Source organism: Eucyclogobius newberryi, unplaced genomic scaffold, assembly GCF_026437365.1.
Source record: "Eucyclogobius newberryi isolate DKJ021-1_F unplaced genomic scaffold, fEucNew1.0.hap1 SCAF_11, whole genome shotgun sequence".
Lineage (NCBI taxonomy): Eukaryota > Metazoa > Chordata > Actinopteri > Gobiiformes > Gobiidae > Eucyclogobius > Eucyclogobius newberryi.
Window position 1 is genome coordinate 20901763 of NW_027315735.1, and position 276250 is coordinate 21178012.

A 276250-nucleotide genomic window follows, 5' to 3' on the forward strand; every position below is an offset into this window, starting at 1 on the left:
AACACGACCACAGTGACAGCAACAGAAACGTTGATTTTGTGACTTTCTCTTGGCACCAGACTGTGACCAACAGGATACTGCACACAAATCTACATATTTATACCTATCCTCTTTAGCACTTCATAATCTTCCATATCCGTACCACACAACATGCATTATTAGTATGCACACACTTCCTGTCACTGCTTTCCTCTCTCACGTTTTCTAATTCTCACATCTCCAAGTGCAGCCGGGGATTATATATGATTGGTTCAATTCTTAGCAGCCTCAGGAAGGTCCAATTCAAAGCCCTAGTCTGACTTCAATCCCACTGGAGGAGAGATATAACATGTGGTCCTGTCACGGTGCCATGCATTTGGGAGGTTATGTAAGTTTTAAGTCACCTAGGGCATCCTTATTAATGCTAAACTTCTATTGATTCATAACTGGTGGTTAATAAATTGGAAATGTATAAACATGGGGGAGGTTTGTCTAATTATAGCGACATTCAGCGTTGTGACCTTTGCCAGAGGAAATTGGAAAAGGGGATAAGTCTCGAGAAATGACATGCTTGAGCCAAAATGCTGTGCTATGCTTTCGCTTTGGGGGATACGTTTAGTGCATTTGGAGTTCACATGTGGACAGCACTATCTCAGAAGAACACACTGTTACTCCTCCAGCAGGTGACAAACAGTCTAAAATAATCCTCCTGTTGAATTATTAATATATGTGTATTGTATATTTATTATTTTTGTATTTTATTTGGCTCAACAGAAAATAATGAAGGGATATGGACCTGTGAGCTTTTTCTTGCTCATGGGCATGTTTTGAATTTCCCCAGTCTTTTTGAGATGACGAGTCAATAATGAAGTATTAGAAAAAGAAACACATAGAGTTCATTGTAAAAGATCATGATACTCTGAACACTATCTAAAAGTATCAAGGACCCGCGCACTCAGTTCATAGCATCTTTATTCAAATAAACAATTTACATATTGTACAAGCTTTTTCTACATTGTGCATTTTTATGTGATTGAGCTGTGCCTTTGTTCGATATGAGAAGAATTACACAAAAACACATGTGAAGAATTTGTACAAGAGGGTCAACAGACATGCAACACTGACTTTATTTAAAAATGCAGAGAAAATATAATTATATTTTGTGAGTAAACTGTTTACTAAACTGATATTAAATAGGTTTCCATAAAAAAGCAAAATTGAGTTGTAAAGGGAAATGTCCCTACATAGTATATAATGCAGAGGTTTGGTATATTATACTAAGAAATGTCTCATTTACTGTAATCAGCCTAAGCCCAAACTATAAAAGGAAAGGAATCTGGCATCAAAATCTGACAAATCAACATGCAACTGCTTCCCTGTGACGACCCTGTAACAAAAAAATATGTTTTGAATCACAATCTATCAGAAAGACTGTGTAATAAGGTTTATTAAAGTGGTTGCAAACCAGTTAATTGATACAGTAATTGCCATTGTCGTATTGAATCTTTTTAGTGTGTCTCAATTTTTTGTAATGTAAAAATCTAGGATGGTTCAAGTATTCATATGACAAATGTAATTATGCCTGAAGCATTGTATAGAGTGAACATTGTTTCCAAACACACAGTAGGCTTGCAGAGCACGCACATTATACATGTGCAGTGACAGGTAAATGAAAACACAGAAATGCACATGAAAGAGACCACTTGTCACAATCATTTCTAAAGCAAAATAGGCAGACGGGAAACGGCATTGTATGCACAATAATTGAGGGTAGAAGGCAGGAGAGGAAAACGTGGGTAAGTCAGGGGAACAAGGGACCAGCTGATGGCTAGATTCTGACAATGAGAGAAAATCAGACAGACAATGGAGAGACTGAGTGGAGGGATGATTCCCACAGTCATCCGAGTGGCTTACGCAGACCTGAGCCGACAAATACTGTGTTTTATTTGAAAAAGCTGATGAGAGGCTGCAGAAAGAGTCCTAGAGTTCCCAGCACACACACGGTCACAAACACCCACAGGAAGATTCTGTCTATGACCATGGCTACGTACTTCCAGTCATCCTCCACCTGTAGAAGAAGAAGAACACTTTATTCAATGCACAGCCCAACATCAATACATTCGTCTGAGGCATAAAGAGTCATCTTAAGTAAATAAAACTACCACTGATAACTACTGAGAGTATTTTTTCTTACTTAACAGGAGCAACAGTTTGTCTAACATCACTTTTTATTGTAAATTTGACCTCCGTATTTGACCCATCCTTCAATATTGCTGATAAATCTCCTCAGGAGCAGTGGCTACTCCAGTGAAGCGCCCGGAGCTTGATCAGAACCTGAGCTGGAGGATTTTACCTTTTGGGCATATTTTGGTTGATGGAACTGTGCTTGCGCCCAGTATATAAATAAATAAATATCAATGGTTAAATTATTTTCCCCGATCACATTTTGTCTGTGAATAATAGACAAATGTGGAATTTTCTCAACCAAACAAAAATGGCTTTTATTTTCTGATATTTTGCCAGCAATAAGTGACCTTTACTTGAAGCTAAATGTGAAATGTATACAACATCGCCCCAAACCATTCCCCGTTATCTTTGTCACAGAGCTAATTATGCAGATTGGCCTGTTTTTTTCTGCTTCATCGGTGGTGAGTGAGCACAAACCGTAGACTTGGCATGATGCGGCCAGGTGTGGACAATTGGATCATGGCTGCAGTGACCATAATGCTTTTGTGTGCCGATAGCAAAGAGAGGGAGCAGTTATATATTGTGCATAGATGTGAGCCTCGCTCGAAAAGACGGTACTAAAGAAACAAACATATCAGCAGCATCCAGAGTGTGAAAGATGCGAACACAAAGAGCACGCTGTCTGCAACCACCAAGCGGCTTTACGCTCCTTTTATAGCCGTGTGGAGAGCGGCGCACTGCAGCAGGTTCACAGTGAGAACAGTGGGAGTCTGTGCGGCTGCTAAATACATCTAAATAGTCTACTCCAATAAAAACAAAACATGTAAATGTGTAAACAGACAGAAAAGGAACATTGCTGTATATTCTTTGAATTTCTATAATTTACCATGCATAGAAAAACAAATATTCTTCTTCAGGAAAATCCTCAATTACAAAGATAAACCCTTTCATTTTAGTTTGGCACACTGGAAATCATTTTTTGCTATATTGTTCTGCTTTAGTCCAACTCAGAAAGGGTGTAAAAGACAATTGAATTTTAGCGGACAGAATTAGAAACCAAGTTATAGCTAAAGTAAATGCTTTTGTGTTTTTTTTTGTGAATTGAAGGTGAACAATGTAGTTTTGTGAGAGTCCAAACCCAACGATAGGTGCAGGGAGGGGCCCTCACAAAATCTGCATTTACAAGGACACATGTACCTAGGGGCTAGTATTTTGTGCTACACCCCTGTGTTTTGTGGAATATTAAGGCAATGAAATAGTTGTGTTACAATACAAAAATGTAAAAATCCATTTCGATATTAAGAAAACACTCTTTTTTAGACAGTAGACTGATATTTTCAACCCAAGATAATACTACTTATCTACTACTACTTTCTATATGTTACTATGTTGTCTTGTACTAGTTTATCATTCTAAAACTGTTAAGGAAAAGCCACATTTTGCCATATTTACTTTTATTCGATATTTGCTCAAATTATTCTAGTTTTAATATTAATTGCTATTGCCAGATTTTTGATACTTTTGACCATCCTACACAGTAATAACATCTCAGTTTGCATTATCCTCATTTAGAACATGAACCAAACATGAAATGACGTTCATAAAATAACATCTAACTTTAACCAATAACATGTTATACTTCTTCTTGTCCATCCTCACCTCTTTGGCTTTGTTGCGAGTTCGCATGTTCTCTGCAATGTACTTAACGCTCTCGATCGCCTGCTTGATTTCAGGCGACACCACGGAAAGGGCCACCACGGCATTGATCGGCGACGTGGAGTTTAGGGGTCTGGACACCTTGGGGGACTTGGGATCCGGTAGTGGCAGGCTTTGGTTGCCCAGGGATGGGAGAGACGAGGGCAGAGGAGGGGGCGGGGGTGGAGGGGGCGGGGGAGGAGGAGGTGGAGGCGGAGGTGATGGGACCATCGGAGGAGGGACCGGAGTGGGGACTTCTTTGCCTCGATTGTAAGGGTATCTTCTGGTTACGTCCCGGTTCATGTCTCGGTTCAAGGATAACTCTCTGTTATGGTCGCGGTTCAAGTCCCGATTCTTGTCCCGATTTTTGTCCCGATTCTTGTCCCGGTTTATTTCTCCGTACTCCACGCAGTTCATAGCGCCGCCTGTTATTGTTCCACCACCGGCACCGCCATCCAGAGCAGCACATGCTACACCACCAGTAATTCCTCCGATGCTAACACTTCCGGACCCACTTCCTGATCCTACGCTGTTCTTTCTCTTCTTGTTGCCCAGGCGATTCAAACCTGCTATCCCTCCAACTGTGCCGGTACCAATGCTCGTAGAGGTGGGGCAAGTTTGATCAATGGGCCTCCGCATCAGCAAGACCCTTGGGAGCACCCCTAAGAAGACCGCCCTCACCCAGTCCGGCATCGTATGTGTCATCGGTGTGCGGTAGTGGACGTTTAGGACAAAAACCGTGATGACGATACTTAGAGTTACAAAGATCATAGTGAAGAGAAGGTACTCTCCAATCAAAGGGATGACTAGTGATGTAGACGGGATGGTTTCTGTGATAACCAGCAGGAACACGGTGAGGGACAGTAGAACCGAAATGCACAGGGTGACCTTCTCCCCGCAGTCCGAAGGCAGGTAGAAGACCAGCACTGTGAGGAAGGAGATGAGGAGGCAGGGGATGATGAGGTTAATGGTGTAGAAAAGCGGCAGGCGTCGGATGTAGAAGGAATACGTGATGTCAGGGTAGATCTCCTCACAGCAGTTGTACTTTATGTCATGTTTGTATCCAGGAGCGTCAATGATCTCCCATTCGCCACTTTCCCAGAAATCTTTGAGGTTTACCTGAAGGGGTCATAACACAAAGCACATTCAAGCAATTCAACAAAGACATGCTCATATGAGAAAACTGGTACGAGTAGATTAATGCTGCGTTCCGGTTGGATTTTCTGAATTCCTACTGGAAACTCATTTCAGAACCCAAGTTTATCCAGGTTTAATTCAGCATATCTGTGATCTGCGTTTGGATAAACTTTAACATTCAACAGTTAAAATATTGATAGTACTTGTGTTATTTTCTCTCTACTGTTGATCTCAGTGAAGCTGCTCCTAAGCTGCCTTTGAGGCACTGCAGTTATAAATGCACTATTGTGCTCTATGTGTATGTGCACTATGTCTACTCGCCTATCGAGTTCATGAAAACAAAAGCAGAAATTAACTTTCAAACTTCGATCTATAATTCAAGAGGAACGTAATAACACTGTCCGGTTATAATAAATTAATTTAATTGGATCCACACTTTGGCTGATTTTAGCACGTTGCTGTTTTTCATGATTTGTTTTGAGTTGGTACAGTCCATCTCCACATCTCCCTGAGGTCTGAGGATGCAGCATAACCACTACACTGTTCAAATAAATATGATCTTTCCATTGTGCTGCAATTCCTGGATTTGAGTGTTATCCATAAATCTAAAAGAGAGACCTAACTAACCTTTGAGCCAATGAGAACTAGGTCAATCTTGGCCTTGTCATACGTCCAGGAGCCAAACTTCATGGAGCAGTTTTGATAATCAAAAGGGAAGTATGTGATGTCCATGGGGCAGGAGGATTTAAAAATAGCTGGAGGGATCCAAGTGATTGTGCCGTCAAACTTGAGCAGAGCCTTGGTCTTGTCCTCTACCAGGAAATCACCCACAGCACTATAATAACGAGAGACCAATGTTACTTTAAAATAACTATATTATATAATCAAATATTTATCTTTAAAGCACATACTTATTATATAACACAATATCTGGCCGCCAAATCTTGTTAGATGGGACACGTATGAATTCAATCCCGTCATACTCAACAGGAGACCATTTCAGTTTGTAGTCATTCCACACCTGGAATACAAATACAAATATAATATATAATCTATCCCACATTAGTAATCACAAATAATAAATATCTAACACACTCACATGCCTAAGCCAGAGATTGGTTTCCATTATTTGATTAACTTCATCCTGCAAAATTGAAAAATATGTCATAATTTTTGCATATTTTATGATGCTGTTTTTGTCAAGATTCATACCACTTTGACCAATTGTGACATGGAGACCTCAAACTCCACTGTGACCGGATCAGAGACATTCTCCACTGGTCGGATGAACTGGTTATAACGCCTGAACAGCCGGCGAAAAAGTCTGTCCTCTGCTTTAGATGCAGAACAATCTGAAAACACAGAATAAAACACATTTAGCATCTGTATAAATTAGAATATAATTTTGTGAAATTCAAAATTGCTGAATACGTGTTGTTTGGTGTGAGAGAGTGCAGCAGTGAGCTTGGACAAAGGTCATGGTAAAAACCCCTGGTGACGCTGCAGGAGCGCGGAGAACCATGCACGTCCAAGCAGAAAATGAAGCCTCTTTGGGGACTACACACAAATGTATCAGCTGGACTGCAGGCACATTTATTGTAAACCTGCTTTTAACCCTTTTCTTTTAAAGCATGAAATCACTTTATGAAATACACTGCTCTATAAAAGGGTTACTAAAACTATAACTAACAAAACTATACTAGTCTAACCTATCACACACACAATGCAAGTGTCCAGTCATTTTAGATTCGATGCTTCACCTTGCTTGTCTCATACTATGTCATCAAAACAATAGAGTTCCCAAGAGCAAACTGTATCTAAAATTCTCATATTTGAAACCATGTTCATACAGCGTGTTATGAACCAGTACAAAACAAATGAACCAAAACAAACCTAAACAGAATGGCAAAAGGAACAAACCTTTGTATTATTTATCTTTATTAATTCCTGTCTCTTATCTTCTTTACCACCAGAATGAGTGACAGCAGTGGTACATTTTTACTTGGGATAAAATATAACAACCAGGGCAAATGCACATCACTTATTCTAAAAGCTGGTTTGATAGACACATTCAGTTCACTTCATCGCTTTATAATCATAACTGAAATTTGAATTTGAAAAAATATGGGGATACAACACAGAGCTGCATATGGTGTTATTACTATATATCTATGAACAAACATTCTCTATGTACTTTCTGCTGTTATTGCCTTTGGGAGTACACTTAGGTAAATATCTTGCAGACATCCATAACATAATATGTCTCATTTTTATGCAAAGGAAAACATTTGAGTGCTTTTCTACATGCAAAAGTCTTATTTGAATGTTTGGAAGTTTACAAGCCTAAGGACAAAAAGCATCTATAAAACCAGTTAAATGAGCAAAAAATGAGTTTATCACAGCCATTTTAATAGGCTCAAAGGACCACTGTAGCTCAAAGGCAGAACTTACATAACTATGCCATCTGCACACATGCAAGTGACCCAACACAAACGCACATTTCAGACAATAGCAGAATAACAGAACAGAAATGGCTGTAGTCATGCTGCAGGCAATTTAGGTAAAGTTAATCTAAAAACTGTTTTCAGAGGTCAAGAATTAAAGCTTAATGAAAGGCTTGCCTCATATGACGTTTTGCAGTTCCAGCTTCTACCTTTGAAACTCCCCAATCAACAGCTCTGCTTCGGTCTGAACCTTCCTAATTGGGTGAAGGGAATTTAAGTTAATTATAATCAGTCAATTAATTGGACCTCTTGTTCACAGGGACAAAAACCTTAAGCCAATATTTTCTCACTCTGTGGGCCAACGCTCGGGGCTAACGCCAAGTCTTTGTTCTGACACTTAGCATCTTAAGTGGCCACAAATTATGGGAAGTTAATTATAACGTATAGCCTTTGACCGCACATTACTTTAAAGTCGATCTTAACACAGAGAACAACTGCTACTTTAAATACCGTAGCAATGAATGACGTTCTTACAGCTGCCCATTTACATAGTATTAAAATGTGTTGATTTGTTTTGACACCTTAAGGATAGCGTAAACCGTTTCGCTATGGTAACCAGTGATTGGACGTGAACTCTGGTTAAATCTTAAATGAGGTAAGTAAATAATTGAGCCCCAAATAATGTGTTCCTTTACAGACAAATTCCGAAGTTTAGGTAGAACTGTTGGCTAAATACTTTCATTAATCTATAAATTTATTTTCATCACAATTCAGCTCTGTACTGACATTGAGAGGTAACCACAACAATCTGCTTCTTTTGGGAGTTCAAGCTTCACTGTCATTGGATGAATTAATTTGTCACTCAATTCAAGCATGACAGAGAAGGATCAATCGGAGTAAATTGTGGGGGAGTTTAAGCTCAGAGCTGCATTTCGCATTTGCATGAGTCACGGAATCATGCAGATGACTATCCCATACATTTTTTTTGTTTATTTTCCATTAAAGATTTTTATTGCTATGTCGCCCAGCCCTGATTTTAGGGATGTCGCTGTAATGGAAAGACAAATTATATAAAATATATCTTTAACCAAATAGTTTTAGGGTCAACTTGCAGGCAATGCTGTATATCAAACCAATAAAAGTCAGAGGTTCCACTATAATTATGTATTTTATCAATGCAATTATCCATGGATGACAACTCTTTCTTCTTACACAGATGAAGTCAGGTTGTGCATCTCCCCCTAAGTGGACAAATTAATTAAGATTTATCAAATCAAACTTTTCGTCTGTTGGTTCCTTTAACATGCAACTCCCTTCTGAGGGTTTTTTGATTGGCCACAAGTCCAGAAATGCCCAGTAAAGGAGCTAATTGCGGTGCCATAATTCAAAGCTGCAAGTGTGCAGTCTGCAAGTGAAGAAGAAAGAAAATATTTAAAATTCAGTTCGAAAAGACAGAAAGGAGCGCAGATATGATGTTGAGAAAAGCTAGATAATGTGTGTGTGTGTGTGTGTGTGTGTGTGTGTGTGCGTGTGTGTGTGCGTGTGTGCGTGTGTGCGTGTGTGCGTGTGTGCGTGTGTGCTCTCCAGGGTTTTTGATGGCCTGACTGTGACACACTGAATGACGCACAGCGGATCTCCCATGATTACTGCCTGCACTAAGCCCGTCCCGTTAAGATAAAAATGTTGTTTCTTATTGTGTGTGTGTATGTGTGGGCTCAAAAGGAGAACTTTAACTAGATATGTCTTCACATTCCTATATTTAAACATGTACATTCATTTCGTCAATGATGCATGAAATCTAATGTTTGTGTCTCCGTGAGATCATTGAAGCTAGCACAAAGATGTCACTGTATGGAAATAGACTGCTCAGGTTTAAGGTGATGACAATGTGGGTCAATATTTGCCCATATTTTTTTCATATATATATATATATATATATATATATATATATATATATATATATATATATATATATATATATTTCTAGTTATTTATTTGGTGGGAAATCATTAATGTAATGCATGCTTTGGAAAAGTAACATTTGCTTTAAAGATCATGAGCCTATCCAAGCCTTAAAAGTGATTACCAGCAAATAAAATATTCTTAGATAATAAGGGCCTGAATAAACGTTTGATTAGGGATGGACATAAATAATGTTTATCAATAATCCTTCATGGTACACTTGAGAAAAAAGGGGAATTCATGGCGAATTAGCCGAGGCTCGCTAAACTAAATAAATAATTAATTAACACAAAGCGGAGAGTGAGTTAAGACTTTAACTTACCATGTAAATAATTCACCTGGGGACATGTTCATGTTTATTGACCTTATTCTACCCCGCCCACTTTTCCCTCTTTTCCCACATGATCGTCACTTCTGTTGTAATGGCACTTCTGGTCCAGCAAGAACTCGATTGGTTTAAATTGAGAACGAGGGAAAAGTCTTGCCCCTAAAATATGCTATAAAGTAGATTTGTTCATGTCACCAACAAGTCAACAATGCACTTATTCCCTGGGCGGCCTGAACGACTTTAGTCTGTGTAGAAGTTATTTTCTCTCGAGGTTTACAGCCCTATGTTAACAAATATAACCCGAAGAAGGATTACGTGGAATGGCAGCGCCTGGACGGGCTTCCAGAATAGGGTGAATAAAAGTAAGTTTTATTCATAACCTGTTTACAAAAAACACTCAACACTGCTTTCAGTGTACTTTTACATGTTTTAAATGAAGATAAGTTTGTTATCTTAAGTTCGGGAACAGGACCACACCCATTTCACGCCCCTTACTGCGGCTACACTATTTAAACATCCAAGTCATACACACCGGTGTTCATGATTTTTGTGCCCCTCCCTCCCACCCTCTTTTAATCATTATAATACTTCTAATTTATCTCCTAGATGAGGGTGTCGGGGCCCCGGGGGCCTACAGCCCTCATCACCAGAGGCCCCAAAACGGCATCCATTTCTGTAGACTTGTGTTGTTCATGTTTCTCAAATGCCAATAACAACTTTGCATCGTAGCTGGGGTTGTGGTCCTAGCTAGTGAATGTATGTTAGCTTTTAGCTTTGAAACAAAAATGCTTACTTTTAGAGGCACGTATGTTTCCTCTGGTGTCATATGTATATATCATATGTAAAGTATTAACATGCTGCCAGTGATTATCCATCTGTGTGATATTATCATTAATCACAATCATTTTCCTGTGTTTGTTTGTCCCAGGACTATTTGAGTGAAAATGATTGCATATTATTATAGCGCGATTTTTTTCGTTCTTTGTGTAGCAGAAAGTGCCCTGTTGGTATACAAGTTGTTGTTAGCTTTACCATGACAGCAAAACTCGCTCTGATCTTTGAAAGTTGTAAAAAGCGTATTAAGGATTGCATATTTAGGAGGCTCAAAAGGAATTAGAAAACTGTGCAGTGCTGCAAAGAGTTTGCAGAAACAGGTTTTCACGTTTTTAGGAATCACACAAATTGTCTACAGCGCCTTTAAAATTAAATAAAAATATGTATCAAAAGTAGGTTGCAGTACTAAGATTACCGTATTGCAATAAATAATCAAATATTGAATTGTCAGAACAGAACAAAACCCACTGCAGCCTGCTGCAGACCTGGTCCTGCTTGTGCTGCAGACGTTTCCACAGTTAGAGTCCCAGATCACAACATGGTGTCTTCACACAGCTCCAGTCACAGCTGCAGATCATTTAGGAACAGTGCTAATGTGTGACTGCTGCAGCGAGAGGCGCAGATACAATGTACATTAGGCACACAAATGTAGACTAGAGACAAATGCAATATGGGGAAGTGTTGTCACACATGGGGCTGGACAATTGGGACAAAAATGTGTACTGTATTCTGAAAATTATATTTAAACAATATAATGTCAATCCAACAGAAATGTGTTGAAACATTTGTTGAGGTTTAATCATCAAACTAATGGGAACAGAATCACAAAAGTGCAGAAATATCCTCTTATAACCTTTTTGAAAGTTTACAACCTAACTTATTTTAATCTGCTATTTTTTTTAATCTGCTATTTTTTTTTCCACTATAAATAATGTATTCTATTTAAAAAGAAAATTGCAATATCTTCAAAACAACATTCATAATATTATCTAAATTTCTATACATTGCCCATATTTAGTTACACATAATAATCACAGGAGTTCTGTTGGTAAGCCCATTATGATATAATTAAATATAATATAATATCCATATAATATCATGTATATGAAGTGTTGTAGTGAGCAGAACAACAATTACACAGAGATAAAATGAACAGTCACTATCCTCCATGACTAGACGTTACAAAACAAACATTTTCGCTTTCAGGTTGTAACTTCATAATAGTATGTGATCCCATATGAGGTCCAGGTCGAGTACTGCGTTATAAGAGATCCATTTAAAAACATACAACTGGTCACTATTGAACCAGCACATTAAAGTTGCCACAGCCATCTTGGTGTGGTTAATTGTCTGAAGCTAAATTGCTCCAGTATGGCTGATTCGTTAAGCCTGGGACCCCATTCTTGAGCATGCAACCGTATCACTTCGAAACCCAACTGTTTTTAGGGATGTCTGTTGTCATGCAAAGTTGGCTGCTGTTGTAATGCCGACATACACTATCAACTGAGTTATACTGTAAGCTTTGCCTAAAAACTCTAATCATATAGGCTATAATGCTAAATGTGGGTATACTTGGGATTTTACATACCACAAACATAGTCTTCATCATCACTTATTTCTCCACCTAAAAGAAAAACCTTAGATATACATGGTCAGTTTTGACAGCACTGTTAATCCAGTCATTATAATAAACATTCACAGGCCTTTAAAGCTGCCTAAAGGGATCATTCACATCCCATAAGTTTTTATTGATGTGTAGAAGATATAGCCAGGAGCCCTTTACACAAGATAACCTTTGAGACCTTTTATCCAGATGCTACAAGGTCATCCATAAGAAAAGTCTAAAAAATCAAGAGCAAACAGGCCTTGCAGTTGAAAAAGTGGCCAATGTATATTTTTTTCATCTTATCCACTCCACTCTACATGTGCCTGTGGTGAATTGTGTGCACTTATGTGAGAGAAAGTCGCAATAATCATGTGACAATCGCATTAAGAACATCCCGCAGCAGCCACCACAGTCCCTAAGCCACACAAGCAGAGAGACACATAACACACATTTGTTCCTGTCAGACTTTAACCGAATCGCCTTTGGGAGCGAAAACCAACTGTACTGAGCATTTATGGCTGGAACGTGCCTTATGAAGCTGTGATCTGAGGAGACAACGGCAGACAAAGCCGACTTGGATCAAAAGCGCAGCCGAATTTAGCATAAACCACTGGGAAAAAAAGATGTAAGATTATTGAACCGATAAAAAACATTTGAGTGAGAATTTCCTTTTTAAATAAGACCACAGATTTGCTGCTTTCATAATCTTGTCTATAAAGATGCTGTCGACATGTGTGAAGAGCCGTGAGGATGAATAACACTAAAGTCATGTTAATTGTGAGAGAATGGTTTTGGCCAAATGGAAAGCTATTTTATTTATTCACATACACATACACATATACATATACATATACATATACATATACATATACATATACATATACATATACATATACATATACATATACATATACAACACCATATACCATACCGTATACAACTGTAAACAGCATGATCTACTGTATTAAAATGATACTAATGGAACTTTTATATGTTTGCATTAAAAATAGTTTGTGATGGGTCAATGTAAGTCAATGGGAGATTCACTGTTTTGGAACGAAATACTTTACTCAAGACACGTAAATGCTGAGTCTTATTATTATTTGTTAGAAATTGGGTCCATAAAGTTGCCGCGTTGATCTTTATGGCTCAATGTTCTTTCAACTGACAACGATCATGTATTTAGGGTTGAATAATGGCACCGCTCTCTGAAGCTTTTGTTTATTTATGTTGACAAAAAAAATAAGTTTAAGTCGGTATTTGTTTCATGTGGATAGGCTCAATGATTACAGAGATATAAATCATAAACCAGGGCAAAACATCAGAAATCCAACATAAACAGCCAATTCCGACCAGCCCTCCTGCTCAATGTTTTAATTCTTAAATACTTGTGCTTCTCAAGGCGTTGGATTGTGTCACACTAAAACACTTTATATGCTTATTTTTGACTGTAACACCCTCAATCCTGAGGAGAGTGGGAACAGCAGTTCTCCTATATGGAAAATCCACATGATCCTGGACAGCAGAGGACAATGCCTTCTGAAGACCACTAATCGGATCCCCACTGGGAGAGAGTGCATGTGGTCCGTGCACGTTTACTGGACACTTATCTGAACGAGCAGCCCTGGACTAAGACACACACAAACACACACAGCTTTTATTGCTTTTGGCCGCGATTGAACCTCACTGGTCTCTTCATTTGAAAAACCTTCTCAATGCAAACATCAAATCAAGAGAATATTGTAACGCGAGACGGAGAAACCCACTCCGATTATCACTGAGCAGCCAAGTACTAAGGTTAAGTTGTTCATATACATTTGACAAATCCTTCAAGAAGTCTATGGCAACAAGTCATGAGCATCTTGTAAAACCTTCACTAGATCTTGAGCTAGTGCTGCATAGCCAATTTAGGGTTTGCTCACAGTGCATATTGAGAACGCAAAATTCAAAAACTCAAAAACTCCACACAAAAAGGGTATTTAACCAAGGACTTTCTTAATGCTTCACAGTAAGAAGTAGTAAGTAGCTTGAGGTCTACATCCTTGGCAGGAGGGAGTAGTGCGCCACCACACATTTGAACAAATTCTTTTCAAAGTCTCTGAGTTCAAGGACAAAGCAACAAAGCTGTGACAAATCTGGCTGCTGCACCAAAAGGATGAGAGCGACTGTGTGGGTCTGCAGTGAACTGTATGAAGGTCCCTTGGGTGCTGCTCAGGTTAGAGGACGTGAGAAGGCACTGTCTCACACGGCGATTGGAGCGTGACAATATAAAGGCACTTAACACAAGTCCCTAAGGAGTCAACTCAAAAGAGTAAGCCTAGGACAAACTGCTTCATTAAATCAGAATTTACAAGGATGTTAGCGTTTCATTATTAAGTTGTGCCTTCAATGGTTTACACTGGATTATGAGCAATGTTCTGGAAATAGAAAGCTTCCTATAGAAGCTTCTACAACACACGATATCCTATGCACTGCTCACTGATTCATCAGAGATAATATTGATTTGGCATTTAAAATATGATTCTCCATAGACTCCAATATTAGGCTCTTCCAAAAGAAAACCAAGAAACTTCTGCCTTAGATGGAGAGTGTTAGGATTAAAATAACTTTTTGGTTGTCAAAAGGAATCGAGGTCTTTAAGTTCTTTGTTTTGCAGTGGATCCTTTGGGATCCTTTCAAGGATCAGACTTTTAAAAAATAGTGCTGTGTTAGAATACACGGGGGAGCAACAGCCTTACATGAGCCAGAGACTCAAAAAATAACAGACATAACACAGAAATAGCAATGTTGAGGCAATCCAGTCGAGTTAACAAAACCACATGAGAAACACTTTCTTTTGCTGTTGCATAATAATATTCTCCGTGTATTAAATCATTCTAAATAACCTTTGACCCCAGATGTTAGGGCTGCTATGACACTCACTGACACTGATGGAGCAACATCCAGAGTCATGTTTGTAGAGAACGTCGGCGGTGCTTGCCTTGGAGCTCGGGTTCATGAATCACACATAAATAAATAATAAACCAGAAATGAAAATCCACATACCAGTTTGGGATTTTCCTGCACGGAGCACTCTGAATTCAATTACCAACTGTCTTCACGTCTTAGGCGAGCCTGCCCTGGTAATTTGGCACGGATAACACCCACACGTTCCGTTTCAGTACAAGCACAAGTTTGCAGAAGAGCCGAAAAAGCATTTGCATGTCGCATTTCAAACAGGATTAGAGAAGAGTTCTGCCGCGACGAGGCGTATATAGTGCACTCTCGAAACAACTTGATAAATGTTTGAGAGGAGCCTGTAAGTTTTCGCACAGCGTTTTACCCAAATTCTATCCCTGTTATTGGTTACATTTTTAAGTCCAGTCTCAACTAAATGGCAGGGATTTTTTTTTTAGGCGTAGATCGGTCCATAACTTCATCCTTACCTTGCGCTGCGAGCAGGACCAGCAGGAGGACGCGGGACACTTCGGTGACATTCATCGGTGCGTCTGCCACGGAAGATGCACTTCAGCGGTGACGAGCTGCGTTCCGTGATTTCAGTCGTCACTCTTGGTTAAGGCGGTTGGATCAGTGAGACATGTGTGCGCTCGTGGAGATGGCTGGAGCCGCCTCTGCCATGGACAACCTCGCGCACCGCATCCACCGGCTCCACCTCCCTCACCTCCCTCACCTCGCGCCTCACTCACCCGGCGACCTGACTCACGCCCATGACGCACGACAGTTTTCAACAGTGATGAACTATTATTAACTTTTTATGCATTGTATTATATATATATATATATATATATATATATATATATATATATATATATATATATATATATATATATATATTTATTTATTTATTTATTTATTTATTTATTTATTTATTTATTTATTTATTTATTTTTTTTTTTTTAAGAATTAAAAAAAAAAGCAGGGCCCAAACCAACAAAGATCAACAAAATAAAAAGGACTCAAGTACTTAGGCAAGGCAATTCGAAGTACTTAACATTCTGAGAAACACAAATCACGGCACATTCAAATGAAAAAGTGTCCCGTCACAAATTTGACAGACTTTGAACCAAGTCTTATTTTCATCATTTTTCTATTGTTTGTCTGTCACTTTTTTCCATTTGTCTGATGTCTGTTACTATGTCAGTCCAGTTCAATTTCTTTGTGATGGGCTTTTTTCTTGCTGCCAAAAGGATGCTCCAAATGCATCTATTTATTGAGTAAAAAATTGACTCAATAAGTACATTTGACTAAATTCCCTCATGGGATGTACAATTTCCCACTATTTGTCCGTCAAAACAAGATTACCTTCTCTTTTCCATATGTTTTTAATGTATTTAGTAAAGTAGTTGCATTGAGGGTTGTAATGGTCCTTACTTTAAGTTAATTCAACTTTACGTTTAATGTATGGGTTAAAATAAATCTGTGATTAATTATTATATTATAGCTTCAAATGGCTGCAATTTGTCAATAGATTTTTAAATTCAACTGCCTAATGTTGAAATGTATGATGCCACAATTTATTTCCTATTAAATCTTAGATCTTTAGTATATGATTTAGATTGTATAAAAAGTCATCTATACTGGTTAAACAGGCCTTGTCGTTTATCACCAACATGTTGTTTGAAAGAGAATAGGTTTGATGCTTGGTGCAGTAATTTAGATTAAATATTTATTTTCTCTTGCGACATTTAGCCTGTATTAGCTAGATAAGGCTCGGCATCAGCAGCAGAAGCAGCATCCTGTTAAAGACTCATTAGGCCCATAGTAGCCAGAGCACAGAAGCACTGCAATGCACAAACTGATTAACAATCATCTACATTATGAACTGGTTAAAGTCTATTATTTTTGCTTAAAAAACTTTACAGAATGAAACATAAATACAATATAGCAGTTTTAGTTTTAAATGTAGTTTTTTAGTTCCCGTTATTATGTTCTAATAGCATTGACAGTGAAAGCAGGAATAGACACTGACTGTACGTTGGCCAAATGGACAGAAAGGGCTTTTTGCTGATTTTGCCATTAACATTTCATGAGACACTGACACACACATGTACTCAAACACATTCCATGCTGTCCATTTATTTGTACAGTAAACTGACATGCACTATCATTTCCGCTTTTAACATGAAGGTCAGATGTGTCCATTTACGAGCCACATGACAGTTTGGAGGAAATGTGTCTCTATGCATTAGCACTTTATTTTAGAGCCATCTTGAAAACAGATTGAGCAATCAACTGGAATAAAATACCTGGGGGAAAAGGCAACAGTGACATTTCTGCCCAATTAGTCTTGTCTTTGTGTTCAAAAAGTGGTGAGGATGATAACAATACAGAACAGTAGAAGGTGAACCAGTACAATATGCTTCTGCATGAGCAAGCTTGTTGTTTACAGTTATTTAACCTGAAGAGAGGAGCTTAAAGAAAGTGCATTTGGGTTTGTAGAGCTTTACATCAAATCATAAACCTCCCAAAATGGTATTACCGCATGACACCAGCGTTACAGCTAAAGTCTATGTGCAGGCTTTTTGTTTTAGTCTGAGATTGTAAAAGATAAAGTGAAGAATATGAACAACACCAAATGTGTCTCTTTTCTTTGTTTTAAATGGCGCCAGAGAGTTTAATGGCATTAGGCACATTCAGATAGACAAGAAGGACCTTGTGGGCCCAGTTGAGCAGAGAAAAAGAGCAACTCACTTTCATTTTGTATCAGTGGGAATATCCTGACCAGTTCACTTACCGTAAACATACACATTTTCATCCCTATGATGTAAGTAATTTGTATTGTATAAAACTTGTTATTGTCAAAATAAACAAAATATGTCTAAATTGTTATCTAACCCTAGCTTTCCTTTAGAGGTCAAAATGCTTGGTCTCTTTCTATTTATAATGAAGCATGTCAGTCTTTCTCTCTGTGCAGGTCACAGTCTCAGCCAATTGCCTGTCAGTCACAGATCTAACCGGTTTAAGTTGCACTCTGTCTGCTCCATAACTTGTATAATTAAAGAGGTTGTGTCTGATGCAAAATGGCATCAGATGAATCTTGTATCCTCAAGAACCCAGAGACCAGATTTGTGTGTGGCCCTGCGTCTTATTGTGGCATTTAATTTCTCTTGTACCACTTGAAAACCTCAGTACATTTCTATTCAACAGTCTCACCACACAAGTTGTTATTCCTGCATGTCGTGGTTTGTCGAATTGGTCATCAGCGACCAATTAAACCCTCTTCACAATGTTCAAACCACATTTATCTGATCCAGTCCCTTTGCACATAATTAGGCTGGTGCTTCACCACAGTTACTGTATTTGCAGTGTGCACACATTACAGTGTTATGGCTCCTTATGTATGAAATAACACTATTATTCCTTATGCTCTGTCTCTTTAGAGTGTGTTTAGTGTTTTCAATCTAAATGGGTCGACTCTCCAAAGCAATGTGGAATGTTTTTTAACCTATTATGAATTAATTTTCAAGTAGCCACTTACAGTTTAAAAGACTTTTTGCACTGTTGACGCTGAACATTCTAATATTTCCTTTTTTTTTTTACAATTATATGAAATTGGATCATAATTCCACAATTCAGTTTTCGTGGTGGTATCAGTCAGAATGTGGTAGTCGATATTTCAAATGAAAAAGCTGTATTTATAATGCTGTATAATAAAAATCTTTGTTTGAATTAAATAAAAATGTGGCGATTAAACTGTGGCGATTATTTATAATACATTTCTCTATGTTCATGGCAACAAATACTGTGGCGTCCAATTGCCCTAAAATGCCTCAGTGACTGGTTGTAATGCCTCTTGTGACCACTAGTCCGCAGCAGATGGCTCTTTACTAAAGCAAGAGCACACAATTCTCGCTCCAGAGGATCCATCACGTCGCGATGCCTGATCACACTTCAGTGCACTTTGATGTGTTCTTCGGCTCGTGTTTGAGGCCAGTCTCTGCACTTCTTTAGCTCTCCCACAACACTCCTCAGCCCACTGCATTGCACAGCAGCTACACATCCTGTAATGGGGGCAATACGGTCTACTTCATATATATCGACCCCAAAGCAGGAACGCTGGTCGTAAATCCTGCAGGGGACGCGCTGGGCCTGGATAATGGACGGGACAGAGGCCAACAACAAGAGTATTGGAAGCTCATTATATTATGGTCAAAACTAAATATTATAGATTCAAGCTTAATGGTCGATCAAAGTATTAATTAGGCTATTTATTTTATCATTTGGCTATCTACTTTGATTTTATAACTGTATAGAATTGTTACTTTGTTTTCTTTCATGTTTTTCACAATGTAAATTACCCCACACACTGCTGTGTTCATGCAGATGATTTTTATAGTGCTTTGTCTTGCAGAGAAGAATCTATTGGTCTATTGATCCCTGGTGTTTACTGTCTGCTCCAGAGCTGTCCAACAGACTGCAGAAGTCTTTTGTCTCTACTTTTATGACCAGGCTCGATCATCTCTTGTCACCCTCCATCATATCTCCTCTTATTCTATTTGACCATGTTGTTTGTTACCTCTGTTCACGAGCAAACGCTCAGGTTGCAGAGATACAATACAACTTACTTGTAGTTGTTGTTGCAAAAGACTTTAATACATATATGGTTCATAGTTCAAAAGAATGACTTTTCATGTGCATGCATGAACAGGAAGTGTATTGCAATTTGGAAATAGAATTTCAACTTTTATGGAAAAAGGGTGATGCAAGAAAGTAAGGTTTGTATTCAGAAAGAGATTTGAGATTAGTTTATTTGCACCAAAGGAAAATTGTCGCGTAAGCCGATTATTTGGGAGGTTCACTAATATGAGAGCAAATCGTTTTTGTGTTCAGATGTCTTTAGTTGGAAATCTATATCTTTAGCCAGATGGAAATAGTTCATATTGAGATTGTAAGACATGAGAGATACAGCACTTTTTCTCGCCTGTGTGAATGGTCTCCTCAAAATTCAGCAGTAAGTCTATTTGTTAACTTGTCCTGAAAGTTTGATCAAATGCAACATATGCACAGACACACACACACAAACACACACACACACAGACACACACAAACAAACACACACACACACACACACAAAACACTTTCACACAACTATGTTACTTTCCCCAATTAGTACTCAATTGGTGTGTTGCTTGGAAGCCCACTTTGAGAACTTCAGTACCACCTTACACAAATGCACACTCAACAAGCCACGCCATGTTATTTTAAGTGCACAGAGACTTTAATGAGATAGAGCTTTGACAGAAAATGTTTTTAATTTAATCCTGTGCATTTTGAGCATGTCCAGATGGCTTTAAAACAGATTCAGTTGTAGTCATCCATACACCGTTTTTATAGAAAAAGAACGTGTTTCGACTCTCATCCAAGATTCATTCTAAATAACTCTTGGATGAGAGTCGAAACGTAGGTTGTTGTTTTTTTTAACAGTGTCCAGATGACTGAATCCTTTTCTGCAATGGAACACTTCTGGAGAAATAAGGGATTACACTGACTTCAAATATTTAAATAAAACATTTTTCACTTTGATAATTCATAAAGTACATTGTGCACCTCTTGAAGTAAAGTGATCATAGTCCCAAATAAGCAGTGCCATTCCCAATCCTATTTTGTTTAGAGCTTCCCCATCACCCTCAGCTTCATGTCTACTTTCCTAATTGAAATTGATGCAAATGCCGAGAAGCAATTTATGACGCACCCGTAGTGCAAGAGGGGTCCAAATACGAGAAATAATTACCGAACCCAGGCCCAATTTAATGGCTGTCAGTATTTCTGTAGGATTAGTGAACACCCATTTTCTCGTGTGACAGACTGACGTGGGGCCCTGGTTGCTGGGAGATTATCACTCTGCTCTGTCGGCGCAGCAACATTTTATACACACAATACTGGGAAAGAAAGTACTATGAACACAACTATTAAACCAGTACTTCACGTTGCTTCCTTTATTGATCCATATGAGATCATCAGGTCCCATCACAGTAACTTCCTTTAAAATGTCATTTACGCACACACAACATTATGGCAAGTGGAAAACTCTTTCAACCGATCACTCTGAGCTCACGATGACTGGATTAGCACATTACACTTTAGACACGAAAGTGCATTAGAACACTATAATCTCAGCTCAGGTTTCAGAAAACACACAGTGGCAACGGGACAAGCATTTCACAGTCCTCTCCTCAGAGACATACACAATTTGAACCTATTTTTTCACTCATTGCAAAATACAAGTTGGTCATGTGATGTCATATCATTATGAATACTCAACAGAATTGTTTAAAAGAGAATGTATTGAATGGTTATAGGCAACAGTAGATCTGGTATTAGTGGGTTGATCCACATAAAACACAAACAGGCACAAGTCTTCTCTGTCTGCACAAGTATGAAATTGTGATGCTTTTTTATTGGTGTGACAGTATTAAAAAGAGCATAGCCAAAACAATTGCATAATAAACATTTGGATCCAAAAAGCAGCAGCTTGAAGTTATTTTCAAAGATATTTTCCAGGCCCCAGTCACTTAGGTCTTCAACGTCCTTCAAATCTGAACATGAACACAAAACTCCAAACTTTATTTTCAACACTAGCAACTATTGCACAAGTCATCGTGCCCTAACCTATTGCTTTATATTGAGCTCTATGAGATGATGTGGAGAGTTAAGCGCTTCAGCTGCTGAGGTAGTGATAGCACAAAAACAGGAAAAATATGAGGAAACACATAGTACTTAAAATGTAGATACAAAAGCACGGATTGGGTTTGAAATCAGTCAGCTGACCGGAAGCAAAGAGGCAGAGGATATAACACTTGAGCACTTTTTTTGTCACTGTTTGCTATTTGAGAGTAGCAAATAGTTGTGAAAGTGAAGGTAAATACATAGTAAGGTTATAATAGTCCAACATTGTAGGCTTCAGTTTATAGGATTGAACCAGTGCATCTTTGAATGCTTCTGTATTTTTGCTTGTCGTTTGTGCAATTTTCAAAAGAATTGTAGACAGTATTATTTTCAAATCATAACACTGAGAATTACAATTGAAATAAAATCACAGTCTCTTTTAAGCATGCTAATACTGCCATGTGGAGAACAAATCACTTAAAAAACAAAATGCAACATAATTATGAGAAATAAACATTTTTGGCCTGTTGATTCTTTGGGACAATTGAAGACAGTGCAACAGTATATTGCTACAGCACTTGATTTGGTCAGTTTAAAAAAATAAAATCTGTCCTAGTGTGGTATCAACATGGCAAAAGAAAAGAACCTGCACAAACAAAACCACAGGACAGGAGCTAAAGTGCAAAATGTCCCAGACTGACAGTGGTTTGAGGCGAACATATATTTAAGTGTGTCTGCGTTTAGTGTCTGCAGGGATCGAGTCGCTTCAGGGTCACCGCAAGGGTAAAACTTATGGTCCGCTCTGCTCCATGTCCTCAACAATGGGAGTGTTGTAACTCTGGAACAGGGGCTGCATGAAGAGGCCCATGGTCCCGATCACGCACACCAGGACAAAGATCCACAGGAAGAGACGGTCAATTACCATGGCAACGTACTTCCAGTCCTCAATGATCTACGAAAAACACACATTTTGAACATACACACATTTACAAACATTCTGTCACAGCTAATATGAGCAGGCGTAGATAACAAATACACAGTTGGACACTTCACTCCTGCATTAATTAAATCAGAGCAATTGACTTTTTTTATGTGTGCTCTGACTCACTATTTCACAGTACATGACTCAGATAAAGTTAGTCCCTCAATAATCTAAAATTTGTATTGCCTGAAGTCAGTCTAATCCCTCACATCTTCACATCCTTCAGATAATAAGAGTTGTGTGCGCAAACTAAACTATTGCTAAACAACATCCGGGGAAAGCTGGGGACAATTCATTAATTTACCATAGCTACATAGGTACGTTGGTTAAGGTTAGGGTTTGGATCAGGGCTTCACTCATCATGGCGCTCCCCATCGGCTGCAGCTAGACCCTTCTCAATTTCTGCATTTATTTCAACAATTCTGGGACGCCCACTGAGGCAACTAATGTGATTTTGGGCCTTACAAATTTAAATCGAATTACAAAATAAAAAAATCATGAACTGTTGCTACAAACATACCCCTTCATCATCATCCTCGCTTTTCATCTTCTCCGCGATGTACCTAACTCCATCCACAGCATCTTCCACATCAATATTACCCTTCAGGGTCAACCTCTTTCTGAACTCAGAGTTCTCTGACAGACCACTTTTCCAGCCGTAGCGTTTGGCCGACTCTTCATTCACGTAAAACGATGAGGAAGAGCCCGCAATTGGAGAGGGGCAACTTCTGTCCAGCTTTTTATCTGTATAGGAGCGGTGCTGGTGTTTTTTCCTAAATTTCTCTCTGATGTTGGAACTTCCTGGTCTCCGCATGAACAGAAATGAAGGGAGGCGATACAGGAAGATTTTTTTGACCCAAGGAGGCATGGTGTGGGTGCTGGGCGAACGATGGTGGACATTGAGCACACAGACACTGGTGACAATAGAGAATGTGACCAAAACCATTGTAAACATGAGATACTTCCCAATCAGAGGCACTGCAAGCGATGTAGGTGGGACTATTTTTGAGATCAGAAGCAAGAACACAGTGAGCGCCAGAAGGACTGAGATACATAGAGTCATCTTCTCGCCACAGTCCGACGGGAGGTAGAATACCAAAATAGCCAAGGATGTTATGAGGATGCAAGGGATGATCAGGTTAATGGTGTAAAACAACGGTTTCCTCTTGATCACAAAATCATAGGTGATATCCAGATAGCGAATATCGTCCGGGTCTTCGTTCTTGCGTCCAGGCAGAGAAACTATATCCCACTCTCCACTGGGTTTGAAGTCATCGCGGCTGGCATAATCACTCAACAAAATAAGGTCAATCTCTGTGTGGTCGTAAGTCCAGGAGCGGAACTTGAGGGTGCAGTTCTGTTGGTCGAAGGGGAAATCTCGTACTTCAATCTTGCAGGCCGACTTGTAGATCGCAGGTGGGAGCCAATTTACTTCACCGTTGTTAGAGACAACAGCGTTGGAGTAGAAGGACACTTCATAGGTTCCATCAGCACTGAAAAAATATATGGCAAATTTGAAATATGATTTAATATACATGAATAACACCAATATCCAATGAATTAGAGTGAATGAATAATGAACCAATATAAAGTGCATTGGTTGTCTATAAAGGGCACTATCAATCTATTATTATTTTATCACCTAGTGACGTCATCTATGTCAGAGATAGGTAGGTTATTCTGGGCATGTTTTATGCCCTGTAAATATAAGAAATATGACAAAAACTAATGACAGAGGCAAAGGAACCAACAGCACGTCAGAACAAAAGCAAACACTAACTTGTGATATTTGTTAAATTCTTAGTCCCCAGGGAAGGTTGAACCACATCTTAAATCTGCTGAGACCACCTTTTCCTCCTCTCAGCAGGACTGCAGCTGATGCATTATAGATAAGTGGTCTATCAATTATAAAGAAGGTCAGGAATCCAAGCATCACACAGATCTCTAATGCTTTTGCCTGTATGCATATGCAGATTAATTAAAAATGCAGGGCGTGCACCTGCTTACTGAAAACCTCTGGCACTTCCTCGCAGGCCACAGGCCACTGACCTGACATAGAGTCATAGAGAAGTGCTGATCATGTCACATCATCACGCCTCTCAAGATTTCCCCATCATGCTTTTAATGCGGCCTGTGGCCTGTGATCGGGGAGTTTATGCCTACGAGAATGCCCTAAATGTGCTGCTGACAGGAAGCCAAATACTGCACATCCTCTTTCAAATAAACTTTGATCTAATACGGGGAAAGGTACAAGCAGTGACCTGAACCAAGAGCGAATATTTAATGTAAATCAATACTGACTTCAGTATTTAACACAGACATAAGATATCATAAAAACAACATCAAACTGATAAGTGACTTGTAATTTTTGTATTCATGGCCTGGTGCTGTCTCACATTTTATACTTCAGTCGTTTGTCTTCACACCCAAACATTTACAACATTACATAAATGAATATCATATATTACCAAGTTATGTGCAGTAAATGTATGCATCAGAGTCAATAAAGACCAATTACCCATTTGTGTACTTACTTGTTGTAAAGGACGATGTCAGGCAGCCAGATGTGCTGAGATGGGAGACGTATTTTCTTGATTCCTTCATATTCTTGTGGATCCCACATTAATCTATAGTCGTTCCAAACCTTTAAACACACAGTTTGAAGTTAGTGGCTGTAGTTTACCAGGTCTATAAACGATACGTGATATTGACAAAAGTGACAACCTGTGACAGCCAGCAGTTTGTGGTCATGATCTGCTCTCTCTCATTCTGAAGAAGAGAAAACAAGCTTGTTTTTAGATTTGACTTGTGGCATCTTTGAAGTTATATAACCGTGTGTTTCCTCACCACGTTGATGAGCTGAGCCAGAGACACTTGGATGTAGATGGTGACCTGTTGGCTGGTGTTGACAGCTGGTCTGATCAGCTTGTTGTAACGATCCGGGGACAAAAGGTGACTCACCAGCCTCTCCTCCACATCCGCACAGAGGGCAGCTGGAAACAGGCCACAATGCAAGATAGTCTATGAGGAATCTAGATTGAATTTAACCTAGAGATCGTATCTTTGTGTTAGTGAAACAGTGTTAACATTTCATCAAACATTACTGGCAGGATGTGCCAAATGGCAATCAAAAAGACATCAGACAACATTAAGCAATATAAAAAGCAACAACCTGATAAGTTATTCTGTCACTCCTGGTAAAAACAAACAAAAAAACATTTACAATACTTTTAAAATCTCCACTGATTATTACTTGGCTAAACTCAAAATTATTTGAGGTATGACGACAAACTTTTTGGCTTTCCGAGGTCACTGAGCTAGATGTCAGGTAACCATGGAAATCTCTTCAGTTACTATATTCGTATGTAAATCGTGTTTTTCAGAATGTAAATGATATGAATGTAGTTGCATTTGATTTGAACGGCTCCTCAGCGAACTACACAAAAAATGAACATGAACTTTCTTCGACCATCAGCCCCTAACATGGAGCAGGTGTATGGCTCTGACCACAACACACTGGCCCACTTTGTCAAAACCATGCTCAACCTGCAGGCCCTAGAGAGCGGACAGTCCGGTGAGTCACGGCTTTACTTCAAGGGGCCTCGAATCTCATTTCACGTCCTTTTGCACCGATGTGTATGCACAATGAAAAACAAACCAACTTCCCTCAGTTTCATCAACAGACAGTTACACAGAGCAATAACATTGCCAGGCCCAACATGTTAGTTCAACTTTGGCTTTTATTCCAAAACATAACGTTAATGTTATTATTATTTGCATTATTGTTGCAAAGCAGAAGACCCATACAAACGTGTAAACGCAGATTATCTTCTTTTTTTAGTTCAAAGGTAATGCAAAGAAGGGATGGAGAGTGTTTAGAAAGCCCCTTGTGATGTTTCACTTGGAGGCCCAGGACACCCCCTGATGCCTTCCATGAGAGAATAATAATCGTATGAGTTTGAATCATAGTGGAAATAGTCATTACATGTTAACCATGAGTATTAAGTTTTAATCATGTTTTTTAATCATTCGAGTTTCTTTGGGTGCATAGCAGCATATGGGCTCCTCAACTTTTCCAACCACCCTGAAAACACTGTTTAATCAGAGTAATGAAGGATACTATGACACAAACTGTAGACAAAGCCAGTGCTATCATGTGTCCTGAAGGACTACATGAGATGTATTAGGCTAAAAATGGAGGCAGAATGTGAGTATACGTGATGGGGATGAGGCACTGGAGAGACAGGGGCAGGGCTCATCACACATGTATGCACTCTCTCCCTTCTTCTGTGTGCCTCGCTGCACTTTCTACACCTCAATAATTTATTGCCACTAAAATAAAAACGTTCACAAATCTCACAATAACTTAAACACTATCATGGAAATACTTCTGATATATAAATCTATACATTTGATGCGTAAGTGCCAGCTCACTTAAGGATACAATCAAAATCTGTACGGATCAAAGTAATGCAGTGTGCATCAAACATGTAATCTAGGGCATCCATATTGCCACACACAAAAAGATAAATTCCGCATCCGCAAGCTTCATTTTTAGCCTAGAGAGGTTCAGTAAGTTAATATTTCAAGACGTTGCCATCTGTAGTGGCCTTCTGGAGGCCAATGCTTTTGGGGTCTAAGGTTTCCTGCAGCTGACAAACTAATTCTGGCTTACTTTATAAAACAATATTTCAGATTGATATTCATCCTGTTGTGTCATGGTGATTTGTGTCAGTCCAAAACTGGCTTAAGGGAGAGGGTTTTGTTTGGAAACTTCAACTCATACTCAATATTTAAATGACTGCACAATATATTGTTGGAAGGTGATTTTCAGTGGCACAACCCAAAGAAAAATCCATAATTTGCTTTATGGTTTCAACTCAAAGAAGAAGAATAGCAGAAGTAACCAAAAATATGAATAAAAGAATAATAATAAATGACTAAGGGAGTAGACTCATGCATGAATACATCATGCAGTTTTGAAAATGGCTTGTGGCTAACAGCTGAATTTGAGTCCTGGACATGGTTTTTAATGTGCATAATGTCTGCCCACCACGAGGGGCTGCGCAGAAGCAGGGCAAAGCTGTCAGAAGAAGTTTCAGCTCCCAAAGTGAGTCACATGTGGTTATTGCTCTGGTTAGATTAACTGGCAATTTTGAATTATCAAAGGTTTGATTGTGTGTAAACTTTAACAATACAATTCAATATGGTTTGTAATCTGTTTAAGGTCATAACATAAACTCTCATTGGACAGACACGTTAGTTATGGAAGAGTAGACCTAAAAAAATGTTTGTGGAAAAGTGTCCATTGGTTTACAAAAACGGTCTCGACCTCTAAATAAATATAATGACAGACTTGCAAAGTTACAAGTCACAACCTATAGCTGCTGGACCTATTCAAGACCATCGAGTGAATGAAGCCTAATTGGACTGTAAGCAATGCACAACAGAAACACAGAAATGTTGTTTTGTTTAGCCTGTTCTAGGCAACAAGCAGAGGCTGCAGTGACTCAAATGTTGCTTTCCTTTCCATCACCTGGAGCTATTGAACACAGTGGCTGCTCAGCACAAGTGCAAATAAGGCTAAATTAGTTAATTGAGGCGTGAAGCTGTGACGTGCAAACTCTGACGCAAGCCTCTGGCGTGCTTTCCGTGACACGTCAGGTGTCAGTCACACACGAGCAGAATAAAGTCATATTTTCATGTCACTGTGTTACATATCCACGACCACGAGTAAATAATTTATGATAACTGCAGTCTATGCAGCCCTTCCTTGGTACAATAAGACCATTTTCTGAAAATAGATAATAAACGTAGGCTAAAGAGACCTAAAGTGAGTTCTGTCTTTATTACTTACTTGCCACGGTGAGAATCAGAGTCAGGATCGCTTTCACCGGGGCTGCCATGACGTCCTCCTCCCCTCCAGTGCGGCACACGCGCCTGGAAACTTGCCGTTTCTCTCTTGAGTAAAAGAGTGAGAAGAGTCTGTGATCACCGCGGTGTCAGTCCATGGGGCAGCTCTGGTCGAGACATGAAGCGCCACTGACGGACCCCGCTGTTCCCGCCGCAGGTCCCGCCGCAGGTCCCGCAGCAGCGCGTGTGCGTAAAGGCGCTTTTGGAGTGAGGAACAACAGAGGGCTTCTGTCAAAAACAAGATCTGACTGTAGCTGAGTGAATCACAAACCGGTCCAGTTATGGCAGATTCAGCCAACCTTTAGATCAAACATTTAAGCTCCGCGGTCTTGACGTGGCCCTGCCCGCACAGTGCGCGGCCCCAGCGGGCGTCATGACTCTGGTCTGCTGTTTCCACACATGAGCGACTTCAGGGAACACCGAGGCTTTCCTCCTCCCTTTTTAATCAAATCTTAATCACTTCCCTGACATTAAATTAATCGTAAGCGATAGCCTATTTTTTCACAAAAAAGCAATCACTCTAAGTGCTGGTTGAAATGTGGCCAAAGAAAGGACACAAGCACGAGCAACGTTATTAGAAATGTAAGTTTTAACTTGCTTCTAAAGGAGACTATTCTGCCCATCTGCATTTTACTTGAGTGAAGTCTCAAAAAAAGGTTTTTCTTTGTTCATAGGACCGAAGATGAATTCCACTGACTATGTTTATTTTCAGGATTTTACAAGCCATGGGTCCAAAATGAAAAAATAGACTACGGTGACAATAGAAAAATGGTAATAAAGTTAGATTTAACTTTTGCCATAATGCTCATTATTTTGTGCACACACAAAACAAAAAGCAAAGTCCTGTATGCAAATTGCATTAAGCATTGATCACTCTCCATTACAGCCACATTTCAGCGTCCCTGTCCCAAAGTCCCGGACGTCTCTTCTAATGAGCATTATCTGTGTGTCCTAAAAGCAGGGAGTGCAGCAGAGGGAGGACAAATCAAATCAGGGCACTTAGAGTTGACTCTGGCTCTGCTGGAACAATGCAGGAAACAGGAATAAATAAATAAAAACACTGTTGGACAGAACAAGAACAAAAACGTTTATTGAACAGAAATGAAAGGGAAATAAGTTCTGATGACAGAGCTTGTGTACATGGCCCAAAATGCTCCAATGAACAGTGGAAGTACAATTTTTTTTTATAGAAACACACAGAATAGAACACAATATGTCCTCATTGTGCCATATAAAATAACATTAAACTTCAACATTTTGATTTGATATCATGAAATAGACAACATTCACACTGAAAACCACAATGTTTAACCTTTCTTCTAAAACCACCTGGGTTGTGAAACTCATCTTGTCTTGGAAAAATAGATGTGCCATTAGAAAAAATTGTCAGTGCCTGGCAATTTGTTCTTTGTTGTGCAATAAAAGTCCCTCCCTTCCTGAGCAGATCCTCTGAACCAAAACTGAAATGTGTTTTTGTATTAAGTTAAGTTTAAGTTTTATTTTGACTCTTCCTCATGCTGACCTGCATCTGCCGCCCCACTACAGCCTCCGGGCCACACTGCTGTAAATGTAATCATAAATTCACTTGGGGACATCTGTGCTTTGAAATGACAGTATGAGATGGATCGTTATGCAAGACTAATACCTCATGGACTTGGACGTGAAATGTATTTCATGAGCACTTCTCAACATAAATCTGCTTTTTATCTGCACAATGCCTCCATCATAGCCTTCAGCTTTTGTTCTCCCCTTCTGTCATTTTAAGACAGCGTCTCCTGTTGGTTTGTCCGCTCGCATTTTCATCTTCCTTTTATCTTATGTGTTCACTTTTCCCTTCTGGTTATCTTCCATCTCAGCAAAGAAAAAAATCATTATTTTATAGGCTACGATAAGACAGGACATTACTGTTCAAAAACTGTCTGCACAAAAGGAGATGCAGTGTTCAAAATGTTAAATGCATTAAATTACCGTACTTACCGGACTACTCATCTCAACATAAAGCTGCTTGTGTCATCTTTACTGAAGCTTTTTTTCTCAAAACTGCACATAATCCAGTCTCAAATCCATGCACAGTGTCTTGGAAAAAAAAAACATAATAAGCAACACAACATGTAACTTTGTCAAATGTAAAACAGGATACTAACAACAGTCAGTTATGTTCAGTACTCACACAGATTATTATGCATTTAATGTGTATTGTGCATTGTCCCTATCTCAAATAAAGAAAAAGGCTCTCTGCGGCTGGACACGCCCTCAAAGCTTTCAAGAGCACGGACTTTGTGGGTAAGTGACTGTCTGATCCCACAATATAACACCCAGGCAGTTGGAAATTAGGCTTGTTAAACTAGCATTAGTCAGCTGCTAACTACCTGAAACAAACAGCTCAGCGCTCAGTCTGGAATGATTTCTGTAAATCCACTAGTCCCTCTTGACTACAGTAACACATTTCTGCCCACAAACGGGATCTTGGGGATTTTACAGAAGAGGAATCCTTGTTTTGAGACATTTTGTTGACAGTACCCACTGCATTGCATGCAGCTTTCGTCCTCTAGATGGCAGTAGCAACGAGTGTGTGACGTCACTGTGGACCGGGTTTAAAGCCTTTTTAAGAGCCCTGCGTTTAGTGTGTATTGACATGTGCTTGATTCCCAAATGGTTTTCTGAGCATTGGCTTTAATGAAAATGAAAATACAATTTGCTGCTTGCTTCTAGGAAATGTCAGGCCAACACTTTTGTACTTTTGAACAAGAAGTCAACGGACCTGTTTTTACAAAAGATAAAATGCTTATAATTCAATACCAACCTGAAAAAGGATCTCTTTTTGTGCCATACTAGTCAACATTCCAGACCAGCAGGTGGCGGACCCCCCTCTGTTACCCAATGTTCCTTTAAGGTACTGGAAGTGTACCACATGTGTCTGTTTTTGTGGGCTGTCTCATCCTGCCATGTCCTCACACAGGTCTGAGTGTGATATTTAATTCAGGGGGATTTCCCTTCTGTGCTGTGCTGGCTTCTGTAACTGTGTCATCCTGCTCTGAGCTGTCAGGGTCCGTCACTGTCACAGGGGAACGTGAGGGGTGAAAGACAGAGAGAGACTATGGGGTCTGGACAGCACTCTGAGACCTCCATCACCACAAGACCTTTGCTTTGACACACTGAGCGAGCAGGACATGAGCCCAGAGGGAGAGAGCGCCACATGTATATGATACAATGTACACACTGTATAGAGACACCAGGAGCTCCCAGGGGTCTTTCACACTGTCTTTATCTGTTATTTTCAGGGAAGAACGATTATGTAACAAGAGGGAAATGTATAATGTATGCAGCTAAATGTGTAACATTCTTAAGAGAAAAATGTGACAATTCATCCTGCTGGCAAGATTGGACAATGTGGGCCCAAAGATGAATACAAATACAAAAACAAATTAATTTAACATACTTTTTATTAAAAAAAATGTAATCCATAAAAGTCTCTTCAAAGTGTCTTCAAAGCATGTTTTAATTGCAATGAATGCTTACTTTTCTGTTCCTTTTGTGTTCTCCCATAATGAAATGAAATACAGACATTTGGTCAAGTTTTTCAAGTCTCATCTGTAGATTTTATTATTATTGTATTTAAGAAATAGCGGTAATGGTAATGGTCGACTGGCCATGCGATTGTTCCGTGAAGAGTCCTTGAAGAAGAGCTTCATTTGTCCATTATTATTCATGAGCGTTTATGTGGAATGGAAATGTTTATGACATGTAAAGTCACTGCCTCTCACTTTCTGCTCCAACAAGCACTTAAATAGCCCCAAAATGGGGGATTTATTAGATGACTATCCTGAATGATTGTGAAGTAATATCATAAAAATAAAGTTATTATTGCATTTTTACATTTACATTTTCCTCTGATCTCTGGTAAAGTGAGTGCAAAATCAATGGTCCAAAATGTATCACGCCTTAAATTATATGTTTTGGGTATCTGTTGTTTAATTTATTCTTAAGGCAACTTTTTATTTATCTATTCCATTTTGTCCTCCATCTAATAAAAGGGAACTGTCAAGCTGCTTGATATGGTGTGCATATCTGGATATTTCCAGTCAAATCAACCATTCTGGGAAGCGTCAGGATCAGTTTGTACTCCAAAGCCACAAAACAAAAAATTACCCTGAAATAGAATTAATTTAAATAAATAAAAATAATGAATAGGACTTTTATATGGATTCTGCCTGGACATTTTTGCTTCATTACAAGTCCCTAAACCTATTTTTTTGTGAATTTAACTTCCGCTTTTAAAAGAGAATTGTCAAAACCAAACTGATGCTGATTTTAGTGTCAATCATCCGGTCCCTCCAGAAACCAGAAATTAAAATCTGAATTCCTCTATGTAGAGCTTGTTTCTACTTATAATTAGATTAAAACACACATCAGAGACCTCTCTAGTCTCTAGAGGCTCCAGCCAATTGTTTGTACTCAAGAGAGTTCAGGAACAGCTTCGGTTTTAAATGGGGTCATTTTTTCAGGCATTTTTGGAAAAATACCCCTCTAAGCAAGACCTTATGAGGAGGTTAGGATTTCAAGTCGTTGCTTAAGCTAATCTTAAATTTAGCTCAAACTAACTAATGATGAGGAAACGACATTGTAACAAGGTTAAAACCTCATTAAAGGTGATTTTGCACAATATGTCCCCTTTAGACAAGTATAAATCTATGTATTCATCCATTTATTAAATTACAGGTGTTTTTCTTGCTCAGTAAAAATACACTTACTGTGAGCGAGGTCACCACTCCACAGATCTGATCTGTAAATTCTTTTGTGTGGCATCACATCTCTCTGTGGAAATCAGAGTTGGGGTAACCTAACGCTGGTAACCTGTTAGAGTACTGAAATTACTTTTTTAGAGGAACGAGGAACGTAACCCGTTAGTTTTGTGCACGCATGTAATCTAGTACTCCCAAATTACATTTCAAGTTTGGGTTAAGTCTCATCCCCTCAATTGCCTGACTATCCAAGACCACACGGTTTTGAAAATAATTAACTAAGACGTTTTGCATTTGAACAGAATGTAGAAGGGACTGGCTCGGTCAGACAATCTCCTCAACGCAATCCCGGAGCGCGACATGTTGTGAGCATGCGCAGCACTGCGCAACTAGTGACCTCACGCCAGAGAAATAAACCTTCAGATGCACGTTTTGAAAAACTCCATCTCTTTCGTTATAACATCTTTTTTGTTGCTAAGGCCATGTGGTGAGTTTGAGCTAAATAGACTACAGTGATAAAATATGTAAGCTATCCAACACTGATGGAAATAGATATGTATGAGTCTTACAATGGCACAAAATACACTTTTTTTGTTTAAGGACGCAAGTTAAAAGACACTGATCAGTCCTAGGCAAATGATTAGGCAAACATTACGCCAGACCAATAAATAAATTAAATTAGATTATAGACTATCCAGGGCAAAAGGGATTATAATATAATATAATGGCAATAATAAGTAATATTTGATGGCCAATGTCTAATAGTCAGTTTTGGGTATATACTATATTATCATGAAAACAGATTTTATTTGATCAACATGGAATGATATGTGTTCAATAAAAATACACTTGATTTTTTTTGCTCCTAGAAGCAAGTGGGTGTACAGGAGGAGATGCATCCATAGGAGGGGATAGTCCCTCTGATGGAGAGATGCACCAAATACTAACTAAAACAGAGGTAATAAACAAACACTCAAACTAAAAAGAAAATTGAATATTTAGACAGTCAAGAGCACTGTGGCGACCAGAAAGATGGAATTGACTGTTGGGAATAGAATTGGTTACCTACAAATAATTAGCAAAACATATTTAAAATCATTGTTGAGTATTGCATGGAGAAAGCATTGACATCGGCAAAATTACTCAAAAAGATTCTTATTGTCAAAAGAAATGCATGGGCTGCTGGTAACTGCCCTCTCCAACGGTACATTTCAAAAGTTGCTTCCTGCTTCCGAAGAGTGCACACGCTTTTTCGATCGCTCCGCTTGCTATCGCTGCTTTCCTTATTTATTTTGCTTTTTAATCAGTTTTTGTCTTCCAAACATTTTTGCTTTAGACTTTTTCAAGTAAACCAAGGATTTTAAGAATGTTTTTCCAGTTTTAACGACATATCTGACGCCAGCGACATGTCCGGGAGAAGAAGGGAGAAAGACTGTGAACGCTGTCGGAAATATCAACAAGAAATTAATGAGCTCAAATCACGGATATTTGTTTTGGAATCTGAAAAAGTTCTTCACGATACCATTCCTGTGTCAACCGATGGTAAGAAGAGCACACTTTTTACAAGAAAAACTGCTATTTTCAACCTAAACTGAAGTGACTCACCTAAAATACAGCTCACAAACAGATTTTTACCACTTTCAGAGATGGAATTAAACGAAAAAAAGGAAAGATGACGTGGCCTAAATACAGCGAGGAGGAACTGTGCCAACAGCCAAGGTCACGCAGAGTGTTTTGGTTGGAGACGGGGCAATAAGTCACGTGACGCATGAAAAGATAAACACACATTCTTTTCCAAGCGCCACTGTTTCTGAGATAACGTCACTCCTTCCAAATATTATGGCTAAGCATGGAGGAGCTAAACAGCTGATTGTGCACGTGGGTGCAGTGGACATGCGGCGGGAACAGACTGAAGTTTTGAAAAAAAGACTTCTTGAAGTTATTCGACGTGCTTGATAAAACGGAAATCAAAACATTCATAAGTGGACCTCTTCCAAACATTGACAGGAGGATAAACAAGTTTAGCCGGCTTTTTCAGCTGAACACATGGCTGTCCAAAGAGTGTGCCCCGAGAGGACTACAACACATTGAAAACTTCTATCTATTCTGGAAACGAGAGGACCTCTTTAAGAGAAATGGCCCCCACCTATGCAGAGGTGGAGTGAGGGTGCTGACAGAGAACCTGCTCCACGCTCTGAGGCATTGGACTGGGCCTGGACAGGGTCCTGAGCAGATAGTTAGAGAAGAGAGGAATGAGAGAAGAATTCCTGCTCCATCAGCCAGAGACCGAGCCAATGTTTCAACATCAAAACAAAAAGGGGGTGGAGTCTGTGCTGTCTTTAGAGATGAAATAATTACCCGCAGGTTGTCTTTTGGGGTGTTTTCATCATTTGAATATGTATCCTTTAAAATGGAGCTAAAACGGTCTCCATCCATTGTCTTCATTGTTTTATACAAGCCTCCCCAGCACTGCCAAAGTTTTATTGATGATTTTACTGAGATGCTTTCAGTCATATGCACAGACTTTGATGGTTTGGTCATTACAGGTGATTTCAATGTGCATGTTGATAATATTTGTGACAGAAACGCTAAAGAGCTTGATGCTGTCCTTGAAACCTTCAGTCTTACTCAGCATGTGAGAGGCCCCACCCACAGCAAAGGACACACTCTAGATTTCATAATTACAAAGGGGGTAAATATTTCAAATGTTACTGTGATCGATGTTGCTCTGTCTGATCATTTCTGTGTCTTCTTTGACCTGTCTGTTTCTCCCAAACCACCGGTTGGTCCTGCAGTTGTTCAGAGGAGACACATAAGTGATGGCACAGGTGCACTGTTTATGGAAATGATAAACGTTGAAAATGTCTCATGTTCCAATGTAAATGATTTGTTGAACTCTGTTACATCTAGTGTATGCAAAAAAATACCCTAAAACCACCAAACCACTTAGAGCTAACTCACTTTGCACCAGTAACTGACAAAACTGTCCATGAGATCATCACCAGTCTGAGTTCATCTACATGCTGCCTCGATGTGTTACCCACCAGATTTCTAAAGTCTGTGCTGAACAGTCTACTTTCATCACTCACTCACATAGTTAACATGTCGCTTCAATCTGGAACATTCCCAATGTCTTTGAAAACTGCGGCCATAAAGCCACTCCTAAAGAAGAGCAGTCTTGATGCTGCAGTACTGAGTAATTACCGGCCCATCTCTAATCTGCCATTTTGGGGCAAAGTCCTTGAAAAGGTTGTTTACCAACAGCTCACAGATTTCCTCTTAATAAACAACTCATTTGATGTTTTTCAGTCAGGTTTTAGACCTCATCACAGCACTGAGACTGCTCTTGTCAAGGTGACAAATGACATCCGCCTGAACACTGACACGGGCAAAGCCTCAGTCTTAATTCTGTTAGATCTGAGTGCTGCTTTTGACACTGTCGATCATGGGACCCTCTTACAAAGACTAGAGGACTGGGTGGGCATCACTGGCACTGCCCTAAACTGGCTAAGGTCCTATCTGGAAGACAGGAAGTACTTTGTTGAAATTGGTAGCTGTGTCTCAGACCACATGAAACCTGACCTGTGGAGTGCCCCAAGGGTCAGTCCTGGGTCCCCTTCTGTTCAACCTCTACATGCAGCCGTTAGGTCAGTTGATACGCAGTGAAAATGTGTCCTATCACAATTATGCAGACGACACTCAGATCTATGTTTCACTATCGGCAGGTGACTATGGACCAGTGGATTCACTCTGCCACTGCATCCAACAGATCAGTTTGTGGATGCAAAACAACTTTCTCCAGCTGAACTCAGACAATACTGAAATAATCGTTTTTGGCCCACAGAAACAAAGAGAAAGTGTTAGTGGTCACCTCCAGAGTCTCGCTCTAAAACCTACAAACCAAGTTAGAAATCTGGGGGTAATAATGTACTCAGACTTGAACTTTAACAGCCACGTCAAATCAATAACATCAGCAGCTTATAACCATCTAAAAAACATTGCCAAAATCAAAAATATAGTGTCAAAACCAGATTTAGAGAGACTTATCCATGCGTTTGTCTCCAGTAGATTAGACTACTGTAACAGCCTGCTCACTGGCCTCTCCAAACGAGCTGTTAAACAGCTGCAGTACATCCAGAACGCTGCTGCTCGGGTCCTGACTAGAACCAGGAAGTACCATCACATTAGTCCTGTTCTCAGGTCTCTGCACTGGCTCCTGTGGCTCAGAGAATAGACTTTAAAGCAGCTCTGCTTGTGTACAAGTCTCTCCATGGCCTAGCACCAAAGTACATCTGATATGTTAGTGCCATATGAACCATCTCGGACTCTGAGGACCTCAGGGACCGGCCTCCTGCTGGTGCCCAGAGTCAGGACAAAACATGGGGAATCAGCGTTTCAGTTTTATGCAGCTAAAATCTGGAACAGTCTTCCTGAAGATGTGAGACAGGCTTCTACTCTGACAATGTTCAAGTCTAAGCTAAAAACATTTTTGTTTAGCTGCGCATATGACTGAAAGGATTTTTTCTTTGCCCTCTTCTTTTGTTTGTGATTTTATTAGCTTAGACAATCAGTTGGAATTTTATTGTATTTCTGTTTCTGTAATTTGTGATTTTAATGCATTTTTCCCTCCGTGTGAAGCACTTTGAATTGCCTTGTGTATGAAATGTGCTCTACAAATAAACTTGCCTTGCCTTGCCTTAAGTAGAACTCTAATCTACGAATATTGGTTTCGGGTTTAAGCCTAGTCTAATTCCGATGTAGACTTTGGTCCTGTTCAAGTCCTGGATTAATTCTGGGTTTAGCCCCAATTTGAATGTGGTGTTTGTGCAAGTGTGAACAGACCGATTGTGTCTACTTTGACCCGTCTAAAAAATTTATACAAATTTCAGCCCAAAAATACCACAGTAAAAAAACACCTTTTTTTGCCCGTTCTTCCAATAATTCAAAGACATTTCCCAGCAATTGTGGGTTTGGGATGACGTAATCAACTTGACAATACACAAATTAAAAAGTTCTTAACAAGCCTTTTATTTGGTATACAGATCATAGATTTTTTACAGTTTATTATATTGTATACATGTAACACATGTGCCACTGCAAAAACACAGACAAAATTAGTTTTGCTAAGAACCCACAAGAAAAGTATATATAATGTGCTTATTAGTTGCGTGAAGCACGTTAAATGAATTGGGACCATAACAGGAATGATGAGGTAACTGTTAGGTATAGGAAAACAATCATTCAACACTAAATGTTGCTAACAATATTAGTAATTATAATTAAAACGGCAACGTGGACCCTTAGTGGCAAAATTAAGTAAAGTTTCACTCAATATCTAACATACAGTGCATTCAAAGGGGAAGTAAAGCCAGAGCACAAACTCTGACATACACCTAAACTCAGGCATGCGCCAAAACACCTATGACCTCTCTCACACACGCTCACACACGCGCACACACGCACAACCAGTACCTGCGTCAGAGGACATCCTTTCAGAGCTCCACAGTAGTGTGCATGCACATGCACACATGGCACTGCTAACAGTGAGGAGTGTTGTGGTAGTTTACCAAAGAAAAGTACACACAAAATTTGACAACTCTGATCAAATCCATTAGGGACAAATGCTTCTAAAAGTAAATAAGTAACAATGAAAAAGAAAAGTGCTGCACAAAAGGCATGAGTGCAGAAAGTGAGAGATGTGGATGCTCTCATGTCAATCAGTAACGGGCAGTGCTGAAGGTGTAAAACAAGTGTCTGGCTCCCTCTTGTGGTCACTCTGAGTCCCGCTGTACTTCTGAGGCATCAGCTCGACAAATGGGACACGTCCTGTTCGCCTGGTGACAAGAAAACAAGGTTTGTGTTACATGATTGGCAGGATCACACAAACCCAAGAGAGAGTTTTTAAATAAAAAAAAAAAATCACACAACAATATTGTATTGAATAAAAAATCCTTACTAATGAAATCTTACTATTAATTCTGTTGTTGGCTCACTAACACCTAGTGTTCTGAATTTCAACTTGGAGACTCCCTCTTGCAGTTAAAGATCTGCTATAATTCAACCACTTGTCTGTCACTTTACAATTTATGTGATTGTCAATTTGCTTGGATGCTTACTCTCAGCCACTTGTCCACACACTTTCCGTGAAATTCATGGCTGCAAGGCAGTACTCGCAGCAACTGGCGAGACTCAAAGTCGCTCATGCACACCACACAACTGCAAAAAACAAAACACCATGTTTCATAAGAGAAGCTCTAGTTTGGATAATTCTACCACAGGACAATACTAACAGTGTTTGTTCAGACTGATGGTTGTTCGGATTGAACCGGTAAGAAGGAAGCTGTTCGATGTCTCCTTTGGTCAGCCCACGGAGTTTAGCTTCTCCCAGACGCTCTGCAAGGTTCAGAAGGGCCTGGTGGACACCATGGGTCAATATTTGGTATTTACAAGTATTAGAGGTTAGCTGTAAAACTTTAAACAAAAAACACCTCATAGTTCTCAACTTCTCCATCATCAACATCCAGCTCTAGGCTGATTGCAGGGCCTGTTGGCTGGACTGGCAGCATTGAACTACAAAAAAGTACATTGAATTTTTAGAACTTATCAAATCAAGCACATCATTCTTACAATAAATAACATACAGAAAGTAAGGCAGGAGGCTTGGGTGGTAAGGCGAAGGTGGCAGTGGCTGTTGCGAACGGTAACGTCGACCTGGGATTCGCCGTTGTATGAAATTGGGATAGGACTAAACAGAAGGGAAAAAAAACACTCTTAAGTCATTACCTAAGACAATATTGGACTATGAAAATGTAAGAAAATAAATCTCACCACGCCAAAAAACTCCTGTGGAAGAGGGTCGTGGGACAGGAAGTGTAGCTGGGTGGAGTGTGGTGTCAGGGCTGGGTGAGTGGCCGGGGGATAGTGGAGACCAGCCCCCAATGACAGGTGTTCTCCAAGCAACTCCACATCATTCTCTATTCTTTGTAATGGCTACGAATGACACACATACAGTCAGGCAAAAGGTTCCATTTAAAAGTATATATTTTTTTAGGACTAGACCTACAGATCGAGCCTGTTGTGCTGGGTACGGCCCAAATTGTCCTGGCTGGGGCAGATGTGTAGCGTGGTGGGACAGATGAGCTGAAGGGTGGGGCAGGTGAGGAGGTGGGAGGAGGAAGGTTGGATCGCTGGACAGCAAAGGTGGGAATGGGTAGGGCATGGGTAGATGTTGCACTGAACAAGTCTGAAGGACCTAGCAAAAGAGAAAAACAAAAAATAAACAATTGCATCAGGCCAAATCAACAGTGCTAAATAAATCGCCACTAGCAGACTTACAGGAGGAGGGACGCTGCAGACCGGGTAATGCTGTCCGCTAAAGACCACAGAGCATGCTGGAATCTGCTGGGGGGCGGAGCGAGGTGGCAAGCCTGGTGGTGCCCCAGGAGGAGACACAGGATACGATCCTGGGACTGATCCCTGAATACAAACAACACAAGACAAAGTCTACACATTATTCAGAGAGCGACTCTGGGTTAAAAGTGTAGTTTGATCTGCAACATTAGAGAGTTCATACTCAACTGTGATTGGTTAAATCCACCTGTCACTTACTCAGAGAGCATATCAGGAGCTGCTTCCATATGCTTGTTGGGCAGTTCAGAGGGGAGATTTCTCTGAGGGGTGGAGTTCGTTCACCCTACCTGCGTGTGTTCATGTGCTCTATTCACATTATTCCGAGAGCCCGTCTGGGTGTCACCATACAACATAATCCTTCTTCTGGTTGTATTAGTTAACATAGGTCAGCCGACCTCAAGAGAAAAAAAGTTGTACACAGACTAAAGTTGTTTTCAGGCCGCCCAGGGAATGACTTGTTGGTCACATAAACAGAGCACATTTTACACAAATCAATCTACTTTATGTCATTACATAGCGGCAAGTCTTTACCCTCGTTCTCCACTTAAGTGAACGGAGTTCCTGCTCAACCACAAGTGTGATTACAACGGACGAGCTGATCTGTGGCAAAAAGAGACAAAGGTGGGTAGGGTGGAATAAGGTCAATATCCAGCGATTCTCCTAACATTGAATAGGCAGGGCACCCGCCAATCAAATTCTGCAGAATTAATCACCGATCGCCAGTATCTTTATTAAACTTGATCTGCTAGATCAGAGTTTCCATATAAATCCAGTGCACTTATTCTCTCATGCAGCACCTGCCTAATCCAGTCCGTGACTCCTGATCCGGTCCATGTTTTGCATCTCCATGGCACCGACATGCTTTCACAAGCAGAGACAGCAGCGCTGCTTCTCACCAACACGACAGGGAGATCCATAGGACAGATGCAGAAACTGTCCCAGCTCAAGAGTAAGTTAAACTAGAGTGATTAGATGGTAATACAAATCAATATTAATGCCTTCTGACAATTTGTGGTTGACCAAAGTTAAACCTAGCAGTTTAGATAAAGCTGTTGGCATCACTTGTGTCACAAATGAACCGAGTTACGCATGGGCCAATGTAAAGCAGTAAGTGGATGATAAGTGCATTTTATTACATCAGTGTAAGAGAAGTTGTGCAGACAATAATTAATTCATGTTTTTATTTTTCATTGAGTTTCCTTCATGCAGAAAAGGGTTGAATATAAATTAAATATGAAGTACTTGCCCAAACCCCCTGATATATGTTTAGAAGGCTTTTATAGGCATTTAGGGAAATCACTTTAAAAAGCATTAAAAACATGGACATTTTATGACAATGAAATAATATTATTAACTACTATAAACCTATATTGTTCCTCTAGAGAGCGCGTGAGCGTCTGGCTGACCACGTGACCCCCCCTCTTAAACACCGAAAGTTGACGGAGAAGTTTTTTTTTTTGTGTGTGTGGTCGTGATGTGACAAAATGTGAAAAGGTTCCAGGGGTACAAATACTTCTGCAAGCCACTCTCTTGCTCTTTCTGATTTGCCTTCCACCAATCAAATGCCCACTATGTTACAACTCGAGTTGTCCATGCTGTTTCCAGAATTCCCATTTTTCCAACTTGTGCAAACAACCCGACCTGTGCGAGTGCGAGCGACCCGACTTGTGCGAGCGACCCGACTTGTGCGAGCGACCCGACTTGTGCGAGCGACCCGACTTGTGCGAGCGACCCGACTTGTGCGAGCGACCCGACTTGTGCGAGCGACCCGTATTTACCTCGTATTTACAGTTTCGACGTACCCGCTCTACGAGTGAGGAAGAGAGTCAGAGTTTGAGCATAAAGCTGCATTAAACGCATTTTGTCACAGGATCCGATAGCAATATATTTTGTAATCGTCATAGCATGAAGTGGTGACGGTGAGTTTTATTTCCTCAAACCTCTCATTATAATAAGTTATAGCTCCTAGAAGGATTTAATAATGAGCTCCTAGACTCACCTGTTCATGGAGGTCCAGGACCACACTGCTCTGCTGCTGGGATGGGTGTGCATGTGCGTGCAGCAGTCGGGGGGAGATGTTGGGAGACTGGTGCATCGGTCTGGGAGAGGGGTTGGGAGGATGGTACCCTGGGCGCTCATCTGGGCCGGGCCCTCGAGGAGGCTGCTGGTTGTAGGGGCTGTAACCTGGGGGAGGAGCCAGGTGGCGGTAGTTCTCATCCTGATGCCCAGAGGAGGGGCCGTGGTGGGGGTGCAGGTGGTGGTGGTGGTGGTGGTGGTTGTTGTTATTGTTGAAATGATGGTGACTGTTGTGGCCATGGTGGTGGTGTCGAGTGAGGCGATCTCTGCGACCTCGCTGACGCCTTATAGGAGGGCTGGCAAAAAAGTTATGAGAAGAAAAAAAATAATTATCCAAATTGTGCTGCTAAAATTGTCCTCTTTTCTACAAAAAGTTACTACATAAAATCCTATAGACTTTATATAACCTTGAGTAATATCTTTATTTTTTATTATTATTGTTTTTTTGACTAAACATAAAACAAAGAAAACAAGCGTCCCATCTGGTCAAAAGTCTGTCAAAATTTGTCCATTTCCAAATTAAAGGCGGTATGGACGATTTTTCGGCGATTTGAGAACGCAGGCGGAAGTGCGCATGCGCACTCCCCCGTGCGGACTGATACAACACACACGTGCGTTTGTTTATTAGCGCAAAGGAGCGCATCGCATCGCTCGTCTCCCGTAGATTTCTGTCCACTTCTGCGTCAGCTCGAACTGTCTTTCTCCGTCTTCATTTTGCCCCGTACACTGAGGGAACTATATTATGATAGATCCATGCGCTTAGGCACGCGGACGTGAAGAGGAACCGCACGCGGCTGCAGGTGAGCGGTAGGTGCGTTTTATGATTGATACGTGGCAGGACAAATGATTTATCCACGCCACGAGGAAATATGATAAAAAATTTGCTGAAAAAAAATCGTCCATACCACCTTTAAGTCAGAATGTGTTTTTATTCAATTTTTTTGTACAGTATGTCAATATTGTCAGTTCAGTCCTTTATTGTAGCTTTTGTCATCCATTGTTCTCGCTTGCCAGGAGTATGGTCCAAAGATATCCATTGACTGTGTTCATGGCAGGAGTTTTAAGACCCACAAGTACATACAGTCGTTTTGAAATCAAGTGGGATGGCAAGTCAAAAACTGTAACAGGATAGTCCCAAAACACATGGTAGAGGTGAGCCTCCTAGCAACCACAATTTCTCCAGCAGTTTGAATTTCCCTGTGAATAGTGCGCACTTTAACACGGTTTTATGAAAAATGTCAAATATTTTTCCAACAGAATGGGGGATTTTATGGTCCTCCATTGAGAATTATAAATACCCTCCCGTCCCATCTGTTAAAGCAAAATTACCTTCACCAACTCATTTATTTTGAATGTATTAAGTTATCTAGATTAATGAGTTTATATAATTTCAATATTATTCTCCTTAAAAAATATCTGATTTATATGCTTTAGAAAATATTTCAATCAGAGTATTTTAATGGTCAATAATTGACCTATTTTCTTGGTTATAATAACGAGTTATTATAACAGTCCTGTTTGTCCAAGTCAAAGGATTACTTCAACAAATCAAAGCTTTATATGATTTTCTTTTACAATGTGGTTTTTTACTTTTTCTATCAAGACCAGGGGTATCCAAACTGTGGCCCTCAGACCACTTTTTAAGTTGGCCCAAAACAACAAAAAGTTTTACTGTAAAATTGGAAAAATTCAAACAGGTTATACCAACCTAATATTAATGTTCCAAGTCTTATTAAAAAGTGTGGACATGCATCAAATCAATTGCAAAATTTCGAATGGTTCATGTCATTGTCTGGTTGTCTGTGACCCTCTGCTCCGTATAAGTTTCAAAATGCAGCCCTCTATGAAAAACGTTTGGACACACCTGACCTTAAATCTAAATCTGGTACCGTTTGGTGTAAAACCTTGATCATAAGCCAACCAGGTTCGGATTTTAACATTTTTGTGTAAGTTTGAACAGTTTGTTTTGATTAGCTCTTTCCAGTTTGTAAGGACAAAATTACCCAGGGATCCTCAAATTCTTCCATACGATTTAACTGTTTGTCGTCTGCCAGTACATCACATAAGACTCTTCCAGTAAACTGCAAGAGTCATTTTTCTTCTACGGTTATTATTACAATAATTTCCCCCCCAAATGATTGCATCTTTGACCCCCTGAACGTAGACGAAAAGTCTAACATCAGGGTAAAGACTCGATATAAAACATGCATTGCGAGAATTTTCAACCCACCCCGATAGCGGTGTCTAGAACCGGGACATGTAAATTTTGTCCGAGTCTGATGAAATTTGGAACAGTGATAGAGCTCCATGGGATAAGTCAAACATTACTTTGGAGCATTGCCCTATGACGGACAGGAAGTCAGCCATTTTGGATCAAAATCGGCCATAGCCACTTGGACTTTTTATATTTCAAAAAACGTACTTGTCCTAGGTTTGTTGTCCGATTGAGCGCAGATTACACGTGCCTCACCTACACACGTTGAAATTCAATAATCAGCCAATTATTCTTATCATATTCCTTACACTTTCCATGTGGCACCCTGTCAAACAACGCCTTCATTTCCTGTTTACTCAATGACAAGACACAGCCACAAGCACTACTGCAACTACTGAGCTCAAATTTGCTTCTTTTTGGGGGGGGGCAGAGCAACAAGACTCCTACGTAATCTCAAAACTTGAGTGATATTTTTGTAACCATGAATAGAAGATAATACCTTTAGTTTTTGGCAACAAATGTTCAGAGTGACAAACCACAAAAACGCAAGGGCCAGATTAAACTACGGTAGTTTGGGTATAAATTAATAGCTAAACACATCAAATCTCATTCATCTTAAAAAAATAATATGTTAATACAGATACAGTGATCCCTCGCTATATCGCGGTTCACTTTTCACGGACTCGCTGCTTCGCGGATTTTCATCATGCATTGTGTTCTGCATTCTGATTGGCTAAACAGTCTCTCTGCGTCTTCTCTACCTGTGTGTCAATAACGTTATGGATTAATATGTACACGTACGTAAAACCGCTTGCCAAATTTAAGTTTGCGAGGCCGGTGAGAGCGCGCGCGTGAGCTCCGGGAGAGAGCGGTGAGAGTACAGTACAAACGTTAATACAGTACTTTTATTTGTTAAACAAATGCTTGGGCCTGTAAAAAGGTTTTGTTCCTTGCTTTCAATGTTTTATGGAGTAATTCATTGTATAATAACTGTAAAAAAATAAAGGTTTCTACTTCGCGGATTTCGACTCCCGCGGGTTCTTCTTGGAACGTAACCCCCGCGATAAACGAGGGATCACTGTATTAAATATTCAGCAATAGCAGATTATTGACAGTAACACATTAACATGGTATGTTTGTGTGAATGTACCTGCGGCGGTTGCGGACTGGTGTGTGGCACCGCTCTGGCATGTAGTGGGGATGAGGTCTGCGACTGTGGGGCAGCTCCCAGGGGCGCATGGGGGAGGAGGGTGCTGAGGGTGGGCCAGAGTTTAGGTCCAACATGGATTGCTGAGACAGACGCTGCCTTTTGGGGCTTGGGCTATCATCCATCTATACATCCAAATATGATTGTTCGGAGAAACAAATGAAAAAGAAAAGTCCTACCAGGCGAGGCCGATGTCTTCCTATTTTATACTACATACTACTTACTTTGTCCCGATCGTCGCCAAACACATTATCTGGATGAAACTGTAACACTCCTCCTGGAGGCCACAGAGGGAAGAAACATAATCAGATAAGATGGGGCACAGAACAGTATCACAAGAAACATGGACAGATGCTCACTAAACCAACAGAAACTGCACACCACCCTTGTGCAGCTGCCCGCCTTTGAACTGATGCCAGTTTGTTGTAATCCAACTACATGCAAGGATCTTTATATTGAGAAATATATATACACGTCTTTATATTGATCAATGGTCATGATTTAGATTTTTACAACTTCAGATCTGTTTTAATCTACATCTTTGGCGTAATGTGAAAATCCAACATTTTTAAAATAGCTCAATAAGACTAAAACAAGACAGAAAAGGTTCACTCATCTGTTTCATCACAAGGGCCACATTTGTGATATGCATGCAACCTTTGACAATGCAGTCTTAAGAAAGATGCCCTTCAACTAAATCAACTCCACTTCCTTTTTAGCACTCCCCCAAAACCTTTAACAAAAACAGGGTAACACTTTGGAAAGCATCTCTGTGTTATGCTTCTGTTGGGTGCACATTTTGCCTCTTCTGAAAAAAGGAGATCAGAAAGCTATCCTACTCCTTTCGTCTTGTCTTTGCAACGCCACTCCACAGCCATGTGAAGGCTGCTGATAGTGGCAGCTCAAAGACACCCCGCCAGTGGCTTTGCAGAACAGAGGAGAAGCAGTGAACCGACTAGCCAACAGCTGACAACATACAGAACACTACTCATTTACCACAAATTAAAAACTAAGATATAAAGAGTCAAATAAACCTTCTGTCGGGAGTACGTAAGCTTGTGCCAATTCACCCCAGTGGGAGAGGGAAAAATAGATTCTGCAGGCAGACACGACCTTGTTGCCAAAGGCAACTAATACCACATTTTGTGGCAACAACAATACATTGTTGTGTTTATTTTTTCTTATGAATAAATTAATTTTATCTACACCCTTCTCTTTAAAGTAATTATAGAATGATTATGCTTTTATTTGCTTATATTTAGATTTAAATCCTTTGTATCTTCTAAGAATATAATCTAGTCTTGCTTGCAAGGTGAAATTTTATATACAGGTTAAGAAGCAATGTTTCGGCAACTAGGCCTTCATCAGGAAAAATTATTTGCAGTGTGCGGGATTTTTTTCTTAGTTGATTCAGCGTTGCGGACGCCTTCTCCAACGCACCTGCTGTAGAACACTATGTGTGAAGCACCGTCTTCACAATCCATTGAATCTTAAAAGCACTTTTAGCATGAATTGTGCTGTATTCATACATTTTGATCAATTGATTGATTAAATATCACCCAATACCAGAGTTGGAAGCGGACTTTTCTGTCTTTATTTACATATCATAACTGATCCAACGTGTTCAAGAATCTGTGAATCTGCATTTTAAGGGTGAACAATATGGCAACACATTTAATTTTGATTTGATCCAGATTCACGCAAACATGTACACATGTTCTGAGAAGTTCTGAGACCACAACAGCCAGTGTTATCACATTCATTGATCGACTTATTTCTGTTACTTGGTCCAAAAACACTATTAGTGCATCCATAGTATCGGTAGTATTTTACATTGGGGGGAGTTAAGGGAAACATTATTAAATATATTGTGCAGATGCAGAATAGGCGTATTGCCCATATCCCTAGTTAGTTTAGGCTTGAATAATTTCCTTGCAAACCTTCCAACTGTAACCTCCAGCTGTTGCACCAAAACTGCTTGTTAAAGGTCTCAAAGCCTGTTGCTGCCAGGGTCTGCCTCTGCCCCCGGGGCTGTATCCGGTGTGACTGCACGGTCCTGTTGACATAAGCTCGCTCACCTGCTCCGGGATGATGTCTGTGCGGTCCATGGGCTGAGTGTCGCGGCGCCCCTGATGACAAGTAGCCCCCTGGTGTGTGCTGCAGGTTTTCCAGGTGACTGCGACCACCGTGGTGATGAGACGCCCAGCCGGGGTTGGTCTGCTGCGGGTAGTTCAGTCCTCCTCCGCTCGCGTTCATTAGCCCACCACCGGCAGCATTCCCACCGCCGTTCACGCCGAAGTGATAGAAGCCTGAGCGGGAACGAGACCGAGTCCTGGGGGGGTCCATGGTGGGCAACAGGGCGGAGGCGCAGGGAGGTGATCTGGGAAGATGAGCCTTTAACACGGGAGGAACCAGCTCTCCTCCTCGTTACCTCGGATGGCTGGTTACAGAGGGCTGTTTCATTTAACAAACACGCTCGGTCCTTAAACGCAGCACCAGTCCGGACTTCAAAGGCTCTTATTGCTACGCGATATACATTTAATCTATGAAACGCTTTCGTGCCGTACATGCATCACATGAGACGGTACTACAATGTATTTCAACACGCAGCAAAAATAGTGTTTATCGTTTCAAGGATCACATCAATAAAGATTGTGTTGATTAATGAAAACTTCAAACTATTTCGATAGTTCAAGGGAAGCCAAGCTACCTCAAAAACACATTCTATTTATAAACCAATGCAAAACACACATACACACACGCGCACACCGCAATACTTAAAATGTATTGTAGCTGGTTGTTTTCAAAAGCTATTCTTTGCCATGTTTCAATGCTTGAATTCAACAAGCAAGATGGCTAGCTCTCGGGTGACAGCGTACCAAACAACAAGCGGCTCAAAAGCTCTTTTTAAAGTTACTAACATTATGTGCTACTATAAAGACACGATGCACGGGTAGGATTGTGTCCGTGGTTCCGCCCCTGTGCTTCGGGTAAATGTGTTTGCTTCTTAATTAGCATAATTTAGATTTTTCTCCCAGCGCCGAGCTAACAGGAAGCGGGATAACGCAGAAAAACAAGTCAAACAGTGAAGACACCGCAAGCTAGCTAACGTAGGCGAGTCCCGCTAATTGGACGGTTTCATCGATGTATTATCACAGACTACAAGAGCAATGCATACAGCTACCTTTTCCGTCATTTAAAGTAATGCAATGTGTCCGATTTAAATCCCCTCTGCTCTGGCTGTCGTCTGTTTTCTCTGGTCAGCGGGGAGTGTAGTGAACATCAATCAATGGGCTGAGCCAGGCATCGCTAATCGATTACAGAAATATAAAATGCTACATTAAGCTATCACACGCCGACCAAAAGACACTAGTTGAAGATAAACGTCTCTTGCTAATAACGTCATAAAACATCCTATTGAAAGTGTGACGTTTTGTAACGATGAGGGTTTTTTTGCAGCAGGGACACGTTCACTGATTGATTACATTGGTCTGTCACGTTGCAGGCAGCTGCTCGCCTCATTAATAATTCAGGAGCATCGTTCCATAAATACTATAAAAGAAATAGCGCTTTTCATGAAGAAACGCATAGATGTGTCTACTGCACATTAGGATGAGCGTTTCTTCTACAACCATGTTCACAAACAATTCACTAACATTAAAAACCGTGATATATTAATGCCTTTAATAATTATTATTATTACATTATACTTGCAATTACAGTTTTATTCACATATGGCACACATATGGCAATTATTTTATAGTAAGTATCATTTACTAATCAAGTCCAAATTTGTGATGTATTATCTTCTATGGCGCACTCTTTGTTTGGGAGAAAGAAGCTCTTTGCTATCAATTTCCATCCCTGGAAAGTCATGTTTTTTTTCGCCATCTTCTTTTCAAATGTTCTCTTTGTGTCTTTCTGCTATTTTTGTTTCTTTGATGAAGTGTTTTATAAGCCTTCTTTGATGGACTTCTGTATTGCCAGGGATTGCTGTTCCCAAAAGGATCCAAATACAAAATATCATCATCGGATTTGTCCTGGCAATGCCCCATCAACCCTCCTTCTCTTCTGGTCTGGGCTTCCCTCCTCAGCCTCTTCACCTCCTGCCTTTCTCTGCGCCGCTCTGGCCAAGTCTTCCTACCACTGGCTTGTGCTTTCTGTCCCATCTTTGTTCTTCTTAGAAAGAATGCATCTTTGTCTTTTTCTTCAAAAGTTTCAAGTAATTGCTGTTGTTCAGCCAGAGGAGGTATTTCATTTGTAATTTCTGAAATTATAAAAAAGACAGCAACACCTTTCCTTAGTAGTTATTTTACATAAAGATAAAGATATATATATATATTTTTTTTTCAAGACAGCAGGTAATAATTTGCATATATGTGTGTGTGTGTGTGTGTGTGTGTGTAAACTTTTTACATGCCGTTATTGTCTACAACGTACAAATATGTGGTCATTTTTGTCACATAGTAAATCACATTCGAGCATTAAGCCCCGTTACAATGGGGTTCTATCGAACGGTCAAAAATGTCCCACACATAATCTGTGTCCGTAAACACGCTATGAGGTAAACATGTTTAAATCAAATAGTACTTTTAACGATAATTACAAAAACAGGAGTTTTTGTTTTCTTGTGGTGTTTTGGTTCTCAGAATGAGACTCACACTTTCTAGGTCCTAAAACTAAAACCATCTTGGAAATGGAAACAAATGAGTCGTGGATCTAAAGTCCAGCACCTGCAACCAATTATGTCTCAGTGCTAGTGCAGCTTCTGCAGCTCAGTGAGGGAATTCTGGAGCTTTCACACGAGGCATGGCATGTCTATATACTGAGATCGACTGAAACACAAGTTCAGTTGTGATTGCAATGCCTACATACCCTTTACACTTCTATCACTAATATCTAGAACCACCAGACAAAATAGAAAATTGTGTTGAACAAACAATAAACATTCTATAGAGCGTTCTGTGGACATACCAGTTTTTCCATACCAACATTTTTAGTATGTTACATTTGTATAAAAAAAATGTCAAATAGGAACATAAAGCAGAATTACTCCGTAAAATGCATTAAAATTTGATACAAGTTCTGCAAATACCTGTACAGTATATTTATATTTTTTACCTTTGTTTCCGTTTCGAGTCCCGCTTTCAATGTTTTTTTCATTACTGTCATAGCGATAAACATAGGGCAGGGTGAAAAAGGTCCCACTAGTCATCCTCTTGAGGCTGCAAACCTAAAATAAACACATACCCAAAAAATAACACGATATGATATATTGAACAATTAAGCCTACATGTACCACGAGTTAAGAGAATACGGTTAAGGTTTGGTTTTGGTTGCATGTTCACTTACATGGCCGTAATGACCTCTCCTGGAGCAGTTGTAACAGTATGTAAACCGCTTCTTCTGTTTAATGGCACGCTGTATCCTGATGGCACTTTTTGTCACTGATATCTGTATTGGGAAAAAATGGATACCATGCCAAATGCTTAAACCATTTTTAACTATGTAAAATAGCTGTCTTACTGTGTGATGATATTGTCTCCAAATGTCTGGGCAGAGCTAAAGGAAGAGGCATGTAAAAAAAAAAACAGCTTAGTGATAGTAATGTTTCACTAATGCATTTAATGGCTTAAAGCAGAACTTCGGTGGGGGAGGGAGATTTGGGTAAATGTGTGCACATTGCTCATAAAGGGCATGTTTGGAGCAACACTCAGGGCCAACACAGGGTTAATATGATGCAGCAGAGGAGTGGGGCAGTCTGCACCGCACAGAAAGCAGTCTATTAAGAACGCTGACCCACAGAAGGGATCCACAGTGACCAAGAAGTTACTTAAGTGTCTCTTCTCTTTAAAACGCCACATTCACTGCAATAAATTACCAATTCTACCCTGTCCCACTACAGACAGGTGACTTTACACACTCACTGTCTAAGCAGCTGAGGAGAGACAGAAAGAGCACTTTTCACATTTGCAGAGAAATTAATCTAATTAATCTAATGTGTCAGTTTATACATAGCTTCATGCACAAAACAAAGAAGTCAGCGAAAGCCTATTTTATAATGGCAATGACTCTGGTACCAAAAATAAAAGTAATTTATTGAATTAATTATTACAGCTATTTCAGATTAATTTAGCCGTTTATATAGTAAAAATGCAATCAATTATAATACTGAATAATTTCTTGACGTTGTGGGGGGGATTAATTTTAATCTCCTACAGTGGAAAAAGCTCGAGAAGCACTGGCTTAAAGTAAACCTACATCTGAGAGGTGTCCCATGAGGCCGCAGCGCTGGCAGTGCTGGTTCCACACAGGGAGTCGGTCACAGGCCCAGGCCCTGACCCCATGTGACAGTAAACCACATCTGGAACAAGGTCGACTCGGACACTCCTTTTGAAGGTGACCCTGAATCCCACAAAGCACACAGATGGGGCATTTCTGTAAAGAAGCATGAAACATTCAAACATAGCTGTAGCCACACTTTCAAATATTAAATTATATTTGTACACTACACTCTTTATTAATTAATCGATCAAAACTTGCAGAACAGAAAAGTTTAATGAACAGCTGCAATAAATCTAACCTTTTGCAGTTGGCAGCTTTTGGCAAGATGACCTGTCCTCTTACAAATGGGACAAAAGAGTGACCGGTCGGGCATAAAGTAGCGGCAAATGGAACCATCTTCCCCAGAGTCCTATGGTGAAATGGATAGATATTATAATGCAGACAGACATAATAGATAGTATATGTACATCACAGTTAAGAAAACAAACCTTATCTATTTTTGAGACAGCCCATTGATCTTGAAACAATTGGATATTTTTATCTTTTAATAGAAGGAGAGTAAATTAACGATTAATCAATTGCTTCAGCTTGTTGGTGTTTATCAATCCATTATGACTTAAGATAAGTTGGTAGAAGATGAGCACCTTCATGGTTTGAGTCCTCTTCAGAGCTGATGGAGAAGCTCAGGTTCAGTTGAATGGTGGAGTCTCCTTCCTCTGGATCTTCGTCCAGCATCATCCACTTCTCAACGGACTCTTCATCACTGCTTCCCTCATCACTGCTTCCCTCATCACTGCTTCCCTCATCACTGCTTCCCTCATCACTGTCCACCTCCTGCTCTGGGCTGTGTTGTCCCCATGTGTCTCGCCCAGAGCTGATGGAGTAAGCCAGTATTGCAGGAGGGGAGTCATCTCTATTGATTAAGCCTGATGGTTTCCACGTCGAATAGTTGAAGTTATTTTCATCCTCAGAATAACTAAAATCTTCAATAAAGTAATCTTTATTCATATTTTACTTGATCAGGAAAATTTAACCAAGAAACGCAGCAATGATATGTTATAGAAACGCACATTTGAACGGGATTTATCTCTCGTGAACACATTTATAGCAGCTCAGGACACACGTGGATAGGAAGCTAACGATAGCAACATGCTAAACAGGAACAGTAAGTAGAAAATACGTAAAACCGGATGTTATAAGTACTAACCCTGGCCGCATATACGTTATACCAAACGTGCCCATGCCACATGGACAATGGAAATGTTACCAGAGGGTCAAGAAAGTTTCTTGTTTAACGCGATCGGTTTATCGGGCAGCGCTATCCCTGTGAGCGGTGTATTGAGCACCGGCAGAGGGCGCTGCGGCAGCTTCATTCCAAACATGCTTTGACCAAAACATTGTCAACGCTCATATTATACTTTTCCCCTGCTAATGCCTCCACCTTCCTCGATGAGTGTTTTTTTTCACAACATACTCCAAAATCTGCAGGCAGCTGCATGGTACAGCTTCCCTAGACAAGGCTGCAGAGCCGCGGCGCGGTCAAATAACCCAGCAGTTTCGGGAGCCGCGGCACGGCCATATAGCCTCATGGCTAACGCTAGCCCTGACCCTAAACTTAACCCTAACCCATTGCGGCCAAATAGCCTAGCAGTTTCAGGAGCCGCGGCACAAGAAAGCATATCAGTTTCGGTCACGCGCCGCGGCTCCGTAGACACTCCCTTATTTTATTGGGAGTGTCTGCAGAGCCGCGAAACTGCCGTGTTATGACCGCGCTGGGTTAGGGTTAGGTCTTGGGGTTAGGGCAGGGCCGGCCCAAGCCTTCAGGGGGCCCTAAGCGAAAACATTTTTGGGGGCCCCTCACCACGTCATCAGAATCAGTTTTATTGCCATTGTCAGTAAACAATTCACATATGGGAACTTTCTTCAACGCAAACAAAGCGCACCAAAACGCCAGGGCATCTGTTTGCCAGTTAGTTTATTCTCAACACCTCACAAGCTCAAATATTGATAACTTAAATCCCACAATGCAACTTGGTATTCCGCTGACATCACCTCTACTCCCTGTACAAATAACACACGTCCCAGATATGTTTTTGGGTGTATTTGTCAGTTTAAATTAATGAACAGGGGGGGTCTGGGGGCCCTCCCCCAGAGATTTTCAGACCTTTTTTGTGTATTCTGGTGCATTTTAATGTGGTCCAGCCGGCTAAAGTAAGAGTAAAATGTTGAGGTTGTAATGCTATAAAATGATGATGTGATGAAACTGTGCCAGGAGAAAATGACTAAAGCCAGTTATTAATACATTAGTGTACTTAATTACTCAATACAATATTGGCTATGAAAAATTATTATGATCAAATTGATTCATTTTAACTGAAAATGTAAAAGTAATAGTTATCCTTACTAATTTATCTTTTACAGCTCCCAACTGTTCCTTCTTGCTAAAGTGACAAAACAAGTTATATTAAATTAAACAAATGGCATAAGCATTGCTTGATTAACAATTAACACTGATAAAACTAGACAGTGCAAAAATGTTATTCCCAGAGAATGAACAGAACTAGAAGTGAAGGTCCAAACCTCGCTATTGTGAAGCGACTGCGTTTCTGCAACTTTGCCACTTTTATAGAAAAATATATAGTATTATTCTATAACAGATGTAATTTTAATGTGTCTGGTTATTTTTCAATATCAATTTATTATAATTTATAACAAATAGTCTAATGATGCTTTTTAAATAAATTGAAATGTTTTATTGCTCTATTAAAAGTGAATTACAATATAAATGTTTGTTCTGATCAGAACGTCACACACTGGACTCTGTGTGAAAAAATGCTGCGATGTGATTGGCTGATGGACCTTAAGTGCATAAACCTTTACGTTCCTCTCAGGGACCCGCTATGATATGGGGACCGGTACGGAAAGTGCAATAGATCTTACGCTTGTGTCCAAGGAGTTAGCTGGTGTTTGTAGTTGGGAGGTTCTTGGTAATCTTTCTTTTGGTAGCGATCACTATCTAGTCCGCACCGAGATTGGCTTTGGGAGCTGTGTGGTCAGGGGGACGAGGATCCAGAGGTGGCAGTTGGCAAGGGCAAACTGGGGGGCTTTCCTGAGGAAAGCTGATGATGGTTCTAGGGTTCTGCAGGAAGGAGGATTGACTCAGGTGGATGATCTCAATAGTGCAATTGTCTCGCTCATCACGCAGTCAGCGGTAGGCACGATTCCTAAGAGTGGTGATAGTGGACATAGGAAGCGGGTGCCGTGGTGGAATGAAGCATGTGGTTATGCTGTTCGGGCGAGAAATGCGGCGTTTCGCCGGCTAAGGGTTACCCACACTGAGGGTGCCCTCATTGACTACAAGAGGGCCCGCGCTGTTGTGCGGAAAACTGTAAGAACGGCCAAGAGTGCCTGTTGGAGGCGGTATTGTTCCAAAATTGGGAGAGAAACGCGTCTCGGGGATGTTTGGGGGATGATTAAGCGGATGCATGGGGTTGAGCGCCGTCACGGGACCCCGGTCCTAATACAGAATGGTGTTGAAGCAGTCAGCGACGTTGACAAAGCTGAACTGTTGGCTAGCACCTTTGTGTCGGTGCACAGCTCTGACAATCTCTCACCTGCGGAAAGGCACTACAGGGAGAGTACTTTGGCCCAGAATTCTGAGCTGATTGGGCACCAGCCTTCGACTCAAGATGACCTTGACCTTCCGTTTAGTTTGTTTGAGCTAAGGAGAGCACTTTCTAAGGCGAAACAGACAGCCCCGGGTAAAGATGAGGTGTGCTATGACATGCTCTCTCATTTGACTGATGACACGCTTGGGCTAGTCCTGGGTCTTTTCAACCGTGTTTGGGATTCAGGTTGTGTTCCATCTGCGTGGAAACAGTTTACGGTGGTGCCGGTTCTGAAGCCGGGTAGGCCAGCGTCTGACCCTTCAAGTTATAGGCCGATTGCCTTGACGTCGCAGCTCGGGAAAACGATGGAGCGCATAGTTACCGAGCGGTTGGATTACTTCTTGGAGAGTCAGGGTTTGCTTCCCGCGCACCAGAGTGGTTTCCGTAGGGGCAGGAACACCATGGATTCCGTGTTGTGTTTGGAATCTGATATCCAGCTGGCCAGGGCTCAGAAAGAAAAGGTTATTGCGGTGCTCTTTGATGTGGAGAAGGCGTACGATATGGTTTGGAAGGATGGGCTCCTTATTAAGCTGCGGAAGTGTGGTGTGAAGGGTAAACTGTTTAACTGGGTCCGGAGCTTTCTGTCTGGCCGGCGTATTCAAACTAGAGTGGGCGCTGCTTACTCTGGGGTCTATGAGGTAGAGAATGGGATCCCGCAGGGGAGTGTGTGTAGCCCTATCTTGTTCAATGTTATGATTAAGGACATCTTTGACGACGTGGATGGGTCTGTTGGGAGGAGCCTTTATGCTGATGATGGCGCTCTATGGGTGAGAGGGAGGAATCTCCGGTTTTACGAGGCGAAACTGCAAAGGGCAATACAGCAGGTGGAGCAGTGGACCCTGAAGTGGGGGTTTAAACTGTCCGTACGGAAGTCTCAAGTGATCTGTTTCTTCAATGGGCATAGGGACGTCTCCCTTCGACTGCATGGGCAGGTGCTCGAACAGGTCAGGGAGGTGAGGTTCTTGGGGGTCACCTTTGACGAGAGGCTTAGTTGGCGTCAGCACATTGATGAGGTCAGTGGTAAATGCAAAAGGGTGAATGACTTGCTTCGTTGTCTATCCGGCCAGGACTGGGGGGCCAGCAGAAGGTCGCTCCTGGGTATTTATCGGGCCGTCATGAGGGCGGCTATTGATTATGGCTGTATAGCCTACATGTCTGCGGCTGAGACTAACTTAAAGAAGCTTGATGTGGAGCAAGCCCAGGCCTTGCGCATCTGCTGTAGGGCTTTTAGGACCTCCCCTGTCTCGGCGCTGCAGGTTGAGTTGGGGGAATTGCCGCTACGGCTCCGGAGGCTAGAACTTCTGTTGGCTTACTGGGTGAATGTGCAAGGTCATACGAGCTCTCACCCGGTGAGGGACTTTCTCAGGGTTGATGGGGGGCAGAATGAGGCTGGCAGTATGGTTTTTAGCTAGGTAGGAAATGCGAAGGCGCGGCTTGCGGGGGTTGGTGATCTGCGTGTGAGCCCGTCGGTGGCTTTGTCTGCTATAGCTCCGTGGAAATTTGTCCCGGCTCCTGTTGATGTTAGCTTGCATGGCAAGCTTAGTGGAGTCGCTGGGAGGGCACCGCAGTTTGCCGTTCAAGCGCTCATCGATAAGCACTCAGGTGATGTGTTTATTTATACCGACAGGTCTAGGGATCCTGAGAGTGGGCGCACTGGCGCCGCTTATTTTGTGCCTGACCTGGGGCTGGCGGTCAAGAAGAGGTTGACAGATCGCCTTTCTGTTTTCACGTCGGAACTCATAGCGATACGGCTGGCATTGGAATGGGCGGAATCTGCTTTGCAGTGTTGCGGCATTGTGGTGGCCTCTGACAGCCTTTCTGCATTGCAAAGCATTAAATCTGGGAAATCGGATTGCAGACAGGATGTGTTGAATGGCATCTTCTGTCTGATGCTCTCCCTGTCCAGGAAGGATGTGAGGGTTTCCTTCATTTGGGTCCCTGCGCATGTGGGGGTGGATGGTAATGAAATGGCTGATACACTGGCTAAACGTTCCCTTAGGCGGCCATCAATTGATGTGGCGGTTGAGTTAAGCAAATCTGAAATCAAGCCCGTTATCAAGAGTCATGTGGTCGGCCTTTGGCAGGAATTTTGGAGCCACTGTGTTACTGGACAGCATCTCTATCACATACAGGGTAGTGTGGGTCCTTGCGGGTCTATGGGCAGGAACGCGTGGGAGGAAAGGGCCTTTGCCCGCATGAGGATTGGCCATACTGGACTCAATTGGTCACTGAGTAGGATAGGCAAACATCCGACCGGTCTGTGTGGTCACTGTCGGGTGCCAGAGACTGTCGAGCATGTGCTGATTTGCTGTGAGGCTTATGATAGAGAAAGGGCCGGGTTGGCCTTGTGGTTTCGGAATAATGGGCGGGAGTTCAATCTGCGGAACGTTCTGGCGATCCAGTCACAGGGTTTGTGTCAGTTGTTGTTGTTGTTGTCAGTTGTTGTTGTTGTTGTTGTTGTTGTTGTTTTATGGCGGTTGGCATCCAATTGTTGCATTACCGCCAGACTTAGTTCCTCAGACTTTTCATAGTTGTTGTTGTTGTTGTTGTTGTTGTTTTATGGCGGTTGGCATCCAATTGTTGCATTACCGCCAGACTTTATTCCTCAAACTTTTCGTGGTCCTCAGACTGTCGTAGTCCGTAAAAGAACTCCTTCCATTGCTTTGGTGTTACAAAGCCCATGAGGTCATGATATGTCTTTGTGACTAGAATAGTTGTTGTTGTTGTTGTTGTTTTATGGCGGTTGGCATCCAAGTGTTGCATTACCGCCAGACTTTATTCCTCAGACTTTGTCGTAGTCCTCAGACTCTGTCGTAGTCCGTAAAAGTACTCCTTCTATTGCTTTGGTGTTACAAAGCCCATGAGGTCATGATATGTCTTTGTGACTAGAATAGTTGTTGTTGTTTCAGAGACCAACCGGCTTTATTCCAGGGAGACTCTTCTTCATCTTCCTCTCCTTCTTTGACGTTCGGCGCTTCCACCGTACAGCTTTATTCTTCAGGCTTCATTCTATAGGCTTTAATATGTCCACTGATGTCGCTGCTTGGTAGCCGTGCGTCTACGAGACTGGGCGAGGACAGGAGACCACCCCCACCCCCATCTCGTCACTCTGATCACTCTGACTCCCCAAAAGCAGACCCCCATCACTCCGACTCCCATTTAGCGCCTTTAGCCTGTTTTCTATATCTGCCCAATCAAGCTCCTTTGTTCCAAGGAATCTCCCTGCAGCTTTAGCAATGATCCTGATCCTTTCAGTTCTGCTTTGAGCCTGAGCAGCACAGTTTATAACATCCACCATAAAGAGTACAAAATCCTCTCTATCCACAACCAGGGTATTCTCATTAATTCTGGAACCTGCACACTTGGGACCTCCACTCTTGAAACCTTCACACTTCTTGGGAGCCACGCTGGCCTTTCTCATTTCGCCCTGGCTGGGAGCAGCGCTGGCTCGTCTCTCTGTATTTACTCTAAACTCGTTACTTGAAACTTTCTTGACTGCATCTGCATAGGATATACCTTGTTGTTGTCAGGCTGTGGTTGCTTACTTATGTAGCACAGGGCTGGGTAAACGTTTATAGAGGTGGGGGGTGTTGGAGACTGAGCCGAGGATGAGGAGCAAGAGAATGTTCTAACGCGCTTTGACTTCATGGGCCTAGAAACGACAGAGTGATGGAAGAAGGACTTCTAAAGGATAAAACGTCAAAGACGTCCCATGACCTCATGGGCTTTGTAAAACAACAAAGACGTCCCATGACCTCATGGGCTTTGTACTTCCAAAGCAATGGAATAAGAATTTTTAAGGACTACGACAAAGTCTGAGGTGAGGAAGAACTTCTATAGGATACAATGACAAAGGCATCTCATGACCTCTTGGAAGTCTGAGGAATAAAGTCTGGCGGTAATGCAACAATTGGATGCCAACCGCCATAAAACAACAACAACAACAACAACAACAACTTTGTCAAAGCACTGGAGGTCAAAGCACTGGAAGAACAACTTTTAGGACTACGACAAAGTCTGGGGAATAAAGTCTGGCGGTAATGCGACACTCGGCTGTCGACTGCCATAAAACAACAACAACAACAACAACAACAACAAGGACTACGACAAAGTCTGAGGTGAGGAAGAACTTCTATAGGATACAATGACAAAGGCATCTCATGACCTCTTGGGCTTTGTCAAAGCGCTGGAAGAAGAACTTTTAGGACTACGACAAAGTCTGGGGAATAAAGTCTGGCGGTAATGCAACACTCGGCTGTCGACTGCCATAAAACAATAACAACAGCAACAACAGTCTAAGGAATAAAGTCTGGCAGTAATGCAACACTCGGATGCCAACCGCCATAAAACAACAACAACAACAACAACTTTAAGAAGTCAAAGTAAAACAGACATCACGAGTCACGATTGATCTCACACATGGTGATGTGAGAGAGAGGAACAAAAACTCAAACCAGCTCATCTCTAACTGAGGCTGCACAGGGGCCCGGGACAGGGGCCGCACACTGTTCACTCCAAAGTCTCACGTCAGAGGTTCTGGACGAGACGGCGCTCGTCTGGACCGGACCATAGAGGCCCCTCACCGGCCTCACCTGCAGCTAACACTCCCTGGCTGGTGTAAATGTTAAGCTTATTATCTTTCATTCACACATATTGTGCTCAGAGCTCTCGTCTCGCCTCCAGCCTGAGCGAACTAACGTGACAGAATCATGTTGTTTCAAACAGCAGCATTAACCGTCTCTTTGTAAGATAAGTTCAATACCTGGAGAGTGTTGTTGAGTTTGCAGTTTCTTTACATCGTCAACAAGTTTCTTCTTTCGTTTTTCGGCATCGGGGGGATATATTCCTCTGGACATGAGGACCACGCAGGGACCACGTTTTGTTGTGTTTATGTTTTTCTCTTCTGCTCGCGCACAATGAAGTTGCCCAATCAGCGCAGGTTTGGTGTCTTGGTTGCCAGATTGTCATTACAAATAAATGCGGTTTGTGTGTTATATGTTACCGCTGTGTGCGCTGCCGCGCCAGCAGCGCTACTATACTAGTGGCGCACGCTGCGCTTGCACTTCACATAAGACGGGTTGCCAGATTGGGGGCCCTATTAACGCCTCGGGGCCCTACGCGGCTGCTTAGTTCGCTTATAGGCTGGGCCGGCCCTGGGTTAGGGTTAGGGTTAGCCATGTGGCTATAAGGCCGTGCCGCGGCTCTGCAGCCACGGCCTATTTTATTATACTTTTAATATATTTATTTTTAATAATATTAGCCTATCCATGAGTTTTAAAGTGATGAAAATCTACCAATGCTGTCACAGCAATTAACACATCAAAACTGAATATGGTATCTTTTGAACAGGCAAAAGTCCTCAAAATAAAACAAAATCTGAAAGCCCTGGATAATCTGGATGGCATAGTTTGAATTGCAGGTCAAAGTCTGATGTTGTATTTTTTCCTAACTTCCTTCTTTATAAATCACAAATGAGCTTCCCCATTCCAATGTTCAAACAGAGATACGGTCAGTTGCTTGCTGTCACAGGTTTATGGGTCAATAATTATATCAAGTTGGTTAATGTATCATGCTAGGGTTCAAAACTTTCAGTTAAAGCACATATCAAGCTGAAAACGATGGCAGCCTCTAGGAGAGTGATCCACAAAAGACGAGCTACAATCACAGCTCTGCCCCTCTACTTCTCTGGAAACTTGTTCACGAGGCACAAAGGAGAAAAGGTAAACATCCTCATATGGAAAATGGGGAAAAGGATTAATGTTAAGTGAGCAGAAGATGTTACCAATAGTGTTTTATGAATCAGGAGTTTAAGAAGTTCTATGGAGAGCTGCGTGGAACTGTGTTGTTCCTTTACGAAGATGGCACACAAGAAACGGTAAGATGTCTTATTTTCTTTTGCTGTGTACTGTTTTTGTTGCAGGTTAAAACTTAAATAAGTCAGAACTAGTTTTATCCTGCCTATAGTTTGATCAACATTAAACCTTAATCAGGATGTTTGTATGCTGTTTGTATGATTTTAGCCCTTGTTGTATATTTGTAGTATGCAGAAAGGGTGGATCTTGACAAGCTCAAGTCTATGGATTTAGAATCTCCTTTTCGGAAAACACCACCAGCACCAGCAATCTTCACCCTCACCACAGTCACAAATGAAGTAAAACTGAAGGTAAACAAAAATGTACCCGAACATATGAAGATATTAATGAATTATGAATTATGAAATGTCCCCATGTGGACAATAAAGGAATAACTTATCTTATCTTGATTTGATTAATGTTTATGAAACCCTTAGATTGACAATGCAGACGTGGGAGAAGAGTGGAGAGCATACATCCTAACTGTAATAAAGGTGAGACAAAGTTACCAAAAGTGGTGGTCAGGGGACTCTGGGGGTCAAGAGACTGAGACAAGAACACTATCTTTAATCTATTTTTAACTTTGTTAAAATTGGGTAAATGTTTTTTACAATTGAAATTATTACCGGCATAAATGTAATTTTGTCATTGGGGTACCAGGTCAGGTGCATTGTTTTTGGAGCCTGCCTGAAACGTTCAACCCTCGTGTTAAAGGTTACATTTTATGCTATTTCGGGGAATTTGGTATTAAAATATCTCATGCTCAGATCATTATTTTAAATTTGTTAATTGATTATTAACGGCTTCATGTATAGAAAATTGCTTCATAATAGAAATTCCTGTTCAAACCTGCAGAGGCCCTGCCCCAGTTCACCGCAAGAAGTAGAATATTTTAATTTACCACTTTAAATTAAAGATTGAATTCCAGAGCGTGAGGTCTGGATACAGAAGGCTCTGTCTCTCATAGGCCACGACCTGGAGTGCGTGAGAAGTTGAGCTGAACTTTAAGTGGGGCGGAGCGCCCGTTATGGTTAATGAGCACACACGCGTGTGACATGCGTGTTTTGAGCAATAAAAAAACGCCCGGTGCCAACACAGAATTCATCTCTAAATGCGAGAGGGCATCGAGGAGTGCGACTTGTTGCCGTGGGTTCAGAACGAGTCACGGCTTTGGCTTGTACAGAATAAAGACTAGAAAATCTGCAATGGCTGAAGCCATTGCTGGAGTGTCTGCGTCTCTCCCTCTCCCCCCATCTCCCCCCATCTCCCTTTCCCTCTCCCTCTCTCTCTCTCTCTCTTGCTCGACTGGCTCCGTCCCAAAATTCGAAAGAATAAAGCCTAAAGAATAAAGTCTAAAGAATTCTGCAGACACTCATAATACCCAAATTCATTTAAATGGGGAAAAAGTACTAATACTTTTGAAATTTCTGCAAAAAGTACAAGTTCAAATGTCAAAAGTAATAGCACACGTACTACTGTGAAAGCGATCATAATGAGGTATAACTTGGTTAAAGCGTTAAGGAGTTGAAACTGGATAAATGGAAAATATAATAATAATAAAAATTGTTATCGCTCACAATACAAGAACATAATAGTGTCTGCGTGACGTCATCACGCAGACACTCAAATATAATACAGAATAAAGAATATAAAGAATAAAGTCTGGCGGTGTGTTACATCACCGCCAGACTTTATTCTTTAGAAAGTGTGTTAAATTACATGTTGTTTTGCATCTTGCAAGAGTAAAGCGTTACTAACTGTGTTCTGCACTGTCACAAATGATGTTCACCTCTATCACAAGAAATGGATATTTTTTGCAGTGCTCCGTCTCCCTGCGAGCCTCTGTCCCACCCCTGTCTCCCCGGGCGCCTCTGTCCTTTCCCTGTCTCCTCCTGCACCTCAGTCCCTCCCCTGTCTCCCCGCGCACCTCTGTCCCTCCCCTGTCTCCCCGCGCGCCTCTGTCCCTCCCATGGGTCCCTCCCCTGTCTCCCCGCGTGCCTCTGTCCCTCCCATGGGTCCCTCCCCTGTCTCCCCGCGTGCCTCTGTCCCTCCCATGGGTCCCTCCCCTGTCTCCCCGCGTGCCTCTGTCCCTCCTGTCTCCCCGTGCGCCTCTGTCACTCCCCTGTCTCCTCCTGCGCCTCTGTCCCTCTCCTGTCTCCTCCTGCGCCTCTGTCACTCCCCTGTCTCCTCCTGCGCCTCTGTCCCTCTCCTGTCTCCTCCGGCGCCTCTGTTCCTCCCCTGTTTTCCCGCGTGCCTCTGTCCCTCACTTGTCTCCCTGTGCGCCTCTGTCCCTCCCCTGTCTCCCCGGGCGCCTCTATCTCTCCTATGGGTCCCTCCCCTGTCTCCCCGCGCGCCTCTGTCCCTCCTATGGGTCCCTCCCCTGTCTCCCCGCGCGCCTCTGTCCTTCTCTCTCCTTGTCTCCTCCCGCGCCTCTGTCCTTCTCTCTCCCTGTCTCCTCCCGCGCCTCTGTCCTTCTCTCTCCCCGTCTCCCCACACGCCTCTGTCCATCCCCTGTCTCCCTGTGCGCTTCTGTCCCTCCCCTGTCTCCCCGGGCGCCTCTGTCCCTCCCGTCTCCCCGCGCGCCTCTGTCCCTCCCCTGTCCGGTCCCTCCCATGGGTCCCTCCCCTGTCTCCCCGCGCGCCTTTGTCACTCCCCTGTCTCCTCCCGCGCCTCTGTCCTTCTCTCTCCCCGCACGCCTCTGTCCCTCCCCTGTCTCCCCGCCCGCCTCTGTCCCTCCCCTGTTTCCCCGCCCGCCTCTGTCCCTCCCCCGTCTCTTCCCGCGCACCTCTGTCCCTCCCCTATCTCCTCCTGCGCCTCTGCAGCCACAGTCTGTGAATGACACTAGAAATAAATGTAATGTAGCCTATTTAAGCTCTAATTATTACTGTTATTTCAGGCTTATTATGTGATTATATAATTGGAATTGTTATTGTTTTATTGTATCACACTTTCAGCGTGTCTAAAGATAGTGTGTTAAATGACCTGTTGTTTTGCATCTTGCAAGAGTAAAGCATTAGTAGCTGTGCTCAGCACTGTCACAAATTATGTGCACCTCTATCACCAAAAATGGGTATTTTTTGCAGAAAGAGCTCCCCAGCAAGCTGCATTTGTTGCCTGGGCAGTTGCTGCAATTGAAGGATGCTCTGGCTCAAGAGAAGAAGAGAATGGCTGTCCTGGGACCCAACCCTCCTTTGCCCCCACGTCCTGCCTTCCTCTCTCCTTCACCACCGCAAACTCCCTCCAGCTCAAGCCAGACAGACATCAGCAGCCAGGCCATGCCTTCGTAAGATTAACTTCATACTTACAACAGGATTTTTACAATTATTATACAAGCAGTAAAAACTAAATTGATCCCAAGTCCACATAAAGCTTATCAAATATTCTTCGATCAAGATACTACAAGCATAGAGTAAGTACTTCTCACAACTACCAGGTCAGGTAATACAGAGACACAAAGGCAGTGCTAAACACTTTTAACGGTAATCGGCACATTAGCCAAGTTTACATGCAGACCAAAAATCTGTTCAATACTTGATTTCTGGAGTTAGCAACTTAGGTAAGGTTGAATTTTATTGTCCCCGAAAACAAATTTGTTTTGGGCTCACAGTGCTGCAGGGCCCATTCCACACAACCTGACACACACGTTGAAATGTCATATGAACAGCAGTTTCATCTTATATGAGTAATCTGATTTATTTGTGAATGTTCACACCTGGGCAAGTTTTGACTTGAATAATTATCCACAAAATGGCAAACTAATGTTAAAAAGTCAAAAATAAAAGAAAATGGCAACGCGTGAGTTATTTTAAAATTCCAGATTTTTATTGGCCATGAAAGAACATGGTTAACATGAACATTATAAAAGTCACTGCCACTTGTTCATTTACTCATACATACTCATTTGTTAAGAGGCTTGTTTCTCCGGACAGGTGCTTCTTCAGCGTGTCCCGACAGGAGGCGGAGCAGATGCTGGAGAGAAATCCTGAATATGGAAACATCATCCTCCGACCCTCCAGCAGGACCAACAGTTACGGCTTGACCATGAGACAACCCATAAGCAGGTTAAATCTCACTCTCACAACCCCTACTTTAAGATAATTCAAACAAAACAATAATTATTAATTTCTCTGTCAATTAACCCTACGTAATATTGCAGTGGGCCAGTCATGAAGAACTATAGAGTTACTTCAATTCCAAATTCAGGCTTCATCATTGAACTTGACTCACCGGTACATTTCACAAGCTTTTAAAAACATTTATAAATAAAACATTTCCACAACAGTAATCCTTGCGTTTTTTCTCTTTCCAGGTCAAAGTGCCATCTCTAAATGCAGTGGTAAATTATGTGCTTGAGAAAACCGACTACCGTCTTCAACCCTACAGTCCCTTAGAGCCCTATAACACCACACTTGGTGATTTTAGTTCCTAATTTGTTGCTATATTAGTCTGTCTTTCTCCATTTCCATCTTCCCTCCATGCCTATTTTCTGAACATAATTGAATGACACCCAATACAGAAAAAACAAGTGTAAATAATGGTAAATAATATCGAGGGATTTCCTAATAATGGTAATTTTTGTGTCTTTTCAGGTTTAGAAGTTTGCTCAGCACCCAAAAAAAATATTATTAGACTAAATAATTCAGTCAAATTTCTTTTTCAAGGCACACTTGACAATCCCTCAAGACGCACTAGTGTTCCCCCAATACACTGGTTGAAAATCAAAGCATTAGTGAATGAGATTTCTTACAAAATTACAGGCCAAACACCAAAATAATGTGTATAGCTCTGATAGCTACATTTCATTACAAAATTCGTATCATTTCAGTAATGTGTTGTGATTTATCGACTAACTAGTGTCAGCTCTGATTTCCTTGGTAATAAAACAATTCAAAACATGACAATTCCATCATTTGAACCATCAAAACTGCCTTGTCCTTCTACTCTATCCACCTTCCTCCACCTCCTCTTTCCTCTATATTGTTTATGAACTCTAAACGTGTGTTGTAATAAAACTAATGCATGTGTTTTTTACTAGAAAAGCCTTTGGTTCCTCCAGCCACCACAACTTCACCAACAACAAAAATCATACCAAAAGCTAAAGTGACACCCATGGTCCTGAAAAAAGATGTGCCGGTGCCAATTCCAGTCCAATCAGACGACAGTTATTACTTAGTTCCTGATAAGGAATGTGAAGATAAGAGGGGTAAGAAGGGCTAATGCTGAGAGCATATTATGTAATGCCTGAAAATGAATATGTTCTTACACATTTCTCTCTGAAGTAGAATCATTTGACGGGGAGCTTCGTATAGCTTTACAGAAGAGGAGGGCGGATATACACAGCGCTAATGACGGTGCTTACGACACGAGCACTTGAGATGCAATTTTACCTTTTGTAAAAGAGAACTCCTGCTAAATAATGTTGCATTAACCAAATATGTGTGTAATAAGCCTTTGTCTGTCACGCTACACAGCATTTATTACTTGCCAAACAAATTGGGAAAGCTTTGTATTTCTGTTCTGTTTGCTGTTTTTGTGTTCATAAGGCTTGTTGAAAAATTTAATAAGTCAACATAAAGTAGATTCAACATAAAAATAGTCATAATTAACTATTTTCACTTTATTACATTTAGCCTCAGAATTTTCACACCTACACCTAGTGGTAAAATTGTAAATTGCAGCTAGTCATGGCTGGTAAGAGGCCAATTACTTAATAGATAATACTAATACTTCGGAAAGGATCATTTAAAAACACAAACCTACTTGTTAGTTTAATGAAGTAAATTCAACTCAATACTATCCACCTCTGGTTTCATTTGTCAAAAGTAAACACTGGAGCTCATGTTTTTTCTTTATTTTCACACATAGAAGGAAGTCAACACAAAGCCATTTATTAAACATATTATGCATTTTGTGCCCATTGTGGATTATATCATAGGTTTAATTTAAGGACCATTCAGCACTTCATGAACTTCAACAATGTGAAAAAGATTTTTTTTCCTCCCTTTTGTACCTGTCATCTCTCTTAACAAACTTTCAGTCAACTCCTGTCTTTGTGTCTAGCAGCCAGTGCAATAAAACATATCTAATAACTTAATATTACATTATTTAGAAAATAAAACAATAAATTAAGAATATTCTGCAGAAATGAATGTCCTTTTTAAAGTGTTCTTGTGACATTACTTCTCGGTGAGTGACAGCTGCAGTATCCGCTCAAGTTCATCCTCTTCTTCTTTATGCTTCCTAAAAACAAATAAACAAACAAATAACTATTTAAGCAAACGTTCAAAAGTTAAGAAAGACACAAAAGGGTTTTGGTTCTATTACAGTTGTTCAATGCATCTCATTATTTAAAAAGGTCTCATTTTGTGGTATTTGTGGCGTAATATTTGATCTCAAACATCACTCAGTTAAACATGGTAAGATTTACCTGTCTGTTTCTTCCTGCTCCCTGCATGACAGCTCCATAGCGAATCGCAGCTGCTCGTCAAAGCTTGCTGCCACACCAAACTGCCCAGACAGCCGTGGATCTCCCCCCGAGCTCAGAGACAGAGGGGAGTTTGCCCCCGGTTCCTCTGGTGTGGCTGAGGTGGACTGGTTTAAGTCTGCTGCAGAGCCATCTTGCCCTTCTTGACCGGGCAAGGAGATCGACAGTGACTCTTGGATTGCCCTGGGAGACAAGAAAAATAGGTTATGAAGAAAAAGAACTATGACAACAATATTGTCTGACAAAGGAGGTTTCCTTTCCTTTTTTTGAAATGGTGACAGGGAGTTTGTCCCAAGAGTAACTGCAAACTACTCATTGTATTTCTGTTTAATTACTTTACACCCAATTTTCTTTTTCCTCAAGAATTGAAGAACTTAGCAAGAGAGTCATGCCATAGGCACCACCTCTTTTTTAAATTGGTTAGTAAAGCTGCTATATAAAGATATACAAATATGAATTATTACAATTATGTTTTACTAATCGCTCACCTCTCCAGCTGAGAGTCTTCTTCGTATGAGGGAGACTGAGGAACAGGGCGACTGTTGGTCAGAGCCTCCCATATTGTTACCTAATACATGCAATAAGTACATGTACAGTTAAATGTGTTCATCAGAGTTAAGTGAACTATGAGTAAAAGTGAGACCCTAAGAACATACTGCAAAAGTTAAAAATGTCCCTCATTATGCTTCAACTGAAAAGGCATGGTTACAGCAGTGTAGGTCACACCACATTTTCCCGGCCCACGTAGTTGTATATTTTTTTAACTGCATCAAACTGCCATCTGTAAAACCAGCAGCTTCAGTTTTCATCCCTATTTCTCACTAGTACATTTTACTTAAATATAAATACATTTAAGATTATAAAATGTGAGATAACAATGCTAAGTATTACAAAATCCAAACTAAACAATAAGGACTTGTTGAAATACAATATACTGGTAGTTATATTTTTATACCTGGTCACTCTCTGTGCCTGCGTCTAACAGACTTTGCTGAATGGCAAATTGTAACAGATTATCGTCTTCATCCCGCATCGGTTCACTGCGCCCTGGGCCCAGCGTGGTGTAGTCGGGAGGGGGCTCAAACACAGATGGGTCAACTTCGCAGTGAAAAGGTGGAGGCGCTTGACCTGAGCAAAGAAGGGTTAAAATGAAGTCCACTTAAATTATGTGAATTACACAAAACATAGTTAAAACACTGGTTTAGGAACTTCTACCGGCTTCTTCTGGACTCTCAGGGCTGTGTAGTGTCACCGAGCTGACCGGTTCATCACAGCCACACAAGTTACTGAAGGTAACCCGAGCATTCAACACGTGGAACAAGGGAATCTCTGAGGATGCAAGAAACTGGGTGTTTATAGATGACTTAAGACATAAAATTTAGGATACACATATCTTTCCACTCGTACCAATCTTAACGGGAAAACCCGGTGGCAGACGCAGGGTGATGAAGTCACGCAACTTGGCAAAGTGGGCGTTTGAAATGGCCATGAGGTCAATAATGGGCGTCACCTGCTCTGCCAGTGACAAAGGATGAGTCTCACTAAGCCACAGAGTCGCTTTGAACCTGGACAAGAAGAAGAAACAATGAATAATTCAAACAATGCCCATTTTTGTCTTTCCTGTGTACAAGTTTTGAATAACCTTTGGACTTTACTGGTGAGCTCAATGGGCCGCCCAATGTCTCGTCCATTCAGATTGAACTCCGGATTGAAGTATTCCTCTGCAGTAATGGCTGTAGGGTTGTGAGGACTGGCACACTGGGACACATTACTCTGAAACAAGCACAATATATGAATATAATGTTGTTTGTTGTGCGCTGCAGTTTCGAAGCATCCACTTACTCCGTTATGAGCTGTGTGTTGTTCAGCAATTCCCAGGAACGACTGCAAAGGGGTCTTAGAGCCTACAAAACGGAAAATTCTGTTTTATTTTTAACCTGAACTTCAACACGACTTTGAAGTTTCACTGTTTACCTTTGCTCCTTGATTTGTCTTGGTCTGACAAATGCTCTGTCCTTGACCGAGTAACCAGCTCCACATTAGTAGCACTGTAAACCTGAACAAAATAAGAAAATGATCGCGGATACACAGGAAATCATACACTGATTGTCAAGATATTTCTACCATTTTCTCATTTAATATGAATCTGTTCTGATGTACTGACCTTGGCTTCATACCCACTAACCACTTCAGTCTTCTCGGAACGCCAGCCCCATATTCCAGACTTGTTCCTTAGATTGAGAAATGATTAATTATTCAAATGATTTGTGTGATTTAAAGTTTGGTCTTATGCTGCTCCTTATCAGCGTTTTTTTTTTTTTTTTTGCATTTTGCATTTTGCTGAGGCTGGCATTACCGTTCAAAGGCAATGTTGCGAGTATTGAGATGTGTAGAGACAATTGGGGATGTCAGTCTCTGGGCCGTGTTTTCCTGTGAAGGCTGCATGGCTGCAAGGAGAGACGGCGCATCTCGAGGTGACAGCACCAGCGGCTCTGTGTACACCACCTGCTTCTCATGGTCCACCTCCATCACCACAGCGCCATCGTCTACAGACACAAGGAAAAGACTAATCAGGGGAACAGACTTGCTTTGATAGACGTAAAGATGGAACTAGGCCTGTCACGATAACATGTTTTGAAGTGCGATATATTGCGGAAGGAACAATAGACTATAAACAAGGAACACATTTATGCCACACACTAATAAAAAAATACACTAAAGCAGGGGGGGTGATTCAACGGGGTGAGAGACGAGGGAAACAGATGTGATGAAGGAGTGTACAGCCAGAACCAACTGTTCATCCTCAAAGTCCAGCTCCAAACCAGTGACTGAGTCTGCGCAAAAGCAGCAGAACGACTCCACAGCTAAACCTTTATTTTATGCTATGGCTGTTGGTGTGAGGGAAATGTTTTATTAGTGTTCAGACATTGATAAAAAATAACTACCGGTAATTAAGAGCATAGTAATGTTTTGTTTTGATAATGTACAGCAAAAATTGGTAGAGATGCTTTTAATAAAATAAAACAATAAATATAATAATAAAAGGCTGGAGGCTTTTATACTACTTGTGCCCATTAGCTGAGTGTAGCACGCCACTGGTTATAAAAATCTCAGACGCCAACTTTATTTTCGGACAGAGACAAGTGATTTAACACAGGTGTGAGAGTGCACGTGTTAGCCTAATCCTGACCAGGTTTAGACCCGAGTGCTTATTACTATGGAAACTCGGAGCCAACTCTGGTTAGCAACATTGGTAGAACGAAACTGAGGATTTGATGAGCCTGGATTGCCCAAATAAACCAAGCTTTGGCTTGATCTCCCTTCAGGACTCCCAGTCATACGTTATTATGTTATTTATTTATTATGTCATGTGTTATTTATTCAACCGTTTACAGTTCAACACAGACAAATAACAAAAAATCTCCACTACACTAGTACAAAGAAAAGGTACCCACAATAAATACCGACCCGTAAAAATAATACATAGTAATTATTGTGACAGGCCTAGATGGAACAGTTACTTAAGCCATAGTTCTTACTAGAAAAACCAGCGCCATTTAACAAAGGCATAAGTTTTGGCCAAAAAGAGTTCACACCCTCAAAATCAGACACTTGACTTCAATGCATACAATCATAAATGTGACTGGCCAAAATGAAAACTCCCAGTCATGCTATTTTAAAAAGAGCAGCACATATTTCAATGTCACAAACACCTGTCTCCTCTTCATCTCTTGACTCTGTTCAGTCACAAGGCACAATTCAGCAATAAGAGGAGCTCTCCTTTGCACCCGGACTTGTCTTTTTAGAGAGAAAATAAACTCTTACATTGTCAGAAGTTTTGACAATGATCTCCCACTTTGGCCGGGCTGGTCTGACCATTTTCTCATATGGAGCAAACAGTGGTTATTTCAGATCAGGCATGCACTAGCTTTTGAGATGATTGACAGGTCAGTGCAATTCTGTGAGAAACAATAGAATGAGTCAATGCGGCTCATTAATGTGATCAGGGAAAATTTATATTTCAATGTGAGCTTGAGCTGTGGCACTAAAGTCATTAACAGCTGATTGCCAGAACAAGTTTATTCAGAATACAACTCACTGAACACCACCCAATAGTTTTGTAGTTATTTGAATTACATTTTTTAATAAAACATTTGATTTTGTGAACAGATGAAGTCAATGTTAAATACTCACCTCCACCCTTAAAGATATAGCTCCGTCGCCCTTTCAGCCATGTCATGTGCTCAAAACCCAAGAGAGTGGTGTCCACTCGCAGGCATGATCCACTTTTCCACACACGGTAAACGTCACTGGGACAGACCTTTGACACTAAAGGCACTGAAAGGGTATGAAAAGAATGGATTTAATGCAATTTAGAGGTGGTAAATAAGAAAACTAAGTATTTTATCAAATCATGTTGTGACCATGTTGTGATTGTGTTGCTGTTGATCTACTTCCCACCCACACTTCCACTCTTTTCAGCCTCATGAGAGTATGAATAAGAGCGAGAGTAGAGACCAAATCTACAGCTAATGAGTATGAATATTTTATACATCTAAATTGTGGCAGAGGCTCTAAAAATGTTGGTCTAGAAATTGTCTTTAATGTAATGTAATGTAAATGGGGAGCTATCCACCGGAAGTGGTGCTGAATGTGATTTGTGTGAACCCTTACCCCAACTGGTGAACTCCCACTTCATTTCTACATAAAAGTCTCGTGCCTGAAATAAAAGAGAGGGGTAATGTAACATATATGATTATTTTAAAAAAGTAAACTTCCTAAGCTTGACCAGTTGCAGAAGGCATCTCATGAATTGGAGCGCTGACATTTACCTGTCTAAGCTTGCTGAGCAGTTCCGGGATGCCTGCGAGTCTCTCTGTGGCGCGTTTAAAGTCCCGGTACTGAAGGACGAGCTGAACTAGTTCTGGGTCTCCGGTGCTCACTGCCTCCTGCAAGACTGAAACGCGCACCTTCACAATGTCGTCCTCGGACAGCAGAGGAACCCAGCGTGCATTTATGACATGACGAGATCACTCACTGGTCCAGCCCTGCGCGCCTGCGTGTGTGGGGTCTGCGCAGTGTCGGAGCAGGACCCGGGCGGACTCCAGGTGTCCCAAACTCACCGCCAGCTCCAGAGGGGTGCGCCCCCGCGGGTCAACACCTCCCACGTTGTGCTGCACAGCCCAAACATCCCCATAATCAGCGCAATGCAGTGCTGCCGCCTCCGACAACATGCCATCATTTATATGTACCTCATTTGTCTGCAGCTCTCGATCAAGCTCCAAATACTGATTGTTCCACACCAGAAAATGCAGGGGAAACGCCTCTTGGGCCATGGCTCTCGATGGCAATGTTACCTATGCAGCTAACAGCACTGAGACAGGGAGTTCAAGGCTCCTCAGTGGGTTGCTATGCAGGTTAGCTCTGTAAATGTCCTGAAGTATAAGCCATAGCCCAAAGAAATGATGAGCTTAACATCTGAAAAGAAAAAGTAGTTGCTGCCAATTTAAATTAGTGGGCTGAGTTGGCTTGGCTAACTCAGCCCACTAATTTGATGTTGACTGAGAGCTAGCTGTGCTAACACAGGCTAACACTGACCAACAACACTGCTCCTCCGCTCATCTTCAGTCTTCACTATTGAAATCTGGAAACCTGTGCCTTTGCGTCTGTCCACATTTGTCTGGTAGAAAGTTGCAAATGTAAAAGCTATAAAAACTAGCCGCCTGCTGCAGAAAACGTGTAACTCTGAGGGTTCGTTGTCTCAAAATAAAGCGGAGATGCGGCTGTAAATGCAGCTTCACATCCAGGTCAGATTGGACTTGGTCCGTGCGGTGCCAACTGTGCCCGGAGGCTGATCATGGTGCCGGGCTTCTGTATGTCCACACCACCAGCTTGTGAAAAGTATTTTACAGCAGGGATTGTTGAATTATTAATGTGTACTTCCCCCGACGCTTTAGTTCCAGGTTATCAAATGGGAAACTGGGTGGAGCCAGGGCTGAACATGTCCATGGACGCGCCAACACACATAAAACCATGGATCTATTGCATTATACATATCATATATAGTAAATATAAAACTCACTGTACAATGGCGAGGAAATGTACATACAACCTGCCTGTTTTACTTTATTTTATTTGAAAAATAACACAAATAACACAAGTGAAAAATGCATTGGAAAATAATTTCAATGCTACAAGATTCCTGTTTGATACTCTAAGTAAAACTGATTTACACAAAAGTATATTTTTGTACAATATATTCATATTTGTTTTAAAGAATATGGCTAAGAGAGCAGCCGTCACCTTAAATACAGAACCACTATATCGAAAAACAAAAGGAACAATTTCCAAAACGAAAACTGCATTTACCAATGAACTTGTACCAGATTTTGTTCAATTCGAAAAAAAAACATACATCCATATTCCAAATAAAAATATATTAAAATTGGTGGTGTCAAATTGTACAAAAACAGGAATTGAGAAATTGTAGCACCAGAAAAGAGTTTGATGAAAATTCACTTTTCCTGACACAGTTCTTGGCTTATCCCGTACAGTTCTTGGCTTATCCCGTACACTTAATGCAACCTGCGTTTTTAAGTTGAGGTCTTGCGTTGCCTTCGATTGCCGTGTCACTTTTTCAGTGTCTCCCAATGACTTACCCTCTAATCGCATAAACCAACAAATAATGCATAAGTTATTAATGAAAAATGAGAAAGATCTCCTAGAAGACTGACATGAACAGCAGCACAGAACCCACTTTGAATAAAGCCACATGATACATGTGAGTAAAAAAACAAAAAACATGTAACAAACAGAAGAATGCAAAGAATTGCATGGTTTGCAATGGAACATAATTGCGGTCTGTGATGAATGAGCACTTGGATGGTGAACGTTAAATGAAAGTCAAGTTCTGCTTACGGCACCAGTTTTTATAATATTCTCAATATAAAAACTAAGCTCCTGAGTATTTTAAAGTACAAAAGTGAAAACTATATACCTCTGAAAAAAAAAATCCAGTTCTAGTTGTTACCCATGCATCAAGACCAATTTCAGAACTCCCAACTTACCAGTAGTCTCAGCTTTCCTTTTACACCGGAGATACAACAGTGTCGATGCATCACTTCTACGCCCAATGGCGACCTTCTGAAATGTTAGAAAAGTTTTGGTCTTTCCTGTGCAACATTGTCACCTGTGAATCTGAAGTGACATGGCAGTCAGTTAGGATATCCGCTCGATCAGTTTTTCATCGGAGAGACAGTAGAGAGTGTTGACAGATAGCTCAGAAATGAATTCTTCACAAGCTTTGCGGGAGACACCTTTACAGCCCCGCAAGTCAAGAAGTGCGATACAGGCGAGACGGCGGAGATACTTGAGGCATGTGTCAGACAGTTTACTGCAGCCTGGACAGAAGGACAGAAAGAGGTCAATATCCCATTATTATCAATAATAGAAGAAACAAATCCTCACATACCCGCTAGGTTGAGCTCTGTGAGAGTGTTACGAGTGGAGGACCCCACTGCAGTGAGCAGGTTGATGGAGTGATCTGAGAGACTGTTGCAGTGGGAAAGGTCCAGTTTAGTTAACTGGGGCATGTGGCGGATTATAAGGCGCACCGTCGAGTCACTGAGGTCCAGACCAGAGAATCTTAAACTGTGAATAGTGCGGAGTTGACTGCGATTATCACAACCTGAAACCAAAATAAATATGGGTTATATGAACTTAAAACAAACCATTCGTTTTAAAATGTATGTGGGTCATCCAGCAATACAAGGCACAGGGTCCTCTCAGATTCTCACCTGGTGGACTAATTAACTCCCTGATCTGAGTATCTTTGACTCCATCTGCATAACGCAGGTCTAAAGAACGGAGGAGAGGGCAACCAGAGGAACAAAGAGCAGAAATAGAAGCCCAAGAACAACCAGCCAACATTAGGTCCTTTAGACCTACGACAGAAATGCAAACATTAATGCACAATACAAATGGAATATGCTGAATTGTACAGGTCTTTGCTTACCAGGTAAGCGTCCAATGAGCCAGTTAAGCTGCTTTTTGGAAATGTTGGTCCAAGACAGATCCAGAATGACAGGCTGCCTTTTTATGATACCTATAAGAGCCTGGGGAGTGACACTGGGCTTGATGCTGAGGTCAATTTTTGTCCAAAGCCTTTTGTCTAAGCACCTTGTGGGAGAAATACAATTTTACTATTAATTATCCATTCGGTAGTACCCATTTTCTGAAGAAAAATTACAGTCTCACCATTTGTACCAGTTCTTGCAGACAGCCATGCAGACGCACAGATCTGCTCTACTTAAGTAGCGGAAGACAGAAACCCACACCTCCCTTTCACAGGCCGGCCCAGTGCCACTGCCCTCTCGGTCTGCCTCACTGCCACCCTCCTGCAGAGCTGACAGAGGGATGCGAGGATGATCAGAGGAAGACGACGCTGAGCCCCCATGGCCAAGTTTACACTCTTTTATTCTTTTAGAGGCCTCCAACCGCTCTTGTTGACTTTTGTGAGCACACAAGCTGCGTGTGAGCGGTGGCGTGTGCCTGGTGGACTGGATATCAGGATGTCTGATTGGTGGCCGAGGAAGAACTTTAGTCTGGTTGCGTATTAATGCAGTAGTGGTTGAAGCAACGGCTTCCAGCTTGGGTACAATGGCTGATGGGTCTTGCTTAGCCCTGCTTGGTACTTGAAGAGTTACTTTGTTAAAGCCATCTTTATTTTCAGTTTGGGACACTGACTCCATCTGCTCCTCATAGCCATAAGCACCGATTTGGTCTTTTTCATCTTCCAGATCTTTGGTTGTCAATCTCTCAGTCCTTGTTTGTGGCTGGTTCTCTTTGTCTCCTCCTGGAGAGCCATTTTGTGTTCTCTCCTCTTCCTCCTCCTCCTCGGTGCTGCTGCTGTTGGAGCTACTACTGCTGCTGCTGCTGCTGCTGCTGCTGCTGCTGCTACTACTGTCATCTTCACTGTCATCTACAGGTCCATAATCTCTGGAGTGAAACCCTCTTCCTGCTGCACCACCCCTCAACCTCACTCCACGACCTCTGCCTTTAGAACTCCCAGTCGCGTTCAAAAAGGGCGGCTTCTCCAATGCCCCAGTCGCTGCGGTTCTGGTGGAGAATGAGGAGCCACTGGCCCAGGTCACCCTCTGACCCCTGCCCAAGGACAATCTGCTGTTTGGAGATCGCAGTCCGGACAGCAATCTAGCATTGGAACGTTCAAGGGCTACTCGTTTTTGCTGGAAGCAAGAACAAGTAGACATAATGTTAGCAATTAAGATCTAATTTATAACAACATTTGGTAAAGTTAGTTTGAACTGTGTAATTTGTATATAGAATTTAGATTTATTACCGCCATTATTTTGCTTCGTTCCAACTTGATCTGAGAATTAAAAATAAAAAACGCTTTAATATACAACATATATACACAACAAAATCAAGTGTCAGTGCTCGATCACATCACAAGACGTCCATCACCTTCTATCTGATACAATGGACTTATTCCATCGGGCTCAGAGCCTTTAGAGCAGGGGTCACTGATACATTTTCACCAAGATCCGGTTTGAGAAAGCCTTCTCTTTTTAAATTATAAAATTGGCTAAAGTGTAATGAAATAGGCTAGTTATTGTTTCACAATATACCAATTATATTATTTAATTTATATTTTTAAAGGATTTCTAGGTTCCAGGTGTGGAATTACCTCCACCTATGTCATATTTGCTGCTCAACCATGAAGTCACATTATACAGAGGAGGACAGGTTGTGTACGGTTGTGAGACTTATGTTTGAGAGAGAATTAATTCCATTTCATGTTTTATAGTCCGCTGTACAATGATTTAAGGAAAAGCCCTCATTGTTTTGGCTGTCGGAAGGTGAAATTATGTACTGGTTATTTCAAAACTAAATGTGTCAACCTTCGTGGAGAAGGCCTGGACATTTAGGACTTAATATTGTTGGTTACATGGACATCGTTCTTTACCCAATGTCAATGTCATATAAGCCCATGTGGGCATGACACTTTAAATAAAACCTTTCAACTAATACACTTCACTAAAATTGTCAAACTGGGGACAAAAAGGCAAAATGTTTAGTAAAATCTGAAATATGATCACTTCATTTCAGTGAAATGCAGCCTAACCCGACACATGCAGTGGCACTGTCCCCTCATGTGTGCAATGTACCCGTGTCTGTGATGCAAAGGAAAGATACAAACTCCCAGTTAATTTTAAATTAAATTAGTGATGTTCAGGTTTTAAGAAATTATTTCTGACTAACACAGTGGGGGCTGCACTGCTGCATTCTCCATGAATGAGGGACCTATGCGATTAAGTCAAAGGTTTTGGGTCAGCGACCTGCGTTCGGATCAAGGGCCTAATTTATAATGCTTGCTTGCTCACTCCACGGTGCATAGGCCGCCCTCTGCGCCATCCGTGGGATTTATAAACCTTCCACTAGGCTCAGGATTTTGCTCATCTCTAGACAAACTGGAGACCCTCCTTTAAGATCGAGTGGAGACCCTCCTTTAAGATCAAGTTTGGAGTTTGAGGAGTGTTTGGTTCAGGAAATAGTCAGCAAGTACATATTTTAGCCTAAAACAATTCAGAGATTATAAGCAAACTTCTGTTTAATGTGATAAACACAGAAGGGCCGTTTATTCCACTCATCATTCTGGCCAATACGTGACGCATATAAAGCTGCTAGCACATTCCCGGAGCGCTCGCTCAGTCTGCGCTGTGACAGTATCAGTTTGTGTCTGTGACCCTACAGAGAAAATCCTTTGAATCTGTGAATAGATTTATCAAACAACGACCAGATCTGAGAGAAAACTCCTTCAGATGGAGTTTATGAGCCAGGTTTGGTTTAATGAAAGACAAGACGCAGATCTAACACATTAATTTGTCTTCACGCACCACGCGCTGGAGTCTGGATCGACTCAAATGATTGAACCCGACCCTGTACGACATGTAGCCCAGTGTCCGAACCTGACACAGAATTCCTTACATTAATATGCAGACAGCTTGCTCTTAAGGGTCCACCGTTTAAATAGATAAAAAATATCTGTCCAGGTGGGCGCACTCACAGAAGTAACCATGTCATGTTCCACGCGCAGTTTTATTGCACTCTTGCACACACTGCCGCCTCCTCTGGCCATTCAGACCTCAACATGAACTTATTAATGTGCGCAAACAGGGCCATGGTCAAACCTCATTCACATCTCATTCAAACATAAGAGTTTGATGTGATTGCTGCTGTGTGCAGGGTCTGCCCCACGTGTCTGTCAAATGCACTGATTATCAGCTCGTTTTAGGTAAATCTCATTTATTAGCGTGGCCCTTTATTTGCATTTTGGAGGCGTGGAGAGGGCGTGAGGTTATGTGGGTTCACATAGATTACACATAGATTTCAGCAGCAAGTGAGATCTATAAAGCAGAAATTGCTTACAGACAAATTTCCACACAATCAGTTATAGATGAGGCCCCTAGATGAGAGTCTGCCTATTAGTGACATGGGCTTTAGAGCTTACCCTCTTTCCGAGTTGAAGCTGCAGTACACTTGCTCTTTTTCGGCTCTGCTGATGCTGGAGAAGTAATCTCTGAGACGGAGGGGGTGCTGTTGGACGGGACACTAGTTTTCCACGTCTTGTCCTTTTGTGAGCTTCACCTCCATGAATACCATCTCCAGGAAGAGAGTTAGAGCCTTCGGACTCTGCACTTTCTTCATCGCTGGAGGACTGGAATGAGAGCAAAAATTCTGAATGCGTTTATGGCAGAACAGAAAAGTCAAGACAATAATGTCAATGTACATCAGTTGATACCTCTGACGTGGAGCCTTTGCCCTGGTAACACTTTGGACACTCCCAACAACTTGGCAAATCTGTACTGATTTTTCCCTCACCTGGAACCTAAAAAAAAAGTGTTGAGTTTGCCATGTTAAATAATTGTTCATGTTGACTATTAAAAATGTGTTGAGCCCATTTACCTTTAAGCACTGTGGATGAACAATGCTATTGCAAACTGAGCACTCCATGAGTGTGTGAGTGCTTGGATTAGAGTGTTCTGGTTCACCTTCTTCACATATGGCACATCTTGCCGTGTTAGGCAAAGCAGGCTAAGAAGATGGAAGAGATGTTAAGATGAACAAGCCACAATTGATTATGATGAAAAATATATAAAAGATAGAACTTACAGTCAGGCACTGTCTCGTGACACAGCCTTTCTTCATGCGCCCAGGCCCGCCAAATTTCCTCATATCATGACAAAACTGACAAGAGCCACACTCTTTCCTGCGGCATCCGGCACATCGTTTACACCTCACTCGTCTCCGTCGCAGGGCAGAAATTGATCGTTTGGTAGAACGTCTAGTCTTATGGCCCGTGGGAGCCAATCGAGGGCGGTATAATACAGCTGCTGGTGGAGGAGGAGGAGGAGGAGGAGGAGGAGGTGGAGAAGGAGCCATGGGGGGCTCGTACCATGATGGCTAATCACAGTAATATCAATTAGACACAACCAAATAAACACGCATTTTTTATACAGTTCTCTATTCACCCTTTTTGGCCACTTAACAATGGGCTCGCCAGTGTAAGACTGTTTTGGCTCATCATCTGAATGCTGCAGTAAAACATCCTATAAAAGAAGAAACGGTATGACAAAACATTTAGCAAAGGGGATTATTATAGGAAATGTAAATCTATTCTGGTGAAATCCTAACTTTACCCACCCTCATATCTTCAAGCAATGCTGCATGATTCTTGATTCCTGCAGGGACACACTTCTTGTGGGTGGGCAGCTCCTCAAGCTTCCCCAAGAGGTTCCATAGTCCCTCTAGTTCCAGGGGTGTCAGCACGTAATTGGGTTTGGTGTCTGGGACTACCACATCAATTTCCTCCATTTCCGCCCTCACTTTAATTTCCACAATTTCATCGATCTCCTCCTTCACCGGTTGTTCAACATTTTCAGAATTATTGGGAACTTCACTTGTGCCATTATTTCCATTCACATCTTCGGGAGAAAGGCCTACCAAAGTTCAGGGACCAAATGGTTAATCAAATCTTGGGAATGATTTTGTCAGGGAAGTTTTACTGCTTAATAATTACCTATTCCAAGAGAGTACTTTTGGAATTCCGGGGTGAGATGTGAGGTGTTTGTCAGGCAGTAAAGATATCTCTCCAGGACATACCAACACATTTCGTAGTAGAAAGGATAACGAAACTTTGCTGGTACCTAAAAAGGCAGAGTAATATACATTATACAACTCATACCTTTTAAGACTTAATGAAAGGAAATTAGTAGGTCTGTCAGTCCTTTCACGGAAAGGAGTAGCTTGGTTTTCATGACCCCACCCCTGCCATTGTGTGGTTATTAGTCCACACATGGTCACGCATATAACGCAGAGGTTGGCACTAGATCATACACTCCTAACTCACGAAGTCCGAATTTGTCCGAATTTGGAAGTTACAGAATCCAATATGGCGGCCCTCGTGGCGGCCCAGATCACATGCATGGTATATTTTCTGTCTTGCAGAAGAAAATGTACAGGTGTAATTAGATTTTGGGTTCGACTCCCGCTCCAACTTTTTTTTCGTGTTTAACGTTTTAATTTTTTCCCCCTCCTCCCCTAACTACTACAAAAACTTAGGGTTAAGGGTTAAGATTAGAGTTAGGGGTAACCCTATACAACGTGTGAAGTGGAATAGACTGTAATGCAATGGAAAAAAAGCTTTTTAGAGAGAAAATGATTGCCTGAGCTGCATCAGCAGGACCGAATTCAGACTTCTGTGAGTTAGGAGTGTATGATCTAATGCCGACCATAACGCAGAGGCTGATGTCTGCACGCGCAGCGCAATGGAACAAACCAAAAACACCAGGGAGGTGTTCCTTTGAAACTACTGCAGAAGTTTGCCTCATCAGCCAAGACCACACGGTTTGACATCGACAATACTAAGACGATAATAGAAAGATGATTTAGTCTGGAACCATTTGTGTGTGTGTGTGATTGACAGGCAGATTAATCAAAAACAAATAATCTGTTTGTCTATAAAACAAACATAGCAGCTTACAAGTGAAAACCAGATGTGAGGTAATTCTGGATTCGAACAGCATGTAGGAGGAACATGCTGGTCAGGCAAGGAAGACGCCAGGTCAACATTAGCAGTTCACATTAGTTACACACGCATGGGACAAACTTGTTGTTTGATCATGAATATTTATTATAATGCTTTGACTTAGATGAAAGCTAGTTGGACTTTAAAATAATGTACTTAAAATATACACTTCACTTAGGATGTGCAAAAATGTTTTAAATTAGAATGTTTTATATTTCAGTTAAAATATTTAAATACAAATATTTACAATTTAATGAATCAAAGCTGATTATTCTATTTTTTTCTTCTTTTAAAATCGATTGACTTCACTAGAAATTACCCTTGAAAGATAAGGCTTACCCTTGTCCGGTCTTCAATGCTGTAGATGTTGAGTTGCATGGGGATGTTGAAGCTATGAAGGAAATTACCCCCAAATACCAAAGTATCCTCTGGCGTATACACTGCATGGATCCACCCTGAAGGCGCAATAGTAGAGGGGGTCATATATGTGTTTGGATTAGCTGTGTAAAGAATATTCTAGTGTAGTACACATCCACAGAACTTAGTACCTGATGGAATCATAAATGTATAGCCTTGCTGCAGCTCTATTCGTTGACAATCGTGACACTTGTCCCCTAGAAAAATATCTCCTTGCTTTCCAGATAAAACCCAATTCTCATACATTTCCAAGTTCTGTGGTGAAGGTGGAATAAGCCAAAACACCTGAAAGATAATGATTAAAAAAGGTCCATCCTTAATGACGACATCAATGTGATGCATTTTACAAACCTTTCTTCCTCGAAGAATATGGTACCAAACTGAAGTGCCACCAAAGTCAATATGAAAATCTGTGAAGCAGCCCTGCACACTCATTAGACAATATCTAAAATGTAAAAAAAAGAGAAACTTATAGCACTTTAACATTTTAAAATCTGTATGTTTGTCACAAATAAACAGTCACGTCATTTACTTTTGTACTTTAGGATAATGCATATCAATGATAGCATTAGTCGAGTCAGTCTGTCGCTCTTTGAGATGTCGTGGCCACATGTTGTCAACCCAGTCAATAAGATCAACCTGTCAAGTGGCACATGCAAGACCAGTAAAGTTAATACAAAAAAAACGGTTTAGTATTCAGAAGTATACCGAAGTTTTGTATACCGAAGCTGGGCGCTTGACCAGATTCTCCAACTTTGTGTGGCTGAACTCTAGGCTGATGACATTGTAGAGTTTCTCCCGTTCTGATGGTGGTGTCTCATAGTAACGGCCCCACTGAGCCATTGACATTTCAATTCCTTTCTGGGTGTTTACATCCATTACATCAACAATACGTCTGCTACCTGTGAAAGAATTACCAAAAAAAATGTCACTGGTAAACTCCATTACAAGGAAACCTAACCTGTAATTACAAGATAATAATAAAACTCACCAACAAACACCTTCACATCGCTCACACTAAAATCAGGGTCAGGCATTCTGGAAGAAGAAAAAAAAACTGGCTGAGAAACATTACTTTAGAATGAAGTCAAGAATTGATACTAAACAATAATGGCGAGAAAGAAAATTAACATTGCTTACTGTATGCCAAGGCCATCAGACTTCATAAAGACAATGGGGTCCTTGAGACCTTCCTTCTGAATGTATTCAAATGTAAAATCTAGCACCAAAAACAAGACAAGAGGTTTCAAAGCTGCACACTACAATGCCATTGCATGTTTAGATTTTCAATGAGTGCATGTCTGACTAACCTTTTCCCTCCATGTATTTAATCAGGTCAGAGGTAAACCTTTCACTCTGCAATTTCTCATCCAAGTCAAATGTTCGTTTTCCTTCAATTTCATCATCAGAGATGCCATCATCTTGGTAACGTCGTCGTGTACCTGTACGCTAATAACAAATGAAAACACCCAACTTGGATAATCTTGTATATAAATTAATATATATTATACAACATATCTTAATTTGCCTACATTTGATCACTTCTAACTAGATGTAAATTATATAATCAAAGGTCTTGTACTATGCATGCAACAAATACTAGCATATAAATTGAGAATCTATACCAAGCATTTAATAGCTTTTCAATCAAACAATAGCATCACAATGACACGGCTTAATCTTTCACACAATGCCCCCTCCTCCTTTATTTACCCACTACTCACCCTTCGCAATGCCTGGCTAGACAGATGGATGGACAAACACCTACAAATCTTCCCCCTCCCCCATCTATTTATCAATCTGGTTTTGTTATCATTTTTCTCCATACAGTTTGCATACAAAGTGATGTCAAAATGAGTCATTAAAAATTTAATAATAAATGTACTATTATATAATTTTTTTCTTTTTTTTTGAAAGGACTATGACAATCAATTTACATAATTGTTTCATCAGCCTTCATCATCATTTTGACATCACGTTGTATATGACAATCAATTTACATCATTTATAAGTTTCTTCCTCTTACTGGCCTCTAATCTGTGGTCTTTGGTTAGTTCCATCATTATAAACTGCATCCAGAGAGTGAAGCTTTTCTAAAGACTCGCTCAAAGGCCCAGACAACAAAAGATAAACATCGTAAAGTGGTGTCATGAGGTCAGTGCTATGTGAACTTGACCTCAACTTGAACTTAGCAGGTTCGGCGCAATTAACAAACTTTATACACACAAAAAATAACGCCACATAATTGAATGTCAAAAGTCAATCTGTAGTAAGAAGGCCACCATTTAAACCAACAAGCAGCATGTATTACACAATGACAAAACTTCAAAAAGCCCCATAACTATTACGCAAACATGCTAAAATTAAACACTTTGGGATGAAGTGGTAATCAAACTTACCAGACGTTTGCTGTATCTGGTATTGTGGTCCTCCATTGTCACTAGAATAAAATAAATGTTGTCACTTCTGATATTAAAATAAAAACATACATACATTACATACAAACATATATATAATAATGCAATGATTAATCAAAAAGAGCACAAGTACTATGTTTAAAGAGCCATCTTGCCTTGCGCTACTATTAGCCAGTGTTATCCTGTAGCTAATGTTGTTGTGAGTCGGCTAGCCAGACGCCTAGCTAGACAACAAGCACAAAAAAGCTGAAAACACACAGCCATATTCATGCCAGCGTGTGATGAAGTATTGGCACATTTGTTTTCCTGCTCTTCGTCAAAGTCGACATAGCAATGCCTACATTTAAAAGACGTTCGCTAATAACAAAACCAAGCTTCTTTGGTTATCCCTTTCATAGTCGTTAGCATACTGCAGCTAGCTTAGCCACTGCACCGCAGTTGTAAAGCTCTTGTATCTTACCTGTGCGTTTAGAGTTTACTCCTGTATGCCGTGGACGTGCTAGTAGGTCACCAGAATAAAACTGGCCTTAGGTAGTGGCGACGTTTCTTCCCATGTTACGTTATTCCTTATGCGTTTATTGCTGTATTGATTATTGTGATAAAGTTACACCGATTCGACGCTCCGGGCCGCCATTTTCAGCTGGTCAAAAAACACACACAAGAGCGCACACGACCCGCCCCCTTATTTACGACACAGTTTCTCTTTATTAACATACGAGCGCTACAATTGGACGAAGCATGTGCTATTTAAACATGGCTATCGCGTTAAAGTACAGGTGCGCTTGAAATGAATGTCCCGTGTATCTATCTTGGCAATGTATTATATAGAACACTTGGGGAGATCATCGCCATGGCAACCTTTAGTAACCAGCGTCCAGTCCGCAGCCTTGATTTTACTGTATCGTTATACTCAACCTCAAACTGGACCTTTTAACTTGCAAATATCTCTGAAATACTTTAGTATTTTAAGTAGGTGTGAAATAAACTGAAAAATTATCATTTGGTTCGTTTGGTTGTGCCTATATGGAAGTGGTTCTCAAAGTCGGGTTCCCCTGGGGGTCTCTGGGCCATATGTACCGCGGTGAAGTTAGTTTCACGTTGGACGTTGGACATTCGCCTCCGCAACTAGAGCGGGAGCTTCCTCTGAGTGTGCCCCGCCTGCAGTAGCTCGACACAGGGAGCTGCGCGCTGAAGTGCCGCTTGGTACGCCAGTTAGGGGCCGTCTCTAAAGTACCGTTTGTTATCTTAAAAAATATAAACATATTTATAAAAAAAACAAAAAAAACAACAACATTGAGCATGAATCCAAGTTGCTAATCCTAGATGTCATAGTCCTTTTGGGCTAAAAAATTAACCCTTTGTAGATTTTTAAAGAATATTTTTAGTCAAAAAACAAGGATTCTTTACAATAGCTCCTAAGTCAGCTGACCTAGAAAGTCAAACCCAAGTGATTATAGTAGTTGTGGTCTCCAGGTATCGCGCACACCTTTTACTTTTTCAAAATAACCCTTTGTAGATTTTTAAGGAATATTTTTGTCAAAAAACAAGGATTCTTTTCAATAGCTCCTAAGTTAGCAAACCTAGATCGTAAATGCTAAGTGATTATAGTAGTTGTGCTCTCCAGGTATCACGCACACCTTTTACTTTTTCAAATTAACCCTTTGTAGATTTTAAAGGAATATTTTTCGTCAAAAATCAAGGATTCTTTTCAATAGCTCCTAAATCGGGTAACCTAGAAAGTCAACCCCAAGTTATTATAGTAAATTGAGTGTCCAGGTATCACGCACACCTTTTACTTTTTCAAATTGATCCTTTGTTGATTTTTAAGGAATATTTTTTGTCAAAAATCAAGGATTCTCTTCAATAGCTCCTAAGTCAGCTGACCTAGAAAGTCAAACCCAAGTGATTATAGTAGTTGTGGTCTCCAGGTATCACGCACACCTTTTACTTTTTCAATTTAATTTGAAAAAGTAAAAGGTGTGCGTGATACCTGGAGACTCAAACTATTATAATCACTTAGCGTTTACTATCTAGGCTAGCTGACTTAGGAGCTATTGATAAGAATCCTTGATTTTTGACGAAAAATATTCTTTAAAAATCTACAAAGGGTTAATTTTTCAGCCCAAAAGGACTATTGCATCTAATATTAGCAACTTGGATTCATGCTCAATATTGTTTTTTTTTTTTAAATATAAATACGTTTGATATTTTTTAAGACAACACATTTTTAAACAAACGGTACTTTAGAGTTGGTCCCTAACTGGCGTACCAAGCGGCACTTCAGCGCGCAGCTCCCCGCGTCGAGCTACTGCAGGCGGGGCACACTCAGAGGAAGCTCCCGCTCTAGTTGCGGAGGCGAATGTCCAACGTCCAACGTGAAACAAACGTCACCGCGGTGCCATATGTCGGGGGTCCACCAAAATGTACAAACTGTGTTTTGATGGAAACAACTAATACAATAAAAACAGTGAGTGGCTACAAACTGTTTTAAACTTCAGAATGTGATTGTGACTTGTGGAGAACGCTAGGTTGTCCTTGGGAATGTTTCATACTGATAAGGGGTCGCTCGGCTCAAAAGGTTTGAGAACACCTGCTATAAACTAACAACCGAGTTTCAATGTGCATAGAATAAAGACCAGTGTAGTATTGTTTGGGTCACAACTCATTTGTATGATAAAAAAGAAGCCTTAGCCAGAGACAGGTAACGTTCCCTCCATTCTTAGGAGCCTTTATTATACCGTATTGATAGTAGCGTAACTTCATGTTTTCTGTCCATGTTTAGGTATACAGAAATTAGTACTGTCCAATGTTAGGGTAACTTTAAATGTATTATTTACTATTCGTATAATGATTTAGGTGTATGTTTTATGTTCTTTTTGTAATATAAAACTATAAAATATGTACTAAAAATGTACGAGCGATATGGAACAATAAAACAAACGCACCCTGGTCCGCCCCGAGGATAGAGCACTGGTTAGGGGCGGGGTCTGCGTTTGCCAGAGAAGCGAAGAGATGGGATAAAGATGAAAATAGGTCAAAAAACACAGAAAAAACCATGTCCGAGGCACACACAAAAAAAAATTAAAAATATGCAAGTAAATTGTTGGAGCACTAATTGACACGATGTTGCTTAGTCTCTGTGCACTAAACCGACAAAAAACGCCAACACGCAAACCGCAACAGCAAACCAAATGTTTTATTACATAAGAGGCTTTACAGGGTTGACTCTGAGCCACAATTAACACCATCACAAAAGGCATCTCATCAACACGGACGCATACAAACAAATCACACCACACAACAGCCTACTCATGAGAAAAAAATAATACTAGAAATATAATTATGAACAAAGCACAGATAGGCCCATGTTTAAGTGCACAAATGTTCTTGTGTAAACCTCTGTCGAGAACGTAGATCTCTCGAAATGACGCACCAACAGAGGGCGCTAACACCGATTAGAAAAGTCACATGTTAAGCCAGCTGTGAGCTTTTTTTTTTTTTTTTAAATCAAGCAGGACAGCATACAAACACAAATCTACACTTTACGTTGAAGAAAAAAAAAAGTATGTATACATGATAATATTGTAGGTAAACATTTGTCCAGTAATAGTCAGGGGGAATATGGGCTCTCTTCATCTTGAAAACAACCTTTCCTAAAACATGAATGCCAAAACCATCATGATTATTACCATTAGCTATCAAATGCGTCATCATGTGTTTTCGTTATCACTTTGGCTTACGTTTTAGGAGAAGAAACTGTAGAGATAGGAGAATCCGACTATTCCAATGATGGTACAGCATAAGGTAATCATCATCTTTTTCTGTAGATTTATTAAGAAAGCGACAACAGAGAGGGAAAGGGTAAAAGAAACAAGATTACACAATACATACACTTAACTTTCAATTGTGGTCACAATGGAAATTGAGGAAACTGGGTAAAAAGGGAACAGAGTAAGACTGAACTAGGTGTGTGTAAAAATAAAAACACTTACCTCTTTTATGCTTTAGGGAGATATTTTAAACCGTTATATTGCTCAGTCTCCAAAACATGTGGACAGCTACTTTATTACAAAATAAAATCACACGTGAAATAAAACAAATAGAACTATATTTATTTTTGGTCTTGGAATATTTTGTACCAAGATTAAAATTCATTAGATTAGGACATATATTATATAAATATGAATCAGGACAGGTTATGGACATTTACTTATCTTTGCTGAAAAAAGTACAAACAATAATAGTAATAAACAAATTCCCTTTCTTAGTGATGTATTAACAGTCCATAAAGCCAACGCTCACATTCTATATTTTTAACACATACAAGTGAAGAGCTTAATGTGTCTTCATGACATACCTACATTCTGAAGAATCATAGGTGTGCAGACCATTCCTCTTCAAAACATGCTCAGCATTTTTCACATAAAACTATTTATACATGATGAAATCTTCACATCAGTAGTTAGGACATTGAAATGTGAAAGTGCTATGACTTTACGTCAAACTCACAGTACAAAGGACATACAGTAGCTAGCTTTTACAATCATTTGAAATAAAACATTAGGTGAGGTTTGCATCCTTCTATTAATATATATTTAAATATATTGATTCTTTGGCACAATATGCTGTTGAGAACAGTGCTCAGCAACATAAGCAAGTTTTCTTTTAACTCCGGTATCTCTTCCTCTTATGTACAGTAAGTAAAGTACACGTCAGTGCAGTCTCATTTCCTCTTTTCATCCTTACACCAATAAAGGTGCTCAGTGGTGTCATCATCTTTGCAGGCATTCAGTGATTACAATGGTTGATGGGAACAGTTGAAATGTCTTGAAGTGTCTTGAAATGATCGACTAATGAGTGGGTGGGGATGATCAGGAGGTAGATGAGGGTATCCAGTGTAGATTGGAAGATGATAATGTGACCTTAATGATATTCTAAGGACACAAAATAAAAACAAATATAACTGTACTGAAGTGAAGATTACAAATCAAATACATTAGATGGCATACATAGAAGCTTTACGATGCAAGGGAAATGTTAATTACTTTCATCAACCAGAAGCAAATACTGAACACAACCACACCATGTGATAGGTTATAAAAAGTAATTGGCAAAGCACACAATTACTTTTATAACATACAAAGTAATTGTTTTTACGCACGCACGCACACCACTGAGCCCACACCGCCTGTATTATAATCAAGACAGATATTGTTAATGGTTACTCACCATTAGTAATGATGTTAAAGTTTATTTATTCAATCCCACTGACAACCCAATTATGAGAGCTAGTAAGGCCAGCAAGCTGACCACAACCACCACCAGAATCACAGTTTTCTGTTGGGAACATATGAGAACAGTTAAAAATGTGTTTCTTCTTATACTTTTCAACCCGTAAGTGTTACACATGAAGAATACTTGATACTTCAATACTTAGCCAGCTGTGAATCAAAAGCCGAGTTTGACACAACATTGAGGTTAAAATTGTGTAGTAAGTGTGTTGTGTAGGAGGGGATTGTTCACATTTGTACAACTCAAGCACAGGTCACTGGGATAAAAGGAACACAGATTATGAAGGTAAGTTTTTGGGTAGAGATCGACCGATATGTTGTGTATTTTTGTTGTTGTTTTTTTTTAAATTGGCAAATGCCGATGGCCAATGAAAGTTCAGCACAAAAATAAAATAAAATTGACTTCTGCAGTCATTTTAACTTCACGATATGTGATAAATTGCAGATTTTAGCCTGATATTTCGGTCTTTCTCGGTTTTGGGGTCTTCACAATTACAATGCTCTTTCAAGATTATGAGCTACTTTTCCCAAAAGCAATTCCTTTCAAAGCATTGGTCGATTAAAGTTAAATCATTGTCAGAATTACGTCTCTCAAAAACTGTGATTGTTCTATACATAAAATAAGTATTAGATCACCAGTTTTGTAATCCCTGATAATAGTATATTATTACTTACGTAAAACACCAATGTTCAATCAAAAAAGCAGAAAGCTGCATTTAACTTTTGTTAAAGACCACTAACTGGAAGTGATTCCCTTTTGCTTTTGGGAGAGCCGCTCAATGCATCTTCACTTTGGCAACTCACGCGACGAGCTTCTTGCTGAAATTTTGCAGCTTTTTTAGTATCTGCTACAGCTCTTTCCACAAAGCCCACGGATTGGTCCATGTTACTCTCAATTCTTTCAATCATTCCTCCCTAACATGCAACATATGTTAATAGTAAAGAGAAGCAACAGAAATAAAGTTGGAAACATTAAGAAAAAAAGGATGGACACAAACATTTCAGCTGTGAGATGAGGTCGACATGTGTTGAACTGTTGCGTTTAGAAAAGATCTTAGAAAATAATCAGGAAAACATTGAAGTACTAAAGTTTGCAGTAGGCAGTACCTTGCGGGCCTTGGTCTGATACCTTACAGCTTTTTTTGTCTCTTGCTTTGCCGCTACAATGTGGTCCTCCGACTTTGATACATTCTGCTCAATGTTCTCTACAATATCACCCTGGAAAAAACAGAACAATAATTGATTAGATAATGAAACACGGACATGGTTTTATTGCCTCGCCAGCCAAGACAATACAGGTGTGTAGTCTGAGCTGCGCTGTCATTGCCCTGCGTTCAGATTGACTGTCAAATTAGTCTATCTGAGAAAAAGCATGGTCAGAATCTATGACTGAAGCACTGGCTGACTTTGGCTTAAGACAAGGGAAACATCGTGGTAACCAATATAAAACCAAAGACAAAACCAGTCTGGATCCCAGGCTTGCGGTTTGTTAGAAAGAAACATGCAAGCAAGATGATATTTTGTAATCAAAGTAACAGGCAAACACCCTTACCTCAAACAAGGCAAATCCTCAGAAAGCAAAATGCAAGCATCAAAAAATAAGTGTTTAATAGTACAGCTGCTGGCATGACGGTATAGTAAGAGGAATGTATGAGGCTACCTACAAGTGTAATCAAAGTTGGGGGTGATGTGCAAATGCGATGAGATGAAGGACACAGTCAAAGAGAAAAGAATACATTTATGTAACGTATACAGCTGAAAAGAAGAAAAAGGAGACAGCGGGTTTAAAATGAAGTGATCTGAGAACAGGACAGTCGTGAGAAATGAAATGCTCAGATGAATTCATGATGTAATGGCTTAGCGTACCTGGCTTTCCACCAGCATGGCGATGTCAACAAACATGTCATGCAGCTCCTTGATGCTGCTTTCAAGACGGACAATGTCTTTGTGTCTGGATTCTATTTCATTGAGAGCTTGTTTTGAAATCCCGGAGTCTACGATCTAAATGACAAAAGTATGGCATTCAAACAAACATGTTTTTAATTGATTAAAACTCACATGCCAGACAAACTACGCACCCCAGCAGCAAAGACAGCAGAATTGCCACTCTCCAACATTTCCTCGAGTTCCTCATCTGTTGTTGCTTTCCCAGCTAAAAAGTACAGAACCCCAATTTATAAACACCAAAAAAACTTGCAACATTTAAAATATAATTATGTGCGCTACTCACTGATTTCTAGCTGTCTCTGAATTCTCCCTTTACTCCTCTCTCTGAAATCTACCTGGGCTTCGTTGTACTTTGTCATTACTTCCACAAATTTTCTAGAGAGTACTGCGTGCTAGAAAGGAAAAACATCATTTAAATGTTTGGCATGCTCCACCTCTTAAACCATTTTAAACTTGGTTGTCGAGTGGTTTACTTGTGATTTACGTATCCGCATATCAGCTGAAATCCGCTCCTGCTCTTCAGACTCCAGATTTCTCTCAATTGCTGCAATGATATAACAATGCATTGTGTCAGCCGAGCAAATATAGCGTAAATGCACAGTACAGTTTCACTTGGCATCATATGTAAAGCTTCTCACTCTTGAGTTTGTTTCTTGCGTTGTTTGCCATCTTTTTTATGTCATTGGTGATTGCCTCAAGGTCGTCTTGAGTTTCTGGGCAGAAAAGAAGCAACAAAGTTGACTTCACGCATTTCTCAGAAAGACATTACAGCAAGACATTGGTAGTTACTTTGATCTGATGTGGGGGCGGAGAGGACGACGGAGTAAAGCTTTTTGACTTCAGCCACATTCTCATCAATTTTATCAATACTGCTTCTGATGTCTTCAATCTGAAATACAAAAATACTTTTTTAATGTACAAAGTGTCAATTGTACAGAAAAGTGCTGTAAATTAAAAGGTAATTTGGTGTGCATTGTCTGGGTTTGTTAAACTGAGTATATGAGTGTACACAATATAAAAGATGCTACAACAGTGTGATTTGAACATTGACATGAACCGACGAGTCGATTTTAAAAACATGAAGCTGAACTCTGGGTTGCCATTGGTGCATCTCTCCCAAGGGGAAATGCCTAAATATGATGGATTAGTATGGATTAGGGGTGGGCAATGCATGTAGACAGTAATATCTTTATCGTTCATGGTCTTTATGCGAGGCAACTAAAGCCATCTTTCAACAGTTCACACGTCACTGTGATTGGGAGCACGACAGAGACTGACCAATAAGTGAAGTGGGTGGGGATATGGTGGTTAATAAAACAAGGAAAACAGAATCACATTTTGATGACAGCATAGCAGATCTTCACAGAAAACAGATAACAGTTTGTTTTTCATCATCATATTTCCGTTTGCAAATGAAGCAAAATACAACTCCGGGTTCATTGTGGAAGCGTCGTGACTAAAAGCTCAGAAATGTCAGTCAAGCATCACACTGTATCACTGTGCCTTACCTGGCAGAAAAACTCATCCATAAAGGCTGCATTGTCCACAGCAATTTCCACCTCATCGTACTCTTGATCGCATGTCTACATAAAAAGAGATACAGCAAAGTCTTACGGTCATGACGAAAGAAAAACCTTTTGTTTGTGTCAGTTACAGGGCAAACCCATCAATATTGGATTATAGTCACGATCATGATCCAAGGAATACACTGCGAGCAAATAAAGGGCTCCAGGACAAGATGACTTTGCTCCAGGAAGTCAACCAATTTTTGAAAACCGCCATAAACAGATCACCATGAAGGGCGTCACAGTCCATAGGGGTTTCTGGTTCGGCTCTTCCTTAAATATTCTCATAATTGTTTTTTATACATATGTTTACTCGCTCACCTGACTTTGTGTAGTGTTGACGGAGGCAAACAGCTGGGAGTTTCCCTTCTCTTTTATCACATGACCTTTGAGTCAATGGAACACCTTCACTCTGATACATTTTCAACTGTATTTCAGCTGTAGTAGTGACAGGTTATAGGATGTGACCATTTTGAAAACTTGATATTATAAGTTGTGCGGAGAATGTTGAATTTTCTACAGTATGGCATTAAACTCATCTCTCTGAAGACAAGCGGGTGGTGCTACCAGACCCCTCCCAGTAATAAGCAAGAAAAAGTGAATAAATAAAAGATAAATGTTTAATGTTAGGGACAAGCAAGGGTTACAAAGTGCACCTTTAAATTTGAGGAGTTAGTGTTTTCAGTATTTAGTGTAATTTTCAACTCAAAATAATAGTAGTTACCATGTGGCCATACGAGGTGTGTAGATTAAACCCTTTGTAAAACTATTCAGAAAAAGGTTCATTTTTGTCCTGTTCGTTTTATTTTTTTACAGTATCAACCAGTTTCGATAGTCGTTTCCGTATCTGGGTATCAATACTTTTGACAACTGTAAGGGAAGTACTGTGTGTAGTTGATTGCATTGTGTGTCCATGTGTGCCACATTCGTCATCCTGCATTTGAATTGCAAATGTGACCAGGAACCGACTGTCACAGACACAGTAGATGATGTAAAGTGTTTTAACTTTAAGCATTGCACCAAGTGCTGTGCACATTATGCTCACTCACACCACGTTGCTGTGGCAAGATAACAGTATTCAGTATTGACTCATTTCCTTCTGGTGTGTCTGAATCAGCAAAGCGGGTGAGACTTTATTGTCCACCACATTCTTTAACAACCAACTACAGGCAGCATATTTTCCATGTTTAAAGCCATGGAAAAATGTCATTAAAAAGGTTGATTTGCGATACAAAGCACTATAAACATGATCCAATCCAATTCCCAGCAACAGGACAACAGAGGTTACACTGAAACAGATCCAATCAGCTTTTACACAACTACAGCAACCTTCTATAAAAATGAAAACTTTAATGTAACCATACATCACTAATATGATGCCATATCAATCATCATAACATAATGAAAGTCTGTTATAAGCACATGAAGTAAACTTGAAAGACCTCCGTCCAAAGTTAAGTATAATACACACAGTATACATGTGTACAGCACCCTGACATTTACAGGTTGCTACAATGAAGTGGCAGCTGTCAGTGTTAAAAAGCAGCTGTTATATCATTCACCACCCTGGCACTGTGGTTGTAGCACAATAAAATACATAAGGACAGAAACATGATTTAGGCACATTACAGGTGGTGGGGGTGTTGATTCTCAAATAAATAATCCAAGCTGTAAATTCAAGAATGTGATTCTGTAAAAATAAGATCAGGCCTATAATATGAAGGTTTACTACTTCACTTCCTAAAGAAACTGTGTAATAAATACTCAAGCCTTAGGCGACCTTCGTTTAAACACCAGAGCACTGCAAATATTTGTATGAGTGCTTTAAAGTAACTATAGAAACACTCCCTGTACTAGTCTGAGCCTAATCCTGACTTGGAAGGACTTTTGCAGTCATTGTATTTTAGTAGCCCACAGAAGTTAAAGATTATTGAACAAATATCACATCAATATTAAAGTTTTATGTTTTACCTTTTAAATCATGTTTATACATCAACATAAGCATAATTCAAGTTTCTAGTTCCATTAAAAAAACAGAATTATTATCTAGCTCCAAGCTTAACTGAACAGCTTGGTTAACGTGTTGTAAACTACTCTGACCCCTGAAGGTCTCAATAAAACACAGATCACTAACCAATGTCTTAAAAACAATGTTAGGTTAGGTTAACTCACATATACACGGGCTACGTTTTAAACTTAGTTATTTTAGACTCAGGACTAAATAAATTGTAAAAATACACACTACACATTTTAAATTGTATAGATGTGTAGCTTCTTTAATGCTCAATTACTGGCCTTCCTCATACGGTTTGATTAATTATTAGAAATGTTAATTTAAAGCCGTTTACAACCCATTTCCTGGACTGTTCTTACCGCTTTGAGTTGCTCCAATCGATCCTTCATCTTCCAGACGATTGTTTTTACCTTCAATACGAAAAGCTCAACCCAAAAGGCTTAAAATCTTTAAAAACAAGTCCAGATCAGTGTAACAGAGGCAGCTGCCAACACAAGTCCGCCGTCAAAATGAGGACAACTAAACTAAGGGTTTTGAAAGTAGAAGGTTTCGTAAAACGCCCCAAAAGAAGAGCTTTTCCGTCGCTTTTCCATACAATATGGCTGTTGATATTAAAGCCAGTGTTTTTCTTTGCTAAATCTCTTCGCCCAGAGGATTAAAACAACAGTTGTGTAGAGCGGAATAATCTGCCTCTCCTCTGGCCACCAGTAATCATTGTAAAACGCACTTTTCTGCCAACGCATGCGCAAAAGTGTCCGCAGCCTCGCGGGATGAAGCCACTCCCCGTGGACGCACGAGACACCTGCGCCGTGCACACCAGGTGTCTGCGCACTGGTCACGCGCACTGGTCATGCGCACAGTCGCAGTTTCAGATGTTTTTTTTTAGATATGTTGTATATATAATATATATAACACAGAATGTGGAATATGTATGGTCCAATTGAAGACGCGGCTTGCATTCCATCCTGGTTGATGACCTCATGTGCTTGGAACTCATGTGCTTTGAAGATGGGGTATATAACGATATTATAATAGATCCATGGTACAATATAAGCGGGGGCATCAACTAATGTTAGGGAAGAATAAAGTCTGGCGGTAATGCAACACTTGGATGCCAACCGCCATAAAACAACAACAACAACAACAACAACAGCAACAACATATAAGTGGGGGGATTCGAGCGGCCGAACGTCTTTCCCTCTCCGAGTCGTCCAGTCCGAGAAGTCAGAGAGGGAAAGAAGCAACCTGTGTGTACCTGTGAGATCAGACGGGCTTTTTTTTGTCCAAATTTGCTAATGTATTACACAGTTGGTGGCAAATTAATATGTATATCTATATGTATAATGTATAATTAATAGGGTTCTGGACAAGGCCAAGTCTTGTTGAAAATATTACATTTTGTGTCCAGGTTTTAGCTTATTAGTCTGCAACTGTATAACCATGTTGGAACAAATGGCACAACAAGCTTTAGTTGAATTTAAGGTCAGTTTTTATTTTTTTATATAAAAATAATTATATATAAATATATATATTTATGTATGTATATATATATATATATATATATATATATATATATATATGTGTATATATATATATATATATACACATACATTAATCCTATTTTATGGAGTCTATTCTCTGTTTTCTCTCAACCACTAGTTGGTGTTAGTAGGAGATGGAGGCACGGGCAAAACGACCTTTGTAAAAAGACATTTGACAGGAGAGTTTGAAAAGAAATATGTTGGTAAGTGAATGTCTGGAGTAAACGTGGTACTTGAATGTGTGGTTTATTGTGGCATTTTTACTTTTTAAACATTAATGTGATGCCCTTTTTCAGATTAACATAAAGGTTTAAGAAATGTGGGACAATAAAGGAATATCTTATCTTATCTTACTTTTTCCAGTACTCTTACACACCTGAAGTACTATTCTCGACTTTATTCTTGAGAGAGAGAGAGAGAGAGTGAGAGAGAGAGAGAGAGAGTGAGAGAGAGAGAGAGAGAGAGAGAGCGAGAGAGACGCAGACACTCTAGCAATGGCTTTTGCTAGGGGCGTCTAGTTCACATGTGCTGTTTTATGTCAAACATTCAGTGAAGTGTGAGTATTATAAATCAATATTACAGATATTTCAAACTTCCTATAAGTTATCTGTTCTTTTCTTCTGTATCTACCTCTGTATCTATCTGCGTTGCATCAATGAAATTTGGGACAATAAAGGAATATCGTATCTTATCTTAAACATAATGTCCAGTTTAAAGTTCTTTAACTTTGTATTGACATTGTTTTTTTTTAAAGCTACTCTGGGAGTAGAGGTGCACCCGCTGTTGTTTCACACAAGTAGGGGAGCCATTAAGTACAATGTGTGGGATACAGCTGGTCAGGAGAAGTTTGGAGGTTTGAGAGATGGTTACTACATCCAAGGTAAACCTCAAACATGAAAGAAATTAAAGTGGCCGTTTTTGCCATATTTTGTCTCAACCAGATTTCCTTCTCTCCACAGCTCAGTGTGCCATCATAATGTTTGATGTAACTTCTCGAGTCACCTACAAGAACGTGCCCAACTGGCATCGTGACTTGGTTCGTGTTTGTGAAAACATTCCCATTGTCCTGTGTGGCAACAAAGTGGACATGAAAGATAGAAAAGTTAAAGCTAAGAGCATTGTGTTTCACCGTAAGAAGAATCTGCAGGTAACAACCTTTTTTATCATGAAAATTAACTGTTCCATGCTCTATGTATGCTAATGGTTGCTTTGTTCTCTCTTAGTACTATGACATCTCTGCCAAGAGTAATTACAACTTTGAGAAACCTTTCCTTTGGCTTGCAAGGAAACTGACTGGTGACCCTAACCTTGAATTTGTCGCAATGCCGGCCCTGGCCCCACCAGAGATCCACATGGACCCAAACATGGCTGCCAAGTACGAAGAAGAGCTTAAAGTAAGTGTATTCCACATTTTTGCTGTTTCTTTATGATGCCACTCTTGACTCGTCTGTCCTTTTGTCCAGGTTGCATCAGAAACGGCACTCCCAGATGAAGATGACGACCTCTAACATGTTTACCCTTTTGTCCTTCTCCGTCTTTATTGTGGATAGAAAGTTGAAGTTTTGCCCCTTACTGTAAAGTCCCCTCAGATCGTTTTATTTTTGGATTATTTTCTTTTAAAACAAAGTCAATGGAAAACTTGTGGTTCTTTTTTCACTGTATGACACGCCCCTTTGTTTGGCATGGCAGTGTGCTGCTCAGCATATAGCATCGTCTGCTGCACTTACCCAGGTCACATAATGCTGTTGTATGGCGTAGAGCATTAGGGGGAGTAAACTTTGAATAAAAACAATTCTCAGTATTTTTTGTCTCTTACTTGTAATTTTTTAAATATGAAAATGAAGAGGAAGAGGAATCAAAAGCCTTGCCCTACTTTGCTTGTGCCAAATCCAGCACCTTGAGACTACACTAGCCATAAAGAAGGAGGCCGCGGACTAGTGAGTGTGACAGCCACTATCCAGGACGAAACGTCCAAAATCCCTAAGTACATCAAGGACAAGGCTCCTACAGATTATGTGCTCAGTGAACGTCTCAGACACTGGGGACCAGAGGATGATGAGGTGCTAGAGGGACCATCATGGGAGGACAAGCCCCTACATGGGATGAACCACCGGAACATAACTGAAGTGGCTGATATCACGAAATCCTATCAATGGTTGGAAAGAGCCGGTCTGAAAGACAGCACAGAGACCCTGATCATGGCAGCACAGGAGCAGGCCCTGAACACCAGATCAACAGAGGCCCAGACCTACCACACCAGGCAAAACCCAAGGTGTAGGCTGTGCAAAGGGGGCCCTGAGGCTGAGACCATCCCGCACATAACTGCAGGGTGCAAGATGCTGGCAGGGACAGCATACATGGAGGGCCATAACCAGGTGCCGGCATAGTGTACAGAAACATCTGTGCAGAGTACGGGCTGCAGACCCCAAGGACAAGGTGGGAAACGCCTCCAAAGGTGGTGGAGAACGACCGAGCCAAGGTCCTCTGGGACTTCCAGATACAGACAGTCCGAATGGTAATGGCGAACCAACCGGACATAGTGGTGGTCGACAAGGTTCAGAGGAAAGCCGTGTTGGTGGACATTGCATCTGGACAGTACCATGGGATGGTAACATCCAGAAAAAGGAACATGAGAAACTAGAAAAATATCAAGGCTTCAGAGAGGAGCTGGAGAAGGCCTGGAGCGTGAAGGTATCGGTGGTGCTTGTAGTGATCGGAGCACTTGGGGCAGTGACCCCCAAACTGGAAGAATGGCTTGAGCAGAACCCAGGAAAGACATCTGAAATTTCAGTCCAGAAAAGTGCAGTGCTAGGAACAGCAAATATACTGCGCAGAACCCTCAAGCTCCCAGGCCTCTGGTAGAGGACCCGAGCTTGAAAGGGGACCACCCGCGGAGGTGAGTTTTTTTTTATACATATACATATATACATACATATATATGAGAAGAGGAAGGGGGGTTTTGGTGGGGGGTGAGTGGGGTAATAAAGTCTAAAGGATCAAGTACAGGCAGTCTAAAGTATAAAGAATAAAATCTGGCGGTAATGTAACACTTGGATACCAGCCGCCATAAAACACCAAAGAGCGGCCGAAGAGTCAAGATTCAACAGGGTTAACCAGTTTCCGAACATCTGAAATGTCAAGTTATGAATGCATATTTAGCTAGTGTCAACATGCAAGCTTACATTTTAATAAGGAAGACTGTTATATTTTACAGATTGAAACCCTAAAAATGTTATGCAATTGAAAGGAATCCAATTTCGAAGGCAATAGAGTGACATCTAGTGGCCAACATTTTAAATGCAGTTCTAATGTTGGTCGACTACGTTTGCTGGCTAAACCAAGCAAGTCTCTCAGAACAATGTAATTTTTACAGTACCACTTTCCCTTATGGCAAATTTAAATAAATGTATCCATTAGCTAAACATTCTTACAGGGAAAAAAGCTGCCAAAGCAACTTGATTTAATTCCCCATTTAAGCCTAAAATAAAAAAGGCACAAGCAAAGTAGGGAAAGGCTTTTGAATCTTCTTCAGTCTGGTCATTAACATTAAAAGAAATTACACGTTAGACAAAAAATATTGAGAATTGTTTTTATTCAAAGTTTACTCCCCCTAATGCTCCACGCCATACAACAGCATTATGTGACCTGGGTAAGTGCAGCAGACGATGCTATATGCTGAGCAGCACACTGCCATGCCAAACAAAGGGGTGTGTCATACAGTGAAAAAAGAACCACAAGTTTTCCGTTGACTTTGTTTTAAAAGAAAATAATCCAAAAATAAAACGATCTGAGGGGACTTTACAGTAAGGGGAAAAACTTCAACTTTCTATCCACAATAAAGACGGAGAAGGACAAAAGGGTAAACATATTAGAGGTCGTCATCTTCATCTGGGAGTGCCGTTTCTGATGCAACCTGGACAAAAGGACAGACGAGTCAAGAGTGGCATAATAAACAGCAAAAATGTGGAATACACTTACTTTAAGCTCTTCTTCGTACTTGGCAGCCATGTTTGGGTCCATGTGGATCTCTGGTGGGGCCAGGGCCGGCATTGCGACAAATTCAAGGTTAGGGTCACCAGTCAGTTTCCTTGCAAGCCAAAGGAAAGGTTTCTCAAAGTTGTAATTACTCTTGGCAGAGATGTCATAGTACTAAGAGAGAACAAAGCAACCATTAGCATACATAGAGCATGGAACAGTTAATTTTCATGATAAAAAAGGTTGTTACCTGCAGATTCTTCTTACGGTGAAACACAATGCTCTTAGCTTTAACTTTTCTATCTTTGATGTCCACTTTGTTGCCACACAGGACAATGGGAATGTTTTCACAAACACGAACCAAGTCACGATGCCAGTTGGGCACGTTCTTGTAGGTGACTCGAGAAGTTACATCAAACATTATGATGGCACACTGAGCTGTGGAGAGAAGGAAATCTGGTTGAGACAAAATATGGCAAAAACGGCCACTTTAATTTCTTTCATGTTTGAGGTTTACCTTGGATGTAGTAACCATCTCTCAAACCTCCAAACTTCTCCTGACCAGCTGTATCCCACACATTGTACTTAATGGCTCCCCTACTTGTGTGAAACAACAGCGGGTGCACCTCTACTCCCAGAGTAGCTTTAAAAAAAACAAAAAAACAATGTCACCACAAAGTTAAAGAACTTTGAACAGGATATTATGTTTCGTAAACTTTTATGTTAATCTGAAAAAAGGGCATCACATTAATGTTTAAAAAAGTAAAATTGCCACAATGAACCACACGTTTATACTCCAGATACATTCACTTACCAACATATTTCTTTTCAAACTCTCCTGTCAAATGTCTTTTTACAAACGTCGTTTTTCCCGTGCCTCCATCTCCTACCAACACCAACTACAGGACAAATAGGGGCAATTTAGACAGGCGGATACTGGCGTTTGGCAGTGGTTGCATCAGAGAATAAGACTCAATTAATAGGACTTTATATTTTATAAAAACTCACCTTAAATTCAACCAAAGCTTGTTGTTGTGCCATTTGTTCCAATATGGTTACACAGTTGCAGACTTTCGCCAACTATTTGGAGGAAAGGAAACAAGTTAAAACCTGGACACAAAGCGTAATATTTTCAACAAGACATGGCCTTGTCCAGAACCCTATTAATTAATTTGCCACCAACTGTGTAATACATTAGCCAATTTTGGACAAAAAAAAGGTCGTCTGATCCCCTAAACTCGACTGGATGAATGCGCCATTGGACAGAGGCGCGACCGCACTTTTTCTTGTTCGACTGGAACATGAGACGGTTTACATTATCGGTTCCTGGTCTAGACGTTGGGAACACAGATACATTATCTATTTGTTTTTGTTAATGACGGCATATTTTACATAACGACATGGAAAAACTGGTTAAATATGGATGCATTTACAAGGCAAATGTAGCACAATGAAAGTGCTAAAATGCTAGCCGACTAGCCACATGCGAGGCGCTCTTTTATCATAGCTAACAGCATCAGCTAAGTTAGCTAACTCTTAGCACAAAAATACACATCGTCTAGCACGTCTTAAATTCAATAGCATTAAAAATCAAACTTGGCCAAGAAACAGATAATTAAAAACATTTGAAATCATTAGGCCGATTATTACTTTACATTGGCAATATTCTCAAATAAACCCAAAAAGTGAGGCAGCAGTAGCACACTCAGACCTCACTCACCCGGTGCAGCAGCAGAAGCGACTTCTTCGTCTTCTTCTAATCACTTCCTGCAGGCTGGAAGTTAGTGCGGCACAAGCCTGCCCCCCCGGACAATACAGGTATTACAGTTGGTGGAGAGGGTGGATTATCAATTATGAATGACCTCCTCTTTCAAACGTAAAATATTGTTTTGACATGAACAAAAAACACAACAACTATTATTTAAAGGTTCTATCCCACCATTGAATTGGAATATATCCACAGACAAACGTTCAAAAATACAGGGTGCAAATGCAGTACGAGGGAAACTGTCTCCAACCTTTGGATCAGTGGGCAAATTGTCAACCTGTTCCATTGTCAGCAATAAAAAACAGTTTGAGTAAGTTAAAACTTGTTTGGGACATGTTGTTCTTTTCTTCTGTATCTACCTCTGTATCTACCTGCGTTGCACCAATGAAATTTACCCATGTGAGACAATAAAGGATTATCTTATCTTATTAGGACATATTTAGGAGGTAAACTGGCTGAAGATACTTAGTGGAATATGCAAGACTTGTATCCAGGACCTTGTGGTACATAAGAGACTCTATAGAGCATTATGTAAATGTCTTTCCTACATGTCTATTACTTAAAAACTCGATTAGTAAACAGAAACATGTAAACACTTTAGCCCATATGTATTCCAGTAATCAGATTTTTCTGGACAGTAAACCCACTGTCTCAGGCTGACCCAAGTCTCCTCTTTCTAGAAAAGGCTTTAGTTTGGGGCAAATTCAGATTTACTTGGCGCAAAGTCAAGATTTTTCTGTCTAACAAGTTCAGTGTCTGAAAAAGATCATAGAAGTCTGACGGCTACTCCAAACTAGGTTAGGGTTTGAGACTGAGAAATCAACAGTGCCTGATCAGCTGAAAGCAGTGCCGTATATTTGACTATAATTTTTTTTAATGCACCAAGTGTTTCCGAAATTTGAATTACTTACAATTTATGGAAAAAAAAGTGGAGGTATTAGATATTAAATCAAGTGTTTCTTATAATAGCTAAATTTAAAAAGGAAACCATTGATGTAATCACCTCCACCTGTGTCCGTCCCGCATGCTATTGACTGAGCTCTAACAGTCCTTGCTTGATCTGTGCAGCCGGAGCTTCAGCAATCTGTGGTCCAGGGTTTCAGGTTTGTTTTTATTTGATATGGACATTACAATAACATTGGTTGACACCCAGTGCAGTAATTTAAGTGTCATAACACAAATGGTCATATTTTACACCTGCCCATAGGGGGCATTTGAAAACATAACCAAAAAAAAACCCCACATGAATCTAATTCTTCTCAGTATGGCTGGAGGGACCGTCATGGAAGGACAACCCGTTACATGGGATTTACCACCAGGACATAACTGAAGTGGCTGGTATCAAGAAAACGTATCAATGGCAAGAGCAGGCTGGACTGAAAGACAGCAAAGAGGCACTCATCATGGCTGCACTAGAGCAGCCGCTCAGATGTACCTCCAGAAATGTGCAGTGCAAGGAACAAAGCTACTGCACAGAACCCTCAAGCTCACTGGGCCTATAGCAGAGGAACCACGCTTGGAAAAGTGGATGAGACGACACTCACAAAAAGGTGTGCGGGGAATGTTTGTTTACGATATTATATATGTCTGAGTAACTTTAGTACATCAGGTGGAATTTTTTTTTTTTAAACCACTATAATTTATTAATCTACGACATGGTTTTGCGGTTTAAGGATAGAAAAGCTTTACTCTCTCCATCGGCTGACAGACCCTACTCCATAAGTTTTAAGCCTGAAAAACTGAGAACAGAACATTTGTTACAACACACAAAATAATGCCCACTTAGTTACTAGACTACATTTGTCTCTCAGTAACAGATTCACAAGAGTATTTTGTTGACCAGTAAGATAACCATCTGATCATTAGCATTTTAAAAATGTCTGATACTTTACTTTCCAAATTTGCCTTTTTATTTTGTAAAACATTTTAAAGTAAAGTATGAAGAAGATTTTTTTTTAAAAGATTAAACCCAGAAATGGTCAAATGTGATTTATGATGAGATTAGTGAATAGCAACACTGTTATCATATCAGCACAGACGCCAATCATTTTCCAGGTATTGACAAAGATCTAAAAACAATTCAATGAACCAATACCACAATAAAATATTTTCTTGAGGACAAACAGAACAGTAATTTACTGCGTTGTGGCCAATGCTGCAGCTAACTTCCAGACCAGATCAAACCCTGATTGAGGTTCTACAAGGGAAGACATTTTAGTTTGATACTACCTTGAGCACCAATACCAGTTTTGGATCAGAATTGGTACTGGAACATATCTATTCAATATGGCCCAGGGCAATTCAAAGATAAACTTAAGCCTTTTCCCAATAGCCTTAGTCTTGATAGGTTACTTTTTTTTTTTGTTCCGTTTGCAAACAGAAACATTTTGGGACACATCAGTGCAGCGAAGATTGACTTCTCTAGTTTTAGCGCTTGGAGATTATTTTGATGTATTCCCAAATAACTCAAAAACAAACGCAGTGAAAGAAAATGTAACACTAATGAATGTTTTATATGAACAAAGGAATCCAAAAATAAAAATTCTGAATGGGGATTACAGTTAGGGGGGAAAAGTCCAACTTCCTATTATTCACTATTAAGAGAGAGGCAAACATGTTAGAGGTCATCATCTTCATCTGGGAGTGCTGTTTCTGATGCAACCTGGACCAAAGGACAGATGGGTTAAGAGTGGCATCATAAAGAAACAGCAAAAATATGGAATACACTTACTTTAAGTTCTTCTTCGTACTTGGCAGCCATGTTTGGGTCCATGTGGATCTCTGGTGGGGCCAGGGCCGGCATTGCGACAAATTCAAGGTTAGGGTCACCAGTCAGTTTCCTTGCAAGCCAAAGGAAAGGTTTCTCAAAGTTGTAATTACTCTTGGCAGAGATGTCATAGTACTAAGAGAACAAAGCAACCATTAGCATACATAGAGCATGGAACAGTTCATTTTCATGATAAAAAAGGTTGTTACCTGCAGATTCTTCTTACGGTGAAACACAATGCTCTTAGCTTTAACTTTTCTATCTTTGATGTCCACTTTGTTGCCACACAGGACAATGGGAATGTTTTCACAAACACGAACCAAGTCACGATGCCAGTTGGGCACGTTCTTGTAGGTGACTCGAGAAGTTACATCAAACATTATGATGGCACACTGAGCTGTGGAGAGAAGGAAATCTGGTTGAGACAAAATATGGCAAAAACGGCCACTTTAATTTCTTTCATGTTTGAGGTTTACCTTGGATGTAGTAACCATCTCTCAAACCTCCAAACTTCTCCTGACCAGCTGTATCCCACACATTGTACTTAATGGCTCCCCTACTTGTGTGAAACAACAGCGGGTGCACCTCTACTCCCAGGGTAGCTTTAAAAAAAAACATCAAAAAATGTCAATACAAAGTTAAAGAACTTTAAACTGGACACTATTTTCTTAAATTGTTACGTTAATCCAAAGAAAGCAAAAAAACGTCATATTAATGATTAAAAAATAAACATGCCACAATAAACCATACATTCAAGTACCACGTTTACTCCAAAGACATTCACTTACCAACATATTTCTTTTCAAACTCTCCTGTCAAATGTCTTTTAACAAAGGTCGTTTTGCCCGTGCCTCCATCTCCTACTAACACCAACTACAGGACAAATAGGAGCAGTTTAGACAGGCGGATACTGGTGTTGTGTTTAGCAGTGGTTGCCTCACAGAGCATAAGACCCCATTAATAGGGCTTATATATTTTTTAAACTCACCTTAAATTCAACTAAAGCTTGTTGTTGTGCCATTTGTTCCAGTACAGTTATACAGTTGCAGATTTTCGCCGACTATTTGGAGGAAAGGAAACAAAAAGTTATTTTTGTTACTGGCATACGTACCAAATGTCCAGAGACGCAGTAGCGTAAAAATATAAGGTAAACCGAAGAACCGTGGAAAACCTTGTTAAAACGGATGGCTCACTGATAAATACACTTTATACTATGTCAGAATGTATTCTTTTTTATTTTTCATCTTCAAACCTTCATTGGTTAAGCCAACTAAAACTTGTATGGAGGCATTAGCATGGGTCATCATAGATCCATGGAGATGACGAGACAAGGGAAAATATAGTTTCCTTGTTTGAATGTTTTCTTTATCTATGGCAAATGGGTATGATAAAACAATTTTAGTTTGAGCTATGATCATTTGATTTGCCAAATAATACAATGCGTTTTAGACCAAAAGCCGCGTAAAGCAAACACATCATATAAACAAGCCGCATGCGGATCAGCCAAGTTAGCCAACAGTTAGCACAAAAAGTCCAGTGGGGTAGCGCAGTGTTTAAAATCCTCGTGATATCACCAGCCTTATCAATAAATCAATGTTAACACACCGAGGACTATAGTCTTCAACCCGATTGATCAGAGTGTTACTAACTTGATCGAGTGCGTGATGTTAAAGCCTAAACGTGAGAACGCACACTCACCCGTTGAAGCTGCGAGCAAAGGAAGAGGCTGCGTTCGCGGGAGAATCAGCGTAGACGGTTTCCGCCCATGTCATGTGACCAGCTCAGCGGAAAAACCATGACGTCACTAAACGCGTTCAAGTTTATCTGCGCCACGTCTGGATGACCAGCAACAGGGCGAGAGGAAGTGGAGATTTTATTTGACATAATTTAAAATACAAAATAACCAACATGGCACTATAAAGAAGTGCATAGAGAACAAATTGCAAAGAGAGCAAAATGCATAAGGAGCAAAGTACATAGAGAGCAAAGTACAAAGAGAGCAAGGGGGTTCAGGTTCAGCTCGAGTCCAGAGCGTCCAAGGGGATTTCACATATAAGATAAGATAAGATAAGATATTCCTTTATTGTCCCACATGGGGAAATTTCATTGGTGCAACGCAGGTAGATACAGAGGTAGATACAGAAGAACAGATCACTTATAGGAAGTCTGAAAAACACTTAGCGCCTTTAGCCTGTTTTCTATATCTGCCCAATCAAGCTCCTTTGTTCCAAGGAATCTCCCTGCAGCTTTAGCAATGATCCTGATCCTTTCAGTTCTGCTTTGAGTCTGAGCAGCACAGTTTACAACATCCACCATAAAGAGTACAACATCCTCTCTATCCACAACCAGGGTATTCTCATTAATTCTGGAACCTGCACACTTGGGACCTCCACTCTTGAAACCTTCACACTTCTTGGGAGCCACGCTGGCCTCTCTCATTTCGCCCTGGCTGGGAGCAGCGCTGGCTCCTCTCTCTGTATTTACTCTAAACTCGTTACTTGAAACTTTCTTGACTGCATCTGCATAGGATATACCTTGAGAGACCTTTATTTTCTGCACCTCAGCAGCTCTTTTGCTAAACCTGCATCCCCCGTAGGCAGAGCTATGTTCTTCCCCACAGTTACAGCACTTCAGTTTTGCACCCACGTCACACTTCCCATACTCATGATCTCCTGCACATTTACCACACCTTTGCCTCCCTCTACAGACCGCTGCAATATGCCCAAAGCGCTGGCACTTAAAGCAACGCAGGGGCGGCGGAACATATGGCCTGACGCTATAGCACATGTACCCAATGAACACCTTACTAGGCAGGCACCTCCCTTCAAGTGTTACCATTACCGACAAGCTGTCACATCTTACCCCAAACCGGGTCACCTTCAAACGCCTAGCGTCCACCACCGTAACTCCCGTCAAATTCTCCTTAACTTCATCCACAGACGTCGCCGTAGGGACACCTACGATAACTCCTCTGACCGTGTTTCTTTCAGCATTAGACACAAGAATGTCCTTTCCACCCAGACGTTTAGTTCCAATCGCCTTCCGTTGCTGAGCCGCGTCCTTGCACACGACCAGCAGCGAGCCATCTCTAAGGACACTCGCACTCTTGATCAATCCCACAGCTACAGTTAGGCTCTTTGACAATGCCACTGAATTCCACTCCTTAAAGGATGCACTATCCTGTGCAAGCTTTATGATCACCTTACAGTCTCTGCTCTCACCCCGGATATCAATAGCTTCAGCCTCATCCTGCTGCTCATTCCCAGAACCCTCGGACGAGCTAAGGGACTTTTTACGTTTCCGGGCACGTGCAGGCAGAAAAGGCTGCTCCTCCACGCCGTCCAGAACGTCTTCCATCCCCGATCCACTCTCCTCCGCCATCTCCCGTCTCTCCAGACCGGGTGTTGAGCAAGGTTGTAGGTTGTTGTTGTTGTTGTTGTTTTATGGCGGTTGGCATCCAAGTGTTGCTGTTGTTGTTGTTGTTGTTGTTGTTTTATGGCGGTTGGCATCCAAGTGTTGCATTACCGCCAGACTTTATTCCTCAGACTTTTCGTAGTCCTCAGACTGTCGTAGTCCGTAAAAGTACTCCTTCCATTGCTTTGGTGTTACAAAGCCCATGAGGTCATGATATGTCTTTGTGACTAGAATAGTTGTTGTTGTTGTTGTTGTCGTTGTTGTTTTATGGCGGTTGGCATCCAATTGTTGCATTACCGCCAGACTTTATTCCTAAGACTTTTCGTAGTCCTCAGACTGTCGTAGTCCGTTGTTGTTGTTGTTGTTGTTGTTGTTGTTGTTGTTTTATGACGGTTGGCATCCTAGTGTTGCATTGCCGCCAGACTTTATTCCTCAGACATTTCGTAGTTGTTGTTGTTTTATGGCTGTTGGCATCCAATTGTTGCATTACCGCCAGACTTTGTTGTTGTCCTTAGACTGTCCTCAGACTCTGTCGTAGTCCGTAAAAGTACTCCTTCCATTACTTTGGTGTTACAAAGCCCATGAGGTCATGATATGTCTTTGTGACTAGAATAGTTGTTGTTGTTTCAGACAACAATAAAGTCTGGCGGTAATGCAACACTTGGATGCCAACCGCCATAAAACAACAACAACAACAACAACAACAACAACAACAACAACCGGCTTTATTCCAGGGAGACTCTTCTTCAGCTTCCTCTCCTTCTTTGACGTTCGGTGCTTCCACCGTACAGCTTTATTCTTCAGGCTTCATTCTATAGGCTTTAATATTTCCACTGATGTCGCCGCTTGGTAGCCGTGCGTCTACGAGACTGGGCGAGGACAGGAGACCACCCCCACCCCCATCTCGCCACCCCGACCACCCCGACTCCCCACAAGCAGACCCCCACCACTCCGACTCCCATTCAGCGCCCCCAGCCTGCCCTCCACATCTGCCCAATCAAGCTCCCCCGCTCCAAGGAATCTCCCCGCAGCTCCAGCATTACCGCCAGACTTTATTCCTCAGACTTTTTCAGAGACCAACCGGCTTTATTCCAGGGAGACTCTTCTTCATCTTCCTCTCCTTCTTTGACGTTCAGTGCTTCTGCCGTAAAGCTTTATTCTTTAGGCTTCATTCTATAGGCTTTAATATTCCCACTGATATCGCCGCTTGGTAGCCGTGCGTCTACGAGACTGGACGAGGACAGGAGACCACCCCCACCCCCATCTCGTCACTCTGATCACTCTGACTCCCCAAAAGCAGACCCCCATCACTCCGACTCCCATTTAGCGCCTTTAGCCTGTTTTCTATATCTGCCCAATCAAGCTCCTTTGTTCCAAGGAATCTCCCTGCAGCTTTAGCAATGATCCTGATCCTTTCAGTTCTGCTTTGAGTCTGAGCAGCACAGTTTACAACATCCACCATAAAGAGTACAACATCCTCTCTATCCACAACCAGGGTATTCTCATTAATTCTGGAACCTGCACACTTGGGACCTCCACTCTTGAAACCTTCACACTTCTTGGGAGCCACGCTGGCCTTTCTCATTTCGCCCTGGCTGGGAGCAGCGCTGGCTCCTCTCTCTGTATTTACTCTAAACTCGTTACTTGAAACTTTCTTGACTGCATCTGCATAGGATATACCTTGAGAGACCTTCATTTTATGCACCTCAGCAGCTCTTTTGCTAAACCTGCATCCCCCGTAGGCAGAGCTATGTTCTTCCCCACAGTTACAGCACTTCAGTTTTGCTCCCACGTCACACTTCCCATACTCGTGATCTCCTGCACATTTACCACATCTTTGCCTCCCTCTACAGACCGCTGCAATATGCCCAAAGCGCTGGCACTTAAAGCAACGCAGGGGCGGTGGAACATATGGCCTAACGTCATGGCACATGAACCCAATGAACACCTTACTAGGCAGGCACCTCCCTTCAAGTGTTACCATTACCGACAAGCTGTCACATCTTACCCCAGACTGGGTCACCTTCAACCGCCTAGCATCCACCACCTTAGCTCCAGTCAAATTCTCCTTAACTTCATCCACAGACGTCGCCGTAGGGACACCTATGATAACTCCTCTGACCGTGTTTCTTTCAGCATCAGACACAAGAATGTCCTTTCCACCCAGACGTTTAGTTCCAATCGCCTTCCGTTGCTGAGCCGCGTCCTTGCACACGACCAGCAGCGAACCATCTCTAAGGACACTCGTACTCTTGATCACTCCCACAGCTACAGTTAGGCTCTTTGACAATGCCACTGAATTCCACTCCTTAAAGGATGCACTATCCTGTGCAAGCTTTATGATCACCTTACAGTCTCTGCTCTCACTCCGGATATCAATAGCTTCAGCCTCATCCTGCTGCTCATTCCCAGAACCCTCGGACGAGCTAAGGGACTTTTTACGTTTCCGGGCACGTGCAGCCAGAAAAGGCTGCTCCTCCACGCCGTCCAGAACGTCTTCGACCACCGATCCACTCTCCTCCGCCATCTCCCGTCTCTCCAGACCGGAGACTAGCTCTTCTTCTTCTTCTTTGGTCCTTGTTGTTTCAGAGACCGACCGGCTTTATTCCAGGGAGACTCTTCTTCCCAACGGTTGTTGTCTGAAACAACAACAACTATTCTAGTCACAAAGACATATCATGACCTCATGGGCTTTGTAACACCAAAGCAATGGAAGGAGTTCTTTTACGGACTACGACAGTCTGAGGACTACGAAAAGTCTGAGGAATAAAGTCTGGCGGTAATGCAACAATTGGATGCCAACCGCCATAAAACAACAACAACAACAACAACAACAATTTTCACTTCCTGCAGTCACAAGATGGCCGCCACAATTGCCGCAGCCTATATACTATAAACTATATAAATGTTCCTCTAGCTTATTGAGTGTAAGAATGGACACTGGGCTAAATATTTGCACATCTATTTCCAGGCCTTTATGGCTATCATGTAGAGTGGTAAACACTAAACCTCGCTGCCTTCTCAATACTCAATTAACTTTTCGAAAATAAGTTTTTGTGACATCAGTTATGTGTAAGAAAGTATCCTAAAGAGTAACTCCAGACAGTGAAGAAAAACAACCACGGAAATCCACAGTTTGTTGCTGGTGTGCTACACATCCATAGAGATACATTAGCCAAAAAGATAAAAAAAAAAAAAAAAAACAAGAGAGAGAGATTTGAAATGGCAAAAAATAGTATTTTGCATCATACAATCTCCATTGGTTAAATATTATTATTAATCTCTAATGATGTGTGTTAAATGTGCACCTCCAACACACTAAACAGGTCAATACAACATAGAAACACTTTTCAGTAGGCCTATAACAGCAGACATCGCCATTGATTCAGGCGGCCCCAGTCCAGCTGCACTACCTGATCTGCCTCATATTACATAATAAAGTGCAAAAAAGTGCATAAGTGTCTGTCTTTCTTGTACATTGTTACAGGAAGAGCTCTGCGCATCTGAGTAGGCGACAGGTGCGTAAGAGAACAGCAGCTACTTAGGAAAACTTCCACACACTTTTTCACTCTTCTTGGTTGAGTAAACTTCCTCACGTTTCAAAGTTGTATGCAATAAACTGAAAAAGAGTGAGACAGTGGGCAGGAGTTTTCCTTGTTCCTGTACATGATATCAATAAGTCAATATAAATAATAGAAGCATTTAAATAGTTTCCATTCATGTGATGTCACAAAATTCTATCGACCAATAATTTCTAAGATGTGTGGAACTGAAATTAATATTGTTATAATGCAGAGTGTTGTTGTAATACGATTAGTTCTTAAGTCTAGTCACTAAGATAAATCATCAGGTTCAACATTTGTAACTTTTCTTTGTTTAATGTTTAATGTCAAGTCCATAAGTGAAAAGTGGCTCTTGCCCCACCGCATTCTATCTAGAACGTGAACGGAACCATGAAATATCTTAAAGGAAAATTCACAAATTGAACCTGATTATTCATCTTGTGACAGTCCTAGGAATATATTGTATTATGATAAGAATCTGCATTTTAACTATTTTAATTTCAGCTGCTCAGCATCTGTATTAAATATATGGAATGTTGTGTTGTCACGTGAACGCAACTTATTCTAAATGTCAAAACATTTTTGAAAGAATGTATACAAAAATCACAAAAACTGAATTATCTGAGGCTAAAGTGCCCTAAAGAAAACAATGTTCAAATCGTTTAGTGTTGTTTATTAGAACTTGTCACTTAGAACAGTAATTGCTCATGTTGGTGTATGGTTACTTCAAATAAAATATCCTCAAAAGAATGTCAGAAAACTACTCTGATGAATACAATTTATTCAAAATGTTATTAAAGTAAATTTACCCTACCCTCCTCTGCACATACTAATCTATACCCTCTAGTAAGCAGTTTGACAAAGGCCCCCATTGTTACCATGCTTTATAGAGAAATGTATTATCGACCACATTTTATATGTAGAGCACAATTCATGCAAAATACAATTCAAAGTGCTTTACAACTTTAAAAAAAACAAAAAAAACATTATATAAATTATGGGTGTTGACAGTAAAATCACAAAATTAAAAACAGGAACCCAGTGGTGGCAAAATCAGCAATGAACAGGGAAAGAGAAATGGCTGCTATAAAGTCCATGATTGTACCTGACACGAAACATTGTTTACTGAGCGTAAGATACTTGCCTTTTGTTCCAGTCATTGTTAGCTGAGAGTAGAGCAGTCGTCATGCTGCTGCAGAGAAAGAGGAAGTTTGTGTCATAGACAGGGAGGATACAGCACTTCACACGAGGCTATGGTAAAGGTAATTATGCAATTTCTTTACATTTACGGTGTTAGTGTGCCTAAAAACTGTCTAAATCTGGTCACTTATAGAGTTACGTCTGTCCAATTTTAGGAAAAAGATGTTAAATACATTAAGACTTGAACAGAAAACCCCCAGTGAAGGGGACAGTTCTGATTGTGGGTCAGAGCTTGGACTTGAACCGGAGACCGACCGCTTTGGTTTCCTTCTCACGGATGGGTCCACTGATGGGTGAGAACTTGTTCTGTTGTTGTTCTGTATCATGCTGTTATGATATACAAATGTAATTTAATCACCATTGTCTGTTTTTAAGTGTGAAACTTCATGTATTTTTCACATGCAACAGATTCTAAAGAATTTATTTTTACTTGTTTGTAAAACTTTAACAAGTAACAGCAAACTTAAATTGACAGTTTGCCCCACTGACTTCAGTCGCCAGGGCTACCTGACTCCACCATTGTGTGGTTTTCCTGTTTTCACACCACAGTGCAAACTGCAAAATAGCTTCTTAACCAGCACCAGGTTATTTTTTTCAGACTGTGCAACTTATTTATGTTTAAAAATAAAATGTTTAATCAAGTATTAGGAGAGCAGGCCCATCTGCTGTTCTAGTAAGACAGAGAGAGGCCAAGTGGATCAGCATCATTGATCAGTGGGACAGGCTTCTACTCAAGAAAACAAGTAAGGTACGTTTCTTAGAGGATAAATGTCTACTTTAAAAATAGTATAAGCGGCGCTGTGTTGTACAGACGTTGTGGCTATTTGAATTAGATCAAAGTGCAGTGTCATAAAGGAATCCCAGCTTCACTCCGAGCAAGGTGCTGGTCACTGTTGAGCGGAGCTACTGACCGAATTAACCAACAGAAAGACACTTACAAGGTAATGTTTTTGAAAATAATGATTGCTGTTCAAAATATTATTCCATGTTGAGTATTCGTTTCTGTGTCAGTTACTGTACTCACAGCCAGCTCTGAAACACTGGGAAGATGTGATTGAGAGAGACTTGGATCGTCAGTTTCCATTCCACGAGATGTTTGTTGCAAAGGATGGACTTGGGTGGGCAATGCTTTGTGACAGTGCAACAAGCATATCAATGTAGTTAGAATTCAGGAATAATTGACTTGAATCATAAACAGGCAGCGAAGTCTGTTTCAAGTGTTGAAGGCCTACACACAGTTTAAGCCCGAGGAGGGTTACTGCCAGGCCCAGGGACCAGTCGCTGCAGTGCTACTCATGAACATGCCTGCTGAGGTACAGAACTTTACTCCTTTTTTGATCAGAGGTCTTTAACTGAGATGAATACAACTTTAACTTTATCCTATATTTTTCAGGAAGCTTTCTGGTGTTTGGTGCAGATCTGTGAACAATACCTGCCTGGATACTACAGTCCCTTGCTGGTTAAATACTTTTCCTGAACATTTACTGCAATTGAGATGAAGAAATGACTGAATCCTAATCATAATTTATCCAGGAGGGAGTGCTATTTGATGCTGCCATACTGATGTGGGTTTTAAAAAGGGCTTGTCCAGCTGCACACAAACATCTACAACATCACGGAGTGGAGCCGCTCATGTTTGCAACAGACTGGCTCATGTGCCTGTTCACACGGCATTTACCGTTCAACACGCTGCTTAGAGTGTGGGACCTGTTCTTCTGTTATGGTAATGGTAGAATTAATCTAACCTTGAACGTAGACAAAACACATGTAACAACTTTCTCAATGAGTGAAAGCTTGCTGTAACCATATATGTAATTATGTAAGGAAGCAGAGCTGAATAAACCTTAAAATGTGCTGCTATAATGTATTATTTAAAGCTAAATCTATAAATTCATCCTATTCTTGCCGTTTCAGGCATACGGGTGTTGTTGCAGGTAGCTGTAGTACTGGTACAGCGAGTTCTGGGTCGTGAAGACCAGAGGAAACAGTGCTGTGGTCAAATGGAGACTCTACAGAGGCTCCGAGGCATCAGAGATGAAGTCAAAGATGAGGAAGACGACTTCATTGTTGAAGCAAGTTGTTTTATGATTCAACCAAAAACACCATGCATCCCCACACCATGCTTTCCCCAGTACTTAGAAATAAACTATAACATATGTAGATCATTATTTGACATGTTGTTCACTGTAAACCACAAACAGTTTAGTAAAAGGAACGGGACCACTGACTTCCTGTTCAAAAAGGCAGAATCAATAAGAGATGAAGTAAAAAAAATTACATACCATAGTCGCAAGCAAAAAAACATTTTTTTACATACCATCTTGAATAATAAGCAGGTGGGGATAGGCCTTGAATGCAGGATGATACAGTATTACTTAAACATGCATGAGTCAATCATCCTAAATACAACTCTATTACAACATAGTTAAACTTTGATTTAGGCTTATATCTCCTTCAATATTTTTTTGTTGCAATGTTTAGGTGCTGTCTGTGTCACTCTCGGTCAAAGATCTGCAAAGACGGACAGAGAAAGAACTTCAAAGATGGCAAAAGGAACGACCCTCGTCCACCTTTGACCCCAGAGACCGTTGCCTGGGATACCACATGGCTTGGTTGAGGTCGCGACAACGCATGGAACAAAGTGAAAGAAGGGAGAAGGAAAAACTAAACCTGTCTGCTCCACTGTTTCGCTCGGCCTCCACTCTTTCCCTGTCAACGTCAAAATGGCCAAAGGGGGTGAGGTCAAACAGCAGGGAACCAAAAAGCGGCATCAAGGTCATGAGACATCTTTCTATGGGGGCAAAAGAGGACTGCCGAAATTGGGCTAATCTGAATGTTAAAAAAGATCAGAATCTGCAAGACAATAGTTTTGTTTTCAAAGAAAAGAAAAAGCAGAACGAGCCAAGGCAAGAACACAAAATCCAACAAAATAAATTATCAGAAGAATCCGAAAATCAGAAAATGCAAATTGTCCCTCAAATAACTGATACAGACCAAACAGAGCAGATGAAAGAAATAGAAATAAGCAAATCCGCTGCAGACTTAAGTGAGCGAGAAGATGTAGATTCCAAACTTGACCTTCCTATTCAACAAAATGAGTCAGTTATGAGCAAAGAGACGAGTCAAAACCCAGCGAATAATACTGAAGGGGACAATTCAAACCAAGATAGTGCAGCTGAAACAAACACAATTGTTAATACAATTACCACAATTGCCGACCTACAACCCAGCGTACCAATAAATGAGAACATGCAGACGGACAATATGAAAGTCGGTCTACACCAGGTCATGTCGCTCAAACAATTGGCTACAAAAGCTGCTAGACACTCGGCGTGTAACAGTGAGGAGGAAATTAAATATATTGGCGAAACCCAGCAGCAAAACAAAGAGACAGACAAACGCCTGGAGATACTTTCAGGAGAATTCCACTTAACTGAGTCATTACCAGGAACCGAAATCAGTAAGTCCCACGCCCAAGCAGAAGTAGAGACGAATGAATTGGCTACCCAATGTCAAATTCAAGATGCAACTATGAGTGGCAATGATCCACTTGATATGGATGATGTTCAGCTTCAAAAACAAATGGAAAAGACCAAAGCAGAGACATTTACACAGAGTTGTACCGAGGACATCCAAGCCAGAAGACGAGATATTACGGTGGCACTGGAGGTTTCAGGTGGAATGGGAGATCAAACCAGTGTTGATGCTCAGAGTAGCCTGAAACCATGTGATAAAATGGAAGAGGCTACTTACTTTATACCGCCCCAAATGCAGCGGCCTTTGTCATCAGAGTCATCGGGTGTGAAGCTCAGCACACAAGCAGATACTTCATCAGAGAATATAAAACAGTGCTCTATCTACGAAAGAGCGACACAGGGCAATGTTTCTAAATCAGAGAAGGAACTTAAAACAATAAAGAACTACAGTGAGATTCAACAATTAGAAGGTGACTTTACGAACACCAACCAACAGTATAGCTTTAGGTCATCTGGTGACTTCCGTGTCCGAAAATCCTCCAGCTCTCGTGGTTCAAGGGCTGCACGCAGACTGTCCGAAGATCTTTTCACCACTCCCCAATTAATGGAGCAGAAGATAATAGACCATTTGAGTCAAGCAGAAAATAATGCAACGATACAAATGTCAAGCCCCCCCGAGACAGAAGCCACAAGACACAAGGAACAGCAGCCAAAACGGTTTGGTCTGTTTCGCAGATTGAGAGAAGAAAATAAGAACAAGAGACAGAAAAGTGAACAAGAGACAAAACCCAAAATCCAAGTTCCCAAAATCCTGATTCAGGACTTTAGTGATGAAAGAGAAATAAGTAAAGTAACAGAAGTGGAACAAAAGCTGACGTCCAGAGAACGGAGGAGACAACTGAGGGAGGAGAAAAGAAAAGAGAAAAAACATGAAAGGGAGAAAAAAGAAGAAAAAGAGTTTGCCAAAGGCACAAGTGTTCACACCCAAAGTGAAAAAGATCAACTCCAACTCAGTCATGCTGGTTCACAATCTAGGAGTTCATATTCAGATGAGTACTTTTAAGCCCAACCTAAGCTTAATATTTCACATAGTATTATGGTAAATATCTGATGGTAATGAAAAAAATCATGTGATACAAAAATAAATAACTAAACAATGAACTGTGTAAATACTGTTTTTTTAATTTACAGGGACAATCCAACCATCAAAAAAATAAACACTATGGGCCGCTATCCATAATTGAACCATTTTAAACTGGCATTATTGTCCAAATAAAATCTGTAGTACAAGTCCTTTGGTGAAGTTCGCAAAGAGAAACGGTTAAACGTTACTCCAACTGAGTTTCATCTTCACTATCACTGGCCAACACTTCCTGATCCGTCATGGGCTGAGTGGACATCTGAGAAGGTGGAGGAAGGACCAATCCGAACAGAAGTGAACAAAACTGTAAAAGGAAAAAGACATCATTGTATTTACCGTATTTGTCATACATTGTTAATAGCTAGGAATGTTTCTCACAGCAAATGCTAAAGTTTATAAAAATAAACAACCAATTACATTTTTAAGTAAATAATTAGTTTTATTTATTTATTTAAAATGCCTCCACACAGTAGAGTCCTTTGGTGAAGTATTCCCCTGTTTTGTTAAGTCTTTAACATATTGTCAGAGACGTCCACCACAACTCGCAGTGCACAAACTGACTAGGCAAAAACCCCATTGACTTAGAATTAAGACAGGAAGTACTGGCGCTTACACTGAGCGAGCCAGGTGCTGTAGTGTGTGGAGCCCATTTTTGGGAGAAGAGACATCACAATTTTACGATGGTTCATGATTATTTACACCATAACAAACAGTTTAACCCTGAATTTGTTTTCAGTCACACCGTCTAATGGATCACCAGCTTAATGAAATGAGTTGAAACGTTAATCTAACATGAACTGCCTGATAATTAAGGTTGACTTAAAGAGACAGAATTGAAATAACTTAATGTTGCTTCTAAAACTATCACTTTTAGTTTTGACAATTATGAAGTAAGTTAAGATTAATCTTGACATCCCTCATTGTAACTCGATGAATACCTTCTTATTTGGTGGCCCGTCTGTGTGGTCTGTTTGGTCTTCATCTTCACTGTGCGACTGTGTCCTGTGATTCACTGCACTGTGTTTTGAAGGTTCAGCTCTGGGTAACGAGGTCGTTACAGATGGATCTGGTACAATACTGGTGTCCATGGCGATGAGGTAGGAGTCCATGTCATCATTGAAGTCATCGGGAGGAGGCGGAGCTTGAGGGCACAACCTGACAAAAGCAAAATGAGAATTAGAGCACAGGATATTAGGATATTAGTGCTGTCATGACTCACATTTCAAACTGAATTTCGATACAAGGGAATGTAGACTGTGACTTTCAACACAAAATAGGACTTTATTTATGTTCTGATAAAGCTCAAGTTCAAACTAAAACAGTTCAAGAAAGGTCAAATTCTGTCCTGTTAGTGTGATTTGTGTTTTTTTATTAATATGTTTATCAATCTAGAAACCCTGAAGCCCTAAAAGTCTAAAAAATAAGGCAGGTCAAACAAAACTGATAAGTTTAATTTTCAGTTTTTCTTTACAATACAAACCTCGTGTTGCTTTTGTGAAGGTTATTTTCATCTGAGAGGGTTGCCAACACAAAGTTTCCATCCAGGACACTGTCAGTTACTGAAAGCACAACAGGACTGACAGACAACAGACTTGCATAATTAAAATATTCTGATTTACAACCAAATGCAACCGGTTCAAAGGCGCTCACCTGCCTGGCTCGTCAAAGTGTATCGAAATAGGCAAACCAGTGGAGTCAGCAAACAACAATAAACCCTGCAGACGTACAAATCTCTAATGAGTAACATAAAGGATTATTTACAAGATCATTTTGTAAATCTTTCGGAATCTTACTCGAAGCTCCTTTAGGCAAAACGTGATGCTGTTTTGCGTCTGTACAGAAAAATGGTCAAACTCATCGGAAGACAGACACAGCTCCGTCAGCATAGCCTTGGACAGCTCTGGGAAGAGGAGAAGAAATCATTTATAATCTCACGGCAAACTAAATCACTGTTTTATGTCAAACAGGTAAAAGTAAACCTGCATCTTCCTCCACGTGATTCTTAAACCACATTCGGTCGTCACTCACTGATAGAGTCACTTCTTCGAGAGATGGAGGAAAGATAACAACGGTATCCAACAGCAATCTAATTTATGGGTGAAAAAAAACAACAGTTATAAACACTAGGGCTGCAGTGAACAATTATTTATATTCTACACCGAGACTTTATAAATATTTTTTTTTTAATTTTCTTTGCCAATGACAGGTTGACATTTGGTGACTGAACACTTCTATGTAGAGAATATTTCAAAATAAAGTATATTATTGTTGAAATCAGAAACCGTCCATTCTTTCTTTTTTCTTTTTTCAAGTTTTTATTTACCATTGCTGTTGCGTTTGTTTTAAAAGATGTTTAGGAGGAAATATCTTTTAGGGTCTGTGTAGTCCAGATAACAACTATGATTATCAAAATAAAACTATTTTAACGCTCGACAAGTCACAATTATTCAGATTAATTGTTGCAGCACCAATTTACACACATACAGGACATGAATTGCCCCAACCCATCTCAATAGTGTCAAATATTAGAACATTGGTGCTAAATTGACGTCACTAAATTGATGCACATACCTGGGCTGCGCTCTGAAAATATTGGCAGCGCTGTCTTTATCAAATACTGCCTGCAGACTTTCACTGTCCTGGAAAGACAGGTTATGCGTCTTCAGCAGGCCTGAAGAAACATCAACAAATAAAAGGATGATGTTGAACGCTGCAGTTGCGATGAAACTATTCTTGACATGTGGTAAAGAAAACAGTGATACCGTGTTTGCAGTGCAGGGTAAACGTGAGCAGACTCTTTTGCTCATCCAACTTCATGTGACATTTCTCCACATTTTTCTCCAAAGTGGCCAAAGATCTGAACACTGCTTGTACACTCTTGAATACAATTTAAAAAAAAATGTCACTACTTGTAAGTTGTATAGATGGTGTGATAAAAAAGGGAAAATATTGCATTTGGACACCTTTATTGCCATCTTGCAGCGAAAGGATTGGCCACTGGCTGTAGTGTACCTGTTACAAAGGTGGAAACAAAACTGTAATTACTAGATATCAAGCAAATATCTGTCACAAACACGCGATAGATCATAAAAGACGTGTGTTGTGTTGTGCTGTGCTATGCATGCACCTGCTGAAGAAGAGCGGTGAAAACAGGAAACAAGCATACGCAGATCTGGACGAGTTCACAGACCGCAGGGCGAGCTGAGAGAGACAAAACCAAACATCACTGCAGCTCATTGACGACCCAACAGGAAGCTACAGGCGGCATTTGCAAAGAGGAAGTGTTGTGGATGACAGAAGCCTACCCCATCCTCCTGTGGCTCCACGTAAAGCTCATCTCCGATCCGGGACAAGGAGTGGACCGCTTTGGCCAGCACTGCACGGTTCACATAACACAGAGTAAGTCAAATATATCGTGGGTCGCGAATAAAGATGACTTTAACCTCTTTTACCTTTGACGTTTCCTCCCGTGACGACACAGTCCATGCTCTTAACTTAGCCGTAAACATTTAACGAAGTGTAGACAAAACCCAATGCACTGGAGATGACTGTAGTCCACTCGTCTAATGATAAACTCTGTCACTCTTTACATTGCTACATGACACGTGGAACAGTCTGTGTTTTTGGTTGCATCTTGCGTCTGTTAGGTGTGGATCGTGTTTACGCGGCCATATTCTGACTTCCGTGTTTTGAGCCAATTAGAAAACGGGTTGAGGAAAGTGGTTTCAGGGGGTTTACGCACGCGCTAAAAGATGGATGAAGAGAATGGAAAGAAAACAGAATACGAGCCAGTCAAAACGTAAAGGTTTGTGCGGGAAAATGCAAAATGAAAGAAGGGGGAAAAAGACCAATAATTTGAAGCTGAGTCTCTTTGTTCTTGTTCTTGTTCTTGTTCTTGTTCTTGTTCTTGTTCTTGTTCTTGTTCTTGTTCTTGTTCTTGTTCTTGTTCTTGTTCTTGTTCTTGTTCTTGTTCTTGTTCTTGTTCTTGTTCTTGTTCTTGTTCTTGTTCTTGTTCTTGTTCTTGTTCTTGTTAGGCCCGAGCGCCACAAGCTGGCGAGAGGCCTATTAATCTCGTAAGGCCGTGCGAAGCACGGCTGCGAAAGTGCGCACGTAGTGCGCACGAAATCGAGCGCGAAGCGCTCGCCCACTTCCAAACACTCACTAACGCACTCCTCCACTCATGCACGCCCCGTGCATACTAATTAGTTGTAGGAAAATGGAACATTACCGTTGTAAACGGGCGAAGCCCGTGCAAAAGTTCGCACTAAACGAGCACTTTACATTGGGATGACGACCGCGAAGCGGTCGTCATCCCCATATAAAGCACTCATTTGCGCTAAGTAGCTCACGAATACGTTCCCCATCTCTTGCATGTTCCGTGCATATAAGCATGTAATGCAAAAATTGAACATTATTACTGTATAGAGGGCCAAAAACACAAAGTGGGCGGAGCCCACTCAAAATTATCGAAAGTACCCGTCAGTGACCAGGGACCCACACCATGAGGTAGGAAAGCGCGAGCGCTTTCCGAAAATGTATAGTTTATGATATTTGAAAAATGGGAAACATTGTTTTCGCATCGGAATATTATTCTTTCTTTCTTTCTTCTTCTTCTCGGGACCAACCCCCCTATTTTTCACCCAGTGAACATTGACGAAAAGTCACAAAAATTTGCACACCTCTAAAAATCGTGCCTCTCTACATTCTGGCTATTTCCCTTTTCTAAAATAAAAAAAATTGGCGCGTCAGCGCCACCAAATGTACCAAAAATGCATTGAGAGATGGGAAATGACCCAAAAAAAATCTGATCGTAGAATCATGAAATTTGGCGCAGAGGTAGATGGTGACAAGAGAAGTAAAAAATATTATTACGGCAACGCCGTCCCCCGAACCAAATGTCGGCCATATTGCTTCAAAAATGGCTAAACATGACTTCGGAGTTTTTCCAAACGTCGTACTTTTACGAACTCCTCCCAGGGCGTTGGCCCTAAAAAGCTGAAATTTGGTGAAAATGCTACTGAGGAGTGGGACATCAAAAGTTATCCAAATTACATTGATACCTCTCGCGGTCTCTGTGCGGCGAAGCCGCAAACTGTAACTAAAATTTCAGAAATCTCCCATATTTAAAATTTCTGCCGTTTGCGCAGATAAAGTCCGAATTGCATCAAATTAGAATCAGTTGTTAAACTCTTTGCCCTAAACCTACTTGAAGTGAAATTAATTAATTTGGCGCGACAGCGCCCCCTATAGATTTTATATGGAGGTTAAATGTTTAGTTTTGCGAAATTATCTGAAATTTGACACACAACTTAATTTTAGCATCCCCATCAAAAAAGTAAATGAGACCCATGTCATAATTGTTATGGCTTTGCCGTAGCGATGATCGAAACCTCCCATGTTATTCCAATGGGGAAATCACCAGAACATGCTTACACTTATAAATACTTTCACCAACTCCTCCTAGGGCGTCAGCCCTATTAACGTGAAATTTGGGGAGACTCATCTTCAGGTGTGGACCATCAAAAGTTATCCTAATTTTTATTCTAAGAGTCACGGTCTGTGCGTGAAAGCCGCACATTTTGCCAAGAATTCAAAATAAAATTGCTTTTTGATGGTAAAACAAAAACAAAAAAAAGGGGAGAAGATGTGACAGCGTCACAGATTCAGCAGTAGGCGTAATAAAAGGACAATTGGGGCGCGTTAGCGCCCCCTCCTCTTGCGGCGTGGCGGCGGCGTAGCGAGGGCCGATCATTGCCGCTTGCGGCTATATTTCTTGTTCTTCTTCTTGTTCTTCTTCTTGTTCTTCTTGTTCTTGTTCTTGTTCTTGTTCTTCTTCTTCTTCTTCTTCTTCTTCTTCTTCTTCTTCTTTTTCTTCTTCTTCTTCTTCTTCTTCTTCTTCTTCTTCTTCTTCTTCTTCTTCTTCTTCTTCTTCTTCTTCTTCTTCTTCTTCTTCTTCTTCTTCTTCTTCTTCTTCTTCTTCATAATAAGGCGCTGGTACAGCTGGCAGCCCGGTGTAAACGCTCTCTCTTCTTTCTCACACTTATTGTGCTTTATCTCCTATATTTTGTAAATATAGTTAGTATATTTTTTCTATTTTACTGTACGATAGGGACACGCGCTGGGATAGTTTTTTAATTCAACTGTTTTTGACTTTCTTCGGCTGGATTTGAGCGTTTTTCGTTGCGTTCGTTGTGTTGTTGTGACGTGAGCTAGCTCCGAGCGAGCCCACCAGCCCCCCCCCCGCGCCCTCCGGCCGCGCTAAAGTATGGCGTGTCGTCGGTACACGTTTATATACACGTTTATATGAAAGAGGAACTTCACGAACGATCGGGACACGCACTGGAATCGCTTTAAATTAACTTGTTTTGACTTTATTCGGCTGGATTGAGTGTTTTCGTCGTGTCGTGGCGATGTGTCTTGGCTCTGAGTCCCCCGGCTCCGGCCCCGCCCCCCGGCTCCGGCCCCGCCCCCCGGCTCCGGCCCCGCCCCCCGGCCGGCGCCGTACCGCGTTTACACAAAGGAAGAACTGATGAAACTGCGGAGAACAGTCGTCTTACCCGGAGATCGTCACGTTATCCCGTCGCAATACTGACCTAACCTAATACTGATGTGCAATTCTGTCATATGTGCAATTGCTGTTGGAATTCATGTGCAATTACTGTGAAATTCATGTGCAATCTATGTGCTGTCGTGACACATATTCATGTGCAATTACTGTCGTGATCACATGCAATGGTATTTATGTATTTATTTGTCTATGGGAGTTTTTATTTATTTATAGGAGATCTTCTACTGAAAGTGTTTTTCAGACTTCCTATAAGTGATCTGTTCTTCTGTATCTACCTCTGTATCTACCTGCGTTGCACCAATGAAATTTCCCCATGTGGGACAATAAAGGAATATCTTATCTTATCTTATCTTTCTTCTTTTTTTTCGTCCAATCGAGCTCAAAACAACACTTTTTTAATTGAAATATTATAAATATTCAAAAAAAATATTGATATTCCTTACAGTCTTCGTGTATTTCACTCACCAATGCATTTTTTTTGGTCTGATTGGAAATGCTTAATACCCATGTAACAAATTTACTCTATAGCGCCCCCTACCCATTGTGTGAAAAACGCAACATTGTCTGATTTGTTTGAAACTCATGGGTTATATTCTCCTCGAGACGCCATGATAAAAGTGCATTACAGATGTTGTGTATTTTCACAATTGGCCAGCAGGAGCGCAATTAATGCCTTCACTTCCTCTTCCTCTTTTATTTTGATGAGACATTTCCTCTCGTGCCGCGGTCTTAGCATTAGCATTATCATTTAAGAATTATTATTCTTCAGGCTTTATTCTTTAGACTTTATTCTTTAGACTTTATTCTTCAGGCTTTATTTTTTAGACTTTATTCTTTCTGCCACAACTCGGGTATTTTCGACCCCCTGAACAACAATGAAAAGTCCCGGGTCACTGAGGCTCTCTCTTTCTCAATTAAGATAAGATAAGATATTCCTTTATTGTCCCACATGGGGAAATTTCATTGGTGCAACACAGGTAGATACAGAGGTAGATACAGAAGAACAGAACAGATCACTTATAGGAAGTCTGAAAAACACTTTCAGTAGAAGATCTCCTATAAATAAATAAAAACTCCCATAGACAAATGAATAAATAAATACATAAATACCATTGCATGTGATCACGACAGTAATTGCACATGAATATGTGTCACGACAGCACATAGATTGCACATGAATTTCATAGTAATTGCACATGAATTGCACATGAATTCCAACAGCAATTGCACATATGACAGAATTGCACATGGTTAGGTCAGTATTGCGAGTGTTCAGTACTAACAGTTTTTGTTATAAAGTCTGACAGCAGCAGGAAGGAAAGACCTACGGAACCTTTCCTTCACACATCGAGGGTGGATCAGTCTCTCACTGAAGCTGCTCTCCAGAGCGGAGAGAGTGTCCTGCAGGGGGTGACACTCATGGTCCAGCATAGATGTGAATCTAGCCAGGACCCTCCTGTCCCCCACCTCCTGCACCGAGTCCAGAGCACAGCCCAGGACGGAGCTGGACTTCTTGATGACTCTGTCCAGCTTCCTCCTCTCCCTCTCTGTGATGCTGCTGCTCCAGCAGGCCACACCATACAGGAGGGCTGATGCCACCACAGAGTTGTAGAAGGTCTTCAGGTGTGGCCCTGTCACTCCAAAAGACCTGAGTCTCCTCAGGAGGTAGAGCCGACTCTGGCTCTTCCTGCACAGTGCGTCTGTGTTATGAGTCCAGTCCAGTTTGTGGTTCAGATGAACACCCAGGTACTTGTATGAGTCCACTCTCTCAATGTCCCGTCCCTGGATGTTCACTGGTGAGGGGGCAGTGGGGTGGCGTCTGCGGAAATCCACCACCATCTCCTTGGTCTTCCCCGCGTTGATGAGGAGGTGGTTCCGCTGACACCAGTCCACAAAGTCCTGCGCCAGTCCTCTGTACTCCGCGTCATCGTCGTCCGTGATGAGTCCGATGATGGCAGAGTCGTCAGAGAACTTCTGCAGGACACAGCTGTCCGTGTCGTGTCTGAAGTCTGCAGTGTAAAGGGTGAAGAGAAAGGGCGCGAGGACAGTGCCCTGGGGCGCCCCCACACTGCAGGTCCGAGTGTCAGACACACAGTTCCGGGCTCTCACAAACTGGGGTCGGTCTGTGAGGTAGTCCAGGATCCACTCTGCCAGGTCATACTCCACACCAGCCGTCTCCAGCTTGTCCCTCAGGAGCAGCGGCTGGATGGTGTTGAAGGCGCTGGAAAGATCGAAGAACAGAATCCTCACAGAGCTGCCAGGCTTTTCCAGGTGAGAGAGAGAGCGGTGCAGCAGGGAGATGACGGCGTCCTCCACTCCGATGCCAGACCGATATGCAAACTGCAGCGGGTCCATGGCTGAGCTCACGGTGGAGCGGAGGTGGTCCAGGACCAGCCGCTCCAGTATCTTCATCAGGTGGGACGTGAGAGCCACTGGCCTGAAGCTGTTGAGGTCTTTGGGGCTCGGTGTCTTAGGCACAGGTACCAGACAGGAGGTCTTCCAGACCTGTGGTACCACCCTCAGCTTCAGGCTCATGTTGAAGACATGCTCCATAACTCCACACAGTTCATCTGCGCAGGACTTAAGGAGCCTGGGGCTGATGCCATCAGGTCCTGCTGCCTTCCTCACTTTAATCCTCTTCAGCTCACTCCTCACCTGTGCTGCTGTGACAGTCAGTGGTTGGCAGGGGGACCGTGTGCTGGGGGGATGGGTGAGTCCAGGCGAAGTGGGGAGCTGATGGTCCGGGGCAGATAAGCGAAGAGGAACAGATGCAGGGCATTGTCTAGCTGTGGAAGAGGGAGCATGCAGCTGTGCAGGGGGAGGGGCGGGTGACCGATCAAACCTCAAGAAGTGAGCATTTAAATCATTCACCCACTGTAGATCCCCCTCTGTCTGGGCAGGGGGGATTTTGAAGCCCGAGATGGTTTTCAGGCTCCTCCACACTCCCTGAATGTTCTTTTGCTGCAGCTGCTCCTCCATCCTCCTGTTGTAGCCGGCCTCAGCCTGCCTGATCTTCCTCCTCAGCTCCTTCTGCACAGTCCTCAGCTCCTCCTTGTTCCCTGACCTGAAGGCTCTCTTCTTCTCCTTCAGCAGAGCCTTCAGTTCACGGTTAATCCATGGCTTGTTGTTTGGAAAACACCGCACCGTCCGGGAGGGAACAATGTTCTCAAAACAGAAGTTGATGTAGTCCGTGATGCACTCTGTGATGGTGTTGATGTCCTCCCCATGTGGGTCATAAAGCTCAGTCCAGACAGTGGTGCTGAAGCAGTCCCTCAGAGCCTCCTCGCTCTCAGCAGACCACATCCTCACCTCACGGGACACCACAGGCTGCCTGCGCACGATGGGTTCATACACAGGCCTCAGATGTACAAGGTTGTGGTCCGAGCTGCCCAGGGGAGGGAGGGGGGAAGAAGAATAAGCCTCCTTGGTGTTGGCAAAGAACAAGTCCAATGTTCTATTCTCTCTGGTGGGGCAGGTAACATACTGGGTGTATGTTGGTAGAACAGAAGAGGGAGAAGCGTGGTTAAAGTCACCAGAGATGAGGAAGAGAGCCTGTGGGAGCTGTGTTTGCAGCCTACAAGTGCAGGAGAGCAGTGCTTCACAAGCATCTTCAGCATTGGCAGACGGGGCCACATAGACTGCGATCAAAATCACATGTGAGAACTCCCGGGGCAAATAATATGGCCTCATGCCAATAGCCAATAGTTCAATATCCTTGTTACATAGCTGCTCCCTCACTGTGCAGTGTTCGGGTTTGGACCAGCTCGTGTTCACATACACCGCCAGACCTCCACCTCTTTTCTTCAAGCATTCTCTCGTTCTGTCCGCCCGCAGCAGATGATGATAAGATAAGATAAGATATTCCTTTATTGACCCACATGGGGAAATTTCATTGGTGCAACGCAGGTAGATACAGAGGTAGATACAGAAGAACAGATCACCCATAGGAAGTCTGAAAAACACTCCCAAGAAGAAGAAGAAGAAACCGGGCAATTACTGAGCCTCGTTTGGTATGCCGCAAAACGCAGTCGCACGGGAAGGAAGTCGCGCGGGAGGCGAGAGCCATCATCGCCGCTGCCGCGGCTTTAATATGATTCTGTTTCTGCTTTTTGCATTTTGAAGCTTTTCTGAGGATTTGATCCATTCACTTGCGCACAGTTGAAATATTTGTTTTCCTTGGACTTTGTTGAGACTGAAGGCCTTTTATTTTATTTTTTTTAATTAATATTTTTAAATTGGGAGTACATTAACAGTAATTGTGAGATGAACTACATTAACAAAATATTCAAATAGTAGGCCTCCACATTTAGGTCCAGACTTAAATAGACCATATCTGACTTTGTCTGTGACAGCTGTCATGGAGGGTGTGTTCGGTGTTAGAGAGATACACCAGAGCAGGAGAGTTAATGTCAAAGCACAATTATCTCACCTCACTGGTCTTTCCCGTTGTTCTGCCTTAGTTCTGCTACACAAAATCTCCTCCCATCTCCACACACTTAAACGCCTGCTGCGGTACAGGTGAGACTAGAGACAGAAATGTCCCTTTACAACCAAAATCAGGTGTTTGTTTGTGTTTTAGCTATGTTGGAGTTGTAACATCAAATTGAGAAAAGATGTGTTATTGCTGCTTTCTGTCAAACAGGTAGAGGGATTAAAGCGGAACCACTGGCATACCGGCCGTACCTGAAGAAGATGGACATATTTTGATAATTGAGGTGAGAAAGCGTACTACGTAAAGAATACTGCATATTAATTCTACTGCCTGGGTGTAATTCTCATGAGTGACTGCTATTTTGCTCACGTGAAGCCAATGACTGGTGTCAGTTTCAAAAACAACCAATTTCATTTTTATCATTTTAACTTTTAGATGGCTCAAGCTTATGAGTCAAGAGACAACCAGGCCTTACTGCAGTCCATGTTGCAGAGGCTGAAACTTCAAGCCGGAACCACAAATATTCAGCCTGAACAAAATACAACAGGAGGACAAAACCTAGAGTGTGAAACTCTAGGTTCACAAACAGTCGTCAACAACAACAACAACCCTATTAATGGATTTGAACTGACGGACAAAATAAATAGTGAATTTACTGTAAATGGGAAACAACTGGATCTTGACAGTTCTTTGGAAAACAGTGGAGCTTCAGGTCACAGCCAGGAGCATGGACAGGGCTCCCAAAGTGGGCAGCACTTTTCTCCAAACTCTGCTTATGCTGCTTCTCCCATTTCCCCCGAAGGAAGTTTTAACCTTTCTAATTCTGAAACAAAGGACATATCCCAGGAGCAGAGCGCTAAACAAAAGCAGGACCAGGACAGTGGCTTTGTGCCAAAAGAATATGCATGGGCCACACAGACTGCAGAGACCCCAAATAATGAAGTGACACAGATAGTAATCAGCAACCAAAATCCAACCAACAACAGAAAACAACGATCTTCTGAGAATAAAACACGCAAATGGACCCAGAAAATCAAGGCGAAGTGGAGAGACAGACCAGGCAGTTTTGGCAAAAAAAACAGATTTGCTGACATGACTACACAAGAGGTAAAAGTCACTGCTCATCTGTTCATTGCTTGACCTAAAATATATTTTGTAATAATTTGTCAATGTTTTGTGTTATGCAGAATTCACCTCAATACCAGCCACCCACACATTTGAATTTTCCTTCAGTAGAAGAGTCTGGAAGGACCACCGCACTCGATGACAGAACAGACCACCTTCAAATTCGGATGGCAAATGGCAATGATGAATGCGTGAGGTAAAAGTAAAAGCCAGTTTGACACAACTTGTAATGATCACTTGCTTGAGCCTTCAGCGAAGCAAAGATATGATGGGTATTCCTGGGTTGTTAACGAGCATACCTGTGTATATTAGTGTGTGCGGTTATGACAGACAGTAACAAACACACCTATCGAAGCAATTTGTCGCTTTTATTATTGCTGAAGAGAATTGATGGACTTTTTTTCAGATCTACAAATGAGTTTGATCTTGGCCTTGGCCAATTCAGTCTATTGGATGAAATTGTCAGTGGTCAAGAATGGGCAAAGTTTTTAAATCCAGCCACCTCTACATCAGTCCGTGAGGGACCATCACAAGAGACTAATTACCATGACGAAAAATCACGAATGAACTCAACCTTGAGTGAACACAATGTTGGAAATGACACACATATATTTGGGACAAGTGCAGTGGCATCAAACAAAGACATTGCCATGTCACAAGTGTCTCTTGAACCTTCGTCACACGTCGGCATGGACATCTCACAAATGCAGTCAGAGCCAATGGAACACGGGCAGAGACAATCAGATATGCAAGTTACAGTCAGTGATGAGCAGTTACGTCAGCTAATTACCAACACAGGGGTGAGTTATCTGCTCTTTCTCATCAAAACTATATGTAAGGCTTCAAAGCTCTAAAGCCAAAGTTCTAACTAATTTGTCATTTTTAGACCAATAATACAGTGGATAACTCATCGCTGAGAGGAGGAAATAGCCTCAGCAGGAAGAGACAGCACCAGTCATTTCAACACATCGAAAATTTCCCAAGAGTTATACCTAATGGGAATGACACTGTAGATGGTAACATAATTACTCACTCAAGTATTACTATTGTTATGTCTACTGGTCTCTTAATACAGTCCTCTGTTTGTAGATGGATCTGTATTTTTACCAAATAACTATGTGATGGACAACATAGGTGGCAAATCAATGTTTTTCTTTTCATCCACAACCAAACCTGTTCCTCGTGGTGTTCTCAAATCAACACTTTCCTGTGATTCAGCTTACTCAGCGGAAACTGTAAACAAAAAGGTAATAATAATGTGTGGTTTAACAGTGCCTGCTATTGGTGAGAAATATTACAGCTTTCAGTCCTAAATAATTAGGCCAAAAATATGTATATTTGTAGTATTTTATGAGAGAGAGGGCTGTCAACGTATTTTTTTTTTTCTGATGTTCAGCGGCGCATGGAGGAGACCCGGCATGTGCACTTCTCAGAGGAGATCATCACCATCGATCCTCCGGAGCTGGGCCCAGACGTGTCCGAGTCAGAGGAAGAATCAGAAGAAGAGGACTCTTTCTTTGAGGAGGACAGTGAGGAGCACACAGAGCCAACACTGTTAGGACCACTCAGACCCGAGGAGGCGGTACCAGCCCGACGACACGCTCTACCTGCTTGGATACGTGCCCTCAAAAGAAGAAACACAGGGAAAAAGCCCGGATAACAAAAGTTCTGCAAGTACTTATCTTTGTAGAAGTATGTATGGGTAACACTTTAGAATAAATCCCACGTTAATGTGAAGCGTTTGGTTATTGTTATTAAAGCACTTAAACACATCTTTACATATTTAATAAATATCATTACATTTGATAATTTAAAATCAATGCAAAATCATATCCATGTTTAAATTAGGAGATTCATATTTGTTCATTACATAACATGTTATTGTTACAACAAACAGAGGTATTCTAAAGTGTTACCATATAATGTAGTCCTCATAAATGGCTTTGCTCAGTAAAAGTTTTTACATATGTATAATGGACACAAGACAACTATTAGCCACAGTGTTGAATCCTGCAGAAGCTTCACATTATAATGTTAATTCTAATGTTCATTTATTTTGACTAAATTCAGAGTGCCATCACATCCATTGTGGTCTTTGCCTCTGATGCAGAAATGTTAGTTCCTTGAACAGAAGTGGGCAGAAAACCTAATATAAAAACATAAAGGACATAGAATCTGAAGGATTTCATAGATATGACCATACAATAACTGTTACACGACACATTAATGTAAATGCTTATTATTTTCATGTGTAAGAAAAAAAGACAGCATGGTATAACTATTCAGTAACAAATGCAAAAACATTTTATTTATTTCCAGTTTTGTGAATGATGAATGTTTATAGCTGAAGCCTATATTTTGAGATGGCTGAACAATAAATTATACAATAAATATTTTCCAGCACAAAGGATTTCGATTGATTTGAATTCATTTAAATGAAAAAGAGTCATAATCAAGTTTTATGCTAAAAACAACATGCATATAAATGTTGTATTTAAGTAGGCAGAGCCAAGCTGTAATTAACAAGATACAGTAAGTCATTACTATTCCAAACCAGTGTTGTATAGAGTTCCAACTACTACTGTCTCTAATCTATGGTTTTGTACACCAAAAATGCTATTTGTTATCTCAATGACAAATGAGAGTCTAGTCTTTTGTAAAAAGGTGTAATGCTACAAGTCAACATGTAAAATGTTAAAAAGTACAGAGTCATTTTCAGGTTTATACTCAATTGCGCTTGGATGATAAGTGATTTGATGTGTGATGTTGGAGCAGTCACACAGCTTGGTCTGAAGGTGAAGGCACCCCAGAGTCTAACGAGCTCTTGATCCCCGGTTTGAGTGACAGTTGGCTGCCTGCCAAAGATGCTTCAATCTCAGCCTGAGAAACCTAAGAAAAAGGACTGAAAGTGTTAATGTGTGCTTAATGCGTCATATTCACACCACAGACTTGTTGCTTACCTCTTCAAACATTTTGGCTTTGTATTGGTCAGCTTCTTTCAGAAAGTTTAGCAAAATAATGTCACAGAGAAATGTGCCCTACAAACAAAAAATACTGTGTCAAAATTCCAATTGTGATAATAATAACATAACAAATGTAATTTTTGATCAACTATACCAGTCCAATAGATGTCAAAGCAGCCACCACATTTATGAGTGTTGGAACCACGTCAAACTTTCCTGCCTATAAACACAAAAGTAATTTAACGAAATACATCTGAAACAAAAGTTGTGATCTTCAAACTCACATGGCCAGTGACAATGACATCAAACCGGATGGCAAAGACTTTATAGAGGGACCGATATTCTGTGCCATTTTCCGATTTGTAATATCTGGCATATCTGCATGCAATTGAAGAAAGATTATTATTTAACTTGTTTAGACCAATAACAACATCACACAACAACATTGCCTTACAACAACCCGTCCCTATTTAATTCTCCCTGGTCCCGTTCACACAGCGGCAGTGACTGAATATGGGTTCAAATGGCATTAACTGTAAAATGTGAAATATTTAAATCTTTAATTCAATGAAGGAAACTAAACCAAAAGTATGAATGAAAAATCAGTTACACTTCTAAAATCTAAATTATAGAAGGACTATAATAGATGGATTTTAATTTTTCTTAGTCATTTGCTTGTAGATATCTCCAAAGTGTATCCCTAGTCCCCGATTCAGAATCAGAATCAGAAAAGGGTTTGTTTTGCCACTGTCAGCAACTCCTACTTTGTGTGAGCGCGTATCCAAAGGGGGCTGGTACCAAAAAAGTACCAGGAACTCCAAAAGGTACCTAAAACCTGGTGTGAAACAATTTATAATATTACCTGAAGTTATATCCTTTAGATATGGCATTCTTCTCAAAAGGTTTGTCGAGTCTTGTGAAAGAGTAGTGTGGGACACAATATTCAACATCAAGGTCCAGATTACACCTCCATTCAATGTTTATTCCTATTTCTCCTCCCTAAGTGAGACAAGAGTTATAATAGCTGCACCTCTCTACGCCATAGCAGTAAAATGTGCTGTGCATGTGTGTGTCAGGACCTTGTCGATTATTTCCTCTACACTTTGTCCTGTATGGTTCAAAATGTCCCCCACCCTGAAAATGGGGCAAAAGGGGCTTTTTTCTGGATGATAAGTACATTTTTTTATCTCATCAGCCGTCATGGATGATGGAAAGTTGCCTCTGAAATGGAAATAATTCACATTAAACAGTGCGTGAACAGTAAACAGTTCACAGAGTGACCTATGACACCTACCTGGTGACATCAAAAAGAGGAAAATTAATACTGTTTTTGATGAAGATGGTGAAGTTTCTAACATCAGGCATGGGTTCCCTAGAGAGAAACTGCATAAATAAACATCACAAGCTTGGATGATATCATTATCTGAGGTGTATAAACTCACGATTTTATAGCCTCATTTTCAGTCGGACACCATCCTTCAACCTCACAGAAACCTGGGCTTTCATTGTCCTCTATAAGGCATTTGTCTGTGATAGCACCTGAGCATAAGAGATATAGAAAATAGAAAAATAGATACACCACTTTTAGGACTCATACATCGGTCGTAGGCTTAATTTTACGGCAGATATAATTAATGTCAATTATATCCTGAAATAACATAAATACTGTATGCTATTTGAATACTGTATGGAAAATGCATAGGGGTTTAAAAAGTATCTTTACCACTGGCTGTGACAGCTCCATAATGCTGCTCACAATCTTCATCCATTTTACAATCGAACTGCGATGACTGAAAAACACCCCAAACATAGAATATATGGTCAATGTTTAAACTTTTGTCATTTTCTTACTTGAAATTCTGAGGAAACAATACAAGTAAAAACATTTTCTCACATCTGCGCATCGTCCTTGGAACTGATTCTCTGTTACATAAAGTCTGGTCATTATACAGAACACATTTGTCCCCTGAAAAAACAAAGTATAAATATAGTAATGTAGACAAATTAACATATGAACACTAAAGCGGTGAGAGCCATAAATAAAACATGTAACCACAGCATTATTGACATTGTCAACAGCATAACTCAAAGAAACTTTTACATGGACAACAAACCAGCATTGACTATTGTATTACATGCATAAGTCTGTGTGTAGCATTTAGACTGCTGCGGGGAAAGGCTGTGTTGAACAGACATCACCTCTTGAGGAAAGACATAGTCCGCAACATCATTAATTCGACCATAATGGCGTCCAAACCCTTTGACTTTGGTCATAACTGAGGACTCTATGCCTGTGTCTGTCGACTGGTAAGCTTTCTCGTGGAGGAAGACGTAGCTAAAAAACAAAAAAGCAAAAATAGCTGGTAAAATAATAATATATATATATATTAATTATAGTATTAATTCTAATAATGGTAATAATTATAATATTTATTGCAACCATCCATTTGAATTGACTTTCTGGTTTAGCATAGGATAGAAAATGAGCAAATCCCCCAAATAGCATAGCATACAATTTAGTAATTAACAACAATAGAACATATGATGATACTTTTTGGACATCATTTACTGAACTAAAGTTTTTTTTTACATATTTACATACACATACATATCTAGTTACATAAAACTAATTATAATATTGCAGTTATTATCTTGCATGCAAAAGAGAAATGCATTACTAACCAAACAAAATAGGAGATAATGATGACTTGGACAATCCGGTTGACGATTCCCACTGACCAGCGCTTGACCACTACAGCCTTGTTCGTTTCATAGGTGAAGAAGTCTACAACGCAGCCCCACAAAAAAGAGGACATGGCTGAATGTGTGAGCAGGTACTCGGAGATGTCCAACTCTTTGAGAATCCCACTCAGTCCTCTTGTCATGACGCTTCTCATGTATGAGAACTCTCTGTTCCACTATCTCTCTTGACCACAAATCCCAAGAGTGAGTGTTTCTCCTGCAGTTTAGATCTCCCCTTAAGTGGACTTGAGGTTGGGAGAACTGGTATCACTTTGGGGATTTTGCACAATTTAAAAATACAAAGATAGAGAATCATATGAAAAATGTCTGTGCTTTTAATTGTAAGTGTTAATGTGTTGTTAAATGTCTCTAAATTGTGTAAATGTTTTTATCATTAGTGTGATAATTCTCACATGGGTGGAGTCTGCATGTCCTCCCCGTGCTACCGTGGGTTCTCCAGCTTAGGCAAGATTGGCAACTCTAAATTGGCCCTAGTGAATGAATGAATGTGAGTGAATGTATCGTCTGTGTGTCTACGTCTCTGTTAACTCAGCGACGAGCTGGCTCCTGTCCAGGGTGTGTACCCCGCCTAAGGCCCAAAGTTGAAAGTCGCGAGCCCTGAGGGTAACAAGCAAGAGAAAATGGATTAAAATAATAAACCAAGCAAAAATGCACTAATCTATTTTGATTTCCGTAAATATTTAACTACCATGTTCAAATAAACAAAATGAATAAGGAACATACTCCACTTCCTCTATGAAAAGCAGCCATTTTAACAATTCCATCATGTCCACTTCCTCAAGTTCAGTCTCACCATTAAATAACTTTATAAGTTTATAGAAGACATGTTTTTTTTTGCAGTCTCTGAAGCACAAATGTCCATTACATCTACGAGACAATACAATTAAGCAATGGGAGTGAGTACAAATGTATGCGTCTAGAGACTACACTGTTCCTATGGTGGATCCATTATGTTTGTGTTCAATTATGGTAACCCAATACAAGACACATCAACGTCACAAGTCAGCCACACAGCTTAATGTTCATTTTACAGAGCGCCATAGTGTGCATGGGCCATATATAAATACATTACCACACACATCACTATAAAGGTCTTCACAGTTCACATAATGGTTCAGCTTGTCTGGGTCAGGTTAAATGCACCTCATCTCTCTCCAGCTTTAATGCCAACATCAGGACAGACATTTGAAAGTAAATGTGAAAAATAAAAATGTGAAAAACTACCGTATTCCCTTTCACTAGAAGTTATTTTTTTTAATGATGTGCTGAAGGAAATCAAATCAATAAGTACGCCATTGCTGAAGCAGTTTTTGTTTTCAAAAACCATTAGGCATTGGTTGTGAGGACATTTACTGTGCAATGCAGGAGGTGAACGGCCTCATGGTCAGAACAAAGCCATTAAAAACCGCACTCTTTGAGCCTTAATGTGGCAGCTTTTACAAACCACAGTTTACTGAGGCCTCTACCGTCGTTCAAAACCACTGCCTTTCAGACCTGCACCAGCGTGGCAATCCACCCACCAGATAACACTTTTCAAACTACTACAGTATGGGACAAGCGCAAAAGTCAACCCTTTGATTTTTTATCATGTCTATAGGAAATCATTCATCAAGACATAACTCGGTCAGGAACAACAGTCCTCGTTAAAGCTCGTTTCACATCAAACATTGTCAAGAGTGGCCTGTGTGAGTCCATCTGTCTATCAAATAGTAAAATATACAAGCACACAATAAAATGCTAAATAATAACTTTGTTTCTTAAAAAAACAATGCATTTATTTATATCAGCAAGACAACATGACAAAATACAGTACTAAATCACTTTATCTAAATGAAAAGGAAAAGTTCTGTTCTACCAGCATCATTGCAACCAAACTACAACAATCATCACCAGGAACAAATAAAGGCCTTTCGGGTGGTAAAAGTATTTCATCCACTCAAATTTTAATTTGTAATATGTTACAAGAGGCGACTTGAATGAATGTACAAGAACCAAACTGCAGTCAGCTGATGTCTTTATAGTCCATTGTTGGGTGCATAAACGCTTGGTCCAGGTGTGGTTTTTGAGTATTTAGTCCGACTCTCCCTCAGAGCTTGGTGGAGTGGACGCAGCCTCCTCCTCTTCATCTTTAGATTTCTGGAAAAATAAATCAAAAAGGAAAAATAAATGCAAATGTGTGATTTGCAGAAGGCCAAAATCTATAGCCTTCTTGATTTGCATTTCTCACATCTGTTTGCTCAAGGTAAATGGACCTTCCAAGTAACGCCTACAAGGATCGGGCAGCATGCTGATAAGATGGGTGAATTAACTTCACCTTTGGGTAATTTTAGACATTAACATCTAGAGTAAAAATCCTTCGGGACTTAACTATTGCTATTTTTGCTTTTAATTGTCGTTTCCTCATCAGTAACATATCTGCAGTTGTGTTGAGCTTAATTTTCAACTGTTTGGGAGTCATTTTGCCATCAATATAGATACTGATAGAAAACACTATATTTAGGTTTATAGCTCACAAAAATAATTTAGCTCAAATTAGATGGTGAACACGTGTGAACCTAAACATAGACTTTTTTTTAAGTTAAACACGCATCCTACGTTTTGTCTAATGTTGCACTTCTGAAACTCTTTGCCTGATCATGTCCAGTGCAAACGCTGTTTTCTTCCTGTTTCGTGCTGTCTAGATCCTCAATACACATACATCATTCATACATGTATTATGTAAATGGATATAATGTTCATATTAGTGTATACATGCACAACATGACTACTTTGAGTTGCAATAGCAGGTTCTGATTCAGATTTTACAACGTTATGGCTGAAGGGCTGCGGTTCATTAATAATCCTTGCTGCTTGTACCTTCTTCCTTTTGGATTTGCTCTTGTGGTCGGACTCGGATGAACTCTCACTGGTCTCAATGAACTCTTTGCTTTTGAAACTGTCGTTTGCCGATCGCTCTCGTTCCTTGTCTCCGCTGCCCGACTTCCTCTTTCGCTCCTCTTTTTTAGCGGATTTCTTCTTTTCCCTGAAAAAGCACAATTATTACGTCTTCACAAGGCCTTCCGTGCAAGTCATTAGCAACGTAAATAAATTACATAACCATATAATATATAATACATAAAGTGGCCTACTTCTTAGGACTGGAGCTCGCTGCTGCTGCTGCTCCTCCTCCTCCACTTTCTTTGTACTCTTGCTTCGCTTTGTCATACTGCCGCTTTGCTTCTCCAGCTTTTGTATCCCACTCCTTTATTAAAAGCCATAGTTATATAATAGGTATAAGTTATATATGGTATAATAATATGTATAAGCAAAAGTCATCACCTCTTTGTCCTCTTTGCCCAACTGTCTCCACATCTCTCCAGCCTTCTTGGAGATCTCAGTTATGGAAATGCCTGGGTTCTCAGACTTTATGCGCTCTCGGCTGGAGTTGAGCCACAACATGTAGGCGCTCATAGGCCTCTTTGGCCCGCCAGGATCCCTCCGCTTCTTCTACTCAAAATGTTTTGGTTATTTGCCTTAATATTCATCAAACTATAAACATGTGAGTGTACGTTTCTAACCTCTTTCCGTGGTTTTCGTTCCTTTTTTTCCTTCACCACCTTCTTTTCCTTCTTCTTTTCCTTCTTCTTTGAACCGTCATCCCCACTTCCACTGCCCTCATCACTGCTCTCACTGGCTGAAGCCTTGCTGTCATACCTGTTTAAAAATAAATACACTATTTAACCTAACATCTATTAAACTGATCAGAGAAATTAATCTTTAAAATGTGCTTACTCTTCTGCAATGTCATCATCTTCCTCTCCAGGGTTGAATGACTCATCTAGAAGCAGTTTTTAATTTTAGTAATTGCCATTTAACATTGTGAAAAGAGCTGCACACTGTATAATGCCTTAGTCATGATAAACGTTAGCATCTATACTTCTGCTTTAATCAAATGAGAGGTTCCGTGTCAAAAATGACCAATTGCATTTTGTAGTTCCCAAACGAGGGCCTCCACTTACCACTTTCTTCATCAGAATCGTCGCTGTCATTGCCCTCCTCTCTTATCTTGCCCTCGGCCTTCATCCTCTCCAGGTAGGCATCATGCTGGTCTTCATCAGAGTCACTGTACTCATCATTCTTGCCCTTCATTCCCTAAAAAACAGATTAATCGTTACAAAAACACCAACAATAGAGCCCCTATGGCGAAATGCATTTACCCAAAGCCCAGTGCAGTTTCCCAAAGTTTATAATAAAGCAGACAGCAATGAGCAAGATCAATGTATCCTCAAAAAGCAAAGTGTCCATGCAACTTTCAAATGCTATCTTAGAACTTTCTGCAATAGAAAATAAGTCAATATAAAATACCAGGCTTTGTAGTGATTCGTTTGTGTGCTACTTAAGGTGCAATGGAAGATTTTTCGTCGATTTGAGAACGCAGGTGGAAGTGCGCATGCGCACTCTCCCATGCGGACTGATACAACACACACGTTTGTTTATTAGCGCAACGGAGCGCATCTCATCTCTTGTCTCCCGTAGATTTCCGTCCACTTCTGCGTCAGCTCGAACTGTCTTTCTCCGTCTTCATTTTGCCCCGTACACTGAGGGAACTATATTATGATAGATCCATGCGCTTAGGCGCGCGGAAACGTGGGGACGAGCCACACACGGCTGCAGGTGAGCGGTAGGTGCGTTTCATGATTGATACGTGGCAGGACTAATCGGCAGTCCACGCCACGAGGAAATAAGACTTAGATTTGTGCCAAAAAAATCGTCCATTCAACTTTTAAGTTGTAAATGTCCCGATCGTTTGACACTACAATGTAGTTTTCTGAAATAAATATGTCCTCTTTAAGAGTGAGCGAGTTAAAGGGAGAATTAGAATATCACATTACATTTTCACTGACCCATATCGAGTGTTAACATGACAGTAGAGCTTTGTCATAATTTATAATGCCTTTACTTTGCAGTAGCCTTGCAAGTCAGATTGTGTTTGGCAGTGGACATGACGACAGTGGTGAAGTGTTAAAGCACTCTAGAAGCCCGAGGCCACATATTAGTCAGCAGAAGAAATCATGGTTAGTTACAAATCAAAAGACAAATCAGGTCCTGCACCAATGTTATCCGTGTCATCCAAAAACCAGGATCGCTCCATAACTCAAGCACTCAACTGCAGGCCATGCAATGCAAAAATCACTCCACACCCACTACAAGAATTATTATTATTTTTTCTTTTGTGACGCCTGTGAGCATACCCACCTTCTTCTACATGAATACAAGGACAAACACATAAGAAGAGGGCGACAAATATCAATATCTCAAATGGAGTATGTTTGATGAAAGTGGTTCATCATTATGGTTTAGGATGCAACCAACTAAATGAGAAATTACCTCTTTGAATCCTCTGTTCTTGATGTTAAGCTTCTTTGCATTGACAAAGTCAAATAACTTGCCATACTCCTCTCTAGAATAGACACGGAGAAATGTTATAGTTTCTTAAAATGACACATATTCCACAAACTGCAGAGCAGAAGGACATTATTTAGGAGACTGTATACTTTGCCAGAAGTGTGATGCAAACTAAACATGCCAAATGAAGGGTGAGCGCACTGCTCTAACCTCTCTATGCTGCTGAAGGTGTATTGGTTTCCCTGTTTGGTCTCGATCTCAAAATCGAAGGAGCGCGTCGTGGTGGTTCCTCTGGCAAAGTTGACACATGAAATTTCTTCAAAACGCAGGTGAACGGGCGGCTTGTGCACATAGATGAACCCACGCTCTAATGGATACAGCAGGCCAGAGGATGCTTTGTAGGAGCAGGTGATGCACTGAGCACCGGAGTGGCTGTGGAAAGAAACATGTCTAAGTGAAAAGCTTATTTTAATACCAGCATTACAAATGGCAATATATATATTTTTTAAATAATCTATTTAGGTTAATAAAATATAGCAGTTATGGGAATGCGCATTAATCAAAGGTAAATCAGATTTTGTTTTGCTCTTCAGCCACTAATAGCACCAATTGAAAATAAAAATTGCAATGCGTCTACACGCTTATTCAAAATTTGAATTTTTTTCGTTTAAAAAAAGCATACCCCTGAAAATTCCCTGGCACTGTGATTTTCCTGTTGACCAGTGCCTTCATCACTCGGCTGACCATTTCATAGAGTGAACCTGACATGTTCTTACTGAGTTTGCCTTCATATTTACGCTCAACATCTTCCCTGTAAGACAAAGAGAAAAAACAAATTACAATACAATTGTCAAAAGATCTATTCAGAATTAGTGTATATACTATTTCACCCTCTAGTGGATGTTGCAAAACAGAATTTATACCACCAGTGAAACAAACTTACTCGCTCATGTTGAGTGTGAGGCTGAGGTCCTCCTCTTTTGAAAAAAGCAAAATAAGAAAATGGTACCGAGTCTGACCCTGTTTAATTGGGGGATCCAAGCTAATCTGTAGACAAAACAGAATATTACTACAGGAACAAAATATTTTAAATATGTATACATACATGTGCGGAAATACACACGTACCACAAAGAACATCTGCCTCTGGTCTTTGTGAGGCAGCAGAAAAAGCCTAAGGACAGTTGTGTAAGGAATCTTGTAATCAAAGGTCTTTCCGTGCAGGTGAAGAAATGTTGGATAGATGCGAATATCATATCTGAGAAAGGAAAATAAGTTTAACATTTTGTAGCAACCACATTTACATTAATTTACAGGAGGTATTTCTGCACCATTATCATTTGTGTTTTTTTTAATTCCGGTATATTCATTTTTAAGTGATGCTTGAACCTAAACCAAGACAGAATTGAGCAATTATATTTTCCCCTCAGGGCCATATTCAAATTCCTCCTTGTGGTGGTGGGCCAGACAAATGAGATTATTGGTGAAACAATAGGCTACTGTAATCTCACTATGCTATAATAATTGTTAGCATAAACTTGGGGTTAAAACCAAGGTATTTTTGATAAATATAATTTGAAAATATTCACAGGGACAGTAGTAGTAGTAATAATAATAATAATAATAACATCATTCATATCTGTGGATATATTACAGTCGATTACCTTCCTCTGGGTGTGAGACATTGTAGTTCTTTGAAGACACACACTGCATCTCCGGTGGCTTGAATCACATCAGCCTGAGACAACACATTCTCGGCAAAAGCCTAAGACAAACACCAAAACTCAACGGTTAATGCTCACAAATAAGCAGATTTTTTCTAAAGCGAGCAGGGCTTTACCTCCACTGGGTCCTGACGCTCATCTGACTGATTCGGGGGGACATAGAAGCGCACCTCCATCAAAGACACTTCTGTCTCATCAGTTTGGTGAAACTCAAGAGTGACTTCATTTTTCCCAGTGGCACATTGGGAAACATTGGACAGTGGGATCTCAAATGCTGGGTTATCATTTATATCAAAAGATAACAGTGGCCCTGAAACAATACAAAGAACAGATACTGATTGATGAAAACCTGATGGTTAATATGGATTTTTTTTGTGCCATTAATAAACATTTCATTTTTAGAAATCAACCCTACACCCAAAGTAGCACTTTAAGCACATTTAGCATGTATACATTTATATACCTGAAAACTTTGCTGTTCCCCAGTTCCATCCCTTAACACACATGTCTTTTTCTGTGACATCCAATTTGTAGTTAGTCTTGAAAAAATCTGATATCTTCTCAAAGTCCTGCAGAGAGTAAAAAAAGGATACATTATTTTCATAATGTCAAGCGGTTACTTGGCAAAGGCTGGCATGTTTTGGGTCATTCCATAACCTTAAAAAGGGTAAAGAGAATGTTAATTAATCAAGACATAATTATGACCCCGCCTGCTCCCGAGGCCTCTTGGGAAGTCCGGAGGTGCATGCAATCCATCCGCTGCCGTCTGTTCTCCACCACTGACAATCAGCATGTTTATTTATCCTGCAGGGCCGCTTACAACTGTGCACAAGAGCCAAGCGACAAACACATGGTCAGCCTCACACACACACTGCTACGAGCACACGCACATGTGGAAGTGATTGTGTTGTTCGAGTTAGACGAGAACAGGGCGCTGTGGGAAGCAGAGTTTATGCACCTGGATATCTGCCTGTCCATGAGGTTATTAAAGCCAATTAAAGCTCAGCTTTGGGTTTTGTTACCTTGGATCCACACCGTGTTTATAGGGCCAATCATATGAGAGCAGATGTGTTAATGTATAAAAATCTGACTCCGTCAAAGTGTGAATGTGTCCCTGTTCATTCATCAGGCCTGCTGTGCTCTGTTTATCCCTGCTCATTACAATTTTGGCAGAATTGTTGTAACGTAGCTCAGTTAATCATAATAAACAAAGACCCCCCACTGAGCCCCGCAAGACATGCCTGTCTTTCATCACTGTCTCCTACACTGGCCCCTTACATTTTATAGGGCTGATTATGCTACTTAATAGGGGTAGCCGTAACCTGATACACAAGCAATTTTATACTATGTAAGAAAAGTTTAAAATGAGGCATAATAGATTGAAAACAAAAGAAATGTTGATGGTTGGAGTGACGACTGTGTGAGCACAGCAGCCATTCAAAAATAATGTAAGGCTAGTTTAACTAATATAGTGACAAGTAGTCAAACAGACACCTTCCTTGCCCTTATACAGAAGTAACAGTACTTTTCCAATGTATAGATATATAGACATAATGGACAGTGACTTGTCTTCAAGGACACTTGCAGGTCAAAGCACGTCTCAAACCGTCTGCTGTTTGGCCCAGCCTCCTGCCAGGTCCCCATTACAGACATTGTGTGTGAGATAATAAACAATGACATCAGAGCCTTTTCCCTGGGAATGAAGATCCATCTTTTAAAATATGCTGATTAACCCCAGGAGACACAGACAACACATCAATGCCCACTGCTTGCAAGTTTGAATTTCCACTATTTTACTTGGACTCCCACACAGAGAAAGTTAAAAAGGGAAGATTAAAAACAACATTTCCGTCATTTGTCTTCAGTGCCAAATTGTTTCAGTGAATTGATACAAACACCGAATTGTATGAGTCAGTGATTACACTGTTTATGTAACGCACATGCTAGCACCAGTTTCCCTCATTAATCCCATTAGGAGCTTCAGGGACAAGACCTCATTCACATACTTTATTGGAAACACATACACATGGGGTGGGCTTTTCGTAAGATGGTAGTGTTTTTCTGTTAAAATGTCAGACAGGGGATGGAAACTAATCAGCAGTCGTCTGCTTGTGTAGGCTCTACCCGCCATAAACAAAGAGCAGAACAAGTCAACAATGTGTCTGAGATGTTTCACTGCTTCCATGCTTTCCCTTTAAATAAGGAATAATTATTTCCCAGAAATGGGATAAAACAAAAAGACCCATGTTTGCATTTAAATACAACACTAAAAAAGGTCAAGCAGCACAACTTTTCTAAAGTTTTAAACTACGGTACAAAAAGTAAAGTAAGTAAAGTCTTACAAGTTTTGACAAAGGGTTTCATGATTTCAGATGGAAACTGGCCGCTATAATCTGGTGCAGAACACCCCTTTTTTTAGGAGCTAATGTCTCTGTACATTGTCTCCTCAAACAAAGACTAAAATAAAACTTTCAGTCTTTGTGTTGTACACTCACCGTATCCTTGAAGCCGTCATATTTGTAAATGTGTCCAGAGCTGGTGCCCAGCTTGATGCCGTGACCCAAACACACTCGTCTCCATTGAGCTTGGTTCAGGTCTGAGGCTGAGATACTGTCGACTTTACCGGTCTTGCTGCTTTTATAAACCACATTCTGCTTGTTGAATCGCAGACGCCCCTCATTCTGTTAAGATAAACATTTTAGTTAAACTGCCATTTCACATGCCAACTTAATTGGACAAATCAATTTCTTATGGCACCTAAAGAAAATTGTATAATATTTTACATTAAGCTTGTACATGATTTTGTAATGAGACATTTTATATATAAAATGTAAATGCAAAATTAAATATTTAAATTAGTATTATTAAGATACTGACCCAGGTGCCTTTGACTTCCTGATAAATGTCATTAAACTCCAGTGTGTCTCCCATCCTTACAGCAGACTGACCGATGAGAGGTTGCTGCAAACAAGTATGAAATTAAAAACAATGTAGTATACACTGTACATGCCATGCACCCATCTTTATGGTTTACATTTATAAGAGTTGTTAAATCAAAAGGTTAAATAATGTTGCTGAAACGCTAGTTCACCATGAGTAGCCATGATGACAAATGGTACTGATGAAGACTGATGTGTGATTAGATTTTTTATGAAGTCGCCAAGTTACAAGAGTAATCATAAACACTAGGTACCAGCAATGCCTCACTTTGTCCAATATACAGTCTAACAACAAATAGCGCTTCTTTGTTCACACTCTGCACAGAAGAATTGTGATGATAATGCACTGTGATTTTGCGCGCCGTGCAGCGCTTCAAGGCCGGTGACAATGAAAGAAAGCAGAGCACGTTTTTGTGGACAAAGTTAAGCTCACAAAAAAAACGTGCGGTCAATTACAGCCTCGACACGCTTTCAGAAGTCTCCGAACTTAGTACAAAAATACAGCAGAGAGACGTGTGATCTTACTGTTGATGTGCTGCAGTCGTTTCGCTGCTTCCCGCGTGTAGCATCAGCGGCTAGCGTCACGTCATCGCCACCGGAAACAAACCGCATATTGAGTGATAACTTCCGGTGTCACGCTTTTACATAAATAACTAACATGAAAACGTTAACAATCAAACATGTCCAGGTCATGGTTTCATTAAAACAACAACGACACGACATTGTGTTATTAAAATATAAAAATGCGTGACTTTAATACAATAACCCGCAATTACCACTAGATGTCGCACAAAACATCTACAGTTCTCATTCTGGACTGAGCGCGCGATGTTGAAAGCAGTTGAGAGATTATATCAGCCTGAACGTTTAGATGAGTGAGTCCTGTCCAAACGTCGTGCTTTATCCTTGACAGCCTTTCACACAGCCAAAAAAAAAACGTCTAGAAAAATAACAATAATAATAATAAAAAATACCATTGTTTAATAATAAAAATGTAGCATTTTAAAATGTCCTAAATAGGCCTTAGAAGGCCTAAGCACTTTGAATTGCCTTGTGTATGAAATGTGCTCTACAAATAAACTTGCCTTGCCTTGCCTTGCCAACGCATTCCATTGAAAACTAATTGGCCGCCAGCTTTAAGTGTAATTTGTGATCGTTTCGTGTCATTATTCCTCCAGCTCTTTCTCATATAATTTGCAGCCCCATAGAGTAAGGATCAGTCCGGGAGTAAACAGGCGCATTATCCTCCAAGGCTGCCTTTTGCACTATTTTGGGCTGCATGGCTTTTGTAGCTCTAGGTCCGATGACCCCAAGGCGCGCCAATGTGAGGCGCACGTATTGAGGACAGGAGCTGAGAACACTAAAAACGTACAAAGTATAAAAAGCCTATAGCCATAAGTTTCGTAGTGAAGCACTACAGGGCGCAAACTTGGACGACAATTATTTAGTTGTAATTTTAAACATGGGTAATTTCAAATGCCTTACGGCTATATTTGCTTAATGGAATAGGCCTCATATGTGATTTTATATTGCTGGATAATCTGTGTTATCATTGCGCACAGAATATAGGCAAAAAAAATACAAAATAAAGGGGCAAAATAGGACAAATTTTGATTGGGAAATTAATTGTTGAATCTAAAGGCCTAAAAAAATAAAGCTTTTGTGTCGCTTATAACCCGGGCCATAAAATATCCTAATTGAAAGCCATATTACTTCACTAACCTGCATAAACTTCAAGGACATGTGTGTTCATATTGCAGAATGTTCAGGTCTGGGGGCCTTGTATGACCTGAACCCCCCACCACATCATTCAAAGGACCAGAGTAAAGATCAAACAGCCGCTGTCAGATTGGCTTGAGGACGATGACGATTATCCCGAGACTGAAATGAGCTGGGACAAGTCTGACGAGCCCCGTGCGTGGATCATGAACTGCCTCGTGTCAAGTGGAGTTGATGCGTCAACCCGGTGATTCACCCGCGCACAGGGGCAAGGAGGAGGATTACGAGACTGGGAAACACGGGCAGGGAAAACCGGGAGAGAGGGGAGATCCAGGGGAGGAGGTGGAGGAAGCTACAAAAACCTCCACCGTCATTCAACCAGTCACAGACCATGCGCGCGACTGTGCACCAATACAAGACCCGCAGCCTTCTACTCAAGAGAGGACACTGAGCAGCACCTGATGATAACCACAGACACTTGGACTCAGAAATAGGGCTCAAGTTAAAAATCTACCAGAATCTGCAGACTTGTCGGCTTCTTTTAGCTTTACAGTGTTGAGTAGATGAACTTCTGAGAGCGCACTCAGGGGATATAACAGGATTTGGAAAAATGAAAAAGTTTTGCAGAGGTAAGTTCTTCTCACATTTATAATTTTGATGGATCTTAATCAATAATTACAATGAAAGTCACAATTGTTATTTTTTCATCTTCAGGAGTAACTGCGTTTTTACATAATTGCGCACACAATTGTTGCACAATTTACAACTAGAAACACGCCAAATAAACTATTATGAATAATCAATTATTTGCCATATGTATGCTATGGTTATGGAAATATAAAGTTTTGAGTATTATTATTCTTTTTTGTGAAGTTTTAATTGTATTTATTTTTTATTCAACATTTGTTGCATTAAAAATTTTAGGAGCAGAAACATTTCAGTTTCAAGATATGTACGATTTGATGAATGGCAAAGTAAAATAGCCTTTGTTGCTTAAATGTGGTGGTGTACAAAAGAGTGAGGATCCTAGAAAGTGGGGGTTCTGCACATTAAAAATGATTGGGGTGTCGGGGTCAGAGGCAGCTAAAGCCCTTGTCTCGTTAGCTGTCATTGATATGAGAAAGTACATGATTCATGTTAGTCAGGGTGTGAGAGGACACACACACACTGTTTCCTCAGAGGGAACTGGTGCGGCTGCTGCTCCATGTCCAACTGAGCCGCGGGAGCAAAGAAAACAATGAGAAATGCAACAATTGCAATAAAGGGAAAGGGCCAAACATGAACTAGAACATAATCCTATGATGTTATTCGGAAACAGCTTAAGGGGGTGTCGTTCCCAGTTATCAAATGTATCTATAAATGTTGAAGATATGAAAAAGGTTGTCACATGTGTCATACTCTTTGTGTTTTATGTGGAGTGCTAGAACAATAAAACGTTTTTACAAAGTTAAATATATGTACTTCATAATGCAATACAGTGCACCTGCCAGATTCTGTTTAATATGGTCAATTCTATGTGGATTTGCCTGTGATATCCTACTCTAAACTTCCATTAAAATCACTGCTGGAACCTTATTTCTACAATGTCTTGTTAGTTGGACATGGCAGTTAATGGTGAAAGGATTATGTGATTCTAAAAATGTGTCCTGTGTTTTACTAAAAATATGGCCTCGTTCTTCTTGATCAAATGTTGTGCTCCCGGTGTAGACACATGGGAACATAGAGAGGTTTGGAGTATCTCGGTCTCACACAGGCATGTTTTTGCAGTGAGGCTTGAATTAGTGTCGGTGTGTTTCGCATAAAACCGTTAGTGTGTGTTGGACCCTAACGCACTTGGCGAAAACAAAAAGAGAGCAAAGAGGAGAAACCTTCTCCATTTTTTTTATTTCCGCTGGGCCCGTCTTAATTTTCCACGGTGCGCAGTATATAGACAACAGGAGAATGAGAGCAAAGCTTGGAGACTGATAAAAAAAAAAAAAAAAAAAAAGTAAATAGAGGGAGAGCGGAGGGGGAGAGGAGCTGGCGGTGGAGGGGTTAATGCAGTGCAGATTCCCGTTTGACAGAAGTTAGCAGCACCCAAAGGGAAACACACAGAAAAGGGGAATGATATAAAATGAGTCGGTCACGCTTTGAACAGTTACACATGCTGTTTACATTTTTCCCAAATTAACATGGCCCCTCGCTTCAGTAAACTCTCTCCCACCAGCTCCCTCTGTACACCAGCTCCTTATTCTCGGCTCCTTCTCGTCCCGTCATTCATCGACAGTATCGCCACTCAGGAACTTCTTCTGCAGAGAGGAAAGAGGCGCCTTAATTAGCAATCAAAGCATCATGAAAGCCAATATAAACATGGCTGCACAATCCAACTGTCTGACAAGTTAAAAGTTTATGTTAAGGGAATTTACAATATTTTTTTAATTTTTTTTTTACGTAGAGGAAATCATATTAATCAATACAAAATATGGAACTAAAAAGTGATGTCCTACTTAAGACACCTTTGTAGGTATTACAAAGGTGTCTTAAAATGTTCTCTTGGAGCTGAAAAGCGAGACACTAGAACTAAGTAAAATAATTCAACTGTTATTATGAGAGTTGTGTATGACAAAAATACATTTTTTTTTTTATAAGAAAGCAAACTTTAACACCAGATGCCCTTCCTGTGCCTGATGCAATCTACACACATACTCACATAATTAGTAAACAGATTTGTATGACAGTAAAAATAACACATTAAGAGATTTATATGGCCCATTGTCCTGACCAGTCTCAGCAGACATGGTTCACTTTTGGTAAATTTGATGAACAAGCATTTAACAAAAACAGGTGTTGGGCCATTGTTAGTAACGGCTGTGAAAAAAATATACTTCAGGAGTTGTTTTTATCTCAAAAGTAACTTTTTATTGAGGCAAATAAAGATCAGATTTGGTCCATTGACCTAAGAAAGATAAAAGTAAGTAATAAAAAGTTGCTCCAAGTGTAAATATGGTATAAATCATATAAAATACAGTCAGAACAAAGTGATGTAAGCAAGATATCTTTAAACATATTGAAGCAATTCGATAAAAACTTATGCAAAAGTTTCAAAATAATGTCAGATGCACTTGACCTGACCGGGCTAGTTAAGAACCCTGGTTCAGACATAAAAAAGAGCGGTTTGTGAACAAGGATGTGGAGGGAGTCTGGATTTAAATGAAGAAAAGATGAAGCCGGGAAAAGCGTGTTGCCAATTAGTGAAAGGAAGAGAGGAGGAAAGGTAATTATGGAGCGAAAGGAAGGAGACTAAGGAATCAAAGTTTGATCTTTCCAGAGGATCTAAGGAGCGGGGGCAGCGTGATCAAGCGACGAGAGATTGAAACCAAACATGGTGATAAAAAGCAGATATGAAGGGGAGGGAATCCATGGATTCAAAAAGTATGTGATGATGAACGGCAATTTACTGCAAAGGTGAAGACAGCCAAGACGAGCTGCAGAGTGTTAAAGTTAAAGTTTCACAAAAGGGATAAAGATGTGAAACAAAAAATGATTAAATTATATCTTCTTTCTTATTTTGGGGTTTTTGAGACGACACTTGGCAACCTGTAATAGTGAAACCCATGTTTTTATCGGTATATTGTGTACATAAAGTAGGGATTGTTTGTATTCTAATTAGTCAGTGAACGCTCGTGTGCATTGAGTTAGCACAGGAATGCCCGTTTGATTTAGGACAAGCTGCAAATAAATCAGAATTTTTCTGTACAAAGTCACAAAACAATGTATTCCCTCCGAAGATCACTCACTTCTATGGCATACAACGCTGTGGAAGGATAAAGCAGGAGTTGTTCTACTAGACGTGTTTTACCAAATAATTGTTGCTAAATACAGTTTTGAACTTGGCAATGATGAGTCTGATCTGTCAGTAAAGACTCACAATCTGCCTTCAGGCTCCTTGTCTGTTTGCTGTAACTGACAGTAAACACGCAATGCAAATCAGATGAAAGGGAAACTCTGTTTAAAATATTGGGAAAAATGATGCAACGACTGACAAATAATGTACAGAAACCTTGCCAAAAATATTTGACCCCAACAATATACGTAACTTTGGGATATGATAATGCTTTTCTTATTTAAATTTGTTTTTGCGGTGGATCAAAAACACTGGAAATGTTATGACATTTTTAAATTCAAACCAAAGATATGACCTTTGTAGCAAAAAAAGAAAAATCTTGAACTGAATATTTTTTATGCCGGAGGACTGGTTTGGACACTAAGCTCACTTTTGATTTGATCGTCTTCTTTTCATTTATTTTTTTTAGTGCATTGATTCACTTTCCAGCAATAAAGAAACTGGACAGTGCCGTTTCTACCTATTTTAGTCTCCGAGTTGAATGAGGCATGTTAGAAGTGAAGCCAAAGGGGAAGCTTGTACACGTTCATCAGTATCACGGCTGTAATCAGATCGTTTTTATTGAGTCTGGATGGAAATAAAACAAACATTATAAAGTGAATCAAACGAGCTCTGGGATAAATTAAACTCAGCGCTTTTTTCTGATGCTTAGACTTTAAACCTGTCTTTAATATCACTCAACAAACTGCGCTGTTATTCACCCATAAAGAGCTGTAATAACAGGTATGTGACAAGGCAGTAAATTAAGTGCTGTCACTAAACTTTTTCTTGTGGTGCATTTAAGGACTTCTGTGCAATGACAAAACGGTGTAAAATCTCATCTCCTGTTGATGTACAGCAGTTATGTGTTTGGTCGTTTCAGAGCATGTTTTAAATGGTAATATGAATCCTTTTTGGACCTGATCAGTACATCCTCAGATTGGCATATGTCATATGTTGATTTGCTAAATTGCAGAGTTGGATTTTGTATTTTCACACTACCAAAAGTTGTTCAAATGTAATTTTTAAAACACCACCTTACATCAACCTCAAGCAGCTAGTGTAAAAAAATAAATAAATAGATAGATAGTTTCAAATGTCAGTTATGAGCTAAAGCAATATTAAAGAATATACATTTTGCCACAATTTTGGATTTTAATTCCTTCATTTTAATTTCTAATAATTTCCAAAAGTCAAAACACTTGATAAAATCTTTGTTAGTTGTGTAATAAATATGCCTAAAATACAAACCAAATTCTAAGAAAGTTTGAGGAACAAAATTGGTCAAACCTTAAAAAACAACAACACACACATTAATTGCTAAAATTATTGCTAATGAGTTGGGACACTTGAGTTGAAAGACAAAAAAGTGTTCTCGGGTCTATGCATCGATTCACAAATATGAATTATGCAACTCTAACACTCCCAGCCCACCTGGCAATCTTATTGTTCAAACAAAATCTTACTCTCCTTTTTACTCGGAATCAAGTTTGTGTTGGGCCAATGTCAGGATACGAGCCCAGAAACACATGGAGACCCACACGAGGAACAGGTCACGGCCGGCTGGTTTAGGGAACCCCTGTGTCGCTGTAACGCAATCCGTCTTCAGAGAAAGTTCTGGATTCAGCCCTGCCCCGCTGCCAGGTACAACCCATGCACATCCCCCACCTACACCCCACCCCGAACCCCCAGGGCCCGCTCTGAAGTCACTGCACTTACTCAATATATTATTATATAACAAATTATCTGGATACGACTTATCTCATGCAGTTTAAGCCAAGGATGTTTTCAGACATGTCAGCGATCAGTCAAAACAAGAACCCGTCTGGCAATCATCTCTCAAAAGCATGTGGCAAGAGACAAAAGGAAATATTTCACGTTGATTTTTGGACAATTTTGCTTCATTCCATGTTTTCCCCCCTACATTTGTACCTGTTTATGCATACTGGCAGTCCTTTAGCTTCCAGGCTGTTTACATTGCTGATTAGGGGCTTGTTTAGACACAAACAGAGAAGGAACACGTGGCGTGAAAAGCTCCAAACGTAAAACATCTAATGTTGTTGACGGGTGAAGAGGCTGCTTGAGAGAGGTGGGTTTTCCCGAACATGAAGTACATGCAAGGTGTGTGTGGGAGCCAGTGGGAGTGTCCAGGACCCAACCACAGTGTTTTAGATAATAGTCTAGTGAGGATGCTTTGATGTTGCCGATTAGCAAGGCGGAACAGGTACAAGGGTGCATTACCAGCTATTAACAGAGCTTTTTCAACATTCTGCTGCTGGGGATTGTTTGTTCGGTTTTGTGTCCCTGTCAGTCAAGTTTGTCTAATCCTTTTTTAATTTCAAACTGTCAGATTCCCAAGCTATTATTCAATTTGTCCTATATACCCGGGATGACTTTACATGTTCATAACTCTTTATTTTTTCTAACATCGCCTGGATACAAGAATAATACAAGGTTTGAATTCACCTGTCTCTTCTTTTAATAAACAAGAGCTTTGGAGCCATATTTTCCACTATATATTTGTGTTTCTCAAAATGGATCAGCTCTTGGTATGCAGGTCACTTTTAAGGAGATGTCTTTTACAGTTTAAATCCAATTTTGATTAAGTATATATATATATATATATATATATATATATATATATATATATATATATATATATATATATATATATATATATATATATATATATATATATATATATATATATATATATATCCGGTCATAATGTTACATGCTCATGGTATATTTTTCAATAAGTAAGCAATTGATTAATAATGATTATCAAGACTGTATGGATTTTTATGGGCAGAAAGGAGAAGGCATGGAGTGAATTAGCTGACCATTTAGGAATGAATCATGAGTTTCACCTACATTTCTTTCATAAAATGTTGCGATTTTTTTCACCATTTTTGGACGACCTACTTTCTATGGTGGAAACACACCCATACTCTATTTAAGTAATGCAATGAGGGATTTATAAGATATACATATCAGTTTCAACCCTGCCCTTTTTTAAGTGCCTATATTAGCCTATACTTAGAAATAGTTGAGTCATACTTCCAAGGTGTAGACCTGCTCTGTTTTCATAGAAACTAAATTAAGATAATTGATTTTAAAAGCACCTTTTTTATATTTTTAAGTCTGATTTCCCTTAAATTCTCTAAATTAAATGTAAAAATATGCAGAAATAGAGGGCTCACGTCTGGCAGTGGGACAACTAATCGGGGTTAATTGTCAGCTGTTATTTTAACCCAGAGCATGAACAAGGTAAGAGGAGTTGAAGTGGGATTTAATCTAAAACAGAAACTGGAGAAGAAAAGGAAAATGCAGAGATTACTACAGGGCAGCTCCACATTGGCCCTAGGTGTCCTCTAGGGAAACCCACAATATTGTGCAATACACATTTCTCACCTACTTAAGAAAGGCATGTTTGGTACACAATTACAAGCGTGAATCACAGGCTGTGTCACAGTGTATGAGGGTGGACAAAGAGGAAAAGGATGACGCAGAGTGAAGACAGTCAGATAACGTGAGTTATCTTAAGAAGAAAAAAGGTGAACAACTTGAAAGGCCCTGATGTTGAAAAGCAGCTCCCATTTTCTCAGTTGGAAATCAGAGACATAGGGCTCTAAAAGATCTCTGCTGTGGCAGACTTCTACCCAAATACACTCAAAAACATACTCAAAACTCTGTTGTGAACAAAAATGTGAATTTAATCCCCATATTCAATTATGGATCCAAACATTCTCACAGACACTCAGTCTGTAACATGAAACACCTACACAAACAAGGGCAAACGTAAACAGCACCGTCGGCTGTAAACATACAACTGATACAAACACATTAATGTTTGTGATTGTAAAGAAAGCCACATGTCGCGCTTTTGGAGATCAGGAATGAACATGCAGGACTTTTTGTCTGACAGATTAGTGCATTTGTCCGTTGGACACTATTGGTGTGGCTTCACAAAATGAAGAAAATGAGCTGTTTGCAAAACTATGTTGTAAATTGTTCCACAATATATCATATAGTTATATAATATATATATGAATAAGGAGGAGCACATTTGGTGCTTGTGGTGAGGAAAGTGGCATACTGGAGGACTTAAAACAGTAATACTAAATCACATTAAGTAGTTTTACAATTCGTTTTAGGTAATGACGTTAATAGGTTTTGTAAAATAACGTGCAGAGCTTGTTGGCAAAGTGTATTTTTAATTATTAAAATAAATATTTAACTGAATCATACATCTCAAAGATCACCATAGATACTAAATAAATTAATCAAAACCCCATTCAATTCCCCTTGAAATTGGTATTGAATCAACATTTAAATAATTAGTTTTAGAGTTGTATATCATCCCATTGTTTTGATTTCAAATACCTCAACAGTTTTTTAATTAGCTCTTGGACACCTGAGATGTGAGCCTCACCAAAGAGATTTTTAATGAGATTTTTTATTATCTTTGCTCTACAGTTCATTACACGCAGATGGTCGTGCTATTGGCCGCTGCCGTGGCCTCAGCGTTGGATCCCAGCGAGAGGAGCTCCATAGAAAGCACTTATGAGCTGACCAAGTACCTGGAGTATCAGCTGAAGGAGATCAAAGACGTATATGTGAGTAATTTAACACAAATACTGTGCAAAATGAAAGACAATCAAAACAGATTCCTCAGCTGTAATTGTCCATGCTAAAAGTTAATTGTCAGCACTAGCCCTTTGCAAGTGTGTGTTGGACATATGGACCAAAGATGTCCTCTTAAAAAAGATCCAATTCCTGGCTAATTAACACATTTTGGTTTGTGTTCGATTTATTTATACAAACATGAAAGTAATACTCCTAATTTTCTAATGAAGAACATGGGTGCTTCCTGGAAACTGTAACAACACAACAGAAAGCACTTTTCCATTTGATTTTAATGAATGAGAACAGTGTGTTGAATTAATGTCAGCCCTAAAGGTGTCTCAAATGTGTTTGTGGGATGTGTTTTAAACGCTATAGGTCCAGGGGTTCATTAAAACATACTACTGTTGATAGTTGAAGTTTATGGCCCCAGACTGTCTTTTTTATGATTCAATGTAATAACTGCGAAGTGTGTATTTTTACAGAGCCCTTTTTAAATAAAACCGTCAGCAACTAATGTCGGTATTGCTGTAATGTAAGACAAAATAACAAAGATCACAACATAAATCTATAAAAAGTTTAGGTAAACATCGTAAAATAAACACAATTGAGTAAGTTATACAACCTTTGTTTGGGCACAACAATAGTTATTAAGTGTAGATGGATTTGAATAAGTTGAAGCAGTGTCTTTTCTTTGTATGTATTTTTATTTAATTATATTTATTTCTTCTAAAAAAAAAACAAATATAATTGCATCTATTCATATCTGAAAATGCCAAAAACAAAACAAAGGATCTAAACATAACTGACCAATAGTTTTGTCTGAATTTCTTCCACAGCTCACATACCTGGGCCCTCCATTTAACGAGAAAGATTTCTCCCCCCCACGGCCCAACAGCACCGCCCTGTCCCTGCCCAGCGCTGCCACTCGCCTGGAGCTCTGGCACGGTCTGGAGAACCAGGCCCGGCTGGCTCAAAACCAGAAGGCTTACTCCATCCTCTTGGCGGCCGTCCGGGAGCTCGCCCGGTCTACGCTCTGCCCCTCTCTCAAAACGTCGCTGTTACACTTCTGCACGGGACTTGACGGGCTGCTGGGGTCTATATCGGCGCTCATGACCACATTGGGGTACGCACTTCCGGCCTCATCTGCAAACATGAGGATGATCAGCGGCGACGCGCAGAGAGACAGGGACCGACCCGCTCCCCTCATGAGCCCCGGCCTGTACCGATCCAGGACCAGGGCAGAATCGGGACAGCGGGGAAGCGTGACGAGGCGGACGAGGACGAGGGTGGTCAGGGGCGACGAGGAAGACGCCGCGGACTCGATGGGCGCGAGGGGAGCAGAGATGCCCGGAGGGAGGACCGCCGGAACAAAAGAGCGAGGAAGACGGCGTGGAAAAAGGGAAGAACCGGAGACATGGGGCTGGGACTTTGAGAGAGATGCTCAAAACACAATGGGCACAAAGAGAAAGCTGTTGAGTCTGTCTGAGGAGCAAGAATTTGGTGTATCGCCACCCGGCACCCAAACCTCCATTCACAACATCAACTCAAATAACAACAATGCATTCAGTTACAACCTCAACGCACCAAACGGAGACACACTTAGGAAGGAAGATGGCATTCTCGTGGATACGGGACTTTCAGCCCTGGTTCCAAATTATGCTAAATCAAGTTTGTCTTCTTCTAAACACCACCGATCTCCGCGCTCACTCCTGCCGTCAACAATTCCCCCTCCGCTCTCAACACTGTCCCTGCTATACCAGTATGGGGCCGGAGAGGAGCACACCCTTCTACCGCAGCCGGTCCCGCTGTCTTTACGAAAAGAGCTGTACTCACGCCCCCTGCACTCGTCTCCTCCTTCCTCTTCTCTGTCGGTGCGACCCACGATGAACGACTTTGCCAGGAAAGTGGAGGGTTTTTGGATACTGCGCGAACTGCAGAGCTGGCTGTGGCGATCGGCTAAGGACTTTAATCGCCTTAAAAAGAGACTCTGAGGATGAGAAAAGAAAGAGTTGTATTAGACAAAATTTGCACAAAATCAAATAAGACTGGAAAAACTGCAGGCACACAGAGGGTTAATGATTCATGTCCAACTGGACGACATGAATGAAGGATTGTACAAAGCCGACACATAAGATGATTATCTGATTAACCTCGTTCAACACATACTCAGTGGCGCTTTAAAGATCAACAGAAATGTAGCTGTTGGTGGCGGGGCACAGAGACACATAGGGGTCAAGTGAGTGATGGGCAGCCGTACAGACAGGGCAGCCATTGAGAAACATCTGATTCAGTGACCCAACCAAGTGTGAATCAGCAAACATTCGCATTGTCCCAAAGCGAGATGGGAAAACTGTGAATGGGTGCGGGACAAAAGGGAAGGAAATAGCCAGAGGATGAGGAGGGCAGCGATGAGGAGAGAGGAAGCAGAGGAGGACTGGAGGAGGCGTGAGTCAAGCGGGTACAGGGAAAGATGCTGAGTAATCCCGTCTGCCCGCGTGGTTACAGTAACTCTACAACAGGGCTACACATGCTGTCCAGACAAAAGGTGGTCATAGTGGAATAAGACGCACCATTGTGGTAAATCAAAACCATCATCAGTTTAATTGCTGCTTTTTTTGGACGCTCACTCCGATATAATTTCACCTTTTGCTTATAACACCTTTTTCACCTCACCATATTAAGTGTATATTTTATATTTTACGTGCTGCAATTCTGTTAAAATTTACAGGAAGGTTTGAAGAGATTTTCACTATGTCCTTTCTCTCGCAGAAGGTACGCTCCCCCGCTTGTCTCCACAGAGATGTTATTGCTTTGGCTGGAATGTTCCACAGTATATCATTAAATTTGTCTGTACACCTACATCGTCAGATTACAAGTCAGATCTGTGGATAGGCGAGCCCATTCACAGTACCAATGCATGTTTTTGTGGTATTTTTCCAGCAATACAAATTTAAAGATGCCACACAATCGAGAGACATAAGTTTAATGCGATACATTTCTGTACATCGCAAGCGGTTTACTCTCTACCCGAAAAGTTACATAGTGCACCTTTAATTTGTTCTTACTTAACATATAAACAAGTAACTCAATTGTTGACATTGATTTTCTCATGTGAATGTACAAGAAAGTGAATGAGGGAATATTAAACAGGACGCATAGTTTGACAATTACAGCCTTCTATTTAGGATTTCCTCTGTTGTAGCTTCGACTGGTTCGTTTAAGTAGTCCATTTTGCAATGATGTGCCTTGAATTTTGTGGCTAATGTTGAATATGTCTCTAAAGTATTTATTGAGAGAAATGTTTATTTATTATTTTTACTGTGTGAGAATACTCAAAGAATAAATCTTAGCTTTTGTACACAATGTCTTGTTGGTGCTCATTTGGGAACACATTACGAAATGGAAAAAGGAATGGGAAGTCAATGTTTGAATTTTATAGATGGGTTTAAGTCATTGGCACAAGGGGAGAGGAGTTTGGGGGTCGGGGGGAGAACAAAGACTGGCTCACATTCACGCATTAAAATAAAGCCAGGGAGGCGGGGTGCAAAAGTTTATTATTTCTCTGTCCTGGTGAAAATTTATGATGTCCCATTTTGCCTTTCATCTTTGACTAACCCCTTCGATTGATCCCTCCCCCTTTTCTTGCTTCCCTTTTTGGATCGCATTATCTCACGAAGCTCTTCTTCCAAAAACATAGCTCGTTGCTGTGACACTGAGGGATTTACCTGAGCCAAACCAGTCCCAGGTACAAAGACACCCTGGTAATCCCGGGACAACCACCTCAAATCTTTTCTGTTTTGTATTAATGCACCGATCGCATCATGTCTGCTCTGTGGTTGCCTCTAGCTCTTTTATAACATCTTTACCTATTCTCTTTTTTCTTCTTTGTTTGTCTTTATTGCTCTGGACCTTTTTTACTGTGTGCTCCACTGCCCCGGGGCTCTTATTAAAGGATCAATGAGAATCTCCCTTTCCATCACCTCCGAGGTACACACCTGCACAACCACACTGCTTCCCCCAAACAAATATAATCCTAAATGCACACATCCCGAGAAGCATTATACTGGTTATGCAAGTGCACAACTTTAAAACATGAAACTATAGCTATACAAGTATCTAGTGACACAAAATGGATAATGCCTATTGTGAATATGATTTTTGTTTTGTGTACTTCTGTATCATTTGTTCTATTTGCTAATGTCATAATACTTTGGGCAAATAAGATTAACTAATGGAGCAGGGGATAAATATTAAAACATAAAATTTACCGTACTAGATGTGTTTATGTGAGGTTATGGGCAGAGAGGTTGAATGTATGTGCTTATGAAAGGAAGCGTGCTGATTTTAAACTAGTATTTGAATGACATGACCCTATGTAATATCGGTTTAATTTATTAATGTTAATTTTGTCGATACATTTAATCTATATTTCCACTGTTCCACTCCACCATCCGGCTCAGGGACTACAGGTGTAAATTTGCATTTGGGCTATAACCTGGTAAAAGCATCTTTCCTATGACTGTAGTCTTGGGTAATGTATTGCTGTGCACTGTCCCTGTACAAATAAAAGCATACCATACCTAAAATGTATTGATGGAACAAATTGAAAAAAAAAATATATATATACAGAGATTACCAAGGATATTTGTTATTCAAGGAAATTTGCTCGAGATAAAAAGATTAGCTTGATAAGATAAGGTCTTAAGTTAAAATAAACCATTCACAATAATTGACTATATTGTGAGAGAGATTTGTGGAAGCACATTATTTTCACTGAGGCCTCAAATGCTCCCACTGAATGTGTTCCTTCACTGGATGATATAACAGTGCTGTAATATCACTTTAAGGATGATATTAAAGGGGAAGAAATCTGGAAACACAATTGTGCGTCCATTTTCTTGCATTATCGAGTTAGTAAATATTTAGTGTAGCAGTTCCTTTAGTCACACAGGAAGTGACTTGCATTAATGGAGGAGGACAGTGTCAGCGATTACACATCGTTATTTTCACTAAACAGGGCTAGGGGTTAACTCAGAACCCCTCACTTATAAACACACACTCAAGCACGAGATGCTGTGTTTTTAACATTTAGAGCTCAGTCACTGAGAGGCCGCCAGTCATCGACAAAGGCAGCTTTGTGCGCTGACTGCATGGATGACGACGAGTGTAATGTGTGCCCCTGTGTGGGCTTGCAAACACAGCACGTGTGCGAATCATTATCTCTATTGTGCCGCAGCTTCATTGGTAAGAGACTTGTCATGCATTGCTATCTACCAGCAATCGCTCAGCACAAATCTGTCTGCCTTTCCTGCTCTTGTTTTGTCTGTCAGCAGAGTACAGACAAATTGCTATAACTAATATGTCGCAGGAGAGAGGGGCCCCGTTAGTGGACTAGGACCCAACTCTGGAAACGTTTGATGAGAAAAGATAATGTGATTGACAAGCCATTGACATTATTGGCTTGTTAGTTGCATGAGGCAGCTGCTGAAAGAACAGTGTGTCTCAGCTTTAAACCCGCTACACATGTGCTGTCTGTCTGCCTGTGATCTCAGACCCAGATGAGTCTGTGCAACTGTCATGCTACAAAACTTTTATTTGCTCTTTGCAGCGTTTCTTCCCTTTCCAGACTAACCCCATCTTTTTGTTGTCTTTTAAACACTTGCCTTTTGGAGTGAATCCTCTCGACTTAAGGTCAAGTGTGGGGAGCTGTAAAGTTAAGTGATTGCAGACCATTTGTATCTAAACAAGGAGTAAATGTATGGTTGAGTCATGCCACAACTATAAGATATTCAATTCCAAATAATAGACCAGATGTAAATAAATATTTCTATACACATTACTAGACCGATCCTTGTTTTATATACTCCTAAAGTTACCAAGCGATCTTAAACTAGCTATAATTCACACAGACACGCTATTGTCAGTCCTCTCTCCTACTCTGCATCTGGCCCTCTCAATTTGTCTTGCCTGCTCTACAACATTAGTCCTCTGCCCCATTTGCCCTCCTTCTCCGCATCCATCCATCTTGTCCAACCACCCGGGTAGCCATTTTAAACCACTTTGTGTCATTTTCTCTCTTTTTACCCTGCGTGTCCCCTGTTTTTTCCCCGCTACAATTGAACCCTTTCACGCTTCCCTCCAATTCCCTGGGCCACCCCCGCGCTCCTCTTTTTCCATCTGTCCATCTCTGTCTCTGCTCCCTCTCCGTTCTGCTCACCTGCAGCACATAAAAATTCCTCTTTACTTTCTCCAGAGGATTGTTCGGTCACTCAGGGATTTACTGCATTCCTCCATGTGCTCTTCTTGTACTGTGTATCTGTCTGCCCCATTTTAGCATCTTGGCAGTTCTACACAGCGTTTGATTTAGCCCATCTTCCACTCCTTTTGTCCTTTTAACACATTTGTATCCCTTCTTAACCCTCAGTTTTCTTTCCTCATCCCTCCCTGTCGTTTAAAAATAACAATCTCTAATCCCAAGACTGTTTTTTTCCACTACCCAACCCTCTTTACTATTTTTTCCCCTTGCTTCTGCTGTACTTGCCGCACCTGGCCTCTCCCTGCTGGGTTTCTGCCACAATATGGCATGTCCCGCCTCCGCTCAGGTCGCTGTAAGGAGTAGGGTTGGGCCGCATCATCTCACTGATGTCGGGGGGGACGCTCCGACACCTGAGGCACAGGATGAGGATGATTTATGGGTTAATCAATGACTGGTCCATGTGAGTAAAACCGCAGAGGAGTGTGAGCGCTTTCATGTCAGGTTTCCTCTGGGCTGTTGACTTTAGTCCCTGAAGGAAAACATCGTCAGCTGTCATCTCCTGTTGTTCAGCTTCTCAACAAGTTTTCTAAAGCAATTAGTGGAAAGAGACCCAATAGTGTTAGCTGATTTTAGCTGGATCTTGTAGTTTTGTAATTCAGCTTTTGAAATAATGCAGAGCTTAAAGGAATTGATTCCTAATAGTTTATAAAAAAAAAAAAAAAAAAGATTAGCTGAATGCAAATCTTTGAAGAGTAAATATTACAGTAAATAAAATACAAAAATAAATGTCAAAGGGGATACGTGGATAATTTGCTAAATTTTACTATTCAACTTATGTATACTTTATAATACTTCAAAAACTGATATATAGTCATTCTTGAGAGTTATAATATGCAAGTATGTTACGATAATTTTTTGTACTTGCCTCGGGCATCACGAAGGTAATAGACAAATGTAGGCGAGAACAGACTCTAACATCGTAATTTGGGCAGATTCTTATTTAGTCTGCAGGGTCAGAATGGACCAAATGAACAAAACAAAAGTGGACCGACATTTTAGTGTGTTTTTATATGGATGTTCAATATTTGTCTCTGTTTCTAATTTTGAATCTTGGGGGTTGTGAACAGTGTGTTGGACATAGAAAGCAGGTGGTGGTGGCTATACTTTATAAAAGGAAAAGTAGTGCCAGATGATGGCAGGGATGTTTGACAGCATCTATTATATCGGATAAGTGACAGATCCTAACACAAGTACAAACAAATGAAAACGCAAGAGGACTGCGCTACGCAATTTATTCAAAAGTGATCTGCAGCACCTTTGTTCTTTGAGCCAAATCTTTTTGACACAAATCCAGCATCTAAGTACCTTACCTTCCAATATGAACTTACTGCTTATGACAGGCAAGCTCCTGAGCTGCTTGTAAAATCACATATTTGATTAATAGGTGCACTAGACCGTAAGAGCAAAATGGTATTTTTGCTTTTATTTTCCCTGGGGCCTTGGGTGAGATTCAATGAGGCGTTTTACTTGTTACCATGTCGCAGCCGACTCTACATGTTTGACAAGTCATGGTTGGTTAAGAGACTTAAATTACTGTTTTAGAGCAGCTGTCCGGCCAAAACCAGGACGTCTTGCAGCGCTCGCTCCTTCACAGCAAACTCAAAATGGGAGAATGGTGTGAAACATAAATAGAAAGCTTTTAAACTGTCTGGGAGCCAAGAGACAAAGATTATGGCGAAATTGAACTTCACAGATGAGTCTTAACACAACTTTTTGTGTCAATTAGAAGTAAATGTGACCGTATGTGTATATTCCTACTTTAATCCTTATCTAAACAGCCCGTGGCTTCTGTCTCCTGTCCCTATATTATCATGTGAGCATCAGTCTTTTCAGAAAGACAATGTTTGCTTGGGCGGCAGTGGCTCAGTCGCGAGAAAGCGCAGCCTCCTTGTATGTGTGAATGTGGTGTGAGTGATTAGTGGTGGTTGGAGGGCTTATGGTGCAGATCCTTGCGTCCATCAGTCGACCCCAGGGCAGCAGTGACTACATCCTAACATGGAGAGAATGAATAATGAACAAAATAACATCTTGGAAAGTGCTTTATAATCCTAATGTATTCATCTTCATAAGCGACAAAATAGGCAATGTGTATGTGTGACAAGCTATGGTACAATCGCCTCTCCATAGATCTGATTTATAACACGGCCAGCTGGTGTCACCTGCTTGTCTCCATGGTTATAAACAAGTTGAATGCCATAGTGTGGAACATTCCTGGCCAAGCAATTCATCTTAATGGTGACAAGCAGATGGCAAACCTTCTACTAGAAAAATTACATAGTACACCTTAAATAATGATGCGGCTACTAAAACTGCCACTGCTATTTACTGGTAAAGTTTTGATAATCAATAGCGACCTTTTCCTACAATGAAGTACACAGTAACAAACAGCGGTTTAAGGTCTCAATACTGCATTGAGTACACAGAGAATTTCTACATACAGTTCTCTTATGAACCGTAAAGTAATGTGATCCCCTTTCTTCATACCGTTACGCTGTCTGATTTGTCTTTTTGGTTTGAGCACAATCAGACAAGACTGGACTAAAAAACAGACACGCTCGCATTTGTCTGGTAGGACAAAAAATGGTTGATCAACGAGCAAGAATGCTCAATGCAAGACAAGGACATTGGGATTTTCTGTTTTCGGGCCAGACTCATGGATAGATCTGCATGAGCTGGAATCACATCCCATTTGTGGCAAAGAGTTTGATGCATGACAGATTTGAACTCTTAACATTTAAACTGATTGAACAAGGGCCAAACATGCAAACATTTTAACTTGTTAGACTGGGAAAGTGTGGTTTTAAATAGGAGAGTTTTGTAAAGACATTATTCTCACCTCATAATCAATATCCTATGTGAAATTGCCCGTTAGCGTTAGCGTTCAGAAAGACTTAAGATCATGAATGTAAAACAGAGATGTATAGAATCACAGCTGCCATGCAAACCCTGCCATGCAAGAATGTTCTGCTGGGAGCAAAAAATATCAAAGCCAACCCCAACAAGTTGTTTTGAATAAGTTAGTGCTTTCATGTGCAGTTTGCCGTTGTAGATGGAACAAAGATCAGATGCGCTGGTCAGTTTCAGCCCGACTGCGCCGCTCCAACGTCAAAGCTAATCCCCCGGCACAAAGAGCTCAGTGGGAACTGAAATAACGAGTGACTAGAATTTGATTTTCTTCAACGTGCCACAACTTGATTGACATGTTGTACAATCAAATCAAAGTGCTGACAGCTGGGACTGATTTCTCACAAGTGTTGTGGTTTGGAGGGAATAAATGGGAAAGCAAAATAAAGGGAAAGGCAGCTAAGAAGACTTGAGTCTTAAATTAGGCCAAAGAACTCTTTTCTCTTGACGTCACAGTAGAGTATTTCTTGGCGATTTGTTTTCCATTAGTCTGACTATTGTCGTTTGTGTCTGTGGGCTGATCTAAGGCAATTGAAGGACCACAAAGATGCTGAGAAACACTTGTTACAGTGGCTTTTGTCTGGAAACTCATTGGTGTCTGTTTCCTCATATTGTTTTACATGACACCTCCTGAAAATAATGTCTCCTTTATCAGGTCATTGTGGAAGCTACTATTACTCTGTAGATTCTTAGCACATAATAAAACTGATACGTTTAAAGCTGGGGATAGTTAACCTTGACCTCTGTTTTAAACTATAATGGTATTACTCTGGAGGCTCAAATAAATGTGAGAAGTACAGAAACGTATTGCTCAGCTCAGTAACAATATTTTCCTAACCGATGTGGGACCCATATGAGCCTCTGTAAAGCTCGTGGTGGACTTTCATTAAAGTATGCTTTTAAGTTAATGCATGATGTTATCGTGTTCTGCTCTCAGCTTCTCTGGTCCTGCCGACTGTGTGCACCTCTGTCTTAGTCGTTATCGCTGCTGATCTTTGTCCCAAAGCCTCATAGCAGTCTATGGACTGGACTCAAACAACTCCTCAGCTGAATCTGAGTCAGATTTACTCTCTGCTCCAGACACTCATTATCTTCTTCAGCTCATTGAAAGCTGTGGCCTTAAAAGGAAGAAATAGAAGAATGTTCTAGAAGGGCTGCTCTGAGGCCTTAGACCCTCGGATCTTCTCTTTCTTTGTTTTGTCTTGAAGCTAGAGCTTAGGTTGGTATTACAGCAGCTGCCAGTCTTTTACTCCTGCTGCCTTTGTCATGCTCTCTCTTCTCTCTACTCATCCATCAAGTGCTGTTGTGTTACTCACAGTCACAACACTGACATTTAATTATTCCACATTCATGCAAATATGCTGGTTCTATACCAGGTTAGAATGGGTTTTATGCGCACTCAGGGTTCCTTTGACTAGGGCTTTAGAGCTTCATGTCATAATTCAAGCCAGAAGTAGACGTCTGATTGGCCCACAGGCCCAACGGCACAACAGGATCCCTTTGATTTTACACTGTTCTCAGTGGTGGCGGTCAGTTCTCAGACAGCAGGAGCCCCATGAAAGAAAATGTAAATGTGCTAATTACTTTTAGGCACCTACTCGGCTCAAAAGGCACAAATGCACCATTAGCAATTTAAAGGATTATTTTTTATTATTGACGTTTCTGTGCAGAGCGAACATCCAGTTCCAATTTGAGGAGCCACAGTGGGAGTCTAACCCCTAACCACAGCACAGCTGGTGCCATGGTCTGACTGTTGAGCTACAAAGCAGGAGTGTGCTCATAAACAGCATGAAGACGGGTGACGGCCAGTGCTTTCTGCCCTGAAGAAGATCCATGTGCCCCTCGAAAGCAGGTCATGTTGAACTTGAACATCTTTCCTCACTTATGACAGACTGATTGATATGAGTATAATTCATCTTTGTACATCTATTTCTCAAGGCAAGTAAAACACTGGCACATTTATCCCTAAGAGAACAACTAGTAAAAAAATATCTTTTTCTTTTAGTTCATCAGTTCCTGCTTCCTGCTGAGTAATTGTTTATTCAGGCAATTATAGTCATTGTCTTCCAGGAGCAACACAGAGGGCCACGTCATGCACTGATTACAGTACAGGGCAAATACATGTTCACGTGGTCAGGAAAGCCTTGCAATAAACTATTGTCTATATAAAGTCTGCTCGTATTTGTGTCTGTTCCGAGGGTCCCACATTCTGTACCATGGCGGCTTTAGATCGCCATACATCATGTCCAGTCTACGTTCTGAACACATTCCTGGAGTGCTTCTCAATTTGATTGATATGAGTTGTAGAGTCTTGTTAAAAAAAGCCGCTCCCTCAAAAGTGAGATGTATGATGCAGTGAGGAGACTGGTGAGTTTTTGGGAAGAATTGGTGTAATTAAGATTAATGGTGAAAAAGTGTTCCACGACGGAGTGATGTAATATGTCTGTAGAACCTGATGAGGAAATGTCTTCACGTTAACAGCAGTGAGCACAAGGTTGGATCCAAGGAGATGTGTCACAAAGATGTATTCCTGCTTTGTTTTAGTGCTTGAAGAGAAAGCTGGATTAGATTAAGAGGAAGAGCGCCTGCTATGAATCTACTGGATACTGGAAACTGTTTTGTTTTAACTTGCAGTACAGTTTCCTAAATGATTGGCCAGTAATTAAAGAGGTTAAATGGAGCTTCCTTGTAAAAGTGCACCTTGCTGTGTTTATTGGCCTCTGTTGCCCCCCTGTGGTCAGCAATGAGAGCTACTATTATCCCGTCATGAGCTGTGAGCTAAGCTTCACCACCTGCGTGTCGTTTGGGAGCTGAGAAGAATGATGTGTTATGGCCTTGTGTTAATAGAATCATGGGATTAGATATTTTAGACTTTTTTTCAGGTACCGTGAGACGCACTCGCTCCCCTGCCCACCAACCAACCCTCCTCACAATAATGAAAATGAAAACCATATTGCCTCTGTGTGTTTGTGCTTTCATTGATTGCTGTCTGGACCTTATTTAAGTAGAAACAGATTGAAGAATGATAATTAGGTCTAATAGATGGAATTTCCTTAACTATGTCAAAATGGTAGCAGTGTTATAAGAGCGTCCTAAAGGGGTTTTAGGCCAATGGAAAACTCTGATGCAAAACTGATGGCACAGAGTACATTTCCAGATAACTCTGTCTGCATATTTAGCCTTTTACACATAATACTGTCTTTGATGCATTGTAATATCTCTTTTAAAAAACCTTGTTCTCCCCATTGAGCCAAAGAGTTGGATTTTTTCAGTTCACAGTGCATGCTTTTAAAATAATTATTGAAGTCTAACTTGCTAGCTGTTCCCATTCAAATCACAAATTATTCTTGCAAGACTACGTCCAAATGTGAAAGTTATTCAAACTACGGTAGAAACCTTCTGGAGCGACCACTTAAACTTTGTCAGACGCGCAAACAAAGTGTAGCGTTACTTTTTTTTGGCCGTTGCTGTGAGAAAGCATCAAATACCTCTATAAAACACAATGTCAAATCGGATTGAATTCCCCAACATCTCTCTTGTAAGATGATGTTGACGCCTGTCAGTCTGCAAATGTTTCCAAGCCGTTCCAAAAACTCCAGGGCTCTGCTATACTTCTTGCCAAATACTGTATATGCAGTACAAAGTAGAAATAAGCGAGAATGACAGCCAAGCTTCCAAGGAGAAATGGTCCTGCCAAAATGCCTTCATGAACAAAATCTCTCAAACACAGTGAAAAAGTAAGAGGTCCTTTGGTTAGTATTGACTCTCAAATGATTTGGCACTGCGCCCAAAAGCACGTTATATCATGTCATGCCTAAATGCACTGAGATAAATATCTAAGCTTAAATCATTCTTGCAACTAATTCATTTCATTTTTTAATTTAACACTAACACTAAATTGAAAAACAATACTGAAAATAAATGCATTTGTTGAACAAAAGGAGGATACTGTGGCTGCAGGAACATGAGCTGGAGTGCTTGTGTTCACATTCTGTAATTTGATGTCATCATAATCTCAGATGGTGGGCAAGGGCCTATGGAACTGTATGGGGGATTTATATTTAATGAAAGAAATACCCAAAGAAGAAATCCACATATATTGAACCCACAATTACGTCTTTGGGGCTGAATGATGGCACTACATTCTAAAACTATTGTGCAAACGTAACATCCATTTTGTTTTGATGTTGACATAGAAAATAGTGAGCTTTGTGCCAGTTTTTGTTTAGTGTGGATAGACCCAGTAATTACAGAGATATGAACCATAAACCAACAAACGTACTATATGAGAGATTTAACTGTAAGATTATAGACGTTTGTAATGTCACATTTTATGTCCTGATTATTTGACTGTTTTCTCCTTAAGTAAACTGTTATTTTTGTATCCCTGTTGTAATAGTGTAATTGGTAATTCCTTGGCACTTAGTGTGAAGATAAGAGTTAAAAAGGTCTACTGTGGCTAATTCTGTCAGAAGCAGCAACATAAATATCTGCCTGTCTGATTAAAAGAACTACAAAACAAAAACAACTAAAATAAGTTGAGAGCCTTATACAATGTACAATGCAGACAGACACATCTTAATATTACTAGGTTTACATGGAAATTGGGTTAATTTATGAATTAACAATGCACATTTTATTTATTCTCCTGATAACCCCATTCAATTTTAGCCAGAAATGCACAAATCTTTACCTGTAAACAATATTAGCAAAAATAATTACCATAAAGGCCTGGTTCATTTTAGAGGAAGATGAATTGAGTAACTCTTCAAACGGAGAGCTGTACTCAGAGACGAGCACCAACAGGGGGCACTATAGAGCCAGCATCATAAGAGAAACTGCAGGAGGTATGTGCTGCAACTGCCACCATCCAGGCACCTTGTACCTCCGAGGATGTAGGGTCAACTTTAAACGTGAACTCGCTGCTTCCAAAAGGGTAATTTAATACGTGAAAATTTAAATTAAAATGAAAGACCAGGACATGGGTATAGAAGAGCTTCAAAGACACAACAAGTGCCCAAGATCTCTGTCAATGATGGTAAACTGGACTCTAGATGTCACCACTCAGGGTGGAGCCTTGACCTCCGATGTGGACAGTGAATATCACCCATAACAAAAACAGAGTTAAGCTGTCCAAGATGGTGGGGGAGCTCCACGCACCACAGGAGTTCTGTTGCCTGATCAGAAGGAAGGTCAGGGGAGGGCTCTGAAGAAGAAGAAGGAGCAGAGGCAAAGCCATTAGGCTGTGGAGACTGGCCAATGTGAAGGAACAGAAGAAAAAGCTCCAGCTACGCTCAACCACCTCCAAACACTGCCCTTACCGTAGCATTTTGAAAAATAAAAACACATAAGTTCCTATTATAAGTATGTGTACAATTTATGCAGCAACATAATTTTACAATTAAGTAGATCACTGTGGATACATGAAGGAAGTACTTTGTAGAGCGTACTTGGAAATCTGTCATTAAAACTGAGACACAACTAAATATATATCTTGGTTGAGATTACATTTAATCTAATTTAATGGACTGTAAAATTAACCACAATAGTGATGAAATATTACTTTATACTATTTAAAGATTACAAGGTAAGTTTTTAAATTTTTCAGCCGTTCAACAGTAACTATAACCTACTCAAAACTTTAGATATTGTCAAATCTACCATTTCAATATTTCCAATATATTGCCACTTCAGTCCAAATGGTTATAGAGGACTGGGGCTGGAGGAGCATGATACATATCTAATATTATGATGTTTCCTTGGTTGGGATACAAAAGTTGAAGAACAACTAAAAATACAGCTATTTCATTTACCGGTATCTTTACTTTACTTTAATGTAAAAATACATTAACTGCTTAATGTTTCAAAAAGCGGCCCTCCATGAAACCCCTGATTTAGCTCATATAAGAAGACTACCGGTAACTGAAAGAAATTAACTTGTACCTTTATTTGACCAGAAGATAGAGCTCTTTGTCCTGGCTGAAGTTGCCCACTTGGTGACAGGAAGTTTTTTTTATAACTTGAAAATAGAAAATAACAACAAACAAAACTGAACAAAAGTGTCTTGTAAGTGCACAACCAATTCTGTTTTACATTCAATTGTGAACTTCAAAGGCCTTTTGATGGACGTTTTCTGTCTTTTATCCTTCTCTCACATACAGAAAAGTTAATTATTTAGTCACGGTCACTACGTTCACATGCACGTACAGAAAACCAAATTACTGCCCCACTCTGAGGGGTGTTGGACTAATACAGTGTACAGTCTTTGGACTGCAGGGTTCAAAGGTGAGGCTTATAGGTGTCCACAGCTGGAGATACATTCCTACAGGATTATTCTGTTAAAAGAACTAAGGCAAATAGGTTTCATCTGTCATTTTGCTTTTGGCTTCCTGTTACTTTTGGTCAAGGATGACCTGGCAAATTGAGATGGAAAACTCAAGTCCTTCTCCCTATAGGGCCTGGTGGGGTGCGGATTTTCCTTTGTGGCACAAACACAGGGGGTTGTGCCTAAGTAAGATTAATCGGATCTGAATTTATTTGAGCTGAGCTGTCAGTCCAACACAACTTCAGTTAAAGGTCTATGAAGCAATCCAATGGCCATTTGTGTATAGCATTGCTGTACTGTATATGAAAAAATAAGATATGGCTTTTGTTATTCATTTTTATTTACTACAAATGAGACTAGTGAGAGAAAATTGTTGCCATGTCTGTTATTTATTATGGAACTGTAGTCCAGGGCCTGGACAGTAGTTGCGCCTAACAGAGCTGGTCATGTTGACATAGAAACACCATAGTCAATTTACTATTAAACTACGCCCTGTATAAAAATAATACTGAGAGTACAGCGGCCAGCGTGTCAACAAGACTACAGACGTCAGTGCCACAGTAAACACGCCAAACTACCGGTTATACACGGAGGTCTACACTAGTGCAAGCCCAGCGCTCCAACAAGCCAGCTCCAACAATCTGTTTAGGACGACCGGTCAGTTACGGGGGGCACACTCCTGCATATCAACTACTGTCAGCGAGTACATTTGTTTTTATGCCGCTGCTTCATGAGTTTACACGCGGCAGAGCAAGGGACCACGAGAGAGGAGAGAGAAAAGAGAAGAGAGAAGAGAGAGGAGGGAGAGGAGAGAGAGGAGAGAGAGAGAAGAGAGAGAGGAGAGAGAGAGAAGTGAGGAGGAGGAGTAGAGAGAGGAGAGAGAGAGGAGGGAGAGAGAAGTGAGGAGGAGGAGAGAGAGAGGAGGGAGAGAGAAGTGAGGATGAGGAGAGAGAGAGAAGTTAGGAGGAGGAGGAGGAGAGAAGAAAGAGAGAAGTGAGGAGGAGTAGAGAGGAGAGAGAGAAGTGAGGAGGAGAGAGAAGAGAGAGAGAAGTGAGGAGGAGTAGAGAGAGGGGAGAGAGGAAGGAGAGAGAAGTGAGGAGGAGGAGGAGGAGGAGGAGGAGGAGGAGGAGAGAGAGAGAGAGAGGAGGGAGAGAGAAGTGAGGAGGAGGAGAGAGAAGAGAGAGAGAGAAGTGAGGAGGAGGAGGAGGAGGAGGAGGAGGAGGAGGAGGAGGAGGAGGAGGAGGAGGAGAGAGAGGAGAGAGAGGAGAGACAGGAGAGAGAAGTGAGGAGGAGGAAAGAGAGGAGGGAGAGAGAAGTGAGGAGGAGAGAGAGGAGGAAGAGAAAAGTGAGGAGGAGTAGAGAGAGGAGAGAGAGAGAAGTGAGGAGGAGGAGAGAGAAGTGAGGAGGAGGGAGAGAGAAGTGAGGAGGAGGAGAGAGGAGAGAGAGAGAGAAGTGAGGAGGAGGAGGAGAGAGAGAGAAGTGAGGAGGAGGAAGAGAGAGAGAAGAGAGAGAGGAGGGAGAGAGAAGTGAGGAGGAGGGAGAGAGAGGAGAGAGAGAGAAGTGAGGAGGAGGAGAGAGAAGTGAGGAGGAGGGAGAGAGAGGAGAGAGAGAGAAGTGAGGAGGAGGAGAGAGAAGTGAGGAGGAGGAGGAGGAGAGAGAGAGAAGTGAGGAGGAGGAAGAGAGAGAGAAGAGAGAGAGGAGAGAGAGAGAAGTGAGGAAGAGGAGAGAGAAGTGAGGAAGAGGGAGAGAGAAGTGAGGAGGAGGAGAGAGAGAGAGAGAAGTGAGGAGGAGGAGAGAGAGGAGAGAGAGAAGTGAGGAGGAGGAGGAGGAGAGAGGAGAGAGAAGTGAGGAGGAGAGAGGAGAGAGAGAGAAGTGAGGAGGAGGAGGAGGAGGAGAGAGAGGAGCGAGAAGAGAGAGAGGAGGGAGCGAGAAGTAAGGAGGAGAGAGAGAGGAGGGAGAGAGAAGTGAGGAGGAGGAGAGAGAAGTAAGGAGGAGGGAGAGAGAAGTGAGGAGGAGGAGGGAGGAGAGAGAGAAGTGAGGAGGAGGAGAGAGAGGAGAGAGAGAAGTGAGGAGGAGGAGGAGGAGAGAGAGGAGAGAGAGAGAAGTGAGGAGGAGGAAGAGAGAGAGAAGAGAGACAGGAGGGAGAGAGAAGTGAGGAGGAGGAGGAGAGAGAGGAGAGAGAGAAGTGAGGAGGAGGAAGAAAGAGAGAAGAGAGAGAGGAGGGAGAGAGAAGTGAGGAGGAGGGAGAGAGAAGTGAGGAGGAGGGAGAGAGAAGTGAGGAGGAGGAGAGAGAGGAGAGAGAGAGAAGTGAGGAGGAGGAGAGAGAGGAGCGAGATGTAAGGAGGAGAGAGAGAGGAGGGAGAGAGACGTAAGGAGGAGAGAGAGAGGAGGGAGAGAGAAGTAAGGAGGAGAGGAAAGGAGAGAGAAGAGAGAGAGAAGTGAGGAGGAGGAGAGAGAGAGAAGTGAGGAGGAGGAGAGAGAGGAGGGGTCAACAAGCTTACTGATAATCGTGATGAATCGTAAAAATTGCGATATTTCTCCTCGCAATAATCGTGACTCTCAAATGTGATGTCGTGACATCCCACGTTGGGGTCCAGGAAAAGGTCAATGGGTCAACATAATAACACAATATAAACCCACTGGGTATTTGTGTTTAACAGTAGTATTTGTGTTTATTTGTGTCAGTAGTATTTGTGTTTATTTGTGTCAGTAGTATTTGTGTTTATTTGTGTTTAACAGTAGTATTTGTGTTTATTTGTGTTTAACAGTAGTATTTGTGTTTAACAGTAGTATTTGTGTTTATTTGTGTTTAACAGTAGTATTTGTGTTTAACAATAGTATTTGTGTTTATTTGTGTTTAACAGTAGTTTTTGTGTTTATTTGTGTTTAACAGTAGTATTTGTGTTTAACAGTAGTATTTGTGTTTATTTGTGTTTAGCAGTAGTATTTGTGTTTAACAGTAGTATTTGTGTTTATTTGTGTTTAACAGCAGTATTTGTGTTTAGCAGTAGTATTTGTGTTTAACAGTAGTATTTGTGTTTAACAGTAGTAGTTTAAAGGTTCACTGGTCCGAAGGTTCCTCACAGGGCTAAAGTGAAGGTGCATAGAGGCATCGGGATGTAGTCAGTCTGTAAAATGTGCACGAAGCATGAAGACACGCACTGGGGCTCGTCACAGCGTTTTGTGCACCAGCTGCTCACAGGTGGCACCGCAAGTTGTACTGTGTATATAAAAATTACAAGAGAACATAGAACATCTCGAATCTTCCGCTTTCTGCCCTCGTTTGATCATAAGAAATATGCGTGATCAGAATCCTCCACTCTATGCCTTCATTTGATCATAAGTATAGAAATACGCGTGATCCGATCACCGTACGATTGATAGTATTTGTGTTTAACAGTACTATTTGTGATTATCAGTAGTATTTGTGTTTAACAGTAGTATTTGTGTTTATTTGTGTTTAACAATAGTATTTGTGTTTAACAGTAGTATTTGTGTTTAACAGTAGTATTTGTTTTTAACACTAGTATTTGTAGAAAAAGCTTCAGTTGTAGTCATCTGGAATCAGTTTGAAAAAATAGGCGTTTCGACTCTCATCCAAGAGTCATTGTCAATAAAAGAATGACTCTTGGATGAGAGTCGAAACATCTATTTTTTCAAACTGAGTCCAGATGACTACAACTGAAGCTTTTTCTACTATGGAACACGCCTGGACGAATGAGGGATTACACCGACACTAGTATTTGTGTTTAACAGTAGTATTTGTTTTTAACAGTAGTATTTGTGTTTAACAGCAGTATTTGTGTTTAACAGCAGTATTTGTGTTTATTTGTGTTTAACAGTAGTATTTGTGTTTAACAGTAGTTTTGTGTTTATTTGTGTTCAACAGTAGTATTTGTGTTTAACAATAGTATTTGTGTTTATATGTGTTTAACAGCAGTATTTGTGTTTAACAGTAGTATTTGTGTTTAACAGCAGTATTTGTGTTTATCAGTAGTATTTGTGTTTAACAGTAGTATTTGTGTTTAACAGTAGTTTTGTGTTTATTTGTGTTCAACAGTAGTATTTGTGTTTAACAATAGTATTTGTGTTTAACAGCAGTATTTGTGTTTAACAGTAGTATTTGTGTTTATGTTTAACAGAAGTATTTGTTTTTAACACTAGTATTTGTGTTTAACAGTAGTATTTGTGTTTAACACTAGTATTTGTGTTTATATGTGTTTAACAGCAGTATTTGTGTTTAACAGTAGTATTTGTGTTTAACAGTAGTATTTGTTTTTAACACTAGTATTTGTGTTTAACAGCAGTATTTGTGTTTAACAGTAGTATTTGTGTTTATGTTTAACAGAAGTATTTGTTTTTAACACTAGTATTTGTGTTTAACAGTAGTATTTGTGTTTAACACTAGTATTTGTGTTTAACACTAGTATTTGTTGCTGCTTACTGGAGAGGAGAATCCGACCGATAGTCGAACCTCGGATTCAGGAGGAGCAGAGTGGTTTTCGTCCTGGTCGTGGAACACTGGACCAGCTCTATACCCTCCATCGGGTGCTCGAGGGCTCATGGGAGTTTGCCCAACCAGTCCACATGTGCTTTGTGGATCTGGAGAAGGCTTTCGACCGTGTCCCTCGGGGTGTCCTTTGGGGGGTGCTCCGGGAGTACGGGGTCCGGGGCCCTTTGCTCAGGGCTGTTCGGTTCCTGTATGACCGGAGCAGGAGCTCTGTTCGCATTGCCGGCAGTAAGTCAGACCTGTTCCCAGTGCATGTTGGACTCCGCCAGGGCTGCCCTTTGTCACCGGTTCTGTTCATAATTTTTATGGACAGAATTTCTAGGCGCAGTCGGGGGTCGGAGGGTGTCCGGTTTGGGGACCACAGGATCTCATCTCTGCTGTTTGCAGACGATGTTGTCCTGATGGCTCCATCAAACCCGGACCTGCAACATGCACTGGGACGGTTTGCAGCCGAGTGTGAAGCGGCTGGGATGAGAATCAGCACCTCCAAATCCGAGGCCATGGTTCTCGACCGGAAAAAGGTGGCTTGCCCTCTCCAGGTGGGTGGGGTGTCCTTGCCCCAAGTGGAGGAGTTCAAGTATCTCGGGGTCTTGTTCACGAGTGAGGGAAGGATGGAGCGTGAGATCGACAGGCGGATCGGTGCAGCGGCTGCAGTGATGCAGTCGCTGCATCGGACCGTTGTGGTAAAGAGGGAGCTGAGCCGAAAGGCAAAGCTCTCTATTTACCGGTCGGTCTACGTTCCTACCCTCACCTATGGTCATGAGCTTTGGGTAGTGACCGAAAGAACAAGATCGTGGATACAAGCGGTCGAAATGAGTTTCCTCCGCCGTGTGGCTGGGCGCTCCCTTAGAGATAAGGTGAGGAGCTCGGCCACACGGGGGGAGCTCGGAGTAGAGCCGCTGCTCCTCCACGTCGAGAGGAGCCAGCTGAGGTGGCTCGGGCATCTGTTTCAGATGCCTCCTGGGCGCCTCCCTCGGGAGGTGTTTCAGGCATGTCCCACCGGGAAGAGGCCCCGGGGAAGACCCAGGACACGCTGGAGAGACTATGTCTCTCGGCTGGCCTGGGAACGCCTCGGGATCCCCCCGGAGGAGTTAGAGGAAGTGTCTGGGGAGAAGGAAGTCTGGGAGTCCCTGCTCAGACTGCTGCCCCCGCGACCCGGCCCCGGATAAAGCGGCAGAAGATGGATGGATGGACTAGTATTTGTGTTTAACAGTAGTATTTGTTTTTAACACTAGTATTTGTGTTTAACAGTAGTATTTGTGTTTAACAGTAGTATTTGTTTTTAACACTAGTATTTGTGTTTAACAGTAGTATTTGTGTTGAACAGTAGTATTTGTGTTTAACATCACGCTGAATGCATTACTGGAGTCATTGCTTTGGATTTCCCACAACATCATGTGCTTTTAATCCCCGCGTAGCCTTCAACTCCATGTTTGGATTGTGTAACTTGGCAGAACTTGTCTTAAAAAAACATACATTTGTTAATTAATTCCAACACAATTGGACACATTTAAAGACAATGGCGTGGCTGTATCAAAAGGCTGGAAGGGAAATAAAACAGAAGTGATCCTCAGAAGACAGGAACGCCTAGAGTGAGTGAGTGAGTTATGAATGGCAGCACTCTCCTCCCCTGCAGTCAAGGGGAGGGCATTAGAGTCATATTAGGGAAAGAAGGGAGGGTTAGTCAAGTAGGCTGAGACAGAAAACTAGCAAGGCACTCCAGGAAACAACTAGTCGTGGGAAAGAAAGCATCCCACGTTCTTCTTCCGCATTTTCTTTCATTCATAGTGACATGCGGCTGAGAGAAAGCGGCGATATACTTTAATGTTTTAACACATATTGAACAAAAAAACATCAACCTCGTCCTACCCAGTCTTTGTTTCAGAAGTCATAAACTACAATACGAGTAAGTCCATTTTTACCTTTGTTTGAATGTGTGACTGTGTAGTGACTGTAGTATTACCTGAATGACGGGGGGAGGCGGCGGCTGGAAGAACACGTGGCACGAGAGTGTCCGACAAAAGTACTTTGTTATAGTGGGAAAGGAATTTAATGTTGAATTACAGTTGTTGTTATTAATAATGATTCGCTTTTTTTAGTTGGTATAAACAGGGTAGCTTTACGTTCCTGTGAGAACTGTGAGTGTGACGATAACCAGAAAAGAGCGGGCATTTTCCACGGAAATACTACAGTTTACGCCCAGCTAAAAACTCATCACATTGTCACTGTTCAGTTTTAAAGAAAATTATACAAAAGCCAGTTAAGTTTTTTAGATTTCAAAATATAAAGTTATTCATGTAATTAAAAAAAAAAAAAAAAGTACAAATTACAGTTTTCACTATCAATCAAGAGGAGCGTGGTCACGTTTTTGTTTTACGTTTGGTTGGTTCATAGTTCCGGTGAGAATATAACAAAGGGAGTTGTGTTGACTTTATTTTATTTTTTAAAACGGGTTCTTATGTCTTTAAACAGAATGCTGCTGCACGGGTTTAGAAAAAAATACTTCAAATACACACAAAAAAAATACAAATCCCGACGGTTTTGGTGAATTTTGTTGATTTGGTAGTTTCATCCACTTATCCACGTGTCTTTAAACGCATCAGGTGACGCATTGTTTCACTGTCTGTCAAAATCTCTCTCAAATAGCAGGTCGTCTAGAGATGTAACATTATGTGGTCATGCACGTGTCCTCCAAAGTCGGTTCCGGGACTCACGGGGGCTGTGGCTGTGAGAGGCCGCCTCCCGACGCTGGTAATCGGACCCAGGGCTGAGGTCATGCCCGGGGAGAGACAGCTGCCGGCCGGCACCGAGCACAGCATCATAGTCACCGTCATGGGGCCGCGTTGTTGGACTCTTTTTGAGAACAGAGGCCCCTACTGCGTGTGGTTTATTATTATACAGAGATGTGAGAATAAAGAGTTTACCCTGGGACTCTTTATGGCCTGGTGAGCTCGATAAACATATGTCCCATGTGGTGCAGTAAGTCATCTTAAAAGTGCGTGACAAGAGAGACAGTGAAGGAGACGCGGATAGAGTAGCCTTCACTCAACAATCTAAAACACCTTTTTACTGTAGACTATAAGAATAAAAATGACAGAAAAATACTCCTCACATGGCCGAGAGAAGGGGTTTCCAAACAAAAGTGTGGCACTTAGACCACATTTTATTGGCTCTCTGGTTTCCTATAGGCTCAGATTGTCTTTATATCCTCAATAATTAAACAGAGACCTGATACGAAAGCTGGGGTACCCAACTTTTTTATCTGTGAGAGAGGGAATGAGTTAGAATATAAATAAATACCTACTTCCTTATTTCACAATATGAACATTAGGCACCCCAGCTTTGGGTTTTTGAGACTGAAGTGAAGGTGCTGTGGCACTTTAAAACCTCTGGACATCCCAGGTCTAGTAATTTGCAACATTGCATCAGCGTGTGCCCAGGTATTTAAGGATGTCCTTATTGGCCAATAGATTTCCTTTGTCCGTCCAGACATCAGCTACACCTCCCTCTCTTACACTTCATCGCTTTATAACAGGAGTTCACAAGTCACAACTGCCTGCCAGCCATAAACAGCAATGACCCTTCATGTTAAAAGGTGCCTGTTGCTTTGTTGACCTTCTCGTCACCAGTCTCTTCTGAATGCAAGAGCTACAGGTTTGTGCCCCGAGCAATTAATGACAAACCAGGAGGAATGTAGATAAGCAGAGTAAGTGAAGGCAGCCTGGTCCATTGTTATTAATGTAAAATACTGTGTAAATGGCTGATCATTCAGTATCGTGTGTCGCCTTAGTTTACATTAGTGGCATGTTTTGAATTTTTGAGTCACCTCATATGATCTCAAATAGACAGTCTTCTGTGGATGACGTCAAATACTTTGTGTGTTGATGGTGGTCATAACATATCAAATTTGTCCATGTGACCATTGTTTACCAAAGCCTTTTTATACAAAATATTTGAATGTGCTGTGTATGGAATATGTGCCAAATGGCCTACAATAATTTTATGATTACATGCTTATAATCATATATATATATATATATATATATATATATATATATATATATATATATATATAATATAATATACATGTGCGATTAGGCTGTTATGATTCGGCTGTTTAGGCTGTTATGATGATCTATCTAAATACATATCAACCAATACATTACATCAACATAACTGTTGCATTGGAAAAATAATACAATTTTAGTCCAGTCAAATATTGGGTTGCAGAGTCGTGCCATGGGGGGCAAGACATTTGTAGAAATGTGCGCACATTACATGTGACAGACATGTTCTTTATCCATCAGTTCTTGCCTTCTTAATTCGACTGGATGCTACACTCCCCTTTTTGAATCTAACAGTTGAACTTGCTCTGCTACTGACCGGTCATGTGATATAAAGCATATGGGTGCATTCAGTTCCTCTATAATCCCATGGGCTCTGAAGACAATGAAACAATAAAACATACACGGTACGAGTCAGCTCCACACAGAAAGCAGTCTGTGTGTGATGTCGCGCTGTCCCAGAGGCTGTGGGGGGGCGTGCATACTTTTTAAATCTCCCATGGGTCATAAAAGGTTTGAGAAGCTTTGTCTATAGCCCTTTGTGAACCTTTTAGTGTAATTAACATTATTCAACTTGAATTGGACGGATGAGAGAATGTGTGCCTCTTCTTGGTTGGAGAGAGTCCTAAGTGGATTTTCAGAATGAGGTCTCAATTACAGACAAATCCCTCTTTTCAGTTCAAAGGCTGCTCATTGGAGTGTGTATTATTGTGTTAGACACACGGCCCCTGAGCACCTATGCAGAGCACACGCAGAGACAGATCAGTCTATTGGGTGATCTCAGGCTACCAATGGGGGCACACTTATTAAAACTAACGTGAAGCTTCTCGTGTTGAAGGCACCTACTCTTAACTCCTGGTGACCCCTTTGCCTCTGACTTACGTTTTGCCTCAGAGCCAAATGGGATGTGATCCTTGAGGTAATGGTCAGGGTCACTCTCACCGAGCTGGTAGATGATGTAGTTCCCTGTTCCATGTGTTTGCTTTTCAGTTGGTCTTAATAACCAAATAATGTCATTAGGGATCACAGGAGGTTTAAATAACACCTTTGTTTGATGCACAGTGATTGATAATGTTTTGTGTAATGTCTGAAACGTACACATCTATTGCTTCTTTTGTAAAGGATTGATCGCAAATAACTGCTAAAGTGTCTGTGAAATACTTCTTTTAAGGATCCTCTTTTCATTTCCACAGAGCTGCAATGGCACCCTCTCTGGTCCAGGCCTACCGGAGGCGCTGGTGGATGGCAGTGACAGCCGTGCTGGAAAACCTCCTGTGCTCGGCTGTCCTTTTGGGCTGGGGCTCCCTGCTCATCATGTTAAAAAGGGAAGGCTTCTACTCTCACCTCTGCACAGGTATTCTTACAGGTATGTTATGGACATCCTCCATGAGAGACTTACATTGGATCCTTGCTTCTGTACAGACAATGATTCCGTGATTGTGCATTTGGGTAATGCCTCTGCTGGAGATGCTGAAGAGTGGCTCACTTGTGTAGACCAGGAGGAAATGTTAAACCTGGGCTTCACAATAGGCTCATTCCTGCTGAGCGCCACCACCTTGCCTCTTGGTATTCTCATGGATAGGTATGGGCCGCGCCCCATTCGTCTCGTGGGCAGGTAAAGTCTTCAGAAATACACTTTTCACTTTCTATATACAGTAGTGTTGATTTGCAGTTATTAAATAGCAAAATAATCCATGTTAACTACAGGAGAGGTTACCAAATTACATTTCAGAGGGGGGGTGATTCCTTTGTGCCAAATTTATCAATGTAGGTTATCTAGAAGATGAGGTGTGGTAGAGCTCATACGCAACACAAGAACACAATTAGTTATCACTTAAGTATGCAGTAATATGACATGTTGGGATTTTATTTTAAAAAAGGTTAATAAATTGTATTACACAAGACATACCATGTCACATTCATTCAGTAAGTCCCTGAAACTTTTATTGACTTCCTACGTCCTATATGTGTGTACCGTACACTTTTGTAAAATGTAAAATCGTATTATATTAAATGTGTATTTTTATTTTTTTTCATTTGCTTCTCAGCTCTTGTTTCGGTCTGTCCTGTATTATCATGGCTGTGTCCACATATGACCCTGATAGTAAGTATAACCTGAGCTGAAGCATTCATACAGAACTGAATATGCTTCTATAGAATTATACATTTAGTGTGATAAAAACAACTTTTTATATTTGCTTTCAGAGTTGTCAGGACTTATCTTTTTGGCTCTCTCTCTAAATGGCTTTGGGGGCATCTGTTTGACTTTCACTTCTCTCACGGTAAGAAATTCTATTATAATTTCTAATATATCAACCGGTTGTATATTGTCTTTTTTATTTTTATTTTTTTTATTTGCTTGAGCAGAGTCCCTGATTTATCATACATTTCTGAAACAATGGCTGGAGCGTATTGGTAGCTGAAATACTGAGCTTCTCAGCTGAAGAAACAGTTTGTTTATGTGTCTGTCAGGCATGTGCTGCTGCTGGCCAGCTGGTCCCAACATTATCAACTGAGTTTTATAGTCTCCCTCTGTGTCCTGCCAAATATTTCAATTGTACATTTGGTTGAGCATGTTTCCATAATCACATGACATTGCCCAGATGGAAAGTGTCCTATTTGTGTTTCAACCAATGAAGGTTCAGTGTGGGTCACACACCCTCAAGAAGGTCCTGCCCACTCACCTCTATCTGAAATATTGATGTCACCTTCCCTTGTTTTTTGGTATCACAGTTGTTCCCTATATAGGTCTATATAAGTCTTTGAAAAACACAGTGATTTCACCCAAAAATATTTGTTTTGGTTGTCCAAGGAACATTTTCAGACATAAGTGTTAAGTTGAACTTCTCTGTCATTTTCAGGTTGGACATTGTGTTTTATTCAGTGTTTGAATTAGATTTATCATTTATGGCTGTTTCCAGAATTTCTTTGTTTGTTTTTAAGATTTAGACTTTTTTTGGCCTAAAGGCTTTATTACACAGGAAAGCTAAGTGTGAAATGTGGATGAGAGAGTAGGGAGGACATGCAGTAAATTGTCGGGATTCACATGGGACCGGGCATATGTGTGCTGCTGCCTTAACCACTCCACCACCGGACAGCACTGTTTCAAGATTTTTTATAGTATAGCACACTTTTGCTGCAAACTTTTGCTGCAAACTATTACGCTTAAACAAATAAGTAAATCAAAAAGAAAACATTAATTGTAATAATAATTCAGTTACATCTCCAGAAGGCTAAAAGTTGTTCACTGGATGATGGTGCTCATACCTTACTTTCACTCTGTAATCCTCATTGCTGACTCCAGTCACAGTAAGTAGTAGGTTCTGATTCACACCAAAAAGAAAGGCAGAAAATGAAAGGGGGGAAAATAAACACAACTCAAAGACACACATTTCCATGTATAATGTAAAAAGAAATCTGAGCTGAGTTAGTGTGAGAATGATAGTGTTTCTGAAGGAAGCTGCCTACTGACTGACTAAAGCAAACTATGTTTGATTGTTTGTTTGTTGATAATTTCTGTATTTTTTTAAATACATCTTGAGCTGAGGTCTTAGAGATTATGGTAGAATCTCACTTGATTCACTTAGTAATTAGCGTTTAATTAAAGACTTACTTCACCCCAGTGAGTGAGCACAGCAGGTATAAAGCCTGGACCAAGTGACCAAAAGAAAACGTCCTTTCTCTCAACTTTACAGACTCTCACTTGACCCAGGTGTGACTCCATGCAGTCACATGTTACAGTCCTCATCCCCATGTTAAGCATTTCCAGCCGTAACGTGTTGAATATCTATGTGTGAAATATGTCTTTTATGAGTGCTCTTAGAACTGTCGTGGGAAAGACACATGCTGTGACACATGCACTCTCTGCTCATACACGCAGTGGCTGTAGCTGTTTGTCATCTGAAGGCACGGGACATTTCACTGTGCTGTCTTCAGCTCTAGAGAGAAGGCAAAATGTGTTCATAGAAGAGGCTCTGGATGACATTGTCAGAGGCGACTTGTGAAATATTTGATTCTTAGAAACTGTGTAGAGACGTTTTTTTGGAAGTTTTTCCTCTGGAGACTCTCTCCAAAACATCCTCCGGGAAAGACTTATTTTCCTGTTGAACTCACAACCATGCTGTTTCAGCGCAAAGTGACCTTGAGTTTCTCTCTGGATTCAAAACACCAGACTGTCAGTGACAAACTGTCATCACACTCTTATCTACTCGGCCAGAGCACTTCTTCTACCGGCTCCTTTAATCCTATATATTGATAGTATTGCAGTCAACATATAGAGAAGGTTTCATTTTTGTTTGACAGCTCTTTTTTAATCTTGTCTTGAGGCATTGTAGTTCTTGTTATGACCAGCAAAGTGAAATTAGAGAGTAGTTCGAACCAAAAGAGATTAGTTGCTGCAAGAGTTTTCAAAACATAGAGCACCAGAACAATCCCACACATGTGATTTGATATTGACCCATTTAAGATTCGGATTAAAAACACTGTGTAGTGACCACACAATTGGTCATTGTGTTAAAGTTAAGCTTACTCCTGTACATAAGTTGACCTAATATATGATGTGTTAGTGCCTGGTGCCCATGCTTTGAGTAATGTATAGTTTTCCAGATGAGCTGTTTTTAATCTTGAGAATTTGTTGAAATGGCAAAAATAATGACCAAGGTTTGAGTAAGGCTTCATCTGGTGAGAACTGTGAGGTCATGGCGCGAATTGGGTCACTTTGTTCCATGTGTCCTCATGACATGGAAACTAATATTTGTTTAATGAGGCTGCTGTGTTGTGGTAGACTGGGTAAATGAGTGCAGACTCTTTAGTAAGTAGCTCAGGTTTATAGGTTGGCCTTTTGTGACTGCTGCAGCAGGCTGCCCTCTGTCGGGCCAAAGCATAATTACACTATTTATCCCCTATGGCCATTGTTATTAACTTTTATATTCTTTTGCAGCTTCCTAACATGTTTGGAGCTCTTAGCTCCACTATCATGTCTCTGATGATTGGCTCATATGCGTCCTCAGCTGTAACCTTTCCTGGAGTAAAGGTAATATACAAAAAGGGTCAACACTATTGTTGGCATACTTGGCATTATTAGAATATATTTGGATTGTTTTTGCTTCCTTCCAGCTGATATACAATGCACATGTGACCTTCCATGTGATCATGTGGGTGTGGGCAGGACTTGCAGGTTTTGTCTTTTTCAATTGTTTCTTCAATTGGCCAATAAATGGATTCCCCACACCCGATGAAGTGGACTATAGGTGATATTCTCTCTCCTTCAAAATGTTTCTCTTTTTTTTCACTTAATAACTTCAAAACATGTGATCAACAGCAAGATTCTCACAACAAAAGAGCTTCCACAATCAGACACAAAGGCAGATGAACAGAAACTGCAGGAGAAAAATGGAGATGTGCACTATAATTCTTCAGAGAAACTGGCCACATCCTCTGAATCTACAGCCAGTGCGTTTACAGACCAAAATACATTGGGAAAAAAAATGTTTTATCAGTGTACTTACAGCCTAACATCTTCTGTCAGAAAATGTGCCCTTTCGCCGTTCTGTCTTCTCTGCCATTTTCCTCTGGAGTCTTGTCACAATGGGGATGTCCCAGCTACGCATCATCTTTTTCATGGGTGCAATGAATAAGATGCTTGAGTATATGGTAACTCATGGAGAGGAACACCGTAAGTGTCCAAAATATTGTATTACATTTTAGCAACTAAACTAGAAATACTTTCTAATTTAATGTTGATTTATTTTTGTAGCATCTGAAGAACTGATTAGTGTGACAGAACAAAAAGGTGGGCCTCTTGGTTGTTAGAGTTGTCCTTTTTGACTGCACTTATATAAGTTACTGTATAAGCTTGAGTTTATCCGTTTCTTTTAGTGAGTTCCTACTCCTCCATCTTTGGTACTATGCAGCTGCTTTGCCTTATTACTTGTCCGTTAATTGGTTACATTATGGACTGGAAAATGAAAGACTGTGCAGATGAGAAAGAAACCTCTGAGATGAGGTAATTAAATGAATTGCAAGATCACTTATGCAGTAGTGTTTTTCCTGTGAGATTTTCTATAACGTGTTCTACTCTCAGTCAAAGCTGTGGGCCCAGGAGAGACCGTACGATCCAGAAAATCACCAATGCCATGAGAGCTTTCATCTTCACCAACGTGCTCCTGGTTCTTTTTGGAGTATGTTGTCTCATTGACAATCTTCCTCTTCAAGTAATACATACAATACTTAAAATCTCTCCCTCAAAAAGAAAAAGAAAAAATAACCTAATCAAACTTCTTCTGTTATAGTTCCTGACTTTCATTCTTCACACTATGGTACGAGGATTCATTCACTCGTGCTGTGGAGGTCTCTATGCTGCAGTGTACGTAAAATACCATTTATCTAAACAATATCATGCAAAATACATAGCTTCCAATGCATTATAAATATAAACACCAATTATAAATGCGTACTTGAGGTGTGCATGAGTAATCTCCTTTGCCTCCCATAGATACCCATCCAACCATTTTGGGACCTTGACTGGTCTCCAGTCCATGATTAGTGCAGTGGTCGCTCTACTGCAGCAGCCACTCTTCATTGCAATGGTCGGGTCACTGAATGGAAATCCATACTGGGTATGTATAAGGAATGTAGAAACCAGCAGGGTAAAGAGCCATTACTAGACTAAAAAAAACGACAGCCCTTTTGAGAACATTAGTTAATGTTGTGTGATGTAAAAGGCCAAGGAAAGAAAATATTTCTCCAATTATTAAGGGGTACCCTTTTTTAGACCCTCGAGAGAGAGCCATTCACTTTGCATTTGACCCATGCTTCCACCAAGTGTCACTGGGGCAACATGTCAGGAGTAGTGAGCAGCTGCAGTACAAGGCATAAGAGGACCATATGCAGATCTTGAGCTTGGTCAGGACAAACAAACTTGAAGATTGTCTAATGTGCATGTTTTGGTTACATCAGTTTGTATCAGAACGGTTATCATTTTAGCAAATATCATCCGTACTTTTTTAGATCAATCTCGGCCTGTTAATCTTGTCCCTGTTTGGGTTCCTGTTGCCGGGATACCTGTTTTACCATCGACGACATCTGTTGAAAGAAAAAGAAGCCAGAGATAAGCAACTGAGCCAAGAGATGCAGGCACTAAACCACGCGGTGGCCAATGGCCACAAGCCCCACTCCAATGGCTTTGCTGCAGTGGATGCTTAATGGATCCAACAGTCAATGATTGAGATGAAGAAAAAGTAGGATTCATGTATGTGCCTGGATTCTTCAATAGCAGTCCATCCATTTTATTTGAAACATCTTTTTGCTAACCATGTTTATTTGTCAGTATTTTTCAAAGCAATGCTGTTGTTTTTGTATCTGCTGCAGTGTGTTCACTTGTACTGTTGTGACTCGTGAGCATGTATATTTATTTTTTATTTAGATCCAGGAGCCAAATTAGATTGATTTGTGATTTAAAGCCATATATTTCACTTATCCTAGTCTGACAAAGTCTTGAACTATGGATCTCATTGTACTTGACCCTCCCACAACATGAAACCAAAGATTTATGAATATATTAATTTAAATGTATTCTGTAATGTACTGTGTGCGCATATACGTTACTTTGAGTGTGCTATTGTTTATATACAGAATAAATAAACAATTGCGCACAATAGATTTTTAACTTTGGGGGCACCGCATTGGCTGGTTGTGGAAACACCAGACATCTACCTCCTTAATATCCATGTGTTGTTTTCTTGCAAACAGATATGAATACCAAATGTTTTTTGGTTTGTAAATAATCTCAAAATCATTGCACAAGTATACTTGATTTGATTGTATTTCATTGCATTCATTGATAGTATAAGGATAGTATGATTGGAATATATATATTCCAGTTTTTCCATGATTAAGTTTTCAAGAGTTTTAGTCATTTTAACAGGCAAACATAGGGACATGTGACTGATGAAATGTATGCAGCAGTGTACAGTATATTCAACACTTTCTAACATTCTACTGTTACACATAGAAATGGGAGCACCCATGTTTTGAAGAGTATTTGTCCTAGATCTAAAAGGGAAGCATTAGTTTTGTTAACTTTGTAGTTTTTGATTTCAAAAAATGGACCTGCATTTCTGCTTTTGCTTTGTAAATACTAGATGTTGCCTTTATGTCCTTGCTCATAGTACCCACGTGGTATTTATTTTTTGTAAAGCCATTCTGTGATGACACATGTATTTTATGCTATGTCATAACATGTTTTGGGTTAACACACTACCGTACTACTACCGTAAGAATTTTACTTGGAACAGTTAAACACTGCATCACATTCTTACTCTCTAGTGAATATAACTATTCCATTCTGTATTTTCTGCATTAAAATAAACTTTTTCCTGAAAAATAACATTATGTTGATATATACTTTAAAAAGTAACCATAGTTTATTTTTGCAATTTCTGTGAAATTATACCAAAATCCAGGAGACACAGGTACATGGGACCTGCTCACACACACCACAGCAGATACTGAAGAATCAAATCCTTTCACTCCATTCATACTAACACATTATTGCAATTTATCCCTTGTATTTATAATACATTTATTTGTAAAACACATACACTCTTATAAAATGCAAAGTCATACTATACATATGTACATAGTAATTGTTTTATCTAAGACTACTGCTGTTTGGCTGTGAGCCAGTGAGGCCAGGATGGTCAGGACTGTGGCGATTCTGAAAACAGATTCACAACAAATTAAAACTGGATAGGTGTATATGCAAGTAAAGATAAATGCCATTACAATACAATTAAAATATATAAAATACCTTTTTCTTTTTCTTATCTTTCTTCTTTTTCTTGCGGTCAGGATCATCATCTCTTTTCTTTTTCTTCTTTTTGGGATCAGAGTCTGATGGAGTTTCTATAAAGTCAGAAAGTAAGGCGCTTTTGAATACACTTGCCCAGTGCACATGTACGGCATATAAAACATATATATATATATATATATCAAAAATATAACACGATACCTTGTGGTAGTGGGTCTTGCAGTCTGTGGTGTTTATGCTTGTGTTTGCTCTTCTTCTTTGGCGGCTGTATGTGCATTAGACGGTATTGTTCTGGAAGCTGCAAAGACAGAACAGTGTCAATGAGAATTCATGCTCTCCTCATGTGAAGACATTTAGATTTTCTGATTGGTACCGGTCCTGTGTGGAGCCTGAAGCCTGTGAGAAGGGCACCAGTCAATGGACTAAATGAGTTTCCACACACTGGAGGTTTATCGATCAAAGATCTCAAAGAGCTGCCATCTTGTGTGCCCGGGCAGTCAATCATACCTATGAGACAACAAAGAGAATAATAAAGCAAATATAATGAAAAGCAAGAACATGTTAAAATCTAGATATGACAGGCCATCAGTTTTGTCAAAATAATTACCATAACTCATTTCAATATACTACTTAGCATTTATTTTTTTACAGCTTGTTCTTGTTGGGGGTCGCAGGTGACAGGAGCCTATCCCAGTGTCTTTGGGCCTCGGGCCGGACACACCCTGAACAGGGGCCAGCTTATCGCAGGGTTAACAGAGAAATAGACGCACATACAAACCATTCACTCTCATTCATTCACTAGGGGCCAATTTACTTAACACAGGCATGTCTTTGGACAGTGGGAGGAAGCCACAGAACCCGGAGTCATGCTTTATAAAACAGTTGCGGCCTCTGCACAGATAGAATTTTCCCCATTGTGGGACAAATAAAGAGTCTATTATTGACCTTTTTCCCTGCTCACTTTTCCCCACAGATCAGAACTTCCGTTGGCACTTCCGGTCGAGCAAGAACGAGGGAACATTTTTGCCGCTAAAATATGCCATAAAATATGTTCATGTGACCAACAAGTCAACAATGCACCGATTCCCCGGGAGCCCCGAAAATGGCTTTAGGTCAGTGTAGAACTTATTTTCTCTCGAGGTCGGCAGCCGTATGTTAACTAATATAACGTGAAGAAGGATTATGTGCTGCCCGGTGGTCGAATGCTTATAGCACAGCACACATATGTCAGGCCGCAATGACGAGAGTCCGAATCCCGACTTCGACAGTTTACAGCATGTCCTCCCTTCTCTCATCCCCATTTCACACTGTGCTTTCCCGTCTAATAAAGCCTACGGGATAAAAAAGGATTATGTTAATGGCGTCGCCCAGACGGAAAAACTTTAATACTATAACTGAATGTTCAAGTTGACCCTTTCTTCCAGCCAAACATATGTGCACGTAATCTTGTTTTTTTTAAATTGGAACTATTCATTCCATGATATGAACATGATCCAGAATATTGTGTGACGAATTTCTTTTATTTAAAAAACAACAACAAACTTTCTCCTTTTTGAGTGAAGCATTAAGAAGCATAGACAGCATTTATTATAAGGAATTATTTGGGAGAATGCCAGAATATCTAAATAAATCCCACATAAATCCTATAATCTAAGCCTTTCGTAGTGGTTCCCAAAGTGGGGGACAGGACTTACCGGGTCACGAGATAATTTCAAGATGTACATTTATAATGATGTATTTTCTTAAATTGAAAACTGTGTTTTTTAGTGAAATTGTGTCAGTTAACAGAGCAAACTACTACAGTAAATACAAATAAGGCTAATATTAAAAGGTTGACAACGAAAGTATTACAGACGTCCATATTTCATTTGAATGTAGTCTGTTGCATAGTTATATTGGGGGTCCCGGCCTGTAAAGTTATAAAACACCTGCTTTAGAGGACATTGTAAAGCTCTGAATTGGTACAGCATAACGTTCCATTGTTGTGATACTAGTCACTTTACAGTCATGGAAAAAACACGGTCAGTAGATTACCTGGTAACTCTGGAAGAAAGTTGCTCAGCTTCTCCTTCACCTTTTTCCCACAGAATTTGTTGTACGCGTGCTCCAGGTTGTAGTGTGTGATTAGATTAGAATTGCCTGTCAATTCGTTTCCAACTAAACAAAACAGAGAAATACATCAATGTTTTCCCGGATAACTTGCACTTTTTTAAAGAGTAGTTGTTTAAAGCCGTTATGCAGCCCAGCCACTACAGACTTAACACTAAACATATTACACAATTTAAAAAATGAAACTATATAAAACACCTCAGCTGCAATATACTATATGCATTATGTAATTAATTGGAATTGGCATGTACACAATCGAGCTTCCTTGATTCTGTCGTAGTACCTGATGTCTCTCTAATGCCATGCTAGCAAGCTAGCATTTGTTTACAAACTGATTGCGTTTGACCAAATAAACAACAGCAGGTCATTAACAAAATATATAGATATGACAAGATATATTCAGAGGTTGGAAGTCCAATTTTACCGGGTAGATCCCGCAGTAAATAGAAGGGCTCGTTCGAGGCACCGGGCTTTCGTAAAATAGGCCCCTCATCCCCGATCTGTGTTGGCATCTGACCCGGCTGAGACGCTTGGCTTTGCGGCTGCTTCCCCGATCCAAACCCCAAAGCAGCGGAGCCCGGTGGTCCCTGGGCTTCATTTTGGCCGAACATAGTCGAAAACATTTCTGTCATGTCTAACTAAAGAAGAATGTTTACTAGGAGAAGACTCGCAGACAGCATATGTCCACAGCAAGCACTCCGCAGCTGAGGCCGCTTTGTGGCAGTTTTCTTTACCGTACTGTTGCGTAAAGATGCGCTACCGTAATGACGGTACTAATAATACACCTATGGATGTAGTCAAACAATATATATGCTGCAGTACTCTGTTGAATTAGCATGAAAGCAGTACATATTGCACACAATGGAGCAAATAATCAGCGAAAACAAACACTTTTAAAACTCAAATTAACTTTATTATTGATTTGAACAGTTCACAGGTCAGTAACATCAGGACTGAGGGCTGATGCCAGTTTTTCAAATTCTGTCACAGATATCTGGGGAGAAGAAACATTAAGTTATCGTTTCTTTATTATTTAGAATTATTGCTGTACAATTTCACTTTCAATAATGTATCAAGCATATAAGATGCCATCTATGTACAGAAAAACTTTACTGACTTTGAAACCATGTCTTAAAGCTGCAAAGTCACAATAACAGCCATCATAATCTAGATAATCCCAATATACAAGAGTGTGTAGATTGGGGGTGGGAATGCAGTGGAACGCTTATGATCTGGAGTACTCAATGTAAATAATTTTTCTATTAATTTTATTTAAATTTATACTTACTTACATTTATACCAGATTAAAAAAAGTAAATTATCTGTGTTTATTACACACAAAAATATATGTTTATCAATCCCCCCCCTAGTGTAGATGTACTTTAAGGTGCATGACAAGTTCGCAAGTTTTTTAAATTAATACTTTTTTTCAGTGGGATAGTTCCTGTGGTAAATATTTAACATAGTTTTACATCAATCAAGTTGCAATTTGTGAAGAAACATTGAAGAATAAATGTTGTACCGAGTTCTAAAACACAATAACAGAAGTCTGTTGTCAAGTTGTGGAATTAACTCTACCATTGTCATTACCCGATTTGGTACGGTTTTTGAACTGCACAAACCCAGATAATTTGCCACAAGCGCTGAAGTTGCTATAGTAACCATACTTAGGACAAACATTATTAGTTCAATCAATGCTTATTTACTTTTTTAATATAACAGTATTTCTGACAAATACCTGCTCGAAGTCCATACAAAATTATACATTTGAGCTGTTGAAAAACGCCAGAAAACAGAACAGAGCTGAGTAAAGTCTGACGTAAGATGTAAAACAGCTAAGTTGGATGATGAGCTAAAACGATCTAAATTTAAACTATTTAAATCTTAGAAAGAGTTTGTTACTCTTTCTAAGATTTAAAGAGCTTAATTAGGAATGTTCCAAATCGGGTAACGACGCCTATGTCACAGCCGCTGTCACAAACAGAACAAGGCAAAATCTTTAGTCAAATCTAAAACATAATCATGTCCGCTACGATTTAATGAAATGTGTAGTTTAACCTGTTATAATATGCATTTTAAGTTACCATTATGATCCAAACAAACAACCAATCTCATGCTTTATAGCCTTACCTTCCAGTCTTCTACGGCTGCTGAAATATGGTGCTCAGTGTGAGAAAGACGCTCTCTCCCTGCCAGCACCTTCTCTGTTAGGACAGCATTATCAGCTTGGATTTTCTTAAGCTCCCGCCGCATGTAGGTTTCCTGTTTTTGATAATATGGCATCAGAAAACTGCAAAGATCCTGTTCAGGGACTCCAGAGGGACGCCTAAGGAACAAATAAGATGAATTCAAGTCGACAAATTACACTTACATATGAAGCTGTAATGGAGGGTGGGTGGGGGAAAATAATAACAACAATATACCATGCAGGATCCATTTTATTCTTGGCATCACTCTCCAGTTTATCCAGTTCATAGAGTTTAGTCTCCAACCGTCCTTCTTCAATTAATCTGGTAATGTCAACCTTTAAAACACGATACAAAACACACTTAAAAGTAAAACAAGCATGTAGTGGAGCTGGGTGTATTAATGCATTGATTATACGTTTGTTTTAGTGACAAACCCGAATGGCTCCCTTCAATTCTTCAATAAACTGCTTATAAATGCTTTCCATACGCTGTGGGTTTTTCTTATGAAGTGGCCGAAAGGTGCTGGTAAATCTGTTGAAACTGCAGGAGAAACCAAAGAGACAGTAAAAAAAGGTGAATTGTTCTTCAAACTATTGTGTTATTGATGAGAAAATGCATGGTTATTATGAACTCGATGTTTTTATACTGGAGAATTAAAAAAAACAAGACAAACTGCGGACATTTCCAGCTGATTAAATGCACAATTAATTTAATCTTACCTGGCAATTTCAATAAAATTATCTAAACTCTTTTGCATCACTTTCTCGAAGAGTTTGAGTCGGCTGAATCGAGCTTCTGTTTCGTAGTCATTCGTCGCACTACTACTCGATTTAGTCTTTTTACAAGACGTTTTCGGAGCTTTAAGTGTTTTAGGCTCCGTCACAGCTTCTTCCTCAGTTTCTTTGCCAAAATCGCCGTCTTGTTGCTCCATTTTCACACGGTTTTGTTGCTCCGTTTCCACACGTTTTGCTGTTGTTTATGTTTTGATTTTGCCCGCCAGAAGCAATCCTTCTTCTTTTTAATATATAGGGAGAGGCAGTCGACATTTAGGTGCATTTACGCCACCTACTGTATTGGAGTGTGAACAGGAGACGTCTTCTTCTCCCCAAAGAAAGTAAGATTAAACCAAACAAACAAACAAGCAAACAAAAACACACAATAACTAAATTCTGTTAATCAGGCCTGTCTCCTTCAAGAATCTAATTGAAGTCTTCTGCTTAAGACCTTTAAATATGCCCCAGGTTTCTCAGCTCATTGATAATCCTCTGCCTTTGCTCGCTGTACTTGTCACACTGAATGATGACATGCTTGATTGAGTCTTCTTCACTGCAGTGATCACAAAGTCCTGTTGGATGCTTGTTTATTAAATGTAAAGACTTGTTAAGATCTGCTTAAAGGTATGTCCATTAAAGGAGTTTATCTGCTGCTGCATTGCGTTTTATACCCCTGTGAGCTGGGACCCCATGGCTGGGACCCACACACGCCAGAAGTACGGGAAGCGCTACGGCCCAATAAACTCATGGATCTATTACAATATCGACTACACTCAATATAATAGATCCATGACTGATATTATAATAGATCCATGACTGATATTATAATAGATCCATAACTGATATTATAATAGATCCATGACTGATATTATAATAGATCCATGACTGATATTATAATAGATCCATAACTGATATTATAATAGATCCATAACTGATATTATAATAGATCCATAACTGATATTATAATAGATCCATCATAACTACACTCGAATACACTCCGTCTGGGGTAGTGGCGCATGCGCAGTTAACTCCTCCTTCCAGAGTTGCCATGTCCACTGCTTTATAGCGACTTTGGGTTTCTTTTTTTTTGATGAGTAGTAAATTTTGAAAGAAAAAAACGAAAATTCTCAAAATTAAGGAGAAAAAATATATATATGTAAGAGCAAGATTCAAACTAATCACTTTGTGTACGTTTTACATCACTTTTTGACTTTTGTTTTCTCGTTTTCTGGTGTAAAGGTTGAGTTTTTGGACCAGGTTTAGTCTGGAGATTGAAAATGACTTTTGGATGTATGTTGAATGGTCACACATATTTGATGTGTAAAACTGTGTCCAGATTTCTTCCGTTGAAGCAAATCTTTATTTTTAATAACACAATTCGGTTCATTACAGATTCATTCACATTTTAAAGTCGTGGAACGTGTACACACAGCGTTTGAACAGAAAGTTATTTTTAATTTACTTTTTAATTGTACTTATTGTTGTGGGGCTGGACCGGGGCCGGGCTCGGGTCGCTTTCTCAAAACCTGGCAGCCTTTCCCCTCACTCCAGCTGTCAAATTCCACTTTGACGGCTGTCGTCCGGTGGCGTCTGCAGCGAGCATGGGCCTGGTCACGGGAGTTGTCACTTTCCTCTACCACTTGCCCCAAATATACAAATGGCTCCTCAAACCGTACTACGTCGTCTCGCTGCTTATGACCGTTGCGTTTGTCGCCGTGCGGAAAGCGCCGGGACTTTGCGAACACTTGGCTTCACAGCGAGAAGACGGCAACTCCTGCGACTTTGACTGGGTGAGTGTGACCATGGTGGGACAGGGCTGCACTAAATGTGGAGCTGCTGCTAAATATGGTGTGGGGTGTGTGGGTTGCGTTCATCTGCATGTGTGTATATATATATATAAAAATATGTTCCATTTATTTCCTATAACTTGTTTTGCAGAGAGAATGGGAAATTCTGATGTTCCTCTGTGCCATTGTGATGATGAAAAACAGAAGAGCAAGTAAGTGGCCCTTATACTTTTTTTGTGTGTGTTTTGACTTTAAACAATGAAGAAAGGCCTGATGGCACTGCACACATGGTGAGGGGTAAACAATCTCAAATACATGATTTATTTTTAAGCTGGGTCAAGATTGGCGCTGATAGTAATTGATAGTAGAAAAAGCTTCAGTTGTAGTCATCTGGACTCAGTTTGAAAAATAGACGTTTCGACTCTCATCCAAGAGTCATTGTCAATAAAAGAATTTAGATCGAGAACTCCGATATTAATACTGTTCTGTGGTAAGACCCGCCCATTGGGAGGAGCCTTCCTGAAGTAGAAAGAGTTGTTTGTTTCAACAGAAACTCCCCCCTTGAAATTTCTGTTGAAACAAACAACTCTTTCTACTATGGAACACGCCTGGACGAATGAGGGATTACACCGAGATAGTAATTGATGTTGTGTTTTTGTTTATTTGAAAGGGACAGTGCATATTTTTGAACATCTGTAACTCTTCTTTATCTGCAAAATGATATTGCAACTACCTAGTAACTACTGTTTTGTAAACACTCCTGATCTGGTCCTGATCTTCTTTCTTTTTTCAGTTACTTTGGAGCAGCACATTGGAAACATTATCCTTTTCAGCAAAGTGGCAAATGTCATTTTATTCTTCAGAGTCGACATCCGACTCGGGATCCTTTACGTCGTACTCTGTCTGGGTCAGTCACACACACACACAATAATAATAATAATCATTTAATCATAATCATAATAATTGTAGCTTTTCACTTAACAATGCCAAAAAATACTAATTCATCAAACAAACAAACAAAAAAGATAAAAACAGCAAATCACATTACATCCTAAATAAACTAGAGCAGCTGTTTTCAAACCCGGACTGAAACATCGTCCCAACAGAAGAAAATTCTAAAGAAGTCTGAACTTAAGATGTATAAAACTAAATACATTATAACTACTGCTTCTACTGCTACTGGAGATTAACAATGAGCCAACTTAATTGTGAAATTCAAACCTAGTTAATCCGTTCTACTAAATATGTAGGTATTGTATTCTTATAATCATTGTCTTCCTTTTAATCCCACAGCATTTGTGATGACCTGTAAGCCACCTCTGTACATGGGACCAGAATATATTAAATACTTCAGTGACCAGACCATAGATGTGAGTAAAGTAATGAATTAAAAGCCCCACGTTACTAAATGCAACTCGTGTTTGGATCCGTTTTTAGGAGGAGCTCCAGCAAGATAGTCGCGTCACATGGATTGTTGAATTCTATGCAAACTGGTCGTCCGACTGTCAGTCATTTGCTCCTGTTTTTGCCGAGCTTTCCCTCAAGTAGGAAATAATTTATTTCTGTTGCAATTTACCCCTTTAAAACACATTTATAAATATTAATACAAAGTGTTATACCTTGAATCTCACAGATACAACTGTCCTGGACTTCGGTTTGGCAAAATTGACATTGGACGCTATGGAGAGGTTTCTCAAAAGTTCGTTTTCTGTTGTTTGCAGTTTTGTTGTTTAGCTAATTCTCTGAGAGACGATTTATTGTGTTTATGTGTTGAACAGGTACAGGGTTAGCACATCACCACTGTCAAAGCAGCTTCCAACGTTGGTCCTAATCCAAGGAGATCGGGAGCTAATGAGACGCCCAATGGTTGACAACAAAGGAAGAGCTGTGTCTTGGACTTTTAATGAGGTGAAATGAGTAAAAAAAAATGACAAAGATGTTGAATTCACGCACTACTGCTACTGCAATTTTTTGTCTTTTTTTTTTTCAGGAAAACATTATCAGAGAATTTAACCTCAATGAGATCCTCCAAAAATCCAAAAAGCTCAATAAAAGTCGTGGCTTGAAAGAAGAACACAATGATTTTGAGCTAGAAGAGGAAAGTAATGAGCTTGAAACGAGAAACCAGACAGAGAGTTCAGAGAGCAAGAAAGACAAGTGATGGAGACTGTAATTTGAATGATGTTGTAAACTGTCGAAGGCATTATTTATAAATGTGGTATTGTGTTTAACAAAGTCTTAAACTGTGGTAACACATGTATGTGTGAGAAGATGGTTTGCTGCTAGTAGAATGTGCTTTATACATGTAATTGTATAGACTGGATTAAAACTTCTGTTGACGTTCACTTTCACATAAGAAAAACAAGCATTTGTTGACAGTTTGTAATCACTTTCAACATCGATTGTTCACTTAGTTTACAAACCATTTTTATTTGTCAAAATTGAGTATTAAAAAGCCTAAACTGAAATAAAAGTGTCAATCCAAGACTAATTATCATAATCATGACCTTTTTTATTTTGAGACATCATTTTTAAAAATTCATAAGGCCATTTTGGAAATGCATTTGTTACACATTTGTGGAACACAGTTATCACAGCGCACAATTGCAATATCAATGATTCTCTCAAACAAGAATAACACAGGTTTTGTTTTCATTTCCACACAATGGCTTCTTGTGCGTTTAGTGACGCGTCACCCATACAAGAACCAATGGGCCTCCAGGAGTATTCTTACCACTATGCATTCAGAACAAAGAAACATGCTCGAAACCTATAGCCAGGGGACAAAAACCAAAAACACAGTAAATTGGCTTAAATGATACTTGGACGCTTTAAGGTTTTCCCTCTTCCCAAAGATGTGTTGCTCATTAGCGCTTACGTTTTACTGCAAAAACTGAAGTGGGCAAATAAAATAATAATGCCCAGCTCTAAGCCTCACCAACCCAATTGTAGCAACTCTTTTTAAATTACTTGTACCTATTAGAGCATGAAAACAAAGGCAATCAAACAATTCTTAATCGGAAAATGGTACATAAAAAAGCATGAGAAAACATTTAACTATAGATTTCTTAAATAATGCAAAGCAAATTACAAAATGACCAGTTCCTAGTTACGAAATAAAAGTGGTTTGATTTAGCTACTATCAATTACATTAATTTAAAATAATATCACATTTTCTTGAAATACTAATCAAACAAACCGAAATAAAAAATGGCATCGTACAAGGTCCAATTATTTTCCCAAAAATAAATATGTTAACCTCCCTAACCTTACTTTTGGGCTGGCCTTACAAAAACTGCAACTAGTGTTAGGATCAACAAATCCCATAAAACAAACCCAAAACAATGATTTTAAAGCTTCAAATTCATTTTGCATAATGTCTCTAGCATTAGCATTGCAAACATACATTCCATAAGTTGCTTGTGCTAAAATTCAAATTTCTTTGTGGCTATAAAAACTAGGCTCTATTTCCACAATAAAAATTCAAAAGCTCACCATAACATGAATACCAGCAAAACTGGGCTGATGCAGCCATCAATATTTAACAGGCAATTGATTATAAATCGCTTTCTATCTTGCACAAGATGCAATTTCTCTAAAAGTCATCATACAACACTTTCTGACCAAGAAGTAGATGTCATACATGTATAAAATACTATTAAAAATAATTACAAAACTAAATAATGATGATGTGATAGCTGGACTCTTTGATCATTTACAGAAACAAATGCATTGTGGTCCATTCATACAGAAAAGATGACAGTTATTGGAAAAAATGGTGGTAATTGGTCAACGGTCATCATCTTCTTAAGATTCCCATTTGTTTTTTACATCCAGTCATTAAAGGCCATCCTCATCTCAACCGTTACTGACACTATATGCTAATGTACTGCATAAACTCCTATGTCGATCAAACCGCTGTGATGATCAGTCAATGGTTCCCAGACAGATTTTTCTGTGATGAAGATCCTTCGTTCAAATGGTATTATTACCAGTGATACAACAAATACTGCATTACAGTCAGTACCAGACTCAGTGGAAAACAGTCCTTCCGATGCCCTTACCAAATGAATTATATCCAGCTCAGTACAAAGCAGGTAAACAGTCTCTGAATTAAACCGATATCTCGTACGTGGTCCCTCCAACGCCCGTGACCTTCTTCACTCCAGGTTTAGATGAGCTGTGATTGGTTGCGACTGAGCGGGAGCTGGATCTGATCAAAAAACATCAGAGAAGGAAGGATGAAATGAAAGAGTTGAGATGGACACAGACTGATTGGCCGATATTTATACTTTATAGCGCATCAGGTATAGGCCTTAAAACACATTTCTGCTGAGACCCGGTTATCTAACCCCTATCCCAAAGCCCAAACCTTAGTGTTGGGATACGTTTGTTGTAATTTCAGACGTCTCATTTAGGGGAAATTATCGGCCATCAGTTGCTCTGGTTTCTGAACAATAGGTATCAGGATTGGCAATCAGTCAATCTCTAGGAGAGTCATGTTGATTTTACGACTACAAATGTACAACACAAAAAAGTACGCAAAAAGGAAAATAAGTAAGCAAAGACAAGAGACAGAAAGCATGCGGTTAGACAACTGCAAATGCACAGCTTGAGATTGCTGAGGTAGAAATCAAAGACTCACAAATCAAGGAGGAAGTGGAGGGCTGACTCAGACAAAGGGGGAAGAAGAGAAACATTAGAGACAGGAGAAGCAGATTGACCCAAGTTGAAACATGTCACTACTCACAGTGGAGCGTGCCGTCCTCCTGCAGCGGCGCCTCCCACTGTGGGACGAGGCTTGTGCTGATGCCCCGCCTCGCCAAAGGGCTGGGACTTGGCAAGGGAGAGGCTGCGCGGTGGTGGGGACAAAGGAGGATCTAATGAACGAACCCCCGGCGAAGAGGAAGAGGAGGAAGGCGTGCGGAGGGCTCGAGAGTCCTGGTGACGGTGAATGAGTGGGTGGGCTTCTGGGGGCTTCTGGGAGGAGGAGGGAGGGTTGGGGCTGACCGCACGCAGGTAAGCCCTGTGAGGGGAGGAGAAAGTGGCAGAGCCCTGGAGCAGCTGGCCTTCCCTCTGCTGGGCTATTTGAGCCGAGAGGAAAGGTGACGTGTAGCCTTGCAGGGGGCTCCCAGGAGAAACCATCTCAGACTGGCCTCTGAGTGTGACCCCAGTCAAATGAAATGGAGCATGAGGTTTCTGTGGCGACAACTCGTGAGCAGCAGACTCAAACTCCGGGCTCTCAGAGGGGGTCAACAGGCTGTCGTAGGATAGGCTGCCGTTGCGAGGAGTCTGATTAGCCAGACTTTTATAGCTGGTGTCTGTGGTGCCTTCTGACTGAAGTGCGGCTAGAGGATTGTGCGTCGTGTGAGCGGAGCGAAGACTGGAGGAGTGAGAGCCAGTGGACAGGACCAGAGACGATGGGTAGGAGGTGTAGGAGCGCCCAGTCAGAGAGTAGCCAGACATACCACCAGAAGGGATGCCAGAGCCCCCAGGACCCTCACCTCTGTCCCCTCCCCCTCTGCGCACACCTGCACCTCCCCCCACCACTGTGGTCCCATCCAGGCTGCTTGGTTCAGAGCGGTAGCTTGGATGACGACTGGACTGGAGGATAGTAGGGGAAGGAGAGCCGAAACTTTCACCACGAATTATCTGAAAGCAATAGTTCAGCATGTTTTCAGCAAGTATAAATAAATAAGGGGCACATTACTTATTGTTATTTAGAATGGCTTTACATCAGGCTGTAACATAAAATATGGGTGGTGGGGAAACTGGATGTGTGATTGGTCATTCATAAAATTACTGCACTTGGTACATTGACTGTTTTTAACATGTACTGGCACTGCATGCCAAAAGACCGAGTAGGGAGACATACATGGGAATACAATAACAGTATAAACTAAATTTCACATTCCAATCAATGCAGTCTTGTGGGAAAGGACAGATAAACTCCAACACACAGTCAAAGAGGTCAACACAGAAATAACACTGGCAGTGACTTACTGATCAATCGATGGCCACTGAATGATTTATTTAAATAAAAGCAAAAAGAGGAGGCAGCATGTTAACCACAAATCAAAGTAAAAGTCACCCAGCTTGAACTAGGTCAAGTTAAAAACAAATACAAAAAATAATTTTGGTGAATTTGCATTTGTGGAACCAATATTCACATTTGTATGTTACTTTGCAGTTTTGGCGTACCTTGTCTTGCTGAGTAGTGTGGTTCCTCCCTGGGCTGTTGCATGCAGGTCTGTACTTGAACATTGAAGGAGTGGGAGGAGTGGGCGCACCTGTCAACAGACTACGCTCTGCAAAAAGGTATAATTTATTAATCAACAATAGAGCCATGTAAGTGTATTAATGAGGTAATCTCACCCTCTGTGTCGGCACGGGGAAGCCCAGGGTACCGAAAGTCTGGCTTTGGAGGGGGTGGAGGTTCAGCGTCTGCCGACTGACTCTCTATGGGATCTAAACTACTTTTGGACTAAAACACAGCGACACATGCAAATTATTTAAAATACTGAACACGTACAAGGCTGCCCTTTGATTAAACATACCCGGGAGCTATGCCGGTCATTCTGTACGCCATTGTCCAGAACTTTTGCCTCTAGTTGGGCTTCAGTAAGCGATGGCCTAAGAAAAGGAGGTTGTATTTCCAATTCTTGAGGACGATGCAAACGACCCAAATATCTATGAAGCAAATATAGACCAGATTAATAACATTGGTGTCTGTGGCTTTCAGTAAAGAAGTTAAAGCAAAACTAAATAGCAGGAGGCCAATGCCAAACTTTCACCTTTATTTTTCAGTTTTTGAGAAAATGGTGGATACGCACCTTGGGGCTTGAGATCTACAAAGCACATATGTGATGTTTCTCGAACAGCCATTGGTAAAAGGATTAACGCCTCCTCGAAACTTTCCTGTGACCTACAGATTTTTTAAAAAGTAATTTAGTATGGAGCAAGTTTAAGCAAATTCAAGTGGAGAATATGTAATTTACCTGTTCGTTTGTAGTTCTGCCACGAGCCACCAGGACCATGTGAAAGCCAGTCAAGCCTGCAACTGGCACAAAAAATAATCCAGCTACACACATCACAGCCATACTGGGAAGAATGTTTAGGAAAAGATTCACCACAAATATGGTTTTATGTTATAGCAACAAGTCGGTGTAATCCCTCATTCATCCAGGAGTGTTCTATTGTAGAAAAAATTCAGTTGTATCATCTGGACTCTGACAAAATGTTTCAACTCTCATCCACGAGTCATTCGCAATCTGCGAATAGAGCCCGGGAACTCAGGTTTTATATCCTACTCTGAAATCTTAACCCTACATTTTGGTTTAAAGACTCTTTCAAAACATCTTTTCTGCATGCTTAGAATCGTCACCTCACTTTCTTGCATTGAGTGGTTTGTGACTTAAAGATGAAGATCTTCTGTGCTGATAGAGCCTCTTGTGGTGTGTCTGTTTAGTCTCTCCTAAGTACCGCTCTTTACAACTTTCTTCACTGCATTAGATAGAATAAACTACTTTGCTCTGTTTTTGTTTCGGCATCTTGTCCTTATGGTGAACCAGATTTTTTTTAAAGTGTTGCCTGCTCAGGCTGTTCTGGCAGGATTTACACAGAGTAGGATATAAAACCTGAGTTACCAGACTCGATTCGCAGATTGAGAATGGTTCTTAGATGAGAGTCGAAACTAAAACATTTTCTACATTATGTCATAGCAATTTGTATTATGTTACTGTCCAAATGAAAGGATACGTAACAGCTGAATGCGGTGTAGCCAGCTCATGCTGATGATGTAAAACGTAAACTAAACCAAAGCAAAACACATCTAGGATATGAGTAGTAAGCGACAATAAGAATAGAAAAAAATATCTATAGTTTCTTCGCCCAATGCAGTTGTTAACCCAAGGGCAGTGGTGATCAAAATCCTAAGAGGCAAATGAAGTAAAAAGATGAATTAATTAATGTTTACAATTGTACTGGCATTAGAATTTGACTCGGTACCTCAACACAGTTGTCACACACTGAACAGTGCGAGCATCTCGGAGGACGATAAAAGCGGCATGTTGAACACCATTTCATGCGAACCTGAATGCCCTTGATCTCGACAGTCTTATAGAGCGGTGCACGGAAGTCATCCTCTTTATCCTCATCTTCCTCCGCTGAAACAGATACAGGCATGAAAAAAAATCACTATAAAAATGTATACACAACAGCACCATGCGTACATAGATAGAAATGATGTATGTCTTACCTCTGGGGAAAACGCCGGGGTCCGAAAAAGTGGCCATACAGAAGTTGGCGAGGGTGAAAAGAAACATTACAGCAACATAGATGGGGACAACAGAAGATATGTGTTCTGATAACCATGGACACCTGCAGATTGAATGAGACAGATCCCAATAAAAAACAAACAAAAGAGCAAAAAAATCGATGCAAAAAAAGTAAGCACTTACGTAAAACAGAAAAAGAGAGTGGTGGATCCAACAAGGAATAAAGTGGCAGCTGAAACGGGAACATATCGACTGGGACGAAATGGACGGGGAGGAGCTGAAGCAGGACCTCCGACCCCTCCCCCAATCCCCCCACCAATGAAGCCTGGCATCAGAGATGAAGGCAAAAGATAGGACGACGCAAAGGTAGAAATCGAATGTCTACCTGGAGTGAAGGTGAACTTCAATGTTCAAAGTGACAAATACAGTCTTTGTGATAAGTCATTATCTTAAAAACTGTTTTACCCACATGCACAACACACACGCACACAAATATATATATTTAAAACATAATTCTATATAATTTGCTTCATTTAAACATTGGATAGTATTTTCTCTATTTAACGGGGTGGGAGATACAAAAATATGTGCACGTAGTAAGTTATAAATATTATTTGTATGGCTTAATGTAACTATTTGGTGCAGCAATAAAATCAAGTACAATGGCGGTTTGACGGCATCAAGTGCCACATCATACTACACTACTGCTCCAGAACGCAAAAGAACAGATACTTGTAGTCTCCCAGCACAAAATGTGTGCTTGTGTTATAAATTTACCACTTAAAAAAAAAAAAAACATTTAGGGAGGTAGTGAATAAAAAGCCAGCAGGAGCAGAAGCACAAAGACAATATAGGCAAGAGAGTGCAGCAGCTGATGATGACTTCTGTGATCGTCCCGAGAATAATTTATCTAGGCACTGGTTGGGTGGAAGAAACTGGATGGTGGCCAGACGACAGTTTTCAAATTCAAAGATGGGGCAAAGTAAAAGCAAAGCAAAATTCAAAAATATAATCCAGTTAAAAAAATAAAACTGTATTTACAGCAAAAAAGATAAAATTGCAAAATTGAGCTACTGTGGATCATTTGTTACCCACAGGATTGGAGTCTTTGTTAGAAGAGAATCAACTCATCCCGAAACAGCAACTGACAGATGCCACAGGAATGACACCGGCCACGTCGAGACAAGATGATGTTTTACACAACATTGTGTGCAGACACATGTCCTCTCCTATTGTGAATTCTTCTTTGGAAGCCATGAAGCAGCTGATCAAATTATCTGTTGCATAGTTTTCACTTATTTTCCAAAAAGTATCAATTCCAGTGTTTGGGTTAATACAAGATCCCCCTGTAGAAAAAAATAACAGTGATAGTTTATGTTTTCAATTTGTCATTTCATGAGAGAAACTGGCTTTTAAAATAAAAAAGTATGGCTGCACGTTATAAATTGCAATTTAAATGAAAATTGAGTTGGCAAAATTATAAAATTGCATTGATTGCGATTATTTAGAATTTTAGATAATAGAATCAAAAAACAAAAATATATGCAGTATATCCTGGCTTTTTATAGAAAACTCTTGACTAGAAAATTTCTTAGTAGTTCAGATCTCTGCAAAAATGTTCTGAAATGCATGACATTGCTGAATTAGTTTAGTCATTAATATTTCAGTCTTAGGTTATTTTAAAGTTAATGTTGTTTGTTGTAACTGCTGCCTCTTGGCCAGGGCTCCCTTGTAAAATAGTTTTTTAATCTCAATGGGACCCTCCTGGTAGAATAAAGCTTAAATGATAAAATAAAACAAATTAACTTAAATGTTAATGCTCCTGAAGTTGTTTACAATGTGTACTCTGTACATAATCATACTTTTTAAACATAAATCCCAAATCGAACTGCAAGTGCGATACTGCAGTTCTTTTCTCTTATTGTGCATCCCTTACAAAACGTAGAACTGACAGACTAACCCACCAATTTCACGTATAGAGAGTTATTAAGTGTAATTTTCAGCACTTTACAATCAAAAGATACATTATTCAGTTTAATAAATTGTCAGTTGCTCTGGAAACTGACCTCATTTATCACAATTCTGAAACACATTTAAAACATAATATTCAAATTAAATTCAGATGCATTCAGATTCAGTTATGCCAATACATCTGGTGCTATAAGACAGCTGTTAAATGAATGACAGGTGGTCAAATGTAACACACCTCTTTCTTACATTAGAAACTGCAGATCCACCAGGGACTGACTTATTTTACTGTCTCCGTTTGAAAGGTGTCGAGAAAACAGTGGAAGCTGATCCGAACAGTGTAATACGAGAGCTGCGACACACCCCATCCCTCAACAATCACCAACAAATATTGAAGCGTGGCCGTGGCAAAATAAGATAAGATAAGATATTCCTTTATTGTCCCACATGGGGAAATTTCATTGGTGCAACGCAGGAAGATACAGAGGTAGATACAGAAGAACAGATCACTTATAGGAAGTCTGAAAAACACTTTAAAATGTCACTTGTTCTTATGTGCCTCTGTCCCAGTGGATCTTAATCCTCTCCACGTAGAGTCTTGTCTGCCCTGCAACAGTCTGCATAAACCCTGCCTGAGTAGCCCACTCAAGCTATATGTGCTTATAAAAGACGTTTGACGTTTTAAGTACAGTAGAGCAAAGCTATGGTTCGATTTGCTGACATCTGCCACAGTCAAATCATACAACAACGTACCTCTGCAAACAATGAAAGTACAAACCACACGGGCCTTTTTTGTGTGGAATTAACATTTGTTGCGAAAATAAGCCGGTAATAAACGCATGATAATCAATTAAAAAGTTACCTTGCTTGAGAAGTTTTTACGACTCTAATCAGTTCTCCACCACTGAAGTTAGCTAAACTGGCTAGCATGGAAGAATGAACCTGAGTAGAGAGCCTTTCTGTGGCAAACTGCTCATCGAGTTAAATTATAATCCTCTTACATTACATCTCTGAGAACAGGCGAAATCAATTTAGCTTACCTAAGTTCGATTAAATTGGTTGTTTTGATTTCAGGGTGTTGGTCGTTTCGGTCATCCTTGCGTTAGCAGCAAACAAACTCGTTAGCTAGGCCGACATCGGAATCCAGGAAGTAATACCCTATGACTCAAATGGGTGAGCAACCAATCAGAAAGCCCGTGAGCGTGTGCTCAGTTTAAAGATAAATATAATAATATTCTATTAACTTATAACGATATAAAGATGTAATTTTGTTTATTGAAGACCATCTGTGCAAAAACTATAAAACAAGTATTATGAACGTAGACTTTCCACAATTGTTTGTCAACATTTGGTATTTTATATACCATATAAATGTAAATATGCTCATAAGAAAGCTGTATTGGTATAATAACCCTTTTTATTTAAGATGACATTTTATTTTACTAGTTACATAAAAGGACTTTACAAGACAACAAGTGAAGTCGGAGAGAACAAACTGTATTTTATTGTTGCTTACAGAACAGAACAATCTAAAAACTGTTAAACTTGGGGGTTGGAACATGGTTTTCCCTTGTAATATGCAATGTGTTTTGCATAGTTTATATGTTGTAAAAATACTGCAGTAGGTAAGGAAGGATATTTAATATTCCTGTTTAATTATTTGCCGTGTACTAATAATTAAAAGTGGACAAACGTTTCTTTGAAAAGTTGTGCAGAATTTAAATCACGTACTCTCAGCCAATTACAAAATGTATGAAAAAAATGAATAACTTCTGAAGGGGAGTTACTACTTCATGTCCATAAATCTAATGTCCATTATCAGCAGTGTGTGTCTTGGAAGAGGCCGTGGAGCTGGCGAGAGCACTTTCATCACCTGAGTTTGAGTATCCACATTTGTCACAACAATAAAACCGCACACCGGGGTCTCAACAATACCCTTCCTTACCCCGTCTTCGCCATCATCTGCACTACTTACACTTAACACATGATATGTAAGATCTCTCCCTGGAGTTACTGGCACCAACTTCAACTGTGTATCATCTTGAGACATTCCTAGAGGAAGGCATGAGTCCGGGATTGATGGCGCTCCAATTTTGTAGATCCGAACATCAGAGAAGCGCACTTCATAAGAGAATGGATAAAAGGTAATGCCACGGAAGCCATAAAAGTATTCACGGATCTTCTCATCGCGCGTATCGCGGCGGCACTCCTTGGATCGCTCCACAACTCCCCCAGATTTGGGAAGGAGCACAACTCTGACAAAGTGGGGAAGGTCTCTTTTTAGTTCATTGTAGAGCCTCTCGTGGTCAAGTACCAACACCACATCAACTTCAAAGGCAGAAGCGCAGTGCACCAGAGCTTGGTATCCAGAGCCCTTCACCCATCCACAGGTGTTGATGATGCATCCTCCCACACTTGCCTTTCTGTTCACCTCACAGCGTTGTGAAAATACCTCAGCTAAGCAAGATGTTAACTGTTATGAACAATTAACAATAAAACCTGTTAATAAAAGCATGTTTGAGTGACAAAAACAATGTCTGTTATCTTACCTTGTTGTAAAGTTTGATGTTTGTTCCAGGGGTGGTTGATCCAAAGTGGTACACCAGTGGAGCCTGAACTGAAAAACCCTCCTCAACATCGGCTGGCCTTTCAATGCATAGAGCAGACACTGTTCCGGGTACAGACACCTGAGGAATATTGTATAAATTCATATTAATTCTTATTTCTGTGAATATGTACGGTTCTGTGATAATGCAAATGTCATGAAAAAACATTCACCCCACTTTGACCAACGTCCAGCTCCACAAATGTTGGCCTTCTTCCCACTCTCACGGCGTAGCTGAGGAGCAGACGACAGACTGTTGACTTGCCCACATCAGTAGGGCCCACAATCATTACCTGAAAAATAGAAGCAATTGAGTTGATTTACAAGACCTCCATGCAATTCAGAACATCCTTATAGACAGCAAGGTAGAGCAGAGGATATGATTTATTATTTAAATTAATTAACTTAATGCCATTAAATATATACAAATGTACCCTTGGTCCTCTCTCATTGTCCTTCTCTGCTTGTTTTCTCATCTGCTCCAGTGCAGCATGGGTGTTCAGGTAAAGCAACATCGGGGTGTCCTTAGAGACATAAGCCACCTGTAATAGAGAGCTGGTTAGAATCGACCAAACAATAAAAATGCATATAACGGTTTACTCACCTCTGGTTTCCCATACAGATTTACACTACACCCTTGCCAGGTAAACACAGCGATCTTAGCACCAGGACCAAATGTATACTTCTTGTTTCGATTGAGCTCTGAACCGAACACCTCCGCCATCCCAGAGAGCAGCTCCATCTCAACTTGTTCAGCTCCATCGCCCGATTCCACCTCGAACCTGAGCTCAGTCTCCTTCTCCAGATCGAACCTGGTGCCGACCTTTCCTGGCGGGACGTCCTCAACTGGGTTTTCCAAAACCTCCGTGGCCATCTCTGTAGTTCGGGGTCTATATTAAAACATTACACACTCCAGATAATAAACTGCTGATGAGAAACTCAAAGCTGATTTCACGTTAGGCCAAAAAGACCCGGAAAGTATCGTAGAGTTTGTTCTTCGCACTAATAAACACAACTATCGCAGACAAGCCTCATAATCAGTTAATCAATAAAATATATTATGCGTCTCTTACACATTTCATTGTGTGAAAATAGATTTAACTTACAACTTCGCACGTTAATCTTTGAAAAGTCGCTCTTTAGTTGAAGAAACACTGGCGGTGGCGTTGTATGGTCGCGTGCTGATGACGCAAGCCTCGCGTGACGTCACAACATCCGACAACAACACCAAAGACTAGAGTAAGCTAGATGTCGTTCTGATCGATATCGGACACTAAAACAGTATTGATGCCAAAAAGCTCAGTTTTTCGATGTTCAAATCAGGAGTCCAATAGTAAAAGGTCAAATACGAACTCAGTGGCTACAAGCGATCAAACGAGTCAAAGATGGCAAGACATGGAGCCCAAATCAAAGTGGACCCACGTTTGCAGTCGTTAGTTCACGTAGGCCTAGTGAGCATACTTTTTTTTTTTTGCTTATAGTTTATTATCAAACTAGATTTCTTTTCTCTGCTGACACTGGCTCATGATGCTGTCTCATTTCAAATTTCAACCCTCAAGATTGACAAGAAAACATTTATGACTACCTAGAAAAATGTGTAGGCATCAAGACTTGTAATTTCTCATACGCTCCTTAGTGTAGACGCCGGGGGTCGCCGGAAGGATAAAGTCTAAAGAATAAAGTCGGACTGGGCAACGAATTACCCAGAGTATAAAAATCTGGAGAATAAAGTCTAACTGCAGGGGGTGGCGGTAATGTAACACTTGGATACCAGCCGTCATAAAACACCAAAGAAGAATTCTTGTGCCATGGATCTACATGAATTATAACTTGAATATTGAGTTGTACATATAACACTGATATAAGCAGCATCACATATTACATAAGACGGATGTTATAAAACGCATTTTTATTGTTTTATGAATTACACTTAAAACAACCTTAAAACAAATAAACAAAAAAAGCGTGTAGAAAAGACAACTGGATTATACTTTCAGATTTTCCACTAGGTGGCAGTCTTGTTCCAGGCAATGAGCAGCAGAAGCGTTTCATCAGAAGAGAGACTGAGATCATCTCCTTGGTCTGTCTTCATCATGCTGCTTCAATAGCCACATCTTCTGAAAACCAAGCTGCACAAAATATTTTATACAGCAGGTTTTTGACCTGTTAGTATTGGCATATAATTAATTAACTTTGTACAATTAAGAATGTAATCCACATCTGCTATATACTGGATGGATGGTGCTATATACTGTTTTATTTTTATAAGCATCTTAATGAGGAGTGCATTAATGTGCAATTGTTAGATAATTGGAGACAAATTTCCTTAGAGATTAAATAAAATGTCCATCTAAGGTTATTTGTTGGTCCATAATATAAATAGATGACAAGATTGACAAACCTTCACTTTGCATCTTCAGCCTTCAGAGCCTCGTCTAAAGCAGCTACCACAACACCTGGTTCAGGAAACTTTAGCTTTCGAGGTGGCCCCTTCTTTATTCCAGTCCATAATATTTTTTCTAATAAAGAGAAAATGTGTAAAGATTAAAAAAATTAAATAATCAATGTCATACAAAACAATAACACAACTAGAATTAGTCTTCTTTATGGTGCATAGACGTGTATATGGACTGAATTAATTGTATAATATGACACAAAATTGTACCAAACAAAGACTTCAGCTTCACAAACCGTATCAAAATCAAAACATTTATCAAAAATACCACCTCCTTACCATTGTCTCCATCCTTCCAGGTAATCTCAAAACTGTTCCTGCGAGGTTTATGTGGGTTGAGAACGACCGTGAGATCAGGGCGCGCATCGAGAAGTGCAGACTTCACCTCCTGTGCATTTCGCCCATACACTCGTCAGCTTTTGCTACAAGGAATGACAACATTATTGCAAATCAAATATAGAATATAATATATAATAAATATAGAATAACCGTTTTGGTTTATTGAAGTGAGGGTTTGGGGTTTATATACAGGATATGTATTAATGTATTTACTGTTTATTTGATTAGGGACAAACACAACAAAACAAGTACAAAAGTTTCCAACCGATCAGATTCCACTTAATGCAATATTAAATGAGTTTAGCAACAATAAAGTATAAAAGTATTCATAAAAATACAGTAGATATTTCAAAAATACCAAATGTATAATAGGACAGTAATATACATTTACACATCCAGAGACATAAGCTCTGTCACTCACATCCAGCCACCTGGAACTTCCATGTATTCAATTACAGCGGTTAATATTTGTAATACATGAAAAGAAACATTCTGTTACTGGGCTCAGATCTGACCTGAAACGCATCACCTACTGTAGGCTACTTGTCTCCATGGAGATGGATAAGTTAATGCTGTATACCTTGGTAAATTTCAGGTAAAATCTCCATGGAGACGAGGTGACAGACCATCCATTAGAAAAGTTAAGGCTAGATAAACTGCACCTTTCCTTTGAAAAGTGCCCTGCTCACCAGTGCTCGATCACCACTCTCTCGCCCTCTTCGCAGACTTTCTCTTCTTCGTTTTCAACCAAAGTTTTTAGTTTTCCAGGTGTTTCCTCCGCCCGGACATCAGCAGCTTTGCGTTTCATTCCTCGACGACCTTGTGAAAAACACAAAATAGTAAAAACAATTAAATAAACGTAGTATTTTACTTCAAAACACAACTGACGAACACAAACCTGATTTGGAGGCCATTTTCATTACAAACCTTTCGCGCTTGCTTTTCTTCTGTGGTTTTAGAGGAAGCTTAGTTCAGTACGTTATACTGCCATCTAGTGTCATTACTAAAACTCAGGCTATTTCAAATGGTCAATTTTATTTTTTGTCAAATGGTTTTCCTCAATAGCTGGGCTTCGATTAGAGTATTTATGCTATAGTTTACTCCAATACATACTCCCTTTTGACAAGAAAATGAAGCAAGACATTTAAACCTGGTGCCAATTGTTCAGATTGATATGTCCCACACGGGTCGCCTCAAATGAAAAGTGTTTGTATTTACGAGAGTTTTAATGAGAAATTGTCATTTCAATACGAAAAACAGAATTGGTTCTGCTGAAAAAACCCATTGAACAAAAAAAATAATTTATAACTAAAAGCAATAGGCTGCCATAATATTTGTTTACGAGTGTAAATGTTTGAATTTTGGAATTGGTTAAAATAAAAGTTTCTCAATAATCATCACTAATGATCTCTCTCAGTTATCAATATGATAAATAACACTTTGTTGTCAGATCTAAGATCTGAAATTTGTCTTGCTTGAACACAACAGCAAAATAAACTATATTCATTAATTAATTTTCTACCGCTTGTCCCCTTTCAGGGTCACGGGTGACAAGAGCCTATCCCAATGACTTTGGGCCTTAGGCGGGGTACACCCTGGACAGTGGCCAAATCATCGCAGGGTTAACACAGAGACATATACATTACAGACAACCACTCACTAAGGCCAATCAAGAGTTGCCCCAGTGGAATCATGATCTCCTTCTTGGGAGGCAAGAGCGCAAACCGCCTTTGCCACGGTGCACCCCAAAATAAAGTATACCCTTTTTACCCCCCTCTATACCCCCTCTAAAGTATGTACTTTTTTTAGATAAATAAAATGCATGCATGCAGGCACATAGTACCCCAAAATAGCCCTAAGTAATTATTGGGGTGCAGGGTGCAAGGTGCGAGTCTAAAGCTGCACCAAACAGCTTTTGTTTTCACTCCAAAACAACCTTTGCCCACTCGTGCCTTATCATGCGCTGGTATGAATAGATACTGTTAAACTAAATTAACACAAATTATTTTTCAGTGAATGTAAAATATAGCTTTGCAATCTGCTGAAGCATATTTTTAGCAGTGTCTAAATCTCTAGAGTTTACAGATGGTCAAACTACCAGATGACAAATTTGCCCATGGCCTCTTTTAATTAGTTATTGAAAAAATATTGAAATGTCATATATAGGCCAAGTTTTAACATGAAACAAATACTACAATATTTTTTGTATTAAATACAATAAATATAAATGTTGAAAATGTAATGGCTCAACACGACACAATTAATTAATCTATATGTCTCCAAATAAAGCCTAAAGATTTTCACATTCGTAAATTTAAATATGGTGCAGATTTAACAGCATGAAGGATCATTTTAATGTGTTGAGAAAAAAGAATTAAAAAGCGAATGGTCTATTGTTTTTTTTCCCCTTTTGTGCGTAGGCCAATAACAAATGTTAATGTATGATATTGAATTGTGATAAATTATTATATTGAGACTAGAATGAAAAAACTAAATAAAAACGTGAACCTTATCAAATAAACGGCAGAATGAAACAAGTATGAAATAAGTTATTTATTTGACTCTACAGCAACATAACAAAAACCTTCCCACCAGCATGATAAATACTGAGCGGCAAATATATATTCATTTTATATTGAACAAGTAATTATTGTGAATGACATGAATGGTGCGTTACAGGTTCATTGCTCCAGAGGATCAGATTTCTTCTTGTTGGACAATGGGAGACCAGTCAATGCAACAATAATGCAAAAGCATTAATAATAAATGTGTTTGTTAATCTTGTTTGTTAATCTGCAGAATAGTCTTTTTTCATTCTTAATTGTGTCATATTGATGTATATTCTGTTGAATGGATTCATCCAGGCGTCAGCCGCCATGTGTGAGAGACGTCACTGAACACACAACGACTGACACTGTGCCAAAAGAAGCCTAAAAAGGTAAACAGTAGAATTGAGGATGACGCGTTTCTGGAAAAAGACTGAGTGACATCTGATGAACACCCACATCCGAGGCGCCAAAAAGACTGCCAGAAGACACAAAACCAAGGCAAAAAAAGGAGATTGAGTTGGGAATGGGTGGCAGCGTGTCATACAAAGGATTTCTCTAAATAACTACCAGAAACCACACGACCCCCCAAGTCCTAAAAGGGGAAACACCTTTTGATAAGCCTTTTTTAGATTACATTTTAAAATATGTTGATCTATATGACTAAACATATTTGATGACAAAAAGATAATAAAAGCAGCAGAAATATTAATGCACAGGATTTTAACTATATCATTGGCCCAAAGACAGAGGAGTTAGATTAAGTTAGTTTACCAAATATGCAGCTGCTCGGATCAAAAAAAAAATATCTCAGGTGATTTATTGTCAGTAAGATCATGTTGAAGATGTTTTACAACTCTGTTGTAGAACATGCTCTGCTGTTGCTGTTCTATGATGTATGACGGCTATATCTGTCCTATGTGTGGAGCTGGAGCCATGGATCTGGGCTGGAGCCTGTCGGATCTGGCCGAGAGGAGGATTCTGAAGAAACTGCTCAGTATCAGGAACAGTGCATCACACCCACTAGATCACACCCTGCTCTCATACCAGATCACCTTAGACAGGAGACTCAGGCTGCCCCAGAACAGCCTGAGGGACAGACCATCAAACAGAACAACTCATCCCGCTTTTGCAGGGACAGTGATACAGTGTCTTTCCTCAAAGTGGTATTTGATATTGTATTTATAAATGCAGTAGTACTTTGTATTACAATTTTCCTAATCTTTTTTTGTATTTGACTGGCTTTTCCCGATACCCCTGCCCATTACAACACTGTTAATCTGTTGAGTGGGTGTCTGATTCTGGGACAAATAGTCATAGTTTTGCCTTGGCTTCTGCCACATTCCGCCCTATCCCTGAATCATATCAGCCTGTGTTTGTCAGTCCATAACACATTTTTAACCCTGCAGAACCATATTTACACATGTCTTATAGTATTGAAACTGGAATGAGGTGCTGTGTGCTTCTCACACCATGAACCACCCCCATTTACACCAGGAAAGGTCTGCCAGTAAAAAAATATCTGAAACCGGGTTAAAATAGGCCTAAACTTGGTATAAACAACATCTAAATTTTACCTTGTGAAAGACAGATCTTGAATAAATCACTCAAACATACATACATGCAAAATGAGTGAAGACATTTAAACCAGGCAGAGGAACCTGATTGCCACCAAAAAGCCCAATTACCAGTGGTAAACACAGCCTACAGCAGAGGGGAATACTTATGACATAAGTATTCCCCTGTCGAGGGAAGTTTCCTCAGGGATCCTCTGAATTTACCCAATCAAACTAACCATGAACAATATAGGCAACAGTCACCTTGTGTGACAATTTATTTACCATTTTAAGGGTAGTTAAGTTTTTTTTTATTTTAAGGTCCGAAGATCAACGCTCAAACCCCGCTCTCAACGTAAATATCCTTGGTAGAGCGGTCAGATCCACTGGCCCACAGGTTGACCATGCGTCTTCGCCCTTAGTGTCTGTGCGCACTGGTGTGCGAAGGTGTGTGTGAATAGGTAAGTGGTTCCTTATTTTTAAGAGCTTTGAGTGCCTTGAAGGTAGTATGTATATAAGTGACAATTTCTTACCCTTGTAAAGGAGGTTTTGACCTCATTTGGTGTTTATCTGGTTAAATGTAGGTTTATAACTAAATACAAATTCTCCAGCTAAGGTCCTGACCTGTTTTCCTCAGTGGCGTGTGTGTGCGTAAGAAAGAGAGAGAAAAATAGGACAATTGTAATTTCCTTGTTAGAATGATTTATTATTTATAATAAAAACACGTCAAATCAAAATCAAACAAGGTCACAGTATTGCAGTTATGATTCAGCTTTCTGGGTTACAAAGCCCATATGCCTTAATAAATAATAGTAAATACAATCCTTTCAGATTGACATTAGGTTAAACAGGTTACTAAATCATAAAACCGAGCATTTGAAGGTAAACTAATATAAGATCTTTAAAAAGATACAAGGATAAACATCACACTAAAAATCAAACACTTAGGCATTACAGCTATTACAGCTATTACAGGTGCAAGGTTACAAACCTTAGTAAAAATAGTTTTTTTGGAGCTTTGGTATTGTTGATTGTTGGTGATAAAAGGCAAAAATATTGATATCTTATGAATCAAATTAAACAACATAAGAAATATGAGGATTGTGTTATATGTGGTTCCATTGACCAAGTTGTTGATCGATATAGAATGTTCCTGATGAAAGTGACGATTATGCAGTATGGTTTACATTGTTGTGAAATGAAAAAGGCCAAAAACACAGGGATAAAGAAAGAATATTCAACATTCATTTGTTCCAGCAAATTACTTTCTAGTCTAAAATGAATAACCTGCTTTATCTACATGAAAGTTATCTCTAAATAATGAGATTCAACTTTAAAACAGAGCAATGTTTTTTTTAACCTAAGATCAACAATGCCTGCATTGTTTTACGTCCATCACAATATCTAACGTTCTAACGCCTTGGCCTTCTGTTTGTTCTCCTGTTAATTCACTCATTCTGGTTCAAAATGCCTTTTTAGCACATGCCTGTGCAGCAGTGACTGCAATCCTGCCCTACTATGAATATTTCCGTCACTCTATTGTTCATAAGATCACCTGCATCAGCATTCACAGGTGAGAGCAGAGAGTATTGACACTTGTCTACTTGTCAGAACGCAGCAGGAGCAAGAGAGGTTCAGCCAAACACTAAATGGAGGGAGATGGCCAATACAGACAGACAGAGAAGACGGAGAAGACATGGGACACTGGGTAGAGTGGAGGATGAATAGAAGGCTGAGTTATCAAAACCCGGTGGACACTCAAGTTCAAAGCAGCGAATAGAGGCATCTTCATTGCCATAATTTGCCCAGTATTCCTCTGGGTCGAGCTTAGGCAGTGCTGCCTCATCCTCTGACATCTCATACTTAACTGGGACAGACTCAAATGGGGTTTTAGGAGGGAACTTGGGTTTAACAGCAGTGGGGAAGTCCTTCACTGTCTCAGAGTTCTTCTGATACAGTGATTTGGATGAAGATGCAGGCTTGTTTTTGGAGAACCACCAGCGGGTCTTGGAGCTGAATGTGGTAGTGGTGGTCCCTGCCATAGAGCCAGGGTCAGGTACAGGACAAAGGGAGAAGTCCAGCTCGCGGAGGAACCTAAGGTCCTGGCCACGGCGCTGGGAGGGTGAGGTGCACATGACCTCAGACGAAGAGATTCGGGATTTACTAAACCACTCCCACAAAGGCTGAGCCTCACAACCACATGACCAGGGGTTACCGTTTAGGCGGAGGAACTGTATGCCCTGAACATCCCTCATGGTCTGTCCTGGCAGCTCAGCCAGGGAGTTATTGAACAGGTACAAGATGGTCAGGCGGCCCAGGTCCCTGAAGGACTTGCGGTGAACCTGACGGATGCGGTTGTCATGGAGAAGGAGGCGGTCAAGGTTCACCAAGCCTCTGAAGACATTTTCAGACAAAGCACGAATGCGGTTCCCATGCAGAAAGAGATGAGAGAGGTTAACCAGGTCAGAGAACAGGTCATCCTGGAGGAAGTGGAGCTGATTCTCCTGGAGATAGAAGACAGCAAGTTAAACACCACCTGAACCAAGCAATACTTATATTGCATCTTGTATTTGTATAGTACATTCAGTGTAAGATATGGGTGTACTTTGTGCATTTGCAGTGGAGGTTGAGTATACCTGTAGATAAAGAAACTGGAGACTATACAGCTTAAGAAAAAGGTCGTGGGGAAGAGTTGCCAACTTGCAGCGGTGCATGTGCAGGCTCTGCAACTTCTCCAGCCCTCTGAAAGCACCCCCCTCCAAATGCCGCAGAGAGGGGTTATCTCCCAGGTCCAGCTCCTCCAGAACCCTCAGGTTACTGAAAGCCCCAGCCTCAATCCATGTGATGTTGTTGCCGTATAACCAAAGCACCTGCACACATTGAAGACGCATGTGTTGTATCTAATCTATTTACTTATCTGATTTACTATTTGAAAGCATTTGAACAGCATTCTCACCTGTGTTTCAAAGCCAAAGGAGTCAGAGCGAAGTTCCGTGATTCGGTTGTTTTGTAGGAACACACGTTGAGAGTCATAGGGGACGCCGGATGGAACTATGGTGAGGTTCTGGGACTGGCAGCTGACAGTCATGGGTGAGGGGTAACAGACACAGAGCCTGGGGCACGCCGTCACTCCACCCGGCTTCACCACAACCAGCCACAGAATCAGCCATAGCACCAGGCCACCTGAGGTTACACAGGAAAGGGCACAGTTAAAGTCAGGTCAACAAAATTACAACAGGTTCATATGGCAACATTACTTCAATTATCTATAAAGCATTGCTAAACATAAGAGGATCTTGTGTCGGTGTAATCCCTCATTCGTCCAGGCGTGTTCCATAGTAGAAAAAGCTTCAGTTGTAGTCATCTGGACTCAGTTAGAAAAAATAGACGTTTCGACTCTCATCCAAGAGTCATTGTCAATAAAAGAATTTAGATCGAGAACTCCGATATGAATACTGTTCTGAGTCCAGATGACTACAACTGAAGCTTTTTCTACTATAAGAGGATCTTGTAATAAACCCTGACGTGAACTTCATGGCTCTTTTATTATAAATAACCACATTCTTTCATTTATATCTGTTTACAATTAAATAATAAGTTGTATAGGATCTAACACACTTTTTAAGCAAAATACTTTACTGAAAGTGACCCGTGCTACTGTACGTTAAATTGACCTCAGTTTCGACTTCCCAGGCAAACTACACCAGAAGCACCAGGCGTAAAACAGGTCAATGGAGCCTCGTCAGTTTCAGGTTGTCATCAATAATGCTTGAGCTTCTGGGCACCGCTCGAATAACTACACAGAAAGGACTACCACAGGCAAAGTACATGCGTTAAATAATAATGAACGTCCCATTCATCTATTGTGCGCAAGATTTTCCAACAACCTCACCCCTTGACCCCGAAAACAAACCCAACTATTGTCCGAGCAGGATGCCCAGAGTCAAGTATTTTTCTAATGTCAGGATGGTATTAAAAAAATGTAAAACGCAAGCAAAAGTGACAAAAGTACCTAGTGCACCTAGAGAGTAAACTGACTACTTGTGTAAACTATTGTGCGCAGTGGCACAGTAGTAGGACATGCAGACAGCCCAAAACCAGCTTACCTTTTAAGTTGGTGAGGGTGCGTTTTCTGGTCCAGCGTGTCTCCATCTCGAGCCAAAGTCAAAAGCGAGTTAGCCTGCGAAGCGTGAAGATGCCTGCTGCTATCTCTGCTCTGCTCTGGTGGTCGAGGGGCTGGAGCGGCTCGCAGTGACTCTCTGGTGCCCGGCACGCGCCTTTATAGGCTGTAACCATGGGCTGTAACCATGGGCTGTAACCATGGGCTGTAACCATGGGCCGTAACGTGCGCCCACGAGCGCGAGCCGCGGAGGATCCGATACACGTCACTAGAAAGGAGGAGGCACGTGACGGAAGGACAGCCCAGAAAGGCAGTTGTCATTACCATATGTATCTCATCACAAACTGTCGCATTATGTCCTTGCATCTGAGTCAGTCTTGCCTCATCTTCAAACTATAATTAACGACTCCTGAGTTGTTTTGACATGTCCAGTGTCATATGCCATCACATTACGCACCACAGGAATTTAGCCAAATGAGTCTGTAACGTGGGCTGTAAGGAGAACAGAACAACTCAAAATAAGGCACAAGTGGAATACGTTTGGCATTTGCAGAACGAGAGTGTGTGAAGTCCAAGAGTCAGACGAACAAGACAAATGAGAGGCTTCTCCATAAAATAACCCCAATGTAGCACCTTCTATTTTGACTTGCAACACTTTAGAAATGTGTAACACATATGTATAGTCTCTGGACTATTTAGTGTGCGACGTGAGCGTGACGTCTAATCTATGGTCTGATAAAGCCTATAAATAAAACAAATGCAACAGGGTGAAATCACGTTATCTGGGCCACTGTTTTGATTTTTTTAACAATAAAATAAGAAATCAGTTTACTGTTAAATCGTTTCGCAGTTATTCAATCTGTAAATTTTGTGAACATGCTAAGTCTATTTTTGATCTTATAGTACATTTAAATAGTTTTTTTTTTTAATGCATGCCTTATTTGATTTGATATATCTTGCTTTTATTATTGTTCATCGTTGTCTGTTGCACTGAATCCCCAAAGCAAGTTACTAGCCTGTGAACATTGTTCACTGACAATAAAACCTTTTCTGATTCTGATTCTTAGTCTTTCTTTGTGGCCCATATTACCCACTGAAAATTGAGCCACATGTGGAGGTAAAATGTATTTCAAAATAGGCTCTCCTGACTCTGTCAAACTCAAATCCACTCATTTTACGGTGAGTCTTCTCTGTCGCATCTCTAAAGCCAACACTGCAAATCCATGTGACACTGCTCCCTGACCAGATGCATTTCCAATACCGACTATTGAACACTTTCAGCACTAAACTTTATCATAGGGAAGTTTCTGTCATGTTTTTGTTAAATTGAGTTTTCAGTCCAAATCTGTACGTTTCCTTTCCTGTCCAATGTGTGTGCTCATGTGGATCAGGTAAATTGATGCATGAGAATGAAATTTTACTTTTGACGTGTGATCGGTCACAAACATGTTTAAGTGTTTTCTCTGATTCTTATACATTATACATGCTACTGTACAAATGTAGTTTGAAACTTATAAAAAGCCTGGCCCATTTTAGATTAAGAATTTCAGCTAAAATGGACCAGGATGTAAATTAAGTTTTGGAAAGCGATAAATGTTTATTTTGTAAATAAAATGCTATTAACAACTATATGCAGGAGTCAAGTTTGCTTAATTCACCACAAAAAATATATGAACCTTATTTTACTGAAGTCTGTCTTTACAAATGCCATTAAATGTTTTGGTACCATTGTATAAAAGTGATTGTCCTGCAGAAGCATCACACTAATCAAAACAGCTTAAGAATGTAAATGTTGCTCCAACCTGTGGATTTAATATATGTTTTGGTAACAGTTACTTATGTTCATTGTAAATTGAAATACTGTTCATGTGTGTGCTTGGGTCAGAGAGTGGACATTGTGATTTCTTCTTATTGCTTTTGAGTGTAATTGCATTGAAGGCCTATATGTGTTCCTGCAAATTGGATATTGCAGATGGAAACTAATAGCTATAATCTGTTGCGAAACGTCTCTGTTTTTAATGAGCGTAATGTCTCTGTATGTACGGAAGCTCAAAGAGAAAAGGTCCTCATAGTTTTAGTCTAATGTGTAACGCAAAGATAAAAAGTGATCTTGTCTGAACTGTGGAGTGAAACTTGCCTCAATTTATACAAACATATTATGTGCTTGTATACCATAATTTTGTTATAATTATAGTCATTTTCAAGTATTATAATTCTGTCCTTTCCAGCATATGGGGCTGAGTGGATTAGTAATTAAGTTCATCAGTCATCAGTAGGCACCAAAAGCTCCTCAGGCCAATGCCAGCTACAACCCACTCAATCTGCTCCAGAAGAATCACGAGGAGATGTCTGGTGGAGGGTCATCTGCTGCCTCAAGCTGTGAACATGGGGCAGAAGATCAGACCACACTCTCCCGATGGAGGGCGAGGGAGGCATTACAAACTTCTATAGGGATCCGATGGGACATACGGTTCGTGTGATTATTCACACTATTTGCCGCGAAACTGGAGGCAGGCAACTTGTGTTCTACACAGTTATTGATTTTATGAGTTGCAGTGAAAGTGGGCTATTCCAACTAATGACTTCTAAGAAATGAATATAATGAAAATATAAAATAATATTCAGACTGTATCAAAGTGAAAGGGTTGACTCAGCTAACACCCTCCTGGTGTCAATGTGAATCAGTGTAAACTCCACTCCCACAAGCAAAAGTCAAACTTAAAAGTTCATCCGTTTGACATTTTGTGGAAAATGTTGAGATTTGAAAATTATATATTTATATAAACACTGGTCTAACATCACATTTTATTGTTTAATTTACTTCAGGGCTTCTGAAATTTACGTAGTGTTTGTCTTTTACATTATGTGTTGTATATACAGCAAAGTCGCAAGGAATGCTATAGTGGAAACAAAAACAACAACTTTTGGATAAACTATTTTAGTAAGATTCCTTTGGTTAAAAAAAAAAAAAAAAAAATACAATGTTTTGCAAGCCAAAATAAAAGCTGCATATTTTAAAGGTGCACTATGTAATGCTTCTGCTGGGAGGTCCACCACCTGTTTGTCTCCATAGATTTGTTATTGCATTGCCGGGAATGTTACAGTATTGCAGTAAACTCAGTAGCTCAAAAATACCTTGAAAGCACATATCCCAGGATCCACGTGCAGCCGGTCATGAGTTTGATTCCGGCTCTGACAATTTGCTGAATGTCCTTCCTTCTCTCATCCCTATTTCATGCTGTACTGTCCTGTCTAATCAAGCCTACAGGACAAACAATCCTAAAAAGAAAAAAAGAAAAACATACATTCTTATTATGAGAGTGGTCGCCTCTCCTAGACCTGACAACTGTCTTCATGGAGTATATGCTGAATGCTATACTGTGGAACATTCTAGGCAAAGTAATAGCATCTGCATGGAGACAAGACAGAGGCAGCCCTTCCACCAGAAAACTTACATGGTACACATTTAAGAAGATGGACAAACATATTCAGGCCTGTTGAATTAGCATAACCCAAATATCGGACCAAAGTTCATTATTAACTTTATTTATTTGTATTTATTTTTACAGAAACAGGGACAGTACACTATAACAGGAGATGTGCATTGTGCCAGGCTGTAGCTCAAGTGCTGATTCCCACCTGTAGTCCCTGGGCAGGCTGTTGTTATCAAATCCCACTGAGATGTAACAACACGATTATCATCTTCTGGCTATATTTTTAAATAAGTAACAGGCAGAGCTATAATTATCAAGATGCAAAGGCAAAAGCTGTCACCAGGCACTGTACCGAAGCTGTACTGAACACACAGCTCCTCATGTTAGATGCAACAAGCTTTCCAGCCTCAGAGTGAACTGAGGCGAGAGATGGGCTGTTGTGGGGGAGTGTCTATGTTATTTTCGGGTTCAAACCCTCAGACACATTTCCCCTCAAGCTGGCTGTGAAATCTATAGCCTTTTTTGTGAACATTGGATCTCTCATCAACAGAGACATTTGAAAGTGTCACAGTTGGCCTGTTTGGCCTGTATGGTTGAACTATGCAACTTGAGACACAGTTTAAATAAAAAAAAATAGTAACAATGTAATCTAAATTAAAAATAGAAATGTATCGATACAGGCTACTATACAAAATTCTACCAGTATCCATGGGTTTCAGACCATGGCCATAGCGATTATCATTTACAACAAAATAATATACAGAATCTGTTAAATGTGAAAAGTCTTCGAGTGCTGCTCGGGGTGGATAGCAGCGTCTTGAGTTTGAATCTGGCTCTCGACAGGCTGTTCCTAGCCTGTGGATTTTATTCACTGACAATGACAACAAACCTTTTCTGATTCTGATTCTAACAATCCTTCCCTCTCTCATCCCCAGTTCACATTTTAGCAACTGAAATCTTGAAAAAAAAAGAAACTAAATCACCTATATTTCAATAGTGCACACCTTGGACCATTGTTTTTGCATCAACTTGGCCCTGTTTAGTCGAGTCAAGATTAGCTTTGTAACAAAAATGGTTCCAAACCCTCAAACCAATTTATGGAATTCTCATTCATTTTGAGGGATGTTTCTATTGGCAAAGTTGCAAATTTCCAGAAGATTATTCAACTTAACCGTCACGGAGTTGCTTAAAACTAGGCATAGTTGACGTTGATGTACTATAAGTAAAAGTAGGCATTTTCTGAGAAAATGTTTTGTCTTGTATCTGTTTTAACATCTGAGATCGGGGGGTTTGGTCGGATATGGTCGGTGTAACATCACAAGATTCTATGCTGGAAATGGCTGTTTAAAACCTATCCACTTGAAACAAAAAATGCCAAAAAGATCATTATATTTTCTGTCAGAAATAAAAGTGAGAATTATGTTTTCACATTTGTTTTCAGAGACTGGTGCCATTATTTAACTCCAAAGACATGATTGTTGTCAGTTGAAAATACTTTTATTATTTGAATTACTAGCCATTTAATATGGCAAGTTTGTGGAGCCAATCCAAACAATTAATGAAAAACATTCAACATTAATGGATCTGTTTGGATATGTATTTTGTAGTAAATCTCTCATAGAGTGCAATCTGAAATTATGGCATCATAAAATATCAATAACTTGAACGCACCATGGGTTTCAGTATGATGAAAAATTAGGATCGTTGCCACAGCAATTTAAAACATAATATATATTTTGAATAGTGAAACGTTGCAACAGCATGTTTTGAAATTAGATGCTAAAGAGACTGCAGGGGTCTCCAAACTTATACGGAGCAAAGGGCCACAGACAACATGATAATAAAGTGAATCATACAAAATGTTGCACTTAACATAGTTTCGACTTTCGACGAGCCTCCACACCCGTAATAAGACTAGGAACATTAATATTAGGTTGGTATGAAATCAAAAAGTTGGAATGTTTCCAATTTCACAGTAAAAAGTTGTACTTCTTGTTCTTTGGGCCAATTTAGCAGGACGCCTGAGGGTCAACAAAAATTGGTCTGAGGGCTTTATTTGGCCCCCGGGCCATTGTTTGGACACCCCTGATTTATAGTGGCAGTCAGCACTGACCTCTTGTGTCAGAAAAGTGTACAGCACACTAATTCTGAGAACTCAACTATAAGTCAACATAAAATATTGGGAGTATGTCTTGTATTCATTTTTTGTGATCTCCAAGACAAATGGTTGGAAAATGCGATAGTAACTTATTTCTAAATGTTGTCAAGTTGCAAATTTCAGCTACATAAAATACAATTTCAAAAATATATAAAAATAACAAATATACAAACTTATTTGACAAATTTGCCTCACTAAGATTACTTCATACAATAATGAGTACAATATTGTCAACACTGGGAAGAAAGGCAACTTTATAACTAATCCCATTGAGTGGGAGGGTCACACACAGGCCACTCTTGTATAAATTGGGGCTTAAAATGTAAACAGCAGGATATTTGTGGTTCACTCTGCAATTTAGACCACGGACTCACATCACATCTGGAGAAAAGGTAAGGCATTTATGCTTTGAGTTTAAAGTTTATCTACAGTTCAGTAATACTGTATGTATATACATATGTATGTGTGTATGCTAAAACTTCTAGAATAAACAAACACTACTTTATTTATAGGAGATCTTCTACTGAAAGTGTTTTTCAGACTTCCTTTAAGTGATCTGTTCTTCTGTATCTACCTCTGTATCTACCTGCGTTGCACCAATGAAATTTCCCCATGTGGGACAATAAAGGAATATCTTATCTTATCTTACTTCAGTAGAATACATTGAGAAATGTCTCATTAAAATATCAACACTAATGAATTATTGCAATAATCTGTGCTGGGCAGTGTCCCACAACATCAACATTGGATCACTATAAAAACATTTAAGTAATATGACCTTAGTTCTAATGACAGTGTACAAGTAACATGTGACAATAATTCAAAATATAGCCGCCCTGCAAAAAGAGGATGCAACCCCAATCTAGCTCTTTTTATTACACCTACTGCCAAATCCGTAGGTGTTTTTCACTGTTTCACTGTTTCTCTGTAGGTGTTTTTCCCTGTTTCTCTGTTTTTCAGAGATTTGGCAATTTTCCCATAGAAAAAACATGTTTTGGCCATTGCTACGGCAACGCCGTAAGAGATATGACATGGGTCTGATTGGATTTTTTTGCTCAGCATACAAAAATATAAATTTGTGCAAAATTTTAGGAATTAAATTTTGTGGTCCCCATTCAAAAGGCAATGTTTTGGAAATTCTTGGCAAAATGTGCACCATTGCACGTAAAGTAAGTAAAAAACTTTTGATGGCACACTCCCGAAGAGGAGTCACACCCAATTTTAGGTTAAGTGGGCTAACTTCCTAGGAGGAGTTCATAAAAGTATATAAAGAAAACATGAGATTTGGTGATTTTCCTATTGTACTATCATGGGAGGTCATTGCTATGGCTAAGCCCTAAGAAATATGACATATGTCTGATCGACTTTTTTGATTGGGATGCCAAAATGGAATTTTGTGCCAAAGAATTCGAAAAATTTAATTTTTTGCTAGGCATGTAAAAATTATTTAACCCTGTAGGAGCTCTAAATTAAATGATTTCACATCAAGTTGGTTCATATCAAAGAGTTTAATAGCTGATTTAAATTTGACACAATTTGTATGTGAAAATGGCGACAAATTTAAATTTTGGGACATTTCTGAAATTCTAACAACATTTTGCGACTTTGCCACATGGAGACCGTGAAAGGTGTAAAAATAATTTGGATAAGTTTTGATGCCCCCACTCCTCAACATAATTTGAAGATCTGAATTTTTTTTGGGCCATTTCTTATCCATCTATTTTTTTGTACGGCCTTACAAAACAAATAGGCCTCTCACCAGCTTGAGGCACTCGGGCCAAATAAATAAAAATTAATAAACTTGTCTCAACATTTTATCAGTAATCGAAAGGTTTCGAGCTTCCCCACGTCCCAGTGAGGGCGAATTTTCATGACGAGCGCGTACACCATCCCGTCTGACTTGCCAACTCATTCCCCATTAATTTTAGCTGCATGGGCTCTCGTGTACAGCTCGATGCCAGGAGTGTTTTTAGTGTTTTTGGAGGACAATGAGTGAATGGGCTTCACAGGAATAAGTATGCAGGTATGCATGGGCTTTTTTCCTGGTGTGACTGGTTGATACCCTTGGTAATCGCCATGGCAATCGCCAAGGCAATCGCCACAACAATCGCCACGAGCGACAGTGTATCAAAACAACAATACATCAAGCACAGCAAAAACAATAATGCTTATGTCATGGACACCACATACTATACATAATTTGAAAACTCTGCGCCGTGCCCTCATCATTGTGGGGTGAAAGTTTCAATAAGAGTGCGTTGAAGTTTAGTCTATATTAGACTAAGAGAGGCCGAGGATCGTTCTCAAGGTCTTTACTTGGTGCAAACAGGGAAAACAGGCAAAACAATCGGTCAACATTCACAATGCCTCCTTTTGATCACATCCACATGTGATCACACTAAAGAGGCGCCAGACGCAACCTCACAAAATAATAGAACGCAAACCTCCAAAAATAATTGTATTCTTCAACAAAACCATAAAAGAAAACATTTGATAAAAATAACCCATCATGGACATAGAATGGCGTGAGACAAGGAGCATACCCAGGGCCGGCCCAAGCCTTCAGGGGGCCCTAAGCGAAAACATTTTTGGGGGCCCCTCACCACGTCATCAGAATCAGTTTTATTGCCATTGTCAGTAAACAATTCACATATGGGAACTTTCTTCAACGCTAACAAAGCGCACCAAAACTCCGTTTTACAGTTAGTTTATTCTCAGCACCTCACAAGCTCAAATATTGATAACTTAAATCCCACAATGCAACTTGGTATTCCGCTGACATCACCTCTACTCCCTGTACAAATAACACACGTCCCAGATATGTTTTTGGGTGTATTTGTGGGCGTTAAGGGTCTACAGCCACATTAGCAGTTTAAATTAACGAACAGGGGGGGGGTCTGGGGGCCCTCCCCCAGAGATTTTCAGACCTTTTTTGGGTCTTCTGCTGCATTTTAATGTGGTCCAGCCGGCTAAAGTAAGAGTAAAATGTTGAGGTTGTAATGCTATAAAATGATGATGTGATGAAACTGTGCCAGGAGAAAATGACTAAAGCCAGTTATTAATACATTAGTGTACTTAATTACTCGATACAATATTGGCTATGAAAAATAATTATGATCAAATTGATTCATTTTAACTGAAAATGTAAAAGTAATAGTTATCCTTACTAATTTATCTTTTACAGCTCCCAACTGTTCCTTCTTGCTAAAGTGACAAAACAAGTTATATTAAATTAAACAAATAGCATAAGCATTGCTTGATTAACAATTAACACTGATAAAACAGTGCAAACATGTTATTCCCAGAGAATGAACAGAACGAGAAGTGAAGGTCCAAACCTAGCTATAGTGAAGAGATTGCGTTTCTGCAGCTTTGCCACTTTTGTATGAAAATATATAGTATTATTCTATAACAGACGTAATCATAATATGTCTGGTTATTTTTCACTATCAATTTATTATAATTTATAACAAATAGTCTAATGATGCTTTTTAAATAAATTGAAATGTTTTATTGCTCTATTAAAAGTGAATTAGAATATAAATGTTTGTTCTGATCTGAACATCACACACTGGACATGAAACAATGCTGCGATGTGATTGGCTGATGGACCTTACATGCATAAACCTTTACGTTCCTCTCATTCCACTTTAAGAAGTCAAAGTAAAACAGACATCACGAGTCACGATTGATCTCACGCATGGTGATGTGAGAGAGAGGGACGCAAACTCAAACCCGCTCATCTCTAACTGAGGCTGCACAGGGGCCCGGGACAGGGGCCCGGGACAGGGGACAGGGGCCCGGGACAGGGGCCCGGGACAGGGCCGCACACTGTTCACTCCAAAGTCTCACATCAGAGGTTCTGGACGAGACAGCGCTCGTCCGGACCGGATCTCCGCCTCTTAGTGACCCGGGGCACAGACGCCCCTCACCGGCCTCACCTGCAGCTCACACCACCGGGCTGGTGTAAATATTAAGCTTATTATCTTTTCATTCAGACACATATTATTGTGCGCGGGGCAGAGCTCTCGTCGCCTCCAGCCTGAGCGAACTAACGTGACAGAATCGTGTTGTTTCAAACAGCAGCATTAACCGTCTCTTTGTAAGAGAAGTTCAATACCTGGAGAGTGTTGTTGAGTTTGCAGTTTCTTTACATCGTCAAGAAGTTTCTTCTTTCGTTTTTCGGCATCGGGGGGATATATTCCTCTGGACATGAGGGCCACGCAGGGACCACGTTGTGTTGTGTTTATGTTTTGCTCTCGAGCTCCTCGCGCACAATGAAGTTGACCAATCAGCGCAGGTTTGGTGTCTTGGTTGCCAGATTGTCATTACAAATAAATGCGGTTTGTGCGTTATATGTTACCGCTGTGTGCGCTGCCGCGCCAGCAGCGCTACTATACTAGTGGCGCACGCTGCGCTTGCACTTCTCATAAGACGGGTTGCCAGATTGGGGGCCCTATTAACGCCTCGGGGCCCTACGCGGCTGCTTAGTTCGCTTATAGGCTGGGCCGGCCCTGAGCATACCCAGTTAAACACATGGTGGGATGTAGTAATCAGATTCGTCAGGTTCAGTCTGTCAATATCAGAGTTAGATTCATGTTAGTGTAATAGTCAGCATGTGTCATCAGGGTCAGAAGATTGGCAGGTTGTTTAGTAGGAGCAGATGCAATCTACAACACAGCATCCAATCACAACCAATACACAGGCAATAACAATAGCATTGGTGAAAAACAGAAACAGTGCCCCCCCAAGGCCCAAAGATGAGGTAAAATAAGGCAGACCATGACATGGGTTGACTCATTTTCATCATTGTGGTCCTTGAAATTGTGGAACCATTTGATGGAGACCATATTGCATTCCCCTCTGGGGGCAGTTTTGTGCCCAATGTCCGGTCCCAAAGCACTTTAAGCATTGATTAGGAGCCACATTTAAATTATTTAATCCTCTTTCAGCTCCTGCCCCACGTCCTCTTCCACAAGAGAGTGTGTGTTACGTCCACATCCTTGATGGTAGATGATGGCTGAAGCAGGTGTTTTGGTGTTTGCATTTGGGTCTGTGGCCAGTGGTGCCACCCGTGGTGGGGCCATATTGGGTTGTACTTGTCCCATGACCATCTTAATTGCCGCAGCAAGCTGTTGGCACTGTCTGACACTGGATTTTTGTCTGTTGCCACAGTCATTACCTTGGTATACTTATTTTCCTTCTTTTTATCAGTCACATATTCTTGGAGCTTTTTAAGCTGTAGTTTGAGCACTTCCACTTCCATTTTCCACAAATCCTCATTCAATCCTTTATTTTCCTTCAGGTACTTGGCAACATGATATTGATAATGGGCATCAAACTCTTCTTCAGTTTTTTCACCCAAATGATCTTGGACAGATTTGGGTAGTACTTTTACCAGAGTAGTAAAGAACATGATAGTTTTGCTGGTTCCTGGTTGTATGGACTCTCCAGTTGCATCATGGAAGAGTTCTTTAGCTCTTTGCCTGTTTGTGAAATAGTCATAATTTTTTACTTCCAGAACCATCAGTGTGTCGACAATGCACGTGGGGTACATTTCTTTTAGCACCTGGGTTAACTGTGGCTTTGTGGTGGCAAGTTGTGTGGATGCTCTAACTGGAGCGTGAATCCGCTTGGATAATTCAGAACAAAAATTTGCCTCTGCAAACTCTCTGTCCCCAACAGAGAGTTTCTAGTGCAGTATTTATGGTCAATGCTCTGAGGAAGGCTGGCACACCTTGTGTCAGATTTGGCAGTTTTAACATCAGCGCATCTAGATCTTTCAATGTGAATGGTTGGTACTGTAGAGCAGGGGTCCCCAACCACCGGGCCGGGGACCGGTACCGGTCCGCAACCCGTTTGCTACCGGGCCGCACAAAAACATCTAATAAAAATGGAAATAATCTATCAGTGACAGCCTCTTCTCCGACGTATCTTTCGCCTGTTCCTCACGACACACTAATAAGCTTGTCTGTGGATGTATAATGAAAAGCCTTATAGGAAATTGCCAATGAAATCCACTAAATATAATGGCAAGTATATTATATCTCTGCTTGTCCTGCGTGATAACATAACTGACACGTGTATTATATATGATACGTCATCGCGGATGCGTCGCATCAAACACGCTGCTCAAAAGTAGACCCAAAAGCTCGTGAAAATGAGTAAAAAACAAAAGTCTTTGGCGAGCGTTTTTGCAAAGGGGAAAAGGCCTAGTGAGGAGCAGACACGTCACCTGTTTTTACTTTTACAAGAGTTTGAGCGCTACTTTCCATGCGCCAAAGATCCATGAACTGCACGTGAATGGATCCGCGACCCATTTGTGATTAAACCGGGCGCAAGTTAACCTGACCGCGACATAACCTGACTGCGGGATAACCTGACCACGACATAACCTGACCGCGACATAACCTGACCGTGACATAACCTGGCACAGGTGCGGTCACAGGTGCGGTCAGGTTAACTTGCGCGAAAGTGGGCGGGGCTTGGGCTTCCATTCGATTCAGCTCAGAAGGCGAAATGTTCTCAAAAGACGCGTTTGTACATTATTAAGTGTTCTATTCCAAAAGATCCGAATTGGAGTAACATAATGTACAGTTACACGTGTCCTCACTGTTCTTCTGACTGGTGGAAGCTCATCACATAAATATGGCAGTCAGCAGAGTTGTTCCCTCAAATATACGTTTAAGATCACCGTCATTTTCAATCTTTGCACATGCTCGATTCGCCTGGTTTAATCGCCCGCTTTTTTGTATTTCTTTTTTCTTTTTCTTATTGGAAAGATGGTTCTTGTTTGATACTTTTATTTTCAGTACCAGAATATTGGTTAGAAATCCTCTCTCTCGTCTGATTTGAATGTCTTTCAAAATTGTATGTATTTTTTATGAAAATAATACATTTTCTACATGCTCTTTCAATTTCTTCTCATCGACAGTTTCTGCTTTCACAGTCCGAATTGGATTTGTTTTATAATGCAGGACCTTGTATTTGTGATGTTCAATCATATGATTCCAGTGTTGCTCTGTGGGAGTCACTGCTTTGTCACCATGATGAATCAATCTTTTCTCAGCACATTTTTTGAAGAGGTTCTTCATTTGTGTAGTTGATTTTTGCTTCCTTTGGGTCTTGTTCATTTGCGAAGATTGTGTTTTCGAGATCCTTTAAAAATGAATTCAATTTGAATGGCATAAGGTCAATTATTTGTTATGTGCCAAAAAGCAAATGCGCAGACTCAGCAATGAGTTCGTTATTAATTATTAATTTAATTTGATTTATTTTTTATTTTCAGTTATTCCACGTCAATTTATTTTGGACAGACTTTTTCCTTCAACTAAAGTGAGGTCAACTTGGGAACATAAAAATAGGTGTTGAACATAGAAATGTAGACTCAGGGGTTTGCCAACCACTGATATTGATCTTGGTTTGGAATAGCCCATTAGTTGTTCCATGAGCTTGAAGGAGAGCTGGGTCAGCCGGGGCAGTGTGGACGGTCTTTAAAAAATACCAATACCAACCTAACATGTGTTCCAAATTGTATTAAAGGTGTGGTGGCTCATCAAAACAATGTCAAATGCAAAATTTGGTTGAAAATGGTTCACTTCATTGTTGAATTGTTGTCTGTGGCCCTCTGCTCCATTTAAGTTTCAAAATGCAGCCCTCTGTGAAAAAGGTTTGGACACCCTTGGTCTAAACTAATAAGCTCACATTCACAACATTCATACTTGTATTCAATGTTGAAAATTCAGTTTAAGTTTTAAGTTTTGGCAAACCTCAACAATTTAATATTTTCAATGAGCAGATGTTCATAATAAATACAAGAGGTTTCTGCCTTACTTTTTTGTTGAATGGTCCCAGTCACAATTGTAGGTCTATCAAAGATAAATCGACTCCTCTTCCCTCTCTCTCGGCTCGGTGTCCTTGTTCTCCCACCATTCCTAGCAGAACCGTTATTGGACGGGATGCGTGGCCGACAACATCCAGAAGGGAATCATTTAGTGCACAATTCACATGTTTTATGTTCCAAGCACGATAAGAAGCCCTCATTCTCCACCAATTGTGTTGAAGTTTAGTCAATAACAGACTGCGAAAGGCGAGGATCGTTCTCAAGGTCTTTATTTGGTGCATCCAGGGAAAACTGGCAAAACAATAGCTTGTTGTATTGTCTTACTCCTGAGTCCGTCCTCAAACTGTGGTTTAAATAGCTGTTGCTTGGTTCTGATTAAATGGCACAACGTCAGCTTTAGGACTGTTTGTACCAGTTCACAGATAATGAGGAAGTACACAGGAACAGAATAACGTGTCCCATATGATAAATTTGACACCGCGATTTAAACGAGATAAATGAACGACAGTAGCTTGGTCAACAGTCACAAATAGTGTTTTGCTCTCTCTCTCTAACAACAGCATTGCGCTTGAATTTGTGTGAACCTTCACCGCAATGCTTGTCTGTCATAGATGGAGTAAGTATGTTCCTGCCCTAACCCTAACAATGGTGTTGATGCATCCTCAATACGAGCCGTTCTTCTTGGCTTTCACGACCATGTAGACATGGCGTTGACCTGCCCTCAGTCCCATTTAACATGCTTTTGTGCATCGGCATGGCAAAGTAAAACAACAGTCACTGAAATGAATCAAGCTTGATATCAAACAACTATGGCCAACTGAGTCTATAAAATAAATATACGTAAATAGAATTGAAAGTAGCACAACAACAACAGCAACCTGTCGTGAAAAGTCTGCTTCAAGTGACTTTTGTGCTCTTGTGAGCACCAGCGTGTGTCTCACAAATCAAGGGTCTTCACCGACCGATCAGGTTAAGAATCTCTTTTCTTTGGACACTGACTAGGTTTATTGTAGGGTGTATTTTCAACCAAAATTAACTCTCTTGTCACAAAATTGGAAGTTGGTTTGGTTGACTTCCAAGGAGAAGTTTATGAAATCGAATGGGAGGCTTCTGTCATTGCTACGGCTACACCGTAAGAAATAAAGCCTGCGTAAATTCAGCCTGGAGACCTAACTCCACCCATCTACATCAAGGCCACCTGCTCCCCAGCTCAACCAACGCACCCAGTCGGCTTGTCAGTCTGTGAGAGTTCAGATCTCTCCTTCACCACGGAACTCCTCCAGGTTTCTACTTTTTCCCATGGAGGTTTTTGTGTTTTTTCCTGGCCGAGAAGGAGAGTCTAAGGACAGGACATCGCCCCTCGCACCTGGTCCCCATCTTCAATCAACGCACCTAAGTCACTCCTCCCCGTGGCACGTCGCACCTCTGCTCCCATCAGCGCACAGCCGGTCCAATATCAACCCTCACTCAGTTGGCTCAGCCGCTTCAGACCGTGCTGCGACCCACCACCTCCCCTCCTCCTCCTCTGCATCCCTCTCATCCTAATCATCTACCCTCTCACCATATCTACCACCACCAGTCTCCAGGCCCTGGGGGGAGATATCTAATACAAATAGATCATGGAGTGCCCATGATCGCAATGTCTTCCGCCGGGGTCTGAGCGCCAAATAACCCATGTAATAAAGCTTGCTAAACAGTCTTCCTTTGTCGTCTCTGCGTCTCTCCAGGGTGAAATAGGACATAGCTGTCATTAACTGTTCGGGATGCCCAAAATGGAAATTTATTAAAAAAATCCCCATTTAGCTCCCCATGTAACATTAAATTTCACTATGTAGGGGGCCAAATATTTTTTTTTACTTGAAGTAGGTTTAGGGCAACGGGTTTAACAACTGAATTAAATTTGACCAATTCAGACTTTGTATGTTCAAATAGCAGCAAACATAAAAGTTGGGAAATGTCCGAAATTCTAGCTACATTCAGAGACCTGTGTTTTTTGGGACATGCATGAGTGGACGAGTGCGTTAGTGGGTGTCTGGAAGTGGGCAAGCGCATACTTTGAAGATGTACAAATACAGTGGGTGGCGATAAACGCACCTTAAAAGTAACTACCCTTGTCACTATATACCTTTGCGTCAAATTTATTGATACTATGATCAGATTTCTTTTTGGGCCATTTCCTATCCCGCAATGCATTTTTTGTACATTGGGAGGCACTGATGCACCAAATATTAGAATTTTAGAAAAAGGAGATAGCCAGAAAGTAGAAGGAAACGCTTTTTAGAGATGTGCACTTTGTGTGCATTTTCGTACGTGCTTCGCCCGTTCACAATGATGTTATTTAGTAGTGGATGCGTGCGTAGTGGGTGTTTTGGAAGCAGCCTTTCACGCACTTTTGCAGCCATGCTTTGCACGACCGTACGGAACTTAGAGGCCTCTCGCCAGCTTGTGGCGCTCGGGCCTGAAAATAATAATTGAGCCCTGTCATAAAGATGCTGTTAATGTGTGCTGAGGATTAGGAAGGTGCCTTTGTGAGGGGTCTGACAACCCACAACCAGGGATGAAACAAAGGCCTCTATCAATGATTACATTCTGACATCATGCTCTGACTGTGCCTTTTTAAGCTGGAGTTTGTGAGATTCATTCAGTCAGACCAGGGAGGGAGAGACGACTCTATTAGGGAAAGCATTTTGGCTTGTGCACGGCTAAAATAAAGACCCACATTTGAACAAGACAACTTGGTTCTATTCTGCCTTATTTCTCTGGCACCGTTTATAGTATATTTTCCACAACAGTACTTATCCATATGTATTTACTCAGAGGAAGGGATCAAAGTATATTTCATTGCTACACTGTCGGTGTAATCCCTCATTCGTCTAGGAGTGTTCCATTTTAGAAAAAGGTTCAATCGCAGCCATCTGGACTCCGTTTTTAGTTTTTCTAAAAACAGAGTCCAGATGACTACAACTGAATCTTTTTCTACATTGCTACACCGTGATACAAAGTTCTGAGAGTGAGGCCAGTTGCTCAGGTGGATGCCAGGAGGGATTAGGTGGTCTGAATTCCCCCGTAATGGCACATGAGAAGGTGAACACTATCTGTGGAGGTGAGCACCGGCCATGAAGGCGGCTTTGTCCTGAGTGTTTCATGGGGGGCCGTGTCCGGAAACACTCCCAGAAGAAAGGGGCTGCCTAACAAAACATGGACCAAGTGTTATATAAGGAAATATACTTTAACTGAGTGGTTAAAGGTTCATGTCTTTACAAGATTATGCAGATGGCTTTGCATTTTTCAGAATTTTCTCCTCTAAGCTCAAAACACTACCAAAATAGAGTTGCTTCAGTCTGATATAACAAATATAAAGGTCTACAGCTGCTAATGTTTTAGTTTGTATCTGACATCGAAAAGAAAGAAATTGAGGCAAAAACCAGATAAACAACTGGAACACTGCAGTTACGCTCACATTTATCATTTACTGTTTCCTACACCTTAATTTTAATATTTATTGCCTAAATAACAGGAGCTGGAAATGCAAAATATTGCATTTAGAACCATTCATTCGATTTGGGATCACACAGAGTTAAACTGATTACCGTACCTTTCTCTTCTTGAATAAGATGCTTTTGAGTGTTGAGGAATTTAGTAATTGAGAAGCAGTTGAAGTGTCTTAAATCTCCTATTGCCGTTAGCAAAGAAGCTAAAGTTCTGCTCAGTTGCAACAGCATCAGCAGCACTGCAGCAGCAGCAGCAGCAGCAGCAGCAGCAGCAGCAGCAGCAGCAGCAGCACTAACAACAAAAACAACAACAACAACAACAACAACAACAACGGTTGAACTAATTTGAGCAAAACAATAGCTCCATGCACTGGCATGATTATTCTAAAAAAAACAACAACAAAAAACTGATCATCTTTGTCAGTTCTGCCACTCTATTGATCTTTTCCTCATTAAAAATATATAATAATTTATTTAAAATTAACAATCGCAATGGAAACAATCCTAATTTTTGCATAATTCTAAAACCCAAGGATAAGTAGTAGACAACATTTTAAAGTACGGTATCTATATTTTTATAACTAAAGGTTGGAATTCCATGGTGGGAGTTGTTGATATTCTGTCCTGGTTTTGTTGTTAATAAACCTGTGATTACTGAGCCTAGCCACATGAAACACAAAATAGTGCAAAGTTCAACGCCTTCACTGTCAGCATAAAGAAACCAAAGTGAGATAATTTATTGGCTTCAGGAAGTGGTGCCTTTTTTCAACCTCAAAGATGTAGTTGTAGTCATTTGAAAGGACTTAAATCCAAGATTAATATGGCAAGTTTGTGGAGACAATACCAAACAAATAATAATGATAGGGTTCAACATTTGTGAAGATTTCTTCAAAAACACTACCCTATAACTATTAAAGTGTGACAAATACAAGATTGTGTAAAGTGCAGTCTTGGAGCAGGGCGTTGTTGTGTTCTAAGGTGTAAAGGAAAATATCTGGCATCAGCATTAAGATAACAGAGAGCTGATAAAGAGGGGCTTGTATAAATGCATTTGGAAAGTGTAGCGCTTCACTGTCTGACAGGAACACTGTGAGAAGGTAAGTCCAGAACTGCTACACTTTGATTGAAAATGAATACCACAATTATTGAATTACTCGGACACATTATTTAGGGATGCGACAAGATTTTGCGCTACAAGGTCTCACAAGTTAAAGTTACCACGAGAATGAGACAAATAAATAAATCAATGTTACGCGCTAGTGGCCAGGGCTATTTAAGATTATTCAGAAATGATCAACATTGTCAAAGTCTTGTTCTGAAATTGTGTCTTGTCCCATTCTTAAAGTTAACCAGAAGCAATAATAAATGTCTGCTGTTTGCGACAACTTAAACAATTAAACGTTGCAAAGGCAATAACGTTTTTATTAGCTCAGTGTGTTCATGTTTTTTTTAAATGTATTCCTCTTTATCCAATCTAGTGACCACAAAAGTTGGAAGAAAGATTGCACATTGAGCGCTGACATCTTTGCCCCACCCACCCGCTTAAACTCACCTGCCCTCACTCGTGTCTCCTCATCTGCGCTTGGGTCAGCAGCAGGAAACAGCAGCAGCAGAATGGGGTGCGGGGGTCTGGTCAGATCCTTTCTCTTCAGCATCTCCAGGAGGAAGCCCATTGAATCTGATGGAGAGCAGTCCACGTTTAATAGATGCCTGACCACTTTAGATTTGGTAGCTCTCGGGGTGGGCAGCACATTGGGAGCCGGGGTCTATGTTCTGTCCGGTGAAGTGGCCCGGGACACCAGTGGACCCAGTATCATCATTTGTTTTTTCATTGCTGCCTTGGCATCTGTATTTGCTGGACTTTGTTATGCAGAGTTTGGGTCCCGGGTTCCCCTGACTGGTTCAGCTTACCTGTACAGCTACGTGACAGTCGGCGAGCTGCTGGCATTCGTCACGGGGTGGAATCTGCTACTCTCGTATATCATAGGCAAGTACAATAGTCATAATATTATGCTGAAAGTTAATGTGTAAACAGATGCTTTACAGTTCAAAGCTATCTGCTTTTAAAAACAACAACTACTACTTTTTCCGGTTAAGCAACCAATTTGGCTGACTAAGAGCCGACCATAAATGATCAACATGGAATGAAAAGGCTCTTGAACTTTTACCTGCTGTGGGAGCATTTTTAAATGGCCTTGAAGATAAGTCATTTTAAACTAAGTATTTAACCCAGTCAGTGTTTTTTCTCAATTGCCTGATTGTGGCTTAATTTAACTAAGCTTGTAATAGTATCACTTAAGAAAATATATGGCCTTTCAAGTACTACGAAGTATATAAAAAGTCAAACAAAGTTTTAAAATAGACTATGAATTGCTACAGTAATTCTAAACAAGGTTTATTATTCTAAACAACAGAACAGTAGTTCTAAATAACGCTAATTCAATTAAGTGAATTAAAATTATTCTAAATTGAGTAATTAGCAATTCTAAGAACTGCAGAGGAAATTACTGACCACCAGAGGAAGCTTGTGTATTAGTTTTAAAACCACATTTTTTAACCCTAACCCATCTGTTGGCTACAGTAATTATTTTATAATTGACTGATGATGTGTTCAGGGACATCCAGTGTGGCGTTGGCATGGAGTGGCACGTTTGATGACCTGATTGGGGGGCACATATCCACATTTTTTAAAGAAAACGCAGCCATGGATCTTCCTGGTTTGGCACCTTATCCCGATATCTTTGCCGCTGTTCTTATTATATTGCTATCAGGTACAGGAGATATTTATGCACTTCCATAGCAGTAAGTCATAAACTTACTGTGCATGTACTTGTTCCCTGAAGGACTTCTGGCTTTTGGAGTCAAAGAGTCAACGACCATCAATAAGATTTTCACAGCAGTCAACGTCCTGGTGCTGCTGTTTGTGTCGATATCCGGATTCGTCAAAGGAGACATTGCAAACTGGCAGATCAGCAAAGACACCCTGCTAAACTACACAACGCAAAAGTAATCCAACACAACACTGCGAGATATGAAGTGTACCGTTTTGAGATATTTAACGCTGACATAAATTGTGCACAGTATTGTATAACTCAGTCTAATTTCTGTAATTTAACAGAAACAAATTAACACTCTTTAATCTCCTCAGCAACTATTCAACCACTACATTCGGGGATGGAGGGTTTTTCCCGTATGGCTTCACCGGGACGCTGGCCGGAGCAGCTACATGTTTCTATGCCTTTGTAGGTTTTGACTGTATTGCTACAACAGGTGAGAGTACAAAGTCTTACTCTTTATCAAATAAATACAAGCAATAACATTTTAGTTTTTAGATGTACATGTTACTTGTTGCTTGCTTACTAGACATGAAAAATAACTTGATAATTTGACAAACGATGATGGGATTAATTTGACCACCATTGTCATGACCCTCCTCTGTAATTAAAGAGTACTTGTTTTCTTTCAGGTGAGGAAGTGAAGAACCCGCAGCGCTCTATCCCTGTGGGTATTGTGGCCTCTCTCCTCATCTGTTTCTTGGCTTACTTTGCTGTGTCTGCGGCTCTCACTCTGATGATGCCTTACTACATGCTCGACCGCAGTAGTCCCCTGCCTGCCGCCTTTGACTACATTGGCTGGGGTCCAGCCAAATATGTTGTGGCAGTGGGATCTCTGTGTGCTCTGTCCACCAGGTTGGTACAAGTTTTCTGCAGATATAGCTGAATTTAGACTCAAAAATATAACATGTTCAACCTTTGCCCTTCAGTCTCTTGGGCTCAATGTTTCCGATGCCTCGCGTGCTGTTTGCCATGGCCAGGGACGGCCTGCTCTTCCACCCACTCACCAAAGTCACAGCCAAAGGAAGTCCAGCAATCGCAACTATAGCATCTGGAATAGTAGCAGGTTTGTTTGTTTTTCACATTTATCTGAATGACAATATACTTTACTTTCGTTACAACTATTTTTTTCTCTCTAGCTATCATGGCACTTCTGTTTGACCTGTCTGCCTTGGTAGAAATTATGTCGATTGGCACATTGTTTGCTTACACACTGGTTGCTATATGCATTTTAATACTGAGGTAATATTTAGTTACATAAGTATTAATTACAGATAATTATACAATTAATTAAATAAATGTTGTTTAAGATATCAACCTCAAAACCAAGATTCTTCCAAACAAAACCCCACATATTCATTCCTCAAACCTCCATCAGCTCCTACTTCAAAAAGCTCTAAAGTTGTCACAATCATGACTATCTTTTCCGGTAAGAAAATTACTTTTTTTGTACAATCGCTTTCTGTTGTTAAAAATGGTGAGTTGATTTTCCATTTCTCTGTCTCTCTAGTACTTTGCATAACTGCACTCTGCCTCTTACTGACTCAGGCTATTGATGCCATATCAAGAGCAGAGCCGTGGAGCTTGGCGCTGGTCAGCATCTTTGCCTTCTTCATACTGCTCATAACATTTTTCATTTGGAGGCACCCACAAAATCCAACCAAAGCATCTTTTATGGTACTGAATGAGTCCGGATTTCCTTCTGCAAGCACTCACATTTTCCACAAAAACCTTTATGATGTCATGTCTTTTGTCAGGTGCCTCTTCTCCCCGCTCTCCCTTTGCTGAGTACATTCATCAATGTTTACTTGATGGTGCAATTAAGCTCAGATACGTGGTTACGATACGCTATATGGATGTTAATAGGTAAGATCTATGACTGCAATAGCTCACTTTCTGTCATAAAAAATGTATATAGAGTGAAAGCTTTTATTTTGAGCAGAGTAATTGCAGATTCATTATCTCACTGCAGGGTTACTCATCTATTTTCTCTACGGGATGTGGTTCAGTCACCAGAGAAGACGTGGCACACCTGGACACATACAAATAGAAACTGTTAGTGAAATAACAGCGAAAAACATTCTAAAAGAGGAGAAATTCTAAAGTTTTAAAGTCAGTAACATTATGTAGAAAAAGATTGAGTTCATCTAGACGCTGCTTTTTTTTTAGAAAAACAAGACGTTTTGACTCTCATCCACTCTTATCAATCTGCGGATCAAGTTTGTGAACTCAGATATTTATTCTACTCTGAGTAGGCCCTGCCCATTTAAATACTTAAACTAAATTTAAATATCCGAGCGTTTAAATATTAGAGCGTGAAAACAGCGCCCAGATGACTACAACTGAATCTTTTTCTACAATGGAACACTCCTGGGTGAATGAGGGTGAAATGCCTCATTCACCCAGGAGTATTCCATTGTAACTTGTAACGTTGTTATTATAAATGGACTCTTGTCATATCTAATCAAGATATGTTGATACCTGCTTGTACTCTGACAAACAAACAGATGTGTCATTGGACTTTTCCCGTACATTTGCTTTTATTGCATGGTGATGTCACCGCTATAGATCTAGAATGAGATTATGGATCTAAAAACCTTATGTATTTATGCACATTAGTAATTTTATTCTACCAGTGAAGAGTTCCTGTTGATGATTCTCAAACTATACACAATAACATATATTATGTCTATATTGAAATATAATTACTAGACACCACATGTGACTGAATGTGTACATAGAAATTTATACTGAATCATGAGTGTGATTGTAAATATGGATGTACTACATGTTTGCTTATGTAAAATGTATTAAAACAGTGACACACTTTTTTACATTACATTGTAATAGTCAATAAGTTCTGTGAAAAAATGTCCCCTTTTGGTACAGGGCAAGGAGCTCTGGCTCAGTGGAGGGACAAAGAAAGCTTTGACAACAGCGTATGTTTTAACTTGAATTAGCTCAAAACTTTGCAGTGCTGGCTATTTGACCTTCTATGCACTGATAAATCCCAACAATGATAGAATACCTACTTGTAAAATGCAGCAAGTACCATTGCAGGTATAAGATTGTCTCTTTCCTTTGGGATTGAGGCTTCAGCTCTTCCAGTTCAGCAGCTCAGAGGGGCCTCTGACTCTGGGCCCTCATTGGTCAAGACAAGCTTGAAAGCCTCTATTGAACGAGCCGGGAGGAATTTGGGCTCGTAATGCCACTCACAGGAGGGGGAATGTGTGTGACTTTGGTCAACAGCTGACCCTCACTTTGCAAGCGCTGCCCTCCTCTTGCTTTGTTTCCTTCTGCTTTTACAGGGCAGTCTTAGCTGTGCAGAGGGCTACATGATCCCCAAATCAGCCATGAGAATAGTAAAGGGTTTTAGGTCAAAATGCAGGCTGACGTTGGGCACACTTCTCTTTTGTGCCGTAATCTTCGAACTAGGTAAGTAGCTGTTTTTACACTACTGTTAGAAACGAGGCATAACTTTGAGCAAGTTCCTTTACAAACTAACCAATTAACTCAGATGCGTACTGTATTAGGATACAATTCTAATCCTTCATATCACTAGACCTTGTTTAAGAGTTATTGTATTCACTGTGTTGTTGATGGCATTTAGCAAATTGCCAAGAAGCACAGAAGATCCTTCCAGGAAAAAAAGCCAAGACCAACAAACTCAAATCAACCACAAAAAAACCAAAGGTCACAGCTCCACGCGCCGCATCGCCTCAGTCTGTCCTCACGCAGGTGACACGCCCCTGAAGCAATTACTAGTTTTATGTGATAATAGATGCTATTGTATATGTTTTAACTGAAACTGTTCTTGATCATTTCACACTCAGGTGGTGAAGAAAGGGAAGTTTCAGAGGGTTGGAGAGACAATCATACTGCGGTCCGGAGACACTCTGGAGCTGAGGTGCAGGGGTAAACCTGTGCAGTGGACCGTCCCACCATATTTGGAAGAGGACCATGAGGGAAGGCTCAAGTGAGTTGCTTGTACTTGGATTTATTTGCTGTGTTTTTGTAGCATCTGTAGATGTAGAAATATGCTAAGTTTGTATATAAAAGTATATGCCATTTAAAAATTAAAATATATAATGCAGCCAACAAACAATCTTGTCTGCCATGAAATTGATTCCTGGCTTAATTAGCTGGATATAGCTCCCTACTCTTTATCCTCATTATAGGCCTATCTACTTACCTCTCTGGCCAAATATAGCCTTTGATGAACCATACTTTAAAATTAGTGATTAAGTGCTGCTGGAGGTCATGATGATAGCACCACGTGGAGCGGGCAGCAGCACTGCAAGTAAATGTGGCTCTCGATAGGTCTTGACCCCATTTCACGCATCCCTGACCTTTCAGATAAAGCCTACGGGCAAAGACAAATAAATAAAGATAATAAAAGCTAAATAATTGAATACATTGTTTACATCTTTGTACAGGATTGCCCATCATGAGAGGTATGGAGTCCTGACACTAGTCAACACAACTGGGGCAGACACCGGGGAGTTCACATGTTTTCCAATGTTCTGTGAAGACACTGACTGCAGGAAAGAGTACAGCAAAGCAGCTAAAGTCTTTGTCTTCTTCCCAGGTACAATCAACCAACTTTATTGCTTCCTGCACATGCACTTTCCAGAGGTCCAGTCTTGATAAGAACTTTTTCAACACAGACAAAATCTTATCATTTTTGTGCCAACCAGATCCCCAGGAGCTGTTTGTTCCCTCCTCTGAGTATTACGAGGTGGTTCAGCTCAGGACTAACTGGCCCACAGTGCTTCCCTGTCAGGTGACCTCACCCGAGGCAAAGGTAACCCTCCACCGGGAGTACCCCCCATCAGAAGTGCCAGTGGATGGCTCAGAGATCTCATTTGATGTCAAAAAAGGGTTCACAATTCATCGACCAAGGCTTTATCACGCTGGAGAAGTATATTGTGTTGCAAGTCTGGGCAACCTGAGGCAAAGCTCCATCAAATACATGCTCATCTATGTCAACTGTGAGTCCAACACCACATTTGCTGCTGTTACAGATAAATGTTCACGTTAGAGACAGTATATCGAAATTTAGATAATATTGTGAATGTTGTTTTGAAGATATGCAAAATAAGAATGTCGAAAATGCAACAAAATAAGCTGATGAAACAAGTTTTCTGATTAATTTTACAGGTGTTAATTAAACCTTAACTAATGCACATTTTGGTTGGATCATCTAATTATCAGTACTACGATGTTCCCGAAAAAGAAAAACAATTTATATATACATTTTGTCATTATTGCCAACACCTTGACTTTTTTGCCCCCTACTCTTTCAACAGGATCTAAAACAGAATAATTATCCCACTACATTGTGCAAAATGTTGTGTAACTTTAAACTTAATAAATTACCTGTTCCTGTCAGACCCAAGGGCCCTGCCAGCTCCTGTGGTCCAGGCCTCGTCCAGCTCATTGACTGCGGGGGACAATTTGAGAGTTACCTGCACTGTGATGGGAGAAAGGGACGTGGCCATGGACATCACATGGGATTACCCAGGGCAGCAGGTCAGCATCATAACGCTGTACTAGACGAATAGCTCACTCATTAAAGAGGTCTTTTTCAGGATGGGAGGCCTCAGTACACTCAGGACAGCGTGACTCCTGCGGGGACGAACACTCAGCAGGCCCAGTCTGTGCTCTTGGTGGATGAAGTGAGAGATGTGGACCAAGGCACTTACACCTGCACCGCACAGAACCTGCAAGGATCCAAATCTGCATCAACAAGTGTCAACGTGGCCCCAAAAGCAAATCCCAAACCCAAAGCAAAAAAAACAACAAAACAAAAACGTATAGTGTAATATCAGCCCATTCACTGTTTAATTTTTTTTTTTAAATAACAGTCACATGCATTGTTTAAGTTATTTTCACACAAAGGCGCGATACAATCAAAAACTCGTCACGTGGAGAAGAAACCCATTATGCGAAGACGATCACAATGTACACTGCCCTCTTGTGGTCGGACTGCACATTGACAAACGCCTTCAGTCTTTACGGGGCTTTGAAGCGTGTGGCTCTGTCGCTTTCTCATGGATATAATCTTATAGTAAAACACTTGGTTTATGTTGTCATGTTGTTCACTAAACTTAAAGGTGCACTACTTTACTTTTTAACAAACAAAAAAACTAAATTTAAAAAATGCGTGTTTTGTTGCTGTTGTTTCTTCTTTTTGGATGGTTTTATTGCAATAAAAATGTGTTTTAAAAATCTTTCTGTGAGCCGCTTGCATCTCCACAAACCTGACTGGAATTGTTTCCATGGAAATGTTGTTCCTTTATATTCCACACATAGTATGGCAAAGGCCGAACTACATGCATAGAGAATGTTCCGAAGTATGGTTTTAACTTTCTATTTCCGTAAAATTATATCGGTGACTTTCCACCTCCAGAAAGTTACGTACTATAATACGTAAGGTAAGCTCGCTTTACAGTGGACAGGCTATACTTTTTACTTTTCCTTCAGTACAATTGAGAGCAGACATCTGTACTTCTTGAACGTAAACTGGACGCTTCGGACGCCGCGGTGTGTAACCCCCTTTACCCTACTACATTTTTAATAGGATTTTTAAAAAGTCAAAAGAACTTTTCTTTATTGTTTGAGACCACCTGGCAAATTCTGATTTAGTTTTAGATCCAAATCTCTACTTTTGACACTTTATTAGTTACTTTTACATACTTTTACTTTAGTATTTTATTTATTTACCACCGATGTGTTAAAACTATCGACCCTTATTCAAGTCCTTGTTCCAGCACCGTTTGTCCACTAGATGTCGCTCTCCTCTAACGGGCCCGTCCCGTTGAAAGGACACATGTTACTCTCTCTCTCTGGTCTGGTTCAAACTACCAGGAGGGAAAAGAAACAGCCTCACTTCACTCTCTGCTCAACCACTGCCACTTTGTCTGTCAGCTCTGCACCGGAGAAAAGCGAAACTTGTGGAAAATACCTCGCACAGCCTCGTAAACACGTGTTGTTTGTTTCCTCACGACGTCGAGACGCAAACTGCTGCAAAGTTGAGTTGACCAAGAAATACCCTGCGTCCACAACATGGTAAGCACCGCATGCTCTCATATGGATGCCTCTGTTTAGCATCTGTATCACAATCATGCAAGAATCACTGCATAAGAAGGTTTTTAATCACCTTGGGGAAAGATAAAACGTCATTAAACATTTATTAATCCTGTGCAAAACTGCATGAAACTGAATCAACACACAATACACTGAAGTCACTTTAGCTGCTGCTTATATTAGTGCATATGCAGTTTGTACATAACCACAATCATAACCACTTGTTGTACATTATAGTTATGTAACCTTATAGTTTTACTCTACTTGCACAGTGTTGTATTGTGTTATTTTTACACCTTTTTGTGCTTAAACTCTATTCAAAGTATGTCTAATGTTCTAGTTGGATGTTTAGATTTAAGTCTATTTTTAGTTTGTCTTGATTTTTATTGCACGTTTCTATTGTGGGACGAATAAAGGTTCTTGTATCTTATCTTATCTTATCTTTTTAAAGGGCACCGGTGGACTGTGTTATTTTATGTCTTTTTGCTTGAATGGCATTAAAGTGACCACATAAAACAGTGGTTACTTATCCATTTACTGCCCCCAGTCAGTGCACGGCGGTGATGGTACATTTGCTGCACATTTCACGGTGCAGTGTTTGGCTTGTGCGTTGTCAGTGTTTGTCCTGGAGCTCTCGTTTGACGCACATTAGTCCTGGGACAAAAGCCGTGTTACTGAGTGAGACGGCGCCCAAGTGTGTGGGTGGAGGGGGACACCGTGCAGCACCCACTCAAGTTTTGGGGGAACTGCCAGGCTGTCGTCGTGGAGACCGGAGGCCGCACAGGTGACCTCTGACCTGGGTACTCTTGGAAGGGTCCTTTGAGTGCAGTGGTTGTGGGATTGCAGTGACGCAAGTGGAAGGTCGAGATTGACAATAAACAGTCAATCGGCGTGTGAACTGCAGCAGGCAATGGCGCGGTGACCAGTCCTGTAATCTGGGTTTGTTGTGGTTCACTTGAAAGAAGCTACACTGCAGTCTCTGTTCAGTCTGAGTGACAGGTCAGTGGCCCTCTCTGAGACAACTTAAAATACTGTTTCGGGTTCAAGTCACTGCACAAAAATGTGGCCCTCATTCATTCCGTCACTCAATACAGTCCTTTTTTTATTGCCTATTGAGGAAACACAGCAGCATGAGCAAGCAATATAGACAGATCAGGTTGAGGACTTTGTTTTAATGCCCATTATTACTCACAATAAATGACCTCACTTTGAAGTTCGCTGGTGCATTTCGACTTGTAAATAATTACATAGCAGTTACTGACCCGGGCATTATGAAAGTGTAATAACAACCATTGAAGCGTTTTAAGGAGGCACGTTACGCTGGAAAGTCAATTGTTGAAAGTTGCTCGGACATGCAATAGTTTAAAAATGCATTAGGGCTGTAGTCGGAAGGAAATTCTTGGTCGACCAAAGACAAAGCCTGTGCATCGAGTTGATTAAAAGAAGCTAAAAGATCTTTTTGATCCAACCAAGTATCTGATTTGATCTGAATTTACACAAGACATTGACATTAAGTCCATGGGGATATATGCAATAACAACTGCATAGTACACATACTATTAGACATATTACATATTTATTCATAAAGCACTTCTAAAATCAAGGTTTGCTGCACACTCCCTTATGCTTTTGTCCTGTCTTGACTTATAAAAACTTTAGTTGACATAGACGCCATCAACCGACTCAATGACTAAAGGACCACAAGATCTAATGGATTTTGGTGAAGTGCTATGCTTCAATTTTCTCTGGACAGCTCAATAATACTTCAATTAGGCTAATTTGCTCTAAAGGTGTGCTAAAATATTTATATTAGTATACAGTATTGCGATACTTAATTTGTTGCTAAAGTATCGATATCCTGGGCTACTGTATCATTATATTGCCGTGAGCATTTGTTGGTTCTTTCACAAAGCAGAGGAAGGATAAGTTCTTCATAGTGACTGAGAGTGTCTCTCAGCAGAATGAGACAGCTGATGTGATGTCCTCCTTCAGCTGTCTGTCTCTCGTGTCTCTCTGCATGTGTCTGTTTCCTATCACGGGGCCGGGGCTGTTCATGACACTGTAATTGTGCTGCTGAATATTGCACAGCTGCTGGAATGCTGCTGCTACGTTTGTCTTTGTGCTTGTCTTGAGTGCCTGATTTATTCAAGGGACAATAACTCAAGTCTGTCATACATTTGATCTAGACATTTTATTCAAATATTTATTTTTGAGTTGATATTTCAACGAGAAAGCTGTATTTGTTTTAAGGAAACATTAGTAACCAATATTTTAAGGTTTTCTAGGTTTATAAAAATACTGAATCAGTTATAACAGACTGGTTATCGTCACAATATGAACTTGATTTTGATACAAAGTGAGAATATTGGTCGTTTCTTTAATATTAGTTTCTGGTTTTACAATAGTTCTGACATGAGTATTCGTTCAAATGAGAAGTCGAGAGTTTTAGTATGATTAAAATCAGATTTTTTTTACATCCTAGGTAATTGTAGATTTGAAAATAGACGTTGGAAAAAAACCCACATTGAGTATTTTAAAAGTGATTTCTACTTGAATGAAACCTGACTTCATAGCCTCTGACTAAACTAAACTGCACTGTGGACTGCTCCAGATTATATGGCAGCCAGAGCCCAGTTGTAAATGACTGCTTTGGTCTCGTTGCCTTGAGCTAATCAAACACTATTTCAGCCTTCCTCCCTCTCACCAAACCCGGTCAGTAATCACACTCTCCCTCCTTCACACCAGATTATTCCATAGATTTTTCACCATTTGGCCCTTTAATCTTATCCTGTTACACTTTACTCTGTGTATTCATCTTACTGGAGAAAGTGCTGGAGCTTAATGTGAAACGTCTGGCTGTTGACTGAAGTTTCCCTGATTTTTTGCAACTTTAGACATCTAATCTATCATGTTGACAATATAGTTCTAAAGTTAGTCATGTTTTTATTCATTTTTAATTAAAAACATTTCTACATATTGATTATTATTACTATTCTTTGCCATTTGTTATTCATCGTATTTACTGTGTCTAAGTCATTTTCCATCAAGATCTCCCGAGTTGAGGCCGTTGCAGGATCTATTATTGAGCCCCTCTGACATTGATTGATGCTGCACACATTGACCTGGGTGAAGTTGCTTGGCTACACTTTTAAAGTTGTAGTTTTACGAGACAGCATACACCCAAGTTAATCATTATGGTCCAGGTGTTTTCCTGGGATGACTGAGAATTTTAAACTTTCCTGTTCCTCACATTGATTTGTTTATATACCACTACATTTTAGAATGGATGTAAAAATAACCAAAATATCATGATATTGTTTAAGTATCACAATAATATCACAATATATCAAATAAAGCTCCTTTGTTTGCATTCATTCATCGGAACTACTTAGACCATGATACTTTGCTCCATTTCTGTGCAGACAACATGAAGAAATAATGTTTTTAAGCACTTTTATATCTTAAGGCTTGTCAAGGCATTTTAAAAGAAAAATATATATTTATACAATTCTGCTCCACAACATTGCAATAAACATCATACTGTGATATAAATATTCTGATAATATTGTACCATGAGATTTTCATATTTTTACATTTCAAAATATTCAACAGTGAAGGGTCAAGTGTAACTGGGAGTAGAAAACGCTTTTAGTAAAACAAACACATGTAGAAAAAATAGATCCTTGTTTGTGCGGGAATTTGTGGCACATCTAGCCATTTATTTAGACATTTTCCCCCTGTCCTCTGACCTTGAGGGAGAGAGGTCTCAGTTTGCAGATGGACCCCATGCCGTGGCCTTTGTGTCCCTAAAGCCTCCATACGGAAATAGACGCTCGGTGCAGAAAACTCTGGCTACATCTCACGCTGGGACCATTGTCTTGTTAACGAACATTTTGTAGTGTTTTTTACCCACGTGACTAAGTTTACCCTCATCATTATCTTGTATTTATTGATCCATCTTATCTTCCTGGAGGAGAAGACAGGGTTCAGACACACATACCAGAGGCAGCAGAGTGTTTCTTGTGGTGAATTGTGCTGTTGCAAAGTACTCAGGGCTTTTATCTGTTTCTTTTATTTGGGGTGAAGAGTAGCAGCAGCCCTGAACAAAAGGGTTGGAGTGAAGGCCCTTTTCTGTGAGTGGGCTCTGTGGTTTATTTATATCCCGAGCAGCCACTCATCAATGCTTTTCTGCATCAGTATTTGAACTTGCTGCTGCGCTTCCGCCAATAAAACCATACACCGACTTATAAGAACTGCATTTTCACTTGACAGCTCAGTAATGCTACAGTTTGGATCATATGTATCAGGGGAGTCCTAACATGTTCTTCATTTGTTCATAAAGTATCTATATCGTGGACTGCTGTATTGATATATAGCTATGAGCATTTTTGGGTATTTACTCTAAACCTGTTGGGTATTTTGAAAACGTAAATGTGTTTATGCAATGCAGTTGGCATAGACACCGTGAAATTAAGAAGATAATTAAAGGCGTAATGGACGATTTTTTGGCCCAAATCTGAGTCTCATTTCCTCGTGGCGTGGACAACCGATTAGTCCTGCCACATATCAATCATAAAACGCACCTACTGCTCACCTGCAGCCTCGTTCTGGCTCGTCCCCAGGAGAGCAGCATGCTTCTCCGTGTCTAAGCGCATGGGTCTATCATAATATAGTTCCCTCAGTGTACAGGACAAAATTAAGACAGGGATAGACGAGAAATCTACAGGAGACGAGAGATGCGATGTGATCCGTCGCGTTAATAAACAAACGCACGTGTAGAAGTGAGGCTGTTGTGCGCGTACGCACGGGGGGAGTGCGGAGGCGAAAGATCTTCCATTACCGCCTTTAACAAAGAAATACTGTTTTAAACTGTCAAAAAAGATTGAAAAAGATTTGAAAGAGATTGTTCTTTTTAAAACAGTAATCGGCTTTATCATAGAATATCATGTGCAATATATATTACTTATCAGATTAAAAATAAATTGAATTATGATCTCCTTCCTGACATTTTGATTAGTGTCATATAGTGATTCTCTATTCTATATTTGATTAATCTGTCATCTCAAACACCAATTTCTCCTACTGGTGACAGCTGTGAACTTTAAGAAGAAGCAATAGAAAAACTATAATGTGAACATGAAATGTGATACAAATCAAAAATTGTGATCTGGTTCCAAGAAAATGTGTTGTCATTTGGCCCTTCCCTTGCTCTGATCATGTTGCCTGACACACCATCCTTCCAGTTGTACATATCATATACAGGCATCAGTCAACTGATTATGTCCCATCTAGACTTTTTTTTTATTTATTTCAATTTGATAAAATAAAAGTTTATACTATGAATTGTTGATGTATATTTATTTTCTAGGCCAATGTTTCTCAAATTGCAGGTGACTGTTTGACCTTAAATAGTTTCCTCTCTTCAAACCGGACCGCCAGCATGCCTTCAATCTCTGGTTACTCTATGTTTTTGTCTTTAAAGAGGCTCAGGAAGAGGAAATGAGTCTAGCCCTGGTTGTTGTCTCGTCTAGGTGACTGGTAAGAAAGGTAAAATCTGTGTTGTTTTAAATCTATCTATGCATCTGCCAGTTTTATCTCTGCCTCTCACACATTCCCCACTGTCAGGGAATGTTTGTGAGCTGGGAGTCTCCTACAATGGAAAATCCAAGGAATCTCTCGCTGGCACCTGCCAAAGTGTTAAAATAGACTGCTTTATCATGTACCTCCTCCCTTTTCATTTTTCAACTGATTTAAAAAAAAAAAAATGCAACAAAGAGGGCAAAAGTGCACTGTAAAATCACATTCTCCAAGTGGAATGTCTTTAATAATTTGCCAGTTTCAACATGGTTCACCTCTGGTTGGCAGCAGGCTTTATTAGCTGAGATTCTTGCATGCCCACCCATCAGTACCAGCTTCACAAAGTCAAAGCACTAAGGACATGAAATCGGACCCTGTGCCTTCATCACGTGGTGTGGAAAGAAGAAAGGACTCTTTTGGTGAAGGAGTTTGGGACAATGTCTTCTCTTGTCTCCCGGTGCTCATCTGAAGATCTCTTGTTATGCAACCTGATATGAAGCAGGACCATCTAAGCGACTTACACATAGCTATTGTCCAGACAGTCCCCTGCGTCTCTTTTCCTCTGGGCTCCCGCTGATTGTCTTTGAACTCAAGTCTAATCCGTTATTATTGACTTATTATCCAGGAAATAAAACCTACTACTTTTGGAATGTGTGCAAAGAACTTGGCTATTTTTCATCAGTGATCGTCTTAAGAAGCCTTTTTACAAATGCGTGCCTTTTGTCCTAAAACTCGGCAAGCAAGTCCAACCACAGAGAGCTTAAGGCACAACAAAGAGATGATGAAAGCATAGGGGACCAAACTCAGGGTGAACGGGAAAGTACCGTGCTGTAATGTCTTCCTGCATCCCTTTTGGCGGCACAAAAACTCACTCAGTGCGCTTGGTCAGTTTGTTTTGGGTGACAAGCTATCACACTGTGGCCAGCAGCGGGACATTGGCTGGAACCAAGCACCTCCCCAAATGCCACCCCCTGCTTTAGAAACAGGAAATCGTGTGGCAATGATAATGAGAACACAGCAGACAGAATGACAGAGTGAGCATGGGATAAGTAGAGCACTGTTGGAAGCGGACAGAAAAAGTACAGGTAAATAATGCGCTTTGTTGTGTCAAAATTGAGGCCTGTCTTAAGAGGATGTGCTTTCCTGGTACTGCTTCTCTCTATGGACATGTTATTGCTTTGCCTAGAATGTTCCACAATATGGCATTAATCTTATCCATCACCGTAACATGCCAAGCTACAGGTTGGATTTGTCGAGTAAGGATGCAGGTTTTTGTGCCATGTGTCAAGTTTGTGGTCTTGTAAACGTTATCAGCCACAACAGTAAGACCTATATCGGATATTGATATTGGCTAAAAAAAAAATCATACTGGACCGTCCCAAATGTTCAGCAACAAAACCGCTCATAATAAAGAAAATGCGAGGATGTAGATATGATGAATGCCATACTGCGGGACATTCTGGGCAAAGCAATAACATCCCTATGGAGAGAAGCAGGCGGCGGACACTCTACCAGAAAAGCAGAGCCCGAACCATGCTTTATAGGGTGATTTTCTTGATGTCAGGGAAGAAATTGGTGTATTGTAGCAATTTATGGCTCAGTTACCTTTGAGTTCATCTACAAACTTTGAACGTTCTCTTGTGATACCTTTGCTGAACGTAAGCGATACCTCGAATATCATCTTAAGAAGCTGCGGAACTCGTCTTCACAGCTGAGAAAATGATCATGGGAAAGTTGTGCTCTTGCTTTTCTATAGTGGCAGGTCAGGCAGTATTTTGTAGAGTTAGTGAGTGCGCTGAAGCAGGATGGTTGTTAATTACTTTGCCCACGGGGAATGCTTGTTTGCAGCGCATGCATTTGAATTTGTTTTTTAACCTAATCATCCTCCCGGGTGGTTTACGTCATGCTGTGCTGCCTCCCCTTTTCACTCCCAGCAGCATTGAACAAATCTGCTAATTAACTCAAAATTATTGAATAATGAAAATAGAGCAGCACTGAGCGCACAGAACGAACATTATTCAAACACATTCAAAATAACATTTCGTTCCATCGCATTTTTCCTCTTTTGAAATCTGCCGACGCGTGTTTGTTTTGGTCTATTTGCTGCACTGGAATTCCCCTCAGGAGTATTAATGGCTGTGTAACAAGATTTAAGACCTTCTTTGTTCTTTAACTATTCCTAATTTCCTAATTGTGTTTTAGAAGTTTTGCGTTTTGCAGCGTTGTTTATGTTAGACCAGTGCTTCCTGTTGCTATGTTGTCAATGTAAACTGCACAGAAGAGTTGTGATCAAAATCAGCTGAAGAGAGTTTTTTTCACTTTTTCACACTGAGACGCCGCCAATGATCAAACACTGTGTTTATTTAAAGAGAAAGGCAAAGTGCTGATCCAATGAACAGGGCATCAACATCAACATGCTTTTACAACTTGACACCCTCACTCTTATCCCGCAGAGCCCATCACAGAGACGTGCTGATGCATAGAGGGCTGCATGATTAATTGCTATTGAATTCAAATTGAAACTATTGAGTGGACCTCTACAAAAATGTTGATGTGATTTTTGTTTTAACAGTTTATATTACAACCCCCCTACAAATGTTGATGCTCCTGGAAATGCTAATTTAATAGCAATGGCAAACAAACAGAAAAGCTGTTTATTTAAGATGGACCAATACGTTCAGCATTGTCCACCCCGACTTACATCTCATGTTTTCTGTTTATCACATTAGTTGGCTCGGTATTTTCATAGTAAAACGCATGGACAAAGCAATAGACTATAAAACTTAAATAAAATCTAAATAGTTCAACTCGAGTTCAATCATTGAGGCAGATATTGTTTGTTAATCTAAAATGAGTTAAACTGATTATCAATAAACACAATAAACATATCAGACACCCCTTCATAAGTGATAACAAACTTTACTTTGCAGGTTTGGAAGTCGCATCAGAAATGAGTTCTTCATGATTGTTTCTTTTATTTTGTCAAACTTGTTGGAGCTATTATTTATTCCGTCTATTAAAACAAAAAGAGCGTACTGTAGAAAATGTAAAGTGGTTTAGCAAAAGTGTTGTGGGTGGGATGATGTGGGAACCATTCAACGTCTTTTGGAATAATGGCAAAAGCCGACTCCTACGTGAACTGCAACAGAAAACAAAGACTCCACAGAGGAGAGAAAGGGACTCGGGTAACCCCTCCGCCTTCTCAGGCCTAGCTTTTCTTGTAATGAATTTAATAAGCAGCTCCCTCTCCCTGGCTTTTGTCAATAGTTTTACATCATACAGCTCATTAGATGGTTGAATTATCAGTCATTAAATGTCTTATGTTACAGGTCTTCCCTCATTCTCATGGGAAAGACAGGTTACAATGACTGACGAGATTAAATATTGGACCTTCTCTCATTTCAACTGGTATTGGTGTTAGCATGTTAATTATTACCCACACAGAAATGTTAAGAATGTGGTTTTGCTTCCTCATTGGTCCGGATCATGGCTCTGGACTGACCCAGGTTTAGTTGACAGTGAGCGTTGGTAAACACTGAGCGCTGGTACTGCGGGGTGAACCGAAACTTGGATCAGGTTCAAAAACAGGTGAAATGCATGGCATACTTTACTTATTTGCATTCTCCGATTTCTGTGGGAAAATATTTCAGATCGTTTTGGAGACACACAATTTAGTGAGAACAGTCAAGAGTGAATAGGGCAGATGGTGTTCATATTCAGTGAGTTTTAACACAGTGAAGCTGTTTTCCATGACCCGGGGTCATTGGTTTGTTTGCTACTTGAGCAATATGCAAACAATAAAATAACATTTAGAGCCTAAATGATGATTTAGATTTGATCATGATTCATGCAGTTAGTGCCTTTTTATATGCTATGGAGCGGAAACGCAAAGCATATGAGTTGATGATAATTTAAATTTAAATGTAATCTAAGTTTTGAAGGAATTGTTATCTGATGCAGCTGATTAACTCAATTCACACACCCAAGGCGATCTTCACCCACTCCTCCTATTGGTCAACCTCCGACATGCTCTTAGTTATTAAAAGACAGTAAAGTGTTTTAATTCTCAGAAGAAGCAGTTAATTTATCTCTAGGGCAATGGCTGTACAAAGCTACTCAATGTACAAAGTCAAAATCGTGAGCCAGACTCAGTGTGGTATGTTTTATTCAGTGACAAATCGCCATCCCTGATGTAGGCTATAGACGAGTCTGGCCAAAGTGAAAAGTTTTCCTGTTGTTTATCTATAGACCATGTTGGGGACAGAGGACACAGTTGCAAACTCAATAGGGGCCTGTGTCTTCCTCTATGAGAACAGGTGACCCTTTGACCTCTGTAAAGACTCAAGAACTTGTCGTCAATGGAAAGAGTGTGCAGCTGAACAGTGGGCTTTTAACTTCAGCGCCACGGCTTGTAACATACAGTAATTTATATGTCTGCATTTCAGACGTGTCTCGTCTGTCATTTATGTCACAGCCTTAAATATAAGACAGTATTCTCTCAGCTCTTTCAGGAAAACATGAAAGAAGTGTAATATCTTAACATGTTCCCATGTTCTTGTGGTGCTGGTGTTATATTTCACACTTAAGCGATACATGATATACAACTGTGCATTCATCGCACATGAAAAAGAATACTGTATATCAGGGCTATTCAACTTAAGGCCCGGGGGCCAGATCAGGCTCGCTAAATGATCTGATCCGGCCCGCGGCCCATCTTCCAAATATTATTATTACTAATGTTTCTTGTTTTCTGGTTTAATTCTGGGTTAATACAAGTTTAAACCTGTTTTGCTGGCTTAGTCCTTATTTAATTCTGCTTTAGATCTGGTTTAGACTTGGTTCGATTCTGGGTTAATCTTGGTTCCAACCTGGTTAAAAGCCTATCTGGCCCCCGTGTCTCGTTGCATCCCTGCCCATCCGGGCACAAAGTCATTCAAACGTGAGAGACAACGCCTGTGATATTTAGACTGAGCTTCTAAGTATCTCTTACTTTTACCTCTCTATAGCATTCATTCATGTTACTTTATGGGATGAGCTCATGTTGGCTGTGCGAGGACTGTCCGCTCTGCTTGGCTTTACAGTCTGGTTAAGGTGTACCACACTCATTTAAAAACGCATGTGAACAACTCTTAAAAAATGCCCTCCTTTCTCTGCTTGAAAATCCTTAAGTTAGTCCTTACATGATTAAACATATCAATACAATAATGCAAATACATAGAAGCTACAGTACATAGTATAACATATTATCCTAATATGCTGGATATGCTATCCTGATAATATGGGACGATGGGAGAAGCTCAAAACCATGGTTCAGTGGGTGGGACAGGTCAGCTGTGAAGCTTCTTTTCTTCTTTTCAGTTGCCTAGGTTTTTTCCCATTCATTTGTTTGCTTGCTTGATGATTCTGTGGAGTTTATTGATATTTATATTTTACAGAAGTGAATGCAAACCAGGAGATTATGTTATTGTATATGATATGACTCGTTGATGGATTTGTAGTCACTTTTTAAAACGCTAATGTTCAACTTCCTCTGTAGGAATAAGCTTTGCTTTGACTACTTATGGACAGTGTCTATGTGCTGGCTGAAGATCATGTGACAGGATCCACAGGTCTTTGAAGGCCTCCACCTGCTCCATGGTCTCCAACAGCAAACATAGACCTCATTTAAGGAACATTTTGGGAGCTACACTTAAAAAGGTCACCATTTTGAAGTGATATAACCAAATGAATGGAGTGGAGCAGGTGAGTTTGGGTGGGAGTGGGAGGTATAACTAAAACTGTTTTCTGCACAAAAGATGAGGTCAGTGAGTGCTGTCGTGTTTTACAGCTCCACAGCTGTGAGAACCCACTGGGCTTATGTAAGAGCGTGCGCTGCTGAGGGGGAGGTTTGGATGTAACAGGCAAACTTGACCTGCAAACATAAACTTTGGACATGCTAAATTTTGAAATGATGGGGGTGTGTAATGTCGATTGACCCGTTCTTACACAGCACCGTGTTGCATCTGCCTCGGAAAATCCTTTCATTTTTGTGAGATTGTACTTCTTTTGAGATTTTATACACAGATAAATCATCTTCATATTTGGGATATTGGAGGAGCTTTGAGAATCAAAAAGAGTCTGATGTTTTGAAGGAACAATCTTCAATCAAAGAAATTAAATAACTTTTAACTTAAATAAAAGACACAGCTCATGACCGGGGCCCTTTCCAATTAGACACAGAGAAGAAACAGCGCTTTGATCAGTGTGCGTGATTTAAAGAGGTGCGTCGTGTTTAGGCCCTGTGGCTAGTTGTGCTGGCTGTAAATCTCACGGTGTTTTCTCGTTTACCCAGGCCCATAAACTACACAGCAATTATGGAAAACAACTGGGTGCACCATTTTTCAGAGCTGTGAGGGTTTGAGGTTGCAACCTAAAAGGATTTTAACCAAAATAAATTGTGTTGCCTCAATCTTCCTCTCCCCCATCTGATCTTCCCGTCCAACATCGATTTGCCTCCCATGATACAAATGCAGTAAAAAAAAACTCAACCTAAAAATACAGTGTCAGACCCTGGCCACTTGCCATTAGGGTTGACTCACTCATGATTTATTCATACAATGTCAATTACATCTTCAAACATACACCACCTGCCCCCACCCAGATCAATCAAGTCACACTCGGACAATACTATGTGTAAACATATTTTTCAGCCTTCCAAGTTTATCTATATCTGATTTGATGAACTATAATATTCAATATATTTGCACTGTTCCAGTTTTTAGGAGCATGACCCTTTGGAAGAAAGTACATTGAGGCACATGCTCATGAATATAATCATGAGCTAAAGCTGCTTTGATCTGGTCCTAGCTGAGATCTTCAGATGCTCTTTTGACATTTGAAACACCTTTAAACTGTAATAAATGTTAGTGTGTTGCTTTAGATGGCAGTGATTCAGACTATTTATTTATTTTACATTTCATTACAAATAACCCGTTGAGATGAATGAGATTATAAAAAAAACATGTCGTCTTACTATGAGATGGATCGCCTCTCCACAGATCTGACTCCTACCTTGGCTTGGTGACATAACTTGCTTGTCTCTATTGAGATAGATACATTTAATGCTGTACCGTGGACTATTCCAAGCAAAGCAATAGCATCTCAATGGAGACAATCGGCTCATATAATAACAAATCTTGTTAGAAAGGAATGCAATTCAATATTTTTTTAACAAAATGGTTCTGTCATACTCAGTACTCCTTAATGTTTTTGTTTTGTATGAAACTGATAAAGCAGAGGCCATTTACCAGTGTCCGACAGTCTGTGGTGCCACGTCCGCTGGCCTTGCACTAAACAGAGCTCGTACCTCCCTCAGGTCCTCTTATAGTCTGAAGGCTGCAGCTTTTTACGGTCACAATGGTTTATAGCTGCTTGGGTGTTTATGCACAGGAAGAGAGAGGGTCACTCGGGTGAAATCAATAGTAAACCTTAATGAAGTTGTCTGAAAAGGAGCAAGGTGGGGATGTGTTGGTGCATAGAGAAATTAGCACAATAAACCATTCAAACATAAGAAGATTGTCAACTCCTTTTTCTTTTCTCATAACAAGTCAATTCGTCCGGTATGTAGAATTTTTGGGTTGTTCGTTTTCCGGAATTTAAGAAAGCTATCAAACAAACAATTTGAGTGAGTGGCTCTTTTTATGCAGCTCTGTATAAGTATAGTTTTTTCCAGCTGTGATCTGAGACAGCTGTCTGTACACACAAGTACAGCTGATGACACGTCTGTGGGCTCCCTCAGGGCAGAGCCACATCCGCTCTGCACAAAGAGACACTGGGCTTGTGATTTGGTTCAGCAACTCATTTGAACTGGACCATTATTTACAAACAAACATAAAAAGAGCTTTCCAGGGTATATTATTCTGAATCTGACCTTTATCTGCTTTTAATTTGTACATTTCTGCTCTGTTAAGGTCATTAAGGTCATAATGAAAATAGTAATTAAAATAGTTCAGCAACGCTGTAGGTGTTTTTACACATAAGAACCGTATCCAGAACTAGGTCCATATAAAGTTCCTATTTAGTCAGAGGAACCAGTGCTCCCGGCTCCCTTTACACAGCCACAGTGTATGTAAGTGGTCTAACTGGCTTTAACATTAGCATAAGTATATTGTGGAACATTTAAATATTTAACTAAATGGGGGCTGGAAAAATAAGGTTTTGTCCCCTTCGTCCTACACCTTTTGAGCATTGTAATTTATGCATATAAAACTGTGATGCACCAAAACAAACAATAAACCCTCTCATTTTTGTTCCAATTTTAATATGAATTTTAATGACTATTATATTTGTTCTTAAGAATAGTGTTTATACAATTGTATTATTATTATTATTATTATAGCCTTTATTTATACAGGAAGGGCCCTTGAGAGCAAGTTCTCATTCACAAGAGCGCCATGTTAGCACATAAAAACATATACACAGTTACAAATTAAACAAACAAACACAGGATATACAGATAAAATGCCAATCAAATATAATATATGAAAGTATTTTTCCCTAGCTCCGGATTGATTCTGTTAGACTGTAAAATAAGAATTTCCTGAGATCTCAAGGTTGAATACTTGATCTGAATTTCAGCAAAATTTAAATAATCAGGCAAAACCTCAACAAGAGCCTTTTAAACAAATAAAATTTAATGCCATCCTACTTTAGAGTTTACCGTAATTGTCAGTGGTGAGTTCTGTATCCTTTTCCTTAATGTTGTGTGTTGTGAGTTCAGAGTTTTGAAGACTGTTGCTATAGAATGCATATATATATATATATATATATATATATATATATATAATATCATCACAATCCAGCACTTTTTCTACAATTAAGAGGAATACACTTTTTATTTCTAAAGAAGAAAGACAATCTGACTTGTACGTAATGTTGTACATATACTTGTCTGACTGGAAAGCACCTGCCCCAGAGCAAGGGCTAAAAAAAGTCCCCAAAAGTGTGGCCCCTGTCCCTAGTTCTTACTCTTCTTGCATGTCTTTAATTAACAACTTCAACTCAATCACAACTATCTTATTTATTTTTTGCAGAGCGTCCTATCTCCTTGCAGAGTCCTGTAACCAATGGCAGCCTCTATTCAGACTCTTCCTCTGTCCCGTGGGCCCAAGAAAACCTTCCGCAACCCCTTCTCAACCCAGCCTCTCACACCCCGCTGCGGGATGGGGAGCGTGGGTAGTTTGGTGGAGCGACCAGACGTTTCTCCAACTAAATCCAATCGTGCAGTGCCCCAGGTGAGACCCAAACCGTCCAATGGGCTGATGAAGAAGGGCCTGGGCCAGAGGGAACTCCTCAACTACCTCAACATCACGAGGTATGTGGCTGTAAGACACATTATTATATCATGTAGAGCTAACTGAACGGATTGATAGACTCACGCTTTTATATCCTGGCAGGTCAACACATGAAGGAAGTGTTTGAGCTGAATAATTTTGAAATTGAAATAAATGTAACTGTAACCTGAGGATTAATGTGATTTTGATTAAATGTGTTATTCATGTAGATTTGTTATTCATGTTTTTAAACTCGGGATTCAGTTCATTCTGGACAGTTTAAATATGTCCAGAAGCATCAACAACACAACATCATTCAGATATCAATTACTTAACTATAACTAATAATAACAATTGTATTGTATAATCACATGCTTGTCAAGACATGTTTAAAGGTCTTGAGGTATAAAGATGAGGAAAAGGATGCAGTGCATTTAAAATAATGGCTTGAATTGTGACTAATATGATTGGCAGAAGAATTAGGAGCAAATGGGTTGGAAAACGCAGTATTTTTGGTTGGCGTGAACATAACATATCTATAATTGCTTTTTACACAGGAAAGACCCCAAAGTAACTCCAAGCGGTAACAATAAAAGAGGCATCATCTCCAGCCTCACGTCTCTCAGTGGTTGTGATGAGGACACATACACCAAGGTCTACAACAAGGACGGCACTGAAGTGGACCTGACAAAGAACTCATTACCAAGTGCAGGCAAATATGAAAAGGTATTTTTCATTACACATCTACTAATTACTTGTATTTATTTGACACTACTACACTATGAAACAGCTCACATAAGTAACCTAAGTTCCTACCTTTAATTACTAGTTATAGTTATCTTCAAAATCTTTAATTAGTTATGCTAGATGTGGCCATGATAAAAATTGATGTATGAATTAAAAATATATATATACACTTCACTGTATCAAGTTATGTTTGTACCACTTTATAGAGTATATCCCGTCAGAGGGAATGTTGTGAAAACGATCACATTTCCAAGAAGGATATGATTATTTCCTATTGACGTACCATGTAATAGAAAAGAAAGGGATGTAATGTCTTTAATAAATGCCTTTAATGTTTATTATTTTCAGTCCCGCTTAAGGACTTCAGCTTTCCAGCCTGTCACGCCAAAAAACTTCAGCTCAATGCAAAATCTGTACCCGTCGTCTAAACTGGAAGAAGAGGACCATGGCATTTCAAACGGGCTGCACCGAGCTTTTGCACACGTGCCAAAGGCGGTCTCTACATCCTCCTCCTCGTCATCGCCATCTCGACATGGAGGCCCCACAACAAACACTAACAAGGTATAAATGTGATAAAATGTGCCTGTAAATGTCTTGGTTGAGGTTCAAGTCCGATGGGCCATAAAATAAAGCAGGAAATGCCACTTTCTATTCATGTTTTGGTGATAACACTAGGTATTTCTGTCTATTTTTGAGCAATTTAAAAAAAAAGTTTAAATCATAGACAATACACGTTTCTATTCTAACTTTGCATTAAGGGAGCGGGTGACTCTTAATTGCCCTTTGTGAAAAATGTGAGGGCATAGACTCCAACATCTAGATATTTGTAGACATTAATTACTGGGTTGTAACTGAAGTCTAATTATGTGCAGACGCTCTCCTCTGTGCGTGGGACCAGTCACGAGGAAGATAACTTGTCCGACTCGGGCCATAACTCCATGAACAGCCTGCCTCCTTACCGACCTCCTTTCAGACCGCAGTTATCTCAAATCAGGTCAGTGGCAACATCACTCCTTCTGATTGTGGTTTGTGGTTGCACTGTGGTTGGAAACGGCCTTTTCATGTGTTCAGCGCATCTATGGGTCACATTAACACCATTGGATCTTTGGACCGGGCCAGTCAGGTGCCAAAGAACTCAGGGGCCGGTGGTGTGCCCATAGCGGAGATGGCCTGTCGGAGTATGGCCACGCTCAGCCGCTTGACCCCCCACGGAGAGCCCCCGCCGCCATACGAGTGGAGCCTGTCTATGTCTGTGGAGGATGTTGTGAGTCCTTGTTCCTTTGCCGATCTGACTGATTTCCTGTCACACTGATTTAATTAATCATTTTAAAGTTCATAGTGACAGGTTTTTATGTTATTCTAATGATGACTTTGTATGGTGGGATAGTAAGTTCCATCTGTTCCGTGTTCGTCATCAAGACATAACATTTCATCCAAAATGCAGGGACAATTTCTGTGCAAGGATCATAAGTTTAACATTTAGTTAACAAAATAAAGGTGTTATGTTTTGATTTGTCAAATTATAACTATTGTGTAAGTTTTGGTTAATTCAGTTGCCTGCATATCAATAAATCAATCAAATTGAGAGAAATTCAATTCAAAGTGCTTTACAATGTTAAAAAAACAGCACCATGGAAAGCACCTTCACCTCTCATGTTAACCTAATTCTAATTGTGAAAAACTATATAGTAAAAATGTATATGCTAGTAACATGTGCTAGCATTTCCACCAATGCAAAGTGAGGGTTGCATAGCAGATTTATTATTATACTTCATGAACAGAGCAGAAGATCTGCTGCTCCAGGAAGTAAAATGATAAACTTTGTCAAATTCGTGGAAACTGGTCAAAATGTATGTTAACTATGTTTTAGTGAAATGAGTGCAGTTAGTCTAATCTGTCATATTCACTTTAAGTGATACATATGTTTTACAATAGGTGCGAGATTTGGAAGAGCGTCTGGTTGAGAAGGAACAGGAAATAAAACAGATGAAAAGAAATCTGGATGAGAGTGAGGGTGCCATTGCTCAGGTGAAGTTAAACAATAAATAATAATGTTTTGTCTCATTATCTGCTCTTTTGAAGACTAACTCCACCCTCTCACTGTACGCAGGTTTTTGAAGGGAAACAACGTCTGTGGGAGAAAGAGGTTGGGGAGCTGAAGCGTCTCTATTCAATGAAGTTACACCAATTTTCTCAACAAGCTCAGCGGTCCCAGCGCAGTCTGCAGTTACAGCTGTACAAAACTCAACAGGAAAAGGCCAAGCTACAAGAGGAGCTGGACAGCCTGGGAAAAGAGAGACGCCAAGACTCAGGAGACAGGGCCAAACTAACTAGTCCCACTTTGGAAGAGACACAGTGGGAGGTGAATTGCAGCTAAATAAACATTTCTATATACAAAATCAATACAAAATATCCTACATAAATCTCTATTGTTGTGCTGTTCTGTATTTCAGGTGTGCCAGAAGTCAGGGGAGATTTCTTTGTTGAAGCAGCAGTTGAGGGACTCCCAGGCCGAGGTCACCCAAAAGCTCAGTGAGATTTTCCAGCTGAAGAATCAGCTGAGAGAGACGCGCACTGTGCTGAGCAGCCGGGAGAGCCAGATTGAAACTTTGAAAATGGCAGCAGATGGCACACCCAGACGACGATGCTTTTCTCAAACTGGACGCCAGGAAAGCAACACACTCGACTGTCCAGGTAATATTTTATACATCGTTTTCTTAAATATGTATGTATAAAACATGGGATGGCTGTACAATACAAGTATGACTTATGGACTTGAATGAAGTCTATTTGAATGCTTGAATGCAGGCCAGAAGAAGAGTTAAAAGTTAGCAGTCTGTCTTTCATTACATTTCCCCTAAGGACTGACTGGAGTGTACTTCAAACCTTGTCTACGTCTAAGTTTCAGGAGGGTCTGGGGGGCCCACAGAGGAGCGTCTGCGTGCAGAGCTGCTTCTGGAGAGACGCCAGAGCGAGGCCCAGACTTTGGCTTTTGAAGAGGAGAGACAGACGTGGCAGGCAGAAAAGGACAAGGTCATCCGCTATCAAAAAGAGCTTCAGGCCAGCTACTTACAAATGCATCGCAGGAATGAAGACCTAGAGAGGCAGCTACTGCAGATGAGAGCGTGTGAAGGGGCCGGGCCAAGTCGGACATTAGAGCGAGATGTACCTCAGCTGACGAGTGAGACGGCAGCGGCAAATCAGACTGACAGACCGAGCTCTGGGTTACCATGGATAGACCGAATTGAGTCATCTGAAATTTGAATGTGTTCAACGTATTTTGCAATGGAAATACCCTCTGGCAGGGTTCACATGGGAGGTACGAGCTGCTAGGAATCTTGTTTATTTAGTGTAAATGCAACAGATAATATTACCACAGCAAGGCAACAATCAGAAACATGCTACTTAATTTACAGGGTACAGGGATGAGTGATTCAAATTATAATAATTAGTTATACTTAGTACTTAGTTATAAAGTCTAAAGGTACAGCGCCATAAACTAAAATGTGATTCAACCTACCGTTTTTTTTTTTTCACGGTGCAGTTCTGTATCAGTGCATATGACAGGTTACACTGCACATTTCACTAAAATGCAGTGAACATGATAATATTAACATTTTACCTCGTTGTCCCCAGTTTGACCATTTTTGTGAAGTTTATAATTGTACTTCCTGGTTGGACATGGTAATTCCACAACTGTAACCTAGCAACCATACCGATAACAGGAGTTAAAATCCATATAAATTGCACTACAGTTATGATTTGAATATACCATTTATTTTGTGGAATGATCGTGAACGGTCAGACAGAAAATTGTGTCATTTGCGTGTAAACTGTCTGTATTTTCAATGGCACGTCACACATTTATGACATAGATGGAGGGAATCCACTTAGAACTCGAAGCTACTTCCTGTCATATTAATGTTTTATGTTTAAAAATGTCTTTACAAACTGCAACTTGACAGAAGTGAAACTATTATACATTTTTACCACAGATGCTATCCTACCAAACTAAGTCATAAAACCCTAATGTTAACCCTAACAATAACCTGATTGTAAACAAATATATTAGCATTATATATTAGCTAGCAAAGCCCCCCGTGCAAAGTAGCATCTGTGTGGCAGAACCAGAACTGGGTTGTGAAAAAAAATGTAATCTACAGCTCAACACTAGATGTCGCTAAAGCAGACTTTTTCACTATTCAATCTTTCAGCAGTGCTTCAGGTTTATCCATTTTAATTTATTTTTATTTTTAAATTGCAAGCTTCACCACTGCAGAAAATAGCCCTCAAAATGTACTATAGTAGACTAAAATGCTCAAGCCAAAGGAGTCAAACACATTTTAGATACATACACATATTTAGACTGAAATTAATCCACTTTGGTTTTCAAGGGAAACTCCAATCTCAGGTTTATTTCGTGCCAATGTACTAATGCTACTCAATAATGACTACTGTTAACTGACTGAAATATTATATTGTAAATGGAAACCTTGTTGGTGATGACCCCTGCATATTTTGTAGGCACATGTAAATATAATGCATTTGTTTCCCCAAGCATACTGTTGAGCCAGTGCAGAATAACATGCTAAATATATGCCATGACAAGTCTCTTCCCGTCAATACAAATGTGTTGTGTTATTAAACCATGTACAGTACAAACATGTGTTTGTTTTTCATTTCTATAATAAATGTAACATTTATTATTTACATGCATGCAATACTAGTTCTTTTGCTGATCGATTGGTGGCTTTTAATCCTTGGCTCAACTTTACACAAAAAGGGCTTAAAATGTCCACTGAGCGTGTCAATGAAACAAATGACAGGAGCTTATACTATGATGGCACGAACAACTGACAGAGCTGTTGTGACTAATATGGCTTTTAAGGGGTTAAGCCTTGGGTTCAAAACATCACACCCCGGCTATATAAAAACACAGAGAAGCACATTTATCATGTATCCACTGAATGAACAAGCAAGAGACAGAAAATGGTTAACAGTACAAAGAACCAAGAGCGGTGAGTTTGAAGTGACTCACGAAACTCTGCTGTTGGCATTTAAAATATTATGTAAACGATCAGTTCAAAGACAGCGCTTTTGTAGGAGGATGACAGTAGTATGCTATTAGATTCTCTTCTTGTAAAAATGGCATGTAGAGAAAAAAAAAACTAAACATTTTGTTAGGTCAACTCTAGTGTGCCACCAACTGGTCTTACAACTAAGAGCCAGTACAAATTTGACATAGTATAAATTTATTTTATTTTCAGCTGCAAGTTTATGCAAACATGTTGGAGCATAGAGATTTACAGTAAAGGATTAATTACACACATTTAAGCAGAAACACTTAAGTCTATCACAGGGCATTAGCAGTCTAGATGAAGGACCCTCAGAGATCAGTGATTGTCAACCAGAGCAAGCCAGGAAACAAAGTCCAAACAAAACATGCTGTAACCCATTCAAAGGATGCTTATATTAAGTTTTTTATCATGACTGTGTTTATTTATCGTAGTTTTATTTCAAAAACTGCAATCTATGCTGGTGCAATAAGGGATGAATAAGCCTCAACCAATTGAGGTGACATCACAATATTTCAGAAACCAAAACGTGTAGTGTTTTGGTAATTTATGAGCATCCAGATGCCTTGTGTATTCTGTAAGATAACTATTAATACATTTACACATTTCCAACAGTCCTCAGTGGAAAATGTATTATAGATTCCAATATATGCTATATACCTAGATGTACCTCTTTAATACTAATGAAGAGTGGGATGAAGTGACATGACAATGAGCCCTGAGGATATGTATGGACTAAAATGTTCAGTGTTAAGCCAAACCTGTGCACCAGAGGCTGTATCAGAGGCCCTTACTGTAACCTAAACAACAGCAATGTGGACCAGACTACTTTCTCACCCACAAGGCAAGCAGAACCAGAAGCCTAAAGTTACTGTGAGTAAGAACTGACTGCTACCATCACACAACTTCACTTGTCCAATTCACACAGCAGACAGTTCAGGGATAAGAGGACAGAGGTGTTAGTTTTGAAACCCATGCGGTAGCAATATCAGTAAGGTAAGGTTGAGAAGAAAATAAAAACAAAGCACATTTCATTGTAGGTTTTTGTTTCCTTTTTGTTAAATACATACATCAAACCTGACAATGGTTTCTATAATGTGAACAATCTTGCTGTTGCCGACAGTAGCAGAGGCCATCTCCCGTTCATGAGCTAAATGTGGATACATGAGCCAACAGTGAGAAGAGAGGCAGGGGCTTTACCACATTATGGAGGAGTAAAGAGAGTGACAGGTTAGTTCAAGATAATCCTCCATGAATTCCCACAGCAGTAAATAACAGGGTTTGTCACAAACATTCTCAGAGGATTTATTTGCAATCATTAAAAAGACTGATCCCTCCCATCCCACTAAAGTCACCCTGCAGGAACTGTACATCTATCCATTTTCGTCAATCTGTCTCAGACAAAATAACTTTTTTTTTTAATTAAAGCGGTCCTTCGAAACATATTCAAAAACAGTAAAAAGCCCAGAAACATCTTTAAGTGTGATATACCTGAAAAACAAAAATTGTAGACATATCCAAATGAGTTTAATGTATGGTTCTTTCCAGAGAGGCAGACACGCTGCAGTACAAGCTGTAGTAAGGTATTCCCAGCTGGGCTTTGTAGATTAGTTGGAGATGGGCATTTCAAGATGGCCGCAGCCATCGAGGAGAGCAAGGGGACAAAAAAACCTTGCTCACAGTAAGGCCATAGACCAACTTTTGGAAGGGGCAAGACAAAAATGGTCCTGAAATGCCTCATACTCCAGGGAACTTCATCCGAAGCCATAAAGAGACTGACGATATCAAAAGTAGATCTGCTTGGCATGTGATGGGTTTTGCTCCATGGGGCAATATGGGCATTTCAACCTTAACAAAGAACAACAGTCATTACAATGTACAATATGATTAGAACAGAAAGAAACTGACACTCACTTTCCAGCATTGGTGAGTTTGTTAAGGGCATCTCTGGAGATGACATGCCCACAAATGAGCTTCATTGGAGGGTTGCTTTCTGAAGTTTGTTGACGAAGAATTGGGCAGGCAAACACCGAGTGATACCAGCACTTTTTTCCCAGATCAATTTCAATCTGGATAACCAGAAAAGTTAGTAATGCAAAGTGGGTACGGGATAACAAGGTATGTTGAATATTACTTACGGGCAACTCATCTTTGTGTGTCCAAACGCCACTGCATTGTCTTTGCTCTATGACCTGCTTGATGTTCATAAGCACAGGTAATGCCATACAGCCTGATGCAAAGCTAGACCACAAGAAAAACAAAGACTTAATTGTTGAAATATTAAACCTGTTTTTTTCTCACAAATTATTTTAAAAATCTAACCTGACACTTAAGGGAGACTCTACAGAAAGACCAAGTAAGGCACAAGCATCCCTGGTGAAAATGTTGCATATCTCAGCCCATTGGTTTGGCTCAAGCAAACTGCGATACGGAGAATTCTCGATGCCATGACGCAGGTACACCAGGCTCCCCATGAGGATCTGGATATCTGCAAGATTATCAAATAATATGATTAAATACAATGATTGTCCAAAACATGACAACACAGCTTCCACCTCTTCTTCCTTATTGAGATGATGTAGTGTTACCTCTCTGGTGCTGTGAAGCAAATGGTTGAAAATGTCTTGCATATTGCAAAGCGTCCACCTGATTGCCGATGCCTCCACTGAGCAAACTGATGAAGTATAATCGGTGCAACTTGAATTCTAGACTACTGTTCAGGTCAAGAAGCCGCTGACGATTTGTCACTGCCCATCTAAGAAACAAGTCAAGAAAAAAATAAACCCCACATCTAGTTGATTTAGTTATTAAGAAAAGTAGAAAAACACACTCTAGTGCTGGCCTGAGATCCTGCATTCGTAGAGCTTCAAGGATCCTGTTCAATTCAAGAAAAGGCTGTTTCATGCTCATGTCAATAACTACCCCAGACTCCTGGAAAATGCAAAACACAGAAATCAGTAGTATCAAATTTCAGGGCAATACATTTTTGACAGTTTTCATTATTTACCTGACACAAATCTTCTGCTACACCAAGCATGCCTTGTCTATACAGATGCTCCACTATTGTTTCACTAAGATATTTCTGCCTGTCAGGGGTATCCCATACCGTTTCTGCAACCACAGCACTTATCTCTGCATCAAAATTCTGGAGAGGAAGAGACTATTTCAGGAAGCTCATAGGAACAAATGGAAATATGGCTGTATATTTTTATACTTACCCTGTCAATGGCTTTGCCTACTTTCGACACACTTCCATGAATGTCTTTGTGTCGTGAAGCTAACATTTGCACAGTTTCTTTAATGTTCTTACAGCACTGTGTCATTGTCTGAGAAAGTACAGACAAATCTGCATCTTGTACACCTGTAAGGTAGCAAATAGTACAAAGATAAAATCAACTATAGAGAACCTTACCCAGTACAAATCATAGATGAGAACAAGACACACACTGAATCTAAACATTTCCATTGATCTTCTTACCAAATGCTACTAGTTGTGCTCGTATCTCACAGACACTGCGCAGGAGCTCGTCTAGTCTCTCTTCAGACTGGTGGCCGTACATAACAAAGCGATGGAGAACTTTCTCCAACTCTCGCTCCACACATGCACACTGCTCCATGTTTTCTGCCGACACACTTAAACACAACAACTGACAAAGCAAAGACACGGGTTAAATAAACGATTAGGAATTACATATTATTTAAATTTTGTTCATTTAGATTTCCATGCAATAGATTGAATCAACACAAGATGACTTATTAAAAAAATAATTTATAAACCTGACATGGAATGGTGGACAATATCGAGTACATTTAGATAAGATCATGAATTCCGCTTTAAAGACATACAAAATTTAAATTTAGACCATTACATTTATAAGAATATACACTACAGATAAAAAATAAAGTGAAAACGGTATATTGTAAACTTTCAAAAAAAGGGTACAATATGATATTTCTGCACATTGGAGATTTGTTTTACAGAATTGATAGTTAAACCTCAACTAACAAGTTTATAGACATGTTTTTAACACATTTCTGTTGGATTGACATATCATCTGAATACCAAATATGGATACACTCATTTTTGTCTATATTGCCCACCCTCACTGACTCGAGACCATAGACTGTAAAATGTTCTAGTCTGAAGAAAAAAATTGTTTAAGAAACGTAATGGTCTAGTGCTAAACAGGTGCCTTTCCAAAAGAGGACAGACGACAGTTCAAATAGACAAGCACAGTGAATGTGAGTACTTAAGATCCAGGGTCAGATTTAAAATGAGATGGTACTACATAACTACTTTCAAAATTATATTTAGATAAGAATAACATTCTCAGAATGAAATTATGATCCATTCTAAAGCTTTCTGTTGTTAATGTCGAGATTAGCCAGCTGACACAATGCATTAGTAGATGAAAGTTAGCGTCACGTAACGTACATATTGTTCTTGGTGACTTGTTACTAGTCACAATACAGTGTGAGGAAGAGTGGACAAAAATAAATGTTAATATGTGTGTGCTCTCCTCAAACTGATCAATTCCTCTTTCGGGTGACTTTTCCAAAAGGCTATTTGACTTATGCTGCATAGAAAATGTCTACCAAAACACAACTACTGAACTAGCGTAAATAGTAATAGACACTGTAGACTTCTCTTCTTTATAACACAGTAACATAGAAATTGTACTTTGCACATTATTATGATGATGAACGTAATCGGATAATAAACTGCGGATTAACTAAAGCAGAGAAGAGTCATCAGACGGCTAACATAAACAAACGGCCTGTTTCTGGTTTTAGCCGTAAAAGCTAACCACTGCTAAGAGCTAACAACGCAGGCTTCTAGCTGAATATTTGTATTTACAGACAGACAATGTCCGTGTCTTGGAAGTACTAAAGTTAGACTTTGATATAATACATTGATTTACAAAAGAAAATTACAGTTCCGTCTTACCCACCTTGATAATTAACCCTAGGTGGCTAGTTAGCAGACATTAGTGTTAGCAATTTGTTTTGACAACACTTCACAAGCTAGCAGACTGCGGATCTTCCTGTGTCGCACTCTGTGATCGGGCAACATTTCAAAGTAAGACACGCACGCACACACACGTTGTAGTTTGGTTAGTTTTTTTATATAGTTGACATACAATAAAAATAATTTATCAAAACGAAATATTATTTATGGACATTTTTATGGGCGAAATTTATAGTTATCAGTGTTTCCCCATTAATATCCGAATCAGAAAGGTTCAACTTCACAAGCTAGGAACTTGCTTTGGTGATTTGGTGCAACATACAACGATGAACAATAATTAAAATAAAATATATCAAATCAAATTATATCCAAAGACATACATTTGTTAGGCAAAATTGGTGACTCTAAATTGGCCCAATGGACAGGTGTTGAAAATTAGCATATTCTGCTACATACACTTAAAACATTGCATCTGGTTCCTCCAATGTAAATGCTATGTCATTAAATGTAATAAATAAAAATAAAAATAAGGCATGCATTAAAGAAAAAATATTTGAAGGTACTATAAGGAGACTATGGTGGCCCCTCATTGTCTATCCATGGGTTTCAGTCACTTGACCTTGACTTATTTGTTGTCACCGCCATCACTGCATGCTATGCAGGAAAGGAGAGGTTTCGTAGGTCTTTCCTTCCTGCTGCTGTCAGACTTTATAACAAACACTGTTAGTCCTGAACACTCGCAATACTGACCTAACCTAATACTGATGTGCAATTCCGTCATATGTGCAATTACTGTTGTGATTCATGTGCAATTACTGTGAAATTCATGTACAATCTATGTGCCGTCGTGACACATCTTCATGTGCAATTACTGTCGCAATGGTATTTATGTATTTATTTATTTGTCTATGGGAGTTTTTGTTTATAGGAGATCTTCTACTGAAAGTGTTTTTCAGACTTCCTATAAGTGATCTGTTAAAATACCCATGAATACACTTACCTCTGAAATACACCCAGGTCACTTTTCCATCTAATTATATTCACTCCTAAATTTTGACATTTTGAAATCTGTAAATAGAAGAAAAGGGGATTAACAGTGAAGAACAGATTGGTCAAAGGGTCTCTGAGGTCTTTGTATGAACTGGACTTTATGACTAATCTATTTGTTATGCAGTCATGCAGACCTAAGCTAGCCATAAGGGCTGATCATTCTTTCCATTTGAGTGCATTAAACACAAGAGCTCAGTTTTATCTGTTGCATACACACATGTACAACAGTTGAGAGTCTGAGCATGATAAACTGCACAAAAGTGCTCAGATTTTAGTACTATCAACAAATTCTAAAGAAAAGGAAAAAAAAAACACAAGACAAACCAAAACAAACAAGAAATCTGCGACATTTCTTAATCCCCCAAGTTATTTCCCCCTGCTTTTTTACTAATAAACCACCATGTTTGTTTAGCCACAAATGGCCCGTGTGTTTCTCTATTGGTTAATCTGCCTTTCAATCAAGCCCTTTTCGTTAAAGCGAATACAGTATTTTTGCCATGCCATATAAGTCAAGAGATTTATTCATTTCACTCATCAAAACGCCAGTTGGGGAAACTGGCAGAGTCAGGAAAATTGATTTAGAGATATCTGTGTAAAACACTACTTTTAATAGTTTCAATCCTTTGGCTTGGATTGAAATATGGAATAAAGTTAATTTTTTCAAGGTCTTTCTTTACAAAGGAAAATGGGGCATATCGTTAGAAAACCACGGCTAAATATTTGAGGGATTCTGTTTGCCATTTAAGTGGGTAGATCATTCCAAAAGTCAAAGGGGGTCGCCAGTAGGATAGAATTTCAGCTTTGTGTATGTTTAGTTTGTATCCACACACACACAGGCCTCTCTCAAAGATACATTCAAAGCTACATGATTCCTGCTTGTCATGTTATGGGAACTGTTATGGATGTGTTCAACTATACCCAGTTTTTCTGGGTACCAATGGAATTATCATTAGGCCTTCTTCTTTTATATAATCTGTTTTTGTTTGTATTGCTAATTTAAGCCTATGCACTTTGCAGCAGTAACATGTCATCTACAGAATAAATTAAAGTAGTTATCAGTTAATCAGTCATTATGTGAACATACATGATTTAATTGGCCAAGAAAATTGTTGCCAGTTTTCAACATGTGATTTCACTTCCACATTTGTCCTGACTGCAAGTCCTGTTTTCAAACTTATTTTAGATGCTTAAACGTAAGCTCGCTTTATCATTAGTCACAGTCTGTATTAACCTTTGGTCCATTGCCCTGCACCCAAATAGAGACCAAGAATAACCTAAAACTCAGAAAATACTTGTTTTATTGGTCACTGAAGTTGCAGAACCATGACAATGCACTTTTTCCTTTTGTCTAAAAAATGTCTGAACTGAAAATGTGGCTATCTATCCTGATAGTGTGGATCTATATTTAGAAGAACCCTGTGACTGAGCTGGCGCTAAGTGTCAGATTCTAGGCGCTCTCATTTGTCCTGGCAGAATCAGCACCTGCTGCTAACTATAAACCCGCCCCACCAGCCCCACTGTACCCCAGCCCTGCACTCACAGGAAAGCCCAACCAGAACTCAAGCTGGAGGAAGAAAGATCTAGGTTAAACGGCTACTTTTCCTGTGGTTGGGTGGGAGGGGCAAAGGGATCATGGGAAGTCAGAGGAGAGGTGTCAGAAGAAGATGAACTCTGTAATATGGCAGTGCCTTTTCCATA

General features: G+C 40.3%; 30 protein-coding genes across 47 annotated transcripts in view; 11 read left to right on the top strand and 19 right to left on the bottom strand.

Moving 5' to 3' along the window:
• Positions 1-1919: 1919 nt before the first annotated feature.
• Positions 1920-15701, bottom strand: LOC140352554 (neuronal acetylcholine receptor subunit alpha-3-like). Its single transcript, XM_072437750.1, has 7 exons — positions 15598-15701; positions 6211-6350; positions 6098-6142; positions 5910-6019; positions 5626-5833; positions 3826-4980; positions 1920-2047 (listed from the first exon to the last, which is right to left on the bottom strand). Exons 1-7 carry the CDS (start codon positions 15650-15652, stop codon positions 1922-1924), a joined length of 1839 nt encoding a protein of 612 aa, XP_072293851.1. The 5' UTR covers positions 15653-15701; the 3' UTR covers positions 1920-1921.
• A 6046-nt stretch (positions 15702-21747) lies between these two features.
• LOC140352570 (neuronal acetylcholine receptor subunit beta-2-like) lies at positions 21748-29045 on the bottom strand. Its single transcript, XM_072437752.1, has 6 exons — positions 28618-29045; positions 25608-25753; positions 25485-25529; positions 25295-25404; positions 23281-24253; positions 21748-22730 (listed from the first exon to the last, which is right to left on the bottom strand). The coding sequence occupies exons 1-6, from the start codon at positions 28664-28666 to the stop codon at positions 22569-22571; spliced, it is 1485 nt and encodes a 494-aa protein (XP_072293853.1). The 5' UTR covers positions 28667-29045; the 3' UTR covers positions 21748-22568.
• A 9376-nt stretch (positions 29046-38421) lies between these two features.
• On the bottom strand, positions 38422-49617 carry LOC140352586 (RING finger protein 44-like). 3 transcript variants are annotated; one of them, XM_072437754.1, is made up of 13 exons: positions 49508-49617; positions 48402-48703; positions 46548-46600; positions 46267-46448; positions 42825-43197; positions 40751-40891; positions 40479-40667; positions 40244-40405; positions 40057-40160; positions 39904-39985; positions 39706-39827; positions 39532-39631; positions 38422-39249 (listed from the first exon to the last, which is right to left on the bottom strand). In XM_072437754.1, the coding sequence occupies exons 2-13, from the start codon at positions 48667-48669 to the stop codon at positions 39187-39189; spliced, it is 1839 nt and encodes a 612-aa protein (XP_072293855.1). In that variant the 5' UTR covers positions 48670-48703; positions 49508-49617; the 3' UTR covers positions 38422-39186. The 3 variants fall into 3 exon arrangements, with proteins under 3 accessions (XP_072293855.1, XP_072293854.1, XP_072293856.1); XM_072437753.1 differs by having other exon boundaries at positions 48402-48763; XM_072437755.1 differs by lacking the exon at positions 49508-49617 and having other exon boundaries at positions 46548-46597; positions 48402-48834.
• Positions 49618-50053: 436 nt separating this feature from the next.
• Positions 50054-53956, bottom strand: LOC140352622 (uncharacterized). 3 transcript variants are annotated; one of them, XM_072437757.1, is made up of 8 exons: positions 53440-53956; positions 53253-53379; positions 53097-53149; positions 52907-53017; positions 52585-52761; positions 51676-51885; positions 51445-51556; positions 50054-50590 (listed from the first exon to the last, which is right to left on the bottom strand). In XM_072437757.1, exons 1-8 carry the CDS (start codon positions 53614-53616, stop codon positions 50196-50198), a joined length of 1362 nt encoding a protein of 453 aa, XP_072293858.1. In that variant the 5' UTR covers positions 53617-53956; the 3' UTR covers positions 50054-50195. The 3 variants fall into 3 exon arrangements, with proteins under 3 accessions (XP_072293858.1, XP_072293857.1, XP_072293859.1); XM_072437756.1 differs by having other exon boundaries at positions 53253-53394; XM_072437758.1 differs by having other exon boundaries at positions 51676-51777; positions 51850-51885; positions 53253-53956.
• Positions 53957-61841: 7885 nt separating this feature from the next.
• LOC140347059 (signal-transducing adaptor protein 1-like) lies at positions 61842-67637 on the top strand. Of its 2 annotated transcripts, none has more exons than XM_072433387.1 (10): positions 61842-61996; positions 62080-62151; positions 62317-62439; positions 62566-62622; positions 65212-65411; positions 66058-66189; positions 66285-66357; positions 66438-66540; positions 67164-67331; positions 67408-67637. In XM_072433387.1, the coding sequence occupies exons 1-10, from the start codon at positions 61895-61897 to the stop codon at positions 67500-67502; spliced, it is 1125 nt and encodes a 374-aa protein (XP_072289488.1). In that variant the 5' UTR covers positions 61842-61894; the 3' UTR covers positions 67503-67637. The 2 variants fall into 2 exon arrangements, with proteins under 2 accessions (XP_072289488.1, XP_072289496.1); XM_072433395.1 differs by having other exon boundaries at positions 67411-67637.
• A 327-nt stretch (positions 67638-67964) lies between these two features.
• ankrd13d (ankyrin repeat domain 13 family, member D) lies at positions 67965-74434 on the bottom strand. Of its 2 annotated transcripts, XM_072437761.1 has the most exons (16): positions 73865-74432; positions 73651-73786; positions 73445-73569; positions 73287-73332; positions 72807-72950; positions 70969-71158; positions 70777-70843; positions 70587-70668; positions 70455-70516; positions 70255-70385; positions 70020-70177; positions 69828-69941; positions 69568-69740; positions 69101-69180; positions 68556-68795; positions 67965-68368 (listed from the first exon to the last, which is right to left on the bottom strand). In XM_072437761.1, exons 1-16 carry the CDS (start codon positions 73946-73948, stop codon positions 68305-68307), a joined length of 1896 nt encoding a protein of 631 aa, XP_072293862.1. In that variant the 5' UTR covers positions 73949-74432; the 3' UTR covers positions 67965-68304. The 2 variants fall into 2 exon arrangements, with proteins under 2 accessions (XP_072293862.1, XP_072293860.1); XM_072437759.1 differs by having other exon boundaries at positions 70255-70516; positions 73865-74434.
• Positions 74435-74728: 294 nt separating this feature from the next.
• Positions 74729-86236, bottom strand: kdm2ab (lysine (K)-specific demethylase 2Ab). Its single transcript, XM_072437762.1, has 23 exons — positions 86014-86236; positions 85536-85576; positions 84447-84585; positions 84277-84355; positions 84128-84174; positions 83860-84038; positions 83669-83775; positions 83488-83581; positions 83268-83421; positions 83059-83174; positions 81712-81838; positions 81336-81631; positions 81164-81241; positions 80805-81095; positions 80598-80726; positions 80434-80520; positions 80143-80349; positions 77971-78000; positions 76869-77857; positions 76627-76790; positions 76409-76555; positions 76084-76299; positions 74729-76012 (listed from the first exon to the last, which is right to left on the bottom strand). The coding sequence occupies exons 2-23, from the start codon at positions 85569-85571 to the stop codon at positions 75831-75833; spliced, it is 3894 nt and encodes a 1297-aa protein (XP_072293863.1). The 5' UTR covers positions 85572-85576; positions 86014-86236; the 3' UTR covers positions 74729-75830.
• A 2495-nt stretch (positions 86237-88731) lies between these two features.
• Positions 88732-97094, bottom strand: stx3b (syntaxin 3b). Of its 5 annotated transcripts, XM_072437763.1 has the most exons (12): positions 96730-97094; positions 94300-94374; positions 93581-93680; positions 93430-93504; positions 93265-93335; positions 93075-93183; positions 92923-92996; positions 92711-92845; positions 91952-92062; positions 91649-91759; positions 89294-89374; positions 88732-89206 (listed from the first exon to the last, which is right to left on the bottom strand). In XM_072437763.1, the coding sequence occupies exons 1-11, from the start codon at positions 96757-96759 to the stop codon at positions 89297-89299; spliced, it is 969 nt and encodes a 322-aa protein (XP_072293864.1). In that variant the 5' UTR covers positions 96760-97094; the 3' UTR covers positions 88732-89206; positions 89294-89296. The 5 variants fall into 5 exon arrangements, with proteins under 5 accessions (XP_072293864.1, XP_072293867.1, XP_072293866.1 ...); XM_072437766.1 differs by lacking the exon at positions 91952-92062; XM_072437765.1 differs by lacking the exons at positions 88732-89206; positions 89294-89374; positions 91649-91759 and adding exons at positions 90119-90475; positions 90783-90890 and having other exon boundaries at positions 96730-97093.
• A 703-nt stretch (positions 97095-97797) lies between these two features.
• LOC140352756 (GTP-binding nuclear protein Ran-like) lies at positions 97798-99712 on the top strand. Its single transcript, XM_072437768.1, has 6 exons — positions 97798-97852; positions 98030-98114; positions 98666-98791; positions 98871-99058; positions 99135-99305; positions 99375-99712. Exons 1-6 carry the CDS (start codon positions 97811-97813, stop codon positions 99417-99419), a joined length of 657 nt encoding a protein of 218 aa, XP_072293869.1. The 5' UTR covers positions 97798-97810; the 3' UTR covers positions 99420-99712.
• A 1774-nt stretch (positions 99713-101486) lies between these two features.
• Positions 101487-108143, bottom strand: ran (RAN, member RAS oncogene family). 3 transcript variants are annotated; one of them, XM_072437771.1, is made up of 7 exons: positions 108120-108143; positions 102895-102966; positions 102701-102785; positions 102404-102529; positions 102137-102324; positions 101890-102060; positions 101487-101824 (listed from the first exon to the last, which is right to left on the bottom strand). In XM_072437771.1, the coding sequence occupies exons 2-7, from the start codon at positions 102925-102927 to the stop codon at positions 101780-101782; spliced, it is 648 nt and encodes a 215-aa protein (XP_072293872.1). In that variant the 5' UTR covers positions 102928-102966; positions 108120-108143; the 3' UTR covers positions 101487-101779. The 3 variants fall into 3 exon arrangements, with proteins under 3 accessions (XP_072293872.1, XP_072293873.1, XP_072293871.1); XM_072437772.1 differs by lacking the exon at positions 108120-108143 and adding an exon at positions 103607-103627; XM_072437770.1 differs by lacking the exon at positions 108120-108143 and adding an exon at positions 103542-103596.
• LOC140352808 (GTP-binding nuclear protein Ran) lies at positions 105935-108138 on the bottom strand. The gene is made up of 7 exons (XM_072437773.1): positions 108120-108138; positions 107410-107481; positions 107210-107294; positions 106898-107023; positions 106631-106818; positions 106386-106556; positions 105935-106316 (listed from the first exon to the last, which is right to left on the bottom strand). The coding sequence occupies exons 2-7, from the start codon at positions 107440-107442 to the stop codon at positions 106272-106274; spliced, it is 648 nt and encodes a 215-aa protein (XP_072293874.1). The 5' UTR covers positions 107443-107481; positions 108120-108138; the 3' UTR covers positions 105935-106271.
• Positions 108144-114543: 6400 nt separating the features above from the next.
• tbc1d10c (TBC1 domain family, member 10C) lies at positions 114544-119229 on the top strand. The gene is made up of 10 exons (XM_072437775.1): positions 114544-114660; positions 114754-114891; positions 115241-115346; positions 115432-115539; positions 115610-115716; positions 115797-115911; positions 115992-116057; positions 116132-116321; positions 116513-116670; positions 117080-119229. Exons 2-10 carry the CDS (start codon positions 114761-114763, stop codon positions 119135-119137), a joined length of 3039 nt encoding a protein of 1012 aa, XP_072293876.1. The 5' UTR covers positions 114544-114660; positions 114754-114760; the 3' UTR covers positions 119138-119229.
• Positions 118884-122878, bottom strand: rad9a (RAD9 checkpoint clamp component A). The gene is made up of 12 exons (XM_072437781.1): positions 122668-122878; positions 122521-122591; positions 122343-122416; positions 122179-122227; positions 121978-122092; positions 121787-121886; positions 121195-121301; positions 121009-121115; positions 120866-120930; positions 120696-120791; positions 120154-120370; positions 118884-119519 (listed from the first exon to the last, which is right to left on the bottom strand). The coding sequence occupies exons 1-12, from the start codon at positions 122699-122701 to the stop codon at positions 119403-119405; spliced, it is 1152 nt and encodes a 383-aa protein (XP_072293882.1). The 5' UTR covers positions 122702-122878; the 3' UTR covers positions 118884-119402.
• On the top strand, positions 122468-133747 carry LOC140352840 (uncharacterized). 3 transcript variants are annotated; one of them, XM_072437776.1, is made up of 8 exons: positions 122468-122614; positions 130426-130498; positions 130651-131322; positions 131403-131536; positions 131747-132140; positions 132227-132356; positions 132430-132587; positions 132737-133747. In XM_072437776.1, exons 3-8 carry the CDS (start codon positions 130651-130653, stop codon positions 132998-133000), a joined length of 1752 nt encoding a protein of 583 aa, XP_072293877.1. In that variant the 5' UTR covers positions 122468-122614; positions 130426-130498; the 3' UTR covers positions 133001-133747. The 3 variants fall into 3 exon arrangements, with proteins under 3 accessions (XP_072293877.1, XP_072293879.1, XP_072293878.1); XM_072437778.1 differs by lacking the exon at positions 122468-122614 and adding an exon at positions 130230-130301; XM_072437777.1 differs by lacking the exon at positions 122468-122614 and adding an exon at positions 130281-130343.
• A 248-nt stretch (positions 133748-133995) lies between these two features.
• On the bottom strand, positions 133996-137166 carry p2rx3a (purinergic receptor P2X, ligand-gated ion channel, 3a). Its single transcript, XM_072437780.1, has 12 exons — positions 136986-137166; positions 136503-136638; positions 136198-136269; positions 136027-136093; positions 135746-135842; positions 135598-135675; positions 135383-135524; positions 135166-135302; positions 134588-134681; positions 134458-134523; positions 134301-134378; positions 133996-134229 (listed from the first exon to the last, which is right to left on the bottom strand). The coding sequence occupies exons 1-12, from the start codon at positions 137117-137119 to the stop codon at positions 134116-134118; spliced, it is 1215 nt and encodes a 404-aa protein (XP_072293881.1). The 5' UTR covers positions 137120-137166; the 3' UTR covers positions 133996-134115.
• Positions 137167-138971: 1805 nt separating this feature from the next.
• On the bottom strand, positions 138972-147726 carry ssrp1a (structure specific recognition protein 1a). Its single transcript, XM_072437782.1, has 18 exons — positions 147639-147726; positions 147052-147135; positions 146670-146855; positions 144638-144743; positions 144291-144484; positions 144115-144215; positions 143579-143708; positions 143395-143498; positions 143134-143262; positions 142662-142883; positions 142434-142506; positions 141065-141197; positions 140838-140883; positions 140624-140759; positions 140385-140552; positions 140195-140307; positions 139923-140088; positions 138972-139202 (listed from the first exon to the last, which is right to left on the bottom strand). The coding sequence occupies exons 1-18, from the start codon at positions 147723-147725 to the stop codon at positions 139137-139139; spliced, it is 2244 nt and encodes a 747-aa protein (XP_072293883.1). The 5' UTR covers position 147726; the 3' UTR covers positions 138972-139136.
• A 1393-nt stretch (positions 147727-149119) lies between these two features.
• Positions 149120-160779, top strand: clcf1 (cardiotrophin-like cytokine factor 1). The gene is made up of 3 exons (XM_072437783.1): positions 149120-149461; positions 157174-157313; positions 158160-160779. Exons 1-3 carry the CDS (start codon positions 149443-149445, stop codon positions 159312-159314), a joined length of 1314 nt encoding a protein of 437 aa, XP_072293884.1. The 5' UTR covers positions 149120-149442; the 3' UTR covers positions 159315-160779.
• A 20143-nt stretch (positions 160780-180922) lies between these two features.
• Positions 180923-189653, top strand: slc43a1a (solute carrier family 43 member 1a). The gene is made up of 15 exons (XM_072437784.1): positions 180923-180973; positions 182636-182796; positions 182865-183057; positions 183491-183546; positions 183648-183724; positions 186382-186474; positions 186558-186691; positions 186763-186893; positions 186970-187116; positions 187198-187233; positions 187320-187446; positions 187525-187654; positions 187733-187806; positions 187936-188059; positions 188451-189653. The coding sequence occupies exons 1-15, from the start codon at positions 180954-180956 to the stop codon at positions 188643-188645; spliced, it is 1698 nt and encodes a 565-aa protein (XP_072293885.1). The 5' UTR covers positions 180923-180953; the 3' UTR covers positions 188646-189653.
• Positions 189654-189989: 336 nt separating this feature from the next.
• Positions 189990-193049, bottom strand: med19a (mediator complex subunit 19a). The gene is made up of 6 exons (XM_072437785.1): positions 192785-193049; positions 192286-192408; positions 190625-190758; positions 190453-190549; positions 190252-190346; positions 189990-190158 (listed from the first exon to the last, which is right to left on the bottom strand). The coding sequence occupies exons 1-6, from the start codon at positions 192990-192992 to the stop codon at positions 190093-190095; spliced, it is 723 nt and encodes a 240-aa protein (XP_072293886.1). The 5' UTR covers positions 192993-193049; the 3' UTR covers positions 189990-190092.
• Positions 193050-193283: 234 nt separating this feature from the next.
• On the bottom strand, positions 193284-195562 carry pmf1 (polyamine modulated factor 1). Its single transcript, XM_072433407.1, has 5 exons — positions 195269-195562; positions 194984-195089; positions 194784-194884; positions 194491-194686; positions 193284-193354 (listed from the first exon to the last, which is right to left on the bottom strand). The coding sequence occupies exons 1-5, from the start codon at positions 195478-195480 to the stop codon at positions 193292-193294; spliced, it is 678 nt and encodes a 225-aa protein (XP_072289508.1). The 5' UTR covers positions 195481-195562; the 3' UTR covers positions 193284-193291.
• Positions 195563-196888: 1326 nt separating this feature from the next.
• Positions 196889-199374, top strand: tmx2a (thioredoxin-related transmembrane protein 2a). The gene is made up of 8 exons (XM_072437788.1): positions 196889-197112; positions 197261-197321; positions 197903-198016; positions 198403-198479; positions 198547-198653; positions 198743-198808; positions 198888-199017; positions 199100-199374. The coding sequence occupies exons 1-8, from the start codon at positions 196924-196926 to the stop codon at positions 199268-199270; spliced, it is 915 nt and encodes a 304-aa protein (XP_072293889.1). The 5' UTR covers positions 196889-196923; the 3' UTR covers positions 199271-199374.
• A 226-nt stretch (positions 199375-199600) lies between these two features.
• Positions 199601-208500, bottom strand: zdhhc5b (zDHHC palmitoyltransferase 5b). Of its 2 annotated transcripts, none has more exons than XM_072437786.1 (13): positions 208394-208500; positions 206481-206731; positions 205569-205770; positions 205367-205488; positions 205117-205274; positions 204868-205040; positions 204108-204210; positions 203943-204034; positions 203667-203799; positions 203485-203593; positions 203311-203417; positions 201860-202761; positions 199601-201322 (listed from the first exon to the last, which is right to left on the bottom strand). In XM_072437786.1, the coding sequence occupies exons 3-13, from the start codon at positions 205715-205717 to the stop codon at positions 201223-201225; spliced, it is 2148 nt and encodes a 715-aa protein (XP_072293887.1). In that variant the 5' UTR covers positions 205718-205770; positions 206481-206731; positions 208394-208500; the 3' UTR covers positions 199601-201222. The 2 variants fall into 2 exon arrangements, with proteins under 2 accessions (XP_072293887.1, XP_072293888.1); XM_072437787.1 differs by adding an exon at positions 201755-201776 and having other exon boundaries at positions 205569-206731.
• Positions 208501-208951: 451 nt separating this feature from the next.
• Positions 208952-211151, bottom strand: clp1 (cleavage factor polyribonucleotide kinase subunit 1). Its single transcript, XM_072437789.1, has 6 exons — positions 211065-211151; positions 210563-210848; positions 210393-210500; positions 210132-210251; positions 209903-210040; positions 208952-209826 (listed from the first exon to the last, which is right to left on the bottom strand). Exons 2-6 carry the CDS (start codon positions 210830-210832, stop codon positions 209140-209142), a joined length of 1323 nt encoding a protein of 440 aa, XP_072293890.1. The 5' UTR covers positions 210833-210848; positions 211065-211151; the 3' UTR covers positions 208952-209139.
• A 783-nt stretch (positions 211152-211934) lies between these two features.
• On the bottom strand, positions 211935-213703 carry selenoh (selenoprotein H). The gene is made up of 5 exons (XM_072437794.1): positions 213651-213703; positions 213442-213571; positions 212693-212835; positions 212360-212477; positions 211935-212087 (listed from the first exon to the last, which is right to left on the bottom strand). Exons 1-4 carry the CDS (start codon positions 213670-213672, stop codon positions 212362-212364), a joined length of 411 nt encoding a protein of 136 aa, XP_072293895.1. The 5' UTR covers positions 213673-213703; the 3' UTR covers positions 211935-212087; positions 212360-212361.
• Positions 213704-218225: 4522 nt separating this feature from the next.
• LOC140353031 (reticulon-4 receptor-like 2) lies at positions 218226-221101 on the bottom strand. Its single transcript, XM_072437790.1, has 4 exons — positions 220961-221101; positions 219811-220037; positions 219491-219724; positions 218226-219358 (listed from the first exon to the last, which is right to left on the bottom strand). The coding sequence occupies exons 1-4, from the start codon at positions 221004-221006 to the stop codon at positions 218489-218491; spliced, it is 1377 nt and encodes a 458-aa protein (XP_072293891.1). The 5' UTR covers positions 221007-221101; the 3' UTR covers positions 218226-218488.
• An 18316-nt stretch (positions 221102-239417) lies between these two features.
• Positions 239418-242897, top strand: LOC140353047 (cationic amino acid transporter 2-like). Its single transcript, XM_072437792.1, has 11 exons — positions 239418-239887; positions 240516-240671; positions 240744-240906; positions 241049-241170; positions 241367-241589; positions 241664-241800; positions 241874-241976; positions 242045-242163; positions 242245-242411; positions 242492-242600; positions 242707-242897. The coding sequence occupies exons 1-11, from the start codon at positions 239515-239517 to the stop codon at positions 242835-242837; spliced, it is 1803 nt and encodes a 600-aa protein (XP_072293893.1). The 5' UTR covers positions 239418-239514; the 3' UTR covers positions 242838-242897.
• A 1005-nt stretch (positions 242898-243902) lies between these two features.
• LOC140347083 (platelet-derived growth factor receptor-like protein) lies at positions 243903-246561 on the top strand. Its single transcript, XM_072433419.1, has 7 exons — positions 243903-244169; positions 244345-244472; positions 244568-244710; positions 245171-245322; positions 245432-245725; positions 246127-246266; positions 246326-246561. The coding sequence occupies exons 1-7, from the start codon at positions 244070-244072 to the stop codon at positions 246557-246559; spliced, it is 1191 nt and encodes a 396-aa protein (XP_072289520.1). The 5' UTR covers positions 243903-244069; the 3' UTR covers positions 246560-246561.
• A 1046-nt stretch (positions 246562-247607) lies between these two features.
• n4bp3 (NEDD4 binding protein 3) lies at positions 247608-266904 on the top strand. 3 transcript variants are annotated; one of them, XM_072437797.1, is made up of 10 exons: positions 247608-247805; positions 262472-262752; positions 263269-263437; positions 263807-264019; positions 264331-264452; positions 264530-264722; positions 265394-265486; positions 265569-265820; positions 265912-266152; positions 266370-266904. In XM_072437797.1, the coding sequence occupies exons 2-10, from the start codon at positions 262505-262507 to the stop codon at positions 266720-266722; spliced, it is 1884 nt and encodes a 627-aa protein (XP_072293898.1). In that variant the 5' UTR covers positions 247608-247805; positions 262472-262504; the 3' UTR covers positions 266723-266904. The 3 variants fall into 3 exon arrangements, with proteins under 3 accessions (XP_072293898.1, XP_072293896.1, XP_072293897.1); XM_072437795.1 differs by having other exon boundaries at positions 247609-247805; positions 266367-266904; XM_072437796.1 differs by lacking the exon at positions 247608-247805 and adding an exon at positions 254401-254485 and having other exon boundaries at positions 266367-266904.
• A 1789-nt stretch (positions 266905-268693) lies between these two features.
• On the bottom strand, positions 268694-272173 carry rmnd5b (required for meiotic nuclear division 5 homolog B). Its single transcript, XM_072437798.1, has 9 exons — positions 272012-272173; positions 271752-271894; positions 271541-271678; positions 271364-271464; positions 271122-271288; positions 270856-271021; positions 270672-270774; positions 270448-270602; positions 268694-270381 (listed from the first exon to the last, which is right to left on the bottom strand). Exons 1-9 carry the CDS (start codon positions 272148-272150, stop codon positions 270318-270320), a joined length of 1176 nt encoding a protein of 391 aa, XP_072293899.1. The 5' UTR covers positions 272151-272173; the 3' UTR covers positions 268694-270317.
• A 3939-nt stretch (positions 272174-276112) lies between these two features.
• Positions 276113-276250, top strand: part of LOC140353131 (uncharacterized) — an 8612-nt gene continuing 8474 nt past the window's right edge. Inside the window, exon 1 of the mRNA XM_072437799.1 lies at positions 276113-276250. This exon is cut by the window's right edge and continues 186 nt beyond it. The gene's annotated coding sequence lies outside the window, so the exon portion shown is untranslated.

What these genes read in the sequence shown, in the direction of transcription:
- LOC140352554 (XM_072437750.1), bottom strand. Translation starts at nt 15,652, where the DNA reads ATGAATGTCACCGAAGTGTCCCGCGTCCTCCTGCTGGTCCTGCTCGCA. An exon ending in GATATTGTGTTATATAATAA is followed by an intron (nt 5,834 to 5,909) that starts GTATGTGCTTTA and finishes TCGTTATTATAG; the next exon opens with TGCTGTGGGTGATTTCCTGG. An exon ending in CTCGCAACAAAGCCAAAGAG is followed by an intron (nt 2,048 to 3,825) that starts GTGAGGATGGAC and finishes CTTCTTCTACAG; the next exon opens with GTGGAGGATGACTGGAAGTA.
- LOC140352570 (XM_072437752.1), bottom strand. Translation starts at nt 28,666, where the DNA reads ATGGCAGCCCCGGTGAAAGCGATCCTGACTCTGATTCTCACCGTGGCA. An exon ending in CAAACTGCTGGCTGTCACAG is followed by an intron (nt 25,405 to 25,484) that starts GTTGTCACTTTT and finishes GTGTGTTTAAAG; the next exon opens with GTTTGGAACGACTATAGATT. An exon ending in GCGAGGATGATGATGAAGGG is followed by an intron (nt 22,731 to 23,280) that starts GTATGTTTGTAG and finishes TGTTTTTCGTAG; the next exon opens with ATCATTGAGGACTGGAAGTA.
- LOC140352586 (XM_072437754.1), bottom strand. Translation starts at nt 48,669, where the DNA reads ATGGACCCCCCCAGGACTCGGTCTCGTTCCCGCTCAGGCTTCTATCAC. An exon ending in CAGACATCATCCCGGAGCAG is followed by an intron (nt 46,601 to 48,401) that starts GTGAGCGAGCTT and finishes TGTGGCCTCCAG; the next exon opens with GAGGAGTGTTACAGTTTCAT. An exon ending in TCTGCAGCGTCCCTCCTCCT is followed by an intron (nt 40,668 to 40,750) that starts GTAAGTCTGCTA and finishes CTCTTTTGCTAG; the next exon opens with GTCCTTCAGACTTGTTCAGT.
- LOC140352622 (XM_072437756.1), bottom strand. Translation starts at nt 53,616, where the DNA reads ATGAATAAAGATTACTTTATTGAAGATTTTAGTTATTCTGAGGATGAA. An exon ending in AACACAGCCCAGAGCAGGAG is followed by an intron (nt 53,395 to 53,439) that starts GTGGACAGTGAT and finishes AGCAGTGATGAG; the next exon opens with GGAAGCAGTGATGAGGGAAG. An exon ending in GACTCGAAACGGAAACAAAG is followed by an intron (nt 50,591 to 51,444) that starts GTAAAAAATATA and finishes TTATAATTTCAG; the next exon opens with AAATTACAAATGAAATACCT.
- LOC140347059 (XM_072433387.1), top strand. Translation starts at nt 61,895, where the DNA reads ATGGCAGCCTCTAGGAGAGTGATCCACAAAAGACGAGCTACAATCACA. An exon ending in CGAGGCACAAAGGAGAAAAG is followed by an intron (nt 61,997 to 62,079) that starts GTAAACATCCTC and finishes TTTATGAATCAG; the next exon opens with GAGTTTAAGAAGTTCTATGG. An exon ending in TCATTGAACTTGACTCACCG is followed by an intron (nt 66,358 to 66,437) that starts GTACATTTCACA and finishes TTCTCTTTCCAG; the next exon opens with GTCAAAGTGCCATCTCTAAA.
- ankrd13d (XM_072437759.1), bottom strand. Translation starts at nt 73,948, where the DNA reads ATGGCCCAAGAGGCGTTTCCCCTGCATTTTCTGGTGTGGAACAATCAG. An exon ending in CTCACCAGTAAAGTCCAAAG is followed by an intron (nt 70,178 to 70,254) that starts GTTATTCAAAAC and finishes CTTCTTGTCCAG; the next exon opens with GTTCAAAGCGACTCTGTGGC. An exon ending in GGGTTTTCCCGTTAAGATTG is followed by an intron (nt 69,942 to 70,019) that starts GTACGAGTGGAA and finishes TTGCATCCTCAG; the next exon opens with AGATTCCCTTGTTCCACGTG.
- kdm2ab (XM_072437762.1), bottom strand. Translation starts at nt 85,571, where the DNA reads ATGGAGGACCACAATACCAGATACAGCAAACGTCTG. An exon ending in GCATTGAAGACCGGACAAGG is followed by an intron (nt 81,839 to 83,058) that starts GTAAGCCTTATC and finishes CTGCCTTTTTAG; the next exon opens with GTACCAGCAAAGTTTCGTTA. An exon ending in TTGTTAAGTGGCCAAAAAGG is followed by an intron (nt 81,096 to 81,163) that starts GTGAATAGAGAA and finishes TACTGTGATTAG; the next exon opens with CCATCATGGTACGAGCCCCC.
- stx3b (XM_072437763.1), bottom strand. Translation starts at nt 96,759, where the DNA reads ATGAAGGATCGATTGGAGCAACTCAAAGCG. An exon ending in TGCGGATACGTAAATCACAA is followed by an intron (nt 93,184 to 93,264) that starts GTAAACCACTCG and finishes TTTCCTTTCTAG; the next exon opens with CACGCAGTACTCTCTAGAAA. An exon ending in CCATGCTGGTGGAAAGCCAG is followed by an intron (nt 92,063 to 92,710) that starts GTACGCTAAGCC and finishes TGTTTTTTCCAG; the next exon opens with GGTGATATTGTAGAGAACAT.
- LOC140352756 (XM_072437768.1), top strand. Translation starts at nt 97,811, where the DNA reads ATGTTGGAACAAATGGCACAACAAGCTTTAGTTGAATTTAAG. An exon ending in AGATGGTTACTACATCCAAG is followed by an intron (nt 98,792 to 98,870) that starts GTAAACCTCAAA and finishes TTCTCTCCACAG; the next exon opens with CTCAGTGTGCCATCATAATG. An exon ending in AGTACGAAGAAGAGCTTAAA is followed by an intron (nt 99,306 to 99,374) that starts GTAAGTGTATTC and finishes CCTTTTGTCCAG; the next exon opens with GTTGCATCAGAAACGGCACT.
- ran (XM_072437771.1), bottom strand. Translation starts at nt 102,927, where the DNA reads ATGGCACAACAACAAGCTTTGGTTGAATTTAAG. An exon ending in ACCGTAAGAAGAATCTGCAG is followed by an intron (nt 102,061 to 102,136) that starts GTAACAACCTTT and finishes GTTCTCTCTTAG; the next exon opens with TACTATGACATCTCTGCCAA. An exon ending in AGTACGAAGAAGAGCTTAAA is followed by an intron (nt 101,825 to 101,889) that starts GTAAGTGTATTC and finishes CCTTTTGTCCAG; the next exon opens with GTTGCATCAGAAACGGCACT.
- LOC140352808 (XM_072437773.1), bottom strand. Translation starts at nt 107,442, where the DNA reads ATGGCACAACAACAAGCTTTAGTTGAATTTAAG. An exon ending in AGATGGTTACTACATCCAAG is followed by an intron (nt 106,819 to 106,897) that starts GTAAACCTCAAA and finishes TTCTCTCCACAG; the next exon opens with CTCAGTGTGCCATCATAATG. An exon ending in ACCGTAAGAAGAATCTGCAG is followed by an intron (nt 106,557 to 106,630) that starts GTAACAACCTTT and finishes TTGTTCTCTTAG; the next exon opens with TACTATGACATCTCTGCCAA.
- tbc1d10c (XM_072437775.1), top strand. Translation starts at nt 114,761, where the DNA reads ATGTTAAATACATTAAGACTTGAACAGAAAACCCCCAGTGAAGGGGAC. An exon ending in ACGGATGGGTCCACTGATGG is followed by an intron (nt 114,892 to 115,240) that starts GTGAGAACTTGT and finishes TGTTTAATCAAG; the next exon opens with TATTAGGAGAGCAGGCCCAT. An exon ending in AACAGAAAGACACTTACAAG is followed by an intron (nt 115,540 to 115,609) that starts GTAATGTTTTTG and finishes TTTCTGTGTCAG; the next exon opens with TTACTGTACTCACAGCCAGC.
- rad9a (XM_072437781.1), bottom strand. Translation starts at nt 122,701, where the DNA reads ATGGACTGTGTCGTCACGGGAGGAAACGTCAAAG. An exon ending in CACGGGAGGAAACGTCAAAG is followed by an intron (nt 122,592 to 122,667) that starts GTAAAAGAGGTT and finishes TGAACCGTGCAG; the next exon opens with TGCTGGCCAAAGCGGTCCAC. An exon ending in ATTTTCAGAGCGCAGCCCAG is followed by an intron (nt 121,302 to 121,786) that starts GTATGTGCATCA and finishes CCCATAAATTAG; the next exon opens with ATTGCTGTTGGATACCGTTG.
- LOC140352840 (XM_072437776.1), top strand. Translation starts at nt 130,651, where the DNA reads ATGGCTCAAGCTTATGAGTCAAGAGACAACCAGGCCTTACTGCAGTCC. An exon ending in CTGACATGACTACACAAGAG is followed by an intron (nt 131,323 to 131,402) that starts GTAAAAGTCACT and finishes TGTGTTATGCAG; the next exon opens with AATTCACCTCAATACCAGCC. An exon ending in GGCAATGATGAATGCGTGAG is followed by an intron (nt 131,537 to 131,746) that starts GTAAAAGTAAAA and finishes ACTTTTTTTCAG; the next exon opens with ATCTACAAATGAGTTTGATC.
- p2rx3a (XM_072437780.1), bottom strand. Translation starts at nt 137,119, where the DNA reads ATGTCCTCTTTTTTGTGGGGCTGCGTTGTAGACTTCTTCACCTATGAA. An exon ending in TCCAAGGACGATGCGCAGAT is followed by an intron (nt 136,094 to 136,197) that starts GTGAGAAAATGT and finishes GGTGTTTTTCAG; the next exon opens with TCATCGCAGTTCGATTGTAA. An exon ending in AAGCCAAAATGTTTGAAGAG is followed by an intron (nt 134,230 to 134,300) that starts GTAAGCAACAAG and finishes CCTTTTTCTTAG; the next exon opens with GTTTCTCAGGCTGAGATTGA.
- ssrp1a (XM_072437782.1), bottom strand. Translation starts at nt 147,725, where the DNA reads ATGCGGTTTGTTTCCGGTGGCGATGACGTGACGCTAGCCGCTGATGCT. An exon ending in GGGAACAGCAAAGTTTTCAG is followed by an intron (nt 144,485 to 144,637) that starts GTATATAAATGT and finishes GTATTGTTTCAG; the next exon opens with GGCCACTGTTATCTTTTGAT. An exon ending in GCAAATCCAAAAGGAAGAAG is followed by an intron (nt 139,203 to 139,922) that starts GTACAAGCAGCA and finishes TTATTTTTCCAG; the next exon opens with AAATCTAAAGATGAAGAGGA.
- clcf1 (XM_072437783.1), top strand. An exon ending in AGGAGATCAAAGACGTATAT is followed by an intron (nt 157,314 to 158,159) that starts GTGAGTAATTTA and finishes TTTCTTCCACAG; the next exon opens with CTCACATACCTGGGCCCTCC.
- slc43a1a (XM_072437784.1), top strand. Translation starts at nt 180,954, where the DNA reads ATGACCCTTCATGTTAAAAG. An exon ending in CCCATTCGTCTCGTGGGCAG is followed by an intron (nt 183,058 to 183,490) that starts GTAAAGTCTTCA and finishes TTTGCTTCTCAG; the next exon opens with CTCTTGTTTCGGTCTGTCCT. An exon ending in TAGTGTGACAGAACAAAAAG is followed by an intron (nt 187,234 to 187,319) that starts GTGGGCCTCTTG and finishes CGTTTCTTTTAG; the next exon opens with TGAGTTCCTACTCCTCCATC.
- med19a (XM_072437785.1), bottom strand. Translation starts at nt 192,992, where the DNA reads ATGACAGAAATGTTTTCGACTATGTTCGGCCAAAATGAAGCCCAGGGA. An exon ending in TTTACTGCGGGATCTACCCG is followed by an intron (nt 192,409 to 192,784) that starts GTAAAATTGGAC and finishes TGTTTTGTTTAG; the next exon opens with TTGGAAACGAATTGACAGGC. An exon ending in CTTTCTTCCAGAGTTACCAG is followed by an intron (nt 190,759 to 192,285) that starts GTAATCTACTGA and finishes GTTGTCTCATAG; the next exon opens with GTATGATTGACTGCCCGGGC.
- pmf1 (XM_072433407.1), bottom strand. Translation starts at nt 195,480, where the DNA reads ATGGAGCAACAAGACGGCGATTTTGGCAAAGAAACTGAGGAAGAAGCT. An exon ending in AATTTTATTGAAATTGCCAG is followed by an intron (nt 195,090 to 195,268) that starts GTAAGATTAAAT and finishes TTTCTCCTGCAG; the next exon opens with TTTCAACAGATTTACCAGCA. An exon ending in AATAAAATGGATCCTGCATG is followed by an intron (nt 194,687 to 194,783) that starts GTATATTGTTGT and finishes TTTGTTCCTTAG; the next exon opens with GCGTCCCTCTGGAGTCCCTG.
- tmx2a (XM_072437788.1), top strand. Translation starts at nt 196,924, where the DNA reads ATGGGCCTGGTCACGGGAGTTGTCACTTTCCTCTACCACTTGCCCCAA. An exon ending in TTTGCCGAGCTTTCCCTCAA is followed by an intron (nt 198,654 to 198,742) that starts GTAGGAAATAAT and finishes TGAATCTCACAG; the next exon opens with ATACAACTGTCCTGGACTTC. An exon ending in TGTCTTGGACTTTTAATGAG is followed by an intron (nt 199,018 to 199,099) that starts GTGAAATGAGTA and finishes TTTTTTTTTCAG; the next exon opens with GAAAACATTATCAGAGAATT.
- zdhhc5b (XM_072437786.1), bottom strand. Translation starts at nt 205,717, where the DNA reads ATGCCAGGCTTCATTGGTGGGGGGATTGGGGGAGGGGTCGGAGGTCCT. An exon ending in CCCCGGCGTTTTCCCCAGAG is followed by an intron (nt 205,275 to 205,366) that starts GTAAGACATACA and finishes TATCTGTTTCAG; the next exon opens with CGGAGGAAGATGAGGATAAA. An exon ending in ATGACCGGCATAGCTCCCGG is followed by an intron (nt 203,594 to 203,666) that starts GTATGTTTAATC and finishes GCTGTGTTTTAG; the next exon opens with TCCAAAAGTAGTTTAGATCC.
- clp1 (XM_072437789.1), bottom strand. Translation starts at nt 210,832, where the DNA reads ATGGCCACGGAGGTTTTGGAAAACCCAGTTGAGGACGTCCCGCCAGGA. An exon ending in ACAATGAGAGAGGACCAAGG is followed by an intron (nt 210,252 to 210,392) that starts GTACATTTGTAT and finishes TCTATTTTTCAG; the next exon opens with GTAATGATTGTGGGCCCTAC. An exon ending in TGGACGTTGGTCAAAGTGGG is followed by an intron (nt 210,041 to 210,131) that starts GTGAATGTTTTT and finishes AATATTCCTCAG; the next exon opens with GTGTCTGTACCCGGAACAGT.
- LOC140353031 (XM_072437790.1), bottom strand. Translation starts at nt 221,006, where the DNA reads ATGGAGACACGCTGGACCAGAAAACGCACCCTCACCAACTTAAAAG. An exon ending in CCTTTGGCTTTGAAACACAG is followed by an intron (nt 219,725 to 219,810) that starts GTGAGAATGCTG and finishes CAATGTGTGCAG; the next exon opens with GTGCTTTGGTTATACGGCAA. An exon ending in TCCAGTTTCTTTATCTACAG is followed by an intron (nt 219,359 to 219,490) that starts GTATACTCAACC and finishes TTCTATCTCCAG; the next exon opens with GAGAATCAGCTCCACTTCCT.
- LOC140353047 (XM_072437792.1), top strand. Translation starts at nt 239,515, where the DNA reads ATGGGGTGCGGGGGTCTGGTCAGATCCTTTCTCTTCAGCATCTCCAGG. An exon ending in CTAAACTACACAACGCAAAA is followed by an intron (nt 240,907 to 241,048) that starts GTAATCCAACAC and finishes TAATCTCCTCAG; the next exon opens with CAACTATTCAACCACTACAT. An exon ending in AATCATGACTATCTTTTCCG is followed by an intron (nt 242,164 to 242,244) that starts GTAAGAAAATTA and finishes CTGTCTCTCTAG; the next exon opens with TACTTTGCATAACTGCACTC.
- LOC140347083 (XM_072433419.1), top strand. Translation starts at nt 244,070, where the DNA reads ATGATCCCCAAATCAGCCATGAGAATAGTAAAGGGTTTTAGGTCAAAA. An exon ending in TGCCGTAATCTTCGAACTAG is followed by an intron (nt 244,170 to 244,344) that starts GTAAGTAGCTGT and finishes GATGGCATTTAG; the next exon opens with CAAATTGCCAAGAAGCACAG. An exon ending in GGGATTACCCAGGGCAGCAG is followed by an intron (nt 246,267 to 246,325) that starts GTCAGCATCATA and finishes GGTCTTTTTCAG; the next exon opens with GATGGGAGGCCTCAGTACAC.
- n4bp3 (XM_072437795.1), top strand. Translation starts at nt 262,505, where the DNA reads ATGGCAGCCTCTATTCAGACTCTTCCTCTGTCCCGTGGGCCCAAGAAA. An exon ending in GTGCAGGCAAATATGAAAAG is followed by an intron (nt 263,438 to 263,806) that starts GTATTTTTCATT and finishes TATTATTTTCAG; the next exon opens with TCCCGCTTAAGGACTTCAGC. An exon ending in TGGAAGAGACACAGTGGGAG is followed by an intron (nt 265,821 to 265,911) that starts GTGAATTGCAGC and finishes TCTGTATTTCAG; the next exon opens with GTGTGCCAGAAGTCAGGGGA.
- rmnd5b (XM_072437798.1), bottom strand. Translation starts at nt 272,150, where the DNA reads ATGGAGCAGTGTGCATGTGTGGAGCGAGAGTTGGAGAAAGTTCTCCAT. An exon ending in TGCTTCACAGCACCAGAGAG is followed by an intron (nt 271,022 to 271,121) that starts GTAACACTACAT and finishes ATAATCTTGCAG; the next exon opens with ATATCCAGATCCTCATGGGG. An exon ending in GAGTCTCCCTTAAGTGTCAG is followed by an intron (nt 270,775 to 270,855) that starts GTTAGATTTTTA and finishes CTTGTGGTCTAG; the next exon opens with CTTTGCATCAGGCTGTATGG.